This window comes from Bombina bombina, chromosome 3, assembly GCF_027579735.1.
Source record: "Bombina bombina isolate aBomBom1 chromosome 3, aBomBom1.pri, whole genome shotgun sequence".
NCBI lineage: Eukaryota > Metazoa > Chordata > Amphibia > Anura > Bombinatoridae > Bombina > Bombina bombina.
Window position 1 is genome coordinate 762,242,244 of NC_069501.1, and position 288,358 is coordinate 762,530,601.

At 37.4% G+C, this 288,358-nt stretch overlaps 1 protein-coding gene across 1 annotated transcript; it reads right to left on the reverse strand.

Annotated features, from left to right (window-relative positions):
• Nucleotides 1-23,979: 23,979 nt before the first annotated feature.
• SLC5A7 (solute carrier family 5 member 7) lies at nt 23,980-152,069 on the reverse strand. Its single transcript, XM_053704883.1, has 8 exons — nt 151,892-152,069; nt 150,651-150,764; nt 139,411-139,566; nt 112,594-112,742; nt 104,531-104,674; nt 65,995-66,148; nt 28,730-28,947; nt 23,980-24,609 (listed from the first exon to the last, which is right to left on the reverse strand). The coding sequence occupies exons 1-8, from the start codon at nt 152,067-152,069 to the stop codon at nt 23,980-23,982; spliced, it is 1,743 nt and encodes a 580-aa protein (XP_053560858.1).
• Nucleotides 152,070-288,358: the final 136,289 nt, after the last annotated feature.

Consider the following 288,358-nt stretch of genomic DNA (forward strand, 5'->3'; position numbering starts at 1 on the left):
CAATGAGTTTCTTACACTTCTCTACTGGAATTTTGGACCACTCTTCTTTCGCCAACTGCTCGCAGATTGGAAGGGTTCCTTTTCCCAACTGCTGTTTTGAGATCTCTCCACATGTGCTCTATGAGATTGATATCTGAACTCATTGCTGGCCAGTTTAATACTCTCCAGCGCTTTATCTTAAACCATTTCTGGGTGTTTTTTGATGTGTGCTTTGGGTCATTGTCCTGCTGTAAGACCCAGGACCTCTAATGGAAACCCATTTTTCTGACACTGGGCCCTACATTGCACCACAGAATTCTTTGGTAGTCTTCAGATTTCATAATGCCATGCACACAGTCAAGACATCCAGTGCCTGAAGCAGCAAAGCAACGCCAAAACATCAGTGAATCTCCACCATGTTTGACTGTAGGGACTGTATTATTTTCTTTAAAATCCTAATTTCTTTTTCTGAAAGCAGTAGAATGATGTGCTTTAACAAAAAGCTGTAATTTTGTTTAGTCTGTCCACAGCACATTTTCACAAAACGATTTTGGTTTCCTTAGGTGAGTTTTGGCAAACTCTAATCTGTCTTTTTATGTTTCTGTGTAAGCAGTGGGGTCCTCCTGGGTCTCCTACCATAGCGTCCCTTTTCATTCATATAGTGCAAGCTGACACATTTGTACCCTGTGCCTGAAGGTCAGCTTGAAGTTTTCTGGAATTTGATCAAGGTTCTTTAACCACCATTTGAACAATACTTTGTTGCAATCTTTAATCAATTCTTCTCTTTCATCCATGCCCAGGGATATTAGCTACAGTGCCATGGGCTGTAAACTTCTTGTCATTGTTGCGCACAGTAGACACAGGAACATTAAGATCTCTGGAGATGGACTTGTAACCTTAAGATTGTCCATGCTTTTCCACAATTTGTGTTCTCAAATACTTAGACAATTCTTTGCTGCTCTTTCTCTTCTCCATTCTAAGTGTGCACACAAAGACTCACTACAGAAAGGTTGAGTAAATTTTTCACCATTTCAACTGGTTGCCGGTGTGATTTTTATATTGTCAGCACTGTTAATTGATACAGGTGATTTTAATTACAAATTGGAGGAGCATCACAAACTTGTAATGCAAAAATTTCTTACAATTTTGAGAAGGTGCTAATGATTTTGTCCAGTCCATTTTTGGATATTTGTGTGGAATGTGTCAGATTTGGCTTTTTTTCTCCACTTTTTTGTGTCATAGAAACACAAACAAAATAAATAAACATGAGAATGCCTAAACATATTAGACATGTATATGTACAGTATGTATCTCCATGTTAAAGACCTTTGCAGCCTTTTTTGATATGCAGTAGAGTAAGCCTTCAAAAGTCAACAAGGTGCATTTGAAGTTTTCAGAATTAGTAACAATGTTCTATGCAAAATTACATTAAAAGTGTATAAAATAAATTCACAAAACCTCACGTTTTATATAATCTCAAGGTGTTTACAGTCCCTTTAATTAGGGATAGTAACAATTGCTATGCTTGAGGTTAAAATGCCAGGATCTAGCTGCTTATGAAAATGTGGGCTAGATTACAAGTGAAGCGCTAAATTATTGCGCTCCCGCAAATGGGCAAATTTGCCCGCTTGCAGGAGGGCAATAATTAGCCAGTCATTAGCAGTGCCTGGTTATTGCTACCTCAACCTCCTGGTAGCAATTAGCGATCTGTAAATTAACCAGAGATTAGATTGATGGTTAATTTTCTAAAAGTACCCCAAATGTCCTCACAAACAAATGGCATTGTAGTTTTTTTATTTTTAAAAAATCTAGCATCTAGTTTTGGGGCTTTAAAGTTGCTGGGAGTGGGGTGTTAGAAGAACAACCTGCACTGAAAAGTGCCTTTACATTGCGGTCCCATTTACATTGTGGTCTAGTGGAGAAAAAAAGCCAAATGTGAGTTTTGGCAAACTCTAATCGGGCTTTTTATGTTTCTGTGTAAGCAGTGGGGTCCTCCTGGGTCTCCTACCATAGTGTCCCTTTTCATTCATATGGCGACGTATAGTGCGAGCTGACACATTTTTACCCTATACCTGAAGGTCAGCTTGAATTTTTCTGGAAGTTGATCGAGGTTCTTTATCCACCATTTGAACAATACTTTATTGCGATGTTTGATCAATTCTTCTCTTTCACCCACGTCCAGGGATAGTAGCTACAGTGCCATGGGCTGTAAACTTCTTGACATTGTTGGACACAGTAGACACAGGGATATTAAGATCTCTAGAGATGGACTTGTAACCTTAATATTGTCCATGCTTTTCCACAATTTTTGCTCTCAAATACTTAGACAATTCTTTGCTGCTCTTTCTCTTCTCCATGCTCAGTGTGGCACGCAAAGACTCACTACAGAAAGGTTGAGTAAATTTTTCACCATTTTAACTGGTTGCCGGTGTGATTTTTATATTGTCAGCACTGTTAATTGATACAGGTGAGTTTAATTATGAATTGGAGGAGCATCACAAACTTGTAATGCAATAATTTCTCACAATTTTGAGAAGGTGCTAATGATTTTGTCCAGTCCATTTTTGGAGATTTGTGTGGAATGTGTCAGATTTGACTTTTTTTCTCCACTTTTAGAAACACAAACAAAATAAATAAACATGAGAATGCCTAAACATATTAGACATGGATATGTACAGTATGCATCTCCATGTTAAAGACCTTTGCAGCCTTTTTTGAGACCTCATATCTTTGAACCCGTATAACTTTTTTCTGCAAAGGTTGTTGTTTTTAATACTTTGCAGTGGCGGCTAGTGACTTTTGAAGATGGGGGAGCATTAGCCCCGCCCCTCAGATGTCTCCACCCATTTTATTGTGTATGTGTGTATATATTTAACAACATATCTAAGAAATGCCCAAGTTAGGTATAGCGCTGGCACACTTACAAATCAGTTTAGACATACATACTGACAGGAGACTGGTCTACACACAGACCAACATTAACAAGGAGACTACTATGGGCAGAAGTAGTATCACAACACAATCAACCAGCCCTTATAAACACACAGACTCATATTTAAACATATACATATACACTCTCACACACACACACACACACTCATATTTACACATATACATATACACACAAACACTCTCACACACACACTCATATTTACACATACACATATACACACAAACACTCTCACACACACACACACACTCATATTTACACATACACATATACACACACACAAATATTTACACATACACACACACTTACACACATTGATAAACACAAACACACACATACACATACAGTGGGGCAAAAAAAGTATTTAGTCAGCCACGAATTGTGCAAGTTCTCCCACTTAAGAAGATGAGAGAGGCCCGTAATTTTCATCATAGGTATACCTCAACTATGAGAGACAAAATGTGGAAACAAATCCAGACAATCACATTGTCTGATTTGGAAAGAATTTATTTGCATAATATGGTGGAAAATAAGTATTTGGTCACCTACAAACAAGCAAGATTTCTGGCTCTTACAGACCTGTATCTTCTTCTTTAAGAGGCTCCACTGTCCTCCACTCATTATCTGTATTAATGGCACCTGTTTGAACTTGTTATCAGTATAAAAGACACCTGTCCACAACCTCAAAAAGTCACACTCCAAACTCCACTATGGTGAAGACCAAAGAGCTGTCGAAGGACACCAGAAACAAAATTGTAGACCTGCACCAGGCTGGGAAGACTGAATCTGCAATAGGCAAGCAGTTTGGAGTGAAGAAATCAACTGTGGGAGAAATAATTAGAAAATGGAAGACATATAAGACCACTGATCATCTCCCTCGATCTGGGGCTCCACGCAAGATCTCACCCCGTGGGGTCAAAATGATCACAAGAAAGGTGAGCAAACATCCCAGAACCACACGGGGGGGCCTAGTGAATGACCTGCAGAGAGCTGGGACCAACTTAACAAAGGCTACAATCAGTAACACACTATGCACCAGGGACTCAGATCCTGTAGTGCCAGACGTGTCCCCCTGCTTAAGCCAGTACATGTCCGGGCCTGTCTGAAGTATGCTAGAGAGCATTTGGATGATCCAGAAGTGGATTGGGAGAATGTCATATGGTCAGATGAAACCAAAGTAGAACTGTTTGGTAGAAACACAACTCGTCGTGTTTGGAGGAGAGAGAATGCTGAGTTGCAACCATAGAACACCATACCTACTGTGAAGTATGGGGGTGTCAACATCATGCTTTGGGGCTGTTTCTCTGCAAAAGGAACAGGATGACTGATCCGTGTACATGAAAGAATGAATGGGGCCATGTATCGTGAGATTTTGAGTGCAAACCTCCTTCCATCAGCAAGGGCATTGAATATGAAACGTGATCCCAAACACACCACCCGGGCAACGAAGGAGTGGCTTCGTAAGAAGCATTTCAAGGTCCTGGAGTGGCCTAGCCAGTCTCCAGATCTCAACCCCATTGAAAACCTTTGGAGGGAGTTGAAAGTCCGTGTTGCCCAGCGACAGCCCCAAAACATCACTGCTCTAGAGGAGATCTGCATGCAGGAATGGGCCAACATACCAGCAACAGTGTGTGACAACCTTTTGAAGACTTACAGAAAACGTTTGACCTCTGTCATTGCCAACAAAGGATATAAAACAAAGTATTGAGATGAACTTTTGATATTGACCAAATACTTATTTTCCACCATAATTTGCAAATAAATTCTTTCCAAATCAGACAATGTGATTGTCTGTATTTGTTTCCACATTTTGTCTCTCATAGTTGAGGTATACCTATGATGAAAATTACAGGCCTCTCTCATCTTCTTAAGTGGGAGAACTTGCACAATTGGTGGCTGACTAAATACTTTTTTGCCCCACTGTATATACACACACACTGATAAACATATCACACACACATATCCATAGACATATTCATAGTCATACATTTATACACACACTGATAAACAGATAATCACACACATTCATAGACACACACATATTTACAAAAACACATTTAGTAAATAGTACTAGGAGCATATATGTATAAATAACACACTTGCAAAGGCAACCTGAGAGCCAAGTTCCTAAACATAAGGGGAAAAGTAATACTGGTATACCCAAACCACATGATGAAGGATACACCACCCTAATACTTTAAATGTAAGGGCCATATTCCCCAATGGGCTAATTTATCATACCATTCAATAGCCAGATCTGACAAAAACTGACCCCAGGAGAAATTTTACTAATAATCCCACCAGAATACCAGGAAGTATTTTTTTTTTCAATTTTTCCATGATTTATGTCATAATAACCATATTTTTTTTAACTAATAACTGTCCCATCAGTCATTATGCCCCAATGCTGCAAGTTTTTCATTTGAAATTAGTTCTAAAATAGGTGAGTCAGGATCCACTTTCAACTAGATTAAACTCCATAACTAATTAAATATTTTGTACATTAAATGTTTTTTCCTGAATATTTTAAATAACTTTATTGCAAAATTTAAATTAACGTTTTTTTGTGAACTTTTAAAATGAGTTGTAATGTGTACTATCAATACGATTTTTAAAGTAAATTTTTTTACCTTTAATATTCTTTGTAATCTGTCAGTTTTATTGAGCACCTTAATGTCATGTAAGTGTTTCATGTTGGTACACCGAAATTAATGGAACACCTCTTAGTGAGATACAAAGCTCAGCCTAGCCCCATGAATTCCCCAGCCCCAGGTACTTAGCTATTGTTGTGCTGCATCTGCTGCTTCCTGGTTTTGCTGCCTTGTACTGTTTTGTTAAGGGGGTGAGGTCACGCTGCCAAGAACTCAGTCAATGCCTAATGCTGCATTGTCACTGAAGAATGTGGAGCGCTGCCTTCCCCTATTCCAGCAATTTGCGGGTGTCTGATAGCCACACTAGACTCCCGGTCCTGGAACTTCCTGGAGAGTTGCTTGAGGCTTGAGCGCGCGCACCTGCCCCCTCCCCCACCCGAAAAATTTCAGCCAAAAATAAATCAAAAAATCCTTTGTTAGTGCTGCCTGCAGAGGTGGTGGGCCAGGCAAGTGATTGAAGCCCACGATGCTCCTCCTTCACTCCCCACAAATACACAGCTCTTAGTGTGCGAGAGTCACATGACAGCTGGCTCTCGCACACTAAGAGCTGTGCGGTAAGGAGACCTATGAGCTGGCCTGTAGGTGGCACTGCAGTCAATGCAGTTTTAAAGTGGAAAGTGCTTTTGCCTATACTTCTATCTATCGCACTGCATAGCATGTGCGATAGATAGAAGTATTAGGCAAAAGCCCATTCCACTTTCAGACTAAATAAGGCAATTTTAATGTTTTTAGTCAAATGTTTTAGTCAAAACTGCAGTGAAATCAGCAAAAAAGGTTTAAAAATTGAATTAGTTTTTTTTATTTCTCACTCTTTTTCTTTTTTTTTTTTTGGTTCATCAGGGGTCAGGGGACATCAGGGGTTTGGGGTTCACATGCTCAAGTGCTCCTATAGAGGAGCCTCCACTGATACTTTGTATTAGATATTGTTATTTTGAGTGTAACTGTACTTTTAAATGTATTTTTAATGTGTTTTGCAAAACAGTTAACCAGAGCTCTGAGGACGCGATATTCATTCTAGTGCGCTCAAGCAGTTGCGTTTACTTTCAACTTATAATAAACCCGCAAAAAAAAACTTTTCACTCGCACGAAACTGTTAACGCATCACTCGTAATCTGGCCCTTAATCTTTGATATCTTTCTCTATTAGCACAGCCGCCCACAGTGACATGTTCTTATATGATAGAGAATATTAAAATATTCATTTTTATTAAATTTAGTTTCTTATCAAACTTGATGTTTACGGATTTTTTGTTTGTAAGTAGAGATTCTTCAGTTCCATCAAATGGATTTCCTTGATATATGGCTTTAATTTGTCTGGAAAAGGTATACACTGTGTTCAGTGCCATGTGATATCATTTAAAAGATGATAAAGTTGTAGGGTCTTATGGGTATATAGATATGTTTATGGAAAAGGAAGATGCATAGGTCCCTCCTTAGCTGGTTGCTCTAAGGCATAATATGCTTAACATGTTATGAACCTGCCATTGAAAGAGCTGATTATCGGTTGTATGGAGGCAGAACTATAGGCTACTTTACTGAATCCTCTTGCCTCCTACTCTCTAAATGCCCATACTGTTCATTTTTACAACTGGAATATTTGCAAAGATCTCAATAAACATCGCAAATACATTAAAAGAAGCTTGAAAGATGAATATAGCAGAAATGTTATTACTTTATAAGGAGCATGCAAGAACTGTCATATTTCTAAAATGCAACTCAGCTCCCTTAAATCCCAGAATACCTTAAGACCCATAGTTTGAGAGACAGTCACATGGTGTGTGTCTTGGGGGTATAAAGTAAATGCACAATTTAAAAAAAGTCAAATTAAGAAATAATACAAATACACAATGAGGGGGCTTAGACAATCAAAAAGGTATAGAGACCCCCAAGACCTCATTTTTTAATGCCCAGAAGCCTCTCTTTAAAGTAAAGGCCCATATAATTTTTAATAGCTAGGTGAAGACGTGCAATTATTTGAGTAGAAGCTCATTGAATAGGAGCACCGTTATATACTGTAGGTATATTCAGCGCTACGGAATTTGGCGGCGCTATACAAATAAATGATAATAATAATAATATTAATAATAGTCCCTTATTTATCCGACAATAACCCCTTTTTTCGTTTATAGTGTTTAGAAAAAAAACACACACAGACAATTGTTTATGACCTTGTTTATTCAAAGTTTAATAAAATATGCATTTTTGTTGTATAGTTCTCATGTGTCATGAAATATACATAAAATAATGGTTTAGTTTAATTCTGCTGGGTCTGCTAAAAAAACAAACAAACAATATATACTATGGGGCCTATGTATCAAAGGTCTTGCGGACCTGATCCATCAGTGCGGATCAGGTCTGCAAGATCTCTCTGAATACGGAGAGCAATACGCTCTCCATATTTAGCACTGCACCAGCAGCTCACAAGAGCTGCTGGTGCAACGCCGCCCCCTGCAGACTTGCAGCCAATGGGCCGCCAGCATTGAGGTGTCAATTAACCTGATCGTACTCGATTGGGTTAAATTGTGGTGATTCCTGGCTGCCTGTTCAGAGCAGGCGTACAGGGTTATGAAGCAGCGGTCTTTAGACCACTGCTTCATAACTGCTGTTTCCGGCGAGTCCGAAGACTCGACAGAAACACGGGCCCACAAGCTCCATACGGAGCTTGATAAATGGGCCTCTATGTGTGGGTCTCTTACTGAAAAATTGCCTATAGGGGGGCTTAAATGTGGCCAGCATGTCAAAACTCCAAAACAGCTCAGCACAGGGTTGGAAATGGCACAAAGTTTACTGTAAATTTGCAAAATGGATTTATATATCTGTTATTATGACATAAATTTTCATTTCTGTAAAGTGTCTGATATATATTAAAATCATGTTACTATATGTAATGTTTACATTTGAGCACATCTTTATTTATATAAGTCTAGGGCAAATTCAGATTATATTTAAACTTGATCTTTTTAATCATGTTTGGATTTCCAAAGAAATTTACTGTCTTTCAATAAAGTATTCACATCTGCACACAATCTCCATTTGGGATATCATTATAATGTTATTTTCAGGTTCTCTGCCACAACTCTGTGTCATTTAAATTCATTTTTAATTATTCAAATCTCTTGACACACTTTATTTCTTAGAAGGGTTATTTTAAATAAGACAAACCCGTTACATAGCAAAGGTAAAGTGCATCAAATTCTCAAAAGAATTTAAATTGTATAAAACATTTAAAATGGTAAATGAGGAGCTTATAATACTCAAATCTCATTATTATTATATTCAATATTTTTAATACCACAGGGTGTTGCATTTACTGTGCTCTTAAGGTATCAGAGTCAATTAAAATTTTACATATATCTTTTTAATACAGGATTTGTTGCTAGTGTGTGACATAACCTTATGCTACATTGCATTTAGTGTAATTTCCGTATAACAGATGTACTTACTATGCAGCAAATAGCTTTATGGTTATCTGACTCTGTGCTGCATTTACAAGATTGAACAAACTATATATATAAAAATACAATATAGTTTGCTGTTTAGATGCTATTTTGCACCAGATACATAGGTTTTAAAATGTAATTATTGATTCAACCCAACATACAAAAATCAAATTTATTAGTAGTCAGCTTTCATAAAAAATAACATTAGAAGCATGCATCATGTCTAATAATTTACAGTTTCTATGAGTTATGTTATGTTTGTATGGGTAGAAAGAAAATAATCAACTACAGTACATAAACATTTACCTAACATCTGCTTCATCCCACTATTAACCCCTAAAAAGCCACAACCCCATTGAAAAATACCCCCTAAACTATTACCTCCTTAACTGCCAAACCCTATCGCAAAAATACCCCCTACAATATTAACCCCCTAACTGCTAAACCCAAAAGCCCCCCAAGCCTAAACCCCAAGTACATAAAATAAAAATGTTATCCAAAAATAAACCCATTAATAAATACATTTCCAAAAAATAAAGTAAATAAAATAATAAATATCCCAATTCTATGGGTAATTTTTTTTTACCTATTTGCCACTCACAATTAGTAAAGCTCCACTTGTAATCTAGCCCTATATTTTTCATTAGTAAGCACTAGAATACAGATAATTATTCTAGATTAAAGAAAGAAGTATTTTGAAATATTTTATCCTATCAACTCTTCTTTGCCTACTTTATGATTTTTAACTGTTCATAATAAAGATTGTTTTTTTGAGACCATAAAGTAATTTTCTGACAACCCCTACTTTTTGCTTATTTTCAGAAAGAAAACTTTTGAGGTGACACTTCCCTGCAAGGATCTGCTTCCTGCTTAGATAATCTACAAGGATGTTGTCTGAACCTAAGATAAGACCTGTTGTAAGAGTTGGCACATCAAGGTCTCTGTGTACCTCCTTAGCAAGTTACTGTAGCATTGTGCCTGAATACATTTCGACTAACAAAAGTTAAATTTTATGCTGAAACGTCATAGCTAGTTAAATAGATATTGGTTCTAAGAGAATGCTAGGTAGCTTGGACCATAAACTTTTTCAAAATTGATCTGTTGTGGCAACACCCAATCCTGACATTCTGGTGTCTTTTGTGATATACTACTGGTATCAAAGGAGTTGCATCCAAGACTGTACAGCCTGGTTTTTGTGAGGTCTATAAAAGGTTGACAGTGAAATATATTTGATTATCATCAACAATAATTCCATCTTCAAGTGTTTAAATTATATTAATTTGATTGATTTGCAAAGTTGTAGGATTTGTCTTAGGCCCTGTACCTTAGTGCAGTTATATTACACCGTGGGTCCATTGAATAATGCTGCCTGGCCACGCTCTTCCGTTTAACTTTAAGATTTATTGGTAACACACAGTTGCCTAGCTCAGTGTTCCAGCACAGCTCACTGTGTTAGCACACCTGTACATCTGCAGTACTAATTTCTTAAATAGTACACTTGGTCCTTGGATCCCTGCCCGTGTATTGGATTTTTCTTTGTCCTGAGTGCACTAATTTTTATGGAAACCTTATTGTTTCTGAACTCTGCTAGTCTACTGACACTCCTTTGACTGTAAGCTGCCCTGAACTTTTGGATTGTATTCTGACCACTTTTCTGCCTCTTGAATTGGTACCGTGATTGCCATCTGGTTTCTGACTTCATCCTGTCCCTGACTATTCCCCAGCCTCACATTTTAGTACTGTCAGGGACAGGTGCCAGGAATCAGACTGAGACGAGAAGTGCAAAAATAATCACACCTTTATTAATAGCAAAAAATAATAAAAAGTCCACAAGTCAAATAACAAGCCAGGAGTCAAAACCAGAGCTGGTAGTCAGACGAGCCGAGTCAGGAGCCAAAGCGAATAGTCAGACGAGCCGGAATCAGGAACAAGGAAAACAGCAGAGTCAGGAACAAGCCAGGGATCAGGAACCAGGAAGGACGTCGGGCAGCCAGGTAATACACAGGAACTCTCACAAACAGGTCTGAGATAACGCAAAGGCAAAGCATACTGAACAGAGGCCCTTTAAATAATAAGTGATGACATCACAATTCTGAGACTGCATCCTGTCTCACATGGATGATGCACACCAGTCTGGCCATAAAAGGAAGTGCAGGAAATGAGCAGCATCCCCGCAATGCACCATAGTCAGGAAGAGAGGTGAGTAAAATGGCTGCCAGCAGCACATGGCAAACACAACAGGGAAAAAACCCTGACAAGTACTCCACAACTTGCTTGGTATTTGACCTTAGCCTGTACATTTTCTCTTTGCTAGGAGCCTAGTGCCTGTTGTGACGTGCTTATACATAGATACATCTGTATGTTCTGCAGTATTCTTTTGCTCCCAGATATTACTTTCTGAGATTGACTTCCTGCCTCTTATTTAGAATGTTGGGACTGTGTTACTATTAGAACCACTTCTCAACCTCTGGGTCCATTTCTTGACAATGATTAACTTCAGCTTGACATTACACAGGAGACATAATATAGACCCTGCAGGAGTAGCTAATGCAGTTATACATCAAGGGACACTTCTGGGAGTTCATGCTACCCAGTTACAAATGTTGGACAATAAGATTGAGCAACCCCCAAAATGTTCAGGACATTTATGCAGATCGCACAACCTGCCAATACGACTGTAACATCTGCTGCTCCTGTTCTTCCTCCATAAGCTAATCTTGGAATTGTCTCTGGACCCGCTTATGATGCATTTGATGGTACTCCAAGTAACACAAATAGCATTTATACTTTTCCTACCTAGGGTTAACCCTACTAATAAAAAAGCACGATCCCAGTCTGCAAGATTCCAAACAATTCATGTCCATGCTGCAAACTGCCCTCAATAGACCTAGAAGAGCTGCAGCTGCCAAAACTTCTCTTTTGAGTCTACTCCAAGGTACTCAGTCCATAGCCCAGTACGCCATTGAATTCCATACAGTTGCAGCTGAAACTGATTGGAATATTGGAAAGCAGCTTTCTGAAAAGTTTAAGTGATAGTATCAAAGAGGTGTTAATTTATCCGTAGATTCAATATTCACTAGAAGGTTTTATAGAATTATGCATTCATTTAGACACCTGTTACATTGAGTGGCTATCTGAGAGATAGAGATCAAGGAAATCCTCAAGAGGAACCCATGGAAGTGGGAACAATTAAGTGTCTCAAGCAGAATTACAGAGATAGTATTCTCTAGGCCTCTGCCTTTATTGTGGGCTGAAGGGTCACCTGTTGCAAATCTGTCCAATGAGTCCAGTAAAAGACAGGGCTTAGTCTTGGCTGGAGGTGCAAGATTAAGCCTATCTCACTTACCATTTTGGAGAAAACCTACAAATTCATAGCCCTTTTAAACAAAAAGCAAGTATGCAACAGCACTACACTTGATACAGGGGAGATGCCTATATTTGTTTATAAAGGTCAACCTTATGTTGGCTGGAGTGCTGATGCATAAGCAAACTTGTGAGGGTTCATCAAAAAGGAATTTAACTGAACTAGAGCTAAGAACCAGTCAATTGCAAACTGTACTTTTTATAGCAAGCACAACCAGTATGCTATGAACAACTAAATAGTTAATACCAGCATACGTGCACTAGCATTTACCTACATTACTACGTGCAATGTTATTTAACTGCCATAGACCAATACAGAGTAAATCTTAACTCGTGATTAACCCGGTAGTGAAAAACAAGGTAAATCTAACCATTGGCTAACTAAGCTGTTCGTAGCAGACAGAAGCAGTACTAAATAGACTCTTGTAGTAGATTTAATTATGAACATAATCTAAATATGGTGATTCTCAAGGCTCAGAATAGTTTAAAAGAAATGGTTGTAAATACAAACTGATTACCTGAATTTCAGCATATCGCTCCTGAACAATAGCCCCAATAAATCAGCTACCAGTGATCTGTATATTATATAGTGGGCACGATCAGCATGCCATGAACAATTAAACATTAAATACTAGAATTCATATAACAATGTCTACTTTTAATTAAGTGCCAAAATAAAGGCGGAACACACATGAATACACATACATAAGTGGGTATCACATGATTTATTGAATAGTATATCAGCTAATGTGTAACTAACAAATTATATATTTAATTGAATACATATGATACATTTAAAGTGGTATTACCCGATGTTAAATGTTGCTACATGAGACATATAAATTGAACCACCACATATACTAGTATCCTGTATTCGCAAAACAAGATATATATCTGCCAATCGACAATACTTTGAAGTGATATGATTTCAGGCTAAGACCACTTTAAGAAATATTAACTTGGTTTATCCAGCACCTTGAGTATACTACCCACATCATTTATAATTCAGATGAACTCCTATGCAGTTTGGCCAAATAATATATCTACATATGGAAATTAACAATGAGCCCATTTTTAGCTCCATATTAAATGGAAAATAACAGTATCTGATTAATTGAGTGTCTGTAACTGATACATATACATACAGTACAAACTGTGATACTTAGATATCACATATCAATTTAGTGTTTAATCACAGTTAACTGCAGTTACAGACAAACAGTATACTCTAAGACTACCCACTCTAGAACTACCCAAACAGTAACAATGTGTATTCCAACCAAGTCAACAATCTAACTGTGTTTTTAATTATGTATTTTGTGTGTGTTGTGTTATTTTAAGATTTGAAATAAAAGTAAAATTTTAAATAAATCAACTATCACTCCTCTAGATTATGATGCAATTGACCACATATATAACAGGAAGTGAGAAGTGCTATTTAGATGCATCTTTTGGTCAAATTATTAGCCCTCTTTGGCTCTGGGTAAGCTGGAATATATATGAACATCACATTAGCTACAATTTTTTCTATTCAAGCAGTAAGAAAACCACAGTCTCTTTATGTCAGCCTTTAGGTCCTTGTTTAATCGACCATCAGATGACTGTAAGACTGAACTCTTCCACACAGGATCTATATTTTTTTATTTTTTTTCATCTTGTCATTTACCAATAATCTATAGTCTACTATAGGTAAAGATTCATTATCCGATTTTTTTTGGAGCCAAAGTAAATTCATTGCTTGAGGTACCCACTGTTTGGGCCAATGTATCAAGTTACCTGCAATTTCCAAAAAGGTACAGATTGCTTCATTTTCTTCTGATCCAATAATACCTTCTGAATTTTCTGATTTTGCAGATGTTTTCTCAAAAAAGAAAGCCAAAGTATTACCACCCCATAGACCCTTTGATTACAGTATCGAATTACTACCATGGTCTCCCAATTAAAATGGAGAAACATTTCCATTATCTCAACCGGAGACGATGGCCCTAGATGAATTTATTAAGGATAACCTTAAAAGAGGATTAATTAGACCATCATATTTTCCTGCAGGGACAGACTTCTTTTTGGTATATTAAAGGGATGTTGGTCTTCTCCCTTGTATAGATTAAAGGGAACTCAATCAAATCATTATTAAAGATTGCTTCCTTATTCCCATGAATTATTTGATGCATTACAGGAAGCCATAATTTTCACAAAATTACATCTAATGGGAGATAACAATGTAGTCTGAATTAAGAACGTACACAAGTATAAAGCTGCTGTTAACACTAGTTATGGACATTATAGGTATTAGTGATGCCATTTGGTTTATGCAATGCCCCTGCAGTGTTGCAAGGATTCATCAATGATATATTAAAGAACTTCAAAACAAGTTTATAATTGTCTACTTGGATGATATTTGGATCTAGTTCAAGACCTTGGATGAACACATTAGGCATGTGAGAACTTTTCTTCAGTTACTATAAAATTAGAGAAATGTTTGTTCCATCAAGATAAAATATAATTTTTAGGTAACATCATAACTCCACTTGGTTTTCAATGGTCCTAAACAAGCTGTCTTCTGTAATACAGTGGTCTCTTCCAGACTCTATTAAAGCCTTGCAAAGATTTCTGGGGTTCGATAATTATTACAGACACAATTCATCAGAGTATTCTCAATTATTTTAGCCCCCTTAATGGCCTTAACTACAAAAGGAGCATCTAGAAAATACTGGGATGAAGCTGCTGAAATTTTTTTTCTCAAACTATAACAGGCTTTACTTCAGCACCCATACTGCATTATCCAGATCCTAGCCAACAATATATTCTGGAGGTAGATGCACTCAATGTGAAAGCATGAACAGTTCTATCTCAAAGAGATCCTGAGTCCTGCTTAATTCTTCACTGCTGAAGGCAACTACAATGTCAGTAGTAAGGAATTATTGGCAATCAATCAGGCTCTATGTACTACCTGCTCTTTGTAAAGAAACCCTCTGTGTGCCATAGATAAGTAAGGATGTTTCTGATTATGTCACTGCCTGCCATAATTGTGCAGTTAATAAATTATCTTGGCTTGCACTGTCTGGTCTTCTGCAACCCTTACCTCCTCCACATCAATCTTGAAACAACATTTTTAATGGACTTTATCGTAGATCTACCTGATTCAAAATAACTCACAGTAAAATGGGTTGTTATCGATTGATTCTCAAAAATTGCTCACATTATTCCTTTGCCCAAGTTGCCATCTGCAAAAGAGCTATCAGATGTTCATTGAACATATTGTCAGAATGTATGGACTTCTTGTGGATATGTTCTCAAATAGAGTTACACAACTTACTTCCCTGTTTTGGAGAGCTATGTGCTAAAAATTAGGAGTCACCATCTCTTTGTCATCCTCCTATCATCCACAGTCTAATGGACAAACTGAGAGAACAAATCAGTCTCTGGAAACCTATTTAGAACAATATTCGTATGCATCCCAAGATAACTGGACCTCATTATTGTTATTGGTAGTATTTGCTTATAACTCAAGATACAATGACACAATTAAAATTACTATATTTTTTGCAGCCCTAAGTTATCAACATCGAACATTTCCATTGGTCGAACCAAGCTCCAACGTTCCTGCTGCTAATCATTGGGTGACTAATTTAATCGGCATTGCCGATGAATATGTTGAGTCTTATGAGCCTCTTTCGCTTCCTACAAAAGATCAGCTGATAGCCATAGATGTTGGGCCCCATTTTTTCTGGTTGGAAATAAAGATTGGCTGTCATGGAAGAACTCAGGGCAAGTATCATCTTAATTGGGTTCCTGTTGGGTTCCTGTTTCCTTGGACAATTTAGAATTGCTTGTCAGATTAATTCTGTAGTGTACCATTTAAACTTGCCGCCCTCTCTTTAGGCTCAATCAGTCTTCCACTTTTCCTTATTGAGACCATATATACTGAACCATTTCACCCCTAGAAAGGACTGTACTTCACCTATCAAATATGATGGTTTCCCAGTGTATGAAGTGAAATGCATCTTTGATTCTAAATGTGAGGGTTGTGGAATTTTTTTATCTAGTGCATTGGTATCCCATAACAGAAAGTTTCTGCACCTTCATGCACCCTCTCTCATCAATTATTTATTGTGATCATCCTGACAAATGTGGTTGTCCCCAGAGGGGCCCTTAAGGGGTTTTCAGTCAGTTCCTGCCCATGTATAGGATCTATCTTTGTCCTGGGTTTGCTAATCTTTGTGGAAACTGCTTGTCTATTGACCCTCCTTTGTCTGAGACCTGCCCTCAACTTTTGGATTGTTTTCTGACCACTCATCTACCTCTCAAATTGGTACTGTGATTGCCCATCTGGTTTCTGTAATTAGCCTGTCCCCAAATCGTCTCCAGGCTTATGTTTTGGTACTTCACAGCCCGCCTGGTAATTGACATCAGTCTGTATGACGTCTTATCACTTCAAACCTTCTGCCTGTTTTGACGGGCTTGCAGGTACATCTGTATACTTTGCAGTATCCTTTTGCTCCAAGCTTATATCTTCTGAGAGTCACATACTGTATATATTGTTGTTGCTTTAATAAGAAAACACATGAATAATAATGGATGATTAAAATCCTCCTGTTACTAATATATAGGTGATTCATCTCAGTTTTCCATTCCATTTGGTCTCTAATGGCCCCATCATGTTCCATAAGAAAGTTCAATGTTTTAACTAACTAAAAATTGCTTCATCCCCGTTGTATAGTCTGTATGATCAGCAGAATCTTATGGTTTAGGAATATAAGTCTGAAATATTACCAGGTGGTTTGATATTTTAACAAAAATGACAAATTGTTTCTCAATTTTAAAAAAAAATATATCCTATTTTAACTAACTCTAGACGTGTTGGTGAGACTGAACATTCAACAATAATATTAGCTGTCACGCTTCAGTTTTTCATACAAAGGATTTTGTGACTTTCTACTTAAGATCAGAGCTTGTAAAACAATGCGTGGGCCACTTGAAAAAAAAAAAAAAGATTTTAAGTGCTATTTGCCAGTTAATAAACCCCACCCCTATATTCAATAAACTTACAAGAAGCTTTTGATTGTTTAAAGTACAAATTTATTAAAGAATATCTGGGTTTCTATGCTAAACACATAATACTTTGATTTCTAGTAAAATAAATATTTTATCTGTTTTGATACATACATAAATATAAAGTTTAAATTACACAACTATTTCCTGAATTCCATTAGCACTATTTAATACAGTATTTAGCACTGAAACAAGTAATATGTTGCTCTATTATTTATGTTTCTACATATTTCTGGAACAAACAAAATATATGCTAAATAACCACAATTGCAAATGGTTAGCAAATGTCTGACATACAATAAAGGTCTTTCTGTGTATTATACCAGACTAAACTGGAATTACAAAGGGCAAAACATGCAATGGTTCTTATGATGTGATAACCACATTTGCAGCATTGTCTGAAATATTCAGATATAGCCAACAGTATTGCATTTTGGTATTTAAATATTTGACCTTTTCTTGGTATTAAAATATTTGACCTTTTCTTCTTAAAATTATGTTGCAAAACTGTAAACTAAACCTGTACAGTTACCCACTGAGACAATATTACGTTTTACATTCAGCTGGCGTGGTAAGTACAAGACTACAATATTACAGCATATGTTTTCCATAAAACATTTAAATATTATCTGTTCTAAAAGATCATATGTGATGCTTCTGCAATAAACTTAAAGAAAATGAACAATATCTATGTTTTGTAGCAGAAAAAGCAATTATGTATACAATGCCATACAGATAACATTTATTCCAATTTCATACAGCACTGGTATCTGCTCTTTACAGTTTGGAAGGAAATATAAACAGTCCTTGACTTTTAAATGCACCTATTTAAATGCTTTAACTTAAGGTGATATCACAGCTTGTACGTCAGTGTTGTGTAACAGAAAATAGATGCAATTTGAGAGAGAGAGAAAATAGATGTAATTTGAGAGAGATAGAAAATAGATGTAATTTGAGAGAGAGAGAAAATAAATGTAATTTGAGAGAGAGAGAGAGAGAGAGAAAGAAAGAGAGAGAGAGAGCTAGAGAGAAAGAGGGGAGATAAAAGGAGGGTATTAACCCGCTGGAATCTGTTTATATTTCATTTTAATCACAGGTCCTTGTTTGTGTGGATTCAATAAAATTGTTTAAATTATAATACACAGAAGAGATCATCTTTTTACAAAAAAAATTAAATTCAGTTACCAGTTTTCCGTATATAACTACGATCAAGGTGGGGGTTTGGATATTTGTGATATTATGTTACAGCCAAGCTGGTACTTGAACGATAATTGATAATATGGAGAGACATGCTAGTATTTCTTATATACCTTTTTAAATAAAGGGCAACAGTTTGATATATGTATTACTTCTAGAGCCAGGATACATATTTTACAAATTCACTTCACTGAATTAAACATATATGTATATATTGATAAATAAACTGCATATGAAAATTGCTCTAGGAAGAGACCCAGAAACATATACCTCCATGGACAGTAATGAGCCAGCTGTAGAGAATTGAAACACGCTCTTCAGCAGTGTTGACTGTGGGTTGCATAGATGAGGATGGAGCTTTGTGTGTTGCAACGTATGTGAGGTAGAATAGCAGAGGGATCGCTATCATATATTTGTTTTACAGCCAATTAAACACACTGTAATCATGAGTTGAAAGGAGTGACGTATTCCCAAAGAAAGTAATAAAAACAACCCTGTGGCCTGATACCAATTTTATACTGATGGAGAAATGAGAGACCAGGCAAAAAATAACAAAGTACTTCATTATACAATAATTGTCCATATGTTGTACAATTTTTTTTTAATGCTTTAAATCATTTAAAACACTATTTAGCATTTGAATCTCCTGAGCACTGCTATATGAATTATGTAAAGCATTTGAAAACTAGTGTATTTGAAAACCAAGAATCTTTATATTTTAGCCTCATCTAAATGTTATTTTCATTTTACTGTCGATAATGATATAAATTCCAGTTGAATACCTCTCACAGACAAAATGGGTAAATGATGTGTCTATGTTATTGGACAAACCCAAAAATATATACAGGATCTATCCAAATTTTCTGTTTCTTACATCTACTTCAGTAGAAATGTGTTGCCTACAAAGGAATATTGCCTTTATATACACAAAGTACATAACAAAACAATCGTTTCTGACTAAGACATACACAACCAATATGGAGGATCAAATAAAAATGACATGGAGGACCATGATTTGCCCATGGAAATTATGGTGGACAGTTTTTCATTTTTACTTAAAGTGATAGTAAATGAAACCTTTTTAAAATCATCTTGTTTAATCCATGTGACATTCCCACCTATTTTGCAATCTATTTATGTATTTGTCAGTTATGTTTTTTAATACACATGTTTCATTTCCTACTGTGGTTTCATTGCTCTGCTCCTATTACTTTACTACAGTGCTCTCACCCTCTATACAGTGCAGCTTGTGTGTGCATCTGATAGAAAGATGAACTGCACATGCGCAGTTTGTTTACACTGCATCTCCGATATAAACATGAGCACAAATTCACTGGTTACAATTATGTCACTGGAGTTCTCTTTCTTTCTGTGTCCCACATGTGCACAGTGTCTTATCTAGATGTTTATTTACCATTAAGAACAATCAGAGGAATGCATTGAAAACAAAAAACTCATAAGGCAAAATGTAATTTACCGTACAATGGATACCTTTGAATATCAAATGTGTTTGGTCTGAGGAAGGGGGTCACCGTTTGCACCGTATGTAAATATATTTTGTTGTTTTTTATAAATCCAGTGAGTGCAGTTCTGTGTTGTGCTTTATATTCTTGTTAACTCAGCACCCTGGTAGCTGTCCAATTGTATAGTGAGAGTACAGATCACTCTGATATATATATATATATATATATATATATATATACAGTATATATATATCTATATATATACTGTATATAGTCAAAAAAGCTTTATGTTGGTTCCATTCTTTTGAGGCTATCCCCTTGGAGGAGGGGCCGAGAAGTAAATGCTGAAAGATGGTGGACTAGCCTAAGAAGACACAGGTGTTTCAACACAGCTGGAGAGAAACTATGGCTGGCTGCAATTGAAAACTGGTACTGGAAAATACCTGTTTTAATGTTTCTTGATAATTATAAAATGATAGTTTGTTTATATAATTACCATTTATCTCAAACCTATAACCTAGGACCTTACCAGCCAGGGAGTGTATTAGGTGATCACTTTTTTGTCACCCAACACAAAATATTCCATAGATAAGATGCAATTTCCCCCCCAGTATATTCAACCATTTATAAATGTATTGCTTTGGCAACTTTTTGCAAAAATAGTATCAGTGATAACTTTATTAGCATCTTTAATTCAATACAGGCACAATATTTTTGTTGTGGCATAACCAAGAAGAGCAATGTTTGAGTATCTCTTTATCAAAATATTAGTACATAACAAATACTCTTCTTGCATGTACAGGTGATTCAACTAGATATCTGTAGAAATGGCATGGAGGGTCACCTTAAATCAGGATTAAATAAAACATAACTTTTATTCTATCAGGTTAATATGTACAAATGAATGTATAGTGTGTGTTTAAAACTTAGATTAAAAATGTATATATAGGGGACAAATATCCACAAAAACTTACAAATTTAATGTAATCTATCGTCCTGAGCCCCACACAGTTTCAGTGCAAACTCACAGTCGCTCAAATCTGCAGAAAAGTAATCTACAAAGGGGATTGACCCCTCCAACACAATTAACTATGTGACTGCAGTAAAGAGCAAAAGTAAGCACCGGTCTGTATGGGTGCCAGTAAGCCAAAATGTAGGCCCAAGAAAACAAAATTAATTACGACTATGAGTGTGGATATAGTCCCCTAAGCACGTCTGATGCGCATTTCGCCATTATCACGGCTTCCTCAAAGGTCTTTCTTGTGAAGCCTACATAAGGAGTTGCACATTTATATGGTACTAGCCATGAGCCTTCTAGGAAATTGTTACTTGATCATACTGTATTTGATGTCTGTTTATATTAAATATATAGGCTTTCTAAACTAGTGACTACATTTCTAGATTTTGGCTAAAATATGTTTACCACAAGTGTTTAATTTAAACATTAGTTAATTTGTATATTTTATCTGATATAAATATAATTTTACTGTTTACATATTATCCATATACAAATGTTCCAACACTTTGGGGTTGATCACAATGCTTTAGAAAAACTCATCAAATTATTTGTCAATGGTGATTTTTAGTAGAAAATCACTATATATGTTTTTCTAAAGGATTTTTAATTGACCACTTTGTTACAGAATGATAAATACTACACAATTGTAAAAAAAAAAAGAGACAAACATTGGTTATGTATTGCATTTCTCTTCTGATAATTACGATAATTATGATTTTGCTTAAAATGTAAATGTTATATGTATATATGAATCAAAAGTGTTGTGGAATAAGACGTTTGCTTGTCCAAAGGGAAATTATTGATTTAAACAGTGTTTCTCAAAGGTTTATGATTTTTTTATAAAAGCAACTACATTTTTTTTGTTACATAAAACAATCTTACATTAATATGAAGAAAAACAATATACATATACATCTCAACCAATTGCTCTCTATTAGTGTTGAAAATCACTGGTCTATGTGTACTAAATAACTGTCAGGTGATTTCATTGACAGTATTGATTGAGGTTAACAATACCACTTTGGTTTTGCTGGTTTTAATACAATAATATTTTCATTCTTATAAAACAGCTTATAATCATACATAGTAAGACAGTTTATGTTCCACCAGAAGATGCATAAAACCACTTTGCAATAACCTCAACATATCAGAATGATGTTGTTTCTGCAAGTCTCCTATCTATTTTAAGTAATCAAGCATAGATTTGCTAGAGAGAAGCTATACAACTTTAAAAATATATATATTTTTAGTATATTATTTCACATATAACCATGTATTACTTATTTCTTACTAAGCAAAACTTATGAGGTTTTCAAAAGGGTGTTAGTTGGTAAATATTATATGATGAAGTGGTATTGAAAATACCAGTGCAACTTAAAATGGTAGGTTAATGCCAATATAAATCTATACAACTTCCACAACAATTTCTAAATTTAATTCATCTAGGAATGTGATCACTACTAAAAATAATTTACTGGTATAAACTGGTATTTGATTTCTTAATCAGTCCAGCTATTAAAAATTAATTATAACAGAAAATGATGTCAAAAGTAAATCAGAAATAAAACATTTCCAGAACAAATAAAATATCAAAGAATAAAAACTGAAAGTAGAACTAAATTTACTAATAAAAAATAAATTATACTTTACTTAATATTAATTATATTTGTACATAACGGACATATCAATATCACTTCTGAGCTGTAAAACTGACAACAGCACATGAAACAATGTCTCACTTTTATAGTAATTCTGTTTGTGTTATGTTAGAACATTACTATTTAACATTAGAGGCCTATTAAAAAGTTAGAATGAAAACAAATAGAATAAAAAAGCAATAGAAGGGAAAAGCCAAATAATAGAATTTTTAAATTTCAATTTAAGAAGTACTTATAGCAGTGGAAATAATATGAATATGTACTTTTTTAGTCTATGTAACTGCCACTAGTAAGACAGCAATAGTGTTTTGAGTAAATAGTTTATCCTATGCCCCACCAAGGCATGTATGATTATAAATACCCTGCATTATTTATTATAGAAAGGATCTGATTGTCTTTTGTAATTACTATGAACCTTTAACTTTTGGTTTTCAGAGCTATTGTGGGGTAAAAATATAATTTTTGTAGTTTTATGAACATACTAAAATATAGGTTAACTCATATTCCCATATTCCAATAAAACTACTAAAACCTGGGTTTATCCTATATTTCCATAAAATTGCATTAAACATTTTATGAATATGATGGAAACAAAATATCAAACTGAATGATGGTCAACCATCTTAAATTATTGTTTAGCGAGGTGAATATGTCAGTTATAGTATTCATTATAAAATCAAGACTCTAAAAATGTAAACAAGATTCCAAACATTCAAATCTAAAAAATAGTGCAAATTATATGACCATTAAAACACTTGACAACAAATTAAGCAACCTACCAGGACAGCAAACATAGTGTAAATAAATAGCTATTGTATTTTATATTGTAACATAAAAAATATATATGTAACATAATAAAAGAATGAGTAACTCTGTACTGCTGCATATCTTGCTGATGAAATCTCATTCTATATCAATTTGTGGTTATTAACTTATTTGCTAATATATATATTTTATTGCTAAAATATGTAGCATGAAAATTGTGTTGTAAAATGAAATGGCTCCATTAATAGGTACATCTACTAACATCCACCAGTTTAAGAAGGACATACAATACAGAGCAATGTGCTTCAAGTGCCGTCAACACTGAGAAACTTTAAAGAAGCATGTACTGAATTGTGCATTGATGGTTTTTTAGAAACATATATTTTATCAATATACACATTTGCATTGCTTTATACATGATAGCAGCTGTACATTTATGGCTTGTCACAGCCCCTTGCGTTCAGAATCAGGGGACTCTGGGCTTGAGTCTAAGTCACTGATTGCCTCTTTATTAGTAAATGTTCCAGCATGTGTCACACTGTGTCTTGGTTTTACAGGGGCTAGCTCAGACAAAATAATATTGTCACTATTTACAAGAGTTGTCTTGTCCATATTTTCTTCACTGTCTTTTGCCACCACAGCATCAAGGACATCCAGTTTCGGTGACAATGATCCTCTTTCAAACAGATACTTGGCCATGTATGACACTGCTATATTTACAAAAAATGAGGTCAACATGGAAAGAGTTTTAAATGGGAATCTTTGCAAATATATGCCATGTTTGTCGGGATAACAACCAGGGTAGCAAATAAAAGCTTGCAGGTATAGATATGGTTCACCTCCACTTATTCTGAGTATAACCCCAAACACATATCCTGCAATAGAGCCATAGGTGTTGGTTCCTTTGATAAACAGGACACAGAGTAGCTGAGGAAAGATGATTATATAAACAAGATCAGAGCTGAGATACCAAAGTCCGTATACAGATTTTGCCAGTAATGCCATAGCTGTTGCTGCTGCTCCAAATATAAAAACAGTTATCCTCATGACCCAGGTGATTTCCCTCTCTGACGCCTGTCAAATATAATCACATTAAGGTTCCATTTTGCAAAAATTAATGGCAATGAAATATCACAATATTGAAAAGTCTTTGCTACAATGAATATTCATAAAGTTCCACTGTTTTGTGTTTTCTATCTAGTGTTGACTCGTTTATAACTTGCTGTATATTTCACTTTCTAGTCTCTATCCATGAGTTACATGCAATGTAAGTAACAGCTGTTCCTGGGGATAATAATCATATAATAATTTATTCATTATGCTGCTGACATAGTTTACAAATTGAAAAGTTTGTTTTCTTTATTGTTCTTTTCTTTTTTTTCATACACACCACAGGCATTACTATTACCTAGATTACACGTTTTGCGCTATAGAGGGTGCGAAAAGAACGCAACAAAAGTTGCATTATTTCACCCCCCATAGCGCAGCCATTACAAGTTTTTGAAAAGCTGCCTTATGTGTGCAATATGGTGGCGATGAGCTCCATACCGCACAAAATCCAAGGGCTGAGAATACGTGCTCATGTACGCTTTCCCCATAGACATCAATGGATTTAGAGAGTTAGAAAAAAACTAGCACTTGAAGTGTGGAATAGCAATCACCATAAAAGCTACCCCATTGATGTCTAAGGGGAAAAGAAAGTAACGTTTAAACTTAACACCCTATCATAAACATTAAGTCTAAACCTCCCTAATCGGCGACACCTAAATAAAGCTATTAACCCCTAATATGCCGCTCCCGACATCGCCACCACTAATAAAAGTTATTAACCCCTATTCCGCTGCTCCCGACATCACTGCCACTGTAATAAAATCATTAACCCCTATTCCACTGCACCCCAACTTAGCCTACTCTATAATAAAGATATTAACCCCTATTCCACTGCTCCCTGACATCGCCGCCACTATAAAAAAGTTATTAACCCCTAAACCTCTGGCCTCCCACATAACCACCACTAAATAAACCTATTAACCCCTAAACCACCAGTCCCCCACATCGCAAAAAACTAAATTAAACTATTAACACCTAAACCTAACAACCCCCTAACTTTATATTAAAATTAAAATATCCCTATCTTAAAAATAAATGAAAACTTACCTGTGAAACTAAAAACACCTAATTTTAAACTAACAATTAACCTAACATAACTATTATACTAAAATTAAAATAACTACAAATTAAATAAACTAAATTACACATTACCTAACACTACTAAAACAATTCAATCTAAAATTTAAAAAAATTAAAAATACTAAATTACAAAAAATAACAAACACTAAATTACAAAAACTAACAAACACTAAATTGTGAAAAATAACAAACGAAATTATCCAAAATAAAAACAATTACACCTAATCTAATAGCCCTATAAAAATAAAAAGCCCCCCACAAAAAACAACAACCCTAGCCTACAATAAACTACTAATAGCCCTTAAAAGGGCCTTTTGTAGGGCATCGCCCTAAAGAAATCAGCTCTTTTCCCTGTAAAAAAATACAAAGACCCCCCAACAGTAAAACCCCCGTCCCCAACAAACCCCCCAAAATAAAAAAAAACTAACTCTAACAAAAACTTAAGCTGCCCATTGCCCTGAAAAGGGCATTTGTATGGGCATTGCCCTTTAAAGGGCATTTAGCTCTTTTGCATTGCCCTTAAAAGGGCATTTTGCTGTTTTAAGAACGCCCAAATCCTAATCTAAAAAAAAACCCACCCAAAGAATTTAAAAAAAAAGCCTAACACTAACCCCCGACGATCCACTTACAGTTTTTGAAGTGCAGACATCCAGGCGGCGAGGTCTTCATCCATCCAGGGGGTGTCTTCTATCTTCATCCAGGCGGCATATTCTATCTTCATCCCGGTGGTATCTTCTATATTTATCCCGGCGGCGCAGAGTGGGTCCATCCTTCAAGATATCCGGAACTGAGCGTCCTCTTCATATGGTCGCCGCCGTACACTGAATCTTCAATGCAAGGGAGCCTTTTCAAAATGGCGTCCCTTGCATTCCTATTGGCTGATTTAATTTTTGAAATTCAAATCAGCCAATAGGATGAAAGCTACTGAAATCCTATTGACTGTTCAAATCAGCCAATACGATGAGAGCTACTGAAATTCTATTGGATATTCAAATTAGCCAATAGAATTTCAGTAGCTCTCATCCTATTGGCTGATTTGAACAGCCAAAAGGGTTTCAGTAGCTCTCATCTTATTGGCTGATTTGAATTTCAGAAATCAAATCAGCAAATAGGAATGCAAGGGAAGCCATTTTGAAGACTCCCTTGCATTGAAGATTCAGTATACGCCGGTGACTGTATGAAGAGGACGTTCCGTTCCGGATGTCTTGAAGGATGGACCTGATCCGTGCCGCCGAGATGAAGATAGAAGATGCCGCTGGGATGAAGATATAAGATGCTGCCTAGATGAAGGTAGAAGACGCCGCCTTGATTGATGAAGACCTCCCCGCTTGGATAAAGACTTCTCGCTGCCTGGATGTCCGGACTTCAAAAACTGTTAGTGGATCGTCGGGGGTTAGTGTTAGTTTTTTTTTTTACTTTTTTGGGTGTTTTTTTTTTTAGATGAGGGTTTAGGCTTTCTTAAAAGAGCTTAATCCCTTTTAAGGGCAATGCAAAAGAGCTAAATGCCCTTTTAAGGGCAATGCCCTCACAAATGCCCTTTTCAGGGCAATGGCTAGCTTAGGTTTTTGTTAGAGTTTGTTTTTTTTATTTTAGGGTGGTGGTTGGGTGGAGGGTTTTACTGTTGGGGGTCTTTGTATTTTTTTACAGGAAAAAGGAGCTGATTTCTTTAGGGCAATGCCCTACAAAAGGCCCTTATGTGTGCTATTGGTAGTTTATTGTAGGCTAGGGTTTTTTTATTTTGAGGGGACTTTTTATTTTTATAAGGCTATTAGATTAGGTGTAATTGTTTTTATTTTGGATAATTTCATTTGTTATTTTTTATAATTTAGTGTTTGTTATTTTTTGTAATTTAGTGTTTGTTATTTTTTTGTAATTTAGTACTTTTATTTTTTGTAATTTTTTTTTAGTAGTGAGGTTTTTTAATGAGTAATTTAGTTTATTTAATTGATAGTTATTTTAATTGTAGTTTACTATTTATGTTAGGTTAATTTATAGTTTAAATTTAGGTTTTTTATTTATTTTAAGATAGGGATATTGTAATTTTAATTTAAAGCTAGAAGGTTGTTAGGTTTAGGGTTTAATAGTTTAATTTAGTTTTTTGAGATGTTGGAGGATGGCAGTTTAGGGGTTAATAACTTTATTTAGTGGCAACGATGTTGGGGAGCGGCAGTATAGGGGTTAATAGCTTTATTATAGTGTGGGCGTTGTTGGGGTGCAGGGGGATAGGGGTTAATAACTTTATAATACTGGTGACGATGTCGGGGAGCGGCAGAATAGGGGTTATTAACTTTTATTAGTGGCGGCGATGTCGGGAGCGGCAGATAAGGGGTTAATAAGTTAACTTTAGTGTTTGAAATATGGGAGGGCGGCAGAATAGGTGTTAATAGGTAGTTTATGGTTGTTATTGTACTTTGTAACAGTTTAGTTATGAGTTTTGTGTAACAGTTTTGTTGCGCAAAACTCATAGCTACTGGTCTCAGATAGCGGAACGGATCGTGTCGGTATAGGTTGTAATGCAAGCATTTTAGCCTAACCACACAACCTGTAATACCAGTGCTATGAAAATCCCATGATATTGTGTTACAGGCTAAAATGCTTGCAGTACAGCTATACCGATAAGGCTCGTAATGGCTTCGTTACGGTTTTTATGCTGAAATGGCAATTTTTCAGCGTTTAAACCGTAACGCAAAACTCATAATCTAGGTCTATTTTTTTTAACATTCGCAAGCCTATCAACTGTGAAATTCTCTTATTGTTAGGCAAAGTTCTTTATAAAACATCTTTTTAAAGCATGTTTTCCTAGATCTAAAGTAACTCCTACATGTTAGAAATAAATCTCTGTATACCATCATGATTAATTCAGTGTGATCCAAATAAAATAACTCCCCAAACCTATAGACACAAATACATTAACAAATGATGATTAATTAACATTTATGAGTATCTCCTTTTCACATTTCAAGCAAAAATAATTACTATTAACAAAACAATTTGAAGGACTTACATTTTGCCTAAATGAAAGTTGATAGATGTTCCGGGCAAACATGGAGCTGGCTGATAAGATAGAGGAGTCAGCTGATGACATCACTGCAGCAGATACAGCCCCAAGGCCAAAGAATGAAATATAAGGAGGGCATAGGTACTGAAGTACAATGGGGAGAATCATATCTGCTTCACTGTTGGTCTCTGGATCCCCTAAACCATATGCTGTCTGATTCCAGTCTGAAAATATTTAACATTTTGGTAACATCAATTTCATGTCACTATTGAGAATTGGTGAATGTGCACACACGATTTTAGGATATATATTTGACAATACAATTAAATATATATTTTATAATGTCTTTAAAAAAGAATTTGAAAGTGTGGCAAACATTATTTTGCTATCACAATAAGAAAATATTTAGTCTAATAAAAAATGCATCTTAGTTGTTTTTTAAATAAATACTTTTAATATTCTATATCATAATCTTACAAAAATAAAATAAAACGTATAACCTATTTTAAGTAGACATACAAAGCAACATCATGCTAGAGATGTACAGCTCCAACAAACTATGGTAAAACACTTTGCAATATAGAATGTATTAGAAAATGTGTTGATTAACCTTTTTTTCTAACTCAGAGACTGAATCATTGTTTAAATCCTCCGAGGAGCTGAAATCAGGATTTACTTAGAACCCGATTGGTGTATTCACTTCTGTTCATGACCTTGCTTGACAATAAAGTATGTGCAAACAAATCCTGTAAATGATCTGAGACTGGGTACAAGGTGCCACTTTTGGTGTTAAAAAGGCTAAAGTATCTTTATTTTTAATATGCTTTTATTGCAAACAGTGTTAAAATAGAGCACTAGCATATTTATTTATTATTATTATTAATTGTATATCCATTTAAGGTGTAAATGTTACAGTAACATGTTATTTAATTTTCTTCTGATTATTATCATTAATAAAAATAATCATAATCATCACCATCATCATCAACAACATTAAATGCCCATTTGAACAGCACATAGGTTACATTATATATGTTTACATCATAGACATTTACACAATTAAAAAACTGATGTTGGTGCAATAAAACTGCCAGATGACTTGTGTTTTTGGGGATTGAGTTATGTTTGGGGGATCATTTAGAGGGCACAATTACAGTGGGGGGAGTGTGAAGAAGAGGTAATTGCAGTGGCGTATCAGTTACAGAAGGTAACTGAGATGGGGGATCTCATCTGTTTAGTGGTGAAATGGATTTGTTGGATGACTGGGTCACCTGTTTATTGATGTTGGGCACCGTTAGAGCTAATTGTGCTGGAACATGGGAGTGGTTAGGGTTACTGTGGTGGTGTAGACTCAATGCCGAAGATTATTTACTTATTTTCCTCATTGAGGTTTAGGCTGCATAATGGCTAGTGTAAGCATATGACAACAGTTTTTAAGAAGGTCCATGTTATAAGGACAAAGGTTAGCAAATGCTTCACATCTACAATTGGCTTTTCTTTATTTCACACCCATTGGCAAGCATCAAATCATTCAATAGGACCCACTTCCACTTACGAATAGGCATTGAGCGTTGCTGTAGGTGTGTGATTTGCCCACAATTTGATTGGCTACTTGGGGGTTTTAAATAGAGCAAGGTATTTAATGTGTCATACAGCCTGATGAAATGGCAGCTTGTGCCGAGACACGCCTTGCTGTGCAACATTTTAACAATATTTTAATAAATTCTTTTATTAAACCTTGCTCTTCCTTGCGGTTTTTGGACATACGCTGGGGACCCTGCACAGTGGCGACTCTAGGAACAATATATAGGGGGGGCACATAAGAGACCAAAGTCAAAACTGGAGGGGCACTAATAATTTTCACCACTAAATCATATACTGTATATATATATATATATATATATATATATATATATATAAAACGCTACCTACGAAACCTCTGCACTGCGCCATGTAAGATTCATTTATCATGGTCACATCATCTGGCAAAGTTTTGTTTAAAAATTAAAGAAAAAAAAACAAACAAACATGGTAGCCAGACACAGGATTCTGAACCACTCTGTATAAGCCGTGTAAGTATCTTTTTAAAGGGACCCAATATTTTTCTTTAATGATTCAGATAGAGCAGATATTTTTAAAACAGCTTTACAATATACTTCTATTATCAAATGTGCTTTATTCTCTAGGTATCCTTTATCACAGAGTGACAATTCACTACTGTGTGCTAGCTGAACACAATGGATGAACCAATTACAAGTGGAATATATGTGTAGCCACCAATCAGCAACTAGCAACCAGTAGTTCTTTGCTGCTCTTGAGCATGCCTAGATCTGCTTTTCAACAAAGGATTCTAAGGGAAAGAAGCAAATTAGATAATAGAATTAAACTGGAAAGTTGTTTAAAACTACATGCTCTATTTAATTTTTACTTTATTGTCCCTTTAAGCAAGTTTTTTCACACACTTTTATCATCACAAACATGCTAATGTTACACACTATAGGGCTGATAAGCAAGTGGGCAATACGTGGAAGCATTCTGCATTTAAACTCTCCTGTAGGTTTTTTTTATATATATCTTTTTTTTTTAATTGAATATTCAGTAATAGGAAATGTAGTCCAGGCTGAAACATAAAAATAGGAAAATACTATGTTGATTGTTATAGTCCTTATATATATATATATGGGTTGATGATTTATTGTCTGTTTCTGCCTTTCTCAAAGCAATTTTCAACAATGTTAAATAAAATAATAAAAAAAAAACAAGAATAAAAACCTTATATACAGTATGTATACATCTTTGAAAATTAAAGAAAATATATACATATATATACACATACACTTATACATATATATATATATATACATACACACACACAATAGCTAATAATGACAACTCCTACAACTGTATTGGTGAAGGACAGGTCTCTACAGCTTGTCTAGTTAAATGCATTAAAAAAAAAAAAATAATAATAATAATAAAACATACCATGTAATACAGCATGTAATGCTTTTTTTTAGAGAAAATTAACACAACTACAATGGCTCATTAATTTGCAGACGTCTGGTCTTGCCCATTCCGTAGCATAACACCCATCACCCTAAACAAATTCTCCCAAGAGCAGCTATTTTATCTGCATGAGTAGATTTATTTATTAAAGTTATATATATATATATAAATGCAGACTTTCACACTCACACACATATGCACATTGCACAGACTTACACACAAACACATATGCACAGACTTACACACACACATACATACTGTATATGCTCAGACAAATAAAACAACACATTTCTTCAAAATTAGCAAAATTTAGGAGCTAGAAATTGTTGTGTGCTACTGTATAATAATTCAATGTATTAATTGTAATTAATATTTCTGAATTGTAGGTTTAAATGGCATTGTATCTTCACTTAAAGTAACATATTTATACTGGTGACAGTTATCTTCCACATTAAAAAAACAGAAATAATGGAGGAAGAGGGAAAATATGATAAAAAGTGAAAGGGGTAAGTGTGAGACAGAGAGACAAGAGATAGTGGGAGAGATAAGAGTAGAGAGGGTGAGATAGTGAAGGAGAGATGAGTGATGAGGAAAGAAGAAATAAGAGGGAGAATATAGCAAAAGAATAGAAAGATTTTCCCCTTGTTATGTCCCATTTTAAACAGTCTCCTAAACAGAGAATATAAACATTAAGCAGCCCATCTGCTCTAGGACCAAAGGGGTTAAAAGGTTGTGCCCTTCTGTGAAGGAGCTGCAGCATATACACAAACTGTTAAAAATCCGTATTTACTGCTGACCTCTGCCTCTTACGTCTGTCTATATCATTGCTCTCAGAGTCTCTTCTCCTGTGGCTGAACGCAGTGAGCTGCTTTAAAGGAAGGGAGAAATTTCAGAACCGGGCTTGGGCAGGAAGGGGGAGATAAGGAGGAGACAGCTTTTGACGCTTGACAGTAATTGCAGCTAGTGTTTAACGAGCACTGCGTGCACATGCTGCTTACTTTACTTCAACAACTTCCCCCAGCCTGTCCTCATTGCTCTCCCTCCCTTCCGTCCCACACAAAACACAGTGCAGACTGCAAACACACAACTGCAGTAGGGGGCCAATAAAAAAAAGAACTTTTTACTGTAAGATGCAGCAGCACTCATTCTTTAACACTTATGCCGCCCGACAGAGGGGAATATGCATAGTGCTTATGCCTCTTAGTCTAACAGAGGGGGAAGGGAGGCAGTCGACAGACTATAATAATTATAGTCACTGACTGTACTGCCGCCCCCTTTCAAGTGCCGCCTGGGCACTGGGACCCTGTTGGTCCCATTGATAAGCCGGCCCTGAGTAGTCTACAGTCACACTCAGCCACAGCAGCTGTCAGCAGTCAGTCAGTCAGTCCACAGGGAGATAGTCAGTCAGTGTCAGTCTGTCAGACAACCTGCCAGCGAGCTCCTACCTTGATTCTGAGTCTGTCTGACTAGACTTCCCCTGCGTATTCTGCATAATCTGCACAGACACTGTGCACACGCATCACCTGCTGGCTTGCTCCTGCCTCTTCCCAGAGTCTCCGGTCATGAGTTCCTTGTGCTGGACCTGTGAAGGAACATGACTGGGTGGGCACACTGGAACTGATCTGGAGGACTCAGGAGGAGGAGCAAGCAATGAGCAAATAACGCCAGTCGCCAGCCGTGGTGCTGCGTGCAGAGCAGGCTTGAGGCACGTGCTGAGTGCTGCCTGCTGGTGCGTGGGTTTGTGACTGACTTCCAATGGCAATGCTTGAAATTGAAAATGAACAGTAACAGAACACAACACAGGGGTTGCCAGTCGCTGTGCTGCCGCTGCGCAACTTACCCTAGTTCTACTAACTTCTCTTCTAAGCCTAGTGTAGTGAGTCGTGACTAGAAGTCATGTTATTATGATCTCAGTGCCAGCATCTCAAAATAAATTTTAAAACAAAACCAGTTCATTCTCAAAAGTTAAAAAACACATTTTAAAAATACTCAGATACTACTCCGAGTCCAGACTCCTCCCTCCATCCTCCTGGTCCCTGAATAATTATGAAAGTGCCGGGGCTGGCGGGGGGGCTGGTAGGGGGGCAAGCCATTTTCCAGGGGGGGCATTTGCCCCCCCTAGCCCCCCCCCCTAGTGACGCCACTGACCCTGCATTACGTGGACCTATTGTAGGTGCTACTACGCTATTTGGCTCTTCTCTTTCTTAGGACTGGAAGCCGTGATGTCACTAGAGACGAGCCCCTCCGCGGTCTTGCTTCTCTGCCAAAGTGTTTGAGTTAGCTGAGCTGCTAAGAAGCCTCGGTCTGCGCATTATTGCACTGGATGTGCACCTTAATTTGTGAGTACCTTATTGTCATTGCCACATACCACTGCACTGCATCATTAGGCACCTCTTTTTTTTTGTCTTATAGTACACAGTTTCATCACCTTTTTCGAGAGAGCAGCCTGCTGATTGCATTTCGTCTAGTTGCTACAGGACATTTTGGGAGACATTTTGACTTTTATATCCACTTATGTCACATTGCTCACATGAGTATCTGGTAAATTATATGTATTTTTATTTTTGTTGTTTTATCGATTTGTATTTTGCCTCTTTTGGGGCTATTACTGGCGCACCTCACACAAAATATTCTGCTATATATTGTGGTTTCCTATCTTGCTTTGTTCTTAAAGAGGTATTTTAGCAGCCCCTATGCTATCTGTTAATGAAAGGTTTAATAAGAGACTTCTGTTGGTCTCCTCTACTACTCCCACAAACCCTGATAATGACAATATGGAGGATTTAACTATACACTCATCCTTTTCATGATTAGAGGAGCTCATTAACACTGAGTGCAAGCATTGGTGAAATGTTAAAAAAAAGTACCTTGAGAATAAACAAATCCCTAGCAGATTAAGGATTTTAAAAAAATTGCTAATTTAAAGATGATGCTAATTTGCTAGTCAAATCAGAGGACATTTTGGGAGAATGTTACTTCCAGTTGATGAGAATTCTAATATCACATAGAGAAGTATTAGTTGCTAAAATCACCATTGAAATAGAAGTATTACAAAAACACCTTGATAAATTCAAATCCTTTTCTGAATATGAAGAGCTCAATAAACTGACTCTACAGAAAACTGTTGCTTATTAGAAAGAACTACTGGCTAATAAAAATCGTAAATTAATATTTGATGAGGGTGACTATAGCAGAGGTGAAATTCACACCTATAATCATGGTAAACATAGAAATAGAAACAGAAACCATAACAGATACAACAATGCACCAAATAGGACTCCTAATGATAGCTCACATAATAGGATTGCTAACGAGAATCATAACACAAGTAGTAATCATACCACGAATGAGAGATTGTATGCACACCAAAACAATAACAATTCTAATGGTAATGTACAGTCTAGCGAATCAAGCGACAATGAATGGACTGCGGTAGATAGGAGGAATAGCTGTAGAAAAAGTGGTAATAATAGGCAACACTATGATCATTTTAATGATAAACATAATCAAAGAGATAGAGCAGCACGACCCTATAACATTTGGCTCCAACACCAATAAAAAGGGTTCCACACAATATGGGTCTACACAATATAACCCTAATAAATCAAGACCAGTTTGGCACAGAGATTTACACTACTATGACAATGACAACAGATATGAGCCAAATAGAAGAGGAAATGCTGATTATCCCATTAATGATAATGTGTTAATATCTAAGGGAATGACTAAGGGAATTTACAACCTCTCATCACATTGCTTAACAGACAATGAAATTAGAGTGTTGGGAAAAGGCTTATCATTCAGCCCTTCCAATTCCCATAACATGTTTAACCTTTTTGTTAATGTAAACAGATTTACACAGAAATTAACTATGCAGAAATATTTTGCAGAAAGAAAATGAAAAAAATTTCTAACTTACAACCGATTTTGACAGATATGAACGACACTAGAATCAATTCCAATATTCCTGTATATGAACCAGAAACCCTTTTAGAACATCTGAGTGGGGGATTTGTACAGAATAATTTAAAAAACAAATTTGAATCCACAAGTATCTAACAATACATATATAGAAATATTCAAAGAATTCTTGATAGAGGAACTAGAATCTATCCCTAAAAACATTAAAAATAGAAATCTATTGCCTAATGAAGTAAGTAGTATAATTCTGCAGATTAAATAAGATGTATAATAAGGAAAAATACACTCACATTTGATATAGCAATGTAACATAGTTCAAACTAGACAGACCGGATCCTTAGGGTTGTCCAGTATAACTCTCCTCTGGGTATATAACACACACAGAGCTTGGATATAAAAATTCAGATGACTCTTCTCTCGCTGATGGTTCTAGAAAAAATAGTACAACCACCACAAAGCATAATACTGCAAGGTATATCAATTGGCAAAAGATAGAATATTATACACTCACATGGGGTATAGCACTGTAATGTAGTGCAATCTATGCGGACCGGATCCTCGGAGTTGTCCGGTAAAACTCTATTCTAGGTGCAGGAAATGCTCTGGTTGCAGATGATTCTTCACTCCCAGTGTAGGACATAGTGTAAACCTCCTACCTGCTAGGAGCTATTATATACCATCAAGTGATAAAGGTCACCCAAAATAAAAAGGTAGCAAGTCTCATAAAACAAGTATTTTTATTAAACACAAAGTTTCACAGCAACGCGTTTCTCAGTATTACTACTCTTTCCTCAGGCTGATACAAAAATGTGTGATATTTGCTACTTTATATACAAATATACAACCAATAAAATCATAAAGCTAGGTGAAAAAACACCTAGTTGAAAAAACACCTAGGAAGGTGGTGCACTAAATAAAAATGTGTGTAGTGGCATCAAGTTATATAAATATAAGTCAATATTGGTCAAAACCTATACAAATTATGGGAGTGTATTGAACGGTGTGTAGACTCTCAAAAACATCAATTTGGGTGTAACGATATTGAAAAATAATTTGACATTTAATGTAGTAACATTAAAAAATAGTGTCCATGTATTTGGAATCAAAAGTTCAATTGGTGAGGCTGAAATGCAACTCGGAGGAGCTAAAAATTTTAAATCCAATAATTCCGGAGAAGTTTTTGAAATCACACAAATTTTCAATTGTGATTCCAGTTATATAGTTTACCTTACAGAAAGTTTATGTGGCCAACAATATGTAGGGCACACCTCAAGAGTCATGAGAATAAGATGGGGTGAACATTTTAGAAACTGCAAAAATTGCAAAAGCAAAAAAATCAAACATAGTATTCCCAATCACTGCTTCACTCTACATTCCGGCAATCCTTACATATACAAATTTAAGCCCATAGACTACATACCCAAATATTCTGATTACAATAGACTAGTTAGACTTCGCCAGAGAGAAACTTTCTGGATCCACAGATTGCAAACTTTGTTCCCACTTGGTCTAAATGCCAACGTAGATTTAGCAGCATTCAATTAAATTACAATCTTTTCACCCAAGTCCTATGAATATCTTTGTATATATTCTTACTCTACGTTCATTCAGTATACAGATCCTTTTTATATATACACTTCATATTCAGTTTTAACATTCTCATACATTTATTCCACTTACATCTCAGTGCCAATTTAGATATCACCATACACCCAGTCCCTAATTGCCTAACCGTATTTTAGGTAACCCACTATCAGCAAAATATTGTTCTTTTTTTTTTTTTTTGTTTAAACATTTATTTATTTCCAAGCACAGAATACAAATCAACAAGTACATTTTTATCACATAAGTAAGTTTCTTTGTTTAACAGAAAAAAAGAAGAAGAAAAAAAAATGAATACAGTCAATAATTAATTCACTCTTAACTTCAAAGATTCCACAGAATCATATTTTAGAAAAGTTTTTGCCACGTACTTTCCAATATTTTACTCTTTGTGATTGTATACTTGTGCTATTTTCCTAATTACCTAAGATATCCTAACAGAAGATGGTCATGCAACACAGACCAAAAATAAAACAAAACAAAACATAACAAAACAAAACAAAACACAAAAGAAAAAAGGAAGACACAACAAGAGGGGAGAAGAGGAAGAAAAAAGAGCAGCAAGATAGGAAAAGAAAAGAAATTCCCCCTGCCTCCAGCTCCACATCTCCATCTTACTGGGTGAATGTAATATTAGTGCCAAGAATAGGGGAATAGATTATGCAGAATCAGAGTTCCAAAAAAGTCTGATTTATGAAAACATTTAGTTAATGTATATTGCAGATTATTGGGCTGTTGTAATATTAGGGTAAGCCATTTGTCAAAAAAATTTTTTATCTGGTTTTCTGACAAAGAGTTGGCATTTAATTGCTCGAACATAATTTGCGAGAACACAGCTTGTTTAAATAGGCAAAACGGAGGGGAAATCCTCTTCTTCCAAAATTTGAGGATTAAGTTCCGTCCTAATAAAATCAGAGTGTTAACAGATTTATGAGGTATGGTATTGGTCTCACTAGATAGAAAAAAAACCTGGAAGATATCCAAAGTCACATTTTCATGCAACACTTTAGAGGCCAAATAGGACACTTTAAACCAAAATTGCCTAATTTTAGGACAGAACCAAAAACAATGGAGGAGATCGGCCTCCTTTTTTTTACACTTAAAACAGTTAGTGGATTTATTGCTAGTCCACTTGGCTAGTGTTCTCGGTGTAATATATGAATTATTAATTAGTTTAATATGAGATTCTTTCCAGGAGGTGGGGATTCTTGCCTCTCTTACTTGTTTAATACTAGCTTTGATTTTTTTCTACTGTTATTTCTTGGAAGTGGGATCTCCAGTAACTAGTTAGGATTTCCAACCCCAGTTGTCCTTGCTTTGACATTAGGATATTATAAATTAGCGAAATTGTATGAATACCATTCTTATGTAGTATGATATAGTCTTTCAGGTCAGCAAATTTTTTATAGTCTTGTCTAATATTTTGTATTCCATTTATATAGTGTCTGAGTTGCAAATATGCATAAAAGTTTTGATTGGATAAATTATATTCTTGGAGGATAGATTCAAATGTTCTAACTGTGTGTTCATTATCGAGAACTTGGGAAATATAAATTAACCCCTTTTCCTCCCACTTTGTAAAGATTTCTGATGTTAAGCCTGGCGGGAAAAGGATGTTGCCTCTAATAGGGAGGTATGCTGATATACGGTAATCTATATTTAACACAGTACATAATTTCTGCCAGGCTGAAACCACATTACCAATTGCCATTAACTTTTTAATATGTTTTGGTAGTTGTGCCATTGGGCAGTGGATCATGGCCTTTAGGGAGAGAGGGGTAACCATCTGACTTTCAATTAAAGGGTTTGTAAAATAATTAGTATCTGTGATCCAGTCACAGGCAAAGCGTGCAAGAATAGCTATATTATACCATTTTATATCAGGGAGCGCAAATCCTCCATATTCTGAGAGCTGGTGTAGTTTGGTTCTGGATAGATAGTGCCTTTTTTTATTCCAGACAAAAGATGAGCAATTCTTATTAAAAAGCCTAAGATCTTTGTTGGTGATAAAGACAGGGAGGTTTTGAAGAAGATATACTAATTGCGGAAAAAGAATAGATTTAATTAACATAACTCTGGCCGAGAGAGAGATAGGGAACAGAACCCATCTGTCTAATTTCTCGGCAGCATTTGCAAAGAAAACAGAGAAATTATTATCGTACCAAAGATTAGGATTTCTATGAAGATTTATTCCTAAATATTTAATACTTTCTGTGACCTGTAGGGGGTGTTCCTTGCAACTGTCTTTGTTTTGATGTATCCAGAGAATTTCAGACTTGCTCAAATTTAATTTGTAGCCCGAGAAAGAGCTAAATAGCTTAAAAGTATTTAGAGCAAGAGGAATACTGATTTTAGTATTCTGTAAAAACAGCAGTAAGTCGTCAGCATAAAGTGATAGGACCAATTGTTGATCTCCAATTTGTATACCTGCTATAGTATCTCTTAGGGAGATTGCAAGGGGTTCTATGGCAAGGTTAAATAAAAAGGGGGACAGTGGACACCCCTGTCTCGTTCCTTTATGGATATGGAACCTGGGTGTTGGAACCCCGTTGACTAGAACATATGAAGTAGGTGTATTATAAATAGATCTTACTAGTGAGAAGAAATTCCCTGTGAACCCAAATTTATCAAGGGCGGTATATAAGTGATCCCATGTGACTGAGTCGAAGGCCTTCTCGGCGTCGGCGGTTAGCAGTGCCAAATCTTGTTTTGCATTTGAAGCATTGTCCTGTAGGTTATACCAATAATATTCTAATACAGAAGTAACGCGGCGTATATTTCTGATAGAGGATCTCCCAGGTATGAAGCTTGATTGATCCTCATGTATAACTTGCTCTATGCCAGACTTAAGTCTTTTTGCCATTATAGAGGTAAGTAATTTATAATCTACATTTAGAAGTGATATAGGCCTATAAGAGGAAGGGTCTAGAGGATCTTTACCTTTCTTTAATATTAGAGTAACCGCCGACGCCGAGAAATGCTCCGACATAGGCTTCCCAGCTATAAAATATTCATTGAAAAGTCTAACCAGAGTAGGAAGTATATCACATCTAGTAATCTTGTAAAATTCTGATGTTAACTGATCAGGGCCGGGAGCTTTATTTGACTTAACATGGAGTATTGCTTCATCTACTTCTTCCAAAGTAATAGGACCATTTAAAAGTTCTAAGAAATCTGGGGAAATTTTAGGAATTACAATTGAGTTCCAGAAAATGTCTTTATTTTCAAGGTTGATCTCATTCGCCGCATATATATTTTTAAAGTATTTGAAGAAACTCTCTCTGATCTCTAGTGGATCTGAACATCTATCTTGACCGACCCGAATAGCTTCAATTATATTATTCTTTTTCCTGGCCTTGTTTAATCTAGCCAGGAATTTGGGTGACCTGCCGAATTGCCCGCTGTACTTGGCGTTAATTTTAATATCTTCCTTTATCATTTTCTCTTTAAAGAAGAGATCATATTCCTGTTTGGCCTTCTGATATTTATCCCAAAGAGATTTAGAGGTATTACTAATATAATTTTTATAGGAATTACTAAGCTGGTTAGCCAGCTGTATTTCACGGGCCTTATATTGCTTCTTTTTTTTAATCATGTAAGCTTTAATTTCACCCTTAAGATAAGCCTTGGCGGCTTCCCAGTAGATCTCTGTTTTGTCTAGATATTCTCTGTTAAAAGATTGATACTCCCGCCATTTCTGGCCTAACCAATCAGCAAACTTTTTATCCTGGGATAAATAATTGGGGAAAAAGAAGTTATTTACAGAGTTGGTAAGAGTGTTTTTAATTGCTATGCTCAGAGAAATTACAGCATGATCTGAAATTATTATATCAGAAATGTGTGTATCAATATCCATCATTAACATGGCACTGGAAATTAAGAAGAAGTCTATTCTGGAGAACGCTCTATAAGACTTAGACTCACAAGAAAATCGTTGAACATCCGGGTGCTTAATACGCCAGATATCGTGAACCTTTAAATTATTGCAAATCTGTCGAAATATTTTGGCCTTAGCAGTGGAAAATTTAGAATTATTTGGAGTGTGTCTATCTTGGGATGGAGATGGGATAAGATTAAAATCTCCAACTAAGATCAAGTTTTGTCCAATATATTGGGATAGTACCATAATGAGTTGATTCCAAAATGATACATCTACCTGATTTGGTGCATATATATTACAGAAAATATATTTAATGTTCCCTATCTAAATCTCGACCAGTAGCCACCTATCCTCTTTATCATAAGTATGTTTCAAGATTCTATACGATAAACCTTTATTGAACAAGATGGCTACCCCTCTCTTCTTCCTATTGCAGGGGGAAGCAATCACCTGACCCACCCATTTTGATTTAAGTTTATTTGCTTCAGCAGCCTTAAGATGGGTTTCTTGTAAGAAGGCAAGATCCGGTTTATGTTTACCCAGTTGCTTAATAATTAACTTCCTTTTAATAGGGGAGTTTATTCCACCTATGTTCCACGAAACACATTTAAGCATTTATTCTATTCTTCATATCTAGAACAGGTGTGGGAGTGGAGGCCATAAGGGGGGCAGATAGAAAGGGGAAAGAGAAAAAAAAAAAAAAAGGGAAGAAAACAGGAAAGTATAAGAAGAAAAAACCAGAGGTAAAGGAGTTTAAAAACAAGACTTTATGTAGCAAATAGCTATATCTCACGATATCCACACGAATATTTATAGTCTTACTTCGTTCCCTCATCTATACATTGATTTTCAGATCTATACAAAATTGTCTAGCTTGTTGTTCGGTTAGCAAAATATGTGTGGTTTCCTCATCTTCTATTATTATTTTGGCTGGATAGATTAATCTTGCTTTGTGCCCTGCATTGATTAGCCTGGAGCAGAAAGGGGACATAATTTTCCTTCTTTGGGAAGTTTCACTGGAATAATCTTGAAAAATTAAGATTTTGGCTTCTCCTATCTGCACCAGGTCAATTTTACGGTAGGCTCTCAGAAGTTTCATTTTATCTTGGTAATTTTGAAATTTGATCATGACTGCTCTAGGCTTAGATAGCCCGTTCAGTAGCTTCCTTTGGGGACCAATTCTATGTGCTCTTTCAATCAACAAGGGAGTGTTCTGTTGTTGCACCCCTAATACTTGTGGCAAAGATATAGAAGCAAAATATAAAAGGTCAACAAATTCACTAGATTCTGGGAGACCTACAATTTTTAAATTATTGCGACGGGAACGATCTTCAAGATCTGTTATACGTTCCTGTAAATTTTTGATAAGTTTATTGTGATCTGATAATTGCGTTGCTTGACTATTTATAGCATCCTCTGTTTCGGATATTCTATTTTCTGCCTCATTGAGCCTGTCTGAAAATTGTCTCACCTCCGCTGTTAAATTAGCCATCTGAGATTGTAGTAGTTCAAACTGAGGTAAAAATATTCCTGACAGCTGGTTAACCAGCTGTTGCGTGTCATTTTTAAGGGGTATAGGCTCTTTAACTGTTTCTAGGTGAGTATCAGAGACGCGTGCTTTCTTATCTTTATTTTTAACTGGCATAATGGGCGAATTTATTTTAGACGTAACAAATTTGTCCATATAAATAACCCGCTTCCTCCCTTGCAGAAAAGTTCAATCACGTGAAAGATATTGTGTAAAGTGTGGGAAGAGAGAGTGGTGAGCTCAATAGCGTGAGAAAAAAGTGAAAAGAGAGGAGAGGGAGAGAGAAGGAAGAAAGAGAACAAAGAAAAAAAAAAAAAAAAAAAAAAAATTCGGGGCAGTTGATGCCTATTTATGAAAAAAAATGTGTGTATGTGTATACAAATAAATCAGTGAACGTGGCTATATAGCAGGACTTACAAAAAGAATAATTCTCAGTTGGGTAATCAATACACAGTGCAAGTGTTGGGAAGTGTTATCAGGGGGAAAAAGCGAGCTATCTACTTGTGGGCTATTAACCAAGAGTTACATACAACCATAATTGCTTCTGTGGCAGAATAAGAAAAAAAAAAAAAAAAGAAAGACCTGTATAAGAAACTTAATATCTAATATGTTCCGGCACAAAAAGAATCTTATACCATATAGATTATCTCTCTATTTGATTTACTCATCACCTAAAGAACTTTGTTGCAGGACTTCTTAAAATAATATGTCAGACACAGTAAGTACAATGCTTATACAGAGTATAAATCTATATACGCGTAAGTAGAGTCAGATATAACTATATTAGTTTATATTAATTGAGCATCTAGAACTGATAAATCATTTGTGGTAAGATCAAGTGCTTATGATATAACAGAAAAGAAAAAAAAGATTTTCCATAATAAAGCTATAAGAACAATCTAGGCCCTGACATAAGCTGAGCACTAGATCAATTCATGAATTTATATTCAGCTGACTTTTCAATTTTTGGTACATTTACTATATTAAACTTACAGGTTAAAGCAACATATTTGTAGGTTAGAGTAACAGATTTGTAACCTCAGAAAGTCTAGCAAATATAGACTAAACAGACTTAGATATTGTCCGTAACAAGAGTAGGATTTAGCACGACATCCAGCCATTATTTAGGGCTGCTTGAACCCGCACAGCGGCGGTCTGGCAGTGACGATAAAGAGTTCTCTTAACTTTAGGAAAAACGGACACAGCAAACAGTCAAACAGACAGTCAGAATAAGGAAACCAAGGAACCAGATATACTTGCACTTTCCAAGTTAGTAGTGGGTACAACAGCGGTGGTCCAACTCTATCCAGCATGTATAGGTTTGATGTGTAGTACGGTCTTGTATAGATCCGACCTGCCTCAGCTGTTACCCTTGTAATTATTGTAGCACCTGTCCGAGAGATGCAGCAACGACTCCGGTAACTCCAATCAGCTGACGAGGCAGTGAGTAAGCCAGCACCTTATCCTGCTCGATACTCTACCCTAAGTTGTCAGCCCAGGCACTTTAGACTCAGGTACCAGCTCTGTCAGGGCCCCGGACCAGTGCAGCAGCGTATCTTGGAAGGTAAATTGCTTCAGCGTGGGACCGCTACAGGCGGTGGATTAGAGTGTATTTCAGGTGCGGTCAATGCAACAGTGCAGTGAGCAGTTGAGGATTTGTAGGGTCCTTGTGATATACAGGTATTTGTTTGTGCTCCTGTAATGCGGCACTTTCTACCTTTAGGTTGCATCCAGGATGCCGATAGTGTAGATGAGGGTCGACGCCCTGTGAGTGATCAGCGGTATCACCCCCGCGGCGTGTACTTCTTCTAGTCGAGAGGCTATTTGCGGCTCTTGCGACGGAGCATACCGCTCTCATGGGTTTCCTGCCAGGGCACGAGTGAAAGTTGCCCAGCTCCCTAGGGTGTATATGTCACACCAGCAACGGGAGAATAGAGCCCGGGAGGCGAAAGCTGTTACATACGCTAACTCTTAGCACCACGCCACAACTAGCGTGCTCTGCTTCCGAATCAGCTCCTCCCACCGGAAACCACCGCAGTTCGGCAGAGCAAAATATTGTTCTCATTTTACTTTTAACCTCCTCCATTTATATTTTTATTTTATTTTATTACCGATATTTGATAGTCTACAAAATACATAGCGTTTTTTGTTATAGTTCTGTATATTATGGTTAACTCAACTTTAAAATTATCTACCGTTTTTGTGTTCACCATATATACTATTTAATCTCTTTTTTGTTACTACAAGTCTATTTGCTCCAAAGAAAATATATCAACATATGACAACCTAGCTAGCTTCCACCTACATTCACAATAGTTGTCCGATATTCTAAAGACACAAAAGGATTTTGTTATTGTTCCGTATACACATGGTTAATTTACAAACTCACAAATACCTTTGTGTCTTGTGATTTGAGATCCAAACGGATCGATAACAATAAGTTTTTAACATCTTATAGATCATGTCTTTTGCTTCTCATAGCATGTAACATAGTAATTATATATATACATATATCATATTGTCTAATATATTTTAAATCTTTGTTTCTTGTTTCGAATTTGTAACAATTATTTATTCTATAAAAGAAATCAACTCAATGTTACAGAATTTGTGTAACACATTGCTTTTCATAGTCTATCCTGCAGTCTTTCAAATATCCGCAACAATGTATAATGTGTAGACTTTCCAAAATTTCCCAATAGTGTATAATGTAAAAAACAAGCATTAATTTCACTAATCAATACGTATTTTATAATCATACAAAATAGAAGTCCATTTGAACAAAATGGCGATATTTAAAACATTTTTAAACATTTCATTCACTTACAAACAATATCTCACTTTTATAGCTGGTAGCCAGCTTTTATTTATATGTTCCATGGTTATATTAGATTCAACTTTATTGCAGACCCAACCTCCCTTTAAAATTGGACAATTTGAAAACCCTGGAGAGCCAATGAGACTCAATGTGGCGGCTTAAGTAAGCGGCTTCTTTACCTCTTTTTATATGTCATATTTTTTGCCTGATGAAACGACTGGGATATTGGGTCGAGAAATGCGTTGCAATATTAAACCTGTTTTTAAATTTTACACAGAGGTGTCTGCCTTTTTACTCATACAGAAGAAGTTCTTTATCTTCACGGAAGAGAAATTGCACTTTAAACCACAGAGCGATCTGTATTCCACACACAGTTTTGCAGCACAGTGTTTGTTTTTTGGACGTTAACAAACCTGAGACCGGAACATAGGATCCACCCTGATATGGGCCAGTATCCAGTTAGCTGACTACTGCAAGTGTCAGCCTGTCTGTCTGCACTGAATAAGTGCCATCTCAAATTGTGAGTTTTATTCCTTCTATTCCCATATTACATTTTATATGGATTTCACTATGAAGCGCCCCTTTTCTTTCTAATCTCAACCAATAAAATGGCTGCTACAATCACACCCCCCACAAGGTCACATGACTGGGAAATCCTTATGAAAGATCAGATCCTTAATAAAACATTTCTGAAAAACCTCAATGTGTATTTAGACCGGCACCTACCTTGAAAAATATACTAGCTCCCAGTAAGATAGTTGTGAATAAAACTAGAAAAACACAGGGTTTGTGTTTAATTCCTTCTATTCCCATATTACATTTTATATGGATTTCACTATGAGATGCCCCTTTTCTTTCTAATCTCAACCAATAAAATGGCTGCTACAATCACCCCCCCCCCCACAAGGTCACATGACTGGGGAATCCTTATGAAAGATCAGATCCTTAATAAAAACATTTCTGAAAAGCCTCAATGTGTATTTAGATGGGCACCTACCTTGAAAAATATACTAGCTACCAGTAAGATAGTTGTGAATAAAACTAGAAAAACACAGGGTCCCTACAAAAAGGGTCAGAAGAAAACTAACAAGAAGGGCATTTATAAATGCATTAAGAGCAAATGTAGGATGTGTACCTATATCAAACTAGGAACATAACATTTTACTTCTAGTGTCACTAAAACTGCATACCCTATCTCACATTATTTTACTTGTGAGTCCACTTATGTTGTATACCTATTAACATGCAAATTATGTGGGATACAGTATGTAGGTCGTATTTGTAGAGTTATACGGACCAGATGGAACGAACACTATAGAAACATGAAACAATTTGAAAAATCATAGTGTACCTAGACATTGTAATTTAACACATAAAGGGGATTTGTATATTTTTGATATAACTCCTATTGACTATATTCCAGCATCTAATCTATACAATAGCTTTAGTAGACTATACCAGTGAGAGACTTTCTGGATATACCAGTTGGGTACTTTATACCCTAATGGTTTAAATATGAATATGGACCTAGCTGTGTTTTGTCCATAACAGCATTACTAGCATATGTTTCTAGATTATACACATAATTGTACCACTATACATCACATATTAAGTTAAGATAACATAGTACTCTATTAATTTAGAACTCCTTACTCACACTCACAAAGTATATTTTACTTTTAATATATTACTATTATTATTTTCACGGGAGAAAATCATTCACCTATATACTATTTTGTGAAATGAACATTACACGTTCTTTTATTATGATGTATGCAAGTTAGCATTACTATATCATTTTATCACCTTTTGTATCTAATTGTCACATACTTCACTAGAATTATAAAATAACTAACATATACCCGTAAGAGTACACTATTATTTATCATGTGTATTATCAATAGTATATTTAATATCTTTAAGGATATTCAACTGTTATATTAATATTAACATTAATTCCCTTGGGAACCATCTTATACAACCTGATAAATTATATAGATTTATGTCAGGACTATCTAATGCTCGCACGGTCTCATTATTTATTATATATTGTTAAACCACACAAACAATCTAAAAAGGAAATCCCAGAAAGTCCCTCAAAAATAACGATAGTGAAAAAGTGATAGATTGTGCAAAAAATGCTGAGGGTGCAAGTGAAAAAGTGTTTAACCCCTTAATGACCAAGGACGTACGCCACACGTCCTCAAAAAAAGTTAATGACCGAGGACGTGTGGCGTACGTCCTTGGTCTGGAAAGCAGCTGGAAGCGATCCTGCTCGCTTCCAGCTGCTTTTCGGTTATTGCAGTGATGCCTCGATATCGAGGCATCCTGTAATAACCCCCCTTGGCCATCCGATGCAGAGAGAGCCACTCTGTGGCCCTCTCTGCACCGGACATCGGTGCCGGTATCGTTGGTGGGTGGGAGCAAGTCTGGGAGGCGGGTGGGCGGCCATCGATGTGCCGAGTGGAGTGAAGGGAGGCGGGATCGGGGCGGCACAGATGGGAACGCGCACAGGAGCGCGCACGTGCACGGGGGGCGGCGGGTGGGCACGTGCACGGGGCGGGAGCGGGAGGGAACCGCTACACTGCAGAAAAAAAAAGCTGTAAAAAGTAAAAAAAAAAGTTTTGAAAGTGATAAATAAAAGGCTAAGGGATCTGGAAGGGGTGGGGGGTTGGTCTTGGGGGGGGAAAGCTACACTACAGAAAAGGGCATTTTTTTTTAAAAAAAGGCACATTTCTTACTAAACTGGGTACTGGCAGACAGCTGCGAGTACCCAATATGGCACCCATTAAGGCAGAGGGGGAGGGTTAGAGAGCTGTTTGGTGGGGGATCAGTGAGGTTGGGGGCTAAGGGGGGATTCTACACAGCAGCATATGTAAATATGCTAAAAAAAACCACACAAAAAAAGCCCAAATATAGCTTTTATTTTAGTACTGGCAGAGTTTCTGCCAGTACTTAAGATGGCAGGGACAATTGTGGGATGGGGGAGGGAAGAGAGCTGTTTGGGAGGGATCAGGGGGTCTCATGTTTCAGGTGGGAGGCTGAGCTCTACACTAAAGCTAAAATTAACCCTGCAAGCTCCCTACAAGCTACATAATTAACCCCTTCACTGCTAGCCATAATACACGTGTGAAATGCAGGGGCATTTGGCGGCCTTCTAATTACCAAAAAGCAACGCCAAAGCCATATATGTCTGCTATTTCTGAACAAAGGGGATCCCAGGGAAGCATTTACAACCATTTGTGCCATAATTGCACAAGCTGTTTGTAAATGATTTCAGTGAGAAACCTAAAATTGTGAAAAAATTTACGTTTTTTTTTTTTTTTTATCGCATTTGGCGGTGAAATGGTGGCATGAAATATACCAAAATTGGCCTAGATCAATACTTGGGGTTGTCTACTATACTACACTAAAGCTAAAATTATCCCTTAAAGCTCCCTACATGCTCCATAATTAACCCCTTCACTGCTGGGCATAATACACGTGTAGTGCGCAGTGGCATTTAGCAGCCTTCTAATTACTAAAAAGCAACCCCAAAGCCATATATGTCTGCTATTTCTGAACAAAGGGGATCCCAGAGAAGAATTTACAACCATTTAAGCCATAATTGCACAAGCTGTTTGTAAATAATTTCAGTGAGAAACCAAAAGTTTGTGAAAAAATTAGTAAAAAAGTGAACGATTTTTTGTATTTAATCGCATTTGGCGGTGAAATGGTGGCATGAAATATACCAAAATGGGCCTAGATGAATACTTTGGGATGTCTACTAAAAAAAAATATATACATGTCAATGGATATTCAGAGATTCCTGAAAGATATTAGTGTTCTAATGTAACTAGCGCTAATTTTGAAAAATAATGGTTTGGAAATAGATAAGTGCTACTTGTATTTATGGCCCTATAACTTACAAAAAAGCAAAGAACATGTAAACATTGGATATTTCTAAACTCAGGACAAAATTTAGAAACTATTTAGCATGGGTGTTTTTTGGTGGTTGTAGATGTGTAACAGATTTTGGGGGTCAAAGTTAGAAAAAGTGTGTTTTTTTTCAATTTTTTCCTCATATTTTATAATTTTTTTATAGTAAATTATAAGATATGATGAAAATAATGGTGTCTTTAGAAAGTCCATTTAGTGGCGAGAAAAACGGTATATAATATGTATGGGTACAGTAAATGAGTAAGAGGGAAATTACAGCTAAACACAAACACCGCAGAAATTTAAAAATAGCCTTGGTCCCAAACGGACAGAAAATGGAAAAGTCCTGTGGTCATTAAGGGGTTAATATATATTATATAAAATATAAAAATCTTTTAAAAGGAATTTGTCTAGATCCGTGCAATTTGGATTTGAAAGTGAAAAATTAAAAATTAAAAAGTTCCGGTGGATAGGAAGAGTAATAGGGTCTGTTAGTATGCAATCAACTAAAAAACTATAAAGTGTAATAGTTCTAGCAATTCGCTAAAGATGTGATTAAATGGTGAAAAAATATATATGGTGATAAAATATACTAAAGACGTATAATTTCAGTAATCAATATATGTGTCCTCTCATAAAGATAAAAGATAAAAGTATAAAATGAAACTATTAAGTTGATACAATAAATACAAGATACAATTGACGCAATAAATAAATACAATTACAGCACAATAATCAAGAAAAAACATTAAATCACTTGAAAGTTCAGAATGATAGGAAAAGTTCAGTATACAAAACTGCTCGATAACGAATAAAACCTTCCAGTATGAGTGGCAGCCAAATCTGGAACCTTTGGATTTTGATGAAATCCCTCAGAACAACCGCCTCCAGGTTCTGTTAATGGGAGAGAGGAACTCCTTAATGCAGTGTCTACAGCAATAACGCTTAAGAGTATATCCGTACTCACATTTAGGTTTACTTTATCCGGCGTGAATCCACAGTGTGGATGAAGTCTGGGGCACAGGTCCTCCTCTACAACACACAGGGAAGGGTTACAAGCAGTTTGGGGCAATGAAATATGTTAGCTAGGAGACACTACTTGCAGTCTGAGCATAAATATCAACAGACAGGAATGTAGGACACAGAGAACACAGCTAACTGTCTGTAGCAAAGGTGCTGATTACAGCAGGTGTGTGCTTCCAGATGGAAGCCGAATGTACACTGAGCAACGCGTTTCAAATTTATTTTTCAAGCTCAGGTTTGATTGCAGTTACATGCCTTATAAGCGATGCCTGTTAAGGAAGTACTAATTATTTAAAGGGACATGCTAGTCTTTCCATATATATATATATATAATTAAACCTATTCTATTTTTCTATTTGTGTATTGTGATTCAGTCAGGCAGATTAACTAAGTTTTCAAATAAATTTGGACAATCCTAAAATTTAACAGGAATATCTGTAAAAGTATTGAATAAGTTTAATTATATATATATATATATATATATATATATATATATATGGGAAGACTAGCATGTCCCTTTAAATAATTAGTAAAGTAAAGTAAAGCTAAATCTGAGTATGGATGTACTCTTAAGCGTTATTGCTGTAGACACTGCATTAAGGAGTTACTCTCTCCCATTAATAGAACCTGGAGGCGGTTGTTCTTAGGGATTTCATCAAAATCCAAAGGTTCCAGATTCGGCTACCACTCATATCGGAAGGTTTTATTCGTTATCGAGCAGTTTTGTATACTGAACTTTTACTATCATTCTGAACTTTCAAGTGATTTAACCCCTTAATGACCGGACCATTTTTCAGTTTTCTTACCCTTAATGACAATGGCTATTTTTACATTTCTGCAGTGTTTGTGTTTAGCTGTAATTTTCCTCTTACTCATTTACTGTACCCACACATATTATATACCGTTTTTCTCGCCATTAAATGGACTTTCTAAAGATACCATTTTTTTCATCACATCTTATAATTTAATATAAAAAATATATAAAATATGAGGAAAAAATGGAAAAAAACACACTTTTTCTAACTTTGACCTCCAAAATATGTTACACATCTACAACCACCAAAAAACACCCATGCTAAATAGTTTCTACATTTTGTCCTGAGTTTAGAAATACCCAATGGTTACATGTTGTTTGCTTTTTTTGCAAGTTATAGGGCAATAAGTACAAGTAGAACTTTGCTATTTCTAAACCACTTTTTTTCAAAATTAGCGCTAGTTACATTGGAACACTGATATCTGTCCGGAATCCCTGAATATCCCTTGACATGTATATATTTTTTTTTAGAAGACAACCCAAAGTATTGATTTATGCCCATTTTGGTATATTTCATGCCACCATTTCACTGCCAAATGCGAGCAAATAAAAAAAATTGTTCACTTTTTCACAAATTTTGTCACAAACTTTAGGTTTCTCACTGAAATTATTTACAAACAGTTTGTGCAATTATGGCACAAATGGTTGTAAATGCTTCTCTGGGATCCCCTTTGTTCAGAAATAGCAGACATATATGGCTTTGGCGTTGATTTTTGGTAATTAGAAGGCCGCTAAATGCAGCTGCGCACCACACGTGTATTATGCCCAGCAGTGAAGGGGTTAATTAGGGATCTTGTAGGGACCTTGAAGGGTTAATTTTAGCTTTAGTGTAGTGTAGTAGACAACCCAAAGTATTGATCTAGGCCCATTTTGGTATATTTCATGCCACCATTTCACCGCCAAATGCGAGCAAATAAAAAAAAAAGTGACATTTTTCACAATTTTAGGTTTCTCACTTAAATTATTTACAAACAGCTTGTGCAATTATGGCACAAATGGTTGTAAATGCTTCTCTGGGATCTCCTTTGTTCATAAATAGCAGACATATATGGCTTTGGCGTTGCTTTTTGGCAATTAGGAGGCCGCTAAATGCTGCTGCGCACCACACTTGTATTAAGCCCAGCAGTGAAGGGGTTAATTAGGTAGCTTGTAGAGAGCTTGCAGGGTTAATTTTAGCTTTAGTGTAGAGATCAACCTCCCACCTGACACATCCCACCCCCTGATCCCTCCCAGACAGCTCTCTTCCCTCCCCCACCCCACAATTGTCCCCGCCATCTTAAGTACTGGCAGAAAGTCTGCCAGTACTAAAATAAAAGGTGTTTTTTTTTTTTTTTTTTTTTTTTTTAAATTATTCAGCTGTGATGGACCCCTGCCTTAACCCCCAACCTCCCTGATCCCCCCCAAACACCTCTCTAACCCTCCCCACCTACCTAATTGCCACCATCTTGGGTACTGGCAGCTGTCTGCCAGTACCCAGTTTTCCCCCCCAAAAAAAGTGTTTTGTTTTGTGACGTTTTATTTTTTCTGTAGTGTAGCTGCCCCAACCCCCCCCCCCCCACCCCCCCCAGATCCTGATCAAGTGTAGCTGCCCCAACCACCCCCCCCAGATCCAGATCCTTATCCTTATCCTTACCTAAATTCATTGGTGGCAGTGCCAGTGATTGCTGCGCGCGCGCGTGCACGCAGCCCCCGCACGCTCCCGGCATCCGGCGTGTACAATACACTTGAAGGAACCGGATGCCGGGTAGCGATGGGCCGCCCACCCTCCTCCCAGTAAGCTCCCACCCACCAACGAACGGCCGCATCGCTACCGGTGCAGAGAGGGCCACAGAGTGGCTCTCTCTGCATCGGATGCTTTCTAAAGGGTATTGCAGGATGCCTCAATATCGAGGCATCACTGCAATACCCTGAGAGCTGCTGGAAGCGATTGCGATCGCTTCCAGCACTCTCTTAGACAAGTGACGTACCAGGTACGTCCATTGTCACAAACTGCAAGTTTTTGCAGGACGTACCTGGTACGTCACTTGTCATTAAGGGGTTAATGTTTTTACTTGATTATTGTGTTGTTGTAATTGTATTTATTTATTGCATCAATTGTATCTTGTATTAATTGTATCAACTTAATAGTTTCATTTTATACTTGTTCTGCGGCCGCATATGTAAACATTTTTTTAGTTATATTGTAGAATAAATATCTTTTATCTTTATGAGAGGACACATATATTGATTACTGAAATTATACGTCTTTAGTATATTTTATCACCATATATATTTTTTCACCATTTAATAACCTCATTAGCGAATTGCTAGAACTATTACACTTCATAGTTTTTTAGTGGATTGCATACTAACAGAGTCGATTAATCTTCCTATCCACTGGAATTTTTTAATTTTTAATTTTTCACTTTCAAATCCAAATTGCATGAATCTAGACAAATCCCTTTAAAAAGATTTTTATATTTTATATAATATATATTAAACACTTTTTCACTTAAACCTTTAGCATTTTTTGTGCAATCTATCACTTTTTCACTATCTGAAATTTTATATCTAAGCTCTATGTGTTATATACCCAGAGGAGAGTTATACTGGACAACTCTAAGGATCCGGTCTGTCTAGTTTGCCCTACATTACAGTGCTATATCAAATGTGAGTGTATTTTTTTCTTATTATACATCTCATTTAATCTGCAGAAATATTGTATGTGGCGCCTTCTCCATTTTTTCTAGAGTACTCTTGAAGTGGATGGCCATTACCTGGAGGAGAGCAGCCTTTCTGTGTGTCATACTATACCATATACCACTTGCACCATATATATGTTACTAGTTATGCACTATATGATACTATATTAACTATTTTTGCTGTGTATATTGATTACAAACCTGTCATAACTACACTGTATTTAAAAGAATATACTGTATATCTATCATATATATTGAAGTGATAGCGCCCCTATTTACACCTTGAGTGTTATTGATTATATATACCTAATGAAGTAAAGGCTTTGGAAACTTTGAAAAATGACACGCAGCTGGTAATTCGTCAAGCTGACAAGGGAGGTGGGATCGTCCTTCAGTCAGGACTATTGTGATTATATCAAAGAAGCAGAGAGGATATTACAAGAATCATACTATGTTCTCCTAAAGGATGACCCCACTCCCAAATACCTGAAAATCTTGACTGGTTTAGTCAAGTTTGCTTTCCAAGAAGGGATAGTTTCCAAAAAAGAAAAATATTTTTTAGTTCCCAAGGAACCTAGCTATGCCTTCTATTTCATCTGCCCAAGATCCACAAGGACATCTATAATAGCGGGCATGGGTAGCTTGACTGATAACACATCTGCATATATAGACTATTTACTTCAGAAGTATGTTGTGGGTCTAGAATCTTATATTAGGGATTCCTCTGACCTCTTAAAAAAGTTGAATTGTATTCAGATAACTAAGGATCTCCTTTGGATAACCTGTGATGTACAGGCCCTGTATTCAAATATCCCCCATGATTTAGGTAATGAGGCCATAGCCGTTTTTTTGGAAGGTGACTGGTATATTCCTCCATTACAGAAACAATTTATCTTGCAACTAATTTTATTTATTCTTAAGCATAATTATTTTTTATTTCACGATTACTTTTACTAACAGTTGAAAGGGACTGCCATGGGTACCTGGTTCACCCCGAGTTTTGCAAACCTTTTTATAGGTTGCTTTGAACACCAATATGTATACAAATCTAGATTTGGGGCTTACCTATTATTCTATCGCAGATTTATAGATGACCTCATATTTTTATAGAATGGCTCTAGGGAGGTGGCAGAGCAATTTGTTTACCATCTAAACACTAATGATAGAGGGCTCATTTTTACAAGTTGTATTCACCATGAATTAGTGGTGTTTCTGGATTTACATTTACAATTTAATGACATAGGAGGAATAGATAGTTCCACCCACTTCAAAACAGTTGATTGTAACAGTTACCTGGATTTTTCCAGCATTCATTACTATCCATGAAAAAAGAATGTCCCATATGGGCAATTCAAAAGAATTAGAAGAAATTGTAGTACTCTCTCCAATTATGAGAAACAAAGCCTCATTTTAAAGAAAAGGTTCCAAGAAAAACACTACCCTTTGGAAAAAAAAAATAGGGATGAATACTTTCTTGATCATAAAAATGGAAATACAGCACCACTGGAGAACTCTAAAAAAATCTGAACTAAGATTTATAACTCGGTTTAATTCTAACCACAAATTAATTTGTCAATCCCTTAACAATCATTAGAGGATCTTAAAGAGAGATACGATCCTAAGTGAACTAATATTGGATAAGCTCATTATAGTTTTTAAGAAGACACCTAACCACATTTTTCGTGATTCAGATAGAGCATGCAATTTTAAGCAACTTTCTAATTTACTCCTATTATCAATTTTTCTTCGTTCTCTTGCTGTCTTTATTTGAAAAATAAGGCAGCAAAGCTTTATTTTGGTTCAGACCTCTGGACAGCACTTTTTAATTGGTGGATGAATTTATCCACCAATCAGCAAGAAAAACCCAGGTTGTTCACCAAAAATGGGCCGGCATCTAAACTTACATTCTTGCATTTCAAATAAAGATACCAAGAGAATGAAGAAAATTTGATAATAGGAGTAAATTAGAAAGTCGCTTAAAAATTCATGCTCTATCTGAATCACAAAAGAAAAAATTTGGGTTCAGTGTCCCTTTAAGAATATCTTAGCTCCAAGTAAAATCGTAAAACACAGAAACAATACTAGACCTTTTATTCAGAATAAAAATAATAGAAAATTAAATAATAAGCATGCTCTCAAAATCAAGTGAAGGTTTATACATTGTAAAATGTGTGATCACATGGAAGGACATCTTTTCATATAAATAGGAAAAGTTATCAAATTAAAAGTTTATTGACCTGTGGTGCCTCACACTATGTAATTTATTTGTTATCTTGTGAATGTGGAATCCAATATGTGGGACGCACAATAAGGCGCCTTAGCCACAGATTGTCCGAACACTATCATAGTATCATCAAAAACAAAAAATTGCATAGTGTTATTAATCATTGTCATATGAAACATGGTGGGAACCCTGATTGCTATACCATTACACCTATAGAAGGTATACCTACATCATACCTCTACAATAGATTCATAAGACTTTATATTCGGTATCCGTTATGACAAAGGATTGAAGTAGATTATATACTATATATGAATTTTAGTTCATAATTGATTAACATACTATATATACTTGACAATTATTTGTCTCTTTTTCTATTAATTCATATCATACATCACTGTCTTGTGAACTGCTGGGGCAATGCAGCCCCCTGCAGATTTGCAGCCAATCGGCTGCTAGCAGGGGGTGTCAATCAACCCGATCATATGCGGTCTTTAGACAGCTGCTTCAAAACTTCTGTTTCCAGCGAGCTTGAAGGCTCGCCAGAAACAAGGGGCATCAAGCTCCATACGGAGCTTGATAAATGTGCCCTGTAGTCTTATTATATTGTTGTAAATTATCTGTTGGAATATATCTATGTTTTCGTATTTTTCATTGTTATTAATTTAGAGTTGTATGACCTTTCTTGCATCTTTGGTTATTATTATGTAGGACTAAGGCCCATAACTCATTTACAATCAACTTTCAGCTTTGTCCGATTCGCAATCTGTAATTGTTTCTACACATTCTTTGACTCTTATCATTACTATCACCTAACATTTTTGACAGGCTATATGAATGTGTAGAATGTTATCTGCATTCCCCTCACACTAGTGTTTCTTTTATAATTGATTATTTTATCATTCACTAAGGATCATTATATGATCTGACCTATCCCTTATGAGATTTATTGGCCTTTTAATTCATTTGATATACTAATAGGCTATATGCTTAAGTAACCAAATACCTTGTACATTACATTCACTTTCACATTTTAATACATTACAAATCACTGTGTTTTACTCATACTTTTCTTACACTAATGTCTTCAGTAACTTATCCATTCATTCTTTCTTCACATGCAATGCGCCTAATGGTTGTTCACCGATACACTGCTTCCCTTAACATTTTTCTATCACCTATTACGTCATGATTAATTTATTTCCTCACAATATCTATATGTTTTTTACTTATATGTTATTTACCTATTTGATATACTGTAACATCACACAAATAAGTGGTTAAATATGATACATTACTCACTTGATACATAATATGTATTACGGCTATTTTTACTATTATTGTATATTTCATATCACTATAATGGTGATGATGTACTGCTGTTATCACTAATTATATTTATGTGGTTTATTGTTTCGTTTTGATATCCTTCTGATGTCGTTTTTGTTTTTTGTAATTGCTATGTATTGGCCTTTCTATATTTCACACTCATTGGCAATCATCCAATCATTCAAAAGGACCCACTCCCACTTACCAATAGGCATTAAGCATTGCTGTGGGTTTGTGATTTGCTGACAATTTGATTGGCTACTTGGGGGCTTTAAATAGAGCAATGTGTCATACAGCCTGATGAAACGGCAGCTTGTGCCGAGAAATGCGTTGCTCGGCAAAATTTTAACTATATTTTAATACATTCTTTTATTGAATCTTGCTCTTCCTTGCAGTTTTTTGACATACGCTGGGGACCCTGCATAATGTATACCTATCGTAGGTGCTACTACGCTATTTGGCTGTGTTACCTTTCTTAGGATCGGAAGCTGTGACGTCACTGGAGACGAGCCCCTCCACGGTCTTGCTGCTCTGCCGGAGTGTTTGAGTCAGCCGAACGGCTCTGAAGCCTTGGTCTGTGCATTATTGCATTGGATGTGCACCTTAGTTTGTGAGTACCTTCTTGTCATTACCACATGCCACTATGTTTGAGATACATTTTGGGGGACATTTTTACTTTTATATCCACTTATGTCACATTGCTCACATGAGTATCTGGTAAATTATATGTATTGTTATTTTTGTTGTTTTTATCAATTTGTATTTCGCCTCTTTGGGGGCTATTACTGGCGCACCTCACACACAATATTCTGCTATATATTGTGGTTTCCTATTCATAAACACATTTAGAGAAGGGCACTAGGACCATGTTACTTTAGAAGGTACAACTTACTTTCAGCAGCAATCATGTTTGGATGTCATAGTTTGACCCTGCTTATCAGACAGGTCCCTGACTGGTGATCTGTGTCTGAACTGCTTCAGTAATCACAGTGAATGCAGCTTTAGAACTCCTGTGTCCAGCACCCAGCAACTGTTCAACTTGAAACACTGAGAGCAGTTGCTGCGTGCTGGACACAGGAGTTTTAAAGCTGCGTTTTAGGTTTTTTTTTTGCAGTGTAGCTCCTAACAGCATGCACAGATCTCCCTTACTAAGCTCTGCACAAAATCAGCAGGTTTTGTTCTGGCTCAGCAGACACTGCCTTGGCTGCAGCGGCCACCCTCAGATGGATGACCAATATGACCATAGCACATAGTCAGTGACTGATACAGTCACTCACTGGGTGTCAGATTTTGCCCCACCTGGTCTGGAGAACAACTTAACCAACATCCTCAGAGACACACTGCCCACACTCCAGACTTCAGTCCTTAATCCACTAGTTGAAGTTGAGTTTGCTGCTCCAAAAACTTTCAAATGAGTCACATGACTGCACTGACTGTGCAGGTATAGTGGGAAATTGTGGTCACATGAGGACCAAGTGGTATAAAGGGCGCAATAAGATAAAAATGTTTTTTTTTTTTTTAAAGAAAATCAATAATGCAGCAGCCAGGGGGCTGAGGTGCAATGCGGGACAAATGGCACCCTCATGCTGCTTTATTGCCGGCAGCCAAGCTGCCTAGACTGCCTTTTCCTATAATGCCTGCTTCAATGCCAGCAGCCAGGCTGCCTAGACTGCCTTCTCCTATTCTCCTATAATGCCTCTGACCCCAAGACCCAACTAACTTCTGCAATTCTCCAGCTGTGATCCTTGGAGATATTTTGACCACTCAAACCATCCTCTTCACAGTGTGTTGAGACAATAAAGACACATGTCCTCTTCCAGGTTGATTCATAACATTTCCAGTTGACTGGAAATGAGCATTTTCAATGCTTTTACTATTTTCTTATTGCCACTTCCCACTCTGTGAAGTTTAACAACCTTTCACATCACAGCTATATTCCTTGGTCTTACAAATTGTGAATAACTTATTTATACCCCTGTGAAACAGGAAGTCATGATTGAACAATTTCCTGTTCCTAGTCACACAGGTGTACTATAAATATGTACAATATCAATGGGAATATACTTCAAATATATTTTTCTCATATAAATTCATAGGAGTGCCAAAAATCAAAAGGTTAAACAATAAAGACAAATTTTCACAGCCTTCTTTTCTCATATTTACCAAGGGTGCACATATTAGTGAAGGGCACTGTATTTGTTCTGTGAGACAGGAGAACACTGACCCAAATGTGTTCCTCTGTCAACTCCACTAGTGATAATGTAACCAATTGTTTAAATAATTATTCTTTTAATAAATTAACAGACATACTTTATTTTTAGGACATTAAATTTAATACATTTATATAAGTAGAAGAAAAAACAATGACATCAACATACATATATTACTGTAAATTCCATCTGATGGGGGGTAGTTATCAAGCCGTCAACCTCAAATACGCTGGAATTCCGCAGCGTATTTGTGGCGAGGCTGATTCGCCTTAGTTATCAAAGGCTACAGACCGGCAAAAGTAGAATTTTATGACGTAAACTTCGATCCGCCGGACTCAGTCCGACTCAGTCCTCTGACTACTTTTGCTAGTTATCAAAAAAATAGCAGGTACGCTCGGCACTTTTACGGCCCAGCGTACCTGGTTTTCAAACCGCCACCCTGGAGGTGGCGGATCCCATAGGAATCAATGGGAGTCTGACCATAGCGAAAGTACAGGTTCGCTGCTGCCAGACATCCCATTGATTTCTATGGGAGCTGTCTACACCTAACACCCTAACATGTACCCCGAGTCTAAACACCACTAATCTGTCCCCCCCTACACCGCCGCAACTAAATAAAGTTATTACCCCCTAAACCGCCGCTCCCGGAGCCCACCGCCACCTACATGATACCTAGTAACCCCTTATCCTGCCCCCCCTATAATAAAGTTATTAACCCCTATCCTGCCGATCCCGTACCTCGCCTCAAATAAATAAATAGTTTAACCCCTAAACCACCGCTCCCTGACCCTGCCGCAACCTATATTAAATTTATTAACCACTATTCTGCCCCCCCTACACCGTCGCCACATATAATAAATTTATTAACCCCTATCCTGCCCCCCACTACACCGCCGCCACTGTAATAAAATTATTAACCCCTAAACCTAAGTCTAACACTAACCCTAACACCCCCCTAACTTAAATATTAATTAAATAAATCTAAATAATATTTCTATTATTAACTAAGTTAATCCTATTTAAAACTAAATACTTACCTATAAAATAAATCCTAATATAGCTACAATATAAATAATAATTATATTGTAGCTATCTTAGGATTTATTTTTATTTTACAGGCACCTTTCAATTTATTTTAACTAGGTACAATAGCTATTAAATACGGTAGTTATTAACTATTTAATAGCTTACCTAGCTAAAATAAAGAGAAATTTACCTGTAAAATAAAAACTAACCTAAGTTACAATTACACCTAACACTACACTATCATTAACTAAATTATTCCTATTTAAAACTAAATACTTACCTGTAAAATAAACCCTAAGATAGCTACAATATAAATAATAATTACATTGTAGCTATCTTAGGATTTATATTTATTTTACAGGTAACTTTGTATTTATTTTAGCTAGTTAGAATAGTTATTAAATAGTTATTAACTATTTAATAACTACCTAGCTAAAAGAAATACAAAATTACCTGTAAAATAAATCCTAACCTAAGTTACAATTAAACCTAACACTACACTATCATTACATTAATTAAATAAATTACCTACAAATAACTACAATTAAATACAATTACATAAACTAATTAAAGTACAAAAAATAAAAAAGCTAAGTTACAAAAAATAAAAAAAAATAAGTTACAAACATTTAAAAAAATATTACAACAATTTTAAGCTACTTACACCTAATCTAAGCCCCCTAATAAAATAACAAACCCCCCAAAAATAAAAAATGCCCTACTAAAAAAAGTTCAAAGCTCTTTTACATTACCAGCCCTTAAAAGGGCCTTTTGTGGGGGCATGCCCCAAAGAGTTCAGCTCTTTTGCCTGTAAAAGAAAAATACAACCCCCCCCAACATTAAAACCCACCACCCACATACCCCTAATCTAACCCAAACCCCCCTTAAAATAACCTAACACTAATCCCCTGAAGATCATCCTACCTTTAGTCGTCTTCACTCAGCCGAGCCACCGATGGAACTGAAGAGGACATCCGGACCGGCAGAAGTGATCATCCAAGGGGCGCTGAAGAAATCTTCCATCCGATGAAGTGATCCTCCAAGCGGCGCTGAAGAAATCTTCCATCCGGGCGAGGTCATCTTCCAAGAGGCGCTGAAGAAGTCTTCTATCCGGGCGAGGTCATCTTCGAAGCCGGGTCTTGAAACTTCATCCCGCCGACGCGGAACATCCTTCTTTCCGGACGGACTACCGACGAATGAAGGCTCCTTTAAGGGACGTCATCCAAGATGGCGTCCCTTCAATTCCGATTGGCTGATAGGAATTAAGGTAGGAAAAATCTGATTGGCTGATGGAATCAGCCAATCAGATTCAAGTTCAATCCGATTGGCTGATCGAATCAGCCAATCAGATTGAGCTTGCATTCTATTGGCTTATCGGAACAGCCAATAGAATGCAAACTCAATCTGATTGGCTGATTGGATCAGCCAATCGGATTGAACTTGAATCTGATTGGCTGATTCCATCAGCCAATCAGAATTTTCCTACCTTAATTCCGATTTGCTGATAGAATCCTATCAGCCAATCGGAATTGAAGGGTCGCCATCTTGTATGACGTCCCTTTAAGGAGCCTTCATTCGTCGGTAGTCCGTCGGGAAAGAAGGATGTTCCGTGTCGGCGGGATGAAGATTCAAGACCCGGCTTCGAAGATGACCTCGCCCGGATAGAAGACTTCTTCAGCACCTCTTGGAAGATGACCTCGTCCGGATGGAAGATTTCTTCAGCGCTGCTTGGAGGATCACTTCATCGGATGGAAGATTTCTTCAGTGCCCCTTGGATGATCACTTCTGCCGGTCCGGATGTCCTCTTCAGTTCCATCGCTGCTCGGCTGAGTGAAGACGACTAAAGGTAGGATGATCTTCAGGGGATTAGTGTTAGGTTATTTTAAGGGGGGTTTGGGTTAGATTAGGGGTATGTGGGTGGTGGGTTTTTAATGTTGGGGGGGTTGTATTTTTCTTTTACAGGCAAAAGAGCTGAACTCTTTGGGGCATGCCCCCACAAAAGGCCCTTTTAAGGGCTGGTAAGGTAAAAGAGCTTTGAACTTTTTTAATGTAGAATAGGGTAGGGCATTTTTTTATTTTGGGGGGTTTGTTATTTTATTAGGGGGCTTAGATTAGGTGTAAGTAGCTTAAAATTGTTGTAATATTTTTTTAAATGTTTGTAACTTATTTTTTTTATTTTTTGTAACTTAGCTTTTTTTATTTTTTGTACTTTAGTTAGTTTATGTAATTGTATTTAATGGTAGTTATTTGTAGGTAGTTTATTTAATTTATTTAATGATAGTGTAGTGTTAGGTTTAATTGTAACTTAGGTTAGGATTTATTTTACAGGTAATTTTGTATTTCTTTTAGCTAGGTAGTTATTAAATAGTTAACTATTTAATAACTATTCTAACTAGCTAAAATAAATACAAAGTTACCTGTAAAATAAATATAAATCCTAAGATAGCTACAATGTAATTATTAATTATATTGTAGCTATATTAGGGTTTATTTTATAGGTAAGTATTTCGTTTTAAATAGGATTAAAGGGATACTAAACCCAATTTTTTTCTTTCATGATTCAGATAGAGCATGAGATTTTAAGCACCTTTCTAATTTACTCCTATTATCAATTTTTCTTTGTTCTCATGCTATCTTGATTTGAAAAAGAAGTACTGTAAGCTTTAGAGCCGGACCATTTTTTGTTCAGCGCCTGGGTAGCACTTGCTGATTTGTGGCTAAATGTAACAAACCAATCAGCAAGCTCTACCAAGGTTCTGAACTAAAAATGGGCCGGTTCCTAACCTTTTATTACTGCTTTTTCAAATCAAGATAACATGAGAACAAAGAAAAATTGATAATAGGAGTAAATTAGAAAGTTGCTTAAAATTGCATGCTCTATCTGAATCATGAAAAAAAAATGTGGGATTAGTATCCCTTTAACTTAGTTAATAATAGAAATATGATTTAGATTTATTTAATTAATATTTAAGTTAGGGGGTGTTAGGGTTAGTGTTAGACTTAGGTTTAGGGGTTAATAATTTTATTACAGTGGCGGCGGTGTAGTGGGGGGCAGGAGAGGGGTTAATAAATTTATTATAGGTGGCGACGGTGTAGGGGGGCAGGATAGGGGTTAATAAATTTAATATAGGTTGCGACGGGTTCAGGGAGCGGCGGTTTAGGGGTTAAACTATTTATTTGCAGCGAGGTGCGGGATCAGCAGGATAGGGGTTAATAACTTTATTATAGAGGGCGAGGGTATAGTGGGGGCAGGATAGGGGTTACTAGGTATAATGTAGGTGGCAGCAGTGTCCGGGAGCGGCGGTTTAGGGGTTAATACATTTATAAGACTTGCGGCAGGGTCTAGGAGCGGCGGTTTAGGGGTTAGTAACTTTATTTAGTTGCGGGGGGCTCTGGGGGCGCCGGTATAGGGGTAGAACAGTGCAGTTTAGTGTGAGTGCTTAGTGACAGGCTAGCAATAAAGCTGGGAAAAAGCCGAAGAGCAGCGAGATCGGATGAGTGATAACTCTCACATTACGCTGCTCATCGCCCCGCAGATTTTTGACAGCTTTATTTGATAGCTTAGGCGTATTTTTTCAGGTCCGCGGCGGCGAAGGTAGGCGAGCGTATTGGGCCGGCGAAGGCAGGAAAGTTGACACGTTGATAACTACCCCCCCGATGCCTCACTTTCTCTATTGCATTTTATCACCGATACCCATAACCACTCAACCTCTAATGTGAACTTCAATTATATAGTTAGCATTATCTTCAAAATGATTGATTATTTGTATTTATACCTCAATTGGAAATTCAGTTCTGTATTCTGTTTTCTACATCAGTTTTTTTACTGTTTTACCACAAACTTGTTAAAGCAGTTGTTTTTTTTAGAAATAATAAAATGACAAACATAGGCATATGTCTGAAAAATAATGTACAACGTATCAACATTTAAATAATGCAATAAACGATGCTAAATGAAGCTTGTTGCACAGGAAATGTGTATGTGTAATTTAAATGGACACAAAAGTCTTAAACTATCAAGTTACAGACAGAGCATGCAAGTTTAAGAGCTTTTCTATTAAATTCTATTTTCAAATTTAGTCTATTCTCTTGGTATATTTTATAGAAATGTATATCTAAGTAGGCTTTTGAGCTGCAATGCTTTGGGAGCTAGCTGGTGATTGGTGGCTGCACTCCTTTTGTCATTGACTAATCAGGTGTGTTCAAATAGGCTCCAGTGGTGCATTGTTACTCTGAGGTTGACTTTAAAATGTGTAAGCCCTTTGTTGGAGTTGAACATGTAGTTATATGCAAGGACATTAAACTGCTGAGTCGCTTCCTGTGCCTGCAGCTGTCTTCAAAGTAATTCTCTTATTTTAACCCTTTACAATTATCAGTTAGTGAAGCTCTACATCTTCACAATGGGCGCCGCCATCTTGGAGCGTATATTTGTTATGTAACTTTTAAACTGTGCAAAAAAACTTAACAATGTAACACTTCTGCTCTTTATTATGTGAGCTAAACTGGAGTAAATGGTACAGCTATCAAAAAGCCGGTAACCGCACTGCTCCTATCACAGGAAGCAGCAATATGCAGGCTACAAGATGGCGGTGCCCAGTATAAAGTGCAGAGCTTTACCAACTGGATTCTGTAATTAATTGAAATAAGAGAACAGCTTTAAAGAGAGCTGCAGGTACAGGAGGGAAAACAATAGCAATGTGAGTAGTTACCATCCTACTGTAGTTGTACTCAGCAGTTTAATGTTCATTTTAACAGAGCATTTGCACCTTTTATGTCTACTTAAGGAGTGCTAGGCACTGATATCACTTGCAACTCTCTTCTGGGGATTGTGACATCCTTACACCTTTTTCCAATGTAAAATTTGTCTTTTTTCCCCTTATATTTTTTTACAGCCAAAGATATTAATCAATTTCTTACAAAATAAATAATTATTTTAGAGACTGCTTTTTACATTTTAATTTCTCAGTGACTGTTATAAGAATTTCCTGCATAATATATTTTTTTCTGCTAGGTCTTCTTTATTCTTTGTTAATATGCTACCTTGTATAAATTAATAATTAGTACCTTTGAATTTTCTAATGATGTCATATTGTGACAATTGTATCTGAATATGTTGTAAATATCTGTTGTTTTATTTGTATATGTACAGCATTTAAAGTTCTATTTATGTATATAGGTTTGCATTAACTTTAGAAAAAATAAACACAAAATACTGAAAGTGAAAATTTCAGCATCATCGTTGTTTTTAGAAGTTTGACTTTTTATCTAAAATTGCGTGAGTCTTCACTTACCTGTGGATGCACCAATGGCCCCAATCAACACAGAAGGAATAGCCATTACTAAACAGCCAAATGCCGCCAAGAAGGAAAGTACTTGGGCATATGTAGCAGAAGAACAGGATAGAACCCTTTGGAAATAGGCCTGCCACGGTATTCCTCCTAGAATCTGCAAATACAGATATGAAGCATTACAATAGGTGCTGGAATATGAATGACAGATACCGTGTTTATATTTGTGACACATGGTATTTTGAACTTACTGGATCCTGCACATTTGATATGTTATGACATTTTGTGACAGCAATGCAAATAAGTCTGAGAAGCATACCTGATTAGATAAAATACACAAAATATCAACAGCAGACTATAAAAACTTAATTTGCATTCAAAAATGCTGAAATTAGGCAACTTTGTAAGTTTAAACATTGTGTATTAAATGTTTTATCACACTGTAATCATAATTAAACGTCTTCTTACATTAAAATATAATTGTTACTCTTTAACATGTTAAATCATATTTAAAATAAATATAAATCTTCTTAAATTATACTATAACACATTGAAATTCAAATAAATCTGTTCTATTTTAACTAATTCCTTAATGCTTATCTTAAGGATCAATTCAGTTAATATCCATCTCTCCTATAAATTATAGCATTGATGTGCTGACCTCAGGGGAATGAAAGAGATTTTGATCAACATCATGAAACTGATCAATAACTTAAGTTAACAGTTTGATGAATGACCCAGCACCTCCCATTGCTATCTCCTTAATTAAAGTAACAACAAAAATGTAAAATGTTTTAAGAAATTTGGGACAAAAAGACCTACAGTTGATATATTTTATTATTTTATAATAAAATCATATTTTTGTGTTTTTGCTGCCTTGATATAATTCTTATTCAGTGAACGCATAAAGTATTGTGCTTCTGGTAACTAGTAATATTATATAATTTGTATTGTAATGACATTTGTAGATTAATATTATTTTTGCAGGTGTAAAGCTGTCAAAATATGGCTGCTTGTAAAATATAAAAAAATAAAGGTTAGTTTTTTATGATAAATGTAACTACCAATTACATTATTTGGCAACAAGAATTACTTACTTAGCAGACCTGGCAGAGAGAGAGATTGTGTGTGTGTGTGTGTGTGTATATGTACAAATCTCCAAATCACGAATTACAAAATCCCAGATTATTCCAGAATCCAGACTTTTTCATTAATATTAATATATACATACATACAGTTGTGTTCATAAGTTTACATACCCTGGCAGAATTTATGATTTCTTTGCCATTTTTCAGAGAATATGAATGATTACACAAAAACTTTTCTTTCACTCATGGTTAGTGTTTGGCTGAAGCCATTTATTATCAATCAACTGTGTTTACTCTTTTTAAATCATAATGACAACAGAAACTACCCAAATGACTCTGATCAAAAGTTTACATACCCTGGTGATTTTGGCCTGATAACATGCACACAAGTTGACAAAAAGGGGTTTGAATGGCTATTAAAGGTAACCATCCTCACCTGTGATCTATTTTCTTGTAATTAGTGTGTGTGTATAAAAGGTCAATGAGTTTCTGGACTCCTGACAGACCCTTGCATCTTTCATCCAGTGCTGCACTGATGATTCTGGATTCCGAGTCATGGGGAAAGCAAAAGAATTGACAAACAAAAGGGGAAGAAAAGGCGCTAAAAAGAAGCACTAGGAGTTAATGATCTAAGAAGGGGAGTGTAGTGTATGTAACAACTGGTATCTTCATACCTATTTTAACTACAAATATCATATAATATTACAGTCCTTAATAAAATCAACCAAATATATTAAAAAAGAGTGAAGAGAACTAGAGAGAAATATTTTCTAACAATTTATTATGCAAAAGATTCACAATAAAAATGCACAGTACTATATGCTCCTAAAAAAGTAAAGACATAAAAAAATAAAAAAATAAGTGGTGCAACACTGAAATAGCTTCTATTGAAACTAAGCCGGCACATAAAAAATGTCTCAATAAAATTTCACAAAACTTCAACCATTAATGTGGGTATCAGGCTGCATATGAACTTAGAGATAGTTATTTTTGCGTGGTTAAGTCCAGATTTAAATAGTTATATAGCAGCAACTATTCGTAAGTATAGTAGTCACTTTTTCCTTTTAAATTGGTGGTAGTGTTTCTTAAACTGCAAAAGTGGTAATATCCTCTTAATATAAATATAGCAATGTCTTCTTGACTTCAGCAATGCTTTATTTTGGTAAATATCAGAAGTCGCAATGTAACAGATACCAATAGTGACAATGGGGCCTATCTATCAAGCTCCAAATGGAGCTTGATGGCCCGTGTTTCTGGCGAGTCTTCAGACTCACCAGAAACACAAGTTATGGAGCAGCGGTCACAAAGACTGCTGCTCTATAACCCTGTCTGCCTGCTCTGAGCAGACGGACACACATTGCCAACAATCAACCCGATCGGAATGACTTCCGTTTGAGGGCGGAGCCAACAGGTAGCAAGCAGGTAGCTGCCGTTTGCTCCGTCATCCCAGATTATGGGAACCTGAAAAATCACCATTCAGCCGAAGTGTACCTTGCCTTGGCTCTGCTAGCCATGGGCCGGTAGTTGATCCTACAGATCTCGTTGGGAAGTCTAAGAAAATTGGCAAGTTTGGTGCTTTGTCGCTGAAGCACGCCACGCTGTACCGTCCTATCTCAGTTTTACACTCACTGGATAGCTAAGCCCACAACGCCTCAGCATTTTGGTTGTAAGTCCTAAATTCTAAACAGATGGACTTTTATTATGAGTGGTCACAATATGGAGGAAACTGCACTGTCCAGCTGTAAGGGGCTTTGAGCGGCCATCGTCCATCGTATCCAGGACAAGAGAAGGGGAGCCCGTCTGGAAAAGAGTCCTACACAGACCCGTCCCGACTGCGAGAGGCGTCTGGAACATTAACGGGGGAGTGGTAATCCTACGGCCCCCGCCTCTCCTATAGTGAGCACCTTTGCAGCACGCTACCGAACAAGGTATCGGACGGACAAGATAGAAGCGGGAAGGGGAGTCCTCCCCTGATTCGGTTTCAGGAATCACTGACCTGGTGCAGTCCCTGAGTATAGCCGCGGAGCTGGAGAAAGTGTAAGTTGTGATCCACGCTGTATGGAAACGCCGGACCTGTAGCTGCAGCCCTGTCAGAGCACCTAGAGCTCCGGGAACATCAGTGGAGCTGTGAGCACTTGGCGGAAGCATGAGTAGAAACAGGTACAGCGTGAGAGTGACGGGGAGAGGAGCAAGCCTAGAGGGCCCCCTGGGTCAGATAATATTGGAGAGGCCATTGCGGGACAATAGTCTTGATCTGTGTATACAGAAGCATACCTGCCTCAATATATTATAAATACCTTGGCCAATATAAAAGAAATATAGTAATTGGCACTCAGAGAACAAGGGCTAGAAAGATTGGACTGAAAGTTATGCTTGTCACGTCTTTTTTTTTTTTTTTTTCTTCTGGCCGTACAGTAAATTGGCAGATTTTGATTTGTGCTGATAACATTTTATTCGATATTCCATTGTGATGGAAAGAAAGTAAACTGGGCTTAATGTAAAGAGCTTGTTATACATTCAAAACAGCCGCCTTAGCTGTGAAGACCTCTATGTAACAAGATCTAGTGGCAACAGTGTTGCAAGTGGGAAAAGCTTGCTTTACAAAAGTTACAGACTGTATCACAGTAAAAACCGTATGGGAAGCAAAGATCAGAGCTATAAATTACTATAAATTACTATAGAGGCACTGCTATAGATCTGGTGGCAGTAAATAAAATCACCGACGCAGTTTAAAGAAGGATTTTTTTTTTTCTTCCTTTTTTTTTCTTTTTTTTTTTCTCTTTTTTTTTATCTGGAGGACGGTTGTTGTTTTAAGAAGATTGTATTGAAGAGGGCCACAGCTGTTCTTTAGACTTGTATGAACCTGGGTTAAAGGGAAGTATAAGGCCCCAAGGACTGTGAACTTTTTTTTCTTTTTTGTCTTTTTTTTTCTTTCTTTTTGTTTTTGCCACACTATATTGGTGTGTAGCAACCAGGACTAATTATTGTAGTTGAAGGCCGTGAGCCTGGTCTTTATTTAGGTTCTATGGTTCTATGGTCATAACTAAACTTAACTCTAAAGTGTTTGCGTCAGAAATCTCTATAAATATTGTTGTGTGCTGAGATTCATAGTCTCACAGTCAGGCAGGTAGCTATTACCCCTTTAATTAAGATTATGGTAACTGTTTTCAGGATCATTTATATTATACTACTATAGAAAGTCGAGAAGTGGCATTAAACAGACAACACATCTAGTAGTTAATTTAGATTTTCCTTACCCTGATCTGCTTTAAAGAAATTTTTTATTTTTTTTAATAAACTGATTCTTTAATCAAAAATTACATGGGGCACTTTGATAGCTCTTATCCGTAAAAAGTTTTACTGGAATTTTTTGCATTGTAGGTGTCATAACACTATTTTCTTTTTTTCTTTTCTTCGCTTTTTTGTCTCACCTCACATTTTTCACTTATTTTTTAATTTTTTAATTTTTTTTTGTTCTCCTTCTTAGGTTGTTAAGCAGTCACAGACACTATTTCACACCTTGCCCCTTTTTTTTTTTTTTTTTCTCTTCCCTCTTTTTTGCACTCTGTCAGCTGGCCCGTGGGGCTGACAGTGAATAAGATACACATTTCTTTTTTGTTTTTACATTCGCTGATATATTCACATTGCACTGTGGTGAATGGAGAGGTATATCTCCCATCAGAAGGGTACCTCACCTATAATGCCGCCTAAACATAAAGACAAAAGAAGTAACACTAAACACACAGAGCTGCCTCAGGACATATCCCAAGAAGCAGGGATGGTAAACTTTACTTGTAATGATATGTCAGAATTTGCAGCAGAGATGGCCAAAATAATGGCCCCCCATCTAGAAGCAGTTAAGCAGGAAATCAAAGTTGAGATAACCAATCTTACAGAGGAGATTAGGCAATACACTGCTAAACTGGAGGAGGTGGAGACAAGGGTGTCGGATTTGGAGGATAGAGTAAACACCATGGTACCTGCAGTAAATACTCAGGATAAGACCATAGCACAATTACAGAACCGTATAGAGGACTTAGAGGATAGATCGAGGCGAAATAATTTGAGAGTGATTGGTCTACCTGAATCGCCCGAATATCAAGATCTATTACAATTTGTCTCGGTAACCCTCCCTCAGGCACTTTTTCTTCCTCCTCCTCCTACACCGTTCCTGATTGAGAGAGCGCACAGAATTGGGCCGCTCAGAGAAAATAGTACAATCTCTAAACCAAGGCCTATAATTTTTAAGTTTGTTAATTACCAGGACAAGATATTATTTTTGACCCATTATAGAAAACTCAATGTATTAAATATTAATTCTCATAGAATCTGGTTATTCCAAGATTTCTCCACCGAGACCAGGGCTAAGAGAAAGGAAATGGCCCCTTTTTTAGATAAAATCTTGAAAGCTGAATGTAACGTTAGATTGGTATATCCTGCCAAACTTTTAATTAATAAGGCAGGAACCTCCTATGTATTAAATAATAGTGAGGAAGCTATGTCGCTATGTAAAAAGATGGATATCCAGTGATTAGGATTAGGAGCCCTACTATTATGTTAATTAATAACATATAGAATGGCGTTTATTGCTTATGTTTTAAATGGTAAAATATTTATGTTTTCCCCTTTTTTTTTTTTTTTTTCCTTTCTTTCTCTTCCCTTTGTCCGCCTCCCCCTCCCCCTTCCCCCAATGAGTGCTTTTTTTAGGTGGGTGCACCTGTATGCTTTTATAACTGTTATATGTAGAGTGGGGCGACTAATTAATTCTTTCCTTCGGGGTCTATGTTAGAACTGTTATACACAGAATGGGACGACGGTCAAATCTTTCCTATGGGGTCTATATTAGATTTGTTATATACAGAATGGGACGATTTTTAAATATTTTCTTTGGGGGCTATGCTAGATACTTTTAAGTTAGTGTCTTGGAATGTAGGGGGTATAAATTCCCCAATAAAGAGGAAAAGCATAATTAAACATTTGGCTAAACTTAAACCAAATATAGCTTTCCTCCAGGAGACACACCTAAAGGAAACAGAATCAGTGAAACTATAGACAAATTGGGTAGGAGAGGTTATCGCGGCACCATTTAAATCTTGTAAAAGAGGCGTTGCTATCCTTTTTAACAAAAATTTGAAATACAAAACAGAATCTATTATAAAAGACCAAGAGGGGCGGTTTTTAATTGTAGAAATCACTATTAATAAAACCCGGTTTGTGTTATGTAATATATATGGACCGAATAAAGTAGATAAAGTATTTTGGGATAAGATGGTAATACAGTTACATAAATTCGTAGGGCAACAGTTGATAATTGCGGGAGATTTCAATCTTGTAGCAGACCCTATTTTAGATAGAGATAATAAGGCATATATTTTTCCACGGGACAGAAAGACTCGCATACTTCAAAAGTTCTGCTCTCAGTTGGGGTTGGTGGACATCTGGCGTCTGCAAAACCCAGATTTAAGGTCTTTTACATGTCTTTCCAAAGGATATCATTCTTTATCAAGGATAGATTATTTTCTGGTTTCAGATAAAATGTCAGGTTTAGAGTGGAAAGCGGATATCAGTGATATAACAATTTCAGATCATGCAGTAATCACATTATCACTTAATGCACCGCTCAGGCGAAGGGCCACCAACCAAACCATTTTTTTCCCCAAGTATCTTATGAATGACACAAAATTTCAGAATTGGCTGATTAACCAATGGCAAGAATATGAGTCTTTAAATGGAGCTTTTAAAGAGAAACCGGAGATATATTGGGAAGCAGCTAAAGCCGTAATTAGAGGCAAGATTAAGGCATATTTATGCAGGCGTAATAAGAAGGTGAAACAATTAGAGATGCAGGCGAATAATCGGGTAAAAAATGCGTATGCGGCCTACTTATGTGAGCATTCTAATGAGAAATGGCGCAAGTACATAGACGCTAAAGCAGCACAAGACATTCTTATTCAGCAAAAGACAGCTTTAGAACTACAAAGACAAAAGGCTCTATATGGTGGCTTTGCCGGGAGATCTGCCAAATTCTTGGCTAAATTAACCAAAGTAACCAATCGTAATGTAGTGGCGGCTATTAGAACTAAGACAGATAGATTCCCAGGTAATTCAGATATTATTAAAACTTTCCATCAGTATTTTAGTGAATTATATAAAGCAGAGGTATATGACACAGGAAGGCAGCAACAATTTTGGGATAAGATTAAGACCCCAAAGATATCATTGGAGATTCTTGCAGAAATTAATAAACCAATTAATGAACAAGAGATCTATGCTGCAATTAAAGTAGCTAAAACAAATAAGGCAGCAGGTCCGGATTGCCTCCCCATTGAATTTTATAGGATACTACAGACACAAATTGTTCCAACCCTTATGAAATTATTTAATTATTACTTTATTGAAAATAATAAATGTTCACCATACTTTGCGGCCGCAATAATTTCTTTAATCCCCCAAAAAAATAAAGATCCAGAGATTCCAGCATCTTATAGGCCAATATCAGTCCTAAATTCGGACTATAAACTTTTGACTTCAATTGTAGCTGAAAGATTAAAACCTCACTTAGGTACAATAATTCACAAAAATCAAGCTGGTTTTATGACGGGCAGGAATCCCACTAAAAATTTACGCAAGGTTACAACATTGCTTGATTTTTTCTGGAATAAATTTAGGTTATCAAGACAGAAAGGCAACCCAGATCTAGCGCTATTAACGATCGACGCAGAGAAGGCGTTTGATCGCATCTCCTGGAAACATCTTTTCTTTTCACTAGAGCAATTTGGATTGGTTGGTCATATATTGGAGTTTACACGCACAATATATAGTTCCCCAATCTCATCTTTATTAATCAACAGCGAGATTTCTCAACGTCTTTTGTTACAGCGTGGCACACGCCAAGGTTGCCCCCTCTCGCCATTGCTGTTTAATATATCTTTAGAGCCGTTTGCGATTTTACTCCGTCAGCAACTAGACGGGATTCGTGTCGGAGATCAGAAACTTGTATTAATGTACATAATGTTGTGTCTGAGTAATATCGCGCAAAGTCTATCTCTATTATTAAAGTCAACTGATCTTTTTGGTTCAATCTCGGGATATAAAATTAATCTTGCAAAGTCTGAGTTGTTATGGATCAATAAAGTTCATCAAGACATTAATCATCCGTTTTTAGAAACATCTCAAATCATGTATCTTGGTATCAAACTAAGTGCGAATCCAGAGGAATGGTACAGACTTAATTTTACTAAGTTTTTCCGGGAATGTAGGGTAAGGATGGAAGATTGGAAAAACTTACCTATTTCTTTATCAGCGAGAGTTACCCTTATAAAAACCATCTTGTTCCCTAAGGTATTTTGTCTTATTCAAAATATTCCGATCCCGATTAAGAAGACAGATATAAACAATTACAATAAGGCATGTTCAAATTTTCTATGGAAAGGTGCAAGAACCCGCATCTCGGCTATACAGCTCTTGTGTAATAAGGATGCGGCCGGTCTGTCTCTCCCGAATTTATATTATTATAGTTTAGCTGCTCGCGTCAAGGTTGCAGTTGACTGGTTAACTGAACAAGACCAGGTTGCAGCAGTTTCTTGGGAAACTGATTTAGTGAAGCCGTTCCGACTGGAAGCTATTTTACACTGCCCAATGACGGCCCTTCCCTCTGCGCTTTTTTCACTTATAACATTTAGAAACATTATTGTCGCGTGGCAAAGGTTCTGCGTCCTTTCAGAATGTTTGCCTTATGTATCCAAGTACCTACCTATAACAGGGAACCCAAACTTCGTCCCGGGACTTTCAACAGAGGTATTCAGACTATGGTCCCTAAAAGGACTGATATATGTTGCACAAATGGTTAAATCAGACTCCTCATTTTTATCTTTTGCCGAATTAAGACAGCAATTCGGTCTCTCAAATAAAGAGTTTTATGCATATTTGCAGTTAAGGCATTTTATACTGGAGCTCAGGCAAAAATATGGAAGGGAGTGGACTTTTCTGTTTCAACCCCAAATTAATAATTTTCAAAGGGGCCTTTACTCGATAGCTCCGTTTTATGGCTATCTTAACCTGAAACCCTCTATTGATCAAAGGGAATATATTGTAGCAAAATGGACTAGATTTGTGCCTGAAGTAAATGAACAAACTATAATAAATACATTTAAAATTATAAATAAAAGCTGGGTGCTGACATCATGGAGAGAGTCACAGATCAAGATATTTTTTATGTCTTATGTGACTCCCGCTAGATTGTCTAGTTGGTACAAGGTATTGAGTCTATGTCCTAAGGGTTTTGCGGTTAAAGTAGACCTTATGCACTGTTTTTGGGCCTGCCCAAAGATCAATCAATTCTGGTTGAAAGTAGCATATTGGATTCGATCATCTCTTAATTTAGATTACCATATACACACGATAGATGTACTTTTCTTGGTGCAGTCGCAAGTAACCAGCAGGAACACTAAGTTAATCAACATGGTAATATTACTGGGACGTATTATGATATTGAAAGCCTGGAAATCCAAAAATGCTCAGAATTTGAAAGAACTCAAGAATGTTTTGACAATGCAACTTATGCATAAACTTACAAAACCCGACAGACAGACGGTTAGCTGAGTTCTTTAAACAATGGGAAAGATTTATTTTATCATTCCCACTTGAAACACAAATTATGTTGGTTAAACCACTTAGGGATACTGTATATGTACAATTACAAATATTGGGCGGAAATTTCCCTAGCGCATGGGGTGTTGATTCTGGAACGGTGATAAGGAGGGGAGGGGCGGCGGAGGTTGGCATAGAGTTATCCCCTTTTTCTTTTTCCCCCTTTTTTTTTTTCCTTCCCCCTTTTATGAGCATGGTCAAAGATCCTATCTCTACAATGGATCCTATTGGAAATGAGGTAATAGGACAGGAGTTAGGTGATAGGAATAATCCTATATAATAAAAGGAGAGAGAGAGAGAGAGAGAGAGAGAGAGAGAGAGAGAGAGAGAGAGAGAGAGAGAGAGAGAGAGAGAGAGAGAGAGAGAGAGAGAGAGAGATAACACAACACGGCCCGTGTTAACGGGCTTTAGGACTAGTTAATATATATTTAGATATGGCAGATGTCTTGTTCCGAGTTATTTATTTATATGGTTCTGTCAGATATATGGAATATAGACACCATGATATGGAAAAATAGGGCTGTATGTCATTATATTAGAAATGTTTTTCTTTTTTTCCCTTTGTTCTTGTTTTGTATTGTTTTGGGCCTTTGTATAAAACATGGTTATGATATGAAAAATCAATAAAAATTATATTTAAAAAAAAAACAAAACAATCAACCCGATCGAGTTGGCCGCAAGTCTGCAGGGGGCTGTGTTGCATCAGCTGCTCTTGTGAGCTGTTGGTGCAATGCTGAATACGGAGAGCGTATTGATCTCCGCATTCAGTGATGTCTTGCGGACCTGATCCGAGCTGTCGGATCAGGTCCGCAAGACATTTGTTAAATTGGCCTCCTAGTATCAGGTGTGGGTTAATACATTTACAAGCAGGCTACTGGTAGCTCAAATTAAACTGGTGTTTTAGGAAATGTTCATCCAGGTTAGGAATATACAATCCAAATCGTGTCTGATAGGTACTCTTACCCTTAGTCTTGTGAGCTGTTGGTGCAATGCTGAATACGGAGAGCGTATTGATCTCCGCATTCAGTGATGTCTTGCGGACCTGATCCGAGCTGTCGGATCAGGTCCGCAAGACATTTGTTAAATTGGCCTCCTAGTATCAGGTGTGGGTTAATACATTTACAAGCAGGCTACTGGTAGCTCAAATTAAACTGGTGTTTTAGGAAATGTTCATCCAGGTTAGGAATATACAATCCAAATCGTGTCTGATAGGTACTCTTACCCTTAGTTGAGGACTGCTGTATCCGGCCTTTCCGAACGTTCTTCTAGACCTCCCAAATATATCAGCCAATAGGATTTAAGCTCGATCCTATTGGCTGATTGCATCAGCCAATAAAAAAATTTCACCTTTAATTCCGATTGGCTGATAGAATTCTATCAGCCAATCGGAATTCAAGGGACGCCATCTTGGATGACGTCATTTAAAGGAACAGGAAAAAACAGTTGTGTGGGTAGCGCTAAACAAGCATAGAGATTAGTGAAAAATACTTTAGTGACAAATACTTTGTGTCTTTGTATAATCCTTTAGGGGTTCATGAAAAATTTGGTTTATAAAGTAACAAACGTTGTCCACAAATGTTTTAAAATATATATCTAAATTCGACCAAAAATAAATAAATATATAAAGTACCAATATTTGAAAATATTGATGAAGTGCTATGTGCTGATTGAGATGCGTGAAACAATATGCATAAAAATGTAAGAAATTAAGTTAATATCGAAATTCGTACAAATGAAAAATGAGTGACAATATTTGAAAGTATTTGAAAAAGTGCTACGTGCTAGGTTAGATGCGTGATATAATAATGCATAAAAAAGTCTAAGGAAATTAGTTAATAAAAATGGATGTAATAAAAATATTTTATATAGTAAAAATAATAAATATACACAATTCATATGCTATTAAGATGCCGGCACCTAGTACAATAAAGTATAAACAATATATATCGTACATATAAAAACAGAATTAAAACTAAAAACTGCTAATGAGTTCAATAAAACAATTGAGATCACAATTTATATGAGCAAATGACCGTATCTTTGCTGACAGGATTATCCCCGGATAAGAAGGCTTATCCTCCAAGTTACTTAATATAATGTTACTGTCACTCCAAATGTAAAAGTCTCGGCAGACAGGCATGTCTTACTGGCATGAACCGGACCATATGAAGGCGGCTGGATAGAAATGGTTAGAACTTCAGGACAAGAGCTTCTGATGTCAAAGATAGAACTCAGGTAGATCCTGGGACCGAGGTATTTGCTGGCAGCTACGAAAATAAATCGTGCTGTACCTACAGGTCCTACTACCTGTTCCGGTGTTAGAGGTCAGATGCGCGAATCACCAATGTGAATCATATAGGTCCAAAACTGGCATCAGTTGTAATCCCAGATGAACAGTTAGTATGTGAACAAACAAACAATAGGTATATAGATCCTGGGTGAGGAATTACGCATATGGATACCACTCAGAATGATTGTAAGCGGCTCGATGCACCTCACCTACTATTACCATATGTCACAAAGTCAGGTAGAAATGAGCAAATCTACGCGTTTCAGCCCCGTAGGCATTTATCAAGATGCTCATTACAGACAAGTTAGAGTTTAAACACATTTAAACTCTAACTTGTCTGTAATGAGCATCTTGATAAAGGACTACGGGGCTGAAACGTGTAGATTTTCTCATCTTTTCAGGGTAATGAGGAGCTTAGGTTTTTTTAGTTAGGATTTTATTTGGGGGGTTGGTTGTGTGGGTGGTGGGTTTTACTGTTGGGGGGGTTGTTTGTATTTTTTTTACAGGTAAAAGAGATGACTTCTTTGGGGCTTTTTTTATTTTGATAGGGCTATTAGATTAGGTGTAATATCTGATAATTTCTTTTTTTTTATTTTGTGTAATTTAGTGGGGTTTTTTTTGTAATTTAGGTAATTGTATTTAATTAATTTAATTTATTTAATTGTAGTGTAATGTTAGTGTAAGACAGGTTAGGGTTTATCTTGCAGGTAAATTTGTATTTATTTTAGCTAGGTAGTTAGTAAATAGTTAATAACTATTTAGTAACTATTCTACCTTGGTAAAATAAATACAAACTTGCCTGTAAAATAAAAATAAACCCTAAGCTAGCTACAATGTAACTATTAGTTATATTGTAGCTAGTTTAGGGTTTATTTTACAGGTAAGTATTTAGTTTTAAATAGGAATAATTTAGGTAATGATAGTAATTTTTATTTAGATTTATTTTAATTATATTTAAGTAAGGGGGTGTTAGGGTTAGGGTTAGGCTTAGGTTTAGGGGTTAATACATTTAGTATAGTGGCGGCGACGTTGGGGGCAGCAGATTAGAGGTTAATAAATGTAAGTAGGTGGCGGCGATGTTAGGGGCATCAGATTAGGGGTTAATAATAGTTAACTAGTGTTTGCAAGGTGGGAGTGCGGTGGTTTAGGGGTTAATGTGTTTATTGTAGTGGCGGCGATGTCCAGAGCGGCAGATTAGGGGTTAATAATTTATTTTAGTGTTTGCAACGCGGAGGTCCTCCGTTTTTGGGTTAATAGGTAGTTTATGAGTGTTAGTGTACTTTTTAGCACTTTAGTTATGAGTTTTATTTTACAGCTTTGTAGCGTAAAACTCATAACTACTGACTTTAGATTGCATTACGAATCTTGCGGGATAGGCTGTACTGCTCACTTTTTTGCCTCCCAGAAAAAGTTTGTAACACCGGCGCTATGGAAGTCCCATTGAAAAAAGACTTTACGCAAATTGCGTAAGTTAATTTGCGGTGCGGCCAAAAAAGAGTGCGGTGCCCCTAAACCTGCAAGACTCGTAATACCAGCGGGAGGGAAAAAGCAGCGTTATGAGCCTTAATGCTGCTTTTTCACTCATACCGCAAAACTCGTAATCTAGCCGTAAGTGTGCAGCTGTATTAATGCGCATAGTTAGCATTCTTATGGGTACCTTCAATGGTTATGGTTATCTTAACAAATTATAGGCCATATCATAAAGCTGTTAGTATTCTGTTTAACATATACAGTGGTTTTCTATTGGATAGATTACGAGTTTTGCGTTCCAGTTTTAACGCTGTAAAAATTGCCATTTCAGCGTAAAAATAGTAATGCAGCCATTACAAGTCGTGTCAGTATAGCTATACCACAAGCATTTTAGCCTGTAACGCAACGTCAATCCCGCATTGAAAAAAATGACGTTTTTGCGTGGGATTTTCATAGAGCCAGTAATACAAGTTGTGCAGTGAGGCTAAAATGCTTGCATTACATCCTATGCCGACACGATCCATACTGTCATCTGAGAGCAGTAGTTATCGATTTTGTGTAACAAAAATGTTTCACAAAACTCATAACTAAAGTGTTAAAAAGTACATTAACACCCATAAGCTACCTATTAACCCCTAAACCGAGGCCCTCCCGCATCGTGAACACTATTTAAAACGTATTAACCCCTAATCTGCCACCTGCCCATATCCCCGCCACTATAATAAAGTTATTAACCCCTATTCCGCCGCTCCCCGACACCACCGCCACTATCTAAACCTACTAACCCCTAAACCACCAGCCCCCCACATCAGCACTACTAAATAAACCTATTAACCCCTAAACCGCCAGCCCCCCACATTGCCACTAATAAATTTAACTATTAACCCCTAAAACTATCACCCTCTAACTTTAAATTAAAATTACAATATTACCTGTGAAATTAAAAAAAAAACTACATTTAAACTATAAATTAACCTAACATAACTATTATACTAAACTATTATACTAAAATTAAAATAACTACTAATTAAATTGCACATTAAGAAAAACCTAAGACTACTAAAAAAAATTAAGTCTAAAATGACAAAAAATAAAAAATACTAAATTACGAAAAGTAACAAACACTAAATTATGAAAAATAATAAACAAAATTATTAAAAATAAAAACATTTACACCTAATCTAATAGCCCTCTAAAAATAAAAAAGCCCCCCCCCCCAAAAAAAACCCCAAAAACCCCTAGTCTACAATAAACTACCAATAGCCCTTAAAAGGGCCTTTTATAGGGCATTGCCCTAAAGAAATCAGCTCTTTTACCTGGAAAAAAAAATCCAAAGAACCCCCAACAGTAAAACCCTCCACCCAACCAACCCCCCAAAATAAAAAAACCTAACTCTAACAAAAATTTAAGCTACCCATTACCCTGAAAAGGGCATTCAGTTCTTTTACATTGCCCTGAAAAGAGCATTCTGCACTTTTAAAAAAGCCCAAACCCTAATCTAAAAAAAAAAAAACCCAATAAAAGTTAAAAAAAAACTAACACTAAACCCCAAAGATCCATTCACAGCTTCTGAAGTCTGTACATGCATCCTCATCCAGGCGGCGAGAAGTCTTCATCCAGGCGAAGAGAAATCTTCATCCAGACGCATCTTCTATTTTTAAATTCAAATGAGCCAATAGGATGAGAGCTTTGATTTTAGTAGCTCTCATCCTATTGGCTGATTTGAATTTCAAGAATCAAATCAGCCAATAGGAATGCAAGGGACGCCATTTTGAAAAGGCTCCCTTGCATTGAAGATCCAGTGTACGGCAGTGAACGTATGAAGAGGAACCTCCGCGCCGGATGTCTTCAAGGATGAAGATAGAAGATGCTGCCTGGATCAAGACTTCTTGCCGCCTGGATGAAGACTTCTCTCCGCCTGGATGAGGATGGATCCCCAGACTTCAGAAACTGTGAGTGGATCTTCAGGGGTTAGTGTTAGGTTTTTTTTTAACTTTTTTTGGGTGTTTTTGTTTTTTTAGATTAGGGTTCAGGCTTTTTTTTTTAAAAGAGCTGAACGCCCTTTTCAGGGCAATGTATAGTTTGGGTTTTTGTTATAGTTAGGTTTTTTTATTTTGTGGGAATGGTTGGGTGATGGGTTTTACTGTTGGTGGGTCTTTGTTTAGGGGTTAATACATTTATTATAGTGGCAGCGTTGTCGGGGAGTGGCGCAATAGGGATTAATAACTTATATTAGTGGTGGCGATGTCAGGAGCAGCAGATGAGGGGTTAATAACTTTATTTAGGTGGCGGCGATGTCGGGGGCGGCAGATTAGGGATTTATAACTTTATTTAGGTGTTGGTTAGGTTTAAATGTAACTTTTTTTCCCCATAGACATCAATGGGGTTGCGTTACAGAAATCACCATTCCGCACTGCAGGTGTTAGTTTTTTTTCTAACACCTTCTCCCCATTGATGTCTATGGGGAAAGCGTGCACAAGCACGTATTCTCAGCCCTTGGATTTTGTGCGGTATGGAGCTTATCGCCACTATATCGCACACACAAGGAGGCTTTTCAGAAACTTGTAATGGCATCGCTATGGAGGGTGAAATAACGCAGCTTTTGTTGAATTCATTTTGCACCCTCTATAGCGCAAAACTCGTAATCTAGGCGGATGTGATTTGTGAGACAATTGTACTGGCTTTGTTTTTTAGGGGTGGGGGGGACTAAAATAACAAAAAAAAGATTTTATTTTTTTCTCAGCTAGAATATGTACATATGTAAATAAGTGCATTGCTGAGTATGGATATGATGGAGTCAAATCTTTTTCTAAACAAATTATGAGAATAAAAAAATGTGATGAAACGGATGTTGACATTTAGGTCTAAAGCCTGTTTTTATTTATAGCAGCTAGTCAACCATCATACTCAAGCATCTCAAACAACACAGCAGCTCCTAAATAATCACTGTTAATTTCTATGGAAGCCTCTATCCTATAACTGTTTTTACAGTGTAAGGCAGCTCACGATGACCACTTTTTCTATGTGATACCTAAAAACACAAACTTTTCTCCATGTTAATGTAATTTCCCTTAAAATAAAGTAATAAGAAGATCCTACCCAGTACAATTTAACATATCTTTCTCTGTCTTGAACGACAAGACTGCAATTAACCTTAAAGGGGCAGTCTAATCCAGAATTTGCATTGTTTAAAAAGATAGATAAACCCTATATTACCCATTCCTCAGTTTTGCATAACCAACACTGTCATATTAATATACTTTTTCACCTCTGGGATTACCTTGTTTTTAAGCCTCTGAAGACTGCCCCTTATCTCAGTTCTTTTGACAAGACTTGCATTTTAGCCAATCAGTGCTGACTCTTAAATAACGCCATGGGAGTTGGTACAATGTTATCTATATGTCACACATGAACTAGCACTGCCTAACGGTGAAAATTTATTGAGATAAGAGGCATTTGTTTTAACATTTTAGAGATCAGTTTGAGTCTACCTAGGTTTAGCTTTTAACAAAGAAAACCAAGAGAAAAAGCAAATTTGATGATAAAAGTAAATTGAAAATTTGTTTAAAATTGCATTCACTATCTGAATCATGAAAATTTAATTTTGACTAGACCTTTAATCATAGCCCAGTGCCAGCACAACTAATACACAGTCCTGTATATATCGTTATTAACCCAAACTGCAACCTAGACCATTGACCAAACTGCAACACCCTCCTAACACCCAGCGGACCCCCAACCACAAACTATTATTCTTCTCCACAAACACCCCACCATACAATTTCCTCAGCAGTATCACCTAAACTATGAAATAGTTTCCATCACAAACACCAGAACTGTGTGATTATCCTCCACAGCAGTCACACTAAAAGCTAACATCTTACAGATGGCCCCAATCAGAATACACATCTTAATACCTTATTTCACCATTTAGGGCCAGATAAAAAGCGAAGCCCTATTTTACGCTTTTGCTAGAGCGCTATTTGCGCTAGAATTAAACTTTGCGCTTGTCAGATTGCGCTGGTAAAAGTTAAAAATTATCCCTCTCGCGCTAACCCGACAAGCGCAAACAGCTTACTTCTAGAGCAATTAGACTGTCGCGTAAACAATAACCTATTCCCCCATAAAAGTCAATGGAGAAAAAAAAGTGAAAAAATAAACACCTGACTCACGCGCAAATACGATCACATATTTTCATATGCGCGTACCTGATTGCATATTATAATATGCGCAAGTCCGACAAATATGCTTTTTACATGTTTTCTTCTACTTAACGGCAAAATGCTCCAATCTATATACATATATATGCATGTGTATTTATGGCAAGACCCTCACTTCTGTCGCGTCTCAATTTCTAGTGTACCACCAATCCAATCCTAAAGATCTGAAATGCCAGGGAATTGAAAAAAATCTCCTTTGATATCAAAGGGGGGTAATGTGGAACAGGCACTATTAAGAGCAGAGTTCAAGTGGATATAGATTTTGGACACAGTCCATCCTAAAGGGCTAAATGAGCAAAATAATTATTATTGCTTTTTATAAAAACCCACATAGCCCACAGAGGTATTCCCACCTTACCATTTTCAGTATCAGAATATATAGCGGTGAAATGAGAATATTATCACTATAGTGTTAACAGCAATATCACAGTAATATTAATTTTTACATCGACTTTATTTCTTTATTTTGGTAACTCTCATAATTCATTTTTAAGTTATTTTGATCCATATTATTTTACACTAATTTCCCTTTCACATCCGGCTCACATCAGGACTTGACACAGCGACATATTCACAACTTTTGCACATGTAAATGTTTTTTGATCAGTAAATTTAGACCTATCAACATTAATTATGATTGAATCACACATACATCTTATAGAATTCTCTTTACATTCATGATAGGTTACCACCTGTCACTTTTAATTGCACTTAAGATCAAAATAAAAGTATTAAAACTCCAAAATTAGCAGTAATACTACAAATAGTGTATTGCAGTACTAAGAATTAGTGAAGAACACCAATTTTAACAAAGGAGATAATAAATAAACCGCTACTTGTCAGATTAATATAACAATCAATGTCAGGCAACGCCTCTTTCAGTACATGCCTCAATCTGATTTAATGACAATACGAGCATTACTTTCACACCCACAAGATTTGACCTATCAGCAAGCAGAAGTAACCATACGTCAAAAAATGATCAGCCAATAAATAGCCGTAAAGAATGCGGCGGCTCCACCTTTGATAAAACTTACGGGCGAAACATGTCAGGGAGAGTGGTGATGTGGAACTCCATTTTTTAACTTGCAATTGTGGTTACTCAGTGCTTATTTAAATTACTGCACATTATCTTTCTCTAAACTAATAGATGTTAGTGGCAGACGATTTGTGTCACCCTAATTTAAACAACGGCTGTGCATAGTATCCTCCCTATCTATTCTATAATCTCGTTTGTAACGCATCCGTCGGTGTCGCCAGTTGCGCACGCATCCTCAAAGGAATGTTGGCAGTGTGAGGCAGTCAACAAAATGTTGGCTGTGTGCACAGCCAAAATAATTCACCTAGATGCAGTGAAGCTGCAGGATGCAGCGAAGGCAAAAAAAAAATAACCGCCCGTACGAAGTATTAAGAAAAAAAAAAAAACAATAAAATTATTGACCCCTAAATCCACCAACTACAACATCGCAAACTACCTAATACGTCTATTAACCCCTAATCCGCCAACCCCTCACAACGCATTAAACCTAATTTACCTATTAACTCCTAAACCACCAACCCCCACAACACAAAAAAAAAACTAATTTAATGAATAAGACCCCTAACCTAACACCCCCTAAATTAACCCCTTAGTAACAGAAAAAAATACTACATTAGGCTAGCATTACAAAAAATACCCCCTAATCTAAGAATAAACTAACAATAGCCCTTAAAAGCGCTTTTGTAGGGCATTGCCTTAAAGAAATCAGCTCTTTTACATTAAAAATAAACACTGTCCCCCCCTAATAGTAAAACCCCCCACCCACCAAACCCCCCAAAATAAAAAAAACTAACACTAATAAACCTAAACTACCCATTGCCCCTAAAGGGGCATTTGTATGGGCATTGCCCTTTTAAAGGGTATTCAGCTATTTTTCACTGCCCTTAAAAGGCCATTCAACTCTTTTGCAAATTGCCCAATAAACCCTAATCTAAAAAAACAAAACAAATCCCCGCCCCAAAAAAATAAAAATATAATTAAAGCCCCAAATAGGTACTCACGGTTTCAGAAGTCCGGCGGAGAAGGTATTCTTCCAGGCAGGTCCATCATCTTCATCCACAGCGAAAGGCAGTGTGGAGCGGAGGTCTGGAGTGGTCTTCCCAGATGTGGCGGACTTCCCAGATGTGCGCAGATTGAAGGTGGAGCGGAGGTCTGCAGCGGTCTTCCCAGATGTGGCAATCCTCGGCGATGGTCATCGGCGGCGGTGCTTCCCACACTGAAAATTCAGCCAATAGGAATGCAAGGTACCCCAAATTGATTGTGGTACCTTGTATTCAATATTCAGTGTACAACGGACATTGGATGATGACGAGCCTCCATGCCGCCGAGGACCACGCCACCTAGAGGACCGCCGCTGTGAGGATCGCTTCCGCAAGGACCGCCACCGCCGAGGTCTGCCACCGACGCCACAGATGACCACTGCCGAGGATCACCACAACTAGGAAGACCACTCCGGACCTCCGCTAGACTTCGTTGTGAATTTTGATGATGGACCCGCCTGGAACAAGACCTTCTCCGTTGGACATTTGAAACCGTGATGACCTATTTGGGGCTTTAGTGATATATTTTTTTTTGGGGGGGGGTTTAGATTAGGGTTTATTGGGCAATTTACAAAAGAGCTGAATGCCCTTTTAAGGGCAATGACCATACAAATGCTCCTATAGGGGCAATGGGTAGATTAGGTTTATTAGTGTTAGTTTTTTTTATTTTGGGGGGTTTGGTGGGTGGGGGTTTTACTGTTAGTGGGGACTTTGTATATTTTTAAAGTAAAAGAGCTGATTTCTTTAGGGCAATGCCCTTTTAAGGGATTAGGTTTAATTTTTTTTTTATTTTAGATAGTGTTGTTTATTTTTTCTGTATTTTTACTTTTTTATTTTTTATAGCTTGGGGGTTATATTTTTCACACATAGACTGCCCTCTGGGCAGGCTTATCAACTAGTACTAAAACATATGCATATTCACCGGCAAATATCTGGTGGAAATCCTTTTACCTTTAAATTGGGGAGCTCTGTGCTAAACAATTTGTGTTATATATACACTTTATTCATATTAGATATTTTTACGGTGAAGAATACTGTTGAAACCAGTGCTTACTGTATATCCTAGTTTGAACCCCTTTAACATATACAGTGACTGAATTTTATAAATAGACAGTTGCAGAGACAACTAAACAAATTCACTATTGAGAAGCCTATGTAATACTTATATGTGCAAGGTTATGCAGTCCTATGCCATCATATTCCGTCTCATGTCATCAGTGAATGGAGGTGATATTGATACAAAAGATACACGCCTGCTACTCTATTCCTACAATTAGATTAACTACAAACTTATATCAGTATCACTTCTATGGCTCAATTTGTCTATCTATTCACTGAACCAACTGTGACAACTTTAATAGTGAGGTAAATAGTTATTGGGTATAAGTGTAAGGGGAGGGTATATTTTCCCTATATTTAACCCCTATTTCTCACTTGAATATATAAGAGAAGTGCTAATTTCTGTTAGCTTTTTCTACCTAAACAATCTCCCCATTTTTTCAACCTAGATAATTGGGTTTGGATACCACACCAGTGATACTATATTGTCTTATACCAGCAGAGATTTGGGCCACATATGTCCTATTTGGGGACACACCTGTATATTACCTTGGTCACTACCTACTAGTATACAGTATATGGTTAACTCTGAAACTAGACGGCTATCATATTTAACTATTCATGAAATGTTGCACCATTCTGACCACATTGTGTTTTTAATCGTTTAATTTTATTTGTATTAATTAAAAGTAGTATTAAAGTGTATTATGAGTTGCATTAGGGGTTCGTACCGGCTCTGGGTGGTATTATAAAATTAGTGGACCCCTTGCTCCATAATTGAAATAAATGCAAATTTTTTGCCAGGTTATTGCTTTTACCACAGTGATCACTTGGTTATGGGTTAGATTACAATTGGCTCGCTAATGTTAGCATGCAGATGATATTGAAATATTGTGCCTGCGCTAACTTGCGTGCGTATTACAAGTTGATTCCAAATGCTGTCTAAACTAAATTTGCGCTTGTCAGGTTAGCACAACTGAAGTCCTTGCATAAAGGGTTAGGACGAAATAAAATTGTTTTGCGACCAAAACAACATAAATACATTCAAATAAACAGTTTTACTCATATATACACTAATAAAAATGATTTATATAAATAGTAAAGAAAGATATCTACAAGGGTTAGAAAGTATATGGTATATGACAAAGTATTTAATGGAAAGGATTATATACTTTACATACATACACATGTCTAAATATGTGTATGTAAGTATATATAAATATAAATATGTGTATACAAGTGCATATATACACATATAAACACATATATAACATATATACATGTGTATAAACATATATGAATATATATATATATATATATATATTCATACATACTGTGGAGCCGTTTACACTCAAAACACCTTAACAAATGAAGAATCATTATTATTCCATTTTAATATATAATAATGTGTTTTACTGTGTTTAACTGTAAATATTTTACATTCCAATGTTCTTAGCATAGGATAAATGTTCTATGTATATATATATATATATATATATATATATATATATATATGTATACAAAAAAACATACATACATATATTTACAAAAAAATACATAAGATATATATAGAAATATATTTTTAGATATAAAGAAATATAAAAATAAAAAGAACATTGGAATGCAAAATAGTCACAACTACTATTGGGTTAGCACTGTAGGTTGAACGCGGTGTTGAGTTAGCACTTAAGCGATACGTGTGAAGTTAACAAGGTTGCTATAGCTTACGTCCTGAAGTTAGTGCACGTCGGCTTTTGCTCACGTGCAATCATTTTACTTTCAAATTACTAGCACGCCACTTTTAATCTTCCCCTATATAGGCAAAATGTACATTGTTTTATTTTTTTTAAAAGGGACTTATCCACTATAAAATAAACTTTATTGTGGCTATCTAAAAATTCCTAACGCTCATACTCCCAGTTAAACCATGTTGCTAAATTCTTTGTCATGTGCACACAGGACTCAATGTGTATGATGAGAATGCCTTGTCATGTGCATCAAACCAGTTAATATCCCTGATCTGTAACATAATCACACCTTTATATTACAGCAATAGTCAGAGAAACATATTTTTGTGAAGTAATGGTAATCTGTATTCTCCATAATTAAATATAAGAAAAAATAGCTAGCTATAAGGTGTTTTATGAAATCTCTAATGCATACTGTCAAGAAGCAGTAAGAGTAAGCTATTTATCAAGAGAGTGTCAAAATATATTTTCATTTAGGTAGCTAAAAATCCATGCATCAGCCCTGCTTTAACCATGTCTGTCTAATCTCACTTGCCTCCTGCCCATGTATTTCTGCCTATGGTACCATCCAATGCCAACATTCAACTACCAAACTACAGTCATCGATCACTCTGATCAGAGCCTCCTGCTACCAATAAAGAACTCAGGTATGAAACAGAGGAAATAGAAATTCCATTAAAGGGACAGTCTAAACCCAATACTAATTCTTTATTACTTATTGTTACATATCAGGGGCGCGATCAAATATACGGCACAGGTTTCAGCGCAATCGTGGGAACCTGCACCGCCCGTAATTTCACCTTGCACATCGGGGTATTACATAAACCGTGCTGGCATTTCCTAAGTGGCGTAAGTCTGATAAACTAGCGATGTCCAGAAATAAAAAAAAAATTCTGGAGTCGCCAGTGACTTATGGCACTTTAGAAACTGCCGGCGCCTAAGAAAATAACAAATCTCCTGTAAAAGTCTAACATGCCTCCCAAAAATAAGCCCGACACATAAAACCCCTATATCCGCAATCCCCCCTCTCATTACTAATATTAAATGTATTAACCCCTAGACCGACAACCCCCCAGAACGCAATATGCCTATTTAAACTATTAACCCCTATATCCGCCATCAAACCCAAGTAATAACTCAATTATTAACCCCTAAATCCGCCAACCCCAACATCGCAAACTACCTCTTAAAACTATTAACCCTTAATCCGCCATTAACCCACAACGCAATAAACCTATTCAAGTATTAACCCCTAAACCGCCATAGCCCACATAGCCTATTAAATGTATTAACCCCTAATCTGCCGCCGCCAACGTCGCCACCACTATAATAAAGTTATTAACCCCTAAACCTAAGTCTAACCCTAACCCCCCTAACTTAAATATTATTTAAATAAATCTAAATAAATGTACTATTATTAACTAAATTATTCCTAGTTAAAACTAAATACTTACCTATAAAATAAACCCTAAGATAGCTACAATATCATTAATAATTACATTGTAGCTATTTTAGGATTTATTTTCATTTTACAGGCAACTTTGTATTTATTTTAACTAGGTACAATAGTTATTAAATCGTTATTAACTATTTAATAACTACCTAGCTAAAATAAATACAATTTTACCTGTAAAATAAATCCTAACCTAAGTTACAATTACACCTAACACTACACTATCATTAAATAAATTAAATTGATTAACTACAATTACCTAAAATTAAATACAATTAATCAGTAATCAGCTCTTTTACCTGTAAAAAAAGAAATACAACCCTCCCAACATTAAAACCCACCACCCACACACCCAACCCTACTCTAAAACCCACAAAAACCCCCCTTAAAAAAACCTAACACTAACCCCTTGAAGATCACCCTACCTTGAGCCGTCTTCACCCAGCTGGGCACAAGTGGACCTCCAGAGGGGAAGAAGTCTTCATTCGATCTGGGCAGAAGAGGACATCCAGACCGGCAGAAGTCTTCATCCAAGCGACATCTTCTATCTTCTTCCATCCGACGAGGAGCGGCTCCATCTTGAAGACATTCTACGCAGAGCATCCTCTTCCATTGACGGCGACTGTAGAATGAAGGTTCCTTTAAATGACGTCATCCAAGATGGCGTCCCTTCAATTCTGATTGGCTGATAGAATTCTATCAGCCAATCGGAATAAAGGTAGGAAAAATCCTACTGACTGATGCAATCAGCCAATAGGATTGACCTTGCATTCTATTGGCTGATTGGAACAGCCAATAGAATGCAAGGTCAATCCTATTGGTTGATTGGATCAGCCAATCAGATTGAACTACAATCCGATTGGCTGATTGCATCAGCCAATAGGATTTTTCCTACCTTAATTCCGATTGGCTGAAAGAATTCTATCAGCCAATCAGAATTGAAGGGACGCCATCTTGGATAACGTCATTTAAAGGAACCTTCATTCTACAGTCGCCGTCGATGGAAGAGGATGCTCCGCATCAGATGTCTTCAAGATGGAGCCGCTCCTCCTCGGATGGAAGAAGATAGAAGATGCCGCTTAGACAAAAGAGTGGTTCAATGGCACTACCAAACTATCAATAAAAAATGACTACACCCTCAAAACATTAGACAGCTTGTATGCTGACAATCTGAATTGGGGTAGGTGGTGCTGTGTATTGGATAAATTTCACAGGCAAATTGGAATGGATTAAGTATCCATTCTAGAATACACTTATAGCACTCTTTGTAGGCATATCTAGCATGTAATAGTTGAAAATTGGAAATGATCACCAAATGATTAAGAAAGATCTCAGGGGTAAGTAAAACGTAACTTTTATTATATACACATAAAAATGGAGTTAAAATTAAGGGATGTGCGAATTAAAAACAAATACTCAAGTTTAGGATAGTAAGATACAAATATTATACCTCAGATGAGGTCCAGAGTTTTCAGGTATATAACTAATACTCGTTGTGAATATGAGGATCTTTGATATATTTGGAAAATATTACTTCCACAATAATCCTCTCTTCCACTTTAGGGTAATAATACCTTTAGATATTCTATATCTTAGAACTTAGGTAAATATTTGTAGCAATAACTGTAATCAGTATGTTTAATGCATACTTAGGTATTACCGGTCAGTATGTTTAGTGCATACTTGGGTATCCTGGAATGCTCGGTCAATCACTAGAATCAGTGTGTTGGTGCATACTTAGGTATTACAGATCAGTGTATTTAGTGCATACTTGGGTATCCAGGAATACCCAGTTAGTATTGATCACTTATAAATCTAGCAACTGAATTAATTAAGTTGACTATATTACAACATCCAAGTTGCAACCATAGGCCTAGATTTAGAGTTTGGCGGTAGCCATCAAAACCAGCGTTAGAGGCTCCTAACGCTGGTTTTGGGCTACCGCCGGTATTTGGAGTCAGTCAGGAAAGGGTCTAACGCTCACTTTTCAGCCGCGACTTTTCCATACCGCAGATCCCCTTACGTCAATTGCGTATCCTATCTTTTCAATGGGATCTTCCTAACTCCGGTATTTAGAGTCGTGTCTGAAGTGAGCGTTAGAAATCTAACGACAAAACTCCAGCCGCAGAAAAAAGTCAGTAGTTAAGAGCTTTCTGGGCTAACGCCGGTTCATAAAGCTCTTAACTACTGTACTCTAAAGTACACTAACACCCATAAACTACCTATGTACCCCTAAACCGAGCCCCCCCCCCACATCGCCGCCACTCGATTAAATTTTTTTAACCCCTAATCTGCCGACCGCCACCTACGTTATCCTTATGTACCCCTAATCTGCTGCCCCTAACACCGCCGACCCCTATATTATATTTATTAACCCCTAACCTGCCCCCCTCAACGTCGCCGCCAGCTACCTACACTTATTAACCCCTAATCTGCCGTCCGCACGCCGCCGCCAGCTACATTAAAGCTATGTACCCCTAATCTGCTGCCCCTAACACCGCCGACCCCTATATTATATTTATTAACCCCTAACCTGCCTCCACCTGCCTACACTTATTAACCCCTAATCTGCCGAGCGGATCTCACCGCTACTATAATAAAGTTATTAACCCCTAATCCGCCTCACTCCCGCCTCAATAACCCTATAATAAATAGTATTAACCCCTAATCTGCCCTCCCTAACATCGCCGACACCTAACTTCAAACATTAACCCCTAATCTGCTGACTGGAGCTCACCGCTATTCTAATAAATGTATTAACCCCTAAAGCTAAGTCTAACCCTAACACTAACAACCCCCCAAACTTAAATATAATTTAAATCTAACAAAATTAATTAACTCTTATTAAATAAATTATTCCTATTTAAAGCTAAATACTTACCTGTAAAATAAACCCTAATATAGCTACAATATAAATTATAATTATATTATAGCTATTTTAGGATTTATATTTATTTTACAGGTAACTTTGTATTTATTTTAACCAGGTACAATAGCTATTAAATAGTTAAGAACTATTTAATAGCTAAAATAGTTAAAATAATTACAAAATTACCTGTAAAATAAATCCTAACCTAAGTTACAATTAAACCTAACACTACACTATCAATAAATTAATTAAATAAAATACCAACAATTACCTACAATTAAACCTAACACTACACTATCAATAAATTATTTAAATACAATATCTACAAATAAATACAATGAAATAAACTAACTAAAGTACAAAAAATAAAAAAGAACTAAGTTCCAAAAAATAAAAAAATATTTACAAACATTAGAAAAATATTACAACAATTTTAAACTAATTACACCTACTCTAAGCCCCCTAATAAAATAACAAAGCCCCCCAAAATAAAAAAATGCCCTACCATATTCTAAATTACAAAAGTTCAAAGCTCTTTTACCTTACCAGCCCTGAACAGGGCCCTTTGCAGGGCATGCCCCAAAGAATTCAGCTCTTTTGCCTGCAAAAAGAAACATACAATACCCCCCCCAACATTACAACCCACCACCCACATACCCCTAATCTAACCCAAACCCCCCTTAAATAAACCTAACACTAAGCCCCTGAAGATTTTCCTACCTTATCTTCACCCTGCCAGGTTCACCGATCTGTCCTCGGAAGCCTTCATCCAAGCCTCGGAAGTGTTGATCCAAGCCCAAGCGGGGGGCTGAAGAGTGACGTCCATCCTCGGGCTGAAGTCTGGATCCAAGCGGCGACTGAAGAAATCCATCCTCGGGCTGAAGTCGGAAGTCCATCATCTGGATGAAGTCTTCTATCAAGCCGCATCTTCAATCTTCTTTCTTCTGGAGCGGAAAGGAACCATCTTCTTCCAAGCCGACGCGGAACATCCTCTTCAACCGACGACTAGACGACGAATGACGGTTCCTTTAAATGACGTCATCCAAGATGGCGTCCCTCGAATTCCGATTGGCTGATAGGATTCTATCAGCCAATCGGAATTAAGGTAGGAATATTCTGATTGGCTGATGGAATCAGCCAATCAGAATCAAGTTCAATCCGATTGGCTGATCCAATCAGCCAATCAGATTGAGCTCGCATTCTATTGGCTGATCGGAACAGCCAATCAGAATATTCCTACATTAATTCCGATTGGCTGATAGAATCCTATCAGCCAATCGGAATTCGAGGGACACCATCTTGGATGACATCATTTAAAGGAACCGTCATTCATCGTCTAGTCGTCGGTTGAAGAGGATGTTCCGCGTTGGCTTGGAAGAAGATGGTTCCGCTCCAGAAGAAAGAAGATTGAAGATGCGGCTTGATAGAAGACTTCATCCAGATGATGGACTTCCGACTTCAGCCCGAGGATGGATTTCTTCAGTCGCCGCTTGGATCCAGACTTCAGCCCGAGGATAGACGTCACTCTTCAGCCCCCCGCTTGGGCTTGGATCAACACTTCCTAGGCTTGGATGAAGACTTCCGAGGACGGATCGGTGAACCTGGCAGGGTGAAGATAAGGTAGGAAGATCTTCAGGGGCTTAGTGTTAGGTTTATTTAAGGGGGGTTTGGGTTAGATTAGGGGTATGTGGGTGGTGGGTTGTAATGTTGGGGGGGGGGGGCATTGTATGTTTCTTTTTACAGGCAAAAGAGCTGAATTCTTTGGGGCATGCCCCGCAAAGGGCCCTGTTCAGGGCTGGTAAGGTAAAAGAGCTTTGAACTTTTGTAATTTAGAATAGGGTAGGGCATTTTTTTATTTTGGGGGGCTTTGTTATTTTATTAGGGGGCTTAGAGTAGGTGTAATTAGTTTAAAATTGTTGTAATATTTTTCTAATGTTTGTAAATATTTTTTTATTTTTTGTAACTTAGTTCTTTTTTATTTTTTGTACTTTAGTTAGTTTATTTCATTGTATTTATTTGTAGATATTTTATTTAAATACTTTATTGATAGTGTAGTGTTAGGTTTAATTGTAGGTAATTGTTGGTATTTTATTTAATTAATTTATTGATAGTGTAGTGTTAGGTTTAATTGTAACTTAGGTTAGGATTTATTTTACAGGTAATTATGTAATTATTTTAACTATTTTAGCTATTAAATAGTTCTTAACTATTTAATAGCTATTGTACCTGGTTAAAATAAATACAAAGTTACCTGTAAAATAAATATAAATCCTAAAATAGCTATAATATAATTATAATTTATATTGTAGCTATATTAGGATTTATTTTACAGGTAAGTATTTAGCTTTAAATAGGAATAATTTATTTAATAAGAGTTAATTAATTTTGTTAGATTTAAATTATATTTAAGTTAGGGGGGTGTTAGTGTTAGGGTTAGACTTAGCTTTAGGGGTTAATACATTTATTAGAATAGCGGTGAGCTCCAGTCGGCAGATTAGGGGTTAATGTTTGAAGTTAGGTGTCGGCGATGTTAGGGAGGGCAGATTAGGGGTTAATACTATTTATTATAGGGTTATTGAGGCAGGAGTGAGACGGATTAGGGGTTAATAACTTTATTATAATAGCGGTGCGGTCCGGTCGGCAGATTAGGGGTTAATAAGTGTAGGCAGGTGGAGGCGACGTTGTGGGGGGCAGATTAGGGGTTAATAAATATAATATAGGGGTCGGCAGTGTTAGGGGCAGCAGATTAGGGGTACATAGGGATAATGTAAGTAGCGGCGGTTTACGGAGCGGCAGATTAGGGGTTAAAAATAATATGCAGGGGTCAGCGATAGCGGGGGCGGCAGAATAGGGGTTAATAAGTGTAAGGTTAGGGGTGTTTAGACTCGGGGTACATGTTAGGGTGTTAGGTGCAGACGTAGGAAGTGTTTCCCCATAGACAACAATGGGGCTGCGTTAGGAGCTGAACGCGGCTTTTTTGCAGGTGTTAGGTTTTTTTCAGCTCAAACAGCCCCATTGTTTTCTATGGGGGAATCGTGCACGAGCACGTTTTTGAGGCTGGCCGCGTCCGTAAGCAACTCTGGTATCGAGAGTTGCAGTGGCGTTAAATATGCCTGTACGCTCCCTTTTTGGAGCCTAACGCAGCCATTCTGTGGACTCTCAATACCAGAGTTATTTTAAAGGTGCGGCCAGAAAAAAGCCAGCGTTAGCTACGCGGGTCGTTACCGACAAAACTCTAAATCTAGCCGTTAGAATTATTGTTATAGTGATGCTTATTGAAGATAGCTTGGTCTCACACTACTACACTTACGTGTGCAGTTTATAATGCACTTGTATATTTAGGTAAACGTGTCGGTTTAAATAACCAGATCTTACATTAATGTAGATAATTAGGGTATAATATAAATGCGCAATAAAATTATATAGCACTTGCACGCTTGCACACTGATTGTACAGTTCACTTTAAGTAAAAATGTGAAGCGGTAAGAGTCTGAGCAGAGATATCACTATAGTTGTGCTTGGCCGGTTTATCCAGCTTAGTGCACCTTAGTTAACAACAGCTGCGTCTCTCATTAATTCCACAGCAGTGTGCAGTTTGTGATTCACTTGTATATTTAAGTAAACTGATCCATTTAAATAACTGGATCTAGTATTGATGCAAGCAATTTTACTGTTCCATAAGTGCGCATAGTTATTTAGCACGTGCACATTTTCACACTTAGTTAGCCGTACGTCAGAAGTGTGATATAAGATAATAAAAAACTCAACCGTTACAAACACCAATTTTTAACCACAGAGGACTTATGCTGGAAATATATCTATATTCCTTGCTAACAATTATTGGTATATATCCTATGTAGTATTATAAGGTATATTGCTTGTACGTTGGTTTTTTAAAACAGTTAATTGTTACACTCCCACACATATAGCTAAGAATATAATAGTTATCCCTTGGCTGTAAGCCCAACATATGTCATATACCGATATACCTGGAGGTGATTCTAGATAGTTATGACCATATAGTATTAGTTTCTGAACGTTGGTAATACATACTAATGAAAGTTTTAAGATAAAGTAATCATAGTAAACCTAACAAGAGCAAGCCCTAACAAACACAGGAGCTCCCTGACCCCTCACCAGTGTCCTAACATGTTTCGCCGTTCTCACGGCTTTCTCAAAGGGGGGTGTGGATGAAGACTTCTGCTGGTCTGGATGTCCTCTTCTGCCCGGATCGGATGAAGACTTCTTCCCCTCTGGAGGTCCACTTGTGCCCGGCTGGGTGAAGACGGCTCAAGGTAGGGTGATCTTCAAGGGGTTAGTATTAGGTTTTTTTAAGGGGGGATTGGGTGGGTTTTAGAGTAGGGTTGGGTGTGTGGGTGGTAGGTTTTAATGTTGGGGGGTTGTATTTCTTTTTTTACAGGTAAAAGAGCTGATTACTTTGGGGCAATGCCCCGCAAAAAAAGCCCTTTTAAGGGCTATTTGTAATTTAGTATAGGGTAGGGAATGTTATTATTTTGGGGGGGCTTTTTTATTTTATTAGGGGGCTTAGATTAGGTGTAATTAGTTTAAACTTCTTGTAATTCTTTTTTATTTTCTGTAATTTAGTGGGGGGTTTTTGTACTTTATTTTATTTAATTGTATTTAATTTTAGGTAATTGTAGTTAATTAATTTAATTTATTTAATGATAGTGTAGTGTTAGGTGTAATTGTAACTTAGGTTAGGATTTATTTTACAGGTAAATTCGTATTTATTTTAGCTAGGTAGTTATTAAATAGTTAATAACTATTTAATAACTATTGTACCTAGTTAAAATAAATACAAAGTTGCCAGTAAAATAAAAATAAATCCTAAAATAGCTACAATGTAAATATTAATTATACTGTAGCTATCTTAGGGTTTATTTTAGAGGTAAGTATTTAGTTTTAAATAGGAATAATTTAGTTAATAATAGTAAATTTATTTAGATTTATTTAAATAATATTTAAGTTATGGGGGTGTTAGGGTTAGGGTTAGACTTAGGGTTAGGGTTTAATAACTTTACTATAGTGGCGGGGTCTAGGGGGGCAGGATAGGGGTTAATACATTTAATAGGCTATGTGGGCTATGGCGGTTTAGGGTTTAATAGACTTTATTAGTTATTGGGGTGGGGGATTGCGGTTGACAGGTAGATAGACATTACGCATGCGTTAGGTGTAAGTTTATTTTTGCAGGCATTTTCGGGAGTTACAATGCTCCCATACTCAGTGCAAGGCCTGCTACGGCTGCCTTTTATGGCGAGGTAAAAATGGAGTAAGATTTCTCCATTTTCGCCACGTAAGTCTTTGCGCTGGATATTGGATACCGATTTACTGCACGTCCCATGTTAGCCTATGGGAGTAATAATTTCTAGCGACGGGTGAAATATACGTGCCGCAGTTATATGCGGCGCTGTATATAGGATACCAAAATTGCGTACAATCTGGCGCCGGAGGATTTTGCAGGCGATGCTACATATGTAATGGAGGCCAAGAGAAGCATTCTGCAAAGGGTTCCCCATCTATAAGTTTGTAAGAAGTGCATGACAATTTTAAATAATCATCTTTTGTTAGCAGCTGTAAATGGCAGTCAAGCTTTCTTCTTGTTAAGTTGGCTGTTTTATTGTATGACAATTTACCAGTGCAAGTTTAATATTTGTCAGTTAGATATTTCAAATTGCACATGCGCAAATCAGCGTGGGCAAATAGGAGAACTTAATTAAGAGTCGACTGTGATTGGAGAAACGTAACATACCAACACATACATGCAATAGATGGGCAAAGATTAGGGGGGGGTTTCAGATCCTCACAAATGATGAATATTTAAAGGGACACTGAACCCAAATTTTTTCTTTTGTGATTTAGATAGAGCATTACATTTTAAACAACTTTCTAATTTACTCCTATTATCAAATTTTCTTCATTCTCGTGGTATCTTTTTTTGAAATACAAGAATGTAAGTTTAGATACCGGCCCATTTTTGGTGAACAACCTGGGTTGTTCTTGCTGATTGATGGATAAATTAATCCACCAAGAAAAAAGTGCTGTCCAGAGTCAGAACCAAAAAAGAAGCTTAGATGCCTTCTTTTTCAAATAAAGATAGCAAGAAAACAAAGAAAAATTTATAATAGAAGTAAATAAGAAAGTTGCTTAAAATTGCATTCTCTATCTGAATTACGAAAGAAAAAATTTGGGTTCAGTGTCCCTTTAAATGTTTCATGTACTTCTTACAATATTTTAGATGTTGGACCAGTTGCAGAATGCTTCTCTGGTATGTAACAATAAGTAATAAAGAATATGTACTGGGTCTGGACTGTCCCTTTAAATGTTTAATTCAAACATTTAAAGGGCCAGTAAACTCAAAAAAAAATTTTGTACAAAGCAATCAAACAAACTATTTGAAAAAAAATGTAAGGTAAAAATGGCAATTTGATATTGAATCTAGCAGGGAATGAATGCATATATATGTGTATACCTCCAAAAACCAAAATTAAAAAACAAACAAAAAACAAGTTGTAGTTTTCAGTATAAGAAGATCTGCTATTTATTTATTTCATTAATATATATAGAATTCCCTTTTGTAGACTTGATAAATTACATTTTAAATTCCTTTTTTAAAGGAACATACTAATGAATAATGGGCTTCATTTATTATTAAGCAGCGGAAGCTGCTTCGGAGCCCCATTGTTTCAGGTGCACCTGAAATGGAAGTTAAGAAGGTTTGGCCACAAGTGAGCACAATCATTTCAACTGCGAGTCATGTCTGCTCGCCTATTCATAAATCGACCCCAATTACTCAAATTCACTTGAGCATATTGGTTTCACTGGGCCAGATTACAATTCCTATTTAAAGTGTATTACAAGATGAAAGTAAATAGTTTGCACGTGAGCTAAAGCGGATGCGTGCTAAATTAGGGACATCAGATATCACAAAAAAAACTAACACTTATCGCTTGCGTGCTAACCCGACACCCATTAAACCAACTGTGTTAACCCATAGATAGTTATCTCAATGATCAAACTCAATACATATGTAAAAAGATTAATAATAAATCAACTATGCGAGTAAGTTCATATGTCCTGTTCGCATAATATCCACTATTCAATAATAGCAGCAGCAATGGCATATAGAGACAGATAATATCCCCTTATAGACACTACTTTTGGTACACAGCAAGCCGTTAATCCGGCCATACAACCTGGTTCTAAAACGTTAACGGCACATTTATTGTAACATACAAACTATCCACAATTGCTACAAATATTGCAGTGACTTTATCACCCACTGGAAACATATAGCAGTTCACATTAACGTGTTGTTGCTTTTTAAAGCCATTTGATTTTATCTTATAATTACATATGTGTTTTTTATCTGAAACTCAGTGTACACACACCTAATTCTAAGACAGACATCTGCACATGTTATCAGAACACTGATATGCATATTTTATCAGAACATTGAGCTGCTTCCATTACTCCAGTAGCGGTTTTTGGGTTTTGCTATACATAAACTTTGGCAGTTACCCAGGGACCATTTGGAAGTACATAGTGACCTTTGGAAATAACTAACAAGGGGATACCACGCACAAACTCCACAGTCATAAGAACGAAACACCTACTTAAGGTGTATAAAAATATATCTACATACCTCAACTTACCTCATATTGATTGAGGTCTATACATGTGAGTGCAATTCCTACCTTTGTATTGTTTGAAATAAATTTATGCTTAAACAATATCACACTATGTACTCTTTCTTTTCCTTTGCCATATTCCTCTGAGCACGATGAGAGCCAAGATCCAGATTGGACTACCATACTTCGGTGAGACACCAAGGCATCGATATCAAGGACCAGGAAGTTTCAAAGTGAAACAACACCATACACAAGCTTGCACGAAAGGACGGAATTTCAACAACACCCAAGCCTGAGGGGAACCCACAATGAACCTGAAAGGAATAACCAGACGTGCACACATTACCTCATATGATTGAGGTACCCTCTGGTAAGGAGAGGAGAGTCCACGGCTGTGCCTTTGATACATTGGAGGATCCACATTCCAGCGTACTGACTTCTGTTGAATGTCAGCCTGCACATTCACACTTCTTTTTATAAGAGTGCCAGTACTCTTGTGAGTATATTTCCATTTGTTTGTCTTCTTGTGATCTCACATTTTGAAGTTTATCTGCACTATGAGGCGCTGTCTTTCTATGTTCACTAAATAAAATAATGTCTTAAGCCCCCTACCATATATTCGGTTTTATGAAAGACCTAGAACTACCGTGGGGTAATTTTCATCTTGACTTTAACCCGGACAGCTTGTATAGAACAATGTAAATCATGAAATATTAAATAAACTGTATGAAAATTATGCAGAGATAAACATGAAGGTACTTTCTAGCTTCATTTGTGTGTAAATTATTAGGTTAGGCTAGCAGGCCTGCATGTATTGTAGGAGTTAGATACAGTCATATTATGGGAGCTCTAGGAGTTAACAGGAGCAAATAGAGCCTTGAGCTATTCAGCACTCAGAAAATGTGGATATATGAGTATCAGATCTGTACATCTTCATTAGTTAACCATCTTTTTTTGAGAGCACACTGAGAGTAAACAAGAAACCCCTCAAACAAATAGTCATAACATTCTAGAAAAAAAAAATGATTGTGGTGCCAAAATAGAAAAGGAACATTGTAAGATGAGAAAATGATCTTATAAAGAAGTCTTTAGCCTTGTCGAGAGTATTGGCTTACATCATCTTACCCCACTCTAATTCCACACAAATCTTGCTGGGAAAAAAAATTGCAACAAATCTGAAGCTTAAATCTCTGACTTCACGGTATGGTCTTCCATACCGCTATAGCTTTATGTCGTGTAGTACTAATCCCACAACAGATGGCCAGGGTAGATGACTTCTTTCAGCAACTTCAAAAGATGCCGCAAGATACTGTCTCCAGGAAAATTCCTTTGTCGCTGGCTAAGGGTCTCTCTTGGCCATATGTTTCCAAGTGATCAGGTTCTCCACCTAAGCGGCACAGGATACCCCATCAATAATTCCACAGGCAGTAAGGATAGTTAGGTTCTCCGTCTTGCCCTTTTTTATAGTTCTAACGTCAGTCCTATGAATTTGACTTGCTTCCTCCGCGGGATGTGTTTCTTTGTCCTTTCATGAGTGGTGAAAGGTGGGTGGTGAGTGCTGGAGCCTCAGAATGGCACCGCTTTTATAGACATCTATGGAGGCATATGTATAAGTATCTTGTTCTGCTGGATCTGCTTCAGCGGGTTGGAACACCATCTTAGCGCGTGTTCAAGAGCATCTTGACATTCATCTAGGAGTCAGCCCACCTCCCTGCGGATAAATGCCATGGAATTGTATTGCAATTATGCAGTAGTTATCGTTTTTTGAAGAAAGTAAAATATAGCATTAATTATTTGACCGGTCTTGCACAAAATAGCGAACCTCTGTACAGCCCAGCCTAAGAACAAAGGCCAATATCGATATCAGAGTTCTCAGCTGTCCATGTTGCAGTCAAATAGCTCTCTTAGAAAATTGCTGCATTCAGCCGGTCTCAGCTCTCACGTAGGTTGCCATGAGGGTGGGAAAATGGCTGCTCCCAAGGACTCCGATCAGCAAGATTGACGTCAGAGCAATTAGGCTCCATCCACAGAGTATCCTTCTCTATAATATTAAGTATTTATAACTCCTGAGCCTATGGGTTCTTAATACTGGTGAAGCATATGAGCCTGAACAGTCGTAAAGCTTGTTTTTTTTGTATTAAATATAGCCGGAGCTGCCGCAATGTCTGACCGTTCAGTTCCAGAGCAACTCCCCCCCCCCCAGCCCCCACTGATTTTAATAAAATAAAACACAAATACTACCTTATTTACCACATGTAATTAAACTTTGTATTCCAAAATATTCAACAAGCATACGATCACTGGAAATTAGGTTTGTTTTATGTGGTTGTGCAATAAAGCTATATTTTTTTAATGTGAGGTTAGTGGGAAGCTACTTTAATGATAAGTCACTATCTTATTTAGGGTTTCCAGGTGTCCAGTATATAACCGGGAGGGGGGCACTCAGTGCAGTAGCCGGTGAAGCCATCTCCCTGAAAGAGTTTTTGCAGGTTGGGATGTCTGTATATATTTTTTATGTATAGGTATATACAGATATATATAGGAATATCTTTAAAATACATAGAACATATCCCCCTAGAGAGTCTTTTGTTTGCTCACAACATTTTACTTTCAACTTGTAATAGGAGTGCAAAAATAGGAGTGTGATTGATTTAACTTGCGTGGTGTTAGAGCTTATATTTTCGCGCCCCACTTGTAATCTAGGTCATAGTAATTTTGGGACCAATTATCTAAACCTCTCCAGATCAGACGTGGTTTTCATGCTGACCCTTGCAGTGGCTGCCATGGTTGAATATTTGTAAAAAAAAGGGGGCGTTCCCTGTGATTGGTGAGATGGCTCATATATAAAGTAATGCAGTTTGCTGTCAGGGGACACTTCGCTCCATAGAGTGAAGTTAGCAGGGAGGGGGGGGGGGGGGACACTTTAAAAATTAAATTTTGCAGGCAATATAAATAACATTACTTTGCTTTCTGCGTATAGCATCTTACATTTACTTATATTTTTGTATACATGTGTTTTACTTTTAGGGTATTAAGTATTTTAAGTGTTTTGAGTTAAGCTTGCAACCTTCTAACTGGCGGAAAAAAACTGTGAGATTTGCAGTGCAAAAACCTTTACAGTATTCCGCTGGAATTTGTGAAAGAATTTCATATACACCAGTGGAACTCCCATGTTTAGCCCATTTTTTATTTAAAACAACAATTACGCTTTGAATTTTGTACTTATAACTACAAATTTCATTGCTTGTTTGGAACATCAATTGTACTTAAATTACGATTTGCATTTTGCATATTTAATATGATTTATTGCTGTGTAATTTACATCCAAAATGTAAATTTTTATCAAATACGCTTTTTGCAAATCATTTTGTTACGATTTTTGATGCACCTTAACAATACAATTTTTTCCTGCATATTTTTATGTGAACGGTTCAATGATTTGTTTTGTATGATTTTTAAATTAAGGATTTAATAGTGCACTTTTGTAATATATACATCTCCTTCCCTTTATATAGTTAAGGTTCTTGCTCTGCTCCATTATACATGACACATAAAGACCTCTGACAGGAGGTTCCTCTTAATATATTAGTAATCAGTGCATAATATAGTATCATACAAATCTAAGAAAATATCACCAGTCTGTATATCTTTTCTAGATTCTTACCCAGTAAACAAATACATTTATTTAATTGGTCATATGCAATGATAATTTCAATTAAGTAATTATGCATAAGAAATAATGAAGTGTTAATATGATCTTAAGCATTTAGTATTAAACCTACAAATGTCAGACTTGTTGGGTAGTAATGTGCATCTATATTAAAATGGATTGACTGGAGGAAATACATATTTTTTTGTTTACAGTCAAGAAGTCATTCTCCAAGCAAACTCTTCAAACAAATATTTGACATTTCAGATTTAATATTGGTGGGGGGAAAAAAATCATATAATGAAGCTCTTCTTACCAGTAACAGGAAACTGTCAAGCCACGACCAGATATCAGCAGACTGTATACTGCCAAGCCAAGGTGTCTTATAGACACTTTCTACAGCTGTCACCGTTATATCTGTGACTGCTGGGTGACTCATTGCAAATGGCACACTGATCCACTGTAAAATAAGACAAAGTGCTATTAAGAATTTAGTAAAAATGGGCCCGGTTTTAAGCAAATTATGGTTGTTAAAGATAGATGTAAGTCTGTGGACCCCATTTTAAATATATTTGAGTTTACGGTACTAAAAGTTTATATTAAACTTGTCTGAATTGTTGTTTTTGTTTTCTATGGTATAGCAATGAATTTATATATTTTCAGGAAAACTTTTTTCTATAAAATTCAATATAAAAGAGACACTCATGTCAAAATTACACTTTAATGATTCAGATAGAGCACGCAATATTAAACAACTTTCCAATTTACTTCTATTAACAAAATGTGCACAGTCTTTTTATATGTATGCTTTTCGAGTCACCAGCTTCTACTGAGCATGTGCAAGAATTCACAGAATATATGTATGTGTACTTGTGATTGGCTGATGGCTGTCACATGATACAGGGGGAGTGGAAATATATATAACTTTGAAATTTGTCAGAAAATTTCTTACAAGAAACTGGTGTTTTTAATTATTTAAATGGGGGGTCTTTGGTGGGGTTTTTCCAAACCCTTTAGAGGAAGCAAAATTTACACTGTCGTAAATTAAAATATGGTAACTAATTTATACAACGATTCATGACTGTCTAATTTGTTGGAATGCGTGAAGTTAACAAATTCATATAATACTTTCAATGCCTAGATATTTTATTATGAACACATATGAACAACGAATATTCTAATTTTAATATTTAAACTGTATGCAAGTTTCATTGCTTGAACGTGATAGCTATGCACAACTGTCAAGAAATAAAGTCTTATTTCATTTATTTACTTGAATTAGATAAGTACTAGAAACTGTTTCAGGAAAGGGAGACTTACTGTTTTAGAAAGCATCTTTCAATATTGTATTACTGAAATGGTCTCATATATATATACATATATATATATATATATATATATATATATATATACAGTATATATATATATATATATATATACAGTATATATATATACAGTATATATATATATATATACAGTATATATATATATATATATATATATATATATATATATATGGTATAAAAGTGAAAATCAATAACAGATGACAAGCGCACAGATTAGGTCCCTATATGCAGTATGATATATATATATATTTATATACACTCTAATATGTATGACCATAAATTAAATCATACTAATATTTAATCCCTACGTAATTTCCTATATAGAAGTAGTTAGTTTCTTAAAAAGTCCAGTACTTTATTATGGCGATTAATAGAAGGTAATCTTCTTACTAGATATTACCTCAATCATATGAGGAAATGCATGCATTCATAGGAGGGTAGATACTCTCCTCCCAGGTTTTCACTCTAAAGTCACTTTGGACTGTATTCCCGTAGGTTTTAGTCCCAGCCTTGTTCGTGAACCCAGCTTACTTCCGTGGTTGGTAGATGTGCTCTGGAAACTTTCAACCTTTAATCTTTGATCCCTGTTGCTTAGTATCAACGCTACAGACACAACATATATCAGGTCCTCCTGGCCCCGAGTGCTGCTGGTAGATGTAGTTTTCCATTGTGAAAGTTTCTACCAAAGAATCTGGAGCACAAAAGAATCCGGAGCACATCTACCAACCACGGAATTAAGCTGGTTTTATAAACAAGGCTGGGACTAAAACCTTCCGAAATACAGTCCAAAGTGACCTTACAGTGAAAACCTGGGAGAAGAGTATCCACCCTCCTATGAACGCATACATTACCTCATATGATTGAGGTAATATCTGGTAAGAAGATTACCTTCTATTAATCACCATAGTACAGTACTGCACTTTTAAAGAAACAAACTATTTCTATTTAGGAAATTACGTAAAGGTTAAATATTAGTATGATTTAATTTATGGTCATACATATTAGAATGTATATATATCATAATGCATATAGGGATCTAATCTGTGCACTTTTCATCTCTTAAACAGTGGCTTTAGATAATTACACCAGGGAAATAGAAGGACTGCTGAGTATTCTTAAAGAATTTCACTAGCCCAGAGAGCTTTAGATAATCAGCCCCCTGGAGTCTAATTTGCTACATAACATTGTAATGAAATTAGGAGAAAGAGCCACTGACATGTATAGTAGTGCAATATTCATATACCACCAAAGATAGTTACACCAAAAGTCCCACACCTACAAAGACATTTACAGATCAACCAATGTAATATTGTGTTTACATGGCTACTACAGAAAATATTATTGCTTTGAATACCCTTAAATCCTTAGTAACAATATTTTGCACCTTTGTAATTACTGTGAAATTCCTTATTTTACTATCCACTGAAAATTTGAAATGTAAGTTTGCATGCATTGTCTGAATTGGATGAGTGCAGTTTCAGTTGGGAATTTACAGTAAGCATTTTCTGAATCCAAAATGTAGAACTAATATCAAGCAGGAAGAACTTTGAGATAAATATAACATAAAGATGGAACTTACAGGACAGGAAACCTCAAAATTGATTTCATGATTTGGATAGAACATACAGTTTTAAACAACTTTCCAATTTACTTTTATAAAATTTGCTTAATTATCTTGTTATCCTTTGCTGAAGAAACAATGTTGCACTGCTGGCAGCTAGATGAACACATGTGACGTCAGTGCTTTATATACCAACATTGACCATAACTTGGGTATTAAAGCTATAGAATCTTATCTCAAAATGGATGCCAATATGACAGATAAACAAGGAAAATTTATTTTGGACTGTAAATATTTCATTGTAAATAAAAATTATTTTAAATTAGAGGATAATTTTTAAGTACAAATCAATGGGCACAAGGTTCACCCAGTTATGCAAATTTATTCATGGGTAATTTTGAAAACCAATTATTGGCAAAATTGTTGTGGGGTGCGAACCTTGTGCTCTATAGGCGTTTCATTGATGACATGTTTTTTATTTGGAAGGGAGACTTAGAGTTGCTAAACTTATTCATAGAGGATAGAAAGGGTATGATGAGAATAGAATGGAAAAAATAGCTGGTGAAATTAAGGATGTGGATAGGAAATACTACTCAAAAAGAGGATTAAAGTGGAAAATAAACGTAGGAATACAATTATGATTGATGTAAATATACCGTTAATAACCATTTATTCCTCTCAACATAAACTTTTTAAAGAAGTGGCTAATAGACATCGGCATCTTCTGTTAAAAGATCATTTACTAGGCCCTCATCTAGGAAAGAATCCAAGATTTATTTATAAAAAAGCACAGAATTTTAAGAACTTATTAGTACTAAGTGAATATAAAAAGAAGGATATATCAATGTTTAGTAAAGGAATTAAAGATCTTGAGGGAAATAAAATAGAGGGTTTTTTCCCTGTCATTCCTGCAAGTCATGCAAATTTAGTAATAAACTAAAGAGTATCAGATAACAAAAAACAGGAAGAGATTTTAAAATTAATGGAATAATCCGTAGCTCAGATGTAAATGTGATATATGCTATAAAATGTGACTGTAATTTAATATATTAAATTACCGCATTAGAAAACATATTCTAAGTATTGAACACCATAGACAAGATACTGCACTTTATAAACATTTCTATGAAGTACATCAGGGGAATGTTAGTAGTATGAAATTTTGGGGCATTAAAAAAGTACTGCCCGATGGAAGGAGATGGAACATGGAGAAAAAACTCCTACGCCAAGAAGCAGAACTGATATATAGCTTTGGGACCTTATATCCTGGAGGTCTTAATAGTGAATTAGATTTGAACCACTTAATCTTATAAAAAAATAATAAGAAAAAAGTTAAACAACTATGGAAATAATATAAATAAACTATGTAGATTATGTTAGTTACAACAATAACTTTAGAAGAACGCTCAAGTAATTGAGAAGTGTAGAAATTATATAGAATGTGTTTTAATTTGATATAATTGAGCTGCCAACTTCAGCCTGTGTGAACTGCTGCAAGCAGTGTCGGGAATCATAGGACTATACCAAGTGAGGTGGTAAGACCATTAAAACACCTAAAAACATGCAGGTACTATTTTCAATGTTGCCCATGGAATAAAACTTTGGAGAGCTAATGAGAACAAGCTATTAACCGATATTGGGGACTTGTAAATCAGTCAAATTTGGGATTAAATCACTGGTGAACACACTACTGCATTTATGCAGATACATCCCCCTGATATGTGAGAACTTTCACAGTAACGTGCGGATTGTGTTCTAAAGATATTAAGTATCATATGTAATAATACACTCAGAGTTAGAATATATACTTTGTGTAAAAAATGTATACTGCGTTTAAACACCTCTATATATTTTGTTGAATTTTTTTTTTACTGAACAAATAAGAATTAATTTTTACCTATGTGAATTCATTTTCGGCTAGATTACTTGTGGAAGACTTGTGGTGCTAACGCGCAGTATATGCTCACCGCTCACCTACAGTAACGCTGGTATTACATTTTTTTTTAAACACGGCGTTAGCCGGAAAAAAGTGAGCGGAGAGCAAAATTTAGCTCCACATCTCACCTCAATACCAGCGCTGCTTACGGTAGCGGTGAGCTGGCTAAACGTGCTCGTGCACGATTTCCCCATAGGAATCAATGGGGCTGATTCGGCAGAAAAAAAGTCTAACACCTGCAAAAAAGCAGCGTTCAGATCCTAACGCAGCCCCATTGATTCCTATGGGGAAATACATTTTATGTCTACACTTAACACCCTAACATAAACCCCGAGTCTAAACACCCCTAATCTTACACTTATTAACCCCTAATCTGCCGCCCCCCAACATCGCCGACACCTGCTTTATATTATTAACCCCTAATCTGCTGCTCCGGACACCGCTGCCACCTACATTATAGTTATGAACCCCTAATCTGTCGCCCCCAACATCGCCGACACCTACATTATAGTTATTAACCCCTAATCTGCCGCCCCCAACGTCGCCGCCACTATAATAAAGTTTTTAACCCCTTAACCTGTCTAACCCTAACCCTAACACCCCCTAACTTAAATATAATTTAAATAAATCTAAATAAAAATACTATTATTAAATAAATTATTCCTATTTAAAACTAAATACTTACCTATAAAATAAACCCTAAGATAGCTACAATATAAATAATAGTTACATTGTAGCTATCTTATGGATTATTTTTATTTTACAGGTAACTTTGTATTTATTTTAACTAGGTACAATAGTTATTAAATAGTTATTAACTATTTAATAACTTCCTAGTTAAAATAAATACAAATATACCTGTGAAATAAATCCTAACCTAAATTACAATTACACCTAACACTACACTATAATTAAATAAATTACCTAAATTAACTACAATTAATTACAATAAAATAAAATAAACTAAAGTACGAAAAAACCCCCACTAAATTACAGAAAATAATAAAATAATTACAATTTTATTAAACTAATTATACCTAATCTAATCCCCCTAATAAATAAAAAAGCCCCCCAAAATAAAAAAAAGCCCTACCCTATACTAAATTACAAATAGTCCTTAAAAGGGTTTTTGTGGGGCATTTCCCCAAAGTAATCAGCTCTTTTACCTGAAAAAAAAGACAATACCCCCCCAACATTAAAACCCACCACCCACACACCCAACCCTACTCTAAAACCCACCCAATACCCCCTTAATAAAACCTAACACTACCCCCTTGAAGATCACCCTACCTTGAGACGTCTTCAGGTTAGGTTTTATTAAGGGGGATTGGGTGGGTTTTAGAGTAGGGTTGGGTGTGTGGGTGGTGGGTTTTAATGTTGGGGGGTATTGTCTTTTTTTCAGGTAAAAGAGCTGATTACTTTGGGGCAATGCCCTGCAAAAAGCCCTTTTAAGGGCTATTTGTAATTTAGTATAGGGTAGGGCTTTTTTATTTTGGGGGGCTTTTTTAATTTATTAGGGGGATTAATTAGGTGTAATTAGTTTAATAAAATTGTAATTATTTTATTATTTTCTGTAATTTAGTGGGGGGGTTCGTACTTTAGTTTATTTTATTTAATTGTAATTAATTGTAGTTAATTTAGGTAATTTATTTAATTATAGTGTAGTGTTAGGTGTAATTGTAACTTAGGTTAGGATTTATTTTACAGGTATATTTGTATTTATTTTAACTAGGAAGTTATTACATAGTTAATAACTATTTAATAACTATTGTACCTAGTTAAAATAAATACAAAGTTGCCTGTAAAATAAAAATAAATCCTAAAATAGCTACAATGTAAATATTAGTTATATTGTAGCTAGCTTAGGGCTTATTTTATCGGTAAGTATTTAGTTTTAAATAGGAATAATTTAGTTAATTGTAGTAATTTTATTTAGATTATTTTAAATTAAATTTAAGTTAGGGTGGTGTTAGGGTTAGACTTAGATTTAGGGGGTAATAAATTTAATATAGTTGTGGCGACGCTGGGGGCGGCAGATTAGGGGTTAATAAATGTAGGTAGGTGTCGGCGATGTTAGGGACAGCAGATTAGGGAATAATAAAATGTAACTAATGTTTGCGAGGCGGGAGTGCGGCGGTTTAGGGGTTAATATATTTATTGAAGTGGCGGCGATATCCGGTCAGCAGATTAGGGGTAAAAAAATGTATTTAAGTGTTTGCGATGTGGGGGGGGGGGGGCTCGATTTAGGGGTTAATAGGTAGTTTATGGGTGTTAGTGTACTTTTTAGCACTTTAGTTAAGAGGTTTATGTTATGGCGTTAGCCCATAAAACTCTTAACTACTGACTTTTAAATGCGTTAGGAGTCTTGACAGGAGAGGGTCTACCGCTCACTTTTTCCAAGACTCGTAATACCGGCGTTATGCAAGTCCCATTAAAAGATAGGATACGCAATTTACGTAAGTGGATTTGCGGTATGCTTGAGTCGTGGAAAAAGAGTGAGCGGTACACCTGTACCTGCCAGACTCGTAATACCAGCGGGCATTAAAAAGCAGCGTTGGGACCTCTCAACACTGCTTTTTAAGGCTAACACAAGACTCGTAATCTAGGCGATTGTTTTTAATGTATAACAGCTACTATTAGTTTGTTTTAAGATTTAAGTCAATATAGATGTATGTGACACCGGTGTCATTAGATTTTTAACTAGGACTGTTCTCTATATTATTCATTGTGCAATAAAATATTGGGCAATAAAATATTGATTATCAGCAAGCAGAATTATGTACATTCTTGTGTAAGATTAAATTAAATTAACCGGGTTTTAATACAATTTTCTAAAACAGTATCCATTTGTGAACAGACGGCCTTTGGCACCTCCCACAATCTTTTTCTATTGTATATTTGTTTAACTGTGTTACACCTTGTGAGAAGTGTAACTGGTGGGATAGGCTATTGCTGTTCTGACTTAGTTCCTAGACAAATCATATTAATTAGCTAAATGAACACATCTAGTTAGCCAATCAAGAGACAAATGTGTGCAGGGACCAATCAACAGCTAGCTCCCACTAGTGTAGGATACATGCATGTTCTTTTGCAACAAGGTATATCAAGAGAATGAAGCACATTTGAAAATAGAGGTGAATTTAAACGCATCTTAAAATGACATGATCTATCTGAATCAAGCAAGTTTAATTTTGACTTTCCTATTCTTTTAAACTTATTTTACTTGTACATGGTACAGTGAGTACTGCTGAGAATAGGTGATAAAGCTTTAGTGATCTCCATGGCAAGAAGAAATCTGATGATCATTGAGGGCATGGCTAGGATAATAAAGTCTCTAAATAGCTGTATTGCTCTGGCCTCAAATTAAATAATCTAAATCTGGGGCATGAATGTATTCAACAATACAGTTAAGTATATATATATATATATATATATATATATATATATATATACTGTATATATACACACACATAAGGACTAACAACAAGTTCTTTAATTCTGTAAATTGCTTCCATCCATTTCACAGATATACTTACCAAGCCAAAAAAGATGCAAAATAGTTGAACAACATCAGTATAGGCGACAGAGTACAATCCCCCAACAAGTGTATACATGGTGGCAATTAAAGCAGAAACTACCACTGAAATGTTTATATCAATATCCACTATCACACTTATTGTGGCACCTGAAAGGCAAAAAAATAGATTGATACATTAACTCTTAATTAGTTTTTCTTTGAAATTTCAAACTATTCTTGTTTGCTTGTGAAAACTATTTTTTTTTCCCTAAAAAGCTTGCCATGATTAACTTTCTTAAGATTAGTGATCAATGTTAAAACCACAGGATATAACTACCTGTACATGCTCAATGCAATAAAAATACTTAAAAATGTTTAATCAATTTATTTATTGCCAAACATCGCAAGAAACTGGAACAAACTGGAACATAAAACATGTTGGAGTGTATAAGTCAGTATACATAACATTAGCATTTTTTTATACCTCCAGCCCATATCTGATGAGTTTAAGAATTGTTGAATGTATGCAGAGTAGACAGTAATGCTGCTTAACAATGGTGATAATAATTTAACTTACTATATTTATTTTCAACTTTTATTGACAGCTGGAGCTATACTTTACTAGTTAGGGAACAGTTGTTGCTGATTGGCTACTGATCAGAATCACATTTTTAAACTGGACAATTTACACAACTAAAATATTATAACCAGAGTGTTCATTTAGTACTGAAATAAATAATTTGGACTTTTTAAACATTTGAATGATAAAATGAAGTAAAATAATATGAAATTGTTATGTGCACATTAGTCATTATTAGTTGAATGAAAAACTTTATTAAACATATTAGGCAGTCATCATTACTACTGGATAACTATTTTTTTACATGATTTTTGTTTCTGTATAGGTTTCTATATTTTTTTTGTATCTGTATAGGTTATTTTTTTGTATCTGTATAGGTTACAAAAGCCTCACAATACACCGCTTAAAAAAGCCAAAGAAAAGTCTGTTTCACATGTTATCCAATCCGATTGCAAGGAAACCTGATAGTCTGGTTATATCACATATGTAATGCGGACAGACTTACATCATAAATGGAAGCCAAATGTTGGAAGAACAGCTCTAAAAGTTATTGAACCTAACATTTATATACTAAATTGTAATTAAATTATTGAATAATAATCTGAAAAGTAACACCTCCAATTGCAATCTGTAAGAATTATATAGAAGTGATGTATACATAGTCAATAAAAAAAATCATAAATGGTGAGTAATTGATAATGTATTACTGATATGTAGAATAAGCAATTACAAATTGTTTTGCATAATTTTATATTTAACATGTTTTTTAATCTCTAAAGATTGACTGATCGTGATCTTAAATTAGGGTGACCAGACGTCCAGTTTTTAATAGGGAGGTGCTTGTTTTAAGACACTAAACCTTTGTTCCCAGAACTCTTTTTGATGGAATGTTCCGTTTTTTTTTTGTTTTTTTTTAAATATAATTTTTATTGAGACTTTTAGACAGTACAACTGGTAATCATGTTCAAACACAGCAATAGCAAAGAAATAGACACATATAGACCATTCTGAGCATTCCAATGTATACATGTACATTTAAAGTATACCAAGTAGGAAGTAAATTGATATCCTGGGTATGAGTGGTCATAAATTGAGTATTTTGATCTATAAGAAATTTTTATGCAAAGATGATATATTTGGGGTCAGATGAAACTTATAAGGTAGATATATGAGATCAGTTGTGTTGAACTAGCTAACCTGAGGTCTCAGTGTTTTAATACATAAATATAGACACCTGTGAGATCAAAGGCCACTTTTAGACCACATAAAGTCATAGTGTTATGGAGGCGAATTTATGCAATATATAGGATGGTCAGCGGGCAAGAGCCATTCTGAAGTATTTATTGGGTAATTTGGGGTGTAAAAAAAATACTGATGGAGGAGTATAATAGATAATGGTAGAGGGTAGCTATACACATGGAGAGTGAGAGATAGAGAGAGTAAATTTAAGTATTAAAGGCATTATAAAGGGAACTAGAGGATCATGGGAATTTTCTGGAGAATATTTCCTATATTCTTATGAGTCTCTATAAGAATGAGTGAAGGTACAGTAAGTACAGAATTACTAGATATTATCAGGCCAAAGCTATTACTACTAATATGAAACAGGCTTGGTCGAGGGATTTTGTTTCTGGGTTGTACCAAAATGAAAAAAAAAAAAGGTATAGGAGCTTGTGGGTGTATCTCAACCTAAAACATTAATGTAGTAAACGGATGTGTGGCTTCACACATAGTTGAAGCTATGAGAATAAAAGGTTAGTATTGGTTTGAGAAGAACAAAATAAGTATTATATATAATTACTATCTAGTGGGGTAAGTACTGGAGCTAGCTTGGGGAATATACTGCATTACATTGGGAATCAACATTCGACATGTGGTATTGTATGATTTAACCAGATTATATGTATATCTGCAGGTATATACCATCCAAAAAGATAACCCTAGTATGAAGATTAGAACCTATGCAAGAAAAATTATTAAGGTTGGCAACACCAATAACAATAAGCATTTATAGCATTTATAGCCCTGTAGAGAGCACACATTCTGGAATGCTGTTTATTTTCTGTAAACCTTGCATGTAAAAAAAACCTTCCAGATTTGATGTAATTGAGGAGCTAACCATACCTTAGCATGGGAGCAAGCAATATGGGGGTCAAATCCATACATAAGTGACAGCTATGCTATATACTGTGACTGGAGAAGCCTTCTGGAGGGATGTTGGTGTTAATACTGTATAACAGAGGGAACATGTATCTATCTGTGTGAATAGGGAATAATGGCCTACTATATGTTTGCAAGAATGTCAGCAGGTTTAACAGGATAGTAATAAGGATGGGGCTTTAGTATATACTAATCATGCCTGATTTATAAACTATATGAATCGTCTCACCTGTCAATGATGTTGCAGTTGGCAAACTACATATTAGAGACAAACTGATGTGCCATAAAGGATAAAAGAGTGCATACCGAGGGCATGCCAGTAGACATTACAAGTACTATTAGTGTGCAAAACTTATCTTTGCCCTTTTAACTGAGCAGAGGGATTCTTTTAAGTAATCAGAGAAACATAATTCCACTGTAATGCAGTCCTGGTCACCATATTCAAAATTATTATAATATATGGATATCTGTAGGTATATACCATCCAAAAGGAAAACCATGGTATGAAAATTAGAACATATACAAGAACAATTATTAAGGTTGGCAACACCATTACCAGTCAGATAATGGGTGGACACATTTCTAGTATCCACTTAGGTATGTTGAAAATATAAACAGAGGAGCTCAAGAATGAGCATTTCTATCAGTTCTAGTATTATAGAGAGAGCCCATTCTGGTGTGCTGTATATATTATGTAAACCTTGCATGTCAAAAAGGCCTAGATTTGGTGTAATTGAGCAACTAGCTAAACCTTAGTATGTGAAAAGAGCTATATGAGTGTCAGATCTACATATATGTAACAGCTATGTTATATACTGTGACATAAGAAATTGTCTGGAGGGATATTGATGTTAATACTGTATAACAAAGGGAGTATGTATCTACCAGTTTTAATATGTAGCTATGGCTCTACTATATGTTTGCAAGCAGGTCAGCAAGTTTAACAAGGTAATAAAAAGGATAGGGCTTTAGTATATACCATTCATGCCTAATTTCTAAACTATATCAGTCATCTCACCAGTCAGTGACATTACAGTTAACAAACTACATATTAGAGATCAACGGATGCTCTATACTGAGTAAAGGAATGCAAACCAGTAAACATAACAGGCACTATTAGTGTACTAAACTTATCTTTGCCCTTTTAACTGAGCAGGAGGGATCTCTCAAGCAATCAGGGGAACATAAGTCCACTATAATACAGTCCTGGTCGCCATAGTAATAGTGAACATATTCTTTAGCCAACTCCTGAGTAACTCATAGCCGCTACATCAAAATGTATGTCCGAGTCTTTACAAATCTGTGGCGGAGTGAGTCTGCTCATCAAAGCAAGAGCGCCCTTCCAGCTAACTGGGAACCACCACCACTGCAGCTCCGCCCGCACACTACTCCTACACATATGAGAACCATGGACAGGTTTCAAAGTTCGGTCACGGGAGCTGGCCGCACACCCGCCACCAAGAGCTGCATACAAGAAGGTACACATGGGCCCCACACTGTGCAATGCTGCAGAGGCTAAGGTAGGCAGAATGTATCGGGTCTGAACTGTTACTGTGGGGTTGTCCGACTTTGAGCTTGCGGAGGTGAAGTGCAAGTGTGAAGTCTCTAAAGGAGGTGCCGGGATCAGATTCATTAGCAGTAGGTTTGGGGGTGGCGGAGTTGCATCAATCTCCTGATGAGTTAATTTTTCAGCTTCTCCCTCCGCGTGGCCATGTTTGATGATCGCTGTGAGTTCCTGAAATCTCCTCTCTGCCTTAGCTTCAAGATCAGCTAAGAGTAAGTGTATAGTTGCGCAGTACTCCTCCATTATCAAGAAGTGATGAGATACTCCTATTTTACCTGGGGAGCCCAGGGCGGTCATGAGATACGCTTTTGTAAGGCCTCCTGATACCGCAAACAGTCTGACTTTTATGGCTCTAATCTTAGTGAACTCCCAAATGTTGGCTCAACTTATAACATTAAGGTTTACAAGCTGGATAAGCTGATTCTTCGATGTCACTGACTGTCTGAAGTAGAAATAATCGGTCTTTAACTAGAATTTTGTCAGGAGCCTTTAGATCTGCGACCGATCATGGCTGTTGCTCTGACACGCCCCAGGGATGTTCTGTTTTTTTATTATGACTGTTTAGTAGTTTTATTATATAAGCACAACACATGTGCTGGTATTATTTTATGTCTATTGCAGTGTAATGGCATGCAATATCTGCAGCTGCTAGCAGCTCTGGACCCAGAGAACTACAGTTCACTGCATGCTGCAGTGGCGGACATGTGTAAAAAGAGGCAGGAGAAGTCTTTGTGTCTTTTTGATAATGTTTGATTGGGAGTGGGGGTGAGTGGCTTGTGAGCGACTTGATCTGCAGAGAGACCAATTGAATATCAAAGAGCAGTTGAACATTAGAGAGAGAGAGAGAGAGAAAAGGTACAAAATGAAAGGAACCTGGAAGTCCAGAAGAGATGAGTTCTGCCTTCTATAGAAAGTAATGAACCTCTCTGGGATACAAAATTTCACATGGGATAGAGAGAGGGTAACTGATATAAAGGTTCAGTTTGCATCAATTACAAAATTAACTGAAATGTTTTCACTACGATCTAACTTGCTTGTCAGGTTGCCAGGAATCAGAGACGAGAAGTGCAAAAATAATCACATCTTTATTAATAACAAAGAAATAATAAAAAGTTCACAAGTCAAATAACAAGCCAGGAGTCAAAGCCAGAGCTGGTAGTCAGACGAGCTGAGTCAGGAACCAGGAGGGACGTCAGACAGCCAGGTAATACACAGGAACAGGAAGTCACAAACAGGTCTGAGACAACGCAAGGGCAAAGCATACTGAACAGAGGCACTTTAAATAATAAGTGATGACATCACAATACTGAGACTGCAACCTATCTCACACGGATGATGTACACCAGTCCGGCCATAAGAGGGCATGCAGGAAATAAACAGCATCAGACACTCTGCACCAAATTCAGTAAGAGGTAAGTAAAATGGCTTCCAGCAGCACATGGCAAACAAAGCCGGGAAAAACAACCGTGACAGTACCTTCCCCTCAACGACCCCGCCCCTTCGGGAGGACAAAAGGCTTATTGGGGAAATGGGCATGGAAGGCACGGAGGAGGGCGGGAGCTTGAACATCAGATGAGGGAACCCATGAACGCTCCTCCGGACCGTAGCCCCTCCAGTGAACCAAATACTGTACACGGCCCCTGGACATACGAGAGTCAATAATGCTGCGATCAGCCTGGAACTTTTGGCGCTGCATAGAACGATGAAGGCAATCCTGAATCTGCACCCACGTGGAACGGAGTTGCCGGAGATGCTCCTCCAAAGCCGGATTACTCTGAGGCATGAATGAATCAGACAACAAGGATGGTTGAATCCCATAGTTCGCCATGAACGGGGATAACTGGGAGGAAGCATTAATAGCACTATTACAAGCGAACTCTGCCCAAGGTAACAGTTCAGACCAATTATTATGGTGATCTGAGACATAGCAACAGAGGAACTGTTCCAGAACTTGATTAGACCGTTCCGCAGCCCCATTAGATTGAAGTTGATAAGCCGAGGAGAATGAAAGCTGGATCCCCATTTGAGCACAATGGGAACGCCAAAATCTGGAGACAAACTGGCTACCCCAGTCCAAGACTATCTCCTTGGGTAACCCATGTAAACGGAAGACCTCCCGGGCAAAAATTGAAGCAAGCTCCTGATCGGTAGGGAGCTTCTTCAAGGGAATGCAATGTGAAATTTTAGAAAAACAGTCAACCACCATTAGGATAACAGTATTGCCACTGGAAACATGGAGCTCGACAATGAAGTCCATGGAAAGATGTGTGAAAGGATGCTCATCATTAGCAATAGGTTGAAGAAGACCCACAGGAAGACGTTGAGGAGTCTTATTCTGTGCACAGACTGAGCAGGAGGCAACATACGCAGCAACATCAGAAGGAAGACCTGGCCACCAGAATTGTCGAGTGACAGACCAAATCATTTGGTTCTTGCCCAGGTGACCTTCGGCTTTAGGATAGTGGTAAGTGTGCAATAGTTTAGTTAGAAGATTCTCAGGAATAAAGCACTTAACACTAGGTTTCTCAGGAGGTGCATTAGTTTGTGCAGCCAGGATCTCCTCCACCAAGGGAGAAGTCAAATTAGTATGTATGGTAGCCAAAATATGGTCAGGAGGTATAACTGGAATAGGTACAGACTCCTCCTTGGACAGAGGTGAAAATTGTCAAGAGAGGGCATCAGCCCTAACATTGTTACTACCAGGCAGGTAGGAGAGCACATAATTAAACTGAGACAAATATAGCGCCCATCTGGCCTGTCGGGGCAACAAACATTTTGCTTTTGATGGATAAGTCAAATTCTTGTGGTCAGTAAGAATGAGCACTGGTATGCTAGTACCCTTGAGAAGGTGCCTCTATTCCCTGAGTGCCAAAATTATAGCCAATAATTCCCTGTCGCAAATTTTATAATTGCACTCTGCCAGAGACAATTTCTTAGAGAAGAAACCGCATGGATGCAAGGAACCATCAGGTGTAGGACATTGAGACAAGAGGGCACCTACTCCAGTCTCAGACGCATCAACCTCAAGAATGAAAGGCAGGACAGGGTTAGGATAAGCCAGAACTGGAGTGGCAGCAAAGGCAAGCTTAAGACTCTCAAAAGCCTTATTGGCAGTAGGTGACCAATTGGAGTGGATCATTCTCCTTATGGGTCATGTCAGTGATAGGTTTGACCAAAAAGAAAAGTTTTTAATAAACTTCCTATAGTAATTGGCAAAGTCAAAAAAACGTTGAATAGAGCGAAGACCAACTGGGCGAGGCCACTGCAGGACTGCAGACAACTTGTCAGGATCCATGGAGAACCCTGCAACATAGATTACATAACCTAGGAAGGTTACTTGAGTCTGATTGAACTCACATTTCTCGAGTTTACAAAACAGGCCATTCTCACGTAATCTCTGAAGTACCCGTGTAACATCAGAAGGATGAGCCTCAAGAGTGGGTAAGTGTATGAGGATATCACCTAAGAGCACCAAAACACACTGTTGCAACATATCTTGCAGGACATCATTAATAAATTCCTGGAAAACAGCTGGAGCATTACATAGGCCAAAGGACATTACAAGATACTCATAATGCCCGCTCCTGGTGTTAAATGCTGTTTTCCATTTATGGCCCTCCTTAATCCTAACAAGATTGTATGTTCCTCACAAATCAAGTTTAGAAAAGACTGTAGCTCCCTTGAGGTGGTCAAAGAGTTCCGTAATGAGTGGAATATGGTAAGCATTCTTAATGGTAAGATGATTAAGACCCCTATAATCGATGCATGGTCTTAATTCGCCACCCTTTTTCTTCACAAAGAAGAAGCCAGCCCCTGCAGGAGAGCAGGATTTGTGGATGATCCCCCGTCACAGAGCATCGGCAACATACTCCTCCATAGCACAATTCTCCGCAACAGACAGAGGGTAAACCTGGCCCAAGGAGGAATGGCTCTGGGTTGCAGGTCTATGGCACAATCATAAGACCAGTGAGGAGGCAACGTACCGGCACGCACCTTGTCAAAAACGCCTAGGAACTCTTGGTACTCCTCTGGCAATTGAGATACCGAAGAAGTGCACAAGATTTTGACTGGTTTCTGAAGACAAGTGGAGATACATTGCAGGGACCATGACAACATTTTGGACCTGCGCCAGTCGAGACTGGGATTGTGCTTTTAGAGCCAGGGATAACCCAGAACAAACAGAAAATGCGAAGAGTTTATCACCTGAAACTGGAGGGTTTCAAAATGGAGAGCCCCAACAGCCATGGATAAACGAGCGGTTTCGTGAGTAACATGTGTGGGCTGAAGGGGCCTGCCATCAATGGCCTCAATAGCAAGCGGAATGGACCGAGTCAATACAGGAATGGAGTGCTTTGATACAAAAGCACTGTCAATAAAATAGCCTGCAGCACCGGAGTCAACAAGAGCCTGGGTGACTATGGAGGAGACCACCCAGGAAAGGACAACCATGACCAAAGGTTTCTCTTTAGCATTTCCGGGGATGAGGATAAACCACCCAAGGTCTGCCCCAGACAGGACCTTAGGTGCAAGCGTTTCCCAGCCATGTATGACAAGACTTTAAAAGGTGGCCCTGTAACCCACAATAAAGGCAGAGCCCCTCCCTCCTCCTAAAGGCCCTCTCTGCCACGGAGAGATGCGTGAATCCCAACTGCATCGGCTCAGCAGTACCTGGTGACTTGGGACCAGGAGGCATGGGAGGAGAGGGAGGCATGGGTGGCAATTAACACGTAAGAGACAACATAATAGGAGGCTCCCACAAGCGCTCCTTGAAAGAGGGCCTCTAACTTAGTCTGATGTCAATTAGGATTAAAAAAGACACCAATGCCTCGAGATCCTCTGGTAAATCTCTGGCAGCAACTTTGTCTTTAATCACATCAGAGAGCCCATGAAAGAAGGGGGCAACAAGGGCTTCATTGTTCCAACCTACCTCTGCGGCAAGTATATGGAACTCAATGGCACACTGAGCAACAGATCTCGTACCTTGCTGAATGGACATGAGTCATTTAGCAGCAGAGGAGGAGCAAGCCAGAACATCAAAAACCCTTTGAAAGGAGACCACAAATTCAGGGTAATTTGAAATCACAGGTTTATTAGTCTCCCACAAGGGTTTAGCCCAGGCAAGAGCTGTGTCAGAGAGTAACGAAATGAGAAATCCCACCTTAGCTCTGTCAGAGGGAAACACCTGAGGTAACATCTCAAAGTAAATGCCAACCTGGTTCAAAAACCCTCTGCACTAAATATGATCGCCTCCATATTGCTGAGGTATAGGTGCAGAATCGAACATGCTCCTGGTAGGACTAGGTGCAGCAGTGGAAACAGGAGCAGCCATAACTTGTGGGACACTCTGGTCCAAATGTGCAGTGCGAGTCAGCAGGGTTTGCAGGGCTATTGAAAATTGATCCAAGGTTTGATCCTGTTCATCCATCCTGGAAATGATTGTAGGTAAAGATGGATGATTAGCACCATCAGGATGCATGGTCATTGCGTAATGTCAGGGTGCCAGGAATCAGATTGAGACGAGAAGTGCAAAAATAATCACACCTTTATTAATAACAAAGAAATAATAAAAAGTCCACAATTCAAATAACAAGCCAGGTGTCAAAGCCAGAGCTGGTAGTCAGACGAGCCGAGTCAGGAGCCAAAGCGAGTAGTCAGACGAGCTGAGTCAGGAAACAGGAGGGACATCAGACAGCCAGATAATACACAGGAACAGGAAGTAACAAACAGGTCTGAGACAACGCAAGGGCAAAGCATACTGAACAGAGGCCCTTTAAATAATAAGTGATGATATCACAATACTGAGACTGCAACCTGTCTCACACGGATGATGTACACCAGTCCGGCCATAAGAAGGTGTGCAGGAAATGAGCAGCATCAGACACTGTGCACCAGATTCAGTAAGAGGTAAGTAAAATGGCTGCCAGCAGCACATGGCAAGCAAAGAAGGGAAAAAACCCTGACAGGCCTATATTTTAGTATTATTATTTTTCTGTTAGTTGAAATAAGTATATTGTGAATTTTAAACAATCTTCACCTGTATACAGCTGGCAAGATAATACAGTGAGACTAGCTTGTTTAAAATTCTTACAAAATTTCACAAGACTTGGGAGAGAGCTTCAGACATACCCTGGGAACTTTGCTGTTCAGCCCAGGGAACGCCCCTGTCCCTCCCACTTTCAGAAACTATCAGTTTTAGTTTACAATGGAGTAAAAACAAAGTGCAATGTAGTTTGTAAAAGATACACAGAAATATACAAAGTATGATCCTGTTATCTCTGTTTTCAGCAATGTTGCATGTGAAGTTTTTATTTAATACCAGTGATAATAGTGGCAGCTATTATTTTCATTGATTATTTGATTTAAAGTAAATTGATTGGAATGCTGCAACCAAAATCTAGTTTAATAATTCACCCTTTTCACTTTGAGTATGTTGGGTGTCATTGATGAAGTGTCACTTTTTTTCTTCCTTAGATCTAGTCACCCTACCTTTAATCTTCTGATGATAAAATTTTAATTGTGTACAAGGGTCACATTTAAGAAGCATGACCTGACCTATATTTTTAACTTTTGAAACTTGTATTCAATCAGGAAATGACTGTTTATTAACATTTGCAGTAACCACTAATAGGAAAATAAAACTTTTAAACAATGTTGTATAAAAAGCTAAAGCATTCAGGTAAAAATGTGCTTTTATGTTGTTAAGCATGTTGAATTAAATACATTCAAGCCAGGTGAATATGTGCATATATAGCGCAAGAAGCTGAGAAAGAAGCTTTGAAGTTAAGTGCCTTAATGATAGTTAAAAGCAGTGGTCATCTGACCATTCCTTCTTAACCTATATGTCAAATCTTAACTGGTGTTTTTTAATCCCCTGGACTTGTGTGACCAGGGTTATTGCATGAGCAGGGGGTGGCTTGGCACAAACAGTGGCTCGTGAAAAGATAAATGCAGGCAGGGTATTAGTACCCACTAGCCACAATACTAGGAGGACAGGGGTGGAGATATGGACCTCATAGTGTTTTCTGCTGAATTTAAATATTGTCAGTAAGAGATCCCAATGGAATATATTTGACAGAGATTTGTGGTACAAAGTAAAAACTATGCAAAAAACGTTTTTTTTTTTTGGTGAATTTGAAGTACAATGAATTTGAGCTTATGCAAACCACCTCATACATGTCTTGAATTAACGTCAACATTCAATCACATGTTAGAAACATTTGAATTGCAGAATGAATATGAATATATAACCCTAACAAGCCAGATTTTCAAAATATCTTAACTAGAGCACATGTGGAATAACCAGCTGATTGGTGGGAGCAGGTTAGTCATTTTAAAGTGAAATTGGTTTTATGTTTAAAAAATAATAAAAGACTAAATATGCAGTTGCAAAAAAAATATTTAAACAATTTATTTTGGAAGCTCCATAATAGCACAGCTGTAAACATTTACCCTAATGGCAATCAAATTGCCTAACAAATGGATTCTACCTGTGAGACATTAAAGTAACAAGCATTTTTCTCTAAATAAAAATCATATCTGGATAAGGATCATTACTCAGGCAGCAAATCGGAAATAAAACTGTGACAAAGACGAATTAAGAGCATTTTACATCATTAAAGGGACAGTCTAGGCCAAAATAAACTTTCATGATTCAGATAGAGCATGTAATTTTAAACAATATTCCAATTTACTTTTATCACCAATTTTGCTTAACCTAGGAGGTTCATATGCTAATTTCTTAGACCTTGAAGCCCACCTCTTTCAGATTGCATTTTAACAGTTTTTCACCACTAGAGGGTGTTAGTTCACGTATTTCATATAGAAATGGGAGCAGGCACTGATTGGCTAGCCTGCAAGTCTGTCAAAAGAACTGAAAAAAGGGGCAGTTTGCAGAGGCTTAGATACAAGATAATCACAGAGGTTAAAAGTATATTAATATAACTGTGTTGGTTATGCAAAACTGGGAAATGGGTAATAAAGGGATTATCTATCTTTTAAAACAATAAAAATTCTGGTGTAGACTGTCCCTTTAAGAGTTGGAATTCTAAAAGTTACAAAAAGCGTATATATGAATATCCTGTTTGGACATCCCAGATAACAATTTTGGGTCTTTTATCTGGAAGTAGAGACTACTTCACACCAGCCAGTCCAAAACAAGGAGGCTTGTGATGAGGCTATTAGTCACTTTAAAGGACTTGAGAAAATGTGCATCAGTCAACAATTTCAACAACTCAAAATCAGCTATATGAAAGCACGTCTGAAGTTTTCTAAAAAAAAATACTCATTGGGCTAAGATATAGGAAAATGATTTGTGGTCAGATGAAGCAAAATTCAAAGTGCTATTAAAAGACAGAAGGAAACTGTTTGTTTGCTCCCCGCAATGAGTTCTAGGTTATTTATTTCCACCACCTCTATGGTGGTGACGAAGTTAAAAAGCAGCAGTCGTATGACTTCTGCTGCCTGCACTGCAGTGGCACCAAAGCAGCCTTCATTGCTTAGTACATGGATCTCCATGTATGGCACAAACAAAGCGCTACCCATATCTCAACAAACACTATCCTTACAATGAAGTATGGTGATGACAGCATCATTCTGTGGGCATAACTAGGCCTGGGAATATTGTGAAAATTGAAGGAAGAATGGATGAAGCAAAATACAGGGCAATACCAAAAAATGTTGGTGTGAAAAGCTGGTAAATACTCAAAAAGATTCAGGACCAGTTTACAAGTGGCGATAAGGGAACCCCTGGGAGTTCGAAGTAACGGGAAGGGGACTTGACCGTTGGAGGAATTAGGCCTTGGGTGTGATTGGTTATTTACTGTAGGGGGGCGGGCTTAGCACGCGCTGTTACGCATTTAAAGAAAGAGCGGGAGAATCTGTCATCAGAATAATTATCAAACCTTTCTAGAAAGTGCTGTGCTTGTCAGTTAGTAATTCTGCGATGTCGCATTTTGATGCGATTTTTGACCAACTTAAGTTGGAAGCTGCAAAAATGGGCCCTACCTGGCTCGAAGAAAAATTACGTCCATTGCTTAGCCCGGTTGTCGAACCCAGAGTGGATATCGTGGAGGTGGCTCCGAAAACATCGAGGCGTTCGAGGCCTCCAGTTCGTTCTGATCCGGATGCTGAAGGGGGTAATAGCGGTCGGAGAAAATCCAGCCCCAGTCGGGGGTTTAAGGCGTCTGTGAGGAAGAAGTCAAGTTCGAGCTCCGGAAGTCGGCAGACCGGAGCGGAGTTTGCTGATAATGTGACGCAGTCCGGGAGCACTTGTTCCATTACGGAACAATTCACTGAGCCTGTAATGAAGGGTGATTCTTTGCCTAAGGGTAAGACGGCCAATTTAGGCCAGAAAGTAGTAATTAGAGGAAAAAAGCAAGCTAGTAAAAGTGACGGCCCGCCGAGGCCTATTTTTCCGTGTGGGGGTAATGAACAAGCGAGTATATGTAGTTTAGGTAGCGCCTTAATGAAAAAGAAAGGTGAGGGTTTGATTGTATCAGGGCCGATTGAAATACCTCAGGCAGTTTCAGAACAGTTACATAATGTTTCTAAGTCGGCTCAGACCTTGCAATAATACGGAAGATCAGGCTTATCGGGTGTTAGACGAGAGGGTGGAAAGGCCTGAAGCCAGTGATAGTCATCATGATACCGAGGTTGATAACGGTGTGGTAGAATTAGATTTATATTTAGATTCTTCTGAGGAGGATTTTATTCCTCCTTCTCCCAATGTAGTTAACACTATTAGCCAGTTTAATACGTCAGTCAGGGTCACGGGTGATCCAGCTTTAAAGGGCGAGTTAAGAAATTTGAGGGATAGGAATGTTGAAGTAATTAAAAATTTACCTGTCACTAATGATGTTTTTCTTTTAGATGGGAATGAAACTGGGTCACGGCCTGAGAATTCCCAGGGTCTTTTAATGGTGGGAAATGACGGCCTAAGTGGGGAGGCTTATGGCCTTCAGGAATCTTGGACGGAAAATATCAGGCTGGATATTGAGGACGGCGTTCCAGGGGTGGAACGTTTTAATGCAAAGGGAGAAGAAACAAGGGTGAGTACGGCCAACAATTTTAATTTTGGTCTTCAGGGCATGATGGGTCAGAGTATTAATAATACATTTCATAGCTCGGTTAACTCTGTTCAACGTCCAAACAGGTCTGGGATTGGGAGAATACAAGGTAGAGGTAGACAACGCAAGAGGTATGGGGATTTAAGGGGAGAAGGGTTTGAGGTCCCATCAGCTAAGAAGGGTAAGGGTGTTTCAGTGGATAGTAGGTTGGGTATGTCTACAGCTAGTAGGGGCATTGGAATTTGGGCACCTTCTGGGGGTTTGTCACATGTTTCTTTTTTACAGACGGAAAAAGGGCAGCAATTAATGACTAACACGGATCCCAGGGCTACTGGTTTCCAGAATACAGAGAAGGTTACGGCTGCATCTCAAAGGGTTCAGTCTGCAGTGACTCAGGACCCGAGTACAGGTAATGAGGGATCTGGTGTTGTGAATCTGAATGTGGGGGTTGATACAGTTGGTGTGCATGCTGATCCTTTATCTATAACTGTTGTAGCAGGTTTAAGGGACTTGTTAGCCAAATTAGAAGGAGCAAAAGTCACGGGGGGAGTCGCCAATTCATGGGTTCCCACAGAATTGGCTAACCAAAATAGGGTATTAGGGATTGGTGGTGAGGGAATAAAGGATGTAGGGTCAGTACCTCAATCTCAAATGGTCGGTTTATCTCAGCAAAAGGGGACTAATGTTGATAATAAAACGGATGGGGGTCCTGAGCTGAAGATTGCTGACACGGCTTTGGCCAGGTCTTGTTTGTGTTCTATTGGGCCTTTGGGCATGCATTTTACGGTAGAGTTAAGAGAAAAGATATACAAGAGAGATTTTATTGAATTATTTTCCCTCCTTCCTCTTGATCAGTCTTTTGAGATACCTGAAGACTCAAAAAAGGATTCGGCCAAGAAGGAAGAGGAGGAAAGGAAAAGACGTTACAGAAAATTACCAAAAACATTTACTAACTGGTTCCAGGCTTTTGTTATTTATGCGAGTGTATTTTCTGTTAAGTTCCCTGATCAAGGAGCGGCCCTCTTTTGTTATTTAGATGAAATTGCAGCTGCTCAGAGAACATATGGTGGTATGGCTTGGTGGTATTATGATGAACAATTTAGACAACGTTTGTCGGTTAAGCCTGAGATGAAATGGGATGATCGTGATATGGGTCTATGGCTAAAAGTGATGACTCCGTTAAGGTCTTCGCAGCCCTTTCGAGGGAGTGCCGGCGGATCTCTTCAAAACGGTTCGTCGGCAACAGCCAAAAAAGGTTTCTGTTTTGCTTTCAATGAAAAGTTCTGTAAATGGGGAGCATCATGTAAATTCAGACACGAATGCTCTGGGTGTGGTGGATCCCACCCTTCCAGTAAGTGTTTCAAAAAGAACAAATTGGGAGGAACCCAGGAGCTCCCTGAAAAAGGGATTAACTCCGGTGAGGCTAAGCGGGATGGAGCTGTGGCTCGTACTTTACGCTAAACAGAAAGGTTGTGGTGATAAGGCCTTGTTGTTGCTACATGGTTTTGAGTTTGGTTTCAGAATTCCATCTTCTGGAGGCGTTGTTCATTACAGGGGTAACCTTAAGTCTGCTAGGGAATGGCCTGAGGTTGTTAGGAGTAAGCTTGAGAAGGAGGTTTCTTTGGGTCGAATGGCAGGTCCTTTTAAAATATCTCCTATCCCCCATTTGCGTATTTCTCCTTTAGGAGTGGTTCCTAAGAAAGAGCCTGGTAAATTTCGTTTAATTCACCACTTATCATTTCCAAAAGGTGGATCTGTTAATGATGATATTCCGGATGAATTATCGTCTGTGTCTTATACATCATTTGACATGGCGGTTAAGTTGGTTAGAGAGGCTGGGCAATTTGCTTTAATGGCTAAAGTAGATATTGAGGCGGCTTTTCGGTTACTTCCAGTTCATCCTTCTTCACATTATTTGTTGGGTTGTTGTTTTGAGGGTTTTCTCTACATTGACTTATGTCTCCCGATGGGTTGTTCTATTTCTTGTTCTCTGTTTGAATGCTTTAGTTCCTTTTTGGAATGGGTTGTTAAATTCAGGTCTGGATTTTCGTCAGTAGTTCATTATCTGGATGATTTTCTTTTTGTTGGTCCCCATGATTCGGACGTTTGTTTGAAATTAAGGGATTGTTTTTATTCAATGGCATCTGATTTTGGGGTTCCTATTGCAATGGAAAAATCTGAGGGTCCAGTTACGGCCCTTAAATTTCTGGGTATTACAATAGATTCTGAAAGTATGGAATGTAGGCTACCTCTGGAAAAGATTGTGGATTTGTCAGAAATGATTCAGCAATTTTTGGCGGTCCGTAAGGTGACTTTGAGAAAAATGCAATCTTTACTTGGAAAGTTGAATTTTGCTTGCAGAATCATTCCTATTGGTAGAGTTTTTTCTAGAAGAATGTCATTGGCTACGTCTGGTGTTAGTAAGCCTCATCATTTTGTAAGGATTAAAAAAGATCACAAGGATGATTTGAAAGTTTGGTTGGAATTCCTTAAAAATTTTAATGGTGTTGCAATATTCATGGAAGCTAGGGTCTCTAATGTTGATTTGGATTTGATAACTGATGCAGCTGGGGGTGTTGGTTTCGGGGCTTATTTTCAAGGGCATTGGTGTGCTGAAGTGTGGCCTCAAGAGTGGGTCAATTTAGGTTTAACCAAGAACCTAGTTTTCCTTGAGCTATTTCCTATTCTGGTGGCTCTGTTTGTGTGGGAAGTGGATTTGATGAATAAATCCATATTGTTTCATACAGATAATATGGGTGTTGTTTCTGCTATTAATTCTTTATCTGCATCATCATTACCAGTTTTGCGTTTATTAAGAGTGCTAGTCCTGAAATGTTTAAGTATGAATGTTTTTGTCAGGGCAAAACATATCCCTGGTAAGCTTAATTTGATAGCAGATTCTTTATCTCGTTCACAGTGGTCTCGCTTTCGAGAGTTGGCGCCTCAGGCGGACGTAGTTGGAGCGACGTTTCCCGTCCAACTTTGGAAGCTTGGGACGGAGGATTGGCTGAATTAATTAAAAAATCTTTGGCTCCAGGTACTTGGACGTCCTATGTATCAGTTTGGAAGGAATGGGAAATGTGGTTATGTCAATCTGAAATTAAAGAAGGGTATGATGATGTCACGGGTTGCTTATTGGAATGGATGTGGCATTGGGGAAATGTGGGTTTGTCACCATCTAATATGGAAAGAAGATTGGCGGCCCTTGCTTTTAGATTTCGCTTATTAGGTTTGTCTGATGTTACAAAGGTTTTTTGGGTCCGTCAGGTTCTTAAAGGCTTGAAGAAAAAGACAAAGGTTAGAGATAAGAGAAGACCTATTACATTTTCTTTACTTCAAAAAATTTGGGTGGTATTAGCAGAGATTTGTGCATCAAGATTTGAATTAATATTATTTAGAACGGCCTTTGTATTGGCCTTTTTTGGGGCATTTAGAGTTTCGGAATTGGTAAGCCCTAGCAAAAAAGTTTCAGGCGGTTTACAAAAAGAAGATGTAATATGGAATGATAACAGAGTAGAAATATTACTGAGAAGTAGTAAAACGGACATATATGGGAAAGGCAAGAACATAGTGCTATTCCCTAGTGGTGGTGAAATATGTCCATGTCAGGTAATGATGCTTTATGGGTCCATACGGCCTTTGCAGGATGGCCCTTTGTTGGTTCATTCAGACGGTTCTTTTTTATCACAATATCAATTTAGAGCCATTTTAAGAGGTTCAATTGTTTTATTGGGTCTTAATCCTTTAGAGTTTGGATCTCATTCTTTCCGGATTGGAGCTGCTACTGAAGCCGCTATGTTAGGTCTCAGAGAGGATATAGTTAAAAAGATTGGTAGATGGGGTTCAAGTCGTTATAAATCTTATGTTAGGCCTGATTTAAGGATATAAAAAAAAAAAAAAAAAAACCCTTGAATAGAATGTATGTTTTGGAATGTTTGAGTTGTAATCATCCTGAACACTCCTTTTTCTCTTATTTTAGGTGTAAAGATCGTATGGGTGATGGGGCATTCGTTTATATACTGGGCCAATGCTGAGGCCAGTAAGAAAATGGGCGGCCTTCAGCTTGGGTGTCCTGTGGATCAATGGGAGGTCAAATGGTTTGGGATTAGGGGGATGTGCTGGGAACTCTTTTTTCCGTTGTTTCTAGATTTTGGCAGAATGTTTCCTCGTCCTCAGGTTTTGATAGTGCATTTGGGGGGAAATGATTTAGGTATGATTCCTCAAAAGGAACTAGTTAGAAGAATCAAAAGAGATCTGGGCAACATAAAGGAACTTTATCCTGAAATCAAAATAATTTGGTCACAGATTACTCCTAGGTTGGTTTGGAGATCAGCGAGGGATTATGATAGGCTAGAAAAGAGTCGTAAGAAAATTAACAAAATAATTAGCTCTTTTGTTAAGAGGTTGGGGGAGGTGTAATTTTCCACCCAGATTTCGAAGTAGATGGGGCTGAGGAATTTTATTTAAAAGATGGTGTTCATTTTAACCAATTTGGGCTGCAGCTATTTATTTTCTATATAAAAGAAGCTTTGGGAAAAATATTGGGTTTGGCGGGACTGGGCTGTTCGGTCAGTCCAGTCGGTGGCGGGGGTGCTAGTTCCCAGACAAATATGGTACGCAATATGGCCAAGTGATTTGGAGGATTTTAAGTAGTTGCCTCTCCATGGGGTGAGTGGACAACTAGTTTTATAGGGGCAAGGGGTTCCCTATTAAAGTTTAGGTGTACTTGGACGGACTCAACAGGGATATAGCTGAGTCCAGTTGTTGAATAACGGCCATCTTGTTTTTGTGGGTTTGGGAACTAGCACCGCTATGGTTTATGTTTTATTTGTCAGTAATGTTATTTATGAACATCAGGTATGTTCTGTGAAAAAATGTTTGAAAATGTTTGAAAATATTTATTACTCAATATTTAAATTGTGTTGTTAATAAAATGGCTGCGGCCAAATTTTATACCAAAGCTGTGTGTAACTCTTTTATTTATGTTATTATTTTAACTTATAATGGTTATAAGATTAAGGCCGGGGATTGACGACTTTAAAGGTCAGGGAACCCCTGGGAGTTCGAAGTAATGGGAAGGGGACTTGACCGTTGGAGGAATTAGGCCTTGGGTGTGATTGGTTATTTACTGTAGGGGGGCGGGCTTAGCACGCGCTGTTACGCATTTAAAGAAAGAGCGGGAGAATCTGTCATCAGAATAATTATCAAACCTTTCTAGAAAGTGCTCCCTCCCTCCCTAATCTTTGTTTTCCTTCCTTGTTCGTGTTTGTCGCAGCAAGGCGGGGGTGCTAGTTCCCAGACAAATATGGTACGCAATATGGCCAAGTGATTTGGAGGATTTTAAGTAGTTGCCTCTCCATGGGGTGAGTGGACAACTGGTTTTATAGGGGCAAGGGGTTCCCTATTAAAGTTTAGGTGTACTTGGACGGACTCAACAGGGATATAGCTGAGTCCAGTTGTTGAATAACGGCCATCTTGTTTTTGTGGGTTTGGGAACTAGCACCGCTGTGGTTTATGTTTTATTTGTCAGTAATGTTATTTATGAACATCAGGTATGTTCTGTGAAAAAATGTTTGAAAATATTTATTACTCAATATTTAAATTGTGTTGTTAATAAAATGGCTGCGGCCAAATTTTATACCAAAGCTGTGTGTAACTCTTTTATTTATGTTATTATTTTAACTTATAATGGTTATAAGATTAAGGCAGGGGATTGACGACTTTAAAGGTCATGCAACCACGCTAACTTGAATGCATTATACAAGTTGAAAGTAAACACGTTTACTAGAGCACAAACAGATTTAGCATGCATCGGGTTTACACTAGTGGAGACCCAGCGTAAAGAGTTAAAAAAAACTTGCACCAAAACCACATAAATACATTACTTTCATATATACACTATCTGATATAAAGTATTAATACAAATATTAAAACAAATTTGAAATAAGGGTTAAAAGGTATATGGTAAATGACAGGGTAATTGAATGAAAAGGGCTATAATGGATATATATATATTTATATAAATTTATATATACATTCATATATACACATATAACCACACATATACACATGTATATACATACATATATATATATATATATATATATATATATAGTATATATATATATACACACATATATATATATATACATATATATATATATATATTTGTATATATATATATATTTTTTTTTTGTATATATATATATATATATATATATATACATACACAGTATATATAAAAAAAGGAAAAAGGACAGCACATCCAGACTGGACCGGGTACACATCCCATGACCCACAAACAGGCTCAGCTTTGGTTGCTAACGCACTCACATAAAGCTCCTCTATTTGCAGAGTCACAGGCAGTTAACCCCGGGCCTGCCAGGGTGCAGGTCCTTAGGGAGAATTACAGAAACAGACAATACAATACAACACACATAAACAGCTGAGAGCTGAGAGCTTGTTTGTGAGTGCTGGACTTTATGTGCGTTGTTTATGTGTGTTGTATTGTATTGTCTGTTTCTGTAATTCTCCCTAAGGACCTGCACCCTGGCAGGCCCGGGGTTAACTGCCTGTGACTTTGCAAATAGAGGAGCTTTATGTGAGTGTGTTAGCAACCAAAGCTGAGAATGTTTGTGGGTCATGGGTTGTGTACCCGGTCCAGTCTGGATGTGCTGTCCTTACTCCCTTTTTTGTTTTTTTCCCAGGATGATTACAAAAGTCTGTGAACCCTGACTTGTTCCCAGTTTCATTATTAGCTTGTGAGTGGAACCTGGAACCAAGTGGAAGAGACCTTGATGTGGTACCTGGGGTTGTCCCATTTGGCCAAATGCGGTAACTAAATCTTCCGGTTTTACTTATTAATCCTAGCTGAGAGCTTGTTTGTGAGTGCTGGACTATATGTGTGTTGTATTGTACAGTATATATATATATATATACACTTTCAAAATATTTTACGTTCCAATGTACTTCACACAGTAGAAAATGTTCTTAGTATTTTTAAATATATATTTCAATATACAGTATATGTATACCTCTGTACCTGTATACATTCATATAGATCTATAGGTATATATACGTTTTTTTAAAGAAATATATTTTTAAAATAAAAAGAACATTTTCTTCTATGTAAAGAACATTGTTATGTAAAATATGGATAACTACCTTCGGGTTTAGTGCTGTAGGTCTAATGCGGCATCAGGTTAGTGCACAAGCAAAAAGTGCTATATTAAAGTCCATGGGTAGAAGATGTTAGCGCGGTTGAGATATCCGAAGCTTGGAAGCTAGCATGCAGCAGTTTCCATCTCGTGTTTGCACTAAATAGCGTGCCCTTGTAATCTGGCCCTTAAAGGGACATAAACACCCCCAAAATTATTTCATGATTCAGATAAAGAATACAATTTCAAATAACTTTCCAATGTTCTTCTATTATCAAATTTCCTTAGTTTTCCTGTTATCCATTGTTGAAACGCAGAAAGGTAAGCTCAGGAGTGTTCACGTTTTTGCAGCACTATATGGCAGCAGTTTTGCAACAATGTTATACATTAGCAAAAGCACTAGATGGCAGCACTATTTGCTGTCATGTAGTGCTTCAGGCATTTTCATGCTACCTACCTAGGTATCTCTTCAACAAAGAATAGCGAGAACAAAGCAAATTTGATAATAGAAGCAAACTAGAAACTTTTTTAAAATTGTATTCTCTATGGCCTAGATTTAGAGTTTGGCGGTAGCCGTCAAAACCAGCGTTAGAGGCTCCTAACGCTGGTTTTCGGCTACCGCTGGTATTTAGAGTCAGTCAGGAAAGGGTCTAACGCTCACTTTCCAGCCGCGACTTTTCAATACTGCAGATCCCCTTACGTCAATTGCGTATCCTATCTTTTCAATGGGATCTTTCTAACTCCTGTATTTAGAGTCGTGGCTGAAGTGAGCGTTAGAAATCTAACGACAAAACTCCAGCCGCAGAAAAAAGTCAGTAGTTAAGAGCTTTCTGGGCTAACGCCGGTTTATAAAGCTCTTAACTACTGTGCTCTAAAGTACACTAACACCCATAAACTACCTATACACCCCTAAACCGAGGTCCCCCCGAATCGCTGCCACTCTATAAAAATTTTTTAACCCCTAATCTTCCGCTCCGTACACTGCCGCCAACTACATTATCCCTATGTACCCCTAATCTGCTGCCCCTAACACCGCCGACCCCTATATTATATTTATTAACCCCTAATCTGCCCCCCACAATGTCGCCGCCAGCTACCTACACTTATTAACCCCTAATCTGCCGTCCGCACGCCGCTGCCAGCTACATTATAGCTATGTACCCCTAATCTGCTGCCCCTAACACCGCCGACCCCTATATTATATTTATTAACCCCTAATCTGCCCCCCACAACGTCGCCTCCACCTACCTACACTTATTAACCCCTAATCTGCCATCCGCACGCCGCCGCTACTATAATAAAGTTATTAACCCCTAATCCGCCTCACTCCCACCTCAATAACCCTATAATAAATCTAAGCCAATAGAATGCGAGCTCAATCTGATTGGCTGATTGGATCAGCCAATCGGATTGAAATTGATTCTGATTGGCTGATTCCATCAGCCAATCAGAATATTCCTACCTTAATTCCGATTGGCTGATAGAATCCTATCAGCCAATCAGAATTCGAGGGACGCCATCTTGGATGACGTCATTTAAAGGAACCGTCATTCGGCGAGTAGGCGTCGGTTGAAGAGGATGTTCCGCGTCGGCTTGGAAGAAGATGGCTCCGCTCCAGAAGAAAGAAGATTGAAGATGCGGCTTGATAGAAGACTTCATCCCGATGATGGACTTCCGACTTCAGCCCGATGATGGATTTCTTCAGCCGCCGCTTGGATCCAGACTTCAGCCCGAGGATGGACGTCACTCTTCAGCCCCCCACTTGGGCTTGGATCAACACTTCCGAGGACCGATCGGTGAACCTGGTATGGTGAAGATAAGGTAGGAAGATCTTCAGGGGCTTAGTGTTAGGTTTATTTAAGGGGGGTTTGGGTTAGATTAGGGGTATGTGGGTGGTGGGTTGTAATGTTGGGGGGGGGTATTGTATGTGTTTTTTTTACAGGCAAAAGAGCTGAATTCTTTGGGGCATGCCCCGCAAAGGGCCCTGTTCAGGGCTGGTAAGGTAAAAGAGCTTTGAACTTTTGTAATTTAGAATAGGGTAGGGCATTTTTTTTATTTTGGGGGGCTTTGTTATTTTATTAGGGGGCTTAGAGTAGGTGTAATTAGTTTAAAATTGTTGTAATATTTTTCTAATGTTTGTAAATATTTTTTTATTTTTTGTAACTTAGTTCTTTTTTTATTTTTTGTACTTAGTTAGTTTATTTCATTGTATTTACTTGTAGATATTTTATGTAAATAATTTATTGATAGTGTAGTGTTAGGTTTAATTGTAGATAATTGTAGATATTGTATTTAAATAATTTATTGATAGTGTAGTGTTAGGTTTAATTGTAGATAATTGTTGGTATTTTATTTAATTAATTTATTGATAGTGTAGTGTTAGGTTTAATTGTAACTTAGGTTAGGATTTATTTTACAGGTAATTTTGTAATTATTTTAACTATTTTAGCTATTAAATAGTTCTTAACTATTTAATAGCTATTGTACCTGGTTAAAATAAATACAAAGTTGCCTGTAAAATAAATATTAATCCTAAAATAGCTATAATATAATTATAATTTATGTTGTAGCTATATTAGGGTTTATTTTACAGGTAAGTATTTAGATTTAAATAGGAATGATTTATTTAATAAGAGTTAATTTATTTCGTTAGAATAAAATTATATTTAACTCAGGGGGTGTTAGGGTTAGGGTTAAAATTAGCTTTAGGGGTTAAAAAATTTATTAGAGTAGCGGTGAGCTCCGATCGGCAGATTAGGGGTTAATAAGTGTAGGCAGGTGGAGGCGACGTTGTGGGGGGCAGATTAGGGGTTAATAAATATAATATAGGGGTCGGCGGTGTTAGGGGCAGCAGATTAGGGGTACATAGGGATAATGTAAGTAGCGGCGGTTTATGGAGCGGCAGATTAGGAGTTAATAATAATATGCAGGGGTCAGCGATAGCGGGGCGGCAGATTAGGGGTTAATAAGTGTAAGGTTAGGGGTGTTTAGACTCGGGGTACATGTTAGGGTGTTAGGTGCAGACATAGGAAGTGTTTCCCCATAGGAAACAATGGGGCTGCATTAGGAGCTGAACGCGGCTTTTTTGCAGGTGTTAGGTTTTTTTTCAGCTCAAACAGCCCCATTGTTTTCTATGGGGGAATCGTGCACAAGCACGTTTTTGAAGCTGGCCGTGTCCGTAAGCACCGCTGGTATCAAGAGTTGAAGTTGCGTTAAATATGCTCTACACTCCTTTTTTGGAGCCTAACGCAGCCATTCTGTGAACTCTCAATACCAGCGGTATTTAAAAGGTGCGGCCAGAAAAAAGCACGCGTAGCTAACGCACCCCTTTGGCCGCAGAACTCTAAATCTAGGCGTATCTGAATAATGAAAGAAAAATGTGGGGTTTCATGTCCCTTTAATATTTAGTCAGGCCAACTTTTGCTATAAAATCACCTTTAATATGAGGGGTTTCAATACTTATGCAAGTAGCATATTTCAGTTTTTCTTTTTCTTCTAAATACCTATTCAGAAATACTTAATTTTGACTTTAAAATATACTTTTAGAGAGTATACGCTTGTAATAAAAATATTATTTGGGGACATATGAGTATGTATCATGTGTAATACATTTATATTCAGATTTAAATGCACCATAAACAAATGAAGTGCATACACCTATCCCACTGATTCCCATGTAATCAGGGCACAGTTTGAAACAGGAGTACATTGTTTATTAGTACAAATTGGACCTGCCCTGAAGCAGGAGAAGTACTTATCAGCAGGCCAAGCTACCCAGGGCATAATCACTTGAATCAAATCGAAGAGGCTTCCTTATGGGGGCAAATTAGAACAAAACTAATTAACATTTAATTGGTGGATAACTACAGAGAACAAATAATAGGAATAACAGAAAAGTCTCACAAGCAAAATAACTATTTAAAATGTTAATCTTCAGTGTTTGATTCTCTACAATTGTTATCTAGTGTGACATTTAGGGCAAGATTACAAGTGGTGCACTGCTACGCGCAAGTGATATCGTGTTTATCACGGGTGTTTGCACTTGTCAGAATTAGCGCACAAATTACTATTAAACTTAATAACATAATTGAATTTAACGCACAACAGGTTTTTGCAACCTCAGAGCTCTCGTTAACTGTTACGCTTTAATAAAAAGTGTCAGAAAAACATCAAAAATAGATTACAAAGTACAGTTACACTCATAATAACACTGTCTGATAGAAATTATTTTTTTTTAAAATATTGCTTTAAAAAGTTATAAAGGCTCAAAGATATGAGATCACAGGCGTTAGAGAAATGTTGAGGGTTAGTTCCCATTACTATGCTCTACAAATGTTTCATTTTTTTTTTTATATAACTACAAATCATTGAGCCCTGAATATCAGGATGCAAGGAATAATATTGTTGGGAGTGGCGGCTTTGGGGCAGCAGATTTCCTTGTGCTTAGAGCAGCAGCAAACCTAAATACACCACTACACCGAACACTATAACCATAAACAGTCTGCTTTGTACATTATGGGCTTGTCATTTTAGGATGACGGTTTGTCTCAAACTATAAATCAGAGTACAAGACTATTTGGAAGTTAATCATGAAACGTTCAACCTCAAGAGTGGCAGAAACATCTATCATGCACACAAATTCACTTATGTGAGCATTAAGATGGCTAAAAAGAAAAGTTAAAAGAAACAAAGAAACAAACACAAAACTGCATTATGTTTAAAATCCACCAGGCTTCTGATCTGTGTTAGGCAAACTGCCAGATAAGTGATTTGTCTCACTGCTGCATCTGTTTAGTGGGATCATCATCATAAGATTTAATCAGCACATTCAGTAATGCGGTGAGACATATGATGTCACAAACAGGGTGTGGCTTCAGAAAGGTAAACCAAGGTGTAATATTTCATGAATGGTATGGGAGGTGCTGGGTTTGAAATATGAAACAGACAATGACTATTATATAATATGTATAAGAGCAGCTTATACAATAATGCAAGTAAGTATTATATGAGTTCTGCTTGACTCTATCATTGTATTGCTTTTGAGCTTCTACTATTCAAGGTGAAACTATCATTTTTGTCAAGTTAGTTAAGTTAGACACTGAACCTTAAATATGATCTTAGATAATATTATTAGAAGAAAATATTTAAATAAAAAAAGAGGTTTAAAGTTTAACATATTTTTTCAATGCAGTAATATTTTATGTTAATCTTGTTATATATATTGAGGTGTTGTAGCAAGTGAGAACATAAATGAAGACAACATTATGTATTATTAACAACAGCCTTTAAAAAAAAAAAAAAATAGTCTTACCTAAAGCAGAGAGTATAGCTGCAGCCCAGAACATCTCTCCCATAAGAGCTGGTATAAAGAGCAACCCACCCATTCTTTTTCCATAAATCTGCTGGAATGGATCCAGCATGGTAACATAGCCCCTTGATCTCATGGGTTTGGCGAAGAAAAAACCACCTAAAAATAAAGCATCAAGTCAAAAAAAATCTTCTATTGTCTTCTTTTTCCTTTTTCTATAACTCATATAGGTTCTTTCACTATACTAATCAGGTGTGTGTGTGTGCATACAGTAAATATATATATATATATATATATATAAATATATATATATAAAAAACATATCAAATATTCTATTGTCTCCTTTATCCTTTTTCTATGACTCATATAGGTTCTTTCACTATACTAATCAGGTGTGTGTGTGTGCATACAGTAAATATATACAGGGAGTGCAGAATTATTAGGCAAATGAGTATTTTGACCACATCATCCTCTTTATGCATGTTGTCTTACTCCAAGCTGTATAGGCTCGAAAGCCTACTACCAATTAAGCATATTAGGTGATGTGCATCTCTGTAATGAGAAGGGGTGTGGTCTAATGACATCAACACCCTATATCAGGTGTGCATAATTATTAGGCAACTTCCTTTCCTTTGGCAAAATGGGTCAAAAGAAGGACTTGACAGGCTCAGAAAAGTCAAAAATAGTGAGATATCTTGCAGAGGGATGCAGCACTCTTAAAATTGCAAAGCTTCCGAAGCATGATCATCGAACAATCAAGCGTTTCATTCAAAATAGTCAACAGGGTCGCAAGAAGCATGTGGGAAAACCAAGGCGCAAAATAACTGCCCATGAACTGAGAAAAGTCAAGCGTGCAGCTGCCAAGATGCCACTTGCCACCAGTTTGGCCATATTTCAGAGCTGCAACATCACTGGAGTGCCCAAAAGCACAAGGTGTGCAATACTCAGAGACATGGCCAAGGTAATAAAGGCTGAAAGACGACCACCACTGAACAAGACACACAAGCTGAAACGTCAAGACTGGGCCAAGAAATATCTCAAGACTGAATTTTCTAAGGTTTTATGGACTGATGAAATGAGAGTGAGTCTTGATGGGCCAGATGGATGGGCCCGTGGCTGGATTGGTAAAGGGCAGAGAGCTCCAGTCCGACTCAGACGCCAGCAAGGTGGAGGTGGAGTACTGGTTTGGGCTGGTATCATCAAAGATGAGCTTGTGGGGCCTTTTCGGGTTGAGGATGGAGTCAAGCTCAACTCCCAGTCCTACTGCCAGTTTCTGGAAGACACCTTCTTCAAGCAGTGGTACAGGAAGAAGTCTGCATCCTTCAAGAAAAACATGATTTTCATGCAGGACAATGCTCCATCACACGCGTCCAAGTACTCCACAGCGTGGCTGGCAAGAAAGGGTATAAAAGAAGAAAATCTAATGACATGGCCTCCTTGTTCACCTGATCTGAACCCCATTGAGAACCTGTGGTCCATCATCAAATGTGAGATTTACAAGGAGGGAAAACAGTACACCTCTCTGAACAGTGTCTGGGAGGCTGTGGTTGCTGCTACACGCAATGTTGATGGTGAACAGATCAAAACACTGACAGAATCCATGGATGGCAGGCTTTTGAGTGTCCTTGCAAAGAAAGGTGGCTATATTGGTCACTGATTTGTTTTTGTTTTGTTTTTGAATGTCAGAAATGTATATTTGTGAATGTTGAGATGTTATATTGGTTTCACTGGTAAAAATAAATAATTGAAATGGGTATATATTTGTTTTTTGTTAAGTTGCCTAATAATTATGCACAGTAATAGTCACCTGCACACACAGATATCCCCCTAAAATAGCTATAACTAAAAACAAACTATAAACTACTTCCAAAACTATTCAGCTTTGATATTAATGAGTTTTTGGGTTCATTGAGAACATGGTTGTTGTTCAATAATAAAATTAATCCTCAAAAATACAACTTGCCTAATAATTCTGCACTCCCTGTATATATATATATATATATATATATATATATATATATATATATATATATATATATAAAACATATAAAATATTCTATGGTACTATAACTTAAGGCCAGTGGGAGTGCGCTACTGACCAAAATATATATACTGTATATATATATATATATATATATATATATATATATATATATATATATATATATATAAATATAAAACATATTACAATAAAATTTGCACACAGACTATCCAACAGACAATCCCTTTCTTTAGAAAATTAGTCTTCATATGACTTATTCCATAACTGATATAGAGGGGTACAGCACTCTTTGCTATATATATATATATATATATATATATATATATATATATATATATCAGTATATTTCTCACAAATGATTTCAATTAGAACAACGCCTATAACAATGTACTGCAAATCATTTATGTTGCCTTTAATATTGAAAATCATGTGCATTTCTTAGTGCCTATAGTACATTATGAGAAATCCATAATTCATTAGATGAAATCTGCCTGTTATTCATCATATAAGATTAAACACATAAGCACGCAAATGGGTGATTAATACCAGTAACCGTTATAGAAGCCCAAGCCTTAAAGTGAATGTCAACTTCATGATAAAGTGCCTGTTTTAAAAAAATACAAAAAACTATTAAAAACAGGGGCACTTTCATTCATGAAAGTTTACATTGCACCGGATTTTACAAATACGTACCTTCTTCTCCTGAAACACCAGATTGCCGAACCCACGCCTGCAGCTCCTCTGTACTTCGTCAGTAATGATGAAACCGGCTCTCTCCAATCACGGCTTCCCCGCAGGAGCGTTCATCTGGTGAGGCCACACCGTGATTGGAGGAAGGCGGTTTCGTCATTGCTGTGTTAGTACAGCAGGAAGAAGCAGGTGGGGGGATCAGCGATCTGGTGTTTCAGGAGAAGAAAGTAAGTATTTGTAAAATCCGGTGTACTGTAAACTTTCATGAATGAAATTGCCCCTGTTTTTAATAGTTTTTTTTAAAAACGGGCACTTTATCATGAAAGTTGACATTCACTTTAACTCAAAACCTTTTGGTTGTCAAGTAATCTGCCCAAACATTAAAATGGTATTATTAAAGAGACAGTTTCCTGTCAAACTGGATTCCCCTTAATTTGTTTCCAACAACTTGCTATACCAGCTGAAAAGTACAAAATGTATAGGAAATTGTTACTTTAGGTTTGATTTTCTATAACAACTAGCTGGTTTTGCTCTTTGTTACAATTATAGAAGCCCAAGCCTTAAAGTAAATGTAAAGCTTCATGAATGAGTGCCCGGTTTTTAAAAATACTATTAAAAACAGGGGCACTTTTATTCATGAAAATTTACATTGCATTGCATTTTTTTTTTTAAATACTTACCTTTTTCTTCAGCAAAGTGAGACCGGCAATCCCCTGTACTCCTCTGTACTTACCTCAGCAATGATGAAACCGGCTTCCTTCAATTATGGCAAGCAACCCAGAGCGTCCATCTCGTGAGGCCACGCCATGATTGGTGGAAGCCGGTTTCATCATTGCTGTGATAAATACAGCATGAGAAGTGGGCGGGGGATCGCCGGTCCGGGTTTGCTGAAGAAAAAGGTAAGTATTTTAGAAAAACCGCTGCAATGTAAAGTTTAATAAATGAAAGTGCCCCTGTTTTTAATAGCATTTTTAAAAACCGGGCACTCATTCATGAATGTTTACATTCACTTTAACTGAAAATATTTAGGTTGTCAAGTAATCTACCCAGACATTTAAACTGTATTATTAAAGGGGCAGTATACTGTCAAACTGGATTCCCCTTAACATGTTTCCAACAACTTGCTATACCAGCTTAAAAGTATAAAATGTATGGAAATTCTTTAGGTTTAATTTTGTATAACAATTAGCTGGTGTTACTCTTTGAAACCACAACCCATTAAAATGGGCTGAGATTGCAGGGAGGTCAATCCTCCTTACCGTGTCACTCTTTATATCCCTCCCACAAAAGCCTCATCATCTTATCCATTTCTGCATACTTAGAGAGAAAGATGGAAAATGAACATTTTAGTACTACTACTATCGATTTACTCCAACTGGAAGTGTAATTTGTTCTCTTAGTTGTGTTTAAATAGCTTTTTGCATAGCCAATACTTAAGTATTCAATATTTCAGTATAGGTGGGGATACAACAGGCAAAGGCAGCTATTTTAAATAAGCTATTTGCAAACCATTTATTAAACTCCAGCAAGTAAAATCGATAATTGGGACAAATCAAAGTTGAAAACATTTTACAGTGCAATTCCTTTAAATAACTGATTATTTTATTTATCTTATGACCATTTATTTTATTTTAAAGACTCTAAATTGTTGATCTGAATTCTAATGTATTGATTATTTAATGAAAGCATATAATAAAATGAATAATCAACTGTTCTTGACAACATGCCCATTTAAATAGGTTGAGCTTGCAGGAAGATCAGACTTCCTTATCTTATCTCTCAATCTATACACAAAATCTTATTTTCCATGCCGACACTTGCAGAGGCAGTTTAGGACAACAAAAATGCTACTGCTAAAATATCCAATGCTTTAACATAAAAAAACATGGCTCACATGGTTTTCAAATAAAATTACACAGACATGCCAGACTCGCCTGATGCGTTTCAGCTCTGACAACCTTAATCATAGACTCGCAAAGGCAGCCCTCATGGAATTCTTTAAAAAAGGGACTGTCCCTGAGGTGGCGAGATATCTCCCACATAATAATAATAATGAGAGCTCTTTCGGCTAGATTACGAGTTTTGTGGTAAGGTAAAAAAAAGCCCCCAACATCGCAGACACCTACATTATATTTATTAACCCCTAATCTCTTGCCCCCAATGTTGCCGCAACCTACCTACACTTATTAACCCCTAATCTGCCGTCCCCAACATCGCTGCCACTATATTAAATTTATTAACCCCTAAACCTAAGTCTAACTCTAACCCTAACACCCCCTAACTTAAATATAATTTAAATAAATCTAAATAAAATTACTATCATTAACTACATTATTCCTATTTAAAACTAAATACTTACATATAAAATAAACCCTAAGCTAGCTACAATATAACTAATAGTTACATTGTAGCTAGCTTAGGGTTTATTTTTATTTTACAGGCAAGTTTGTATTTATTTTAACTAGGTAGAATAGTTATTAAATAGTTATTAACTATTTAATAACTACCTAGCTAAAATAAATACAAATTTACCTGTAAAATAAAACCTAACCTGCCTTACAATAACATCTAACCTTACACTATAATTAAATAAATTACCTACATTAAATACAATTAAATAAATTAAATTAAATTAGCTAAATCACAAACCCCTCCCCCACTAAATTACAGAAAATAAAAAACAAATTACAGATCTTTAAACTAATTACACCTAATCTAATAGCCCTATCAAAATAAAAAAGCCCTCCAAAATAAAAAAAAACCTAGCCTAAACTAATCTACCAATAGCCCTTAAAAGGGCCTTTGCAGGGCATTGCCCCACAGAAATCAGCTCTTTTTGCTGTACAAAAAAATACAAACACCCCCCCAACAGTAAAACCCACCACCCACACAACCAGCCCCCAAATAAAATACTAACTAAAAAAACCTAAGCTCCCCATTGCCCTGAAAAGGGCATTTGGATGGGCATTGTCTTCATCCAAGCGGCAAGATGTTCTCAAAGAAGCCAGCAGAAGTGGTCCTCAAGACGGGCAGAAGTGGTCCTCCAGATGGGCAGAAGTCTTCATCCAGACGGCATCTTCTAACTTCATCCTTCCAGCGCGGAGCGGGTCCATCTTCAAGACATCCGATTGGAACAGCCAATAGAATGCAAGCTCAATCCTTTTGGCTGATGTGATCAGCCAATAGGATTTTTTCTACCTTAATTCTGATTGACTGATAGAATTCTATCAGCCAATCGGAATCTAAGGGATGCCATCTTGGATGACATCACTTAAAGAGATATTCATTACGAAGAAGCCGTCGTTTGAAGAGGATGCTCCGTGTCAGATGTCTTGAAGATGGACCCGTTCGGTGCCGGAAGGATGAAGATAGAAGATGCCATCTGGATGAAGACTTCTGCCCGTCTCGAGGACCACTTCTGCCCATCTGGAGGACCACTTCTGCCGGCTTCGTTGAGGACATCTTGTCGCTTGGATGAAGACTTCTCCCGGTAAGTGAATCTTCGGGGGTTAGTGTTAGGATTTTTTTAAGGGTGTATTGGGTGGGTTTATTTTTTAGATTAGGGTTTGGGCCTGCAATAGAGCTATATGCCCTTTTAAGGGTAAAGCCCATTTAAATGCCCTTTTCAGGGCAATGGGGAGCTTAGGTTTTTTTAGTTAGTATTTTATTTGGGGGGTTGGTTGTGTGGGTGGTGGGTTTTACTGTTGGGGGTGTTTGTAATTGTTTTTACAGGAAAAAGAGCTGATTTCTTTGGGGCAATGCCCAGCAAAAGGCCCTCTTAAGGGCTATTGTAAGTTTAGCTTAGGCTAGGTTTTTTTTTGAGGGGGCTTTTTTATTTTGATAGGGCTATTAGATTAGGTGTAATTAGTTTAAAGATCTGTAATTTGTTTTTTATTTTCTGTAATTTAGTGGGGGTTTTTGTGATTTAGCTAATATAATTTAATTTATTTAATTTTATTTAATGTAGGTTATTTATTTAATTGTAGTGTAGTGTTAGGTGTTATTGTAACTTAGGTTAGGTTTTATTTTACAGGTAAATTTGTATTTATTTTAGCTAGGTAGTTATTAAATAGTTAATAACTATTTAAAAACTATTCTACCTAGTTAAAATAAATACAAACTTACCTGTAAAATAAAAATAAACCCTAAGATAGCTACAATGTAACTATTAGTTATATTTTAGCTATCTTAGGGTTTATTTTATAGGTAAGTATTTAGTTTTAACCCCTTAACGACACATGTCGTACAGGGTACGTCGCACACAACCTGGTCTTTAAAGACCAGCGACGTACCCTGTACGACATCAGGGTTTAAAGCGGCTGGAAGCGATCCTGATCGCTTCCAGACGCTTTCAAGGTATTGCTGTGATGCCTCGACATTGAGGCATCACTGCAATACCTTTTTTCCAAAACCGATGCAGAGAGAGCCACTCTGTGGCCCTCTCTGCACCGGTAGCGATGGGCCCGATCGTTGGTGGGTGGGAGCAGCTGCAGGGAGGCGGGTGGGCGGCCCATCGCTACCCGGCATCTGGTTCCTGAATGTGCAATGTGCACGCCGGGTGCCGGGAGCGTGCGGGGGCCTGCAGGGAGCGCGCGTGCGCGCGCATATGTGCGCGCGATCGCTTAACAGCCACTGCCACTAATGAATTTATGAATGGGAGTGAGGGAGAGGGAGGGGGGGAGAGAGGGAGAGGGAGGGGGGAAATAATTTTCAAAAGGATCTGGGAGGGGGAGAGGGAGGAGTGTATTGGGGGGGGCAGCTACACTACAGAAAACTTTTAATTACATGCAAAAAAATAAAAAAAAACATTTTTTTGAGGCAAATTGGGTACTGGCAGACAGCTGCCAGTACCCAAGATGGCAGCAAATAGAATGTGGGCAAGTGTTATAGAGCTGTTTGGGGGGGATCAGAGAGGTTAGGGGCTAAGGGGGGGTCCATCACAGCTAAACAGATATTTTTTTTAAAAAAAAATTCATAAAAAAAAAAGCCTTTTATTTTAGTACTGGCAGAGTTTCTGCCAGTACTTAAGATGGCAGGGACAATTGTGGGGTGGGGGAGGGAAGAGAGATGTTTGGGAGGGATCAGGGGGTGGGATCTCTCAGGTGGGAGGCTGATCTCTACACTAAAGCTAAAATTAACCCTGCAAGCTCCCTACAAGCTATCTAATTAACCCCTGCACTGCTGAGCATAATACACGTGTGATGCGCAGCAGCATTTAACAGCCTTCTAATTACCAAAAAGCAACATAAAAGCCATAAATATCTGCTATTTCTGAACAAAGGGGATCCCAGAGAAGCATTTACAACCATTTATGCCATAATTGCACAAGTTGTTTGTAAATAATTTCAGTGAGAAACCTAAAATTGTAAAAAATGTAACATTTTTTTTTATTTGATCGCATTTGGCGGTGACATGGTGGCATGAAATATACCAAGATGGGCCTAGATCAATACTTGGGGTTGTCTACTACACTACACTAAAGCTAAAATTAACCCTAGAAGCTCCCTACATGCTCCCTAATTAACCCCTTCACTGCTGGGCATAATACATGTGTGGTGCGCAGTGGCATTTAGCGGCCTTCTAATTACCAAAAAGCAATGCCAAAGCCATATATGTCTGCTATTTATGAACAAAGGGGATCCCAGAGAAGCGTTTACAACCATTTATGCCATAATTGCACAAGTTGTTTGCAAATAATTTCAGTGAGAAACCTAAAGTTTGTGAAAAAAATTATGAAAAAGTGAATTTTTTCTTTATTTGATCTCATTTGGCGGTGAAATGGTGGCATGAAATATACCAAAATGGGCCTAGATCATTACTTTGGGATGTCTTCTAAAAAATATATATATACATGTCAAGGGATATTCAGGGATTCCTGAAAAATATCAGTGTCCCAATGTAACTAGCGCTAATTTTGAAAAAAAGTGGTTTGGAAATAGCAAAGTGCTACTTGTACTTATTGCCCTATAACTTGCGAAAAACGCGAAGAACATGTAAATATTAGGTATTTCTAAACTCAGGACAAAATTTAGAAACTATTTAGCATGGGTGTTTTTTGGTGGTTGTAGATGTGTAACAGATTTTGGGGGTCAAAGTTAGAAAAAGTGTGTTTTCTTCCATTTTTTCCTCATATTTTATAATTTTTTTTATAGTAAATTATAAGATATGATAAAAATAATGGTATCTTTAGAAAGTCCATTTAATGGCGAGAAAAACGGTATATAATATGTGTGGGTACAGTAAATGAGTAAGAGGAAAATTACAGCTAAACACAAACACCGCGGAAATGTAAAAATAGCCCTGGTCCTTAAGGGAAAGAAATTGAAAAATGGCTGTGTCCTTAAGGGGTTAAATAGGTATAATGTAGTTAATGATAGCAATTTTATTTAGATTTATTTAAATTATATTTACGTTAGGGGGTGTTAGGGTTAGACTTAGGTTTAGGGGTTAATAAATGTAATATAGTGGCGGTGACGTTGGGGGCGGCAGATTAGGGGTTAATAAGTGTAGGTAGGTTGCGGCGACATTGGGGGTGGGAGATTAGGGGTTAATAAATATAATGTAGGTGTCCGCGATGTTGGGGGCAACAGATTAGGGGTTAATAAGTATAATGTAGGTGGCGGCGATGTCCGGAGCGGCAGATTAGGGGTTAATAAGTATAATGCAGGTGTCGGTGATGTCAGGGGCGGCAGATTAGGGGTTAATAAGTGTAAGATTAGGGGTGTTTAGACTCGGGTTTCATGTTAGGGTGTTAGGTGTAAACATAAAATGTGTTTCCCCATAGGAATCAATGGGGCTGCGTTACTGAGATTTACGCTGCTTTTTGAAAGGTGTTAGACTTTTTCTCAGCCGGCTCTCCCCATTGATGTCTATGGGGAAATCGTGCACGAGCACGTACGACCAGCTCACCGCTGACTTTAGCAGCACTGGTATTGGAGTGCGGTATGGAGCTAAATTTTGCTCATTGCTCACTTCTTGCCTGTTAACGCCAAGTTTGTAAAAACCTGTAATACCAGCACTGCATGTAAGTGAGCGGTGAGAAAAAACTGCTCGTTAGCACCGCACAGCTCCTAACGCAAAACTCGTAATCTAGGTGTTTGTTAGGTAAAAGTTTGCAATGGAGTATAAAGTACAGAGGGAGACACCAGTGTATGTTTAAACTTAAATATTACACCTAATACAAAGCAAATTACTCGGTTTTCAGTGCACTGTACCTTAAATTCACTGTTATTTTTTAATGCATGGGTTTTCCTTTTAGAGTAATTAGTGTTTTGAGTATTTTGATAAAAGCCGGCCGCCTTTTAAGTTGGGAGAAAAAACAGTGAGATCCGTAGGGTGGAAATATTAATAGAATTGCACTGGTATTTGATAGACAGTTTTATACAAGTCCAGGGAACACCCATGTTCAGCCCATTTTGGAGTTATAAGCATGAATTTCTATACGTTATTTGCACATCCAGTGTACTTAAAGGGACATGAAACCTGGACATTTTCTTTCATGATTTAGGTAGAACATACAATTTTAAGTAAAGGTGATGGTTTTAACATTCAAAATCATATATTTCAAATGACAAAATAAAGGTAGAGGGCTACTTTTAAACAATTGAATATACTTAAGCAAGTTAAAAGGATCATTGGGAAAACATTATAGAAAATTAGAGAAAATGTCACTGTAAAATGTACCTTTAATGATAAATAATTGAAAAAAATGCTAATAATACATTTTCATATATTTATTTGATACTTTGCCTCTGATTTGTACATTGCTCTAGAAACTTTTGCCATTTTAAGGATCCAATTAATAACATAGTTTACATCTATTATTTGTACTAGAAAATACACAGTAAAAGCTAGTAAATAAAATTGACACGCATAATACCAAAAATATAATCTATATGATAATAAAAAATGTAATCTTACTGCTGGTTTACCTATACCTGATATAAACTGATCACACTTGCATAAACAAATAACAAATGGTTATTTATTATTAAAATATACAGTAAATGAGGTGATATCTGCAGCTAATATTCCCTAAATAACTTGCATTAAATGTTAGAAACCACTTCTTTACTAATAATTTAAATCTAGTATCCTCTGTTGTCAGTAAATTTTAATTATTTACCTTTTTGCATTATCTCTTTATATCAGAAATCACAACAATCTTGCTTATTCATTTATGCTTGTTAACAAAAGGTAAAGTAAAATTTAATTTTAAAATTATAAATACTAGCAGTAAATTAACAAGAATATATACACAAGAATATGTTTAACCCCCTGATAAGTTTGCCATTATATCTTCCTTCATATAAAAATAGCTGGCACAGTTGAAAGAAAACAGGCTATTGCGCCTGAAGGTTTCAAAAGCTTATTCAAGTAAGTGCTGTATCTCAAAGGAACTCGGACTGGAGATATTCAGTCATTAAATTAGCTGTGCATTAGCCTCCCATACCCTTTCTATTTGTATTCCTTCACCCTTAATTGATTTGATGATACCCACTAGTAGATGTCACTGAGAAGACTTGATGCTCTTGGTTAGATATTGGCTTACCTACTATCAGACTAAGGGTATAGCCAATAGGTGCTTGCGCCCAGGCCAAACCATAATCTGACACATATACTGCTTCTGCTGTCCCATTGATGTATCCTCCACCAACCCATGTCGCTGCAAAAAGGAAATTGGTTACACTGTGATAAATAGTGGCACCATTTGTACTCTTTTAGTAACACAGTAGTTTTTATAAAAATATATAATTATAACAAGTTTTTTTTAAATACAAATTACAAATAAGTATAACAGCATTTTATTCAGGAGGACAACATGCTGAACAGTGGTGGATTATAACAGCATTCTGACAAATAAATCAAAAGGCCAAACCCACAAAAAGAAAAATGTGTGCTACAGTCTGTCATGTTATTGCAACTGAGATATTCCTTGTACCAAATTCATCAGTTGCTGATTTTTTTTCCAAGCTTTGGTGCAAATAACAAAATGTTTTTTTAATGTTGCAAAGTATTTGCACATTATAATGTCTTATGGCATGGGTATATATGTGTTATTTTACACTAAATCCAAACTGTATGTGCATTTAAAATTATCATTAGAGATTAATTAAATAAATACATAAATACTCTTCATAATAATCACCATAATCACAATAAAAAGAAACACTACTTGAATGTTGTTTGTGTGGCTTGAAAAATAATGAATATCTAACTTTTTTTCATGGAAGATATTTGTTAATGGTTTACTGAAATAACAAATACATAACCAGCAAGGCTGTGATAAATGAGTTACAGGTAATACTGAGATAGGGATGGATGAATATGAGAAATTAAGACACTTTTTTTATTCTGCTATTTCCTCTTCATCATTTTTAGAAGTAAAATGTTAAAGACCTTAAAAAACAATGAAGGATAAACAAACACAAGTTTGAGTTGTCACATAAAGCAAATATCAGAATAAATCAAAGCAAGTTCAATGTAAAGTATATGATATCCACATGAATTCATTTAATAACAAGTAGCCATTAAAATATTAACTGTTGGTACAAAAATTGATAAGGAAATAAAATAATTCAAAACACACAGTACAGACCCTGATTAGCTAATTATGTTTCTTATACCACTTTATTTTGATTAATAATACTTGTTAAAGTCTGAGACACATCGTTTTTATACATAATATTATTTTATTTAACTTATGTAAAAAATAACTAAAACTAAAAGTATTCCTTACAATAACTAGTATATATAGGGGGAATTACACTGAACCTGATGCAGGTCTCTTACCAGTCATAGTAAATGCTCCTACAAGCAGCCCTATGTCTCTGCCACCAACAATAATTCCTTCCCGTGGATCTCCATCACCACGAGTGTTTTTGGTCTTCCACGCAGCCCAAATGCCCACGAAAAGAATAGCCAAGTAGAAAATAATTATAGCCACCAGCCCTTCCACGTGGAAAGCCATTTTCTCTGAGAGATCAGCCTGGGTAACTGGCTATTTCATTAGTGTTTCTATGGATGTAAAATAAATAATTTTGCATGAATAGATAAGATAAATGATATATTTGCTACATTTAATAAAACGTTACACGTCTTTCTCAACAGTGTGCAAATAATTTACAAACATTTACCTTATTTATTCTACACAGCTCCTTAATTCTTACAGCGGTGTGAGACTGTAATGTTTATTGCACAGCTGTCAGGGAGAGGTTAGCTACAGTCTTTCACTTTATATAGTTTCAAATAGTGAAACAAATGATTTATCACTAACTATAATTGTTTATTCATACGCAAATTCTATGGTGATACATTCCCACTCGTCCTTTTATCTATCTAATATATCTACCTATATCTAATCATCTATCTATCTATCTATCTATCTATCTATCTATCAATCTATATCTAATTATCTATCTATCTATCTATCTATCTATCTATCTATCTATCTATCTATCGAGCTAATTATCTATCTTTTATCTATCACTATCTATCATCTATCTATATCAAATAATCTATCTATCTATCTATCTATCTATCTATCTATCTATATCTAATTATCTATCTATCTATCTATCTATCTATCTAATTATCTATCTTTTATCTATTTCTATATATCATCTATCATCTATCATCTATCTATCTATCTATCTATCTATCTATCTATCTATCTATCTATCTATCTATCTATATCTAATCATGTATCTATTGATCTATCATCTATCTATCTATCTATCTATCTATCTCTCTCTCTATCTATATATAATCATCTATCTATCTATCTATCTATCTATCTATCTATCTATCTATCTATCTATCTATCTATCTATCTATCTATGAATCATCTATCTTCTATCTATCTTCTATCTATCTATCTATCTATCTATCTATCTATCTATCTATCTATCTATCTATCTATCTATCATCTATCTATTCTATATATATATATAATTATAATTATGTATATATATATATATATCTATATCATCTATCTATTATCTATTTATCTATTATCTAACTTTTATATCTATATATCTAATCTATCTATCAAACATCTAATCTATCTTTTTTTGCACAACAGGTGAAGTAATCTTTAACTGTAGTTTTTAATTTTCAGCAATTTTGATATAAGGTTTGCACAACAAGTAAAGTAATCGTCAAATGTACTCTTTTTAATTGTCAGGATTTGTTTTTGGCAAGAACAGGTTTACAGTATAATTGTTTATCAAATATAGCTATTTAACATTGCTGCTGCTGTGCACAGGTAGTGTTTTTTTTATCAGGGTGTGTCTTTTCTGATACACATTGGAACACTGAGAAATATGCTGTTTAAGGGGTTAATACAATACATGTTACAAATTATACCAGAATTCCAACGCCTTTTTACTCTAATTACACATGAACTATCTACTGGAACTGATGAATGTAAAAGTTACTGCTGTCTGTGTAGGTCGTTTTTAAGAAATGCATGCATTGTTGTAACTAAAAGCTTTTTTTAGCTAGTACAAAAGGAAGCAATTGACAGTACTTACATTTCACAGATATCAGAAGATTAAGGGACTCCTGGAAATGCCATCATCCACCTGCTACTGCTGCATCTGGATCTCACTACAGGCACACTCCCCTTGTCTGTGTCTGCCTGTGCTTAGTCCCTTCATTACAGGCAGGCGCACTCTACTCCTGCTGATTCTCAGCTCTCGATTCCTACATCCCATTGAAGTAGAAAGAAAATCCACCCACAGAGAGCTTGCAATCTGCTTCTCTCTCTTTAACTGACTATTCAAAGCTTGAAAATCCCATAGAGAATGCCTCCTAAGGGGGTTTCATTTAATTACTTTCACAGTATTTGTTTATAAGGTAAAGTGAACCATATATACAATATACAAACTGCACTTCCTAAAAATAATCTTTATATCCTAAAAGAGAACAATTTGCTAGCAATGACAACCTGCTCTTTTCAGGATTTGCAATGAGAAAGAGGTCTCAGTACCCTAAAGAGACTACTCATGTTGGATTGTGCAATGATTTCTGTGTAAGATACTCCTGGATACTAAAATATTGTTAATTTATAATCACATAACCATAGACACATTAAAAATATTTTGTTTCACTACATATTCATAGATATCTCACTAATGCTGCTGAATGTATAAGTGTAGTATCCCATTTCCTTACCTGTAGAATTTCCGCAGCCTGTTTCTGTAGAAGAATGGTCCCAAATTAATTTCCTCCTCCAAGACTACTGTTGCACTTTATGATCAAAAATACATTTTTTTATTTTTTTATTTTATACTTTTATTTAATTTAGCACTGTATTCATAGGTGGCAGATCCTTATATCATTAAAAGAAATTCCTTTTAAAGCAGGATGGTTGTTCGTCAGAGATCAGATGTTGGACGTCAGAAAGTGCCATTTGGATATGGACATGTGTGAATGAATGATGTCTCTTGCATAGTAATGTTAGGGGCAGGGAGTAGTTCAAGGAAGGAGATAGTGAGGAGTATTGGTAGGGAAAGGGGGACTGGCAACAGAGGCTCAAAATAGCACTGCCAGAATCAGAAAATCATCTGTTCCAGGACTTTCAATAAATGAGTGTTGCATGACGCAAGTAAGCACTGCAGCATATTCAAAGATTGGTGGAAAGGCCATGCACTCAATTGGAGTTTTATTTCTGTACTTTTGATTTGCTATTATATATATATTTTATGTATTGTTTAAATTAGTTAATCAGACAGTCTACCATTGGTGGTTTCATTTAACTCACATACTGGGTCCATTAAAAATGAATTTCCAAAACACTTTGAATTACTTGATTGAGTTGAGAGTTTGCAACTTGATGCCTTATATGCTTAATGTGCAAACAGAAAACTAAAATAATCACCTTTACAATGTGAAATTACTAAAAAAATCATAAGCAATACAAATAAAACAATAGTAATTTACAACAATGTGCACTTGTTATTAAAGGATATAGTCTTTTAGACGGGGTTCTGTTGAGTTTATCTTGGGAAAATGTCCCTTTAAGGAAATGCTCCTTTAAGACCTTCACCTTTTCCACACAATAATCCTCAAGATTAAGGGAGAGAGATACAAACAATAGTGAAGTTTTGTGATTTAAACGATATATGTGTATAGGTCCATACTCACACATGTGAGAGCTAAGAAATGCGTGCTCAGTTGTATTTGCTCAATATTATTCCACTCCTCTGGCAGGTTAGAGAACAGGAGACCACAGGATCCAGGTAAACATTTATTTAAAACATATATAAAAACATCAGATGTAGGACATTGCATAAGCACCCTGGTATTAATGGACAAGCAACAGTATAGGTGTATAATCTACAGCTGAAGGAATGCCGTGACAACTTAGCACTCCCAGCTGATCTTGGATCAGAGTTAGTTCAGTTGCATTCAGGGGGTCCCGCCTTACGTGATGTATCCTAATTGATGATCAGCTCCAATGCACGTTTCCCCACAAGGGCTTTTTCAAGGAGTACTATATACGTAATGTGTTGGCCAAATAAAATGTGTGCTGTCAAAGCCTACAACTCAGAATTGATCTAGAAGATATTTATTTATAAGGAATTTGCACATTATAAAATACAACTCAGAGTTGCTTTAGGGATCAACATAGCAAAAACTTGTAAGGGAGACAAATTTAAAGCATAAATAGATTGTTGAAATCTAACTATATTTACATTAATACACTCATCCAATGGAAGATAAAAAAGAAAAATTGACAGAATAACATAGGAAGGTTAAGATTTGCTGAATTTATTCTTTGTTTCATCAGTTTAAAGGGACATGAAATTTGAATGTTCATTATTCATACAGAGCATGCAGTGTCGGACAGAATATAGTACTAAAGGTGGTAACAGTAAAGTTATATATGCAAACCCTTCATCTCAAACCAGGTCAGACAAAACAGTTGATGGTTATATTAGAATCTAATATCCAGGACCCTAAGTAATGGGTGCAAATTATATTTAAGCGATTGGTACATATTATATATCCAATAGGTAAAAAAACAGATATGGGACCATTAAAGGAACAGATAACTTTCTAAAATAAACTAAATTAGTCGGTTCTATATCAGACCCAGACACTTTATAGATGTAAGAAACCACTGAAGGACACCACATCATAGGAATATGTATTGAGAATATATCTATAAAACTACAAGTTGTAAGGAAAACATTGGGAACTAATTATGAACAAACATTATAAAAAAAAGTAATAACAATCATCTCTCATGTTAAGACCATATGGATGAATAGTGTTCAATTCCTAACTCCAACATGATTTAAAATGTAGCAACAGTTTGGCCCTATCCCCTTCCCTCCCCTCCTTTTTTAGATCTTAAAGCTTATAGATTTTAAAATCTAAAAAAATCTGACCAACCTGACTGATATATATATATATATATATATATATATATATATATATATATATATATATATATATATATATATATATATATATATATATACAGGTAGCCCTCAGTTTACGCCGGGGTTAGGTTCCAGAGGGAATGGTTGTAAATTGAAACTGTTGTAAATTGAAACCCAGTTTATAATGTAAGTCAATGGGAAGTGAGGGAAATAGGTTCCCTGCCACTCTCAATACATTCTTTTTAAAGCATTGAAATGAAGACTTTAAATTCTAAACAGCATTATAAACCTAATAAAATAATCACACAGCACAGAATATATAATTAAACTAAGTTAAATGAACAAAAACATTTGCTAAACAGCATTATAAACCTAATACAATAATCACACAACACATAATTCACTTACATTTTTCTGCAAACAGTTCTTTCTATGCATTGCAATCTGGACTGATTTATAGACAGGAAGATCTTGTTCCTTTGAAATCTGCTCAATAGCTCAGGTCTGGTTAAACTGATTAATTTCAGCTTGCTTAGCTTTGCTGCAATACAAGCGGACAGCTCCACCTACAGGCTATTTTAATAAATGCACTGCTTCTCAATGCTTTTCAATAGCAGTCACATGATTGGAAAAAAAGTTGTTATTCTGAAACGGTGTAAATTGAACCGTTGTAAAACGAGGGCCACCTGTATATATATATATTATGGATTATTTTATATATATATATATATATATATATATATATATATATATATATATATATATATATATATATATATATATATATATATATATATATATATATTATGGATTATTTAGAATATTTTACAAGATGTATAATAATTGAAAAAAAAATTATTAATATTTTTTAATAGTTTATATTTAATAATAATTTCAGCAACTTAATAATTTAATAATATTTCAATAACGTGCACTGAAGATAGCCATTCTTTATGTTGGCTAACGCACGTTACACATATTTTACATTTCTATGTTCTTCATATAGAAAATAATTTTAGATTATTTAATTATATTTCTTTAGATTTTAGATTATTTAATTATATTATATATTTAATATATATTATATATTTAATTTAATATATATTTCTATAGATATCTGATACTGTTCATATAATAAACAGGTGGCCCTCGTTTTGCAACGGTTCAATTTACACCGTTTCAGAATAACAACTTTTTTTTCCAATCATGTGACTGCTATTGAAAAGCATTGAGAAGCAGTGCATTTATTAAAATAGCCAGTAGGTGGAGCTGCCCACTTGCATTGCAGCAAAGACAAGAAAGCTGAAATTAATCAGTTTAACCAGACCTGAGCTATCGAGCAGAATTCAAAGGAACAAGATCTTACTGTCTATAAATCAGTCCAGATTGGAATGCATAGAAAGAACTGTTTGCAGAAAAATGCAAGTGAAGTCTGTGCTGTGTGATTATTTTATTAGGTGTATAATGCTGTTTAGCAAATGTTTTTGTTCATTTAACTTAGTTTAATTATATATTCTGTGCTGTGTGATTATTTTATTAGGTTTATAATGCTGTTTAGAATTTAAAGTCTTCATTTCAATGCTTTAAAAATAATGTATTAGGTGTTACTTATCACAATTTTGAGAGTGGCCTGGAACCTATTTCCCTCACTTCCCATTGACTTACATTATAAACGGGGTTTCAATTTACAACGGTTTCAATTTACAACCATTCCCTCTGGAACCTAACCCCGGCGTAAACTGAGGGCTACCTGTATATATATATATATATATATATATATATATATATATATATATATATATATATATATATATATACAGGGAGTGCAGAATTATTAGGCAAGTTGTATTTTTGAGGATTAATTTTATTATTGAACAACAACCATGTTCTCAATGAACCCAAAAAACTCATTAATATCAAAGCTGAATAGTTTTGGAAGTAGTTTTTAGTTTGTTTTTAGTTATAGCTATTTTAGGGGGATATCTGTGTGTGCAGGTGACTATTACTATGCATAATTATTAGGCAACTTAACAAAAAACAAATATATACCCATTTCAATTATTTATTTTTACCAGTGAAACCAATATAACATCTCAACATTCACAAATATACATTTCTGACATTCAAAAACAAAACAAAAATAAATCAGTGACCAATATAGCCACCTTTCTTTGCAAGGACACTCAAAAGCCTGCCATCCATGGATTCTGTCAGTGTTTTGATCTGTTCACCATCAACATTGCGTGCAGCAGCAACCACAGCCTCCCAGACACTGTTCAGAGAGGTGTACTGTTTTCCCTCCTTGTAAATCTCACATTTGATGATGGACCACAGGTTCTCAATGGGGTTCAGATCAGGGGAACAAGGAGGCCATGTCATTAGATTTTCTTCTTTTATACCCTTTCTTGCCAGCCACACTGTGGTACTTGGATGCGTGTGATGGAGCATTGTCCTGCATGAAAATCATGTTTTTCTTGAAGGATGCAGACTTCTTCCTGTACCACTGCTTGAAGAAGGTGTCTTCCAGAAACTGGCAGTAGGACTGGGAGTTGAGCTTGACACCATCCTCAACCCGAAAAGGCCCCACAAGCTCATCTTTGATGATACCAGCCCAAACCAGTACTCCACCTCCACTTTGCTGGCGTCTGAGTCGGACTGGAGCTCTCTGCCCTTTACCAATCCAGCCACGGGCCCATCCATCTGGCCCATCAAGACTCACTCTCATTTCATCAGTCCATAAAACCTTAGAAAAATCAGTCTTGAGATATTTCTTGGCCCAGTCTTGACGTTTCAGCTTGTGTGTCTTGTTCAGTGGTGGTCGTCTTTCAGCCTTTCTTACCTTGGCCATGTCTCTGAGTATTGCACACCTTGTGCTTTTGGGCACTCCAGTGATGTTGCAGCTCTGAAATATGGCCAAACTGGTGGCAAGTGGCATCTTGGCAGCTGCACGCTTGACTTTTGAGCGAACACGTTTACTTTCAAGTCGTAATACACAGGCTATTTCGGTAGCATAGAAAAAGCAGAGAAAAAACATCTTGCTTGCATGCTACAGTTAGCACTCCTCTCATTATCTATCCTAATTGTGCAAGTTTGATTTTGACGTTTCTTTAAAAGCACGCTAACCTATATTCATTAAGACCTGATTAGATCAACAAGATGAAAATCTTAGTATTCGCTATAGGCCATCTTTCTATTTTTTGTCAATAAAACTTGTGGCCTAATATAAATTAAGAGAGTGTGCTTGTACTATTTTAACCTATGTCATTGATCACATGTGATTCAGTAAAATCAATAAGAGCTACTCCTCTGCAACAACTAATTGTAATAACCAAATAGAATTGAGGCAACCCATTCATTATGTCACAAAATAACACTCAACTCTAATTTCATTAGAACATTTAAAATATTTCCATAAAATAAACAGATAATGAATTGTTTTTTTCTTATTGATTAATTGATTTTAAGATAATAAACTCAACTTTTTATTTATTTATTTATTTATTTATTTTTTTAATTTTATTTTAAGTAATTTTTAGTATTTTTTTTTCCGGTTAAAAAGGATGACCAAACAACTGACAATCAGTCAAAGTGTGTTACAGAACCAGGTATCAAAACATATACAATATTGATTTTTTAACTGAATTCCATTTTTAATAAGAGCTTTATTGAAAACACAATATAACTTACCAGTCCAAATACTCACAAATAAAACAATGAATAAACAGCCCCAAGAACTATCATCAATATTCTGTCATGCAATAATAAAAATATAGCCTACAATGGGCCAGATTACGAGTGGATTGCTAACAGTTAGACACAAACAATAAGGGGTATATTACGGGTGTTTCCGCGCATCAGGTTTTCCGCTTATATAAGTTGAATGTAAATGCAATCTCTTGAGCGCAATCGTGATTTACGCTAGAATGATTACCCTGTCGTCGGAGCGCTGGTCAACTGTTTGCAAAACAAAAAAGTGTCACAAAACAAATCAAAAATAGATTACAAAGCACAGTAACACTCATAATAACACTAACTAATAAAAAATATTAAAAAAAAGTTATAAGGGCTCAAAGATATGAGGTCTCGGGTGTTAGAACAAAAAATGCAGGCTAAGGGCTTTAACATATAGATACAGACATATACATGTCTACATATGTATATTTATTTATATATATATATATATATATATATATATATATATATATATATATATATACAGGGAATGCAGAATTATTAGGCAAGTTGTATTTTTGAGGATTAATTTTATTATTGAACAACAACCATGTTCTCAATGAACCCAAAAAACTCATTAATATCAAAGCTGAATATTTTTGGAAGTAGTTTTTAGTTTGTTTTTAGTTTTAGCTATTTTTGGGGGATATCTGTGTGTGCAGGTGACTATTACTGTGCATAATTATTAGGCAACTTAACAAAAAACAAATTTATACCCATTTCAATTATTTATTTTTACCAGTGAAACCAATATAACATCTCAACATTCACAAATATACATTTCTGACATTCAAAAACAAAACAAAAACAAATCAGTGACCAATATAGCCACCTTTCTTTGCAAGGACACTCAAAAGCCTGCCATCCGTGGATTCTGTCAGTGTTTTGATCTGTTCACCATCAACATTGCGTGCAGCAGCAACCACAGCCTCCCAGACACTGTTCAGAGAGGTGTACTGTTTTCCCTCCGTGTAAATCTCACATTTGATGATGGACCACAGGTTCTCAATGGGGTTCAGATCAGGTGAACAAGGAGGCCATGTCATTAGATTTTCTTCTTTTATACTCTTTCTTGCCAGCCACGCTGTGGAGTACTTGGACGCGTGTGATGGAGCATTGTCCTGCATGAAAATCATGTTTTTCTTGAAGGATGCAGACTTCTTCCTGTACCACTGCTTGAAGAAGGTGTCTTCCAGAAACTGGCAGTAGGACTGGGAGTTGAGCTTGACTCCATCCTCAACCCGAAAAGGCCCCACAAGCTCATCTTTGATGATACCAGCCCAAACCAGTACTCCACCTCCACCTTGCTGGCGTCTGAGTCGGACTGGAGCTCTCTGCCCTTTACCAATCCAGCCACGGGCCCATCCATCTGGCCCATCAAGACTCACTCTCATTTCATCAGTCCATAAAACCTTAGAAAAATCAGTCTTGAGATATTTCTTGGCCCAGTGTTGACGTTTCAGCTTGTGTGTCTTGTTCAGTGGTGGTCGTCTTTCAGCCTTTATTACCTTGGCCATGTCTCTGAGTATTGCACACCTTGTGCTTTTGGGCACTCCAGTGATGTTGCAGCTCTGAAATATGGCCAAACTGGTGGCAAGTGGCATCTTGGCAGCTGCACGCTTGACTTTTCTCAGTTCATGGGCAGTTATTTTGCGCCTTGGTTTTTCCACACGCTTCTTGCGACCCTGTTGACTATTTTGAATGAAACGCTTGATTGTTCGATGATCACGCTTCAGAAGCTTTGCAATTTTAAGAGTGCTGCATCTCACTATTTTTGACTCTTCTGAGCCTGTCAAGTCCTTCTTTTGACCCATTTTGCCAAAGGAAAGGAAGTTGCCTAATAATTATGCACACCTGATATAGGGTGTTGATGTCATTAGACCACACCCCTTCTCATTACAGAGATGCACATCACCTAATATGCTTAATTGGTAGTAGGCTTTCGAGCCTATACAGCTTGGAGTAAGACAACATGCATAAAGAGGATGATGTGGTCAAAATACTAATTTGCCTAATAATTCTGCACTCCCTGTATATATATATATATATATATATATATATATGTATATATGTGTGTACATATGTATTTATATGTGTATTTATGTATTTACAGACATATATACGCATAATACATATGTACATATATAAATAAGTGCATTAGAGCCCTTTGCAAAAAACACGAAACATGTAAAATCATCTGGAACAACAACAAATTGAAAGAAAAGCAAACTGCTTCTGTATGTGCGATCCTATATGCTAGTCTGTCTGTAGTGCAATATGCACTTCTTTATCAAACTAGTCCTACGATAATGCCAAATGTGTGAAATAACCTAGAAAGTTGGTTAAATCTTAATGCTATGGCTAGTAGCAAAGCAATATGGGTACTGGCACTGTGTATAGCAAAGACTTTCATTTAAAACAAATTCAAATTCACAACACGTTTCTCAGTCATACACGACTGTTTCATCAGTTGAATAACATTATGTAGTCCAGCACATCTTATCTAGTATCAACATAGCGTGTTCTTGGATTGGCTACGCATTTGTGAGAAACTCACAACCACATCATCTATGTTCTAACTGTTGATAGGTAAAACTATGTGATACATAAAATAATGTGTTTCAAAATTTTACTATGTAACATTACAAGATCGTTATGAAAGAATAACTTTATAACGCATTGTTATCAAATCAATGTAACATTATTAGATTGTAATGGAGAATATACAAAATAGCAAAACAATTCTCCCACAATCTGGAGATGTAGGGTGCCAAATTGAAATATATTTTATTAGCTAAACTCAATATATTAATATCTATTATTATAGTGAGTTTAGCTATTAGCATGTGTGCCAATCCAATGGCCGTCTCATATTGTGGCTGATAATGCCATATATAGTAGATCCTCTCCCCTAAGTCAGACTTATACCATAGAGAATACAAAATATCAATAAAACAAATTACAAATATATTTTCTTAAAAAAAATATATAAAAAATATAGGTGTTAATTTATCCAATAATAAATGTTGGCTTCTATACTCAATTAATATTGACTTCTATACTCAATTAATATATCCCATGACAGTCTTGTTCATATGAATGTTCTGAATACACATATAAAAAATATGAACAACTTTAACATTATCCATTCATTTGTCATATTAAAGGACCTATTGTTAATATGTACTACTAATAATATAAATAGAGAGTTCTCTGATAACTGCTAGTACTAAGTTAGATAAGTTGGTCCAATTTAATGTTAAACATATTTATGCAATAATAATGTTTAATAAAGGTTTTCACTATGTATTTGCTGTAAACATTTCACATTCAAATGCTCTGCACATAGGGGAGTATGTTCTAAGTATTTCTAAATAGCTATATATATATATATATATATATATATATATATATATATATATATATATATATATATATATATTGTACAAAAAAACACATCAGAAATATTTAGAAATATGTATGTATGAATAAATAGAACATATTGTTCTATGTGAAGATCATTGGAATGTGAAATATTCATATTTTCACGTAGGGTTAGTGCACTTGAGAATATGAAATCGGGTTTTCACGTGAGTTGGGTGTTTGTTTTTTCTAAGTTCGGCTTTTTGCACTCGTCGGGTTAGCGTGCAAGCAAAATCAGTTTACTTTAAACTCATAATACGAGTGCAACCCAACGAGCACAAATAGTCTACTTCTAATGCAGTTAAAGCTCAAGGGGGAGAGTTAAATAGCGCTCCACTTGTAATCTGGCCCAATATCAATTATTATATATCAATCTAAGAAACTTATTTAATATATGTAAAGGCTGATTGCCATCATTGTCCGGGCCAAGTAAAAAAAGCTCAAAATTAGACCCACAATCTGAGAGAGGACAACAAAAAGTTAATATTAGTATGAAATAGAAAAATAAATATAAGAAAAACAACAATCACTAGAAGGAAGTCCAACTCAATGAACAAACATTGTCCAAAAAAACATCACAATAAAAAAATAATATCATGTCAAACTTGGCATGAAAACACATAGGACCAGATTACGAGTGGCGCGCTAACAGTTACTCACAAGCGATATTGGGTTTATCGTGGCTGTTAAGCATGTAGGTAGGGGTGCTCATATTACAAGTTGAAAGTAAATGGGAACGCGTGAGTGCATTTGCAATTTACTCTAGAATGATTACCGCAACCTTGCAGCTCTGGTTAGCTGTTACGTGAAACTAAAAAGTGTCACAAAACACAATAAAAATACATTAAAAAGTACAGTTACACTTATAATAACACTATCTAATAAAAATATTTAAAAAAAAATATTGCATAAAAAAGTCACAAAGGACCAAAGAAATTAGATTTCAGGTGTAAGAAAAAAGGCAGACTAAGGGCTTTAACATAGAGATACCTACATACACTTATATACATATGTACAATTCCCTCCACTAATATTGGCACCCTAGGTAAATATGAGCGAAGAAGGCTGTGAAAATTTGTCTTTTTTGTTTAACCTTTTGATCTTTTGTTAAAAAAAAATATACCAAAATACTCTGCTCTCATGGATATCAAAGGATTGCAAACACAACACAGGTTTATATATATAAAAAAAATCTTTGTTAAATATATGTGTGGAGCAATTATTGGCACCCCTATCAATTTATATAATAAAAATATATTTGAAGTATATTCGCATTGAAATTGTTCAACCATGACTTACAGTTTTACAGGGGTATAAATATATAGGCCAAAAACCAAGGACTATAACTGTGATGTGCTGCAAAAGGTTGTTGAGCTTCACAAAATGGGAAGTAGCTATAAGAAAATAGCAAAAGCATTGAAAATGCCCATTTCCACCATCAGGAAAATAATTAAGAAATTACAGTAAACTGGAAATGTTATGAGCCAACCTGGAAGAGGACATGTGTCTATATTGTCTCAACACACTGTGTGTAACAATCCAAATACATCAATCTATAAATATTGTGTTGCTGATATAATCTTCATTAAAACAAACAAACAATATAGATCTTAGTGGCTTTAAATGTGTTTCCTATATCAGATATAAAGGTTGTAACTTTAAACCCTTTTACCATGATTGGAGGATATATAATATTGTTATATACAATTCCAATACCATACATTAAATGTTACTGGGGATTGCGAATAAACGTACTTGCATATTCTATGGAAAATGTGAATACTCTCAGGCGCTAACTGTATCAATATAGTATGGAATAACACAATATAATACAAGTGGAAGATGGTAATACAGACCCTTACCCAGGCGAAGTCTAAGGATATCAATACAGGATGGTATTTGGATGAGAAGCTGTAAGCCAGTGTCCTTTCTTTGCAAGCGTGCTGCAGCTGAACTCTGACCGTTGGTGTGTAGCGTGACAAACACAGAAGTGAAACGGAACAGCCGTCGGTGACGTCACCCGCCTTACAGCTGGCTGCTTGTGCTGAATGGAGTCCTCGATGTTAGTGAATCAGGTGAGATGAGCGAACAGAAGAGAAAAGTGATTCCTCTAAGCTTCCCTAAGTTCGGTAGATGAGAAGACAGAGTAAAAATACACAGCAGGAAATGTGAACCATTAGTTCAGGTACGAAAAGCGCTTGTATCAAGTGGGAAGTTCAGGTAATACCAAGCAATGGTGATAACAATGGTGTGCAATTATAAAGGAGTCAGGAAACAAAAAGGAGGCTAATAATGAATAACCCTTAAAGGTACATAGGATATTACAGAGGGCCCCCTCAAAATGAACCACTTCGAGGTTCAAGGATGTGGCTGGTCCGGGTTCCGGCGGTGGAAAAGAGACACCAAGCGAGGAGCTGATAAGTTAACAGATGGCTCCCAGGAATCATCCTCAGATGGGTAGCCCTTCCAGTGTACTAGATACTGCAAGCGACCAGCAGTTTTTCTTGAGTCCAATATTTTTTCTACTTCAAATTCACAGTCAGGTTCAATAGGAGACTGGAGATTAAGAGTAGAAGATGTTGCCCTGAGTTCTTTGTATGGCTTTAATAAGTTGACGTGAAATGTGGGATGTATTCTATACGAATCAGGAAGATCCAAGGTTACCGCATTAGAGTTGATAATAGTTTTGATCGGGAAAGGACCAATGTAGAATTTATTCAGCTTCCTTGAGGGTGTGGTGAGTCATAAATTATTTATTGACAACCAGACTAGATCTCCAATCATATAGTTTGGTGCTGTTCTCCTCCTGAGGTTGTAATACACTTTCTGTCTCTCCTGGGCAGCTTTGATGTTGTCAGCAAGAATGGAGAAAGTTTCAGCTAGTTGTGTCATTAACTACTGGACAGTGACTTTCTTGTTGTGGATTTACATGAAAGATCGGGTGAAACCCATAGTTGGCCAAGAATGGTGTGGCTTTGATTGAAGAGTGATAGGTGTTGTTATACGCAAACTCCGCCAAGGGTAGGAGAGATGTCCAATTGTCTTGATCTTGAGTAGTGAAACATCTGAGGTATTCCTCCAACCACTGATTAGTTCTCTCTGTTTGGCCGTTCATCTGAGGATGGAAGGCAGTGCTCAAACATTGTTCAATAGATAAAGAGGCACAGAGATCTTTCCATAATCGCAAGGTAAATTGGGTACCCCTATCTGTGGTTAACGATTGTAGTAGACCATGCAATTTTATTACATTGTTAATTAATAATGTAGCGGTTTCTAGTGATGTAGGCAATTTGTGAAAGGGAATAAAGTGTGCCATTTTAGTAAAGAGGTCTACGACCACCATGATAGTGCTGTTGTTGTTAGATTTTGGTAACTCTACAATAAAGTCTGCATTTCTATGAGTCCATGGTTTTTCAGGAATTGGTAGGGATAGTAAATAACCCACTGGTTTGTGTTTTTCGTATTAACAGGTAGTACAAACTTCACATGATTGTATGTAATGTTTAATATTGGTGATCATTCGTGGCCACCAATACGATCTTTTAGTAAGTTCTACTGTCCTTTGTATACCTGGGTGGCCAGATAAATGTGAGTCGTGCATGCTTTTAAGAATAGTTGATATTTGTGCTGGTGGTACATACAATTTATTGGATTTATAAAACAATCCATCAGTATTTTTAGTTAACATGTGTTTGGGCAAGGTTGTATCATTTTGTTGCTCTACCTGAAATTGTGTTCCAACATTAAAAGCTAACCCTAGAGTTTCCTGGTAACACCCTTCTGGAATAATTGTTCCGTATGGTGTGGGTATGTTAGGCTTTTCTGGTAGTCTGGAGAGGATATCAGCTTTGATATTCCTTGATGCTGGCCTGTAGGTTATGTTATATAGGAATCTCGAAAAGAATAAACTCCACCTCACTTGTCTGGATGTTAGGGTTCGGTGAGTCTTAAGGTATTGGAGATTCCTATGGTCTGTGTAAATTTGTATTGGTATGTCTGTACTCTCTAAGAGGTGTCTCCAATGTTCTAGGGCTGATTTCTTAGCAAGCAGTTCTTTCTCTCCTATATGGTAATTGAGTTCTGAAGCTGTTAAAACCCGGGAATAGTATGCTATAGGGTGTATAGGTTCTTGGGGTGAGGGACGTTGAGATAGAATTGCACTTATGGCATAGTGAGAAGAGTCCACCTCTAAGATGTATTGTAGGTTAGGTTTTGGAAAGGACAATATGGGTGCTGTCGTGAAACAGGTTTTTAGAAATTGAAAAACGTCATTAGTCTTATGTGTCCACAAGAAAGATCTTTTAGTTTTTGTCAGCTCTGTAAGTGGTTTTGTAATGCTAGCAAAATTCCTTATGAATTTGCGGTAAAAATTTGAAAAACCAAGGAATTTCTGTACATCTTTTTTGTTTTAGGGATTGGCCAATTTAATATGGTCGATACTTTATCAGTTTCCATGGATAATCCATGAGGTGTAATGTAATAACCTAGGAAGGTTATTTCTTGTGTGTGGAATATACATTTTTCCAGTTTCACATATAGACGGTGAGCCTGTAGTCTAGAGAGCACAGCTCTAACCTGTTTTATGTGATCCTGTGTATTTGATGAATAGATCAATATATCATCCAGATAGATGACCATGGATGTATCTAGTAGATCCCTGAATATATTGTTTATAAACCTCTGAAAGGTCGCTGGGGCATTACAGAGCCGAAAAGGCATTACGGTGTATTCATACAATCCGTAGCAGGTTCTGAAGGCAGTCAGCCATTCATCACCAGGTCTTATGCGTATCAGATTGTATGCTCCCCTTAGGTCTAATATAGTAAAGATAGTTGCGCCTTTTAACCTTTCAATGAGCTCTGGGATAAGAGGGAGAGAATAACGATTTTTAATAGTCCTTTTATTTAACTCCCTGTAGTCCATGATTTGGCGTAAGGTATGGTCTTTGTTCCTAACAAAAAAAAAAAACTGCACCTGCTGGTGAGGTTGATGGTCTTATGAAACCTTTTCGTAGGTTTTCGTTAATATACGTCTTTAAATGAGCTAACTCAGCTTCAAATAGTGGAAATATGTGGCCGTATGGTATGTCGGACCCAGGGAGAAGGTCAATTGGGCAATCATATGGCTGGTGTGGGGGAAGGCTTTCAGCATCTTTTTTTGCCAAATACTTGTTCAAAATCTTGGTGCTGTGTAGGTATCTTGGTTTCTGTGATAGCTAACAGGGGAACAAGTAGAAAGCAAGTAGTTTTACAGTAAGATGAGGTAAATTGAATTTTGTTATCTACCCAGTGTATTGTGGGTTGATGTAACCTTAACCATTGCAAACCTAGCACAATTGAGAAAATGGGAGAGGATAGCACATCAGATGTTATATATTCACGATGTTCATTATGTACTGTCACTAGTAATGGAACTGTTTGATGTGTTATGGGTCCTGACTCTAATTGTTTTCTGTCAATAAGACGCACCATAACAGGTTTTTGTTTTTTAATAAGTGGTATTTTATTTAACTTAACAAGTGCTGAATCTATATAACAAGGAAAAGCCCCAAAATCAATTACTGCTTCAGAGTGGTGGCGGTGGTGGTCCCACTGTAGAGAGATGGGAATTAGACAATTCGTTACTTGTGTATTGGTTAAAGTTATGGTAATCTCTTTGTTTTTGATCTTACCCTTTTTTGTTCTTTTAAGTAATGGGCAAGTGGATACTTCATGTTCCTTCGAGGCGCAGTACATGCATAGATGATTTGCTCTACGTCTCACTTTCTCTTCAGAAGTTAAGGGTCCTCTGATAGCCCCTATATCCATAGGTTCGTCAGTGCTCTTTGTATTTTGTGGGGTTGGTTTAGGTTCCAGGTATCTGGTGTTGGTGTCATGGGAAAACTTCTCCTGTTTCCTCTCTCTGATTCTGTGGTAAATTTTTATGCTTAACTGCATTAATGCCTCTAAATCATCTGGCAGGTCAAGTCTGGCAAATTCAACCTTAATGGCTTCTGACAAGCCCAGACTGAATTGGCTCTTTAAGGATACTTGATTCCAACCTGAATCCATTTGCCAGATCTTGAACTCAGATATGTAATCCACTACTGCCTTTTTGTTTTGTTTTAAATTCCTAAGTTTATTTTCTGCAGTGTGTTGTCTATGGGGTTCTTCATATAGGGAATATAGTGAAGCAAGGAAATCATCTAAAGAATTTAGAATGGGATTGGTTTGCTCATATAAAGAATCCGCCCATGCTCTGGGTTCTCCTCTTAAATATGAAATAATAGTTAAAACCTTAATTTTATCAGTAGGAAAGGTTTTTGGTTTTAGAGTGAAAAATAATGTACAAGCATTAATAAATTGCCTGAATTGTTTCCTGTCACCACTGAATTTGTTAGGTGGGCTAATAGGAGGTTCTGGTGGGGAGTCAGTGTGGGGAGGTATTGAACTAAGCCCTTCCTTAATTATGTTCTTGAGGGTCTGGTTTTCTACCTGTACGTCTCTTAGACCCTGATTCAACTGATCCACCTTTTGACCAAGTGTAAACACATAATTAGAGAGCTCCACAGGATTCATTGCTCCCCTTTAATTTTTTGGGCTTGGTATTTCTGTAACAATCCAAATACATCAATCTATAAATATTGTGTTGCTGATATAATCGTCATTAAAACAAACAAACAATATAGATCTTAGTGGCTTTAAGTGTGTTTCCTATATCAGATATAAAGGTTGAAACTTTAAACCCTTTTACCATGATTGGACGATATATAATATTGTTATATGCAATTCCAATACCATACATTAAATGCTACTGGGGATTGAGAATAAACGTACTTGCATATGCTATGGAAAATGTGAATACTCTCAGGCTCTAACTGTATCGATATAGTATGGAATAACACAATATAATACAAGTGGAAGATGGTAATGCAGACCCTTACCCAGACAAAGTCTAAGGATATCGATACAGGATGGTATTTGGATGAGAAGCTGTAAGCCAGTGTCCTTTCTTTGCAAGCGTGCTGCAGCTGAGCTCTGACCATTGGTGTGTAGCGTGACAAACACGGAAGTGAAATGGAACAGCCGTCGGTGACGTCACCCGTCTTACAGCTGGCTGCTTCTGCTGAATGGAGTCCTCGATGTATCATGTTAGTGAATCAGGTGAGATGAGTGAACAGAAGAGAAAAGTGATTCCTCTAAGCTTCGCTAAGTTCGGTAGATGAGAAGGCAGAGTAAAAATACACAGCAGGAAATGTGAACAATTAGTTCAGGTACAAAAAGGGCTTGTATCAAGTGGGAAGTTCAGGTAATACCAAGCAATGAGTGATAACAAGGGTGTGCCTTATAAAGGAGTCAGGAAACGAAAAGGAGGCTAATGGAACTCATTACCAAAGGAGGTAGTGAATGCCAATACCATAGATACATTTAAAAATAGTCTGGATAAATTTCTGTATATAAACAAAATTCATGGATATGATTGCTAGTATTAAATGGGTCACATTTTAATGGGGTTATTTAAGCTTAACTGGAGCTTTTTGTAAGTATTTTAGATTTGTATAGGTTAAACTCGATGGACTTCAGTCTTTTTTCAACCTTATCTACTATGTTACTATGATGAATAACCCTTAAAGGTACATATGAAATTACACTGTGACTGTGACTGTTTGAGTGGCCAAAATATCTCCAAGGATCACAGCTGAAGAATTGCGCTGCGGAATCTGTTTGTGCTCACAAATAACCAATAATAATAATAATTGTAGAAGATATATATATATATATATATATATATATATACAGTAGTATCAAAATTATTCAACTCCCATTGCAAATAAGGTTTATTGTCAAAATGTATAGACTTTAAACTTAACAAAAAAAGAATATACAATAGGATAGTTATTTCCCTTTAGTTAGAACTGCTGCCTTCCAAACAGTCTCTCTCAAAGCTGTACAAACGATGTATATTGGCAGATAGAGGCACTGGTTCTAAGGGATCTCCAAATGATTTTTCTCTCTGTTTCACAATTTTCCCAGAATAATTCTGTCTGTATCTGTGTTCAAAGGATATCACATTGGCATAGTATGTCTGAGCACCTTAATACATAAGTGCAGTATACTCACAGAGTAATATCAAACAGGCGGCTCCACAGGTGATTTCACAATCTTCCCAAAAAGGGGTTCTGTCTGTATCTGTGTTCAAAGAATATCACATTGATATAGTATGTCTGTGTACCTTAAAGGGACATTAAACACTTTGAGAAGGTAATATAAAATGATAAATTGTATATAATAAAAGAACTCTGCAATATACTTTCATTATTTATTTTGTACTCTTTGCCTGTAATTCCATTCTGAAATTGTGAGCTTTTCAGTTCCTGTTAGAAATGGAAGTGCAGAACACTGTTAAATCCAGCACAACCATTGGCTGCACACTCTAGTGACCTTTTTATAACTGACTCTAATTGGCCACAGCAGAGAAGGTAACACAAGTTACAACATGGCAGCTCCCAGTGTTTTATAGACACTAAAACTTTACACTTATTTTGTCACTTTTTAAACAACTAATGAAACTTTAAAAAATATATCTACATGCTAGTCATGGACTAATCTTTTATTTGAATGCATCATTCTATCTAGCATGTATTTAGTGTTTAATGTCCCTTTAATATATAAATGCAGTATACTCACAGGTGATATCACAAAAAACAGCAGATGATTTCACAAAAAGACAACGATCAGGAAAGGAAAAAAGCGGGATTTTAAAATAACATGTTTATTTTGCTCAACGCAAAAGTATTTCAATGGCTATACCGTCTTTTTCAAGAGCTATTTAAAAACTTTGTATAGCTTACAGAAAATCATATACAATGCCACATCGCAGGTGGCCTTAAATACACAATCATGGGCGGTATCTGATACCTCACTGGTTGAGGTCAGATTTACACTCGATTTTAAAAAACATTTAAATTAAAAAAACATTTAAAATAAAAATAAAAATAAAAAAACAAATTAAATGGTAAATACATATTTAGCAATTCATCAACAAATGTCTAAAAGTAACATTATTTAAAAAGAAAACAATATAAACCAATCCTAGATCGTTGTATTTCTCAGTTCCCTTTCAGGTTGTCATCTGTGTGCAAGTTCTCAACCAGGTCCGTTTCTGTATGGCTTGGTCACATGATATTATTCGTCCAATAGTGTAACAGATAGTTAGAAAGATAGTTAGAAAATATATTTAGGAAAAAGTCCATATTGAACTAAAGCATTAAAAAAAGAATTTTCACCAAAAAGAGAAAGACACATTGATTAAATTATTGTATTTAAAAAGTCATTTAAATAGATACAATGATGTTGTTTAATCAATACAATAATGTTGTTAAATTATATTAAAATATATCCTTTCCTTCTAAACATTAGGAAATCGAAATATACATTAAGATATAAATCCCCATATGTATTGTATTTATATAGAAAAGTTGCTACTTCATGTATATTTTCCTACCTTGTATGTATTTCACAAAACATCAATTTTATACATTAAATACAAAAAATTAAACATCATATATTTTATCTTATCTTTTCTATCAAAATGTCTGTTGTTTACAAAAACTAACAGACATTTCATGTATATTATCCTATCTTGTATGTATTTTATTTCGAAAAAAGTCAATTTTATACATTAAATACAAAAAATTAATTAAACATCATATATTTTATACATGATAACATGTAAAACAAAAAAATCAAAAGAGTTAGACCAAAGAGAACTTAAATGGATACATATACTTACGATACAAAGATTGCTGCCTTTGTTTAAATTTAAAATTTACATTTAAAAAAATACAAGATATAATGCACTTTATATGATCTATAAGTTTCAAATTTATAACACTATACAGATATTTTGACAGAAAAAATAAGATAAAATATATAAATGTTTAATTTTTTGAATTTTTTTGTATTTTTTGTGTAAATACAATTTATAAATCTTAAATTTATAACACTACATGAAATGTCTGTCAGTCTTTGTAAACAACAACAGACACTTTGACAGAAAAGATAAGATAAAATAAATTATGTTTAATTAATTTTTTGTATTTAATGTATAAAATGGATGTTTTTCAAAATAAAATACATACAAGATAGGATAATATACATGAAATGTCTTTTAGTTTTTGTAAACAACAGACATTTTGATAGAAAAGATAAGATAAAATACATGATGTTTAATTTTTTGTATTTAATGTATAAAAATGATGTTTTGTGAAATACATACAAGGTAGCACAATATACATGAAGTAGCAACTCTTCTATATAAATACAATACAATACATATGGGGATTTATATCTTAATGTATATTTCGATTTCATAATGTTTAGAAGGAAAGGATATATTTTGATATAAATTAACAACATTATTGTATCAATTAAACAACATCATTGTATCTATTTAAAAGACTTTTTAAATACAATAATTTAATCAATGTGTCTTTCTCTTTTTGGTGAAAATTCGTTTTTTAATGCTTTAGTTCAATATGGACTTTTTCCTGAATATATTTTCCAACAACTATCTGTTACACTATTGGACAAATAATATCATGTGACCAAGCCATGGTTGAGAACTTGCACACAGATGACAACCTGAAAGGGAACTGAGAAATACAACGATCTAGGATTGGTTTATATTTTTTCTTTTTAAATAATGTTACATTTAGACATTTGTTTAAATGAATTGCTAAATATGTGTTTACCATTGAATTTTTTTATTTTTTTTATTTTAAATGTTTTTTTAATTTAAATGTTTTTTTAAAATTGAGTGTAAATCTGACCTCAACCAATGAGGTATCAGATACCGCCCATGATTGTGTATTTAAGGCCACCTGCAATGTGGCATTGTATATGATTTTCTGTAAACTATACAAAGCTCTTGAAAAAGACGGTATAGCCGTTGAAACGCTTTTGCATTGAGCAAAATAAACATTTTATTTAAAAAGCCAGCATTTTTCCTTTCCTGATCATTGTCTTTTTGTGAAATCACCTGCTGTTTTTTTGTGATATCACCTGTGGAGCTGTTTGCCTGATATCATTCTGTGAGTATACTGCACTTGTATATTAAGGTGCACAGACACATACTATGTCAATGTGATAGTCTTTGAACACAGATACAGACAGAACCCCTTTTTGGGAAGATTGTGAAATCACCTGTGGAGCCGCCTGTTTGATATTACTCTGTGAGTATACTGCACTTATGTATTAAGGTGCTCAGACATACTATGCCAATGTGATATTCTTTGAACACAGATACAGACAGAATAATTCTGGGAAAATTGTGAAACAGAGAGAAAAATCCTTTGGAGATCCCTTAGAACCAGCGCCTCTATCTGCCAATATACATAGACTTTAAACTGTTTGCAATGAACAAATCAAACAAACGCAATTGAAATAGCTCAACACAATGAATGCTTCAAGTGGTTACCCCAAATTAAACTGAAAATGTAACTTTTAATGAATTCTGCAGTCTCAAAATTATTCAACCCCTTCATTGCAAGCATCTTTATCAACCCTGTTGCTGTTATGACCTGCTGCAAATGAGATGCATAGCCAGATACCAGCTTCACCCAACGTTCCTGAGGAATCTTAGCCCATTCCTCATGAGCAATGGCCTCCAGTTCAGTAATAATTTTGTGTTTTGCATGTGTCAACTACATTCAAATCCAACCAGATGTTTTCTATGGGGTTCAAGTACGGTGACTGTGATGGCCACTTTATAATCTTCCTGAACTTCTTCTGCAACCAAGCCTTGCTGGAATCTGAGGTATGCTTGGGATTATTGTCCTGTTGGAAGGTCCAATGATGCCAAAGCTTCAGTTTCCTCACAGACTGCACAACATTTTTTTTAGGATTTCCTGATACTTCATTGAATCCAACTTGCCTTTCCAGTGCCAGAGGATGCAAAGCAGCCCCAGAGCATCACTGAGCCACCACCATGCTTTCTTTTCAGTCTATGCTCCATTATTCTTCCTCCAGACATAACACTGATCCATTTGGCTGAAAAGTTCCAGTTTTGTTTCATTTCTCCACAGAACAGAATCCCACAACTTATGTGGCTTATTTAAATATTTTTGAGCACATTGGAACTGACTATTCTTGTGCTTTTGGGTCAGTAGTGGTGTATGTCTTGGAGTTCTGGCATGGAAACCTTCTGCGTTTAGTATAAGCCTTACTGTGTAAACTGAAACCTCAGTTCCTGTTACCGCCAGGTCTTGCTGCAGGTCTTTTGCAGTCACTCAAAGGTTTTTCTCAACCCACCTTCTCAGAAATCTGGTTGCAGCCATTTATAGCTTCCTTTTTCTGCCCTGTCCAGGTGGTGTAACCACTGCTCCTTTAACTTTGAATTTTTTCAGTGCCTTCGCTATCTTTTGTATCTTGTTCCTTGTTTGTGAAGGGTGATGATCTCTTCTCTTAATTTTTTGGACCATTCTATTGACTTAGCTATATTTCTAACATGAAGTCAAACGTGACACTTAGCAAAACCCTTGCCAGTTCAGGTATTTCATGTGTTCTAGCTCAAGCACACCCGGTGTAACTAATGAAACCCTTGATTAGTTGCATCTGGTGTGCTTGAAACAACACCTGTTTTTTTAAAAATACTATTAAAACAGGGGCACTTTCATTCATTAAAATTTACATTTAAGCATTTTTTTTTTAAAAAAAACTTACATTTTTCCTTAGGAAAACCAGAATGACTAAACCGGCTTCCGGCAATAGTTGCGAGCACCCCAAGGCATCCAGCGCATGAGACCACACAACGATAGGAAGATGCCGGATTCGTACAGCATGAGAAGCGGGCGGAAGTTTGCCGGTCTGGGTTTCCTAAAGAAAAAGGCATTTAAAAGAAAAAGCTTAAATGAAAGTGCCCCTGTTTTTAATAGTATTATTTTTAAAAGGGGGACTTATTCATTCAAATTTACATTGACTTTAACAAGTGAGATCTGTTTATGTGACTGTCAACGTGATATTTCACTGCATGACATCGTTTTTTTTTTGAGAACTGTGTTTCAAAAGTCAAATATTATGGAGATCTGTTTTCTGACATTTTTTTTATAATGGTTATTGCATTAGAAGTGGGAGGGTTAATTAGTCCAATGGATAAGCTTCATAGGTTAACAAAAAATACTGTTCTACAGATGAATTTGTAATGGATTTAGTGATGTTAAATGAAATTCAGCAAAAAAAAAGAAAGAAAGAAGAAAGTTTTATTATTTGTTATGTGCATTTCTAAGACAAACGTTGATTGCTAATGAATCTCTGAAATGCCATCATTGAGTGAAAGAATTGCAGTTTGCCATTATAAGCCCAGTGAGTACGGACACTAGTTTGCTTTTATAACAATCCCATGATCCTGCACACTAGCAAGCTGAGTTTAACCATTTATAAACCCATAATATGAACTATAATATACATTACAGCTGAACAACAGTTTGGGTTGCATTAAAAGAGACAAAAAATCCTCCCTTGAAAACTAAAATATGCAATATCTTTAACACTTACCTTCATGCAAGAGAAAAAAAGCTTTGTTAATGTCCTTTTTATTAAAACCAACTCTCCTTTACCCTACGTTACCTTAAATAATGAACTCCTAGCTTTCTTGCAAGTGGTCCCTCTGCTTTTGAGAGTGAAAGTCCATACTTAAAAGGATATTCCAGACAAAATTGGAAACCACATGGGTGCATTTCGGTATTGAACAGAAGCAATTTTGTAATATACATGCATTAGCAAAAATGCTTCTAATAAAAGCTATAGTTGTTTCAAAAGTGTATTTAAGTATGCACCGTGCACCAGCATTTTAAACACTTGTTTGGAGAGCCTAAGGTGCTTTAACCACCTGGTAATGACTCCATTTGTTAATTGCTGACATGATACACGCCCCACTGATGATCTGAGCAGCTGCATTTTTTAAAAATGTGGATGCAGTGAAAATATGTAACTATGCTTCACATGCACGTGCAGAGAAAAATGTTAACACTAAAACAGTGATAACCCTTAATAGAAGCATGTTTTCCAATACATGTATATTGAAAATATGTTTCTATTCAAAGATGCAATAAATCCATGTGCATTTATATTTTGACTGGAATGTACCTTTAAGCCTTTTATCAGATACTTCAGTGTCGGATTTAGCAGCAGTTGAAAAGGAACAAAACATATTTGTCAGGCTAGGGTGACTTGGAGTAAGGTACGTAAGCATAATGGTGGGGGGTTGATTTTATTAAAAAATTACATTAACAACATGTATTTCTCTTGCAGGAAAATAAAGGTAAGTATATTACATATTTAGGCCTAGATTTAGAGTTGGGCGGTAGCCGTGAAAACCAGCGTTAGAAGCTCCTAACGCTGGTTTTAGGCTCACTTTTCAGCCGCGACTTTTCCATACCGCAGATCCCCTTACGTAAATTGCGTTTCCTATCTTTTCAATGGGATTTTTCTAACTCCGGTATTTAGAGTCTGAAGTGAGCGTTAAACATCTAACGACAAAACTCCAGCCGCAGGAAAAAAGTCAGTAGTTAAGAGCTTTCTGGGCTAACGCCAGTTCATAAAGCTCTTAACTACTGTACTCTAAAGTACACTAACACCCATAAACTACCTATGTACCCCTAAACCGAGGTCCCCCCACATCGCCGCCACTCTATTAAATTTTTTTTAACCCCTAATCTGCCGACCGCCACCTACGTTATACTTATGTACCCCTAATCTGCTGCCCCTAACACCGCCGACCCCTATATTATATTTATTAACCCCTAACCTGCCCCCCACAACGTCGCGGCCAGCTACCTACAACAATTAACCCCTAATCTGCCGACCGCAAAGCGCCGCCACCTACGTTATACTTATGTACCCCTAATCTGCTGCCCCTAACACCACCAAACCCTATATTATATTTATTAACCCCTAATCTGCCCCCCTCAATGTCGCCTCCACCTGCCTACACTTATTAACCCCTAATCTGCCGAGCGGACCGCACCGCTATTATTATAAAGTTATTAACCCCTAATCCGCCTCACCAAGTCATCCAAGATGGCATCCCTCGAATTCCGATTGGCTGATAGGATTCTATCAGACAATCGGAATTAAGGTAGGAATATTCTGATTGGCTGATGGAATCAGCCGATCAGAATCAAGTTCAATCCGATTGGCTGATTGGATCAGCCAATCGGATTGAACTTGATTCTGATTGGCTGATTCCATCAGCCAATCAGAATATTCCTACCTTAATTCCGATTGGCTGATAGAATCCTATCAGCCAATCAAATTCGAGGGACGCCACCTTGGATGACGTCATTTAAAGGAACCGTCATTCGTTGTTCAGTCGTCGGCCAGGATGGATGTTCCGCGTCGGAGGTCTTCAGGATCCTGCCGCTCCGCTCCGGATGGATGACCATAGAAGATCCCGCTTGGATGAAGACTTCAATCGGATGGAAGACCTCTTCTGACCCGCTTGGATGAAGACTTCAGCCGGATCATGGACCTCTTCAGCCCCCCGCTTGGGCTTGGATCAGGACATCGGAGGAGCTTTTCTGGATCGATCGGTGAACCTGGTATGGTGAAGATAAGGTAGGAAGATCTTCAGGGGCTTAGTGTTAGGTTTATTTAAGGGGGGTTTGGGTTAGATTAGGGGTATGTGGGTGGTGGGTTGTAATGTTGGGGGGGGTATTGTAAAAAAAGAGCTGAACTTCTTGGGGCATGCCCCGCAAAGGGCCCTGTTCAGGGCTGGTAAGGTAAAAGAGCTTTGAACTTTAGTAATTTAGAATAGGGTAGGGCATTTTTTTATTTTGGGGGGCTTTGTTATTTTATTAGGGGTCTTAGAGTAAGTGTAATTAGTTTAAAATTGTTGAAATATTTTTCTTATGTTTGTAAATATTTTTTTATTTTTTGTAACTTAGTTCTTTTTTATTTTTTGTACTTTAGATAGTTTATTTCATTGTAGTTATTTGTAGGTATTGTATTTAATGTATTTATTGATAGTGTAGTGTTAGGTTTAATTGTAGATAATTATAGGTATTTTATTTAATTAATTTATTGATAGTGTAGTGTTAGGTTTAATTGTAACTTAGGTTAGGATTTATTTTACAGGTAATTTTGTAATTATTTTAACTATTTTAGCTATTAAATAGTTCTTAACTATTTAATAGCTATTGTACCTGGTTAAAATAAATACAAAGTTACCTGTAAAATAAATATTAATCCTAAAATAGCTACAATATAATTATAATTTATATTGTAGCTATATTAGGGTTTATTTTACAGGTAAGTATTTAGCTTTAAATAGGAATAATTTATTTAATAAGAGTTAATTAATTTCGTTAGATTAAAATTATATTTAACTTAGGGGGGTGTTAGTGTTAGGGTTAGACTTCGCTTTAGGGGTTAATACATTTATTAGAATAGCGGTGAGCTCCAGTCGGTAGATTAGGGGTTAATAATTGAAGTTAGGTGTCGGCGATGTTAGGGAGGGCAGATTAGGGGTTAATACTATTTATTATAGGGTTAGTGAGGCGGATTAGGGGTTAATAACTTTATTATAGTAGCGCTCAGGTCCGGTCGGCAGATTAGGGGTTAATAAGTGTAGGCAGGTGGAGGCGACGTTGTGGGGGGCAGATTAGGGGTTAATAAATATAATATAGGGGTCGGCGATGTTAGGGCAGCAGATTAGGGGTACATAGGGATAATGTAAGTAGCGGCGGTTTACGGAGCGGTAGATTAGGGGTTAATAATAATATGCAGGGGTCAGCAATAGTGGGGACGGCAGATTAGGGGTTAATAAGTGTAAGGTTAGGGGTGTTTAGACTCGGGGTACATGTTAGAGTGTTAGGTGCAGACGTAGGAAGTGTTTCCGCATAGCAAACAATGGGGCTGCGTTAGGAGCTGAACGCGGCTTTTTTGCAGGTGTTAGGTTTTTTTTCAGCTCAAACAGCACCATTGTTTCCTATGGGGGAATCGTGCACGAGCACGTTTTTGAGGCTGGCCGCGTCCGTAAGCAACTCTAGTATCGAGAGTTGAAGCTGCGTTAAATATGCTCTACGCTCCTTTTTTGGAGCCTAACGCAGCCTTTATGTGGACTCTCAATACCAGAGTTATTTTCATGGTGCGGCCAGAAAAAAGCCGGCGTTAGCTTTTCGGGTCGTTACCGACAAAACTCTAAATCTAGCCGTTAGTTTGCAAAGGATCAGTTATGTGTCCCTTTAAGTTCAAAGAGTTGCTCCATTCTAAACGTGATTTTTGTTTTTTAAAAACATTTTAACGTTGGATAAGATCAGTAAAATGGCTTAATGGTATGTGTGTCTTTGTAATCACTGCAAAACTAGAACAGGTGAAGTGAATCTAGTAAGAAGTTTTTGAGCTACAGTATATATGATTGAATTTTTTTTATTGAATCTATGGAGATCTTTACATTAAAACAAATGACTGTGTTTTCAGAGCTAGGTTTGTGCGCCTATGATTTTGAGATATTTACTTCAAATGACTAATCTAGTTTTGTGCTCATATTCAAACTACATTATAAATCTGAATTTTCATTATAACTTTGGTATGTAATTAGCAATATCGATGAAATTTGATGGAATAAACAAATAAATTATCTAGGAGTTTTTGCAATGTTTAAAGGTGTGCAATGCAATTGGTTAGAAGAGCAGAAAAATATTTTACATTGTTTTTTTGTAAAAATCTTTTTTAATTCAAAGCAGTTCCAATCCATCTGGAAACAGTTTCTTTTGCATGAGTTGTCATATTGCATTTTGGATTTAGCTAATCAAACAACCTTGACACTTTCTTATAATTGTTTATATACTTACTCAATCCGGGCATATGAATATCTAAAATGTTCTGGTTATAGCTTATATGTATTAGATATTACATCATCATTGTCATTGATTACAGATCAAATTAATAAAAATAATGTTTGACTATTTGAAATTCTATTGCTTATTAATTTACTGATTAAACACAAGTTTTCTTTGTATATGAAGGATATCATACATTATTTTATTTATGAAATTACATCATGTCTAAGTCAAATGTCGGAATTAGTTGTATAGGATTCCTACTAAACATAACATACATCCCATTTAAATGAAGATGCTTCTGAAAAAAACAAATTAAAGTGGTCTTAGGCTTTCTGCTTACTGTTTCTGTTCACTATTATTTTTTAGGAGCAAACTCATTAACAGAGAAGAAATGATAACTCTCTTTTTATATGCTGTTATGTAATTATTTTGTACTTTTCACTTTCTATGTCATATTTTCTGTGGAGCACTTTATTGATAACCTACACTTTTATATGGCCAAAACTATGTGAACACCTGACCATCACACCTGTATGACCTTGCTGTATTTCCCATTCTAAAACCATTGTCATTAATATGAAGATGGCTGCCCCCACTTCTCTGAGAAAGTTATCCACAAGAATTTGGAATGTGTCTTTGGGAATATGTATTCTGAGATGTAGTGTTCTCTTGGCAACCCTGTTAGTGCATGCTGCCTAACGATGGGTTAATGCTCGTTGGGTTGCCTGTATTTGCATATGCCATCCAACCTTGCTATCATCCGCACTATCCTTGTTGGCCACTTCTGGGAGTCAAGCTAATTTTAGGTCAGCTTAGAGCACCTGCTGCTGTGCTATTTAAGGGGCTCAGTCTCTCTACTTAGTGCCCGTGTATAGGAGTATTAATGGGTGAACAAAGTTTTTGCTTCATTTGTCTTCTATTAATTCTATTACCGACCTCAGCTTGTTTCCTGGACTCTGATTATTTACTGCAGTTATCGATCTTGGCTTGGATTTTGACCTCTCTCCCTGGATATAGATTTTGTTCTTTTCTTGCCCATATGGTTTGACCCTTAGCCTAGACTTTAACTACGAATATAGCATTCTTTTTTTATTTTCATGTCTTGGGATTCACCCTCCGTGCTGAGGCAGTGTATGTATTTAGTCACTTTTCCTGGACAGACTTTTACTTACCCCTTACAAATTCCCCATACCCAGATTCTTCCATCAGACTGCCAGACAGTAAATCATGATTTATCACTCCAGAGAATAAATTTTCACTGCTCCAGAGTACAGTGGCAGTGTGCTTTACACCACTCCAGCCGATGCTTGGCATTGTGCATGTTGACATGAGGCTTGTGTACAGCTGCTTGTCCATGGGAAGCCATTTGGAAAAGCTCTCGATTCTCAGTTCTTGTGCTTGTGCCTACAGTTTGGAACTCTGTAATGAGTGTTGTATCAGATAATAGGCAATTTTTATGTGTTTTGCTTTATTTTTGTGATAATATTTTTTCTATTCTGATGTAAAAATGCAATATTACATAATAACATGGTAGATGAAAAAAAGACAGAAGTCCATCAAGTTCAACCTATACAAATCTCAAGTTGAGCTTAAATTCATCCCATTAAAAAGGTGACCCATTTAACACAAGCAATCATATCCCTGAATTATGTTTCTATCCAGAAATATATCTAAACCATTTTTAAATGTATCTAAGGTATTGGCATTTACTACCTCCTCGGGAAATGAGTTCCACAATTTGATTGCTCTTACAGTGAAAAAACATTTAGTTGAAGGAGTTTAAATCTCCTTTCCTCCAGCCTTAAATTGTGACTTTTTGTCACAAACAATTTTCTTGTAATAAACAGAGCTTCTGCCATCTCTGTATCTGAGCCTTTAATATATTTATATTGAATGTTGAAATACAGAATAAAAATAACTGTACATGTATGAATACTGCATGTTAAATAAAAAAATGGTAATTGAATAATGGTTTTCCAATCCCTAATCTTAGTAATGTAGCAATTACAGTCACTTCCCATAATAAAGACTGACTGTAGGAAACCTGAACTTATATGACCGAATATCCCTTCAAGAATAACCAATTGGAATAATCAAAGGGAAATATCAAGTTTAAGTGCTGAAAAGTGAAAGTGAAACTCTGTGAACTTTTATTTTGACAGCCCAAAAAGAACTGTTTCATAAGTCATTTATTAACACCAATTAAATGAATGCCTCAATTTAATGTAGGGTGTTAAAGGGACACAAACCCCAAATTATCTGTATCATGAAAGAAAAAATGTGAGTTTTGTGTCCCTTTAAGGAGTGTGTAGCCAAATGTGGAAGAACAATTTAAAAGCAGGCTGATGAAAAACAAGTTACATCTGGGTGGGGAGGGGGATCTGGCAAGGGAGAACTGCCTTCCCTTTGATTTTTTCATTACTTTCTTTTTTTTTTTTAAAGCAAAATTTAAAAAATGAATTAAATATATTTTGTGACATTTAATAATTAATGTAACAGTAAAATAAATTATATTTTAAAATAATGAATACATATAAATATGTATCCCAAAAATTAGTTCATGTGTTTCATATGGATAACATTGAGCCCATGCACGTGAATTTACCCAAGAGTGAGCACTGATTGGCTAAAATGCAAGTCTGTCAAAAGAGGTAAAACAGAGGTAAAACGTGTATTAATATAACTGTGTTTGTTATGCAAAACTGGGGAATCGGTAATTAAGGGATCATCTATGTTTTAAAACAACAAAAATTCTGGTATTGACTTTCCCTTTAAATTAATTCCAGAAATGTCTGCTACATTATGTCATAGAAATATTGTCTTTGTAAAAAAGAGAACAGGGCTGCACAAACAGGTTCAAATTAAAAAACAAAAGTTTATTAGATACCTTGGCAAACACGGAGAATGACATCTGATGCGTTTCGTGTCCCCTAGCAGTGCTTAATAATACACTATGTGTATATGATTAAGCGCTGCTAGGGGGTGCAAAACGCGTCAGTCTGTCATTCTCCGTGTCTGCCAAGGTATCTAATAAACTGTTGTTTTTTTGTTTGTTTTTTTAAGTAAAGTTTTTTATTGAGACATGTATAAGAATAACAAAACAACACCATTATGAACATATGGTATAATAGTTGGTTAATACAAACAGTATGCATACAATTATGAAAAGAGTAGGTGAAGGGTAGTTCAAGGTTGGTCCGGGTACAAGAGTCTGCACCCGACCAGCATAAATGAGGTTAGTCAGTGGGCTAAAAGGTGATATAAAATAGTCTCTTTTTCAGGGGTTGTATAGATTGTGGATGGTTATTTGGTAGTTATATCTGCTATAGGTATCAGGGTAGATAATTTTGCTAATGGACCTGTATAATTAAAGGGGCTGCAGAACCCAGGAAACAGGGAAAAGAAAGGAAGGGGTAGAAAAAAAAATTGGATGAGTTTCATTGATGGGGAAGGGTGGAGTGGGAGGTATACGAAGGGGAGGGGTAACAGGACATGGTGGCAGGAGGGGGTTCTAAGAGGTAGGTTTGGGATTGGGAGTCAGTTCCCATCTTGGAAATTCATAAAGCCAGAGAGACCAAATCTCATGAAAGGAGTCGACCTTATCATAAATGGTTGTTTTTTATTTGAATCTGTTTGTGCAGCCCTGTTCTCTTTTTTGCATCTTTTTTTCTGGACAGTTCCTGCCTTTCTTGGGCTAGCTGCCTGATTGTTACAGACCTCAGCTAGCTGCCTGATTGTTAAAGACCTCAGCTAGCTGCCTGATTGTTACAGACCTCAGCTAGCTGCCTGATTGTTACAGACCTCAGCTAGCTGCCTGATTGTTACAGACCTCAGCTAGCTGCCTGTTTGTTACAGACCTCAGCTAGCTGCCTGATTGTTACAGACCTCAGCTAGCTGCCTGATTGTTACAGACCTCAGCTAGCTGCCTGATTGTTACAAACCTCAGCTACCTGCCTGATTGTTACAGACCTCAGCTAGCTGCTTGATTGTTACAGACCTCAGCTAGCTGCCTGATCGTTACAGACCTCAGCTAGCTCCCTGATCGTTACAGACCTCAGCTAGATGCCTGATTGTTACAGACCTCAGCTAGCTGCCTGATCGTTACAGACCTCAGCTAGCTGCCTGATTGTTACAGACCTCAGCTAGCTGCCTGATTGTTACAGATCTCAGCTAGCTGCCTGATTGTTACAGACCTCAGCTAGCTGCCTGATTGTTACAAACGTCAGCTAGCTGCCTGATTGTTACAGACCTCAGCTAGCTGCCTGATTGTTACAGACCTCAGCTAGCTGCCTGATTGTTACAGAGCTCAGCTAGCTGCCTGTTTGTTACAGACCTCAGCTAGCTGCCTGATTGTTACAGACCTCAGCTAGCTGCCTGATTGTTACAGACCTCAGCTAGCTGCCTGATTGTTACAGACCTCAGCTAGCTGCCTGATTGTTACAGACCTCAGCTAGCTGCCTGATTGTTACAGACCTCAGCTAGCTGCCTGATTGTTACAGACCTCAGCTACCTGCCTGATTGTTACAGACCTCAGCTAGCTGCTTGATTGTTACAGACCTCAGCTAGCTGCCTGATTGTTACAGACCTCAGCTAGCTCCCTGATCGTTACAGACCTCAGCTAGCTGCCTGATTGTTACAGACCTCAGCTAGCTGCCTGATTGTTACAGACCTCAGCTAGCTGCCTGATTGTTACAGACCTCAGCTAGCTGCCTGATTGTTACAGACCTCAGCTAGCTGCCTGATTGTTACAGACGTCAGCTAGCTGCCTGATTGTTACAGACCTCAGCTAGCTGCCTGATTGTTACAGACCTCAGCTAGCTGCCTGATTGTTACAGACCTCAGCTAGCTGCCTGATTGTTACAGACCTCAGCTAGCTGCCTGATTGTTACAGACCTCAGCTAGCTGCCTGATTGTTACAGACCTCAGCTAGCTGCTTGATTGTTACAGACCTCAGCTAGCTGTCTGATTGTTACAGACCTCAGCTAGCTGCCTGATTGTTACAGACCTCAGCTAGCTGCCTGATTGTTACAGACCTCAGCTAGCTGCTTGATTGTTACAGACCTCAGCTAGCTGTCTGATTGTTACAGACCTCAGCTAGCTGCCTGATTGTTACAGACCTCAGCTAGCTGCCTGATTGTTACAGACCTCAGCTAGCTGCCTGATTGTTACAGACCTCAGCTAGCTGCCTGATTGTTACAGACCTCAGCTAGCTGCCGTTTGATGACGTCATTTTCCGTGAACATTGGCACTGTGCAGGGCGCTTACTGTTGCAGCTGATTCTACTGTTTGGAAATATTGTATTTGTGTTGCTGCTCTAAGGAAAACAGACAGTTAAAATACTGCACATAAAATATATTTGTTTTATGTTTGTTTGGTGTCATAATGCTCGACCAGTTTTATGATATATAATATAATGCGACCATCCATTTTAGAATATTTTTATATGAATACATTTGAATAATAGAATGTACTTTTTACCGGAAAAGTCATATTCTAGTGCTCAAAAGTAATTCATCTAGCACAGTACAGCACTAAAACTTGTTACACAGTTAGTAATTATGGCAACAAGAATTGAGAAAAACCTTGTGAAATAAACAGAGATGGAAAAACAGGATCAATAAAGGGAACAAAACTTAATTAAAATTAGAGAATCTAATTTGTTTCAACAAATTCAGTCTGTCAACTATTTGCAAAAATTAGCAAGATTAATACAGTTGTACTCATAAGTGCATTGTGAAAACGTAGCATTTTAATATTATTAAAAAGCAGCTTACAAAAAAAAGAAAAACAAGACTTTCATTCTCCCAGTTTCATTAAAGATCATAATTCGTATACACTGTTAGTTTTAACTTTTGCTGCATCTATATATTGGGTGTAACATAAAGAGTAAGGGCTTTATCGTGGCTCTTTGCATGTGTCGAAAGTAGAACACTTATTACAAGTTGAAAGTAGACACTTTTGCTCTAGTGCAATTGAGTTTAAAGGGACATTCCGGTCAAATTTTAAATGCACATAGATTAATTCCATCTTTGAAAAGAAACATATTTGCAATATACATGTAGTGGCAAAAATGCTTCTAGTAAAAGTTATCACTGTGTTAGTGTTAGCATTTTTCTCTGCACATGCATGTGAAGCATAGCTAGATATTCTCAGTGCACCCACATTTTAAATACTGCAGCTGCTCAGACCATAGTTGAGGCTTGTATCATGTCAGCAATTAACAAATTGAGTCATTACCAGATGGTACAAACACCTTAGGCTCTCTGAGCAAGTGCTGTGTTAAAATGCTGGTGCACGGTGCATACTTAAATAGCTATAGTTTTTATTAGAAGCATTTTTGCTAATACATGTACATTACAAAAATGCTTCTATTCAAAACTGAAATGCAGCCATGTGGATTCCAATTTTTGCTGGAATGTCCCTTTAACAAGTGTCGGGATAGCCTAACTTCAGAGCTCTGGTTAACCTTCACAGGAGTCAAAAAAGTTGCACAAAACACATCAAAATTATATTAAAAAGTAAAGTTACACTTATAATAACACTGTCTCATAAACATTATTAAAAAATATGTATTGCATAAAAAAAGGTTATAAGGATTTAAAGATATGAGGTCTCAGGTGTTAGAAAAAAAAAGCATGCAAAGGACTTTATTTACAGGTCTAAAGAAAATTAAAGAACAGGAAAAAATACTGGCAAAAAATCATCAGTATTAATTTGTTTCCTTTAATTTTTTAAAGTGGTTAATTCATTAATGAGCTCTGAAGAGCTCGCTAAAACGATCCACTTCGTGCAAGAGCCCCGGCTCTGCACTAAAAGTTAAAGGGAGATACGTCCCACATTTTTTTCTTCCATGATTGAGATAGAGAATGCAATTTTAAACAACATTCCAAATTACTTCTTTTATCTAATTTGTTTTACTATCTTGATATCCTTTGTTGAAAAGCATATCTAAATAGGCTCAGTAGCTGCTCACAATTGGCTGCATAGATGCCTCATGTGACTGGCTCATCCATGTACATTGCTATTTCTTCAACAAAGGATACCTAAAGAATGAAGCACATTAGATAATAGAAGTAAATATTGTTTAAAATTGTATTGCCTATCTAAATCATGAAATAAAAATGTTGGGTTTCATGTCCCTTTAAGATAAGTATTCTAGCTACATAGGAACTTTTCACCTGTAGCTTTGAACATTTACATCCGTTTTAATGAAATTAAATATAAATGTTTAACTAAAAATATCAGTATTTATTTTGTTTTAAACTAAATGAATACCGAATAGCGCAGCCAAAAAATATTAGGGGGAAATTCATTTCCCCAAATATTTGTCACAAAAATTTTTGGAAGGGGCCTTAGTGTTTAATGCCCCTTTAAAGGGATATGAAACTCAATTTTTTCTTTCATGATTTAGATAACGCATGTGATTTTAAACTACTTTCTAATTTACTTCTACTATCAATTTGTCTTTGTTAACTTTGTATATTTTGTTGAACATATGCTTAGAAGCCATCCCATTTCTGGAGCACTAAATGGCAGCAGTTTTGCAAGAATGTTATCTATTAGCAAGAGCTAACTATATGGCAGTAGAATTTCCTGCCATGTAGTGCTCCAGATGTCTACCTAGGTATCTTTTCAAAACAGAATATCATGGGAACTAAGCAAGGTTGATAAGAGAAGTAAATTGAAAACTTTTTAAATGGTATGCTCTGTCTGAATCACAAAAGAACATTTTTGGGTTTCATATCCCTTTAACAACATAATACATTGTGCAAACACTGCTGCCATCTAGTGCTTATAAGAGATTATGACTATCTTGTGTTTCTACAGGCGCTTCTGAATGATATAAATGCATGTTCGTCTAGCACAGATTAAGCTGCAGCTATTTGTGTGACTGATTTGGAATTAGAACTTCTGTTTGAAGAACCTTGATAATTTATTTTTTGTGTGTCTTTTTGATCATTTGCTGTTTGAATAGGATACAGGTAATTAATCTGCATTACATAAAAACATAAGTTTTTTTTTGTTTTAATATTTCTATTTGCAGATGTAAAAGCAATAGTTAGCCAGATTACAGCATTGTATACTCTCCTGTATTCTCATGATAGTAGATACACTTTGGGTGTTTATACTTCTATTACCCGAATACTATACCAAATAAAGTTTAACTATGATTTTTTGCAGACTTTCCTACAAGACCATTCGATGTTTAAATCAGCTTAGCACTTGTTGAAACAATATTTTACACATTTAGTGAATCAGTGGTGTGATGATGTAGCCATTTTAAATCGGCTCTTCATGTTTTTTTTGTTAATATCTGTGTAAAACCCTTTGTAACAATGTGGAGGTCAGTGCAAATAATAATACCATTAACTCACATTAATTAGCAGGTGTGACCTATAAAAAAAACATAATATGCCCAGACATTTTAGGGCAAAACAGCCCCCCACCTTAATTTATTATTTGAGAATACTCATAAAAAAACAAGAACATACTCTGACAAACTCTCACACACATGCATGCTCTTTCACACACTGACACACTCTCTAACACACTCACTTTCTCACACCCACACACAAACTTTCTCTCACAAACCCACACTCACTCTCTCACAAGATCCATTACCATGTATACATACAAAAGCAAATATATATATACATTTATTCAATCCCTTTAGCTCTGAAAATAAGAAAAAACTACACTTTCTTGACACACTCTTCTTTTTTAGATTTTCAATACAGGTTAGACAGAGGCATTAGTATTTAAACCTAAACCACATTCTCAAAATTCACACTCCTCCCAAGTGTGATGATAGTTTGATATACAGAAAAAGGAATTATGAACGGGCGCTTAAAAAGCTAAGGTGGTTGCACACCTTGTTGCACGTTTGCACATCCTGGACTTTTTTGCTAGAAAGCATTCACTTGCAAGCTCTTGTGAGAGAAGATCGTCATAGTACTTGTAAACCTGTGTAACTTCTAGGAGTGCACAGGGAAGTAAGGTGACTAGTACTCACCTTATGCATTTATAACACATATTTACACTAATCTACACTAATCCTTGACTAACAGGAGGGATAACTGTAACTTATTATCTAAAAAACAGTGCTGGACAGATTAGACACAAAGTGTCAGGATTGCCGGTATGTTTTCAGTGACGCCGCACGTATACAGTAACAGTGAGTCTTTTCTGCTACACACGGACATCATTTGTACTCTGTTTGCATAAGGTACCTAGAGACTAAGACTTTTATCGGTAAAAGTTACACACTGGAAAGGGAGATGTTGCTACTTCTCTGAGAATTGTTATTGTTGATCACCGTAATGGACCCGCATAGCGGAAATGATTTGTTATTATAAATTAAATAGCATTTGTATAGATCATCGCCTTTTTATCTTTACACTTATACACTTTATTTTTCGATACTTTGTTTTTAGACACTCTTCTTTTTAAACCTACCTCTATCATTCCCCAGTGAGGTGAAAAGCAGCTGCTACTGTGGCCATCATAAATGGGGTTCAGAAGTAGAGCCTCTCCTACGTCTTGACACTTGGCATGCTGCCTCCAATTGATGTATTCATGCAGGACAGTAGCAGTGACTATGGGGCATCACAGTCCTTACATGCTGCACAGCTGCTCTACTCTGCCCATGTGCTAGGGCAATATAATTTAAAAGAAATGTTCTAAAATGAACAGATGTACTGATGCCTCCTCACCAGTGACGTGCTGTCATAGGAGGCAGGTGAGGCCTAAGTGTGTAATTATACAATTTAATAATGTTTAATAAAATAAAAAATAAAAAAAATTAAGTTTTCACAAAAGCAAAAAAATTTTGTTCTCAAAGGTCCCCCCCTATCCCCCACCCCCAGCCGCCAAATACACCATATTATAGAAGAAGCCAGGCTTGTGCCCTTAATGTTTATTCAAATACATTACAGATCTCCCCGCAGTGCCACACAGTACATCCATATTGTGCAAGAAAGTAAAGGCTGTGAGCTGTTCAGCTCCCCTTCCGTTGCACAATATAAATGCATTTATTCGTATGTGCCACTAGAGACTGCCACCCAGTGGCAATAAAAGCTTAATGCTCTTCTCTCACGGCCCATACCGCTCCCTATAGAGGCTGCTCTCTAGCAGCCTCGGGACTCGGCCGGGAGCCAATCAGAGGCATGCTTCTCTTTTTCATTTGCAGGTCTGGGACTCACGGGTTCCAGGCGGGAGACTGAGAGCTGACATCAAGGCATGGAGTGAGATGCATGCTGTTGAAGAGGACGCAGTTAGGCTCAGTCGTTGTCGGTACGTGACTGAGGTGAGGTGTGAGAGCTCAGCTCCCGTTGTCAGTGACTGTGACTGATACTTAGCCATAGCCAAGCAAGCTGCTCTTAAACCTTAGCCGCTGCCTACCTAGCCAGCCCAGGTTAGCTGAAAGCCAGCCGACTGAGCCGAGGTGTCTAACTGTCTGTGTGGACAATAACTGTCATTTTTGAGACAGACTTGACTGGAGACAACTTCTTCAAGTGACGCATTTCAAGGGGCATTTTGATGTGCATTGCCCTTAAGAGGACAATCAGCTCTTTTACAAACATCTTTTTTGCGCCCATAAAAAACAAAACCTAAAAAACCCCCCACCAAAGCGCCCCCCCCCCAAAAAAAAGTCCAGAGGGGAAGATATTCTTTCAGGCAGTGAAGGTCTTCATCCAGCAGGGGGACATCTTCTATCTTCAACCAGAGCGAAGGCGCCGCGGAGCAGAGGTGATCTCGGAGCGTAGATGACCGTGGAGCAGGACCGGTGATTGTGGAGCAGGACCAGCCCTGTCGCAGAGCAGGACTGAGTGGAGGTTCCTCTTTATGCGGTCACCGCCGCACACTGATGATTGAATGCAAGGTACCCCATTAATATTGGGGTACCTTTCATTCCTATTGGCTGTAATTTTGAAATCAGACAAAAGGATGAGAGCTACTGAAATCCTATTGGCTGATTTGAACAGCCAATAGGATTTCAGTAGCTTTCATCCTATTGACTGATTTCAAAATTTCAGCCAATAGAATTGCAAGCTACCTTGAATTCAATATTCAGTATTCATTCCTCTTGAGCCGTAGGAATTGACTATAGGGGACATTGTTCATCCAGCATTATTTGTGTGCACTTTTCGCCTGGATGAAACTATTGTGGTCCATTGTTTGTCTATAATTTTTAACTGCCACCTTCCCTTCGGTATCTTTAAACAGAATTCGATCTAAAAATTAAATTTGAGCTTATCGGTAGGGCAGAGAGAAAATGTAAATAAGGTACTGCATGTCTTTTAGTCTGCACTGTAACCCAACAAATTTTTAACATCAGATAGATTAAATATTTTATGTATCCATTTGTATCGATATGTATATTTATAATCAAGTATTGTATTTCAAGTATATAAGAAAATGTATTTGGGTGCTGTATATCAATTGTATTTGAATATGAATACATTTAGAATGGATCATGGAAAACCAAACATGTAAATATTAACCAAGGTTTTTTTTAATAACATTGTATTTTAAATCTATATATGTATTAGGTCTGAATTTTATCATATAGCTGATCGAGCCCAGAGCGGACTTTTATGAGCGGTAGATCTCAGACACACCCCCCACTTTGTGATTGGTGTAATTCAATTTTAAATAGACAAAGGGCGCAAGTCTCAATCTATCCGTCAATTTTACCTCTTGAAAAAGCCTGGGTGCTGACCGGGGGAAACACGTCGAGGACAGCAACGAACCTTCAGAGTCGAAGTGCCCTTATCCTCACTAGCCACCAAGCATGGTTAGGGCATCCAGAAACCCGCCAGAGACTTTGGTGCAGCATAAGAGGGCAAACCTCATCAGCCCTTCTGTGAGAGAAAGGGAGCTACATCTATACGCTTATCTGAATGTTTGAATGATATATTTATCCAGTAAGGGCAACACGTCAAAAAGCACCCAGAAATGGTTTAATACAAAGAGCTGGAGAGTACTTAGCTGGCCAGCAATGAGTCCAGATCTAAATCCAATAGAGCACCTGTGGAGAGATCTCAAAACAGCAGTTGGAAAAAAGAATCCTTCCAATCTAACGGCTAGATTTGGAGTTTTGTCGGTAACGACCCGAAAAACTAACGCCGGCTTTTTTCTGGCCGCACCATAAAAATAACTCTGGTATTGAGAGTCCACATAAAGGCTGCGTTAGGCTCCAAAAAAGGAGCGTAGAGCATTTTTAACGCAGCTTCAACTCTCGATACCAGAGTTGCTTACGCAAGTGGCCAGCCTCAAAAACGTGCTCGTGCACGATTCTCCCATAGAAAACAATGGGGCTGGTTGAGCTGAAAAAAAACCTAACACCTGCAAAAAAGCCGCGTTCAGCTCCTAACGCAGCCCCATTGTTTGCTATGGGGAAACACTTCCTACGTCTGCACCTAACACTCTAACATGTACCCCGAGTCTAAACACCCCTAACCTTACAATTATTAACCCCTAATCTGCTGCCCCCGCTATCGCTGACCCCTGTATATTATTTTTAACCCCTAATCTGCCGCTCCGTAAACCGCCGCTACTTACATTATCCCTATGTACCCCTAATCTGCTGCCCTAACATCGCCGACCCCTATATTATATTTATTAACCCCTAATCTGCCCCCCACAATGTCGCCTCCACCTGCCTACACTTATTAACCCCTAATCTGCCGACCGGACCTGAGCGCTACTATAATAAAGTTATTAACCCCTAATCCGCCTCACTAACCCTATAATAAATAGTATTAACCCCTAATCTGCCCTCCCTAACATCGCCGACACCTAACTTCAATTATTAACCCCTAATCTGCCGACCGGAGCTCACCGCTATTCTAATAAATGTATTAACCCCTAAAGCTAAGTCTCACCCTAACACTAACACCCCCCTAAGTTAAATATAAATTACATCTAACGAAATTAATTAACTCTTATTAAATAAATTATTCCTATTTAAAGATAAATACTTACCTGTAAAATAAATCCTAATATAGCTACAATATAAATTATTATTATATTATAGCTATTTTAGGATTTATATTTATTTTACAGGTAACTTTGTATTTATTTTAACCAGGTACAATAGCTATTAAATAGTTAAGAACTATTTAATAGCTAAAATAGTTAAAATAATTACAAATTTACCTGTAAAATAAATCCTAACCTAAGTTACAATTAAACCTAACACTACACTATCAATAAATTAATTAAATAAACTACCTACAATTACCTACAATTAACCTAACACTACACTATCAATAAATTAATTAAATACAATTCCTACAAATAAATACAATTAAATAAACTAGCTAAAGTACAAAAAATAAAAAAGAACTAAGTTACAAAAAATAAAAAAATATTTACAAACATAAGAAAAATATTACAACAATTTTAAACTAATTACACCTACTCTAAGCCCCCTAATAAAATAACAAAGACCCCCAAAATAACAAAATGCCCTACCCTATTCTAAATTACTACATTTCAAAGCTCTTTTACCTTACCAGCCCTGAACAGGGCCCTTTGCGGGGCATGCCCCAAGAAATTCAGCTCTTTTGCCTGTAAAAAAAAACATACAATACCCCCCCCCAACATTACAACCCACCACCCACATACCCCTAATATAACCCAAACCCCCTTAAATAAACCTAACACTAAGCCCCTGAAGATCTTCCTACCTTGTCTTCACCCTACCAGGTTCACCGATCCGTCCTGAAGAGCTCCTCCGATGTCCTAATCTAAGCCCAAGTGGGGGGCTGAAGAGGTCCATGATCCGGCTGAAGTCTTCATCCAAGCGGGAGCTGAAGAGGTCCATGATCCGGCTGAAGTCTTCATCCAAGCGGGAGCTGAAGAGGTCCATGATCCGGCTGAAGTCTTCTATCAATGGCATCTTCAATCTTCTTTCTTCCGGATCCATCTTGCAGACCTCCGACGCGGAACATCCTCTTCTCCCGACGCCTACTAGCCGAATGACGGTTCCTTTAAGGGACGTCATCCAAGATGGCGTCCCTCGAATTCCGATTGGCTGATAGGATTCTATCAGCCAATCGGAATTAAAGTAGGAATATTCTGATTGGATGATGAAATCAGCCAATCAGAATCAAGATCAATCCGATTGGCTGAGCCTTAAAGGAACCGTCATTCGGCTAGTAGGCGTCGGGAGAAGAGGATGTTCCGCGTCGGAGGTCTGCAAGATGGATCTGGAAGAAAGAAGATTGAAGATGCCGTTGATAGAAGACTTCATCCGGATCATGGACCTCTTCAGCTCCCGCTTGGATGAAGACTTCAGCCGGATCATGGACCTCTTCAGCTCCCGCTTGGATGAAGACTTCAGCCGGATCATGGACCTCTTCAGCTCCCGCTTGGATGAAGACTTCAGCCGATCATGGACCTCTTCAGCCCCCCGCTTGGGCTTTGATTAGGACATCGGAGGAGCTCTTCAGGACGGATCGGTGAACCTGGTAGGGTGAAGACAAGGTAGGAAGATCTTCAGGGGCTTAGTGTTAGGTTTATTTAAGGGGGGTTTGGGTTAGATTAGGGGTATGTGGGTGGTGGGTTGTAATGTTGGGGGGGGGTATTGTATGTTTTTTTTTACAGGCAAAAGAGCTGAATTTCTTGGGGCATGCCCCGCAAAGGGCCCTGTTCAGGGCTGGTAAGGTAAAAGAGCTTTGAAATGTAGTAATTTAGAATAGGGTAGGGCATTTTGTTATTTTGGGGGTCTTTGTTATTTTATTAGGGGGCTTAGAGTAGGTGTAATTAGTTTAAAATTGTTGTAATATTTTTCTTATGTTTGTAAATATTTTTTTTATTTTTTGTAACTTAGTTCTTTTTTATTTTTTGTACTTTAGCTAGTTTATTTAATTGTATTTATTTGTATTTAATTAATTTATTGATAGTGTAGTGTTAGGTTAATTGTAGGTAATTGTAGGTATTTTATTTAATTAATTTAATGATAGTGTAGTGTTAGGTTTAATTGTAACTTAGGTTAGGATTTATTTTACAGGTAATTTTATTATTTTAACTAGGTAACTATTAAATAGTTTTTAACTATTTAATAGCTATTGTACCTGGTTAAAATAATTACAAAGTTGCCTGTAAAATAAATATTAATCCTAAAATAGCTACAATATAATTATAATTTATATTGTAGCTATATTAGGGTTTATTTTACAGGTAAGTATTTAGCTTTAAATAGGAATAATTTATTTAATAAGAGTTAATTAATTTCGTTAGATTTAAATTATATTTAACTTAGGGGGGTGTTAGTGTTAGGGTTAGACTTAGCTTTAGGGGTTAATACATTTATTAGAATAGCGGTGAGCTCCGGTCGGCAGATTAGGGGTTAATAATTGAAGTTAGGTGTCGGCGATGTTAGGAAGGGCAGATTAGGGGTTAATACTATTTATTATAGGGTTAATGAGGTGGATTAGGGGTTAATAACTTTATTACAGTAGCGGTGCGGTCCGCTTGGCAGATTAGGGGTTAATAAGTGTAGGCAGGTGGAGGCGACGTTGAGGGGGGCAGATTAGGGGTTAATAAATATAATATAGGGGTCGGCGATGTTAGGGGCAGCAGATTAGGGGTACATAGCTATAATGTAGGTGGCGGCGCTTTGCGGTCGGCAGATTAGGGGTTAATTATTGTAGGTAGCTGGTGGCGACGTTGTGGGGGGCAGATTAGGGGTTAATAAATATAATACAGGGGTCGGCGGTGTTAGGGGCAGCAGATTAGGGGTACATAAGTATAACGTAGGTGGCGGTCGGCAGATTAGGGGTTAAAAAAAATTATTCGAGTGTCGGCGATGTGGGGGGACCTCGGTTTAGGGGTACATAGGTAGTTTATGGGTGTTAGTGTACTTTAGAGCACAGTAGTTAAGAGCTTTATGAACCGGCGTTAGCCCAGAAAGTTTTTAACTACTGACTTTTTTCCTGCGGCTGGAGTTTTGTCGTTAGATGTCTAACGCTCACTTCAGAAACGACTCTAAATACCGGAGTTAGAAAGATCCCATTGAAAAGATAGGATACGCAATTGACGTAAGGGGATCTGCGGTATGGAAAAGTCGCGGATGAAAAGTGAGCGTTAGACCCTATTTTGAGTGACTCCAAATACGGGCGGTAGCCTAAAACCAGCGTTAGGAGCATCTAACGCTGGTTTTCACGGCTACCGCCAAACTCCAAATCTAGGTCTAAGAGACCTGGAGCAGTTGGCAAAAGAAGAATGGTCCAAAATTCCAGTAGAGAGGTGTAAGTAACTCATTGATGGTTACAGAAAGCGAATGATTTCAGTTATTTTTTCCAAGGGGTGTGCTACCAAATATTAAATAGAGGGTGCCGATTTTGTCCAGTTCATTTTTGGAGTTTTGCATGGAATGTGTCAGTACTAAAATAAAAGGTTTTTTAAAAAAAAAAAAAAAAAAAAGCATATTTACATATGCTGTGGTGTAGCATCCCCCCTTAGCCCCCAATCTCCCTGATCCCCCCCAAAACAGCTCTCTAACCCTCCCCATCTGCCTTATTGGTGGCCATCTTGGGTACTGGCAGCTGTCTGCTATTATTTTTACAGTCAAAAAAGTTTTTTTTTTTAAATGTACACTACTGTTACACCAGATATGAGTGGTGGCACTGGGCAAGTGGGCACAGTATACGCTGTGTGCCTGACACACACGCTGGTAGGCAGGCAACTGCAATTAGATTACACAGGAAAAAAAAAAAAAGCAGACTGATGTTCTAGCCCTAAAAAGGGCTTTTTGGGGTGCTGTCCTTACAGCAGAGATCAGATGAGTCCTTCAGGACTGTAGTGGACACTGAATACACTAGCCTAGCTATCGATTTCCCTATTAAATCAGCAGCAGCTACACTGTCCGTACTCTCACTAAGAATGCAGCTTCCAAATGAATCTAAAATGGATGCTGTCCATGAGGTGGGAGGGTCTGGGAGGGAGGGTCTGCTGCTGATTGGCTGTAAGATGTATTCTGTTTGTGAGGTACAGGGTCAAAGTTTACTCAATGATGACGAATAGGGGGCGGATCGAACATCGCATATGTTCGCCCGCCGAGGCGAACGCGAACATGCTATGTTCGCCGGGAACTATTCGCCGGCGAACAATTCGCGACATCACTAGTGTTAAGTAGTACTATTCTTATCAGTTTAATCCCTGTTACATCCCCTATAAGGGGACGTGTATATGGCATCGATTTTAGGAACCGGGCGATGGAAAAAGATGCTTGGTCGGTCCTCCTACTTCAAATTTGGGGCACTGCGCGTGCAATCTAATGTGCCACCAGATAGGAGTGGTGTGTTAAGTAGTTCTATTCTTATCAGTTTAATCCCTGTTACGTCCCCTATCAGGGGACGTGTATATGGCATCGATTTTAGGAACCGGGAGATGGAAAAAGATGCTTGGTCGGACCTCCTACTTCAAATTTGGGGCATTGCACGTGCAATCTAATGTGCCACCAGATAGGAGTGGTGTGTTAAGTAGTACTATTCCTATCAGTTTAATCCCTGTTATGTGCCTTTTTTTTGGTTTGGTTTTTGAAGCCACAGTGCAGCACCAGAGGCCAGAAAAATTAGGCATGTACACATGCCTGAAAAATTAGGTATTGTTGCAGCCACTGCTGTAGCAGCGGCCAGAAAAATTGATGTTTGTTTCCCAGGCGAAAAGTGCCCTAAAACATTGCAGCTTGAACCCTAGTTGGTGGCGGATAAGTCACGCAAGTCGTCCGGCATTCAGAGATAAAATACAGCAGCGTGTGGACCATGTTTAGCCCAAGGCAGCTCATCTCATCAGGCCTTTTTTAGTCAAATGTATCGCCCACTGTCAGTCCCTTCGGGATCCATCCCTCATTCATCTTAATAAAGGTGAGGTAATCTAGACTTTTTTGACATAGGCGACTTCTCTTCTCAGTGACAATACCTCCTGCTGCACTGAAGGTCCTTTCTGACAGGACACTTGAAGCGGGGCAGGCCAGAAGTTCTATCGCAAATTGGGATAGCTCAGGCCACAGGTCAAGCCTTGCCACCCAGTAGTCAAGGGGTTCATCGCTCCTCAGAGTGTCGATATCTGCAGTTAAGGCGAGGTAGTCTGCTACCTGTCGGTCGAGTCGTTCTCTGAGGGTGGACCCCGAAGGGCTGTGGCGATTAGTAGGACTTAAAAAGCTCCGCATGTCCTCCATCAACAACACGTCTGTACAGCATCCTGTCCTTGTCGGCGTGGTCGTGGGAGGAGGAGGATTACTTTCACCTCTTCCCCTGTTAGATTCCCGTTGTGCTGTGACATCACCCTTATACGCTGTGTAAAGCATACTTTTTAATTTATTTTGGAACTGCTGCATCCTTTCCGACTTGCGGTAATTCGGTAACATTTCAGGCACTTTATGCTTATACCGGTGGTCTAGTAGCGTGGACACCCAGTACAGGTCGTTCTCCTTCAGCCTTTTTATACGAGGGTCCCTCAACAGGCACGACAGCATGAAAGACCCCATTTGCACAAGGTTTGATGCCGAGCTAATCATGTCCCGTTCCTCGTCCTCAGTGATCTCACTGAAGGTATGTTCTTCCCCCCAGCCACGTACAACACCACGGGTACCAGATAGGTGACAACGAGCACCCTGGGATGCCTGTTGTGGTTGGTCTTCCTCCTCCTCCTCAAAGCCACATTCCTCCTCTGACTCCTCTTCCTCACAATCCTCTTCCAGCGTTGCCGCAGGTCCAGCAAGCAATGCTGATAAGGCTGTTTCTGGTGGTGATGGTGACCACAACTCTTCCTCTTACTGTTCACGCTCATATACGGCCTGATCAAGCACTCTTCGCAGGGCACGCTCCAGGAAGAAAACAAATGGTATGATGTCGCTGATGGTGCCTTCGGTGCGACTGACTAGGTTTGTCACCTCCTCAAAAGGATGCATGAGCCTACAGGCATTGTGCATGAGCGTCCAGTAACATGGCAAAAAAATCCCCAGCTCCGCAGAGGCTGTCCTAGCACCCCGGTCATACAAATAGTCGTTAACGGCTTTTTCTTGTTGGATCAGGTGGTCGAACATTAGGAGTGTTGAATTCCAACGTGTCGGGCTGTCGCAAATCAAGCGCCTCACTGGCATGTTGTTTCGCCGCTGGATATCTGAAAAGTGCGCCATGGCCGTGTAGGAATGCCTGAAATGGCCACACACCTTCCTGGCCTGCTTCAGGACGTCCTGTAAGCCTGGGTACTTATGCACAAAGCGTTGTACGATCAGATTACACACATGTGCCATGCACGGCACATGTGTCAACTTGCCCAAATTCAATGCCACCATCAAATTTCTTCCGTTGTCACTATCCACTTTGCCGATCTCCAGTTGGTGCGGAGTCAGCCACTGATCCACCTGTGCATTCAGGGCGGACAGGAGTGCTGGTCCGGTGTGACTCTCTGATTTCAGGCAAGTCAACCCCAAGACGGCGTGACACTGCCATATCCGGGATGTGGAATAGTACCTGGGGAGCTGGGGGGGGTGCCGTTTGATGTGGAGCAAGACGCAGCAGCAGAAGAGGACTCAGCCAAGGAGGTTATGGAAGAGGATGTAGTAGGAGGAGTAGAGGAGGTGGCAGCAGGCCTACCTGCAAGTCGTGGCGGTGTCACCAACTCCTCTGCAGAGCCACGCATTCCATGCTTGGCAGCCGTCAGCAGGTTTACCCAATGCGCAGTGTAGGTGATATACCTGCCCTGACCATGCTTTGCAGATCAGGTATCAGTGGTCAGATGGACCCTTGCCCCAACACTGTGTGCCAGACATGCCATTACTTCCTTTTGCACAACCGAGTACAGGTTGGGGATTGCCTTTTGTGCAAAGAAATTTCGGCCGGGTACCTTCCACTGCGGTGTCCCAATAGCTACAATTTTTTTGAACGCCTCAGACTCCACCAGCTTGTATGGTAAAAGCTAGCGGGCTAAGAGTTCAGTCAAGCCAGCTGTCAGATGCCGGGCAAGGGGGTGACTTTGTGACATAGGTGTCTGTCAAGGACATGTTTGAGCGTAAGAAGCCAGACTGTGGGCAGATGAGCAGGAACTGCTCAAGGCGAGGCATGGAATGGCGGATGGTTGAGAGGGGGCAAGGAGGACAGCAGTGGTTGACGTGGCTGAAGATGCTGGACCAGGAGGAGGATGGCGGCTTTGAGTTTGTGTGCTGCTTGTACTCATGTTTTGATCCCATAGGAGTTTGTGATGTGCGATCATGTGCCTTCGCAAAGCAGTTGTACCTAGGTGGGTGTTGGACTTCCTACGACTCAGTTTCTTTTGGCACAGGTTGCAAATGGCATCGCTGTTGTCAGAGGCAGACACACAAAAAAAATGCCACACTGCTGAGCTCTGCAATGACGGCATTCTGGTGGTTGCAACAGCATGCGTTGATTGGCGTGCTGTCTGGCTGACCCCAGGTGCCGATGCATGCTGTCTGACTGTGCCACTAGCTCCTTGCGATGACCTCCCCCTCCTTCCAACTCGTCTCCTCCTCCTCTCTGTCTCCCCATCTGAACTTTCCCCCTCTTCTTCTTCTCTTCTAGCGGGCACCCACGTGACATCCACAGACGCATCGTCATCATCAACCGCTTCACTTGTATCTGACAACTCAACAAAGGAAGCAGCAGCAGGTACAACATCATCATCATCACACCGTACGTCCATGTGTGTAATGCTGCCTGACTGAGACATATCCCTGTTATCTACATCCTCTGGCAATAATGGTTGCGCATCACTATCACTTATTTCTTCCAATTGATATGTAAATAACTCCTCTGACAGATCAAGTGAAGCGGCTGTGGTGCTAGGGTTGGTGGTGGCGGGAGGCGGGCGAGTGGTAACTTGAGAGGTGCCCGAAGCTAAGCTGGAGGAGAATGGTGCGTCAAGGTTCCGAGCGGAAGCTGTAGAAGATTGGGTGTCCTGTGTTAGCCAGTCAACTATGTCCTCAGAACTGTTCGAGTTCGGGGTACGTGGCCTCTGAACACTGGGCATTATTCTAGGGCCAAAGGGAATCACAGCACCACGAACACGACGGCCCCTGCGGGGTGGCCTGCCTCTGCCTGTCATTTTTTTTTCGATTAGTGGTACTATGCATGCAAGCTACTGTGACAACAGATATGAGTGGCACTGTGCACTGGCAGAAGTTGGCAGAGTAGACGCTGTAGGCCTGACACACACGCTTGCAGACAACTAACTGCTATTCAATCTATTACAGTCAAAATTGTATTTTTTTTTTTTTAAATCTACACTACTGTTACACCAGATATGAGTTGCACTGGGGTGATACTGTGCCCTGGCAGGCAGGCACTGAAACGCACACGTGTGAAGGAAACTGACTGCTATTATTTAACACAGTCAAAAAAGTGTTTTTTTTTTTTAAATCTACACTACTGTTACACCAGATATGAGTGGTGGCACTGGGCAAGTGGGCACAGTATACACTGTGAGCCTGACACACAAGCTGGCAGGCAGGCAACTGCAATTACATTACACAGAAAAAAAAAAAAGCAGACTGATGTTCTAGCCCTAAAAAGGGCTTTTTGGGGTGCTGTCCTTACAGCAGAGATCAGAGGAGTCCTTCAGGACTGTAGTGGACACTGAATACACTAGCCTAGCTATCGATTTCCCTATTAAATCAGCAGCAGCTACACTGTCCCTCCTCTCACTAAGAATGCAGCTTCCAAATTAATCTAAAATGGATGCTGTACAGGAGGTAGGAGGGTCTGGGAGGGAGGGTCTGCTGCTGATTGGCTGGAATGCGAGCTCAATCTGATTGGCTGATTGGATCAGCCAATCCGATTGAACTTGAATCTGATTGGCTGATTCAATCAGCCAATCAGATTTTTCCTACCTTAATTACGATTGGCTGATAGAATCCTATCAGCCAATCGGAATTCGAGGGACGCCATCTTGGATGACGTCCCTTAAAGGAACCTTCATTCGTCGTTAGTCCGTCGGTGAAGAAGGATGGCTCCGCGTCGGCTGCTTGAAGATGGTCCCACTCTGCGCCGGATGGAAGAAGATAGAAGATGCCTCTTGGATGAAGATGTTTGCCAGTCCGGATGTCCTCTTCTTGCCCGATAGGATGAAGACTTTGGACCCTCTGGAGGAGCTCTTCTTGCCGGATAGGATGAAGACTTCGGACCCTCTTCTGGATGGATCGGTGATACCCGGTGTGGTGAAGACAAGGTAGGGAGATCTTCAGGGGCTTAGTATTAGGTTTATTTAAGGGGGGTTTGGGTTAGATTAGGGGTATGTGGGTGGTGGGTTATAATGTGGGGGGGGTATTGTATGGTTTTTTTTTTTACAGGCAAAAGTGCTGTTTACTTTGGGGCATGCCCCGCAAAAGGCCCTTTTAAGGGCTGGTAAGGCAAAAGAGCTGTTTTCTTTTTATTTTAGAATAGGGTAGGGCATTTTTTTATTTTGGGGGGCTTTGTTATTTTTTTAGGGAGCTTAGAGTAGGTGTAATTAGTTTAAAATTCTTGTAAGCTTTTTTTATTTTTTGTAATTTAGTGGGGTTTTTTTTGTAATTTAGTGGGTTTTTTTTTTGTAATTTAGTTTAGTTGCTATAATTGTAGATAATTGTAGATAGTGTATTTAATTAATTTATTGATAGTGTAGTGTTAGGTTTAATTGTAACTTAGGTTAGGATTTATTTTACAGGTAATTTTGTAATTATTTTAACTAGGTAGCTATTAAATAGTTATTAACTATTTAATAGCTATTGTACCTGGTTAAAATAAATACAAAGTTGCCTGTAAAATAAATATTAATCCTAAAATAGCTACAATATAATTATTATTTATATTGTAGCTACATTAGGGTTTATTTTACAGGTAAGTATTTAGCTTTAAATAGGAATAATTTATTTAATAAGATTTATTTTATTTCGTTAGATTTAAATTATATTTAATTTAGTGGGGTGTTAGTGTTAGGGTTAGACTTAGCTTTAGGGGTTAATACATTTATTATAGTAGCGGCGAGGTCCGGTCGGCAGATTAGGGGTTAATACTTGAAGTTAGGTGTCGGCGATGTTAGGGAGGGCAGATTAGGGGTTAATACTATTTAGTATAGGGTTTTTGAGGCGGGAGTGAGGCGGATTAAGGGTTAATAACTTTATTATAGTAACGGTGAGGTCCGGTCGGCAGATTAGGGGTTAATAATTGTAGGTAGGTAGCGGCGACGTTGGGGGGGGGCAGATTAGGGGTTAATAAATATTATGTAGGGGTCGGCAATGTTAGGGGCAGCAGATTAGGGGTACATAGGGATAATGTAGGTGGCGGCGGTGTGCGGTCGGCAGATTAGGGGTTAAAAAAATTTATTATAGTGGCGGCGATGTGGGGGGACCTCGGTTTAGGGGTGCATAGGTAGTTTATGGGTGTTAGTGTACTTTAGAACACAGTAGTTAAGAGCTTTATGAACCGGCGTTAGCCCAGAAAGCTCTTAACTCCTGGCTTTTCTCTGCGGCTGGAGTTTGGTCGTTAGAGTTCTAACGCTTACTTCAGCCAAGACTCTAAATATCGGTGTTAGAAAGATCCCATTGAAAAGATAGGATACGCAATTGGCGTAGGGGGATCTGCGGTAGGGAAAGTGAGCGTTAGACCCTTTCCTGACTGACTCCAAATATCAGCGGGTGGTAAAAACCAGCGTTAGGACCCCCTAACGCTGGTTTGGACGGCTAACGCAGAACTCTAAATCTAGGCGTAGGTTTCTTGTTAGTGCCCACCCAGGGTATCAATCATAATAAATTTGCTGGCTCTCTTCTATGGGCTACCACCTGCTTCATTTCAATGACTGGAACTGCAGCTGTGTTTTTAATTTATGCCAGTTATCAGTCATTTAGCTTTATGCACTGAAATATTTTATAGAATTAAAAGAAAAAAAATTAAGATTTTGTTAATGTTTCTTTAATTTTTTAAGAAAAGGTACCAGGGGCCCGATCCGAAATGCAGCGTAGCCTGCAAAAGCCGGCGACGCTGAATTTTGCGCTGGTTTGGTATCCTATATACGGCGTAACATAGAAGTTACGCTCGTATATTTCTGCCTTCGCCCGTAGTTTTTTGGGCCATAGGCAGGTATACCAAACCAGCGCAGTTTGGTATCCAATATGCAGCGTAAGGACTTACGTGGCGAAAATGGAAAAATCTTACTCCATTTTCACCTCGCCACAAAATGCAGCCGTAGTAAGCCTTATGCTGTCTGTCACAGCCGTGCCTGGATTTGAACCTGGGACTCCTGATTCCCAGCCTGTTTTTCTTTTCCTGTGCCACCAGAGGTATCTGTTTATGTTTTCAGCATTTTGGAGACCTGTTACCTGCAGTGGATTACTCTCTGGCTCCACCTGCTTGCCAGCTGCAGGTAGTTTTCTAATCAGCTCTGCTATAAAGGGCTGATTCACTAATCATTTGGTGCCTTGACATTGTGATTGAATTTCTTTGTTTTTGCCTCTGTTCTGTTTCCTGAATTTCTGTCTTGTTGTTGGATCCCTGGCATCTGAACTTGGCTTGCTTATTGACCATTCTTCTTGATTCCCCTTTTTGCTTTGTGAAAGATTGGACTGCTTTCCTGGCTACTGACCCTTGGCATGTTTTCTGACAATTATTTTGTACTTTGTATGCTTACTTGGCTAATGTGTCTATCACCATGCTGTGAGTACTGTATACTTCCTTGGCTGTTGGTACTAAACTCCACTGCTGTAAGAACTGTATGTTAATCTGCTTGCTGAGTCTAAGCAACTATACTGTGACATCTGTTTATCCTGAAGCCAAGTACATCTGCTGTGAGTACCTGTATACTTGCTTGGCTGTTGATACTAAACTCCACTGCTGTAAGAACTGTATGTTTATCTGCTTGCTCTGCTAAGCAACTCTACTGTGACATTTATCATTTGCTTGTTACAAACCTGCTTAAAGGGACATTTACCATTTTTTACCACCAACTACCAACTACCAAAGGTTGCCTTACCGAGATACTGGCGTATGCTCGGCCTGTTCCTGAACCCAAGTTGCCTTACCGAGATACTGGCGTATGCTCAGCTCGTTCCTGCACCCAAGTTGCCTTACCGAGATACTGGCGTATGCTCGGCTTGTTCCTGAAACCAAGTTGCCTTACCGAGATACTGGCGTATGCTCGGCTTGTTCCTGAAACCAAGTTGCCTTACCGAGATACTGGCGTATGCTCGGCTCCTTCCTGAAACCAAGTTGCCTTACCGAGATACTGGCTTATGTATCCTTGCCTCTGATGGGACTGTGGTCTGTAAAGTGGACCTTCTAAGATACAAAGAAGCTAAGGCTGCTCAGAGAGCATCCTTGGGAAGGGGGAACTGTCACAGCCGTGCCTGGATTTGAACTTGGGACTCCTGGTTCCCAGCCTGTTTTTCTTTTCCTGTGCCACCAGAGGTATCTGTTTATGTTTGCAGTATTTTGGAGACCTGTTACCTGCAGTGGATTACTCTCTGGCTCCACCTACTTGCCAGCTGCAGGTAGTTTTCTAATCAGCTCTGCTATAAAGGGCTGATTCACTAATCATTTGGTGCCTTGACATTGTGATTGAATTTCTTTGTTTTTGCCTCTGTTCTGTTTCCTGAATTTCTGTCTTGTTGTTGGATCCCTGGCATCTGAACTTGGCTTGCTTATTGACCATTCTTCTTGATTCCCCTTTTTGCTTTGTGAAAGATTGGACTGCTTTCCTGGCTACTGACCCTTGGCTTGTATTCTGACAATTCTTTTGTACTTTGTATGCTTACTTGGCTAATGTGTCTATCACCATGCTGTGAGTACCTGTATACTTCCTTGGCTGTTGGTACTAAACTCCACTGCTGTAAGAACTGTATGTTAATCTGCTTGCTGAGTCTAAGCAACTATACTGTGACATCTGTTTATCCTGAAGCCAAGTACCTCTGCTGTGAGACTGAACACCTCTTCTGTGAGTACCTGTATACTTCCTTGGCTGTTGATACTAAACTCCACTGCTGTAAGAACTGTATGTTTATCTGCTTGCTGAGTCTAAGCAACTCTACTGTGACATTTATCATTTGCTTGTTACAAACCTGCTTAAAGGGACATTTATCATTTGTTTGTTGCAAACCTGCTTAAAGGGACATTTACCATTTTTTACCACCAACTACCAAAGGTTGCCTTACCGAGATACTGGCGTATGCTCGGCTCCTTCCTGAACCCAAGTTGCCTTACCGAGATACTGGCGTATGCTCGGCTCCTTCCTGAACCCAAGTTGCCTTACCGAGATACTGGCGTATGCTCGGCTCCTTCCTGAACCCAAGTTGCCTTACCGAGATACTGGCGTATGCTCGGCTCCTTCCTGAACCCAAGTTGCCTTACCGAGATACTGGCGTATGCTCGGCTCCTTCCTGAACCCAAGTTGCCTTACCGAGATACTGGCGTATGCTCGGCTCCTTCCTGAACCCAAGTTGCCTTACCGAGATACTGGCGTATGCTCGGCTCCTTCCTGAACCCAAGTTGCCTTACCGAGATACTGGCGTATGCTCGGCTCCATCCTGAACCCAAGTTGCCTTACCGAGATACTGGCGTATGCTCGGCTCCTTCCTGAACCCAAGTTGCCTTACCGAGATACTGGCGTATGCTCGGCTCCTTCCTGAACCCAAGTTGCGTTACCGAGATACTGGCGTATGCTCGGCTCCTTCCTGAACCCAAGTTGCCTTACCGAGATACTGGCGTATGCTCGGCTCCTTCCTGAACCCAAGTTGCCTTACCGAGATACTGGCGTATGCTCGGCTCCTTCCTGAACCCAAGTTGCCTTACCGAGATACTGGCGTATGCTCGGCTCCTTCCTGAACCCAAGTTGCCTTACCGAGATACTGGCGTATGCTCGACCCCTTCCTGAACCCAAGTTGCTATACCGAGATACTGGCGTATAGTAGGCCCGTTCCTGAAACCAAGTTGCCTTACCGAGATACTGGCGTATAGTAGGCCCATTCCTGAAACCAAGTTGCCTTACCGAGATACTGGCATATGATACCAAGTACCCTGGCTCTAATACCCGTGTATGCCCACTTTGATCCTAATATCAAGTACTCGTAAGGGTCATCTGTGTCTGTTGAAGGACTTCTGCTTGAATTGTTCTTTTACAAAGACTTTCATTTGTTTATTATCAGTTTGGAATATAACCTCGATGTGCTTTACCTCTTGTTTTCCTTGCATTACCTTAGTAAAGTTACTTTAAGAAAAACCCTTCTTTGTTCTGTGTTTCCATTCTGGTATACTGAGTCCTACTCACCTCTTCACATCCTCTCAGCTTAACTGAGTCATCACCTTGCACAAGCTCCATACCCCTGAACCTGCTCAGCCAAGCATGACAGAATGTCAAGGCCACATATTGGAGCTTGCAGAGGTGGCACCAGTTTTGAAAGCCCTACTAGAACAAGTGACAAACATGGCACGGCTAATGCAACAGTTTTTTCAAGACCTTCCTGATAAGGTGCAACGTATAACACAGTCCTATGCCACAGACATTCAGACTTTATTTGACACTCAGAGTGATTTTTTTTTAAATGTTTTTTGCCAATTAACTCCAGAGAAATCTTCCACAGTTCTGACTTCCTCTGTACCTCCCAGAGCTACCTCAGTGACATTTAAAGGAAAGTCTTCTAAAACTACTGCAGAGGGTAACATCAAAGCTGCTACAGCACCCCTTTCGCCTACAGAGATTACAAGAAGGAGAACTCAAGGGCTCTGTTTTTATTGTGGGGGCTCTAGCCATATCATCTCCTACTGTCCAGTGAGACCTCCTAAGAGATCTACCCAAGACTCCTCAGCTACTAGTTCTGCTTCATCTGCTGTGGTGACAGCTGGGAAGAATACCTCAAACCAAACAACAAAGATGGCAGAGGATAGGTTACATAATATCCTGGTGCAACAACTCCCAGATGAAACTGGTACTTCTCACATAAAATCTGACTTTGCTTCTTCTCTGGAAGTTTCTGTTCCCTCTTTTCAAAAGAGTTCCATTACATCCAGTCACCAGCAGGAGTCTGGTTCATCTGTTTCCTTAACCTTCCAAAACCCTGTGACTCAGGTATCACCAGTTCTAGCTGGAACCTTACCTGCTTATAGGGACATTTTATCATTTGTTTGTTGCAAACCTGCTTAAAGGGACATTTACCATTTTTTACCACCAACTACCAAAGGTTGCCTTACCGAGATACTGGCGTATGCTCGACCTGTTCCTGAACCCAAGTTGCTTTACCGAGATACTGGTGTATGCTCGGCCTGTTCCTGAACCCAAGTTGCCTTACCGAGATACTGGCGTATGCTCGGCCTGTTTATCTGCTTGCTGAGTCTAAGCAACTCTACTGTGACATTTATTATTTGCTTGTTACAAACCTGCTTAAAGGGACATTTATCATTTGTTTGTTGCAAACCTGCTTAAAGGGACATTTATCATTTGCTTGTTACAAACCTGCTTAAAGGGACACTTATCATTTGTTTGTTGCAAACCTGCTTAAAGGGACATTTACCATTTTTTACCACCAACTACCAAAGGTTGCCTTACCGAGATACTGGCGTATGCTCGGCCTGTTCCTGAACCCAAGTTGCTTTACCGAGATACTGGCGTATGCTCGGCCTGTTCCTGAACCCAAGTTGCCTTACCGAGATACTGACGTATGCTCGGCCTGTTCCTGAACCCAAGTTGCCTTACCGAGATACTGGCGTATGCTCGGCCTGTTCCTGAACCCAAGTTGCCTTACCGAGATACTGGCGTATGCTCGGCTCGTTCCTGCACCCAAGTTGCCTTACCGAGATACTGGCGTATGCTCGGCTCGTTCCTGCACCCAAGTTGCCTTACTGAGATACTGGCGTATGCTCGGCTTCTTCCTGAACCCAAGTTGCCTTACCGAGATACTGGCGTATGCTCGGCCCCTTCCTGAACCCAAGTTGCTATACCGAGATACTGGCGTATGTCCGGCCCCTTCCTGAAACCAAGTTGACTTACCGAGATACTGGTGTATAGTCGGCCCGTTCCTGAAACCCTGGCTCTAATACCCGTGTATGCCCACTTTGATCCTAATATCAAGTCCTAGTAAGTGTCGTCTTTGTCTGTTGAAGGACTTCTGCTTGAATTGTTCTTTTACAAAGACTTTCATTTGTTTATTATCAGTTTGGAATATAACCTCGATGTGCTTTACCTCTTGTTTTCCTTGCATTACCTTAGTAAAGTTACTTTAAGAAAAACCCTTCTTTGTTCTGTGTTTCCATTCTGGTATACTGAGTCCTACTCACCTCTTCACATCCTCTCAGCTTAACTGAGTCATCACCTTGCACAAGCTCCATACCCCTGAACCTGCTCAGCCGAGCATGACACTGTCTATTGGAGCCCCGTAACTCCCTAAACTACCTGCTAAATAAAACCTAACAACTAACGCATGCGCAATGTCTATCTACCTGTCAACCGCGATCCCCTGACGCAATCCCTAATAAAGTATTTAACCCCTAAACCGCCGCTCCCGGACCCCGCCGCCACCTACATTAAAAGTATAACCCCCTAATGTGAGCCCCTACACCGCCGCCATCTACATTATCTACCCCCTAATGTGATCCCCCTACCCCGCCGCCATCTACCTTACCTACCCCCTAAAGTGAGCCCCTTACACCGCCGCCATCTACCTTACCTACCCCCTAAAGTGAGCCCCTTACACCGCCGCCATCTACCTTACCTACCCCCTAAAGTGAGCTCCTACCCCGCCGCCATCTATTTTAAAAATATTAACCCCTAATTTAATCCCCCTACACCGCCGCCACCTATATTAAACACATTAACCCCTTATCTAATCCCCCTACACCGCCGCCAGCTATATTAACCCTAATTATATTAGGGTTAATCTAGTTATTATATTATATATATATATATTAACTATATTAACCCTAATTATATTAGGGTTAATCTAGTTAATATCTATATTATATTTTTTATATATATATATATATATATATATATATATATATATATATATATAAAAACTAGTTTATTTAATTTATTGATGGTGTAGGTGTATTTGTAACTTAGGTTAGGATTTATTTTACAGGTAAATTGGTAATTATTTTAACTAGGTAGCTATTAAATAGTTATTAACTATTTAATAGCTATTGTACCTCGTTAAAATAAATACCAAGTTACCTGTAAAATAAATATAAACCCTAAAATAGTTAGAATGTAATTATTAATTACATTGTAGCTATCTTAGGGTTTATTTTATAGGTAAGTATTTAGATTTAAATAGGAATATTTTAATTAATAATATTAATATTAATTCGATTTATTTTAATAAGAATTTAGTTAGGGCTGTTAGAATTAGATAGGGTTATTATACTTAATATATATATATATATATAATATAATAACGATATTAACTATATTAACCCTAATATAATTAGGGTTAATATAGTTAATATATATAATATAATAACTAGATTAACCCTAATATAATTAGGGTTAATATATAATATAATAACTATATTAACCCTAATATAATTAGAGTTAATATAGCTGGTGGCGGTGTAGGGGGATTAAATTAGGGGTTAATATTTTTAAAATAGATGGCCGCGGGGTAGGAGCTCACTTTAGGGGGTAGGTAAGGTAGATGGCGGCGGTGTAAGGGGCTCACTTTAGGGGGTAGGTAAGGTAGATGGCGGCGGTGTAAGGGGCTCACTTTAGGGGGTAGGTAAGGTAGATGGCGGCGGTGTAAGGGGCTCACTTTAGGGGGTAGGTAAGGTAGATGGCGGCGGGGTAGGGGCTCACTTTAGGGGTTAGGTAAGGTAGATGGCGGCGGGGTAGGGGCTCACATTAGGGGGTTATAGATTTAATATAGCTGGCAGCGGGGTCCGGGAGCGGCGGTTTTGGGGTTAATAACTTTATTAGGTGGCGGCGGGGTCCGGGAGCGGCGGTTTAGGGGTTAATGCATTTTTTATTGTTAGGATAGTGAGGGGGGATAGCGGATAGAGGGTTAGACGTGTCGGGCTATGTTGGGGAGGCGTGTTAGACAGTATGGGAGATTTAATACTTTAAGAAAAAATGGGGTTTATTTAGCAGCGCTAAAAAAAGCTAGGAAATGATGATACCAATCTAATTTATGTTTAATACAATCTATTTTATTTAAAAATTCTTATAACACATAAAAACAACAGCAAATGCTTTTCCTAATTAATAAAGGGACGTCTCCCTTATACAACACTTATAAAAACAGACTAGAACCATATAATCCTAGAATTTCAGGTATAAAGGAATTAATTCTATAGATAACATATGGCAAGCAACAAATTTCTAAGATAAATGGTGAATTAAATATTTAAAAGGCACAAATGTATCAATCCTAATAGCTTTACAGTTCTTCAGTAACAAATTCAGTTATAAAGTTACACAGTTACTTTCCTTGGACATATAATTGGCTCAGGTGTGCTGGATAGTTAAAAAGGCAAAAAACAGCCAATATTCTGATTTAGGTGCCAAAGCAATCGTGGTTAATGGAAATGGTTAATTTAACAGATGAATACCTTGATGTCTTTAAAGTTCAGTTTGCGTGTTTTAAAAAACGTAGTGCAAATTAGTGTAGAGGTACCTTAATCTGTCCTGGTTGCAACCGCTGATTATCTTCACTGTGAGGGATTCACAGACTGTTTGTTCCTGGTGCTTCTGATAAGTCACCTGACCTTCTCTTTGATTCAGAGGTCAGGGGTGATGATCCGTTCTGGTGATGTAGTTATCCTTTTTTTTTGTTTTCCTTTCTTCTTATAGCCCAAATATTGTTTTCATCTGGGTTCCCTCAGACTTCTTAAGGTTTGAAGAAATCTTTGGTCAGTGTTTAGCAGTAACACCGTATTCCCTGAAGTTACCAAAGGTAGATTTTAACTTGCAGGGTCAGGAGAAAAGTTTAAAGTTGCAGGGTCACACAGCTTTGTGACAGTAGTAAATGAAGTTTAGTAGAGTGTAGCAGGTCCCATTCAACGCGTTTCACCCTTCTGGGCTTTATCAAGAATGCTTATCCTGCTAGCTTCTGGCTTTTTAAAGGTATGGATGTGTTTTGATTGGTTCCTTCATTTCCTTTTGATTTCTATCAACACCTGTGTGGCTTCCAATGTAAAGGTGGACTTTATTTAAGTTGGTAATGATTGTTTCTGTGTTGTTATTTAGTTACATGATACACAAGGAAGAGAACTTATCATTTCTGCTTTATTAGCATTCACACAATTCAACTTATATATTTCAATTCTAAAGTGCCTTTATTAGATAATATACATTTAGATCGTGCAAACTTAAAATTACCTAAACTGAAACGAAAATATAAGAATCAGAATTACCATTCCCATATCTAGAATTATTGTAAGTGGGTAAAAATTAATGATATATATATATTCCTTTTCAACAAAGGATAGTAAGTTCAACAATTTATAAATTTGTAACAATTTAAAAATGGACGAAACGAAAATATAAGAATCAGAATCATCATTCCCATATCTAGAATTATTGTTAGTGGGTAAATGTTAACGATATATACATATTCCTTTTCAACAAAGGATAGTAAGTTCAACAATTTATTACATTTGTAACAATTTAAAAATGGACGAAACGAAAATATAAGAATCAGAATCATCATTCCCATATCTAGAATTATTGTTAGTGGGTAAAAATTAACGATATATACATATTCCTTTTCAACAAAGGATAGTAAGTTCAACAATTTATAAATTTGTAACAATTTAAAAATGGACGAAACGAAAATATAAGAATCAGAATCATCATTCCCATATCTAGAATTATTGTTAGTGGGTAAAAATTAACGATATATACATATTCCTTTTCAACAAAGGATAGTAAGTTCAACAATTTATAAATTAACAATTTAAAAATGGATGTACAATTAAATCAGAAATTATCAATCCCATAACTAGAGTTATTGCTAGTGGGTAAAAATATGGCTTATTCAATTAATTTATTTATTTTAGGGGGATAAAAATTCCTTTTTAATTACTAGAAAAATGAATTTATATAGGGCTTGTACTATCTTTGCCCAAGATAAATTGAAATGTTATTGCTTATTTAATGTATGTGAGTATTTTCTATATAAGTGGCTGATTTAACCTGGAAAATGTTCGCATATTGTAAGAGACTTTTATAAGAAGGGGGAAATGTCTATCTCAGAGTTCAAGCCTCCAGGTTGGAGGGTATTCATTAGGTATATAATTTCAGCTTCTGCCTTTAGGAGTTTATTTTCCCAGTTTCCCCCTCTCCAGTCGGGGTGAACTTTTTTAATTCCCCAATATTTAAAATCTTTAAGGTTGTTGTTGTGTACTTCCCTAAAGTGGCGATAGATATAAGGGTCAAGGTTACCCCTATCTATGCAAGACGTCCCTTTATTAATTAGGAAAAGCATTTGCTGTTGTTTTTATGTGTTATAAGAATTTTTAAATAAAATAGATTGTATTAAACATAAATTAGATTGGTATCATCATTTCCTAGCTTTTTTTAGCGCTGCTAAATAAACCCCATTTTTTCTTCTTATCCACCATTTAGTTCTCTTTGAGGGAAGAACTTTTTTAGCAGCAGGAATCCACCTTTAGGCGCTCCTATCACACTACACATAAATACCTATTGTTCCCTCTTGGGGTGTTTTTAACACTCCAGACTAGTGAGCTGTCTTAAGATGGAAGATGACATTTTCACATGGAGAGAAAAAACTCTCAAAGATATAGTAGAGAATGAGGAAAGAATAAAAGTAAGCCCCTATCTGAATATCACTGAAATAATGTTTGAATTAGAAAAACTTATGACGACTGAATTAAAGCAAAAAATGGAACTAAAGTTTCTTGATAAATATATTAGTTTAGGGATTGCACCAAGAGGATTAAGGTTGAGAAAAAATTGCACTTTTGAATTAAAAGATAAATTCCAAAAGGAATGGGATGAGACATTAAAAAATGCATCCACAACACTATTACAAATTTTAAAGAGATCACGAGAAGATTCACTTGACATAGTTGAGAAGAACATAATCACCATAAAAAATAAATTAAGTAATGAAAAAGAAAATGTTGACTTTAAAAATTCACAGATAGACATTATGAAAAAATTGGACAATTTAAGTATGGAATTACAGGAGGTTAAAATAAGAAAATTAAAGAGGGATAAGGAAGATTATAATGAAGTTGCAAACAGAGAAGAGGAGAAAATAAATAATAGGGAAGAGAGACAGAAAAATCAACATTTTGAGGGTAACACAGGTAATTACAAACACAATGCACATGCCATAAGGGAAAATTATTCTAATTCCCCTTATCACCAATCCAAGTCATATCAATACAATGATCAAAATCAAGAAAATAGGACACCATATGACAGAACTCCAAAAAGGATAAACTATAGGGAAACTACTGAATTCAGACCTCAACAATATAAATCAAACTACAGAACAAACTATTATAGACCTAGGGGACCACAATACATGACAAATACAAATAGAAACCCACCTGAACACCCAAGCTATAATGACTATAGAAGACCCCATACAAATCGTAACTTTTTTGAGAACCATAACTATAACCACTATAGAAGACAGGATGATTATTATGAAGAGCATAACCAACCAAGGGGCCACATAGCATATAGTTATTGGCCAAATGACAATAAACCAAGATACCAGGGGTACAACAACCGTAATAGAGATTGGGAATATAGAAATAATAGAGAACATAATTACAACACACAAATACAAACAGAACCTGAAAAAGAATGGAGAATAGACACCACGAATAGATTTACACTATTAGAAGAGAAAGAACAACAAAAAAACATGAATTATTTTTTAGAGATGAGCCCACAAAGACCCAGCACTTCAAAACAAACAGAACATTCAAAAGACCCACCAGTGGGAATGAGAAAAAGAATAAGAGAGGATGTAGAGGAGGAAAAAGAAAAAGACAGGGAAATAAAAAGAGTGAAATAAAAATACAACAAAAAAGTGGCATTTTCAATATTAGTAAAAAAACTTTAACCACAGAGGAAGAAAGAGTGTTAAACTTAGGCCTTAGCTATGCTCCCTCTACGAGATTAAACAAATTCAACACACACATACATGTGAGCCAGTTTGTAAGGAAGTTAACCTTGAAAAAATATTTCCTACGGGATCCAATAGAGAGAAATTGGCAACAACCAAAAGAGACACCCACCATATCGCCTATGGCCTCAAATAGTAACATAGTAATACCACAAGTAATTCATTCAAAAATGAAACCGAAATCCACTTTTTATCCGACAAATGAAAAAGGAAGGAATATTGAATTATTCGAAAAATTGGTTCAGGAAGATATTAAGAAAATAAAAACTAACAATAAGATACCAAAAAATTTAACTTACAAAGAAAGAACAGTTCTTAAAGAATTGCAAAATGATACCAGCATAGTAATTAAACCGGCAGATAAAGGGGGTGGGGTTGTAATCATGGACAGAGATAAATATATAGAAGAAGCACAAAGATTACTTAATGAAGGGGATACATATCAGGAACTAAAACTAAATCCAACCAAGAAATTTCTGGGTGAACTAACCAAATTATTAGAGGATGCAAGAGAAAAACAAATTATAAATAAAAAAGAATTTGATTTTCTATTTACAAAATTTCCAAAAATACCAATTCTATATTTCTTACCAAAGATTCATAAAAATCTAAATAATCCCCCCGGTAGACCCATAATATCGGGTATTAACTCCCTCACCTCCAACCTCTCGAAATACATAGATGGATACCTACAGGGCTATGTTAAAAAATTACCCTCTTACCTAAAGGATACCACTGACATCTTGAAAAAATTAGAGGTAATTAAGTGGGAATCACACTACACATTAGTGACATGCGATGTTTCGTCGCTTTACACCAATATAAGTCATGATTTGGGACTGATGGCAATCTCAAATACCCTAGATAGGGACAACAAACTATGTATGGAACAAAAGAAATTCATAGAGGATGGAATAAAATTCATCCTAGGCCATAATTATTTCTCATTTGAGGACAAATTTTACATTCAAAAGAAGGGAACAGCTATGGGCACAAGATTCGCACCCAGCTATGCCAATCTCTTTATGGGATATTGGGAGGAAGGTTTCTTCCCTAGGCATAGTCTGGGCGCGGATCTTGTGCTCTATAGCAGATACATAGATGACCTGTTCTTTATATGGGGGGGTAGTGAAACTGATCTAAACACTATTCTGACAGATATGAATAAAAATGAAATGGGACTATCCTTTACCAGTAACTATAGCAAAAGCCAAATCACCTTCTTGGACTTAGATATCGAAATTGTAGAAAACCAATTAATAACCAAAACACATTTTAAAAAGGTGGATGCCAATAATCTAATCCATTATAACAGCTGCCACATGAAAAAGTGGAAAGACAATGTCCCTAAAGGGCAATATTTAAGAATTAAACGGAATTGCTCAAGAATGACAGATTATCAGGATCAAATAAAGATCTTAGAAAGGAAATTCTTAGAAAGAGAATATAGTCCAGAAGTAATCAATGAAGCTAAACAAGAGGTAGATAAGAAAGTAAGGAGGGACCTCTTAGAATATAAAACAAAAGATATCAAAGAAAATCGAGATGAAATTAATGTGCCCTTTATAACTGAGTTCAGTCATGACAACCTAAACATCCAAAGAGTTTTAAAAAAACATTGGCACTTAGTACAAACTGATCCCATCATAGGGGGAAAAGTGGGGGAAAACCCAAAAATAATATATAGGAAAGCACAGAATTTGAAGAGCCTACTAGCTCCCAGTCAATTGAAAAGCATAAAGAAGAAAGACACTCAAAGGTGCCTAGACGGAAATCCTTTAAATGGTTTTTTCCCCTGTTTTAGATGCCGGGCCTGTAAATTTAGTAGTAAACAAAAGATTTTAAAATCAAAAAGTGGAAACTTTACTTTCAAAATAAGAGACACAATTAGATGTCAAGATAAAGGCGTTATTTACGCCATTCAATGTTCATGTAAAAAAATTTACATAGGAGAAACAACCAGAATGCTCCGTGAAAGGATAAGGGAGCACCTCTCTTGCATAGATAGGGGTAACCTTGACCCTTATATCTATCGCCACTTTAGGGAAGTACACAACAACAACCTTAAAGATTTTAAATATTGGGGAATTAAAAAAGTTCACCCCGACTGGAGAGGGGGAAACTGGGAAAATAAACTCCTAAAGGCAGAAGCTGAAATTATATACCTAATGAATACCCTCCAACCTGGAGGCTTGAACTCTGAGATAGACATTTCCCCCTTCTTATAAAAGTCTCTTACAATATGCGAACATTTTCCAGGTTAAATCAGCCACTTATATAGAAAATACTCACATACATTAAATAAGCAATAACATTTCAATTTATCTTGGGCAAAGATAGTACAAGCCCTATATAAATTCATTTTTCTAGTAATTAAAAAGGAATTTTTATCCCCCTAAAATAAATAAATTAATTGAATAAGCCATATTTTTACCCACTAGCAATAACTCTAGTTATGGGATTGATAATTTCTGATTTAATTGTACATCCATTTTTAAATTGTTAATTTATAAATTGTTGAACTTACTATCCTTTGTTGAAAAGGAATATGTATATATCGTTAATTTTTACCCACTAACAATAATTCTAGATATGGGAATGATGATTCTGATTCTTATATTTTCGTTTCGTCCATTTTTAAATTGTTACAAATTTATAAATTGTTGAACTTACTATCCTTTGTTGAAAAGGAATATGTATATATCGTTAATTTTTACCCACTAACAATAATTCTAGATATGGGAATGATGATTCTGATTCTTATATTTTCGTTTCGTCCATTTTTAAATTGTTACAAATGTATAAATTGTTGAACTTACTATCCTTTGTTGAAAAGGAATATGTATATATCGTTAACATTTACCCACTAACAATAATTCTAGATATGGGAATGATGATTCTGATTCTTATATTTTCGTTTCGTCCATTTTTAAATTGTTACAAATTTATAAATTGTTGAACTTACTATCCTTTGTTGAAAAGGAATATATATATATCATTAATTGTTACCCACTTACAATAATTCTAGATATGGGAATGGTAATTCTGATTCTTATATTTTCGTTTCAGTTTAGGTAATTTTAAGTTTGCACGATCTAAATGTATATTATCTAATAAAGGCACTTTAGAATTGAAATATATAAGTTGAATTGTGTGAATGCTAATAAAGCAGAAATGATAAGTTCTCTTCCTTGTGTATCATGTAACTAAATAACAACACAGAAACAATCATTACCAACTTAAATAAAGTCCACCTTTACATTGGAAGCCACACAGGTGTTGATAGAAATCAAAAGGAAATGAAGGAACCAATCAAAACACATTCATACCTTTAAAAAGCCAGAAGCTAGCAGGATAAGCATTCTTGATAAAGCCCAGAAGGGTGAAACGCGTTGAATGGGACCTGCTACACTCTACTAAACTTCATTTACTACTGTCACAAAGCTGTGTGACCCTGCAACTTTAAACTTTTCTCCTGACCCTGCAAGTTAAAATCTACCTTTGGTAACTTCAGGGAATACGGTGTTACTGCTAAACACTGACCAAAGATTTCTTCAAACCTTAAGAAGTCTGAGGGAACCCAGATGAAAACAATATTTGGGCTATAAGAAGAAAGGAAAACAAAAAAAAAAAGGATAACTACATCACCAGAACGGATCATCACCCCTGACCTCTGAATCAAAGAGAAGGTCAGGTGACTTATCAGAAGCACCAGGAACAAACAGTCTGTGAATCCCTCACAGTGAAGATAATCAGCGGTTGCAACCAGGACAGATTAAGGTACCTCTACACTAATTTGCACTACGTTTTTTAAAACACGCAAACTGAACTTTAAAGACATCAAGGTATTCATCTGTTAAATTAACCATTTCCATTAACCACGATTGCTTTGGCACCTAAATCAGAATATTGGCTGTTTTTTGCCTTTTTAACTATCCAGCACACCTGAGCCAATTATATGTCCAAGGAAAGTAACTGTGTAACTTTATAACTGAATTTGTTACTGAAGAACTGTAAAGCTATTAGGATTGATACATTTGTGCCTTTTAAATATTTAATTCACCATTTATCTTAGAAATTTGTTGCTTGCCATATGTTATCTATAGAATTAATTCCTTTATACCTGAAATTCTAGGATTATATGGTTCTAGTCTGTTTTTATAAGTGTTGTATAAGGGAGACGTCCCTTTATTAATTAGGAAAAGCATTTGCTGTTGTTTTTATGTGTTATAAGAATTTTTAAATAAAATAGATTGTATTAAACATAAATTAGATTGGTATCATCATTTCCTAGCTTTTTTTAGCGCTGCTAAATAAACCCCATTTTTTCTTCTTATCCACCATTTAGTTCTCTTTGAGGGAAGAACTTTTTTAGCAGCAGGAATCCACCTTTAGGCGCTCCTATCACACTACACATAAAGATTTAATACTTTAGTCAGGTTTTGTAGGCGCCGGCAGTTTCTAGAGTGCCGTAAGTCACTGGCGACTCCAGAAATTTGTACTTACGCAGATTTCTGGACATCACTGGTTTGTCAGACTTACGGCACTTTAGCCTCTGACTGCACCGTATATAGGATAGCTCGAGTTGCGAGCTGATACTACGGGCCGCGGGGGTTCCCTCACTTGCGCCGCAAACTACGATCTTTATCGGATCGCGCCCCAGAGGCACTCAAAAGATTTTTGTTTAGAAGATTATCATCAAATTGCACCCACACTCTCAGTAGTTCACAACCTCTTCTCTAGATAGTCAAATGTCCTTCATATCTTTTTTATTCTATGAAACTGATTTTACCAGGTGCATTAAAAAAACAAAACAAATATATGTGTGTGTGCATATACATATATATATATATATATATATATATATATATATATATATATATATATATATATATATATATATATATATATACACAGTATATGCACCTGGAAAAAAATATTTCCTTGCTATATATAAAAAAAAAAAAAGAAATAAATAAAAACGTATATCTGTCTTGCATAAACGTGACAGCTCTGTTCCACCAGTTTTGCCCCAGGTTTGCAAATAGTAGATTGTGATACATGTCCAACAAAGATCACTTTGACAAATTTCCTATACATTTTCAAACACCAATGAAGGATTGTCTGTAGTGTTGTACATTTCACTCTTTAATTGAAATCTTGATTACTTTCTGTGTCTTATCATTTCTTGACACCTGCACATTGGCAATGCTTCATTTTTCATTACATTACATCAAAAGAGATGCTGTAAATAGATGTAAGATTTATTATATAGACTTAGGGTAATATTATATGGCACTAAGGTCAATATAGCCAATGTTTGCCTTTTCATAAAACTGCAAAAAAAAAAAAAAAACCTGGCAAGGAATGATATCAAGAGGATGTAAAATGGATCTAAAAATGTTGTTTTTGAAAATACAGGGATATTGTATTATACTTTACATTCTGTACAGATGAAAGTGACTTATTCTATTATTTCTATTTTTTGGTAGACAATAATAATGGGAAATAGGAATGTAGTCGGGCTGTCAGAAAGTAAAATATGTTTATTATTCAAGCAAATTTATAGATCTAATATTATTCTATCATTTCGGTGAACTCAAAATCACAGTGAAGCAAATGCTAAGCAGATTGATTATTTTTCATAAAGAAGTTAGATAGACAAACATGCCCCCAATATTTTTAGAAAAGTAAAAAATAAGGCCAAATATTAGTACAGACATCTGTAACTTTTAATTAAAAAATATATAAAGCAGAGTGAAATAATTATTATTCACCCTGTGCAGTTAATACTTTAAAGCAGGGGTGTCCAAACTTTGCTCTCCAGAGGTTTTGGAACTACATTTCCGATGATGCTCAGCCAGCATTTTATCTAGCTGAGCATCATGGGAAATGTAGTTCCAAAACCTCTGGAGAGCAAAGTTTGGACACCCCTGCTTTAAAGGGACAAGAAACCCAGGGCCGGATTGGCTTGCCGGGATACCAGAAAAAATCCCGGTGTGCCGCCCAGCAATTGGCAGTGAAATCACAGTGAGCAGCTGAGGGAGTGGAGCGACCTACTTATTAAAGGGACAGTCTAGTATAAATGAAACTTTCATTATTCAGATAGGACTTTTAATTTTAATCAACTTTCCAATTTACTTTTATCATCAAATTTGCTTTTTTCTCTTGGTATTCTTAGTTTAAACTAAACATAGGTAGGCTCATATGCTAATTTCTAAGCCTTTGAAGGCTGCCTCTTATCACAGGCTTTTTAAATCTCTTTTCAACACAAAGAGACAGAAAGTACACGTGGGCCATATAGATAACACTGTGTTCAGGCACAGGGGGTTATTTAAGATTTAGCACAAAACAATGCTAAATTTTAGACAATAGATAATAAACAGTCACCGCCATGTGATCAGGGGGCTGGAAGAAGGTTCCTAGATACAAGGTAATCACAGAGATAAAAAGTATATTTATATAACTGTGTTGGTTGTGCAAAACTGGGGAATGGGTAATAAAGGGATTAGCTATCTTTTAAAACAATAACAATTCTATGGTAGACTGTCCCTTTAAGTGCCCAGAGGCTCAAGTTTGCATGGTAAGGCAGACACTCAGTTGAAATAGCACTGCCGGGGGAGGTGAGGGGCACATCATGTGATACTAAGCACATGACAAGGAGGCTCACGGCTCTGACCGGCACACAGAGAGCACAAGCAAAATAGTACAATAGCAGTGCTGTTAGAGGTTGAGGGGAGAGAGATTGGTTGCTGCTATATATTATAACTATATGTGGGATTATATCACGGGGTAGGTGGTCAGAGGGCAAGACTGGGCCCATGGGGGGGGGCAAGGCTGGACCAGTCATTACAAATTTCCAGGGCTGGTCTGATTTCCCAGTCCAACCCCAAAGAAACCCAAATATTTTTCTGTCATTATTCAGATAGTAAATAGAAATCCACAGGAACCAGCATTCCAAGTATAAACTGTATTCATTCAATACTGTATTCATTCAAACAAAAGATACATGGGCGCCAAGGCAGGGTAGGAAGGTAGAAGAAACGCTCTTATGCATTTCGGCAATGCGTAGCCGTAATCATAGACCATACTTTCTCACAGGTGTCACTTTTACTTATACCATACAAAAGTTACCCATTGGAGGATAAAAACACCCCCCCCTCCTCTTCCCTCCCTCACCTAATTAAAAGGGCCAACATTAAGCATTTAACTTTAGCGGCAGCATGGAAATACTATTTACAAAAGAGAGCAAACTACATTGTCATAGTGAACGTTAAAACTAAAGACATAGATCAAAAGCAATCAATACATAGTTAAACCACAGATTAATATCCATATAATATATCATATAAGATATCCTGATATACCCAAGGTGTTCCCGTATCCGAGTACGAACATCACGTGTGGTCATACCCACGTACTGTAATTTATGATACGTACAACCTATAAGGTAGATCACGAACGTTGATGAGCAATTGATACAGCCTCTAGTATTGAAAGACTGGTTTGTCACATATGAATTAAATTAAGTACCTACCTCAATAAACTCACAAGCCTTACAATTGTTACAGCATTTGTATGTCCCATTATGTCTTAGCCATGAGCTCTGGCTTACAAGTTTGCGTAATTGGCTTGGTGATAATATATTACCCAGGGTAAGGTTTCTTCTATATGTAAATCTACAACCACTTTTAACTGTATCTTTCAATAAATCATCCCCATAAAGAATAGGCAAATATTTCTTAACTATATTACAAATTTGGTAATACTGGTTTGAATATTTAGTCATAAAAGTTGGTCTGTTTTCCAACTTTTTCTTTGCAGATATGTTGCTTGCTGCAAGAAGACTCTTCCTATCTCTTTTGCTTGCATAGTCACGGGCTTGATAAATAACCCTATCACTATAGCCTCGTTGATGTAGTCTATCTAGCAATGATGCACTTTCAGAACGGAAAGTATCTTCCCTAGAGCAGATCCTCTTGGTCCTAAGGAACTGTCCCTTAGCTATGCCTTGGAATACATGTTTTGGATGTGAGCTCGATCAGTGAAATAAGGAATTGCCCGCTATGGGTTTACAAAACACCTGGGTCTCAATGTTACCAGAGCTAAAATCCATCTTCAGCTCCACATCCAAAAAGTGTATTTTCTTTTTTTTTGCCATTCAGAGGTAAACTGAATTTCTGGAATACATGAATTTAAATATTCAACAAAGAAAACCGCCTCCTGTGATGAAAAGTAAGTAACAAATATGAGATCATCAATGAATCTTTTGTAACACAAAACCTTGTGAGAGAACTCATTATTTAGTCCAAAGAGATATTTATATTCGAACCAGTCCATAAACAAGTTAGCATATGTGGGGGCAAATTTTGCACCCATGGTTGTACCTCTCAATTGGACATAATAGGTTCCCTCAAACAAAAAATAATTGTGCTCCAAAAGAAACTGAGTAGCCTTGATAACAAATCTCTTGCTTTCATCGGAATAATTCGTCATTTGGTTCAGAAAAAATGAAATGGCCTCAAGCCCCAAAGAATGAGGTATAGAAGTATATAGGGCTACCACATCTACTGTGAGACAACTCATATCTTCCACCACTCACATAGACTCCACAAAGTAAGGAGGTAAGCTCAGGGGCGTGCTCGTGTCTGCAGCAATATATGGCAGCACTTGTTCTGCCATGTACTGCTCCAGACGTACATGCTACTTACATAGGTATCTCTTAAAAAAAGAATTCCATGAGAACAAAGAAAATTTGACAATAGTAGTGAATTAGAAACTTTTTTTTTAATTGTACGCTCTGAGTGAGGGCTAGATTACAAGTATAGCTGTATTTAGAAGTAAGTTCTTGCATGCATCAGGTAGCGCTCGTATTGCAAGTTGTATGTAAACTGCTTTTGTATGAGCACTCACCTGATGCGAGCAAAAAGCCGAATTTAGGATATTGCGCACAAGTTATCGTATTCCCCCATAGAAGTTAATGGTGCAAAAAATATTAGAAAAAAAAACCTAACACCCTACTCGTGCACAAACCCGATTTCATATTTTTAAGCGCACTAACAACATGAAAATATGAATATTTCACATTCCAGTGTTCTTCACATAGCAGAATATGTTCTATTTATTCTTAAATACATACATATATAGATGATTATATATAGGTATAGATATATACAGATATATATATATATATATATAGGAATATATAAATACATAAAGCATATTCTGCTATGTGCAGGACAATGGTAGGTGAATTATTTACAGTAAATACACAGTATAGCACTTTATTAAATATAAATATTGCATACATATGTTTTTACATGTTTCAAACTAATTAAAGGGACATTCCAGTCAAAACGTAAATGCACATAGATAAATTACATCTTTGAATAGAAACATATTTGCACTATATGTATTGGCAAAAATGCTTCTAGTGAAAGTTATCACTGTTTTAGTGTTAGCATTTTTCTCTGCACGTGCATGTGAAGCATAGCTAGATATTCTCAGTATACCAGCATTTTAAATACTTTAGCTGTTCAGAGCGCCAGTAAGGCTTATATATCATGTCAGTAATTAACAAATAATCAGGTAGATTACAAGTTGTGCGTTCGTGTTTTAACACTGAAAAAATGGCCATTTCAGCGTTAAAACAGCAACGCAGCCATTACAAGTCTTGTCAGTATAGCTGTACCGCAAGCATTTTAGCCTGTAACGCAACGTCAGTCCCGCACTCAAAAAAATTATGTTTTTTTTCATGGGACTTCCATGGCGCTGCCATTACGTGTTTTACGGTGAGGATAAAAAGCTTGCGCTACATCCTATAAAGTCAAGTTCCGTGGCGCCATCTGATAGAAGTAGTTATGAGTTTTACGCAACAAAACTGTTACATAAAACTCATAACTAAAGTGTTACAAAGTACACTAAACACCCATAAACTACCTATTAACCCCTAAACTGAGGCTGTTCCCGACATTGCCACCACTAATACAATTTATTAACCCCTATTCCCCCGCACCCCAACATTGCCCACACTATAATAAATATATGAGCCTCTATTAAGCCGCTCCCTGACATCGCCGCCACTAAATACAGTTATTAACCCCTAAACCTCTGGCCTCCAACATCACTACCACTAAATAAGCCTATTAACCCCTAAACTGCCAGCCCCCCACATCGCCATAAACTAAATGGCTTATGCTAAAGGGATATTTATGCTCAACTGAGTGATACCAGTGCATGCTAGAGTGCGCTGGTATTACGAGATAGGTGCAATATGAACGTGACCTTGCGTTCGCATTGCACAGAAGCATTGCTCTCACGAGAGCACAATTCCATAGGCTCCAATTGAAGCTTCGTTCTGATGCCTTTATACATGGCACAGAACTTAATCGCAGCAGAGGGGGTAAATAGCACAGCAATGGGTAGCAATTTTAAATAAATATATATATGACTATATGCATACATATATGTGTTAATTTGCATATATACACATAATAACAGATAAATATATATGTATATAAGCATATATACAAGAATGAGGGGAACACAAGTCGCACAATCACATCAAGTCCGGAACGGGATCAAAATCACTCTCTCAGGAATCCCTGATAAATGTAGCTGAAAATGTAACGGTATTGTGCACCTATGTATATAGAGAAAAACTGAAAATTCCCCCACAGTTCATCTCATTGAAGCAAACTCAAAGTAAAACAGTTTTTACGGCTGTGCAACTTTACATTCATCTATTACATAAATTACATTTGCATGCCACACCAGCGGGAGTGGAGCCTAGAAAAGCAGCCCGTGCTCAACAGCTTTTAGCTGTGCCCACTCACTGCTCCTTTGTGTGCCTGCTCTGTATCTGCCGTGCTGTAGTATCTGCTTCTGTATCCGAATACAGCCGTGAGTAGCGGCGTCCAGTTTGATTATGGCAGTTTACCCGAAACATGTCAACCTAAGTACGTCTGTGTTTTTTATGTGTATCTTCGGACCCCCATGGGTTATTTTATCCAATGTGGATTATTAATAAAACTTTTGGATTTTACTTTGCCTTTGGAAGATTTTCTTACTGTTTGATTACTATATAGGCAAATACTTATATTTTTACTGGGAACACACAGTTCCTGTAGACTGGAATATAAAGGTCCTTTTCAGTGCCATTTTTTTTCTAACACCCCACACCCGTCAATCTTTAACCTCTTAAAAAAATGAAAGACTCTCTATTTTGGGGGAATTTGGGGTACTTTTAGAAAATTAATGAGAGATCTGATTGCACGCCCATAAAAGGGTGAATTTGCCCATTTATGGGTGCACAATAAATTAGTGTTCCACTTGTAATCTAGCCCGTAATCGACAAAACACAAAGGATAACCTGGAAATAATTGAAAATTATCTGACAGATTAAGGGGGCTAGTTATCAAGCCGTCTACTTTTCTGGCTTCGCCGGCCCTATACGTCTGCCTAAGCTCGCCTACCTTTCGCCGCCGCGGACCTTGAATACGTTCGCCTAAGTTATCAAATAAAGCTGTCAAAAATCCGCGGGGCGATGAGCAGCGGACTGTGACAGTTATCACTCATCCGATCTCGCTGCCCTTCGGCTTTTTCCCAGCTTTATTGCTAGCCTGTCACTAAGCACCCACACTAAACTACACTGTTCTACCCCCTATACCGGCGCCCCCGGAGCCCCCCGCAACTAAATAAAGTTACTAACCCCTAAACCGCCGCTCCTAGACCCCGCCGCAACTCTTATAAATGTATTAACCCCTAAACCGCCGCTCCCGGACACCGCTGCCACCTACAGTATACCTAGTAACCCCTATCCTGCCCCCCCTACACCGTCGCCCTCTATTATAAAATTATTAACCCCTATCCTGCTGATCCCGCACCTCTCCGCAACTAAATAAATAGTTTAACCCCTAAACCGCCGCTCCATGAACCCGCCGCAACCTATATTAAACCTATTAACCCCTATCCTGCCCCCCCTACACCGTCGCCACCTATAATAAATTTATTAACCCCTATCCTGCCCCCCACTACGCCGCCGCCACTGTAATAAAATTATTAACCCCTAAACCTAAGTCTAACCCTAACGCCCCCCTAACTTAAATATTAATTAAATAAATCTAAATAAATTAACTCTTATTAACTAAATGAATCCTATTTAAAACTAAATACTTACCTTTAAAATAAACCCTAATATAGCTACAATATAAATAAGAATTATATTCTAGCTATCTTAGGATTTATATTTATTTGACAGGTAACTTTCAATTTATTTTAACCATGTACAATAACTATTAAATAGTTATTAACTATTTAATAGCTTACCTAGCTAAAATAAAGAGAAATGTACCTGTGGAATAAATCCTAACCTAAGTTACAATTACACCTAACACTACACTATACTTTAATAAATTATTACTATTTAAAACTAAATACTTACCTGTAAAATAAACCCTAAGATAGCTACAATATAATTAATAATTATATTATAGCTATCTTAGGATTTATATTTATTTTACAGGTAACTTTGTATTTATTTTAGCTAGTTAGAATAGTTATTAAATAGTTATTAACTATTTAATAACTACCTAGCTAAAAGAAATACAAAATTACCTGTAAAATAAATCCTAACCTAAGTTACAATTAAACCTAATACTACACTATCATTAAATTAACTAAATAAACTACCTACAAATAACTACAATTAAATACAATTACATAAACTAACTAAAGTACAAAAAATAAAAAAAGCTAAGTTACAAAAAAAAAAAATTAAGTTACAAACATGTTAAAAATATTACAACAATTTTAAGCTACTTACACCTAATCTAAGCCCCCTAATAAAATAACAAACCCCCCAAAATAAGAAAAATCCCTACCCTATTCTAAATTAAATAAATTTCAAAGCTCTTTTACCTTACCAGCCCTTAAAAGGGCCATTTGTGGGGGCATGCCCCAAAAAGTTCAGCTCTTTTGCCTGTAAAAGAAAAATACAACCCCCCCAACATTAAAACCCACCACCCACATACCCCTAATCTAACCCAAACCCCCCTTACAAAAACCTAACACTAATCCCCTGAAGATCATCCTACCTTGAGTCGTCTTCACTCAGCCGAGCCACCGATGGAACTGAAGAGGACATCCGGAGCGGAAGAAGTTAATCCTCCAAGCGGCGCTGAAGAAATCTTCCATCCGATGAAGTCATCATCCAGGTGGCGCTGAAGAAGTCTTTGATCCGGCCGATGTCATCTTCCAAGAGGCGCTGAAGATGTCTTCTATCCGGGTGAAGTCATCTTCCAAGCCGGGTCTTGAATCTTCCTTCCGCCGACGCGGAACCACCTTCTTCACCTACGGACTACGACGAATGACGGCTCCTTTAAGGGACGTCATCCAAGATGGCGTCCCCTCAATTCCGATTGGCTGATAGGATTCTATCAGCCAATCGGAATTAAGGTAGGAAAAATCTGATTGGCTGATGGAATCAGCCAATCAGATTGAGCTCGCATTCTATTGGCTGTTCCGATCAGCCAATGGAATGCGAGCTCAATCTGATTGGCTGATTGGATCAGCCAATCGGATTGAACTTGAATCTGATTGGCTGATTCCATCAGCCAATCAGATTTTCCTACCTTAATTCCGATTGGCTGATAGAATCCTATCAGCCAATCGGAATTGAGGGGACGCCATCTTGGATGACGTCCCTTAAAGGAGCCGTCATTCGTCGTAGTCCGTCGGTGAAGAAGGTGGTTCCGCGTCGGCGGAAGGAAGATTCAAGACCCGGCTTGGAAGATGACTTCACCCGGATAGAAGACATCTTCAGCGCCTCTTGGAAGATGACATCGGCCGGATCAAAGACTTCTTCAGCGCCGCCTGGATGATGACTTCATCGGATGGAAGATTTCTTCAGCGCCGCTTGGAGGATTAACTTCTTCCGCTCCGGATGTCCTCTTCAGTTCCATCGGTGGCTCGGCTGAGTGAAGACGACTCAAGGTAGGATGATCTTCAGGGGATTAGTGTTAGGTTTTTGTAAGGGGGGTTTGGGTTAGATTAGGGGTATGTGGGTGGTGGGTTTTAATGTTGGGGGGGGGTTGTATTTTTCTTTTACAGGCAAAAGAGCTGAACTTTTTGGGGCATGCCCCCACAAATGGCCCTTTTAAGGGCTGGTAAGGTAAAAGAGCTTTGAAATTTATTTAATTTAGAATAGGGTAGGGATTTTTCTTATTTTGGGGGGTTTGTTATTTTATTAGGGGGCTTAGATTAGGTGTAAGTAGCTTAAAATTGTTGTAATATTTTTTAAATGTTTGTAACTTATTTTTTTATTTTTTGTAACTTAGCTTTTTTATTTTTTGTACTTTAGTTAGTTTATGTAATTGTATTTAATTGTAGTTATTTGTATTTAATTTATTTAATTAATGTAATGATAGTGTAGTGTTAGGTTTAATTGTAACTTAGGTTAGGATTTATTTTACAGGTAATTTTGTATTTCTTTTAGCTAGGTAGTTATTAAATAGTTAATAACTATTTAATAACTATTCTAACTAACTAAAATAAATACAAAGTTACCTGTAAAATAAATATAAATCCTAAGATAGCTATAATATAATTATTAATTATATTGTAGCTATATTAGGGTTTATTTTAAAGGTAAGTATTTAGTTTTAAATAGGATTCATTTAGTTAATAAGAGTTAATTTATTTAGATTTATTTAATTAATTATTTAAGTTAGGGTGGCGTTAGGGTTAGACTTAGGTTTAGGGGTTAATAATTTTATTACAGTGGCGGCGGCGTAGTGGGGGGCAGGATAGGGGTTAATAAATTTATTATAGGTGGCGACGGTGTAGGGGGGCAGGATAGGGGTTAATACATTTAATATAGGTTGCGGCGGGTTCAGGGAGAGGCGGTTTAGGGGTTAAAACATTTATTATAGTTGCGGTGGGCTCCGGGAGCGGCGGTTTAGGGGGTAATAACTTTATTTAGTTGCGGCGGTGTAGGGGGGGTCAGATTAGCGGTGTTTAGACTCGGGGTACATGTTAGGGTGTTAGGTGTAGACAGCTCCCATAGGAATCAATGGGATGTCTGTCAGCAGCGAACTTGTACTTTCGCTATGGTCAGACTCCCATTGATTCCTATGGGATCCGCCGCCTCCAGGCTGGCGCTTTGAAAACCAGGTACGCTTGGCCGTAAAAGTGCCGAGCGTACCTGCTAGTTTTTTGATAGCTAGCAAAAGTAGTGAGATTGTGCCGTACTTGTGTGCGGAACATCTGGAGTGACGTAAGAATCGATCTGTGTCGGACTGAGTCCGGCGGATCGAAGTTTACGTCACAAAATTCTACTTTTGCCGGTCTCGAGCCTTTGATAACTAAGGCGAATCAGCCTCGCCACAAATACGCTGCGGAATACGCAGCGTATTTGAGGTTGACGGCTTGATAACTAGGCCCCTAAGAATGTAAGCACTTGTGCAATTGTCAATTAATGTCAATTAACCTTTTGAGTGGCTCTGAGCCATCGCAAATTTTCCCAGTCAGGTGCTGACGACGGCTCAGAGCCGCCGCTAGCACTCACCCACCGTAGGGGCAATCTGGGGGCTCCCATCGACTCCCACCCTGGCGATCGGGCCTGTATAGTGACAGGCATCGCCGGGGCTTCACGTTTTGCGTGGTGACATCACACGCAATGACGTCACGCGCAATGATGTGATGACGTCACCGAGCAACTTTATTGAAAAATGACAATGGACAGTATAGGGAAATGGGGGCATGCTGCTTAGAAGCCTGTATCTCAGGCATCTTAACAGCTACAGAACCCCATTGGAAGGTAATAGCCTAACCTTTCAAAGGTATAAGTCTTGGAGATCTGAAAAAAATATATATTTTAAAAAAACCACTCAAATCCAGCTTAGTACCCATATGGGAAATTGCTTAGCACTTAAAGGGTTAAAGTGTCAATTAATGTGGTGTAGCAAATAACCTTGGTAAAGCAGAAATTAGATGGGTTTTTAATTTAAATACTTTAGTACCAAATGGTCTAAATAAGGATTTTGAATTGTATCATTTCCCATGATATAAATACTATTTGTAATAATATTATGTGGTTTAAAATTTATCTTGTAGTCTTTTTTTTCCTTTAAGATGTTGGGGTTTGAATCTAAATATGTACCTCCTTTCTTTACAATTAAAGGGACAGTCTACTTGAAAATGATTATTTTTTAAAAGATAGATTATCGCTTTTATTACCCATTCCACAGTTTTGCATAATTAACACTGTTATATTAATATACATTTTACTTCTATGATTACCTTATATCTAAGCCTTTGCAGACTGCCCCATATCTTTTGACAGACTTGCATTTTAGCTAATTAGTGCTCCATAGGAGTGAGCATAATGTTATCTATATGGAACACATGAACTAGCAATGTCTAACTGTCAAAATGAGATAAACCTTCAAGGGTATAGAAATAAGCTTATGAGCATACCTAGGTTTATATTTCAACAAAAAATACTAAGAGAACAAAGCAAATTTGATAATAGAAGAAAATTGAAAAATTGTTTAAAATTGCATGCCCTATCTAAATCATGAACATTTAAGTTTTACTTTACTGTCCCTTTAAGATTATTTTTAAGAGTATACATTTGTATCAATATACATACATTAAATGAAGATTCACTCTATATATCATTATTAGTATCTTTGCACTAATAAAAGCGGACTACTTTGAAAAGAGGGGGGAGCAATGTGACGCTCTACACTGGGACTGGCTAAGTACGTTTAGCTGGATGTTTTAAAAGGCAGTAATATCCGCATTTTCGGCGTGTCAACTTGTACTAAACATTGACAAAGGCCAGAATAACAGCCGAAACGCGTAAATAATGGGTAGAATCTAGCAGGTTACCCTGCATTTTCCCTTTTAATGTGTACACTTTTTAAAGGTTAAGTTTTAGCTTTGGTTCTCTTCTGTCTATGGGACAGTAGTTGTATTTTATTATATCGGGTTAGCACCGGATCTGTTGTGAATCTTATTCCTTAGTAATTTATTAATCATAGTGCCAGTTTTCCCAAAATGTTGTGCATTGATCCTATGCCTCTCTTAGTTGGAGTACCTCAAGGCTCTGTCTTGAGCCCCTTGCTTTTCTCTCTAGATTCATCCTCCATTGGAAAACTTATGGCCTCCTTTGCATTCCAGTATCATTTATATGCTGATGATAGCCAAATCTATATTTCCTCTCCTGATATCTCTCCCTCTTTACTCAACCAGATTTCCAACTGCCTCTCTGCAATTTCCTCTTGGATGTCTTCACACTACCTCCAACTCAATCTGTCCAAAACTGAGCTGCTTCTTATTCCCCCCTCTTTGAGACATCCGACACCTGACATATCTCTGATGGTTGGAGACTCTATTCTCAACACCTCACCCCAGGTCCGCTGTCTTGAGGGTCACACTAGACTCAGAGCTCACATTCAACCCACATATACAAGCACTTACCAATTACTGCCGTTCATTCACACCTACACAACATTTCCAGAATTCGTCCCTTCCTTCCTCAAAAAAACGACAAAAATACTTATTCATTCCCTAATTTTGTCACGCATTGATTATTGCAATCTACTCCTAAATGGCCTTCCAAAACACTGCCTCTCCTCTCCAATCTATTATGAATGCTTCTGCTAGACTCATCCACCTACATCAGCTGTTCTGCTCTGCCAGTCTCTACACTGGCTCCCCATACACTCCAGAATACAATTTAAAGTATTAACCCTAACTTACAAAGCACTGAACAGTCTAACTCCCAACTATATTTCCACTCTCATCGTGAAATATTTCCCATCCCGTCCTCTTTGATTAACCTCTGACCTACGTCTCTCCACTCCTATTATCTCTACATTCCACTCCCACCTCCAAGACTTTGCACGTGCTGCTCCTGCCCTCTGGAACTCTATACCTCGCTCCATAAGACTGTCTCCAACCTTGTATAGCTTCAGACGCTCCTTGAGAACCCACCTATTCAGAGAGGCTGACCATCTCTCCTCCATCTCTCATCCTAACCAAACTAATACATGAACTGCCTGACTCACTGCTGCAACTACAACCAATGTGACAATCTACCCCAACCTTATGTCTCTGCACCCTCAACCTGTAGACTGTGAGCTCTCCGGACAAGGGCCCTCTTCAACCTGTACTAGATTTATTTAGTTTTGTTATGTTTTGTATTTTATCAAAAATCTTTGTCATTGTATACCCCTATCATTTTACCCAGCGCTACGGAATTTGGCGTCGCTATACAAATAAATGATTATAATAATAATAATAATATATATATATATATATATATATATATATATATATATATATATATATATCTATTAAGAAATACTAAGAACATATTCCAATGTGTACAGAACATTGGAAAGTTAAATATTTACAGTAAATATATAGTTAAACCCTTTATTAAAAATTAATATTGCACAAATATGTTTTTCATGTTTTCATCTGCTTAACTGAAAAGGGCTCTAATGCAGGTATGGGTGTATATATATATATATATATATATATATATATATATATATATATATACTGTATATATATATATATATATATATATATACTGTATATATATATATGTATATATACATAACTGTATGCATTTATGTGTTTATATTTTGTTTATATGTGTATATACATCTGTAAATACATATATACACTGTGTGCAGAATTATTAGGCAAATGAGTATTTTGACCACATCATCCTCTTTATGCATGTTGTCTTACTCCAAGCTGTATAGGCTCGAAAGCCTACTACCAATTAAGCATATTAGGTGATGTGCATCTCTGTAATGAGAAGGGGTGTGGTCTAATGACATCAACACCCTATATCAGGTGTGCATAATTATTAGGCAACTTCCTTTCCTTTGGCAAAATGGGTCAAAAGAAGGACTTGACAGGCTCAGAAAAGTCAAAAATAGTGAGATATCTTGCAGAGGGATGCAGCACTCTTAAAATTGCAAAGCTTCTGAAGCGTGATCATCGAACAATCAAGCGTTTAATTCAAAATAGTCAACAGGGTCGCAAGAATCGTGTGGAAAAACCAAGGCGCAAAATAACTGCCCATGAACTGAGAAAAGTCAAGCGTGCAGCTGCCAAGATGCCACTTGCCACCAGTTTGGCCATATTTCAGAGCTGCAACATCACTGGAGTGCCCAAAAGCACAAGGTGTGCAATACTCAGAGACATGGCCAAGGTAAGAAAGGCTGAAAGACGACCACCACTGAACAAGACACACAAGCTGAAACGTCAAGACTGGGCCAAGAAATATCTCAAGACTGATTTTTCTAAGGTTTTATGGACTGATGAAATGAGAGTGAGTCTTGATGGGCCAGATGGATGGGCCCGTGGCTGGATTGGTAAAGGGCAGAGAGCTCCAGTCCGACTCAGACGCCAGCAAGGTGGAGGTGGAGTACTGGTTTGGGCTGGTATCATCAAAGATGAGCTTGTGGGGCCTTTTCGGGTTGAGGATGGAGTCAAGTTCAACTCCCAGTCCTACTGCCAGTTTCTGGAAGACACCTTCTTCAAGCAGTGGTACAGGAAGAAGTCTGCATCCTTCAAGAAAAACATGATTTTCATGCAGGACAATGCTCCATCACACGCGTCCAAGTACTCCACAGCGTGGCTGGCAAGAAAGGGTATAAAAGAAGAAAATCTAATGACATGGCCTCCTTGTTCACCTGATCTGAACCCCATTGAGAACCTGTGGTCCATCATCAAATGTGAGATTTACAAGGAGGGAAAACAGTACACCTCTCTGAACAGTGTCTGGGAGGCTGTGGTTGCTGCTGCACACAATGTTGATGGTGAACAGATCAAAACACTGACAGAATCCATGGATGGCAGGCTTTTGAGTGTCCTTGCAAAGAAAGGTGGCTATATTGGTCACTGATTTGTTTTTGTTTTGTTTTTGAATGTCAGAAATGTATATTTGTGAATGTTGAGATGTTATATTGGTTTCACTGGTAAAAATAAATAATTGAAATGGGTATATATTTGTTTTTTGTTAAGTTGCCTAATAATTATGCACAGTAATAGTCACCTGCACACACAGATATCCCCCTAAAATAGCTATAACTAAAAACAAACTAAAAACTACTTCCAAAAATATTCAGCTTTGATATTAATGAGTTTTTTGGGTTCATTGAGAACATGGTTGTTGTTCAATAATAAAATTAATCCTCAAAAATACAACTTGCCTAATAATTCTGCACTCCCTGTACATATAAATACATATGTGCACACACATGTATGTATGTATGTATATATATATATATATATATATATATATATATATATATATATATATATATATATATATATATATATATATATACACAGTATATACTGTATATATACACATACATATCCATCTTTAGACATGTATATCTATTTACCTCAATGTTAAAGCCCCTTGCCTGCCTTTTTTTTCTTCTAACACCTAAAGGTCTCATATGTTAGATCCCTAATAACTTTTTTGTGTAATATTTGTTGTAAATTATTTTTATTAGATTATGTTATTATGAGTGTAAGTGTACTTTGTAATGTATTTTTAATGTGTTTTGTGCAACTTTTTTGTTTTGCGAAAAATTTAACCAGATCTCTGAAGTCACGATAATCATTCCAGTGTAAACTGCTTTGCACTCAAGCGATCGCGTTTACTTTCAACTCGTAATATGAGTGGTAAGCCTGACTAAACCCCCCCCCCCCCCGTGATATACCCCTTATTGCTCTTGAGCAAACATTTGTGCTCAACACGTAATCTAACCCATTGTGTTTTGTTATTAATATAACATGTATAGTTATTTGTTTTAAGTTGCTACCTGGATTTTTTCCTCAATTATCTGCAGCTGCAAGGGAACCCTAGGAACTGATACATATTAATGACAAACTATGGAGTAGAACCAATCAGCTTCCAGTTGCAAGCATCAGAATATGTCATCCTCTCAGTGAAATGTAAGTCAGATGTTTTAATACTATAGGACTTCACAGACATTACTTCACACAAAGTGTAGGTATTTTCGGCATAACTGCTAACTTTGTTGCTTGCTATCTAACGCCGGTTTCTTACAGCTCAGCGGTTCTTATTTGCATTGACCATACCCTGTGATATGCGAATGTATATATATATATATATATATATATATATATATATATATATATTTAATAAATTTACATTTTATTCAATATTTCTGGAATTCCAGTGTGTCCATGGAAGCTATGGAGCTTTATACATTACTGTCAAGGTTTTTTCCCTTTTTGAGATTCTGGGTAGTTCTAAATGCCTAGCAGCTCTGCTTGTTGTAATAAGTAATACTGCATTTTCTTTCTTTCTTATTTGTTGAATAATACATTTGCTGTTATAAATTATTACTGTATATTGTGCCATTCTCATATGATGAAAAATGCATTTGCTTGTTGTTACCAAATATTCGTTAAAACATTAAACATTCTTTCTTGTATTCTTTACATTACATACATTACAATTTAATAACATGCACTAATCACACCTATCCTCAATCTTCTCTCAATCCATCATCGCCATCCAACTAACGCTCTTTTTTCCTATTCCCCTGTGCCTCAAAACTTCTGGAAAGGTTCGGATATACACGTATATCACATTTCCTCACATTTAAGCCCCTCCTTTATTGATTGCAATCTGGATTTCGCCCAATACTACTCCACAGAAACTGCAATCATTAAGGTTACTAATGATCTAATTACAGCAAAATCAAAAGGCCACTTTTCTCTGTTAATCCTTCTTGATCTGTCTGCAGCCTTTGACACTATTGACCACACTATCTTGCTCCAAACCCTCCAATCCTTCGGCTCTCCTCTTACCTGACTTACTGGAACTTTAGTGTAACCTTCTCTGGCACATCCTCTGACCCTTTACCACTTTCTTTTGGGGTACCACAAGGCTCTGTCCTTGGTCCCCTTTTCTTCTCAATGTATACATCATCCTTAGGTTCTTTATTACAGTCCACTGGTTTTAATACCATTTGTATGCTGCTTATACCCAAATCTATATCTCTGCACCAGACCTATCCCCTTTCTTACTAACTTGTGTCACTAACTGTCTTTCTAAAATTTCAACCTGGATATCCTCTTACTACCTTAAGCTAATGCTTTTAAAAACTGAGCTCATTATTCCCCCCATTTTTCTAAAATTCCTACCCTCAACTTTTTCTAACTGTTGATAATAACATCATTACCCCAACCTCACATGCCTGATGTCTTGGGGTCACACTTGACTCAGATCTCTCGTTCACTCCCCACATCTAGTCTTTGGCCAATTCCTGCTGTCTCCACCTTTAAAGCATCTCCAAAATTTGCCACTTCATCACACAATAAACAACTAAGGGCGCCATGTACTAAGGCGTCAATTTTTTCGCACAGACCGTATCGAAATAACCCGCCGGCATTAGCACCATGCGGATGGCACTTCGTTACATGAATGTACTAAAAACCAAGCCGTAATATTTCGCGTCTATTGTGTGTCGAAGACAATTGGATTATTGATAACTTTGAAGCTTCGTTCGGCGCAAAAGGGCAAAGTTAAGAAGCAGTCTGCGACCTGATTGGTTTAGTTCTTTACCCACGTGACGATCTAGGTGTCATAATCGTCAGACAAGCGGCAACGTCTGGCTGCTAACATGTATAAGAATGTGCATTTTCCCAGAAATCTTAAAATATTGTTTATTTACTTTTCGGTATTCACTTTGACAAGATGGCTTGCTCCGGAGATTCTGCTACTTCTAAGAAGACTCGCAACCCTAACTTCTCGCATCAACAGAATGTTGTACTTGTTGATCTAGTACTCGAATATTATGACAATATTTATGGTAGTCGAGTCAAGCAAACCCCAGGCGCTCGTAAGAAGATTATTTGGGAGAAAATTAGTGATGCAGTGAGTGCTCAAGGACCCACTAAAAAAGATATCGAGTCCTGTAAAAAAAGGTTCAACGATATCAAGCGTCAAACAAAATCCAAAATTGCCAAAGAAAAGCAATATGCTCGAGGTACTGGAGGCGGACAACCTTATGTCGCAGATTTGACAGACTTTGAAAGAAAAGTTTTACAGAGGCTTGGCACGGAGGTCATTGAGGGCATAACCGATGACTGTGATAGCGATATTCGTGGTAATTATAATTTATAAATTAATATTTAAATTACGATCGCTGATGAAAATAGTGGTTTTTCAACTAGATCGCAGATTGGTACATACGAGAAGCAGATCGTGAGCGAATTTTGACGTGGAAATACAGACAGACGGTCACTTCGAAGCTTAGTACATGGCGCCCTAAGACTTTAATCCGCTCTCTCATAATTTCCCGTCTTGACTATTGCAACTCCATCCTCTCCGGCCTCCCTAGCTGCCATCTTTCTCCCTTACAATTCATAATAAATGCTTTTGCCAGGCTGATCTTCCTTACACGTCGCTCCTCATCTGCTGCACCTCTCTGCCAGTCCCTTCACTGACTTCCCCTAACATACAGAATAAAATACAAAATCCTGACTCTAACTTTTAAAGCTCTCAACAACACTGCTCCACCTTATATCTCCAACCTGGTCTGACCATGACCTTCTTTACTACTCTCTTATTACCTCCTCACATTCCTGTTTACAAGCCTTCTCGTGATTGGCCCTTATTTTGTGGAACTCTATGCCTCGCTCCACAAGACTCTCCCCAAGTTTTCAAACTTTCAAGAGCTCCTTAAAGACTCTACTGTTCAGGAATGCATATAATATGCACTAATATTTTCTTATCTTAGTTCCTCTCCTCCTTTACTTATCTCCTTGAACCCCCTTTGCATGTAAGCCTATGAGCCCAGCTGCTTTGTAGATCCCCTTCATGAGACCTGATTTACAACAGTGAAACTATTGGCAGAGCCCTCTATCTTTTTGTCTCCCATAATTATTACCTTGCATATTAGAGCCATGTTTTTAGTTCTGCATTATCTGTTGGCGCTCTACAAATAACTGACAATAATAATAATATTAATAATAATAATTGCCTTAGGCACACACATACATACAACACACACATGTGTGTCTGTATATGTGTTACAAGCAATGTGTTCTTGCTTGTTATTCTTATCGTTCCAGTTCCATATAAAGAGGTAAAATTCACTATTTTAAAATGAGTTCAGTTTTAAGATACAAGAGTATAATTTTTCTTTGTTAATGCAATAATTCACCATTTGTGATGATCTGTGAAAATCACTAGAGCAGCCACATAAAGTTTTTGCACAACTCTTCTAAAGTGTTTGTATTTAATCTATTTCATAAATAACTAATGCCTCATTTAAATACTGAGAATATGTTTTAGCATTGATATTTCATAGAGTAAAATAAACAGTGTTCTAGAGCCCTCTGCTGGACATAAGTAAAAGATTCATACCATACTTCATGAAAGCTTGTGCAGTGATTTTCACCCATTTAGGGCCAGATTACGAGTGGTGCGTTCACAATTATGCGCAAGCAATAAGGGGTTTATCACGGCTGTTTACATGTGTCGGGGGTTTTGCTCGTATTACAAGTTAAAAGTAAACACAATCGTTTGAGAACAATTTAAGTTAACAAATGTCGGGTTAGCGTGATCTCTGGTTAACTGTTTTGCAAAAACAAAAGTGTCACAAAACACATCAAAAATGCATTTAAAAGTACAGTTGCACTCATAATAACACTAATAAAATTATTCCAATAAAATATTGCACAAAAAGTTATAAGGGCTAAAAGATATGAGGTCTCAGATGTTTGAGGAAAAAAAGCAGGCAAAGAGAACATAGAGATACATTTATATTCACCTCTAAAGATGTATATGTACAGTGTATATATATATATATATATATATATATATATATATATATATATATATATATATATATAGATGTATTTATATTTTTATATGTGTATATATGTTTTTTACAGTCATATATACACATATAAAAACATAAATTCATATGTACACACATATATAGACATATATATATAAGTGCATTGGAGCCCTTTGCAGTTAAGTAAATGATAACATGAAAAAACATATTAATGTAATATTCATGTTTATTAAAGTATTATAGTGTGTATTTACTGTAAATATCTCACATTCAAATGCTCTGCACATAGCAGAATATTTTCTATGTATTTCTAAATATATATTTCTATATATATCTGTATATATGTATACCTATATATAATCATGTTTATATATATATATATATATATATATATATATATATATATATATATATATAAATATATATATATATATATATATATATATATATATATGTATATAAATATATATATATATATATATATATATATATATATATATATATACACATAGACACAGTATATATATATATATATATATATATATATATATATATATATATATACACATATAGGTATAAATATATATTTGTGCACAATACCAGCAGATATATTTTATGTAGAAATATCTATTTATGTATGTATTTATAAATAAATAAAACATATCATGCTATGTGAAGAACTTTGGAATGGGAAACATTCATATTTTCATGTTGGGTTAGCGCCAGTGACATATTTAGGCTTTGTGCTTCCCTAGGCTCTCAAACTTCTCCTGCCCCCCCCCCCCCCCCCCAGGTTGTAGGCCTTTTTTAGCCATAATATCTTTGGTCAGGGTCTAAAGTGACATGGCATTTCACCCACATTCCTTGTAATAATGTATTCCTACATTGGGAATAGTACATTTAAATTTGCATTCAGTGCTAAACTAAATTTAATTTACAAAGCACAGAACAATTACTTTAATTTAAATGTAATCACAATATTTTCTATTTTTTTATGTTGTTGTATATACCATGACTAGATCTGTTTAATTTATAAACATTTTTTTCATAGTATGCTATTGCAATACTATATATTAGCCCAAATATCTCTATGCTGCAATGCAGTGCAAGGACAAATGTATATACAGGTATCAGAGGAGGATAAAGTCCAATCAAATTTTTGTTACCAAAGCAACTACAGCCTGCATTTAGAAAAACTAATGTAGTGTATACAACTTTTTGTCCATATAGATTTATCACACATTAATTCATAAATTACCAATCTAGAAAAGTAAAATTAGTGTAATGTTTGCGCCCAACTCCTGTTACCTCTGTTTGTTGAGTGTGCATGGGCTCACAGTCTTCACATTATAGTCACGGTCACATGAACATTATTCCAGTATGTGATGCTGACTACTACTCAGCTCGGTCCTGCTTCTGGTGTCAAACTTTAATGCTCAAGTAAAAACACTGGACTGCTCACCTGACTTAAAACGCAAATAACTTTTTAAATAAAGTTATTTCAGTTTTTAAGTCTGGTGAGCGGTCCAGTGTTTTCACTTGAGGTCGGATTAACGAGAATATTATCTGCCCTCACAAACCTTCAACCTCTTTAAATGCTCCAGCCGCTCTCAGCTTTGCGCTATCTAGTTCATCAAGGGCAGCGGGCTGTGAGCAGAGGCATGGTTACTGTTGGAAAGAAAACATCTTACCAGCCCACCTGCCTGGCCCTTCAGCAACTAGTGCAGCTGCCAGTGCTGTGCTAGTTGATTTAGCCAGGTAGTTGTCAGGGTTTTTTCCCTGTTGTTTTCCATGTGCTGCTGGCAGCCATTTTACTCACCTCTCTTCCTGACTATGGTGCATTGTGGGGGATGCTGCTGATTTCCTACACTTCCTTTTATGGCCAGACTGGTGTGCATCATCCATGTGAGACAGGATGCAGTCTCAGAATTGTGATGTCATCACTTATTATTTAAAGGGCCTCTGTTCAGTATGCTTTGCCTTTGCGTTGTCTCAGACCTGTTTGTGAGAGTTCCTGTGTATTACCTGGCTGCCTGACGTCCTTCCTGGTTCCTGATCCCTGGCTTGTTCCTGACTCTGCTGTTTTCCTTGTTCCTGATTCCGGCTCGTCTGACTATTTGCTTTGGCTCCTGACTTGGCTCGTCTGACTACCAGCTCTGCTTTTGACTCCTGACTTGTTATTTGACTTGTGGACTTTTTATTATTTTTTGCTATGAATAAAGGTGTGATTATTTTTGCCCTTCTCGTCTCAGTCTGATTCCTGGCACCCTGACATTACGCAAAGGCCATGAATCCTGATGGTGCTAATAATCCACCTTTACCTGCCATCATTTCCAGGATGGATGAACAGGATCACTGCTTGGATCAATTTGCACTAGCCCTGCAAACCCTGCTGACTCGCACTGCACATTTGGACCAAAGTGTCCCGCAAGTTATGGCTGCTCCTGTTTCTGCTGCTGCACCTATGCCTACCAGGAGCATGTCCGGTTCTGCACCTCTACCTCAGCGATATGGAGGCGATCCTATTCAGTGCAGAGGGTTTTTGAACCAGGTGGGAATTTACTTTGAGATGTTACCTCAGGCGTTTCCCTCTGACAGAGCTAAGGTGGAATTTCTCATCTCATTACTCTCTGACACAGCTCTTGCCTGGGCTAATCCCTTGTGGGAGATTAATAAACCTGTGATTTCTAATTACCCTGAATTTGTGGCCTCCTTTCGAAGGGTATTTAATGTTCCGGCTCGCTCCTCCTCTGCTGCTAAACGACTCATGTCCATTCAGCAAGGTACAAGATCTGTTGCTCTGTATGCTATTGTGTTCCGTACGCTTGCCGCAGAGGTAGGTTGGAACAATGAAGTCCTTGTTGCCGCCTTCTTTCATTGGCTCTCTGATGCGATTAAAGACGAAGTTGCAGGCCCCTTTACTCACGATACTGCTCCATTGTCCATGGCTGTTGGGGCTCTCCATTTTGAAACCCTCCAGTTCCAGGTGATAAACTCTCCACATTTTCCGGTTGTTCTGGGTTATCCCCTGGCTCCAAAAGCACAATCCCAGTCTCGACTGCCGCAGGTCCGAAATTTTGTCGTGGTGCCTGCAATGTATTTCCACTTGTCTTCGGAAACCAGTTAAAGTCTTGTGCACTTCTTCGGTATCTCAATTGCCAGAGGAGTACCGAGAGTTCCTAGACGTGTTTGACAATGTGCGTGCTGGTACGTTGCCTCCTCACCGGTCTTACGATTGTGCCATAGACCTGCAACCCGGAGCCATTCCTCCTCGGGGCTGGGTGTACCCTCTGTCTGTTGCACAGAATTGTGCTATGGAGGAGTATGTTGCCGATGCTCTGTTGCGGGGAATCATCCGCAAATCCTGCTCTCCTGCAGGGGCTGGCTTCTTCTTTGTGAAGAAAAAGGGTGGCGAGTTAAGACCATGTATCGATTATAGGGGTCTTAATCATCTTACCATTAAGAATGCTTGCCCTATTCCGCTCATTACGGAACTCTTTGACCGCCTCAAGGGAGCTACGGTCTTTACTAAAATTGATTTAAGAGAAGCGTACAATCTCGTTACGATTAAGGAGGGTCACAAATGGAAAACAGCATTTAACACCAGGAGCGGGCTTTATGAGTATCTTGTAATGCCCTTTGGCCTATATAATGCTCCTGCTGTTTTTCAGGAATTTATTAATGATGTCCTACGAGATATGTTGCAACAGTGTGTTGTGGTGTACTTAGACGACATCCTCATACACTCACCCACACTTGAGGCTCATTGTTCTGATGTTACACAGGTTCTTCAGAGACTACGTGAGAACGGCCTGTTTTGTAAACTCGAGAAATGTGAGTTCCATCAGACTCAAGTAACCTTCCTAGGTTATGTTATCTCAGTTGCAGGGTTCTCCATGGATCCTGACAAGTTATCTGCAGTTCTGCAGTGGCCTCGCCCAGTTGGTCTTCGGTCTATTCAACGTTTTTTGGGGTTCACCAATTACTATAGAAAGTTTATTAAAAACTTTTCTTCCTTGGTCAAACCTATAACAGACATGACCCGTAAAGTGATTGATCCACTCCATTGGTCACCTTCTGCCATTAAGGCCTTTGATAGTCTTAAGACTGCCTTTGCTGCTGCTCCAGTTCTGGCTCATCCTAACCCTGTCCTGCCTTTCGTTCTTGAGGTTGATGCGTCTGAGACTGGAGTAGGTGCCCTCTTGTCTCAACCTCCTATGCCTGATGGTTCCTTGCATCCATGTGTTTTCTTCTCTAAGAAATTTGTCTCCAGTGGAGTGCAATTATGAAATTGGCGACAGGGAATTACTGGCCATAATTTTGGCACTCAAGGAATGGAGGCATCTTCTCGAGGGTACTAGCGTGCCAGTGCTCATTCTTACTGACCACAAGAATTTAACTTATCTATCTGAAGCAAAACGGTTGTCGCCCCAACAGGCCAGATGGGCGCTATTTTTGTCTTGGTTTAATTATGTGGTCTCCTACTTGCCTGGTAGTAAGAATGTTAGGGCTGATGCCCTTTCTCTACAATTTTCGCCTCTGTCCAAGGAGGAGTCTGTACCTACTCCTGTTATACCTCATGACCATATTTTGGCTACCATACGTACTAATTTGACTTCTCCCTTGGGGGAGGAGATCCTGGCTGCACAAACCAATGCACCTCCTAAGAAACCTAGTGGTAAGTGTTTTGTTCCTGAGAATCTTCGAACTAAACTTTTGCACACTTACCACAGGTTTCTTAGGTCACCCAGGCAAGAACCAAATAATTTGGTCTGTCACTTGTCAATTCTGGTGGCCAGATCTTCGTTCTGATATTGCTGCATATGTTGCCTCCTGCTCAGTTTGTGCACAGAATAAGACTCCTTGACGTCTTCCTGTGGGTCTTCTTCAACCTATTGCTAATGGTGAGCGTCCTTGGACACATCTTTCCATGGACTTCATTGTTTAGCTCCCTGTTTCCAATGGCAATACTGTTATCCTTATGGTGGTTGACCATTTTTCTAAAATGTCACATTGCATTCCCTTGATGAAGCTGCCTACCGCTCAGGAACTTGCTTTGATTTCTGCCTGGGAGGTCTTCCGTTTACATGGGTTACCCAAGGAGATAGTGTCGGACCGGGGTATCCAGTTTGTCCCAAGATTTTGGCGTTCCTTTTGTGCTCAAATGGGGATCCAGCTTTCCTTCTCCTCGGCATATTACCCTCAATCCAATGGGGCTGCGGAACGGTCTAATCAATCTCTGGAGGATGCTGCTCATTTCCTACACTTCCTTTTATGGCTGGTGTGCATCATCCATGTGAGACAGGATGCAGTCTTAGAATTGTGATGTCATCACTTATTATTTAAAGGGCCTCTGTTCAGTATGCTTTGCCTTTGCGTTGTCTCAGACCTGTTTGTGAGAGATTACCTGGCTGCCTGACGTCCTTCCTGGTTCCTGATCCCTGGCTTGTTCCTGACTCTGCTGTTTTCCTTGTTCCTGATTCCGGCTCGTCTGACTATTCGCTTTGGCTCGTCTGACTACCAGCTCTGGTTTAGACTCCTGGCTTGTTATTTGACTTGTGGACTTTTTATTATTTTTTGCTATGAATAAAGGTGTGATTATTTTTGCACTTCTCGTCATAGTCTGATTCCTGGCACCCTGACAGTAGTAACCAAAGTCTGGTGCGTGCAGAGATTTCACTATGGTGTGAACAAAAAGTGCAACCCCCCTAATCTACCACACTAGGCAAGTGCCTTTTTTGCCTATGCCATAATACGACACTAGTTAGATCACTTGAGAATATGTCGGGTTTGCATGCGAGTAGGGTGTTTTTTCGCACTTTTTTTGTTCCATTGACTATTGGGGATAGTTTATCGCATGCACAATATTCTAAGTTTGGCTTTTTATATGCATCGGGTTAGCCCGCAAGCTAAAGCAGTTTACTTTCAACTTGTAATACGAGCTCAACCCGACATGAGCAAAAAGCTTACTTCTAACGCAGTTAACGCTCGAGCGGAGCATAAAATAACGCTCCACTTGTAATCTGGCCCGTAATATTTTAACTGGAAGATGTACAAATTCACTCATTTATACTTTGTATTAAAAAAATAATTTTATTTGGATAAAAGTTGAAAATCAGAGAAATGATTGAGGTTGAGATAAGTTTATGTAAACATAAAGAAAAAAAAGATGTTTAATACATCTTAGTCCTTAAACAACAATAGTATGTTACGACTCTTTACATATAAAAGATGTTTTTTATCCTGAACACAAGGAAAATAATAAAGAAAAAACTATTGTATCATTTACCAATATTTTAATTAAAAACATATTATAATATATACTTTCAGCATACTAAAAACTGTAGCTCTAAAGTCTGACATTGCAGCAAACATTAATATTACATTATAATGTACAGATTGCAATTCATTTTTTTTCTTGTTAATGTTTTAAACGTGTGAAACATGCAATAGTCCTCAAACATATGCAACCCTAAAACATAGTATAACCCATAAGTAAAGTAAACACTGGACAGATATCCACAGCAGGCACTTAATAAAGTATGAGTTTTTGGCAGGCTGCATTAATAGTAGACAGAAAAACAGTTGCACATGGCCACAACAAAAGCTGCAGAATCCTTAGAACACAAACCAATGGTTTCTAGCTGGTTTTCTTTAGCAAATTAGTGGAAACTCTCTTAAAGGAAATCATTTTGACTTAAATACAGGTAGCCCTCAGTTTACGCCGGGGTTAGGTTCCAGAAGGAATGGTTGTAAATCGAAACCGTTGTAAATTGAAACCCAGTTTATAATGTAAGTCAGTGGGAAGTGAGGGAGATAGGTTCCAGGCCGCTCTCAAAATGGTCATAAGTAACAAGTAATACATTATTTTTAAAGCTTTGAAATGAAGACTTTAAATGCTAAACAGTATTATAAACCTAATAAAATAATTGCACAACACAGACTTCACTTGCATTTTTCTGCAAACAGTTCTTTCTATGCATTCCAATCTGGACTGATTTATAGACAGGAAGATCTTGTTCCTTTGAAATCGGCTCAATAGCTCAGGTCTGGTTAAACTGATTTATTTCAGCTTGCTTGGCTTTGCTGCAACACAAGCGGACAGCTCCACCTACTGGCTATTTTAATCAATGCACTGCTTCTCAATGCTTTTCAATAGCAGTCACATGACTGGAAAAAAAGGTTGTTATTCTGAAACGGTGTAAATTGAACCGTTGTAAAACGAGGGCCACCTGTAAAGACAAACAATTTAGAGGGCTAAAAACAGCACAGTTTTACTTCAGGACAGGAGGATCATTTCAGACTAATCTAGTTGACTTATTTTACTATGGAACTAAAGAACTAGACCTGGGTGGTTCAATAGAATAGGCGTCCACAGAAAATTTTCGGAGGGGGGGGCAAAAAAACCCAAAACTGCCCAAAGTATAATAATAATAGTGACAACACATGAAGCAGACAGTGTTGCTTGTTGTATGCATGATCTGCACATAATTTTAAACATGGTAGCTCATTAGTGTCAAAAGAGTGACTTAAGTGAGTGCTTATACTTCGATATAAGACAGGGCTTGAGAAATATGATACGAAAACTAGGTTTGCAAAATGTTGAGAAAGCATTTTATTTACATATAAATATCGTATATATGAAAAAAGATAGAAAGTTTGTCACTCTTTCAAGCACTCAGCTAGAATAAAAGAAAAATGGAAGAGTTACAGCATTTAGTTAAATGGTGATAGTCCCATGGCCACATTAAGGTCTCTTCTTCTCTGGGTCCTTAAAGTGAAAGTAAATCCTAACCTTTTACAAATACTAGGATTTACTATTGAAAGAAATAAAGGGCACTTTCATTCATGAAGTATAAGATACATCATGTAGAAAGCTCCTTTATTTGATTCAATCGATCGCAGTTTTTAGCTGCTACAGCAGCCCACGGCTAAAAAAATTTCTTTCATGAATGAAAGTGCCCTTTATTTGTTTTAATAGTAAATCCTAGTGTTTGTAAAATGCTAGGATTTACTTTCACTTTAACCTACAACCACATTATACATGCTTTTAATCAAACACACTAAGATACATACATGAAATATTATTTGTTTACCAAAATAGTAGCAATGTTTTATCCTCTATATATGAAAGTAATAGTTTAGATCACATTCATCCCTTTTCATGCCCCTGTAGCCTAATTTGTGCAAAATATACATTTAAAGAGATATTAGCTCAGCTGTATGCTCTAATGAGAGATCAGGTGAGATATATGGCCGCACAGCCTAACATAGATATCTGAACAGATGTATGGTCTCAGCCCCTTTATTGCTGATATGCCCAGATAAGACCATGGGGCCGATTTATCATGGCCCAAATGGGGCCAAATACCCCTGTTTCCGGCGAGCCCTTAGGCCAGACATTGGTAAATCGGCCCCCTTATATTAATTGTTTGAATCTTGCAGCCTGCCACTTTATATCAGCTCTGTGCCCAATGAGACCTGAGGTCAGATACATAGGGGTCCATTTATGAAGCAGCGGATGCTGCTTCCCACCACTCTGCTTTAGTTCCGTCTGAAGTGGAAGTTAAGAAGCAGCGGTCCTAAGACCATGGTAAATATACCCCATAGTCTCTGTGGACCCATCATGCCACCTATATACCAAAATTTGAGTTAAGATCAGAGGCATAACCCCTGAATATTCTTCATACTCAATATATTCCCAAATTACATTTTAGATCATGTACATAGCCCATGTAGCCCCCCAGCATCCTCTTACTTTACTGAGTCAGTCAGGCCCCAGGATTCTTAGGCACTCAGGTAAATGTAATGGTTCCTTTAAAAAAGAATATCCCAATCTAAACCCTGCAACACTGTTCTGCAATATTATGTTTCTTACTACACTCACCAAGCACAAGCTTACCTACACATACACACAAACTCACACTGATACACACACACACACGCAAACTCACACTCTGACACACACACAAACTCACATTCTTGCTCATACACACAAACATAAACACATTCTCGCTCACACACAGGAACAAACACACACCACACTCTTGCTAACACACACACAGAGGAACAAGCACACACTCTTGCTCACACACATAGGAACAAACACACACTATACACACAGGAATAAACACACACTCGTTGTCACACACACAGAACAAACACACATTAGCTGGCTGCCAGACCCATTTTGGACCTGAGCACCAGCTGGTCCTCACCCGTTCTGCAACTCCATGCCCTCAGCAGCATTTAGAAGCAAAGCCGGATGGTGAGAATTTTGCCTAGCAACTGATGACTCACACAGGTGTGAGTCACTGCACAGGAACTTAAGAAGGAGCAGACTGTGCCGAAACAGGACTGGAAATGTCAATAAAGAAGCTGTGCTACAACCGGTACAGCTGCAATCCCCCCTCCATATACCCATGTTGTTATATTATATTTTTGTTTACATATAACTGTTTAATATCTGCAAAGGGATACCACACTTAAATCTAGAGCAGCAATGTACTTGCAAAGACCTACCTGAACACATCTGATGAGCCAATGCCAAGATGCATATGTGCAACTGACCACCAGCTAGCTCCTAGTAGTGAATTGCCACTCCTAAGCCTACCTAGGTATGCTTTTCAACAAAGGAAGTACATTTGATAGCAGAAGTAAAGTCTTTTAAATCGCATGTTCTGAACATGGAAGTTACATTTTGAGTTTCATGTCCCTTTTAACTTGCTCTCGGCCGAATGCTACTGATGCACTGTTCTGTAAGTGTGAGTGTGACAGTTAGGGTGAGTGGAACTTCATATGCAGAAATAGACATCCAGGAAACCAAAAGTATTTTAAAATGTTTTAATAAAGCAAGAGAAACAAAAACTAAGGGTAAAACAAGAGCAGAGTCCAGGAACAGGCCAAAGTTCAGGTATTATTATTATTCTTTAATTATAAAGCGCCAACAGATTCCACAGCGCTTCCCATGGGTACAAAGATAAACTTACAATGGAGAAACAATTCAATAAAAGACAACATTTTACAGGCAAATACAGGGGGAATTAGGGACCATATTCTCATGGGAATTAACAATCTAGGTGGGTAGGAGGATGGAAAACAGGAGGTGGGGACTGCAAAAGTGAGAATGATATTAGTGAGGAGATAGATGAGGGCAACTGTTAGGTAAGTGAAATTCATTTGTTACTGAGTCGGGTGATTTGCTTCCCTGAACAAAAAGGTCTTTTGGGAACGTTTAAAGGAGGAGAGGTTAAGGAAGTGCGTTCCAGAGGGTTGGTGCAGCACGAGAGAAGTCCTGTATTCTAGCATGAGTGGAGGGGATGGTAGAGGACGCAAAGAGAAGGTCATTGTTGGATCTCAGGGGGCGGGTTGGAGTATATTTGTTGATTAGTGAGGACAAGTAGGGTGGGGCAGCATTGGTGAGGGCTTTGTAGGTCAGGGTGAGAATTTTGAATTTAACTCTACTGTGAATAGGGAACCAGTGAAGGGACTCAAATAGAGGTGTAGCAGAAACAAAGCATCAAGAGAGGTGGATTAGCTTGGCAGATGCATGTAGGATGGATTAAAGTGGAGAGAGGTGGGAGAGAGGGAGGCCAGTTAGTAAGTTATTACAGTAGTCAAGTCGGGAAAATACCAGGGAGTGGACTAGCTGTTTAGTATTTTCAGTGCTTAGAAACGGATGAATTTTGGAGATATTGCATAGGTGGTTGCGGCAGGATGAAGAGATCAGTTAGATGTGGGGAATGAATGACAGATTTAAGTCAAGTGTGACTCCAAGGCAGTGGACTTGGGGTGATGGGGAGATAGTGGTGTCTCCAACAGTGATAGAAAAATTAGAAACTGGAGTAGAGTTAGAGGGGGGAGATTAGAAGTAGTTTGGTCTTGGGCATGTTTATTTTTAGGTGGAGGAAATGCCAGATAAGCAGTCGCTGATGTGAGAATTGACAGAAGGAGAATGTGCATGGGTGGATATGTAGATCAGAGTATTATCAGCATAGAGGTGATAGTTGAAGCCATAGCTGTTGATAAGTTTACCAAGTGAAGAAGTGTAAATAGAGAAGAGTAGAGGACCCAGGAAAGAGCCTTAAGGTACTCCAACAGACAGAGGCAATAGAGATGAGGAGTCACCAGCAAAAGAGACTGAGAAGGATCTGTTAGAGATAAGAGTGAATCCAGGAGAGGGCAGTGTCACAGAGCCCAAGAGAGCTGAGAGTACTTAGGAGGAGGGGATGGCCAACGGTGTCAAAGGCAACAGAGAGATCAAGTAGGATGAGTATAGAGTAGTAGGCTTTGTTTTTAGCAGAAAGGAGACTGTTAGTAATCTTGGTGAGGGCAGTCTCAGTTGACTGTTGGGGATGGAAGCCAGATTTCAGGGGGTCAAGCAATGAGTTGGAGGACAGGAAGTGGGTTAGGCAATCGAAAGCTAGTTTATTTAAGGATTTTTTAAGCTAGTGGGAGCAGTGATAAGGGGTGGTATTTTGCAGGAGAGTTAGGTTTAAGGAAGGGTTTTTTTGAGAATGAGGGTGACCTTTGCATGTTTGAAGGAGGCAGGGAATGAACCGGTAGAAAGGGATAGGTTGAATATGTGAGTAAGAGCTGGAGTGAGGGTGGGAGACAGAGAAGGTATTAGATGTGAAGCAATAGGGTCAAGTGGGCAGGTAGTGAGGTGTGAGGAAGACAATAGGGAACCCACTTCACTCTCAGTGGTTGAGAGGAGAGTGCAGAGAGTGGCAGAGGGGGTGACTGGGAGCGAAGTTGGGAGATTGCAGGCTTGTGTTGGGATGTTTCTTTGGAAGGTAAGTGTTTTATTGAAAAAATAGTCAGCCAGGTCTTGAGCACTGAATACAGATTAGGGGTGTGGTGCAGGTGGGTAGAGGAGAGAGTTAAAAATGGAGAAGAGTCTTTTAGGATTTGAGGAGTGAGTGGATATAAGAGAAGATGAGTAGGTGTGCTTACCGGGAGATCAGTCCAGCAACTAGGTACCAAGAGGGAAAGCAGGAGCACCTATACCTGCTGGACAGGCTGGCACAGGATACCAGATGGATGCAGTAGTAACAACAAGATCCAGGTAAGCTGCCACTGGTACAGTAAGCACAGGAGACTCAGCAGCAGGATATAGGAGACTCAGCTGCAAAGGATACACACTGTACTGTTGGTGAGGCTGTCACTGGATTTCAGGTGGGTGCATTGGGTACAGCAGGATCCAGGTAAGCTGCCACTGTTACAGTAGGATACAGGAGACTCAGTAGGTACAGGATACCCAGCGGTTAATATTGGTGAGACAGTCCTTTCCCAAGGAGGCCTAGACCAAAGCCCTATTCTGTATCCCTGAGAAACAATGTTGAGTACCCAGGCTGACTGAAAATGCTCTATCTGTCCCCTACCAGAACTCAGCCTGGTTTAGGGGTCACACCTTCATTCAGATTTTGATACAAAGTAAAGTGCTTGGATTTGTTCCAAGTACTGCCTGGCTTATAATGAGGCTTGAAAGCCACAGCTTTCTGGCTAGATGAGGAAGATTTCTGATGACTGGACCAGTGAAAAGAAAGAAAACAATAAGCAAATCTAGTTTTGTCTTTGGATTTATTGTCCTGAGGTAAAAAAAAGCACCCTTAGCACCAGATACTATGTCAATAATTGCATCTAAGTTAGGACTGAATAAAATGTATCCTTGGAAAGGTAGAAATAAAAGTCTGCCCATTGACACCATGTCTACAGACCAAGATTTGAGCCACAAAGCTCTTGTGAGAACTGTCAAAGGTATACGATGACTACAAATCAACAATGGAACTTTAAAATAATCAAGATTTTATAGACAATGTGTTAATGTTAGAAATAATTAATAAATAACATATTTGTCAGTTAAGGGAGAGAAAGGAGAGAAACTCTGAGCGGCAGACTGGCTAAAATCTCCTTACAAGAATGGAAAAATGTGCAGTATTTGTGCCTGGTCTGCCATCTGATGTTTTGAGATACAAGATAGGAAACTACTGTTTGTGCTATGGAAAATCCTGAAGACAAATACAAGTGTCAGGAAGTTTCCAGAAACAAGCATGAGGATTGCCTTCACCTGAATAAGCAGACTGCAATATGTTTCGAACAACACAAACAGGAGAACTGCTATCCACCTGGTCTCAAGAACGCAACCTGTTGCAACCTACAGAAAAAAAATCACCTAAAGGTACTGCCGCTATTTGAGGTTAGTTTGAGACATTATCTAAGCACCTTATGATTTGTGAATCAACTGTTTCAGAACTTCACATATATCGGTCCACAGGACTAATCCCCCTGGGAAGGATTTGTCTACTTTTAAAAAGGATTTTTGTACACTGCTACTTAACAGTATTTTTATCTAATCCTTGATACTATCACACATATTGAGAGCTCGGTGTGATAAATATTTGGGTACAGCCATTTTCTGACAGTATCGAGCAGCTTTCACACGCCCTGTTTTGCTCCTAGAACTGTCAAAGGCGCCATCTTCGCTTTAAAGGGACAGTCAACACCAGAATTGTTGTTGTTTAAAAAGACAGATGATCCCTTTATTACCCATTCCCCAGTATTGCATAACCAACACTGTTATATTAATACACTTTTTACCTCTTTGATTACCTTTAGACATGTGCGATTCGTTTCGGATTTATTCGGAAACTCAGAAAATTCTGTAAATTCGGAGATTCGGATCGATTCGAATTTCCGAATTAAAATACTTCCGAATCTACAGAATGAATCCGAAATAGCTGCGTATCTCCGAATAAATCCGAATTAGCTCAGTAAAATTCGGCATTCCCCCATAGGAAACAATGGGGCAGTTTCGGCTGAAAAAAAACCTAATACCTGCAAAAAAGCAGCGTTCAGCTCTGAACGCAGCCCCATTGTTTCCTATGGGGAAACACTAAGTCTGCATCTAACACCCTAACATGTACCCTGAGTCTCTAAACACCCCTAATCTAACACTTATTAACCCCTAATCTGCCGCCCCCGCTATCGCTGACACCTGCGTTATCTTATTAACCCCTAATCTGCCGCTCCGGACACCGCCGCCACCTACATTATCCCTATGTACCCCTAATCTGCTGCCCCTAACACCGCCGACCCCTATATTATATTTATTAACCTCTAATATGCCCCCCCAACGTCGCCGCAACCTAACTACATTTATTAACCCCTTATCTGCCGACCGTACCTCGCCGCTACTATAATAAATGTATTAACCCCTAAACCGCCACACTCCCGCCTTGCAAACCCTATAATAAATTTTATTAACCCCTAATCTGTCCCCCCCCCAATGTCGCCGCAACCTAACTACAAGTATTAACCCTTAATCTGCCGACCGGATATCGCCGCCACTATAATAAATGTATTAACCCCTAAACCGCCGCACTCCCGCCTCGCAAACACTATAATAAATTTCATTAACCCCTAATCTGCCCCCCCCAACGTCGCCGCAACCTAACTATGAGTATTAACCCCTAATCTGCCAACCGGACATCACCGCCACTATAATAAATGTATTAACACCTAAACCGCCGCACTCCCACCTCGCGAACACTATAATAAATTTTATTAACCCCTAATCTACCCTCCCTAACATCGCCGACACCTACCTACAATTATTAACCCCTAATCTGCCGCCCCCAACGTCGCCGCTACTATAATAAAGTTATTAGCCCCTAAAACTAAGTCTAACCCTAACACCCCCCTAACTTAAATATAATTTAAATTAAACGAAATAAATTTACTATAATTAAATAAATGAATCCTATTTAAAACTAAATGCTTACCTGTAAAATAAACCCTAATATAGCTACAATATAACTAATAGTTACATTGTAGCTATTTTAGGATTTATTATATTTATTTTACGGGCAACTTTGTATTTATTTTAACTAGGTACAATAGCTATTAAATAGTTTTTAACTGTTTAATAGCTACCTAGTTAAAATAATTACAAAATTACCTGTAAAATAAATCCTATCCTAAGTTACAATTAAACCTAACACTACACTATCATTAAATTAATTAAATAAATTAACTACAAGTACCTACAATTAAATACAATTAAATAAACTAAACTAAAGTACAAAAAACCCCCACTAAATTACAAAAAATAAAAAATATTACAAGAATTTTAAACTAATTACACCTAATCTAAGCCCCCTAATAAAATAACAAAGCCCCACAAAATAAAAAAATGCCCTACCCTATACTAAATTACAAAAGTTAACAGCTCTATTACCTTACCAGCCCTTAAAAGGGCCTTTTGCGGGGCATGCCCCAAAGAAAACAGCTCTTTTGCCTGTAAAAAAAAACACAATACCACCCCCCAACATTACAACCCACCACCCACATACCCCTACTCTAACCCAAACTTCCCTTAAATAAACCTAACACTACCCCCCTGAAGATCTCCCTACCTTGAGTCGTGTTCACCCAGCCGGGCCGAAGTCTTCATCCAATGGGGCAGAAGAGGACAACCAGACCGGCAGAAGTCTTCATCCAAGGAAGACCTCTTCTTGCCCCGCTTGGATGAAGACTTCTGCCGGTCTGGATGTCCTCTTCTGCCCCATCGGATGAAGACTTCGGCCCGGCTTGGTGAACACGACTCAAGGTAGGGAGATCTTCAGGGGCTTAGTGCTAGGTTTATTTAAGGGGGGTTTGGGTTAGAGTAGGGGTATGTGGGTGGTGGGTTGTAATGTTTGGGGGTGGTATTGTGTTTTTTTTTTTACAGGCAAAAGAGCTGTTTTCTTTGGGGCATGCCCCGCAAAAGGCCCTTTTAAGGGCTGGTAAGGTAATAGAGCTGTTAAATTTGTAATTTAGTATAGGGTAGGGCATTTTTTTATTTTGGGGGCTTTGTTATTTTATTAGGGGGCTTAGATTAGGCGTAATTAGTTTAAAATTCTTGTAATATTTTTTTATTTTTTGTAATTTAGTGGGTTTTTTTTGTACTTTAGTTTAGTTTATTTAATTGTATTTAATTGTAGGTACTTGCAGTTAATTTATTTAATTTATTTAATGATAGTGTAGTGTTAGGTTTAATTGTAACTTAGGTTAGGATTTATTTTACAGGTAATTTTGTAATTATTTTAACTAGGTGGCTATTAAATAGTCAATAACTATTTAATAAATATTGTACCTAGTTAAAATAAATACAAAGTTGCCTGTAAAATAAATATAAATCCTAAAATAGCTACAATGTAACTATTAGTTATATTGTAGCTATATTAGGGTTTATTTTACAGGTAAGTATTTAGTTTTAAATAGGATTCATTTATTTAATTAATTTAATGATAGTGTAGTGTTAGGTGTAATTGTAACTTAGGTTAGGATTTATTTTACAGGTACATTTTTATTTATTTTAGCTAGGTAGTTATTAAATAGTTATTAACTATTTAATAACTATTGTATCTAGTTAAAATAAATACAAAGTTGCCTGTAAAATAAATATAAATCCTAAAATAGCTACAATGTAACTATTAGTTATATTATAGCTATATTAGGGTTTTTTTTTACAGGTAAGTATTTAGTTTTAAATAGGATTAATTTATTTAATTAGAATAAATATATTTCGTTTTATTTAAATTATATTTAAGTTAGGGGGTGTTAGGGTTAGACTTAGGTTTAGGGGTTAATAACTTTATTATAGTAGCGGCGACGTTGGGGGCGGCAGATTAGGGGTTAATAATTGTAGTTAGGTGGCGGCGATGTTAGGGAGGGCAGATTAGGGGTTAATAAAATTTATTATAGTGATTGCGAGGCGGGAGTGCTGCGGTTTAGGGGTTAATACATTTATTATAGTGGCGGCGATGTCCGGTCGGCAGATTAGGGGTTAAAACTTGTAGTTAGGTTGCGGCGACGTTGGGGGGGCAGATTAGGGGTTAATAACTATAATGTAGGGGTCGCCGATGTTAGGGACAGCAGATTAGGGGTTAATAGCTATAATGTAGGTGGCGGCGATGTCCGGTCGGCAGATTAGGGGTTAATACTTGTAGTTAGATTGCAGCGACGTTGGGGGGAGGCAGATTAGGGGTTAATAACTATAATGTAGGGGTCGGCGATGTTAGGGAATGCAGATTAGGGGTTAATAGCTATAATGTAGGTGGCGGCGATGTCCGGTCGGCAGATTAGGGGTTAATACTTGTAGTTAGATTGCGGCGACATTGGGGGGGCAGATTAGGGGTTAATAACTATAATGTAGGGGTCGGCGATGTTAGGGACAGCAGATTAGGGGTTAATAACTATAATGTAGGTGGCGGCGATGTCCGGTGGGCAGATTAGGGGTTAATACTTGTAGTTAGATTGCGGCGACGTTGGGGGGGTGCAGATTAGGTGTTAATAACTATAATGTAGGTGTCGGCAATGTTAGGGACAGCAGATTAGGGGTTAATAGCTATAATGTAGGTGGCGGCGGTGTCCGGTCAGCAGATTAGGGGTTAAATAATTTTATTATAGTGTTTGCGATGTGGGGGGGCCTCGGTTTAGGGGTTCATAGGTAGTTTATGGGTGTTAGTGTACTTTAGCACTGTAGTTAAGAGCTTTATGTTCCGGTGTTAGCCCATAAAGCTCTTAACTACTGACTTTATTTGGTAGATTCGGATGGCCGTGTATTACACTAGTATTTACACCTAATATACAGTACATATAATACTAGTCTAATACACAGCATATCCCACCTAAAACATACCGAATTTCCGAATTTCGGAACCGAATCGAATCGAATAGAACCAAATTCAGCTGAATTTATTCGAATCCGAATAAATCTGAAACAAATTAATTTTAATCCGAATAAATCCGAAACAAATTCATTCAAATTTTGCCAAATTCGAATCGATCCGAACCGAAAAAAAACCAAATTTTTTAGCCTTGCACATATCTAATTACCTTGTATCTAAGCCTCTACAAACTGCCCCCTTATTTTAGTTCTTTTGACAGACTTGCATTTTAGCCAATCAGTGCTCACTCCCAGGTAACTTCACGTGCATGAGCTCAATGTTATCTATATGAAACACATGAACTAATGCCCTCTAGTGGTCAAAATGCATTCAGATTAGAGGCGGCCTTCAAGGTCTAACAAATTAGCATATGGGACTATTAGAAAAGAGAGATAGAAAGGTGCGCTAAGCCAAAAAGATAACCAAACACCCCCTTAAAAGACAAATATCCCTGCAGTTGTCTAAATAAGATGGAAAAGAACAAATAGTAATAAGGGAGGCGCTCAAAGCCAAAGGTATCAACACTAAAACAATTTTAATAAAAACATATAAGTAAACAGTGGTACATATATAAAGGGACGTCTCCCCAACCCTAAATAAAAACTAAAATCCTAAAATATCTAATATGACTGATAAAAACTTCCACAGGTATAAAAATCAACCATAAATAATCAGCAGTCTTAAGCAGTTTGTTGCAATAAGTACAGTTGTTAATGTCTTTTCTCCATATAAAAGAAAACTGAATCAGTGGTCAGCGTTTCCGTTACTCAAAATACCACCAAGCTGTCAAAATTGAGTTAAACCGTAGCTGCCAAATATAGTGACTAGTGATAGTAGATTTAAAATCCAAAGCTCTCTTACTGTGTAAGATATCTCTAAAAAACCGTGTACTTTACCAGATATTTGTTCGTGGGGGTAAAGGTCTTTCCACTCGCCCGGTCCTCACCTCGAGCGGGACTGACTGCAACTTTTGGCGTCTGACGTCACAGAAAGGTGTTCCGGTTAGAGGAAGAGGCAGATTCTTGCGCTCACTTCTATGCGCTGTGGTCACGGTCCTCTTTGATGAGCCCTGCACTTAGTGCTAATAGCACGCAAGGGACTGGATAACTGGGTGATGTGATAGATATCCCAAACTTTATTCCAAACACAGATGCTTTGCTCCTTTTGAGAAAAGAAATGTTCCAAAAGTATAACCCGGGTTATTGGATGAAAATCCAAAGATATGTGAATAGTTGTCAAAGAAGTAATAACAACAACACTGCCAACACATACGACGCGTTTCGGCCCTCCTATGGGCTTTATCAAGATAGTGGTGGCAAGTGTGAATGACCTTATTTAAAGGGGTATCCTTCAGTCTGATTGGTGGTGATTTTAATTGGCAGATTGACTAAAGGTGGTATTTGACTTTTAATGACAGCTTGTTTTTAAGGTGGTATTTCTCTCTTTTTACCTTGAATGAAGTTAAACAATCTTACTAATGAAAGGTACTTCCAATTGTATACAAATGAGGACCTTATATATTTTTAAATATTCCTAAATTATTATTCTTATATCTCCAGAGGAAAAATTAATGTGTTATAGTCAATATTTTAAACATTATACATAATATTTATACATCATATCTTGATTGCAGGTTAGATAACATAACTAATATTTATCTTAAAAAAACTCTAAATAATGTGTATACCATAAAATGTGCTAACAGATTAAATAACTTGAAACCCATAATAAAGTGCATAATAGTGCTTGATCTTAAAAGTGAATATAAAGAGCTTAAAACCATACAGTGTTATAATAGAGTAACCCAAAAAGATTCTATTATCCTTCAAATAAAAAGGGGGAAAGATCTAATTCAGAATTCAATCCTTTTGGGTATAAGGTGTCATATTTATAGATATATTCTGCTTCCCTTATAAGGAGGGTTTTTTCAATATTACCACCTCTCCAATGATTATTTATTTTAAGAATACCCCACTATTTTAAATCCCTAGTGTTACCCTGGTGAACTTCCTTAAAGTGCCTATATAAATGTGTGTCTACTTTCTCTTTTTCTATACAAAGAAGGTGTTCTCTTATTCTATCTCGGAGACTCCTCTTGGTTTCTCCGAAGTAGAATAAGTTGCATGTGCATTTTAATACATATATAACATTCTTATGAGTGCATCTAATAATTCCCTTTATAGTAATATCCTCACCCAAACCATCAAGTTTTAGACTTTTCAATTTTGAGCTATGTGTGCATGCTTTACATGTGTAGCAGGGAAAAAAACCTGCTACACTTCTACCCTCCAAATCTAATTGTCTATTAACTCTTGTCTTCTTTCGTATTTCGCTAGGGGCCAAAATTGTTTTAAAATTTTTTGCTCTCCTAAAAATAAAAGTCGGATTATCCGCCAACTGACTCCCTATGATATTATCCTCTTTTAGTAAGTGCCAATTCCTTTTGAAGATTTTTTTTAATCAGATAATGATCTGCGTTGTAGTCCGTTACAAAGGGAACATTAATTCTGTCTTCTTCAATAATTTCCTTTGTTTTGTAATTTAAAAGATCATCCCTATTTTTTATCTGTGCTTTTTTTATTGCCTCTGTAATATTTTCCTCTTTATAACCCTTTACAGTGAATTTGTCTGCTAGAACCACTACCTGACTTTCAAAATCCTCAATGCATGAACAGTTTTTCCTTATGCGTAAGCTTTGGCCGAAAGGGATATTGTCCTTCCAAAGCTTCAGGTGGCAACTATCAGCATGTAGCAGACTGTTGCAATCCACCTCTTTAAAGTGAGTTTGTGTTTCCAATTTTTTATTTACTACCATAATCTCTAGGTCTAAAAACACCACTTGCTCCCTGCTATAATTGCTCACAAACTTAAGACCATTGGAATTGTGATTCATCTCTTCAAAGAGTTTTATCAATTCTTGCTCAGGTCCCTTCCATATAATGAAGAGATCATCTATATAACGCTTATAGAGTACGAGGTTTGCACCGAGATCTCTGCTATTAAAGAAATTCTCTTCCCAAACACCCATGAAGAGGTTGGCATAACTCGGTGCAAACCTCGTACCCATCGCGGTCCCTTCTATCTGCAGGAAGAATTTATTATCAAATGAAAAATAATTATGCTCCAATATATACTTTATATTGTTTAGGATAAATTTTCTTTGTTCTTCCTTCATGTTCGAATCCTGTTCTAGATAGTGTCTAACAGCTTGTATGCCTTGTTCGTGCTTGATTATGGTATATAATGACGACACATCACATGTCGCCATTATCATGTCACTGCTCCATTCTATCAATTTCAAGCAATTCAGCACTTGGGTGGAATCTTTAAGGTACGAATCCAATTTAGACACATAAGGCTGAAGAAATTTGTCGATATATTGGGACACATTTGCTGTTATGGAATTAATCCCAGACACTATCGGTCTCCCTGGGGGGTTTATCAAACACTTATGGACCTTCGGTAAAAAATAAAAAATAGGGATTCTTGGGTGGTCCGATGTTAAATATGAAAACTCTTTATCATTCAAGATACCTTTTTTATTACCCTCTATTAACATTTTATCAAGAATTGTTTTATATCTTTTGGTTGGGTCACTAGTTAACACTCTATATGTCTGTTTATCGTCGAGGAGTCTATAGGCTTCTGCCATATACTTTGTGGTATCCATTACCACTACCCCTCCACCCTTGTCCGCCGGCTTTATGGTGATTTGGTTGTTAGTTTGTAACTCACTCAGAATCTCTCTTTCTTTTTTGCTTATGTTCTGTTTTTTTAATTTAGGGAGATTACATTTCCTAATATCATTACAGGGAGTGCAGAATTATTAGGCAAGTTGTATTTTTGAGGATTAATTTTTTTATTGAACAACAACCATGTTCTCAATGAACCCAAAAAAACTCATTAATATCAAAGCTGAATATTTTTGGAAGTAGTTTTTAGTTTGTTTTTAGTTTTAGCTATTTTAGGGGGATATCTGTGTGTGCAGGTGACTATTACTGTGCATAATTATTAGGCAACTTAACACAAAACAAATATATACCCATGTCAATTATTTATTTTTACCAGTGAAACCAATATAACATCTCAACATTCACAAATATACATTTCTGACATTCAAAAACAAAACAAAAACAAATCAGTGACCATATAGCCACCTTTCTTTGCAAGGACACTCAAAAGCCTGCCATCCATGGATTCTGTCAGTGTTTTGATCTGTTCACCATCAACATTGCGTGCAGCAGCAACCACAGCCTCCCAGACACTGTTCAGAGAGGTGTACTGTTTTCCCTCCTTGTAAATCTCACATTTGATGATGGACCACAGGTTCTCAATGGGGTTCAGATCAGGTGAACAAGGAGGCCATGTCATTAGATTTCTTATTTTATACCTTTTCTTGCCAGCCATGCTGTGGAGTACTTGGACGCGTGTGAGGAGCATTGTCCTGCATGAAAATCATGTTTTTCTTGAAGGATGCAGACTTCTTCCTGTACCACTGCTTGAAGAAGGTGTCTTCCAGAAACTGGCAGTAGGACTGGGAGTTGAGCTTGACTCCATCCTCAACCCGAAAAGGCCCCACAAGCTCATCTTTGATGATACCAGCCCAAACCAGTACTCCACCTCCACCTTGCTGGCGTCTGAGTCGGACTGGAGCTCTCTGCCCTTTACAAATCCAGCCACTGGCCCATCCATCTGGCCCATCAAGACTCACTCTCATTTCATCAGTCCATAAAACCTTAGAAAAATCAAGTCTTGAGATATTTCTTGGCCCAGTCTTGACGTTTCAGCTTGTGTGTCTTGTTCATTGGTGGTCGTCTTTCAGCCTTTCTTACCTTGGCCATGTCTCTGAGTATTGCACACCTTGTGCTTTTGGGCACTCCAGTGATGTTGCAGCTCTGAAATATGGCCAAATTAGTGGCAAGTGGCATCTTGCAGCTGCACGCTTGACTTTTCTCAGTTCTTGGGCAGTTATTTTGCGCCCTTGGTTTTTCCACACGCTTCTTGCGACCCTGTTGACTATTTTGAATGAAACGCTTGATTGTTCGATGATCACGCTTCAGAGCTTTGCAATTTTAAGAGTGCTGCATCCCTCTGCAAGATATCTCACTATTTTTGACTTTTCTGAGCCAGTCAAGCCCTTCTTTTGACCCATTTTGCCAAAGGAAAGGAAGTTGCCTAATAATTATGCACACCTGATATAGGTGTTGATGTCATTAGACCACACCCCCTTCTCATTACAGAGATGCACATCACCTAATATGCTTAATTGGTAGTAGGCTTTCAAGCCTATACAGCTTGGAGTAAGACAACATGCATAAAGAGGATGATGTGGTCAAAATACTCATTTGCCTAATAATTCTGCACTCCCTGTAGTTACTATCTTTTCAAATGTTTCCAAAAAATGCCTTGGCAAAAGTAGGGTTAATTTTGACTTCGATTTCAGACTAGTATGCTGAAAATTATCTTTTATTTCTTGATCACTAATTGCCTGTTTCTCTAAAGGGGTTTTCATAAAGAATCTTTTAATGGTCAAATTTCTGACAAATTTCTTTATGTCCATATCCACATAAAGAAATTTGTCAGAAATTGACCATTAAAAGATTCTTTATGAAAACCCCTTTAGAGAAACAGGCAATTAGTTTTCAAGAAATAAAAGATAATTTTCAGCATACTAGTCTGAAATCGAAGTCAAAATTTAACCCTACTTTTGCCAAAGGCAATTTTTTGGAAACATTTGAAAAGATAGTAACTAATGATATTAGGAAATGTAATCTCCCTAAATTAAAAAAAACAGAACATAAGCAAAAAAGAAAGAGAGATTCTGAGTGAGTTTAGGAATTTATCCTAAACAATATAAAGTATATATTGGAGCATAATTATTTTTCTTTTGATAATAAATTCTTCCTGCAGATAGAAGGGACCGCGATGGGTACCGAGGTTCTGCACCGAGTTATGCCAACCTCTTCATGGGTGTTTGGGAAGAGAATTTCTTTAATAGCAGAGATCTCGGTGCAAACCTCGTACTCTATAAGCGTTATATAGATGATCTCTTCATTATATGGGAAGGGACCTGAGCAAGAATTGATTAAAACTCTTTGAAGAGATGAATCACAATTCCAATGGTCTTAAGTTTGTGAGCAATTATAGCAGGGAGCAAGTGGGTGTTTTTAGACCTAGAGATATGGTAGTAAATAAAAAATTGGAAACACAAACTCACTTTAAAGAGGTGGATTGCAACAGTCTGCTACATGCTGATAGTTGCCACCTGAAGCTTTGGAAGGACAATATCCCTTTCGGCCAAAGCTTACGCATAAGGAAAAACTGTTCACGCATTGAGGATTTTGAAAGTCAGGTAGTGGTTCTAGCAGACAAATTCACTGTAAAGGGTTATAAAGAGGAAAATATTACAGAGGCAATAAAAAAAGCACAGATAAAAAATAGGGATGATCTTTTAAATTACAAAACAAAGGAAATTATTGAAGAAGACAGAATTAATGTTCCCTTTGTAACGCGACTACAACGCAGATCATTATCTGATTAAAAAAATCTTCAAAAGGAATTGGCACTTACTAAAAGAGGATAATATCATAGTGAGTCAGTTGGCGGATAATCCGACTTTTATTTTTAGGAGAGCAAAAAATTTTAAAACAATTTTGTCCCCTAGCGAAATACGAAAGAAGACAAGAGTTAATAGACAATTAGATTTGGAGGGTAGAAGTGTAGCAGGTTTTTTTCCCTGCTACACATGTAAAGCATGCACACATAGCTCAAAATTGAAAAGTCTAAAACTTGATGGTTTGGGTGAGGATATTACTATAAAGGGAATTATTAGATGCACTCATAAGAATGTTATATATGTATTAAAATGCACATGCAACTTATTCTACTTCGGAGAAACCAAGAGGAGTCTCCGAGATAGAATAAGAGAACACCTTCTTTGTATAGAAAAAGAGAAAGTAGACACACATTTATATAGGCACTTTAAGGAAGTTCACCAGGGTAACACTAGGGATTTAAAATAGTGGGGTATTCTTAAAATAAATAATCATTGGAGAGGTGGTAATATTGAAAAAACCCTCCTTATAAGGGAAGCAGAATATATCTATAAATATGACACCTTATACCCAAAAGGATTGAATTCTGAATTAGATCTTTCCCCCTTTTTATTTGAAGGATAATAGAATCTTTTTGGGTTACTCTATTATAACACTGTATGGTTTTAAGCTCTTTATATTCCCTTTTAAGATCAAGCACTATTATGCACTTTATTATGGGTTTCAAGTTATTTAATCTGTTATGGTATGGTATACACATTATTTAGAGTTTTTTTAAGATAAATATTAGTTATGTTATCTAACCTGCAATCAAGATATGATGTATAAATATTATGTATAATGTTTAAAATATTGACTATACACATTAATTTTTCCTCTGGAGATATAAGAATAATAATTTAGGAATATTTTAAAAATATATAAGGTCCTCATTTGTATACAATTGGAAGTACCTTTCATTAGTAAGATTGTTTAACTTCATTCAAGGTAAAAAGAGAGAAATACCACCTTAAAAACAAGCTGTCATTAAAGTCAAATACCACCTTTAGTCAATCTGCCAATTAAAATCACCACCAATCAGACTGAAGGATACCCCTTTAAATAAGGTCATTCACACTTGCCACCACTATCTTGATAAAGCCCATAGGAGGGCGAAACGTGTCGTATGTGTTGGCAGTGTTGTTGTTATTACTTCTTTGACAACTATTCACATATCTTTGGATTTTCATCCAATAACCCGGGTTATACTTTTGGAAAAGGAGCAAAGCATCTGTGTTTGGAATAAAGTTTGGGATATCTATCACATCACCCAGTTATCCCAGTCCCTTGCGTGCTATTAGCACTAAGTGCAGGGCTCATCAAAGAGGACCGTGACCACAGCGCATAGAAGTGAGAGCAAGAATCGGCCTCTTCCTCTAACCGGAACACCTTTCTGTGACGTCAGACGCCAAAAGTTGCAGTCAGCTCCCGCTCGAGGTGAGGAGCCGGGCGAGTGGAAAGACCTTTACCCCACGTAACAAATATCTGGTAATGTACACGGTTTTTTTTAGAAATATCTTACACAGTAAGAGAGCTTTGGATTTTAAATCTACTATCACTAGTCCACTATATTTGGCAGCTACGGTTTAACTCAATTTTGACAGCTTGGTGGTATTTTGAGTAACGGAACGCTGACCACTGATTCAGTTTTCTTTTATATGGAGAAAAGGACATTAACAACTGTACTTATTGCAACAAACTGCTTAAGACTGCTGATTATTATGGTTGATTTTTATACCTGTGGAAGTTTTTATCAGTCATATTAGATATTTTAGGATTTTAGTTTTTATTTAGGGTTGGGGAGACGTCCCTTTATATATGTACCACTGTTTACTTATATGTTTTTATTAAAATTGTTTTAGTGTGATACCTTTGGCTTGAGCGCCTCCCTTATTACTATTTGTTCTTTTCCAAATTAGCATATGAACCTTCTAGGTTTAGGCTTTCAACTAAGAATACCAATGAGAACAAAGCAAAATTGGTGATAAAAGTAAATTGGAAAGTTGTTAAAATTACATCCCTATTTAAATCATGAAAGATTTTTTTGGACTTGGACTGTCCCTTTAATGCGAATAATCTCAAAAATTGTCACAAAATCATTTTTAAAACAATCTGAATTTCCTCTAAGGGGAGGTTTCTGAAGAGAAACCATCTCTGATAAGGTGTCACCCCACAAAGTGATAGCACCCGCTACAAAGGCCACACTGATTGCTGGCCTGAATAAAAAATCCTGCTTGATGAAAATCTTTTTTATAAAAAAGACTCTAGCTTTCTATCTATGGAGTCATTAAAATAGGTACTTTTCTCTAAAGGGGATAGTAGTACTTTTAGCAAGCATAGAAATAGCTCCATTCACTTTGGGAATAGATTCCTAAAATTCCAGATTTGCGTAGGAACTCAGAGAAAAACTCCAAAATTTTAGGAGACTTAAATAACAAATCTAGTTGTTTAACCAATTTTTCTCTTCGGTAGGAACAGCTTCTTGGAACTTCCAGAGTAAGGAAAACTTCTTGCAGCAAAGTGTACTGATAATCCATCTTAAAATTGCGCTCTCAGATTTCCAGGTCCAACAAGGGATCCTTATTATCTAACAGTATCTCACCTTATGAAGTATCTGAATCTTACACATCAGCATCCTTAAGCAGAAGTTACTGATGTGCTGCTTCTGTGAGATATACAAGATAAACTGAAACCAGCTGAAGTATCACCCTCTGTGAGGAAACACTTATGTTTGCTCTGGGAACATGGATGCCAAAACTTCACAAATAGCAGAGTGCAAATATTCCTTAAAATCAGGAGAAGCATCTAGGTAACCTCCCTGGGACCCTACACTATAATGGTCTCTCAGTTAGCACACATATAACACAAACAGTTTCCCATAGCAAAAACTGACCTTGACAAAAAGAATGTAAAGAGATAATACCCAGGACTGACTCTAAGTTATAAAGCGCCTAAACCTCTCAGAGAGAAACCTATGGGGCCTAGTTATCAAGCCGTCAACCTCAAATACGCTGGAATTCCGCAGCGTATTTGTGGCGAGGCTGATTCGCCTTAGTTATCAAAGGCTAGAGACCGGCAAAAGTAGAATTTTGTGACGTAAACTTCGATCCGCCGGACTCAGTCCGAAACAGATCAATTCTTACGTCCACTCCAGATGTTCCGCACACAAGTGCGGCACAATCTGACTACTTTTGCTAGTTATCAAAAAACTAACAGGTACGCTCGGCACTTTTCCGGCCCAAGCGTACCTGGTTTTCAAACCGCCACCTGGAGGCGGCAGATCCCATAGGAATCAATGGGAGTCTGACCATAGCGAAAGTACAAGTTCGCTGCTGCCCGACATCCCATTGATTTCTATGGGAGATGTCTACACCTAACACCCCTAACATGTACCCCGAGTCTAAACACCCCTAAGCTGTCCCCCCCTACACCGCCGCAACTAAATAAACTTATTACCCTAAACCGCCGCTCCCGGAGCCCACCGCAAGCTACTCTATTCATATTAACCCCTAAACCGCCGCTCCCTGACCCCGCCACAACTATAATAAATGTATTAACCCCTAAACCGCCGCTCCCGGAGGCCCACCGCCACCTACATTATACCTAGTAACCCCTATCCTGCCCCCCCTATACCGTTAAAGTTATTAACCCCTATCCTGCCGATCCCGCACCCTCGCCGCAACTAAATAAATAGTTTAACCCCTAAACCGCCGCTCCCGGACCCTGCCACAACCCCTATATTAAATTTATTAACCCCTAATCTGCCCCCCTACACCGTCGCCACATGTAATACATTTATTAACCCCTATCCTGCCCCCCACTACACCGCCGCCACTGTAATAAAATTATTAACCCCTAAACCTAAGTCTAACACTAACCCTAACACCCCCCCTAACTTAAATATTAATTAAATAAATCTAAATAATATTTCTATTATGAACTAAATTAATCCTATTTAAAACTAAATACTTACCTTTAAAATAAACCCTAATATGCTACAATATAAATAATAATTATATTGTAGCTATCTTAGGATTTATTTTTATTTTACAGGTAACTTTCAATTTATTTTAACTAGTTACAATAGCTATTAAATAGTTATTAACTATTTAATAGCTACCTAGCTAAAATAAAGAGAAAGTTACAATTACACCTAACACTACACTATCATTAAATAAATTATTCCTATTTAAAAACTAATACTTACCTGTAAAATAAACCCTAAGATAGCTACAATGTAATTAATAATTACTTGTAGCTATTTTAGGATTTATATTTATTTTACAGGCAACTTTGTATTTATTTTAGCTAGTTAGAATAGTTATTAAATAGTTATTAACTATTTAATAACTACCTAGCTAAAAGAAATACAAAATTACTGTAAAATAAATCCTAACCTAAGTTACAATTAAACCTAACACTACACTATCATTAAATAAATTAAATAAACTACCTACAAATAACTACAATTAAATACAATTACATAAACTAACTAAAGTACAAAAAATAAAAAAAGCTAAGTTACAAAAAATAAAAAAAATAAGTTACAAGCATTTAAAAAATATTACAACAATTTTAAGCTAATTACACCTAATCTAAGCCCCCTAATAAAAATAACAAAGCCCCCCAAAATAAAAAAAAATGCACTACCCTATTGTAAATTAAAAAAGTTCAAAGCTCTTTTACCTTACCAGCCCTTAAAAGGGCCTTTTGCGGGGCATGCCCCAAAGAATTCAGCTCTTTTGCCTCTAAAAGAAAAATACAAACCCCCCCAACATTAAAACCCACCACCCACATACCCCTAATCTAACCCAAAACCCCCCCTTAAAATAACCTAACACTAATCCCCTGAAGATCATCCTACCTTGAGTCGTCACAGGCAATAGAATGCTGAGCTCAATCTGATTGGCTAATTGGATCAGCCAATCGGATTGAACTTGAATCTGATTGGCTGATTCAATCAGCCAATCAGATTTTTCCTACCATTAATTCCGATTGGCTGATAGAATCCTATCAGCCAATCGGAATTGAAGGGACGCCATCTTGGAGCCTTCATTCGACGGTAGTCCGTCGGTAAGAAGGAATGTTCCGCGTCGGCGGGATGAAGATTGAAGACCCCGCTAGGAAGATGACATCGCCCGGATAGAAGACTTCTTCAGCGCCTCTTGGAAGATGACATCGCCCCGGATGGAAGACTTCTTCAGAGCCGACTGGAGGATCACTTCATTGGATGGAAGATTTCTTCAGCACCCTTGGAGGATAACTTCTGCCGCTCCGGTTCTCCTCTTCGGTTCCATCGCTGCTCGGCTGAGTGAAGACGACTCAAGGTAGGATGATCTTCAGGGGATTAGTGTTAGGTTATTTTAAGGGTGGTTCTGGGTTAGATTAGGGGAATGTGGGTGGTGGGTTTTAATGTTGGTGGGGGGGTTTGTATTTTTCTTTTACAGGCAAAAGAGCTGAATTCTTTGGGGCATGCCCCACAAAAGGCCCTTTTAAGTGCTGGTAAGGTAAAAGATCTTTGAACTTTTTTAATTTAGAATTTGGTAGTGCATTTTTTTTATTTTGGGGGGGTTTGTTATTTTATTAGGGGCTTAGATTAGGTTGTAAGTAGCTTAAAATTGTTGTAATATTTTTAAAATGTTTGTAACTTATTTTTTTTATTTTTTGTAACTAGCTTTTTTTATTTTTTTGTACTTAGTTAGTTTACTGTAATTGTATTTAATTGTAGTTATTTGTAGTTAATTTATTTAATTAATTTAATGATAGTGTAGTGTTAGGTTTAATAGTAACTTAGGTTAGGTTTATTTTACAGGTAATTTTGTATTTCTTTAGCTAGCTAGTTATTAAATAGTTAATAACTATTTAATACCTATTCTAACTAGCTAAAATAAATACAAAGTTACCTGTAAAATAAATATAAATCCTAAGATAGCTAATATGTAATTATTAATTACATTGTAGCTATCTTAGGGTTTATTTTACAGGTAAATATTTAGTTTTAAATATGAATAATTTATTTAATGATAGTGTAGTGTTAGGTGTAATTGTAACTTAGGCTAGTTTTTATTTTACAGGTAAATTTCTCTTTATTTTAGCTAGGTAAGCTATTCAATAGTTAATAACTATTTAATAGCTATTGTACCTAGTTAAAATAAATTTAAAGTTACCTGTAAAATAAAAATAAATACTAACATAGCTACAATATAATTATTATTTATATTGTAGCCTATATTAGGGTTTATTTTAAGGTAAGTAATTACTTTTAAATAGGATTAATTTAGTTCATAATAGAAATATTATTTAGATTTATTTAATTAATATTTAAGTTAGGGGGTGTTAAGGTTAGTGTTAGACTTAAGTTTAGGGGTTAATAATTTTATTACAGTGGTGGCGGTTTGTAGTGGGGGGCAGAGATAGGGGTTAATAAATTTATTATACACTGTGTGCAGAATTATTAGGCAAATGAGTATTTTGACCACATCATCCTCTTTATGCATGTTGTCTTACTCTAAACTGTATAGGCTTGAAAGCCTACTACCAATTAAGCATATTAGGTGATGTTGCATCTCTGTGATGAGAAGGGGTGTGGTCTAATGACATCAACACCCTATATCAGGTGTGCATAATTATTAGGCAACTTCCTTTCCTTTGGCAAAAATGGGTCAAAAGAAGGACTTGACAGGCTCAGAAAAGTCAAAAATAGTGAGATATCTTGCAGAGGGATGCAGCACATCTTAAATTGCAAAGCTTCTGAAGCGGTGCATCATCGAACAATCAAGCGTTTCATTTCAAAATAGTCAACAGGGTCGCAAGAAGCGTGTGGAAAAACCAAGACGCAAAATAAACTGCCCATGAACTGAGAAAAGTCAAGCGTGCAGCTGCCAATATGACACTTGCCACCTGTTTGGCCATATTTCAGAGCTGCAACATCACTGGAGTGCCCATAAGCACAAGGTGTGCAATACTCAGAGAATGGCCAAGGTAAGAAAAAGGAGCTGAAAGACGACCACCATCTGAACAAGACACACAAGCTGAACGTCAAGACTGAGGCCAAGAAATATCACCAAGACTGATTTTTAAAGGTTTTATGGACTGATGAAATGAGAGTGAGTCTTGATGGGCCAGATGGATGGGCCCGTGGCTGGATTGGTAAAGGGCAGAGAGCTCCAGTCCGACTCAGACGCCAGCAAGGTGGAGGTGGAGTACTGGTTTGGGCTGGTATAATCAAAGATGAGCTTGTGGGGCCTTTTCGGGTTGAGGATGGAGTCAAGCTCAACTCCCAGTCCTACTGCCAGTTTCTGGAAGACACCTTCTTCAAGCAGTGGTACAGGAAGAAGTCTGCATCCTTAAGAAAAACATGATTTTCATGCAGGACAATGCTCCATCACACGCGTCCAAGTACTCCACAGCGTGGCTGGCAAGAAAGGGTATAAAAGAAGAAAATCTAATGACATGGCCTCCTTGTTCACCTGATCTGAACCCCATTGAGAACCTGTGGTCCATCATCAAATGTGAGATTTACAAGGAGGGAAAACAGTACACCTCTCTGAACAGTGTCTGGGAGGCTGTAGTTGCTGCTGCACGCAATGTTGATGGTGAACAGATCAAAACGCTGACAGAATCCATGGATGGCAGGCTTTTGAGTGTCCTTGCAAAGAAAGGTGGCTATATTGGTCACTGATTTGTTTTTGTTTTGTTTTTGAATGTCAGAAATGTATATTTGTGAATGTTCAGATGTTATATTGGATTTCACTGGTAAAAATAAATAATTGAAATGGGTATATATTTGTTTTTTGTTAAGTTGCCTAATTATTATGCCAGTAAAAGTCACCTGCACACACAGATACTCCCCCTAAAATAGCTATAACTAAAAACAAACTAAAAACTACTTCCAAAACTATTCAGCTTTGATATTAATGAGTTTTTTGGGTTCATTGAGAACATGGTTGTTGTTCAATAATAAAATTAATCCTTCAAAAATACAACTTGCCTAATAATTCTGCACTCCCTGTAAGGTGGTGACGGTGTAGGGGGGGCAGGATAGGGGTTAATACATTAATTGTAGGTTGCGCAGGGTCAGGGAGCGGCGGTTTAGGGGTTAAACTATTTATTTAGTTGCGGCGAGGTGCGGGATCAGCAGGATAGGGGTTAATAAATTTATTATAGAGGGCGGCGGTATAGGGGGGGCAGGATAGGGTTACTAGGTATAATGTAGGTGGCAGCGGTGTCGGGAGCGGCGGTTTAGGGGTTAATACATTTATAAGAGTTGCGGCGGGGTCTAGGAGCAGCGGTTTAGGGGTTAATAACTTTATTGAGTTGCGGGGGGCTCCGGGGGCCGGTATAGGGGGTAGAACAGTGTAGTTTAGCGTGGGTGCTTAGTGACAGGCTAGCAATAAAGCTGGGAAAAAGCCAAAGAGCAGCGAGATCGGATGAGTGATAACTCTCACAGTCCGCTGCTCATCGCCCTGTACTTGGTGCGTGGCTTTTTGACAGCTTTTTTGATAACTTAGGCGAATTTTTGCAGGTCCGCGGCGGCGATGTGAGGCGAGCTTAGGCGGGCGTATTGGGCCGGTGAAGGCAGGAAAAGTAGACGCGTTGATAACTACCCCCCTATGTGTGTATTGTCCTTGGGCCTAGGTGAAAATTAACAATATAATACCAATAGCCTGTGGGCTATGTGAATGCTTCTCTTCACGTACATGTTAGAACTCGCTCCACCTTTCTTACCCAGCTGCAGTAAACCTGTGTCCACGCACAATGCTATTGCATACCCCCCAACTGTCCAGATTTTTTGCGGGACAGTCCAGATTTTAGGGGTCCTGTCCCACTGTTCCGGGTTTGCTGCCATCTGGTCCCGCATTGTCCCCATGCATTACATTTTATTTTTAAATTCTATTGGGCCCATACTCAGAAGCAGCTGGCTTTTCTCATCCCAGGGTTAGATACCTGTTAGATTTCCTGTGGAAAAGGACTGGTGTTTGGGTTAAGCAGGCGTAAGAAGGCTGTATACCTCTGATTTCAGGTAATAGTGACCTCTAACGTCTGGTAGTGATGACCAGGGCCACCACTAGAAATTTTGGGCCCCTGACTTAACCATTGATCAAGCCCCCCCCCTCCTCTTGAAATGTGCAATGTTTGACCAAGTGACTAAAACGTATATGCACTTATTCATAAGTGTAGGTCAAACTTGGAAATGTTTGTAAAGGTAGTAACACCCAAACACAGAAACACACAGACACACTCAAACATAAGGATTCACATAATAGACACTCTAGCAGACACGCAAAGAAACACCACTCAGGACACAGACACCCAAACAGGACACTCAGCACTTGTTTACATTGACCTGACAAGTAATGAGGTAGACTACAGTTTGTCAAAAAGGGAGATTTACAAAACCAAATATGGAGTTCTGATTATCTTTTTGTCAAGGAAGATGCAATTAAATGATGACAACAGCATGCAGTGGCTGAAATCAAGGGCCTGAACCTGCCTAAACAATAATTTAAAGGTTAAATGGTGGGTTGGTGATTTCCGGAAAGGTCTTATTAGTCTCAAAGTCTGTAGAAAGATTTGAATAATCAGTAGTAAGGTCAAAAATGTCCTAAAAAGGAACAGACAATGGACACACACACTCAAACACAAACTTGCACATACACCCAAGGAAACACAGAGAGAGAGACAGCCTCAGAAAACACACAAAGACATACACCACACACACACACACACAGAGACACCCACAGAAAACACACAAATACATACCACACACAGACAACTACATAAAACACAACAAATACATAACTACACACACACCCTCACTGAGACACTCCACAGGAAAACAATACAAAGACATACACACCACTCTCACAGAGACACCCACCAGAAAATGCACAGACATACGCACAGCCTCACAGAGACACCCACAGAAAACACACACCCCTCACAGACACAGACAATACATACATACACACCCACCCTCACAGAGGCATCCAGAGAAAATACACAAAGACATGCATACAGTATATACACCCTCACAGAGACACCCATAGAAAAAGCACAAAGGCATACGACACACCCTCACCAGACATCCACAGAAAATGCATAAAGACATAGACACCCACCCATCACAGAGAGACCCACAGAAAAAAAATACATACACAATCATAGAGACACAAACAAAAGCACAAAGACATAAACACAGACACCCACAGAAACACTCACAGAAGGTAACATTTCTGCACATTTCATCCCCTAAATCAACAGTGTGTGACATGCATGATAAAAAATTGCAGAAATTAAGAGATCACTTTTTAAAGAATCATATTTATAAATGTGCCTACAAAAATAATTCTGTGAATTAAAAATTTTACATTAATGATCTGGGTAGATGGCCTAGATGAAGAAAAGTACTTTTAAAAGTTGACATGTGTTTGTTTTGTTATCCATTTTCCCCAACCAAGAGCACCTTCTTCAAATTAGTGTACAAATGTTCCGATCTGTCAGCTGTACCTTATGGATTTTGAAAATGCTGTACTCTATATGGTCTTGGTGGAACCATAAGCTGTGGTACTCATACCATTAGATCTGGTTAAATGCAGGATTTAGGCTTGTTTGTATTTATTTCAAAATGAAGTCAGCTGTAGTGTAAACTGAACAGTTTTAAGTTAAGCGTCTCATTTCAACACTGAGTAATCTTAGTCTTTAACATTTTATGCAGATTGTAAACATCATAGATAAAATGCCTCATTGCATTTGGAAAGTCCTTGCATAAAGGGGCAGTAAACTGGAATGTGATTAATATATATATATAATACTATATATATATATATATATTATATATATATATATATCGCAAAAAGGAAGGCACTCGCCGGGTTTAATAAGGATAAAGTTTTATTCTTATGAAGTAACGTTTCTGAGTTTTACCTTTTCAAACTGACAACAAGAATCAATGCTATACACAGCCTTAAATACCCCTTCACCTTAATCACCTAGTGCACAAAACTTAGCACGCATCATCAGACAGTGCCCGTATCTTAGCAACCAACAACAAAACAACCTTAAGTGAACACCTTTCACTACAACTAATAATGAACGTGTAAAACTAACTTATTTAAAAACAATTGAATTGCTGCAATATTACACCTGATTAGCACTAATAAGGTAATTAAATACAATAATATATGTCTTGAGCACAGCAATTTCTACAGTACTTTGTATACTAAACTGCATTACTAACTCAGGACTAATATGTACAGGATATAACCACCATAATATACCGAAAACATCCACACATTTCCTAAATCCAGTATTCTAATTTCTAGAAAACAGATACATACGGCCACTCAAAGGATTGCTAATCTCGGCTGTCCTTCATCAAAGGATGACATGAAATCCTCTTTGTCATGCCAAACCTCAGTCCCACAGCCTTAACTCATCCCGGCATCAATACATATAACAAAACAAACAGAAAACTACCTGACAATACAACAAATCAGTAAACCAGACTAAAAACATAAAATAAGCAAACCACAAAAAACAATAATAAAAAAACAACAACGAAAGACAGCCACAAAAAAGGACACACAAAGAACAAAGTCAAAAATCAAAAAATATCAACAACAAAAAATAAAACACCATGAAAGACATCACATAAACCAGACTAAAAACATAAAATAAACAAAAAGCAATAAAAAAAATAATTAAAAAAAATAACCAACGAAAGACAGCCACAAAAAAGGACACACAAAGAACAAAGTCAAAAATCAAAAATATCAACAACAAAAAATAAAACACCATGAAAGGACATCACCTAAACCAGACTAAAAAACATAAAAAAAAAAACAATAAGCAATAAAAATAAAAAAAACAAACCAACGAAGACAACCACAAAAAGGACACACAAAGAACAAAGTAAAAAAAAAAAAAAATATATCACACAAAAAAAAAAAAATAATCATAAAAATCATAAAAAGACAACACATCACCAAATAAACATAAAATACAGATAAAAGATACAGGGTATATCTATCTCATGCAGAGATTATAGTAAACTATGGCACACTCAAGTTTAGTGTTCAGTCCTTTAGAGGATTATAGTGTCCAGCTCATAGGTCCACCTTGTCTCTCTTTGGAGTAACAATCTGTCCTGTCGCCCCCTCTGCTCATCTCAGGAATATGATCCAATTATCGTGTATCGCAGGTCAGCCACACTATGCCCTTGTTGTTGGAAGTGCCTAGCACTGGTTGATTTGATTCTCCATTTTTGATGCTTGTCTAATGGCGCCTCCTATGGTTAGCCATCCTAACCCTCAGGTTGTCACCAGGTCTTACCTACATAGAATAGGCTGCAAGGACAGTGGAGCATATACACTATATAAGGGGTCGTGCAGGTCACCCCGTGTTTATGAAAATATTTCTTATTATACCTTGGGTGGTTAAAGTATTTCCTGCTGACATCCAATTGCAGGTGGTACAAGCCGCTACACTTAAAACATCCTGGTTTCAGTGCCTGTCTGCTTAGCCAGTTTTTAGAATAACAGTGTGTAGGGTCCGTCAATTGCAGATTGTCCTTAAGGGATTTACCTTTTTTGTACCCTATTCTCGGTGCCATCATATCCTTAAACGGGAGTGCATTATCACTCTTGCAGGATTTCCCAATTTCGTCTCAAGATCCCATTAAATCCGTTCTTATACGCTGCATAGGTAGTTGATAAATGTCAGCGCCTTTTCTTATTGTCAACATTCCTACGACTAGTACTCATCCTCTGTATTACTTGTACTCTGCTCATTAAGGGCCTTCTTCTTATAACCTCTACTCAATGAAATTCCCGTTTCATCTCCTTGAGCTGAACGCTGGCATTCTCCTCCCGAGTGTTATTTCTTTTAACCCGCATAAATTGCAATTTAGGAGTGCCTTTTTAATAGGCTGAACCATATTGCCGCTTTAAGAAGGAACACATATGAAAAATACATATGTGAGGGTTCTTATACAAAACCATTTCTTTAAACAGCCCTGAAAACAGCCCTCTGACATATGTATTTTTTCATATGTGTCCCTTTTTAAAGCGGCAATATGGTCAGGCCTACTTTTTAAGCGCAGGTGGTGACAGCTAGATGTCTTCTGTTGGCTTCTTGTATAGAGTGGTCTGCAAGATACCATCCTCTTTACTATATCCTCAGATCCAGAAACTCTATGGTTTCCCTGTTCCAGCTCATCTTGAACTTTAAGGAATCAATGTACTAGGTTCAACGCATCAAACCACTCCTGAAGCAATTCAGCATCTCCCCTCCATATAACGAAGAGGTCATCTATATATCTTCTGTAAGTTAAGACATTAGGATTATCTGAAGATATAGTTGTTATTGCTCTCAAATTCAAACAACCATATCTTCAGAAATCCTAATGTCTTTAAATTACAGAAGATATATAGATGACCTCTTCGTTATATGGAGGGGAGACGCTGACTTTTTCTTTGTGTGTCCTTTTTTTGTGGCTGTCTTTCGTTGTTTTGTTTTTTTTTATCATTTTTTGTGGTTTGCCTTATTTCTTTCATGTAATTGGCAAAGAGTCCATGAGCTAGTGACCATATGGGATATACAATCCTACCAGGAGGGGCAAAGTTTCCGCAAACCTCAAAATGCCTATAAATACACCCCTCACCACACCCCACAATTCAGTTTTACAAACTTTGCCTCCTATGGAGGTGGTGAAGTAAGTTTGTGCTAAGATTTCTACATTGATATGCGCTTCTCAGCATTGTTGAAGCCCGATTCCTCTCAGAGTACAGCGAATGTCAGAGGGACGTGAAGGGAGTATCACCTTTTGAATACAATGATTTCCCCTAATGGGGGTCTTTTTCATGGGTTCTCTGTTATCGGTCGTAGAGATTCATCTCTCCCTCCCTTTTCAGATCGACGATATACTCTCAAATTTACACATTACCTCTACTAAAGAATGTTTTAGTACTGGTTTGGCTATCTGCTATTTGTGGATGGGTGTCTTTTGTAAGTATGTTTTATTACTTAAGACACTCTCAGCTATGGTTGGCACTTTATGCAATTTATATAAAGTTCTAAATATATGTATTGTACTTATATTTGCCATGAGTCAGGGTTCATGTATTTCCTTCTGCAGACTGTCAGTTTCATATTTGGGAATATAAACACTTTAAGAAAATTTGTTTCTTACCTGGGGTTTAGTCTTTTTCATTTATGACTTACTTTTGCATTTGTGGGTATTAGGCCCGCGGGTGCGTCAAACGTTAGACTTTATTGCGTCATTTTTGGCGCAAACTTTTTGGGCGCCGGGAAAATTACGTGACGTCGAGACCTTTCACAGGGGCGGCGTCATTAGTGACACAAGTGTGTCATTTCCGGTAATTTTTGGCGCCAAAAAAAGTTTACGTTACGTTGGCGTCATACTTGCACCAACTTTTTTCATTATTTCAATACCCCATGCATGTTTGCCTCCTGCTTTCTTCTATTAAGAGGCCTATGCCTTTTGCATTTTTTTCCCATTCCCTGAAACTGTCATTTAAGGAAATAGATCATTTTGTTTTATATGTTGTTTTTTCTTTTACATTGAGCAAGATGTCCCAATCTGATCCTGTCTCTGAAGTTTCTGCTGAACATTGCTGCCTGACGTCGGTTCTACCCAAGCTAAGTGCATTTGTTGCCAAAATTGTAGAAAATTATTCCACCGAATGTCATTTGTAATAGTTGTCATGATAAACTTTTACATGCAGATAGTGTTTTTCTATCAGTAATAGTACATTGCTAGTTGCAGTTCCTTCAACTTCTAATGTGCATGATATACCTGTAAATTTCAAAGAAATTTGTTTCTGAATCTATTATGAAGGCCTTTGTCTGCATTTCCACCTTCTAATAAAAGTAAAAGGTCTTTTAAAACTTTTCATTTAGCTGATGAAATTTCAAATGACCAACAACATAATAATTCATCCTCTTCTGACTGAGGATCTATCTGAAACAGAAGCTCCTTCCCTCAGATATTGACACTCGACAAATCTACTTATTTATTTAAAATAGAGTATATGCGTTCTTTATTAAAAGAAGTGTTAATTACTTTGGATATTGAGGTAACCAGTCCTATTGACGTCAGTCTAATAAACGTTTAAATGCTGTTTTTAAACCTCCTGTGGTTTCCCCCAGGTGTTTTTTTCCCATTCCTGAGGCTATTTCTGATATGATTTCTAGGGAATTGAATAAGCCAGGTTACTTCCTTTGTTCCTTCTTCAAGGTTTAAGAGATTGTATCCTTTACCAGCAAAATCTATAGAGTTTTTGGGAAAAGATCCCCAAAGTTGATGGGGCTATTTCTACCTCTTGCTAAACGTACCCACTATTCCTATGGAATATAGCACTTCCTTTAAGGATCCTTTAGAATAGGAAGCTTGAATCTTATCTAAGGAAGGCCTATTTTATATCTCAGGTCATCTTCTCAGACCTGCTATTTCTTTGGGTGATGTTGCGGCCCGCATCAACCTTTCTGATTGGAAAATTTAGCGCAACATGAATTGGATTACTGACATACCTAGCATTGTTCGCTTACTGCAATCATGCTAATCATTTTATTTGTGATGCCATTTTTTATATTATCAAATTGATGTTAGATCTTTGTCTTTAGCTGTATTAGCTAGAAGAGCTTTGTGGCTTAAATCTTGGAATGCTGATATGACATCTAAATCTAGATGTACTATCTCTTTCTTTCCAAGGTAATAATTTATTTGGTTCTCAGTTGGATTCTATTATTTCAACTATCACTGGAGGAAAAGGAGTTTTTTTGCCTCAGGATAAAAACCTAAGGGTAAATCTTAGGCTTCTAACCGGTTTTTGTTCCTTTCGTCAGAATAAGGAACAAAAACTCAATCCTCCTCCCAAGGAATCTGCTTCCAGTTGGAAGCCTTCCTCAAATTGGAATAAATCCAAGCCATTTAGGAAACCCAAAGTCTGCCCCTAAATCCGCATGAAGGTGCGGCCCCTCATTCCCAGCTCAGCTGTAGGGGCAGATTAAGGTTTTTCAAGGATTTTTGGATAAAATCTTCCAAAAATCATTGGATTCAGAGCATTGTCTCTCAAGGGGTATCGAATAGGATTCAAGTAAGACCTCCTGTGAGAAGATTTTTCTCTCACAATATTCCTGTAAATCCAGTAAAAGCTCAGGCTTTTCTGAAGTGTGTTTCAGATCTGGAGACTTCAGGGGTCATCATGCCAGCTCCTCTTCAGGAACAAGTTTTGGGGTTTTATTCAAACCTATATACCAAAAGAAAGAAAATTTGTTCAGACCAGTTCTGGATCTGAAAATTTTGAATCGTTATGTAAGAGTACCAACTTTCAAGATGGTGACTATAAGACTTTCTGCCTTTTGTTCAGACAAGGACATTATATGTCCACAATAGACTTGCAGGATGCATACCTTCATATTCCGATTCATCCAGAACACTATCAGTTTCTCAGATTCTCTTTTCTAGACCAACAATTCCCAATTTGTTGCTCTTCCATTTGGCCTAGCAACAGCTCCAAGAATCCTTTTCAAAGTTTCTGGGTGCCCTACTATCTGTAATCAGAGAACAGGGTATTGCAGTGTTTCCTTATTTGGACAATATCTTAGGTACTAGCCTCAGTCTTTACATACCTGCAGGAATCTCACACGAATCAACTAGTGTTGTTTCTTCGGAAACATGGTTGAGGATCAAATTTACCAAAAAGTTTCTTGATTCCTCAGACAAGGGTCACCTTTTTAGGTTTCCAGATAGATTCGGTGTCCATGACTCTGTCTCTAACAGACAAGAGACATTTAAAATTGGTTGCAGCTGCCGGCGCCTTCAGTCTCAGTCATTCCCTTCAGTGGCTATGTGCATGGAATTTTTCAGGTCTCATGACTGCAGCATCAGACGCAATCCCCTTTGCTCGTTTTCACATGAGAACCTCTACAGCTTTGTATGCCTGAATCAATGGTGCAGGGATTATACAAAGATATCACAATTAATATCCTTGAATCCAATGTACGACACTCTCTGACATGGTGGATAGGATCACCATCGTTTGGTTCAAGGGGCTTCTTTTGTTCGCCCAACCTGGACTGTGATCACAACAGATGCAAGTCTTTCAGGTTGGGGAGCTGTTTGGGGTATCTGACAGCAACAAGGGGTTTGGGAAATCTCAAGAGGCGAGATTACCAATAAATATTTTAGAACTCGTGCAATTCTCAGGGCTCTTCAGTCTGGCCTCTACTAAGAGAGAACCGTTCATTTGTTTTCAGACAGGACAATATCACAACTGGTGGCTTATGTCAACTCATCAGGGTGGGACTCACAGTCCCCAAGCTATGAAAAGAAGTATCTCGGATACTTGCTTGAGCGGAATCCTGCTCCTGTCTAATCTCTGTGGTACATATCCCCAGGTGTAGACAATTGGGAGGCGGATTATCTCAGCTGCCAGACTTTACATCCAGGGGAGTGGTCTCTCCATCCAGATGTGTTTTCTCAGATTGTTCAGATGTGGGGGGCTTCCAGAGATAGATCTCATGGCCTCATCTCTAAACAAGAAACTTCCCAGATACCTGTCCAGGTCCAGGAAAGTTCAGGCGGAAGCAGTGGATGCGCCTGACACTTCCTTGGTGTTATCAACCCTGCTTACATCTTCCCCGCCTCTAGTTCTTCTTCCAAGAGTGATTTCCAAAATCATCATGGAACAGTCTTTTGTGTTGCTGGTGGCTCCAGCATGGCCACCACAGGTTTTGGTATCGCGGATCTGGTTCGGATGTCCAGTTGCCCGCCTTGGCCACTTCCATTACGGCCGGACCTACTATCTCAAGGTCCGTTTTTCCATCAGGATCTCAAATCATTAAATTGAAGGAATGGAAATTGAACGCTTAGTTCTAAGTCATAGAGGTTTCTCTGATTCAGTGATTAATACTATGTTACAAGCTCTTAAATCTGTCTCTAGGAAGATTTATTATAGAGTTTGGAAGGCTTACATTTCATGTGTTTCTTCTCATAAATTCTCCTGGCATTCTTTTAGAATTCCTAGAATTTTGCAGTTTCTTCAGGATGGTCTGGATAAGGGTTTGTCTGCAAGTTCTTGAAAGGGACAAATCTCCGCTCTTCTGTTTTATTTCACAGAAAAATTGCGCTATACTTCCCTGTATACACTGTTTTGTACAGGCTTTAGTTCGTATTAAGCCTGTCATTAAGGTCAATTTCTCCTCCTTGGAGTCTTAATTTGGTTCTGAGGGCTTTACAGGCTCCTCCAATTTGAACCTATGCATTCTTTGGACATTAACTACTTTCTTGGAAAGTGTTGTTCCTTTTGGCTATCTCTTCTGCTAGAAGAGTTTCTGAGCTATCTGCTCTTTCTTGTGAGTCCTCCTTTTCTGATTTTTCATCAGGATAAGGCAGTTTTGCGGACTTCTTTTCAATTTTTACCTAAGGTTGTGAATTCTAACAACATTAGTAGAGAAATTGTTGTCCCTTCTTTATGTCCTAATCCTAAGAATTCTTTGGAGAGATCCTTACATTCTTTGGATGTGGTAAGAGCTTTGAAATATTATGTGGAAGCTACTAAAAATTTCAGGAAGACTTCTAGTCTATTTGTTTTATTTTCTGGTCCTAGGAAAGGTCAGAAAGCTTCTGCTGTTTCCTTGGCTTCTTGGTTGAAACTTTTGATTCATCAAGCTTATTTGGAGTCGGGTCAAACCCCGCCTCAGAGAATTACAGCTCATTCTACTAGATCAGTCTCTACTTCATGGGCTTTTAAGAATGAAGCTTCAGTCAATCAGATTTGCAAAGCAGCCACTTGGTCCTCTTTGCATACATTTACTAAATTCTACCATTTTGTTGTATTTGCTTCTTCGGAAGCAGTTTTTGGTAGAAAAGTTCTTCAGGCAGCTGTTTCAGTTTGATTCTTCTGCTTTTGATTTAAGTTTTTTTCTTTTCAAAGGAAAATAATTTATTTTTTGGGTTGTGGATTATTTTTTCAGCGTAATATAGCTGTTTTTATTTTATTCCCTCCCTCTCTAGTGACTCTTGAGTGGAAGACTCCACATCTTGGGTATTGCTATCCAATATGTCACTAGCTCATGGACTCTTGCCAATTACATGAAAAAAACACATAATTTATGTAAGAACTTACCTGATAAATTCATTTCTTTCATATTGACAAGAGTCCATGACACCCACCCTTTTTATGGTGGTTATGATTTTTTGTATAAAGCACAATTATTTCCAAATTCCTTTTTTGATGCTTTTTACTCCTTTCTTTATCACCCCACTACTTGGCTATTCGTTAAACTGAATTGTGGGTGTGGTGAGGGGTGTATTTATAGGCATTTTGAGGTTTGGGAAACTTTGCCCCTCCTGGTAGGATTGTATATCGCATACGTCACTAGCTCATGGACTCTTGCCAATATGAAAGAAATGAATTTATCAGGTAAGTTCTTACATAAATTGTTTTTATGTTTTTAGTCTGGTTTATGATTTGTTGTATTGTCAGGTAGTTTTCTGTTTGTTTTGTTATATGTATGATGCCGGGATGAGTTAAGGCTGTGGGACTGAGGTTTGGCATGACAAAGAGATTTCATGTCATCCTTTGATGCAGGACAGCCGAGATTAGCAATCCTTTGAGTGCCGTATGTATCTGTTTCTAGAAATTAGAATACTGGATTTAGGATATGTGTGGATGTTTTCGGTATATTATGGAGGTTATATCCTGTACATATTAGTCCTGAGTTAGTAATGCAGTTTAGTATACAAAGTACTGTAGAAATTGCTGTGCTCGAGACATATATTATTGTATTTAGTTACCTTATTATTGCTAATAGGTGTAATATTGCAGCAATTCAATTGTTTTTAAATTTAAGTTAGTTTTACATGTTCATTATTAGTTGTAGTGAAAGGTGTTCCCTTAAGGTTGTTTGTTGTTGGTTGCTAAGATACGGGCACTGTCTGATGATGCGTGCTAAGTGTTGTGCAACACCTGCACTAGGTGATTAAGGTGAAGGGGTATTTAAGGCTGTGTATAGCACTGATTCTTGTTGTCAGTTTGAAAACGGAGGTAAAACTCTGAAACGTTACTTCATAAGGAATAAAATTTTATCCTTATTAAACCCGGCGAGTGCCTTCCTTTTTGCGATATGTTGGATCTGTGAATTATGCAGGATCTCTTTGATGTGCACCCCGGTGGTTCAATATATATATATATATATATATATATATATATATATATATATATATATATATATTAATTAAAAAACTCATATCTGCCAAAAGGGCACCTACCATTTGTGTATTTAGGAGGAAACATTTCTGCGTGGCTTTAAATATAGAATTTCTACAGCATTGTCAAATAATCATAAATACACTGCTGCTAAAAAAATGTGTTTTTATGGATCCCTGGCCCCACCATACAACTACTACCACACTGAAGTTACAATCTGAAATTGCACAAAGAAATAAAAAACATTTACTAAGTAAGTCCTACCTCCTCTTCAAATGAAAGTGATCTGCCGTCTGACTCAGGCACACACTTTACAAACAAAGTGCCAAGTCTGTCTCACACTGTGCATAGTGGTTTAGTGCACACTCAGAAATCCTCTCAAATCCTCTCAAATTCTAATACTTTACTCCTTGTAATAACATTTCCCATGCTCAATTAGCACTCTGCTGTAGTACCCACTGGTGGCTGCCAAAATTTTTGTTGTTCTTGGGTTCCTACAGGGCCCCAGTGCAAGAATTTATTTTGGTCCCGCCTAAAAGCATCTCACCAGTTTTGGGATATTCACTACATATTTATTGTTTAGACAGCCACTGTACAGCAAAATTATCACTTTCATGAATACCAAGGGAATGCCTAACATAACAAACTCCCCTTACCCATATACACACACACTCTCCAGAGCATACACATATACATGTAAACACAAACACACACTCTCCAGAGCATACACATGTATACACAAACACACACTTGCCAGAGCATACACAAGTACAAACAAACACACACTCTCCAGAGCATAAACATATACATTTACACACAAACACACACTCTCCAGAGCATACACATGTATACACAAACACACACTTGCCAGAGCATACACAAGTACACACAAACACACACTCTCCAGAGCATACACATGTACACACAAACACACACTCTTCAAAGCATACACATACACATCTTCACACAAACACACACTTTTCAGAGCATACACATATACACAAAAACACACACTACAGAGCACACACAAATGTATGTACACACGCTATATAATCCAATATTAAAAATACAAGGTATGTGTGCACTGTGCAGTATACTGAGGTGTGTCTGACCTGTAAGGGGAATCCTGACATTTGAGGAGAAAAAAATCAGCTATGGATCATCTAATCAATCAAGCTGATGCTTTTCAATGTGATTCTGGTGTGAGGTTAGCTGGTTAAATAGATTTAGGCCTGGTTAAAGAGATTTAGGGCAGCCAACAGGAGCAAAACAAGGTAAAGATTGAGGAGGAAGCATGGAGGTTCAGACAAATATAAGTTTACTGACTGGAACAGCAAAACTACTATGGGAAGCTGTAAAATCTGAGACACAGAGAAAAAAATCTATAAAAATAAACCTTACCTTAATGTGTGAAGTATCAGCATGACATTATACATCAGCCACAGAAGCACATGTCACTTCCCTCTCACCCTGCACTAGATGATGCTGCATGGGAAGAGGCGTGTGTGCACTTATTCTTCCTACTGACAACTTTCTAAAAAGCACTTTTCCCCTAACAAACTTCAGTTAGTTGATCTGAGGGCCACAGCAGAAAGAGCAGGGCTAAGGGGACCAGCACACTGGATGCTGTCTAACCAAGGCTGCAGGGAAACAGTGTGAGACGAGTCACACAGCATCAAGACAGATGTTCAAATCCTCACGTGCTTGCTGCTCCAGCTTTCTGTTGCATGCACCTACAGTCAGCCCTACCCTGAACAATCTACACCACCAGAGCAGTTACCTGGTAACAGTGGTAACCCCAGCAGGACCTTTTCTTATGCAATGGGATTGGCTGAATGCCGAGTTAAGGCTTAGCATTCAGTGCTGCACAGTGCACACCTAAAATAGCACATGACACTAGTTTGGCATGTCACATGATACCGATATGCTGATATACTGGCACAGTTTCTCACAAATAAATATAAGCAGAGAACTTTTGACTGTGACAGTATTAGGACTGACTGTGTGTGTTAGGACTGACACCAGAAGTCTGGCATGAACCAAAAAAAAATCCCTGGACAGCTGCCCCTTTTGCCCTGTGTTAAAGACGGGCCTGTGCATATATATATATATATATATATATATATATATATATATATATATATATATATATATATATATATCCAAGTGTGTGTATATCCCTGGCTATATATGTATGTGTGCAGTTATTCCTGCCTCAGTTTGCTGCCATGTGAACAAGAATATTTTCTTTTTAGGTATTTAGGTATGAGAATAAGTTTAAAATATTTATTAGTATATAATTGTATACAAAGAGTGTTTTATTCTTAATAAAAATGTATATTAGAAGCATATAATGGCATAATACAAGCTTATGTATGACAT

Bases quoted from the DNA above. Each gene is read 5' to 3' on its own strand.
- SLC5A7 (XM_053704883.1), bottom strand. From the start codon at position 152,069: ATGGCTTTCCACGTGGAAGGGCTGGTGGCTATAATTATTTTCTACTTG. The intron at 66,149-104,530 runs GTAAGAAGAGCT...CTGTATTTGCAG, and splicing joins TTGACAGTTTCCTGTTACTG to ATTCTAGGAGGAATACCGTG. The intron at 24,610-28,729 runs GTAAGTCCTTCA...TATATTTGACAG, and splicing joins AACTTTCATTTAGGCAAAAT to GCGTCAGAGAGGGAAATCAC.